General features: G+C 33.8%; 15 protein-coding genes and 5 long non-coding RNA genes across 26 annotated transcripts; 10 read left to right on the top strand and 10 right to left on the bottom strand.

Annotated features, from left to right (window-relative positions):
* The first annotated feature begins 3,441 nt into the window (after positions 1-3,441).
* On the top strand, positions 3,442-15,567 carry LOC130629593 (zinc transporter 7-like). The gene is made up of 12 exons (XM_057442850.1): positions 3,442-3,863; positions 7,322-7,423; positions 8,197-8,310; positions 8,921-9,008; positions 9,909-10,023; positions 10,162-10,443; positions 11,213-11,290; positions 11,915-11,972; positions 12,639-12,729; positions 14,311-14,369; positions 14,969-15,059; positions 15,429-15,567. Exons 1-12 carry the CDS (start codon positions 3,775-3,777, stop codon positions 15,471-15,473), a joined length of 1,212 nt encoding a protein of 403 aa, XP_057298833.1. The 5' UTR covers positions 3,442-3,774; the 3' UTR covers positions 15,474-15,567.
* Positions 15,568-18,131: 2,564 nt separating this feature from the next.
* LOC130629585 (caspase-3-like) lies at positions 18,132-30,303 on the bottom strand. Of its 4 annotated transcripts, none has more exons than XM_057442841.1 (3): positions 29,945-30,298; positions 23,305-23,355; positions 18,132-19,131 (listed from the first exon to the last, which is right to left on the bottom strand). In XM_057442841.1, exons 1-3 carry the CDS (start codon positions 30,147-30,149, stop codon positions 18,323-18,325), a joined length of 1,065 nt encoding a protein of 354 aa, XP_057298824.1. In that variant the 5' UTR covers positions 30,150-30,298; the 3' UTR covers positions 18,132-18,322. The 4 variants fall into 4 exon arrangements, with proteins under 4 accessions (XP_057298824.1, XP_057298826.1, XP_057298823.1 ...); XM_057442840.1 differs by lacking the exon at positions 18,132-19,131 and adding an exon at positions 20,674-22,058 and having other exon boundaries at positions 29,945-30,303; XM_057442842.1 differs by lacking the exons at positions 18,132-19,131; positions 23,305-23,355 and adding exons at positions 24,802-27,120; positions 27,602-27,646 and having other exon boundaries at positions 29,945-30,299.
* Positions 30,304-30,347: 44 nt separating this feature from the next.
* On the top strand, positions 30,348-45,684 carry LOC130629582 (cysteine protease atg4da-like). Its single transcript, XM_057442836.1, has 11 exons — positions 30,348-30,552; positions 38,155-38,238; positions 39,915-40,133; positions 40,542-40,591; positions 40,677-40,810; positions 41,370-41,440; positions 41,873-42,024; positions 43,089-43,167; positions 43,931-44,007; positions 44,144-44,263; positions 44,877-45,684. Exons 1-11 carry the CDS (start codon positions 30,390-30,392, stop codon positions 45,090-45,092), a joined length of 1,365 nt encoding a protein of 454 aa, XP_057298819.1. The 5' UTR covers positions 30,348-30,389; the 3' UTR covers positions 45,093-45,684.
* Positions 45,685-60,317: 14,633 nt separating this feature from the next.
* LOC130629591 (uncharacterized) lies at positions 60,318-61,792 on the top strand. The gene is made up of 2 exons (XR_008981988.1): positions 60,318-60,378; positions 60,940-61,792. It is a non-coding gene; the product is annotated as an uncharacterized LOC130629591 (long non-coding RNA).
* Positions 61,793-61,964: 172 nt separating this feature from the next.
* On the top strand, positions 61,965-62,704 carry LOC130629590 (uncharacterized). The gene is made up of 2 exons (XR_008981987.1): positions 61,965-62,184; positions 62,384-62,704. It is a non-coding gene; the product is annotated as an uncharacterized LOC130629590 (long non-coding RNA).
* A 6,913-nt stretch (positions 62,705-69,617) lies between these two features.
* LOC130629583 (alpha-1,3/1,6-mannosyltransferase ALG2-like) lies at positions 69,618-76,576 on the bottom strand. The gene is made up of 5 exons (XM_057442837.1): positions 76,032-76,576; positions 73,677-73,991; positions 73,056-73,321; positions 72,337-72,498; positions 69,618-70,168 (listed from the first exon to the last, which is right to left on the bottom strand). Exons 1-5 carry the CDS (start codon positions 76,489-76,491, stop codon positions 70,055-70,057), a joined length of 1,317 nt encoding a protein of 438 aa, XP_057298820.1. The 5' UTR covers positions 76,492-76,576; the 3' UTR covers positions 69,618-70,054.
* Positions 76,577-78,439: 1,863 nt separating this feature from the next.
* LOC130629584 (mesoderm induction early response protein 1-like) lies at positions 78,440-88,163 on the top strand. 2 transcript variants are annotated; one of them, XM_057442839.1, is made up of 11 exons: positions 78,440-78,581; positions 81,564-81,594; positions 82,493-82,623; positions 83,209-83,419; positions 84,013-84,092; positions 84,483-84,555; positions 84,630-84,686; positions 84,825-84,898; positions 85,593-85,716; positions 86,281-86,452; positions 86,974-88,163. In XM_057442839.1, the coding sequence occupies exons 1-11, from the start codon at positions 78,561-78,563 to the stop codon at positions 87,278-87,280; spliced, it is 1,281 nt and encodes a 426-aa protein (XP_057298822.1). In that variant the 5' UTR covers positions 78,440-78,560; the 3' UTR covers positions 87,281-88,163. The 2 variants fall into 2 exon arrangements, with proteins under 2 accessions (XP_057298822.1, XP_057298821.1); XM_057442838.1 differs by having other exon boundaries at positions 78,441-78,581; positions 84,010-84,092.
* A 702-nt stretch (positions 88,164-88,865) lies between these two features.
* On the bottom strand, positions 88,866-93,806 carry LOC130629586 (uncharacterized). The gene is made up of 5 exons (XM_057442844.1): positions 92,415-93,806; positions 91,428-91,604; positions 90,693-90,886; positions 89,939-90,124; positions 88,866-89,459 (listed from the first exon to the last, which is right to left on the bottom strand). Exons 1-5 carry the CDS (start codon positions 92,657-92,659, stop codon positions 89,212-89,214), a joined length of 1,050 nt encoding a protein of 349 aa, XP_057298827.1. The 5' UTR covers positions 92,660-93,806; the 3' UTR covers positions 88,866-89,211.
* A 139-nt stretch (positions 93,807-93,945) lies between these two features.
* Positions 93,946-104,342, bottom strand: LOC130629589 (signal recognition particle 19 kDa protein-like). The gene is made up of 5 exons (XM_057442847.1): positions 104,210-104,342; positions 97,241-97,316; positions 96,291-96,365; positions 95,557-95,665; positions 93,946-94,292 (listed from the first exon to the last, which is right to left on the bottom strand). Exons 1-5 carry the CDS (start codon positions 104,245-104,247, stop codon positions 94,165-94,167), a joined length of 426 nt encoding a protein of 141 aa, XP_057298830.1. The 5' UTR covers positions 104,248-104,342; the 3' UTR covers positions 93,946-94,164.
* A 174-nt stretch (positions 104,343-104,516) lies between these two features.
* On the top strand, positions 104,517-109,895 carry LOC130629588 (probable splicing factor, arginine/serine-rich 6). The gene is made up of 6 exons (XM_057442846.1): positions 104,517-104,591; positions 107,282-107,660; positions 108,359-108,439; positions 108,519-108,650; positions 109,254-109,325; positions 109,405-109,895. Exons 2-6 carry the CDS (start codon positions 107,305-107,307, stop codon positions 109,535-109,537), a joined length of 774 nt encoding a protein of 257 aa, XP_057298829.1. The 5' UTR covers positions 104,517-104,591; positions 107,282-107,304; the 3' UTR covers positions 109,538-109,895.
* A 371-nt stretch (positions 109,896-110,266) lies between these two features.
* LOC130629587 (probable splicing factor, arginine/serine-rich 6) lies at positions 110,267-112,930 on the top strand. The gene is made up of 5 exons (XM_057442845.1): positions 110,267-110,737; positions 111,544-111,624; positions 111,944-112,126; positions 112,303-112,386; positions 112,604-112,930. Exons 1-5 carry the CDS (start codon positions 110,382-110,384, stop codon positions 112,722-112,724), a joined length of 825 nt encoding a protein of 274 aa, XP_057298828.1. The 5' UTR covers positions 110,267-110,381; the 3' UTR covers positions 112,725-112,930.
* A 2,371-nt stretch (positions 112,931-115,301) lies between these two features.
* Positions 115,302-143,586, bottom strand: LOC130629579 (transportin-1-like). Its single transcript, XM_057442833.1, has 23 exons — positions 143,435-143,586; positions 134,366-134,447; positions 132,284-132,537; positions 129,622-129,755; positions 129,322-129,403; positions 129,079-129,201; positions 128,794-128,912; positions 128,463-128,523; positions 127,918-128,016; positions 127,630-127,687; positions 127,007-127,159; positions 124,484-124,557; positions 124,106-124,257; positions 122,464-122,560; positions 121,834-122,103; positions 121,060-121,218; positions 119,938-120,124; positions 119,272-119,367; positions 118,476-118,551; positions 118,293-118,392; positions 117,799-117,873; positions 117,243-117,357; positions 115,302-116,632 (listed from the first exon to the last, which is right to left on the bottom strand). Exons 1-22 carry the CDS (start codon positions 143,540-143,542, stop codon positions 117,250-117,252), a joined length of 2,667 nt encoding a protein of 888 aa, XP_057298816.1. The 5' UTR covers positions 143,543-143,586; the 3' UTR covers positions 115,302-116,632; positions 117,243-117,249.
* LOC130629581 (uncharacterized) lies at positions 142,053-143,428 on the bottom strand. The gene is made up of 2 exons (XR_008981986.1): positions 142,454-143,428; positions 142,053-142,228 (listed from the first exon to the last, which is right to left on the bottom strand). It is a non-coding gene; the product is annotated as an uncharacterized LOC130629581 (long non-coding RNA).
* A 4,192-nt stretch (positions 143,587-147,778) lies between the features above and the next one.
* LOC130629580 (uncharacterized) lies at positions 147,779-166,842 on the bottom strand. Of its 2 annotated transcripts, none has more exons than XM_057442834.1 (5): positions 166,651-166,831; positions 156,866-157,228; positions 156,201-156,392; positions 154,457-154,722; positions 147,779-149,324 (listed from the first exon to the last, which is right to left on the bottom strand). In XM_057442834.1, exons 1-5 carry the CDS (start codon positions 166,766-166,768, stop codon positions 148,560-148,562), a joined length of 1,704 nt encoding a protein of 567 aa, XP_057298817.1. In that variant the 5' UTR covers positions 166,769-166,831; the 3' UTR covers positions 147,779-148,559. The 2 variants fall into 2 exon arrangements, with proteins under 2 accessions (XP_057298817.1, XP_057298818.1); XM_057442835.1 differs by lacking the exon at positions 147,779-149,324 and adding an exon at positions 150,121-151,010 and having other exon boundaries at positions 166,651-166,842.
* Positions 166,843-188,640: 21,798 nt separating this feature from the next.
* Positions 188,641-190,964, bottom strand: LOC130629578 (uncharacterized). Its single transcript, XR_008981985.1, has 2 exons — positions 190,394-190,964; positions 188,641-189,508 (listed from the first exon to the last, which is right to left on the bottom strand). It is a non-coding gene; the product is annotated as an uncharacterized LOC130629578 (long non-coding RNA).
* Positions 190,965-191,233: 269 nt separating this feature from the next.
* On the top strand, positions 191,234-207,967 carry LOC130629576 (uncharacterized). 2 transcript variants are annotated; one of them, XM_057442831.1, is made up of 28 exons: positions 191,234-192,589; positions 195,186-195,294; positions 195,367-195,517; positions 195,789-195,987; positions 197,629-197,685; positions 197,763-197,792; positions 197,873-197,905; positions 198,443-198,505; positions 198,579-198,612; positions 199,452-200,476; positions 200,550-200,594; positions 200,665-200,723; positions 200,922-200,943; positions 201,382-201,402; positions 202,228-202,272; positions 202,342-202,398; positions 202,520-202,624; positions 202,784-203,231; positions 203,932-205,107; positions 205,533-205,595; positions 205,826-205,888; positions 205,975-206,061; positions 206,163-206,195; positions 206,562-206,600; positions 206,789-206,833; positions 207,183-207,215; positions 207,322-207,420; positions 207,571-207,967. In XM_057442831.1, exons 1-28 carry the CDS (start codon positions 192,581-192,583, stop codon positions 207,714-207,716), a joined length of 4,296 nt encoding a protein of 1,431 aa, XP_057298814.1. In that variant the 5' UTR covers positions 191,234-192,580; the 3' UTR covers positions 207,717-207,967. The 2 variants fall into 2 exon arrangements, with proteins under 2 accessions (XP_057298814.1, XP_057298815.1); XM_057442832.1 differs by lacking the exons at positions 191,234-192,589; positions 195,186-195,294; positions 195,367-195,517; positions 195,789-195,987; positions 198,579-198,612.
* Positions 207,968-213,473: 5,506 nt separating this feature from the next.
* LOC130629575 (uncharacterized) lies at positions 213,474-216,275 on the top strand. Its single transcript, XM_057442830.1, has 2 exons — positions 213,474-213,704; positions 215,991-216,275. Exons 1-2 carry the CDS (start codon positions 213,519-213,521, stop codon positions 216,171-216,173), a joined length of 369 nt encoding a protein of 122 aa, XP_057298813.1. The 5' UTR covers positions 213,474-213,518; the 3' UTR covers positions 216,174-216,275.
* Positions 216,276-221,712: 5,437 nt separating this feature from the next.
* Positions 221,713-224,611, top strand: LOC130629574 (uncharacterized). The gene is made up of 2 exons (XR_008981984.1): positions 221,713-221,975; positions 224,407-224,611. It is a non-coding gene; the product is annotated as an uncharacterized LOC130629574 (long non-coding RNA).
* Positions 224,612-246,059: 21,448 nt separating this feature from the next.
* On the bottom strand, positions 246,060-250,128 carry LOC130629826 (inhibin beta E chain-like). The gene is made up of 4 exons (XM_057443187.1): positions 248,508-250,128; positions 247,562-247,596; positions 247,206-247,308; positions 246,060-246,921 (listed from the first exon to the last, which is right to left on the bottom strand). Exons 1-4 carry the CDS (start codon positions 248,836-248,838, stop codon positions 246,206-246,208), a joined length of 1,185 nt encoding a protein of 394 aa, XP_057299170.1. The 5' UTR covers positions 248,839-250,128; the 3' UTR covers positions 246,060-246,205.
* Positions 250,129-268,693: 18,565 nt separating this feature from the next.
* Positions 268,694-271,528, bottom strand: LOC130629825 (biogenesis of lysosome-related organelles complex 1 subunit 2-like). The gene is made up of 5 exons (XM_057443186.1): positions 271,332-271,528; positions 270,458-270,518; positions 269,593-269,603; positions 268,813-268,867; positions 268,694-268,762 (listed from the first exon to the last, which is right to left on the bottom strand). Exons 1-5 carry the CDS (start codon positions 271,526-271,528, stop codon positions 268,694-268,696), a joined length of 393 nt encoding a protein of 130 aa, XP_057299169.1.
* Between the last annotated feature and the right edge of the window lie 6,095 nt (positions 271,529-277,623).

The raw sequence follows: 277,623 nt of genomic DNA, 5'->3' as shown, positions 1-277,623 counted from the left end.
GTCGAAAAATGGATGAATTTAAACAAATAAAAATACGTTCTGTTAACTTAAGGATACGTCAAACCCTTTTTGCCCATGTTGAGAATAATGCGTATACTTCCTTAACTATAAAATTTAACTTTATAAAAGTATATATATTCTGAGAGCCTATTAAATTTCCTATGTAGCCATGCTATTCTTATTATTCATCGAAAAATGGAAAAGTGTAAAAAATAATCGAACACGTTTTCAAAGTCTCTGATACTTGAGGGTAGAAGGTTCAAGCATTTTACTTTTATATTGTAGAAGTTATATCATTATACTCAGCTCCCCATAGGTATGGAAAGGATGCCTGCGTTTTTTTTCAAAAACATATTTTTAGTTTTATTGCGAAAAATTGATTTTGGTACTCCTTCGTTGATAATAAACTTTATCACATGGTAACCTCTGAATGGTACATTTTTTTTCAAAAAAACAAAATAAAAAAATACAAAATAAAAAAACAAAATAAAAAAAACAAAATGATAATAATTATGTGCTAATTTTGTCTTGATATATTGAAGTCCCCGTACCTTCTACCCAAAAATGTAGAACAACATCAAGAAAAATATGTTTACTAGATAAACAGCCTTGAACATCATCACGCTTCAGTAATTCAAAACAAAGAAAAGAATTTCTTCAGGTTTGCATGCTCTGTATGATACAGAATTGTGCTGATGCGTCATAATTCTACCGCATGTGGCTATTTTTTTAATAAATTATTTATATATTGAAGGAGAATTAACGTAAACTCACTTGCTAAGCATAACAAAAAATAGAGGACACAAGCAACCTCGTTCCTTGTGCCTTTTGTTTGGGAAAGGAATAAATTGATAGGAAAGACTGTATTCCAGGAAAATAAAGTATAAAATAACGTGGAAAAATACGTTTTCTTGCAGCAAATTATTTTAAAATTTTGCTGATCCATACTGCACTCCTTCTACGTGTCTAAAACTGTCAGCCAGTCTATTCTTTGCATTTCTGCGTTTTTTCCTTTTTTCTTTCAATGTTTGTAATGTTTTGTAGTCAGAACCTGCTTGCATCGTAATTTTTCGGAAATTATTTTTACAACTCTCGCTCAGATCTAACCCAACAACATGGAATATATGAGAAAAAGTCCAGTGAAAACCACAATTGTATAAGCAAGTGCTTATGTTCATCGCAAGTTTAATTTCTCTGAGGACGTAAACTGTTCTTGTTGTTGTTGTTTCTTCTTGCACGTAGGACATGATGCACTTTTGTGAACAATGTCAATGATCTTGCCAGTGTCTTGCGTAATTGCGGCAACAATACCATCTCGTGCTTGCCACCCTTTACTGTTCCATGAACAGTCAAAGCTTGTTCTACAACTGTGTAAATGTGGTGAAGAAATTACACTGTGTTTTGTTTTCAGCTTTTTTACCTCATTTGCTGCAGAGGACATGTTTCTTTCCGCCACAACAGACGTCGTGTCACTAATTTACTTGCATGATTCTTCCACAATGAATAACTGATAGGGCTACCAAGGTTTAAAATTGTGAACAGTTTGAGTGCTGGTTGACACCCACGACCATTGCTCTCATACCAAGTACAGAAGCTGTGTTAAATTGGTATTTTTTTGACCTTGAAAGCAATTGGTTGAGTAAAATCCCTTTTTTTTCATGCGTGGAACAATTTTGATTTTTGCAGACAAAAAATAATTTAGTGCCTTGACCATGATGGAATGTTTTTTTTCCATTACTATAATCTTTGAGTTACAAAAAGTACAACACATTTTGCTATCCATCTCTTCTTCAATATTTTTAATATCCATTATGATATTATCTATTTGGCTTGGAAAACTTTCATCGTACAATTCCTTGTCACTGATTTCGCTGCAACTATTAAATGATTTATTATCTATTGTTTCAAAATTTTTCTTGGGCAAGATAATTTTCTTCCTACTAGGACTTAGAGTATCAAATTGTTCTTCCTGCCATTGTTTTTCCTGGTTATAATACGAACTGAGGTCGCTGGCAGCAAGGATTCTTTTCCGTTGAATTGAAAAATGTTCTGCCTTTTTTGCAACCTTTTCAATTTTCTTTTTTTGAAGAAAGATCCACTCTCACTAGCACGTCCCATATTCGATAAGATTATGATAAATGTAAATTTAAATAAAGAAAATAATAACCAGAAAATATTTTTTAATTGTTTCAACTTGTGTTCTCAATGATATGTAGTTCGTAGGTTTTTATTCATATCTACCTCAATTAATCAGTATATAATCATTTTGAAAATGTTCAAATGATCAACTTCAAAAAATACCCTCATATCAGCATATTAGAAAAAAACATGCTCGAGTGTGCAAGATTTGAATTCTTTTCAATTTTTAAACAACGAAGGTTTGAAAAAAAATGTTTGTTAATTTATCCTTTCCTAATTTCCTCGTTTTTGTGTTATAAATTTATACATTTTTTTCAAATAAATATTCTATGAACCATTTGCTTCCCGAAGACATAAAAAAATATTTTTTTGAGAAAAAATCAAAAAAAGGGTTTGATGTATCCTTAAGCTCTAAACATCTATTCTTCAAAAAAAAGACTCCAAAGTGAATAAGAGGAACCTCTGATGAAATTCAGCATGTGAATTTACATTAAAAGAACTTTCTACTCTGTAGATTAACCCTTTAACAATGCTTAAGTAATAAAGAGAAAAATGGCAAGGGACAAAAAAAAAGAAGAAAAACCACACTGATGGAAAGCATTTCTTTTTTTGTTGTTATATTTTTAATTTCTTTTTTAAGCGTGCAATCACATCACACGTCTTACAGGACTTCTTGTGTTTGATTTTACCGTAAAAAATTGCTGATGCTAGCTAAACTAATTATAAAAAAATCCACAATTATCTCTGCAGGTGCTCAGTGCTGACGCAACTTAAAAATGCTGTCATTATTAGAAAGTTAGGTTAATCAAAATAAACAGCATGCTTTTAATTCAAACCCGCGTTGTTACAGTACTGTGTAAAGGTTTGTTAACATTGTGGTTCGTGTTTATTTCATGTTATGCATGAACCACGATAGCCCACAATGCGTATTTTTTTAACAATCGTGGACCTCATAATGATGTTTCGCGAAAATAATCGTGGGACAAACGATCCTTCGTGGATATAATAATATTAGCATGGTGGCCACAATAGAATATTTGAATGTTTGTTATACATAAAGACCACGCTTTTATCTTGGTTCGTGTGCACCACGCTCATTACACGAACACAATGTTAACAAACCTTTTCACAGTACTGTATGTTTATTTTAAGTAGTTAAAATGCTACAAAAGTGGAAAGAGAAAAAAGATCAGATAAATTGTGGAATTTTTTTAACTGCACACCTTCACATCTTGGGCAATCATCATGGCACGTCACTCTAATTTAATAGAGCAATGTGCCGCATGTGGTTGGTTTTAATCCTGACCAGGCCAGGGCCAGACCTGGCCTAGATAAAATTACATTTTCACAAACCTGGCAATTTTAGACTTTTGTCAGAATTACTAATTGGGTGACTTATAATGCAAATTACAGCTTATTTTATCTTAGAAACATAATTTGTTGGTATTTTGTTGTTTTGTTTATTCCTCCATTTTGTTTCTACCTTCTTTATTTTAGGCTGTTTTTATATTACCATAAATATGTGTTAAAATACACTTTTAAACAGAATTTTGTTTTCATATTAACTTGTTAATCAGAAAATTATGAAACTTCACTGTTAACAGTGTTTTTTAGATACTATATGAATAAGACAACATGCTCCCCCTCACACATCATGACCAGCTCAAAGGTGACGATTTCAAGCCTGGTATAAAAATTGCATCAAGGCTGGCGGGATGGTTAAAGTATGTATATTATATTTTTTGTTGGTTTTCTTCTGTTCAGGGGCAGATACAGGAATTTATACAAAATAGTCCAAATTTTTTAATAGTAGGTAGCTCCGCTGGGGCCCTCCCATGAAAATAAAAATATTTTGCAAAAAAATACGAAATTTTTACAAATAAAAATTAGGACAGTATATTGGACTCTTTCAAACAAACAAGCATAGAAGACAACTTTTTGCAACATTTATGACGGTATTGCACAGTCAGGTTAAATTAGTAACCATATCAGATAGTTAAGCCAAGTAATGTTTTTTCTGAATTTGTAGTTCTTATATCCACAAGTTCTTCTTTCTTTATATACCAAAAGTGGAACCAGCAGCCATGAACAAAAAAGGGAACCAAGTCATGAAGAAAATAACATCTTGCTATAGTAGTATAATCTAGTCAACAATGATGAAAGAATTGATAAAAACTTTTGTAAGAATGTATCACTTTTTATAAGCATGACAAAACTTTAAGCAAATTAACACGGCTGTAAGTTAGACACACTGAAAATAGGTGACAGGGGAAACAAAATATATAACAAGAGGAAGAAACAAGAAAGTATGAGGCAGAAAATACACAATATATAGCTAGGGGTGGAGGAAAATAAAAAATATGTAAATATATATATATATAAAAAACCTCAAAGATATAGAGGGGCAGTAACTGCGAGAAAAAATAGGGAGGAAAAACTGCTGATATTAAGAAGGAGGGTCACAGGAATTATTAATAATAGAATAAATTTTTAAACAAGTTACGAAATAGACAGCCTCCCATTGGAGAAGTAAAACGTTTTCTAACAGTAGCTATTTCTGGTATAATTTCTTTATGATTATGCATCAATGCAATTCCATTCAATCTGTCAGACACTATGGTAGACCTTGTGTAATCTTTCAACCTTTGCATAGCTGAAAAAGATCTCTCACACAGGCAAGTAGGGACAGGCAAAGTACCCAAAATTTTAATAATATTTTCAAAACCAGAAAAACATTATCTGGGTGAGATTCTTATATTCTATCCAATATCTTTCCCACAAATCAAGGTCATTATCAAGCGATAAGGGTGATAAGGATGATGGTCTTCCTTATAAAATTCAACACATGTTAAAAATCCTGTAAAGAGGACAATTTGGCAGGGATAATGACTAACCCATCATACGATATCATTGAATCATCAAGTCGGTGTAATTAAGTGATTAATTACTGGTATATTTCCACGTAAACAGAAAAGAAGAGGAGTATAGTGGTTGTGTTAGAATTGTGGAATGCTTACAACTCCTTCATAGCAAAAAAAAAAATGTCAAAACTTTCAGTGGAAGAAACTGGATTAAGGTTCTGCAGTAGGATAGTGACATATTATTTTTTTTTTCAGTTATTTCGCATAAAGCAAGAATACCTAAAAATCCAGACCAAGCATTGTTTGAACAAATATGAATTGCTTCCTGTTGGACTAATCTTGATCCTATACATAACCACTATCAAAAGTAAAATGGGAAACACATAAACATAAGTTAGCAATACATGAAAACATTTTAGGATGAGACTGGGTTAAAGAAGAGAAATAAGGGTGCTGGGAATAAAAAGAAGCATTGACATACAACTCTCTGGCCATGAGAGCTCGTAAATCATCAACCAGAGAATTGTCTCTGTTCATGTAGATGGAAAAAGAGCTAAACAAACAATTTCCAGTGGCTATTCATCTAAAAAAAATATAATAAAACCTTAGCTACCTATAATGAACACATTATAGAACAGAATTGCCAGCCATATAACCAAAACAAAGCTACCATTTTGACCTATTTTGATTGCTCAGAAAAAAAAATTAACAGTGTTCAGAATTATAATGAATTATAAAGAACTTTGCTATATACAAACATAACATGTCTCCCACTAAAAGTACATACCTTAAAGCTATACAAACATTTTCCTTATCTTCCTTTAGTTGGATGGGAAGGTATGTCTCTGCCAAAAAAAATTAGGTGCAACTGACTAGATGCTAATAGTCGATATAACCATAGTCATGACTATGATAAAACTTTGCTTGAGATGGATAATTTCCAACCTTATCCGAAATATTTTTCCTGCATTCTTTTAAGCTTTTGATATCGTCAAGCAAAACTTTCTAACACGTTCTAAAAGTTCCAAGGCTGTTAAACGAAAAGGCTGATTCAGCGTAGATTTTATCTCGTCCACAAACATTAGGGGGTAGTTGTAAACATTTTTGTTGTATTGATCTTTTCTCTCATATTATAGTTGTTTTAAAAAATCGTAAAATGTAAATACCGTATTCCTTCTTTTACATGTGTTGGGAAGAATCCCAGCACCAAATTGTTGCATCGAATAGAACATTAAATTATCCGTTGTTTTATAATCTTCTTTAGGGCAATACCCCCTAATTAAATTCCGACTTACTTGCGTTATTCAAAAATTAGGGGAAATCGTGTTTTGCTTTACCTGGTCATTTACTACTTTTATTCACATCTTTTACCCCCTTATGCAAGAGTGAAAGTACGTCCAAGTACGTCGAGAACGAATTAGGGGCCATATGCTACTTTTTCTACAGTAAATTAAATCATATAATTAAATTTTTCGCCCCCTTAGGAAACAACCTGCGAAGTACGTTGCAGAATAATAAGCCAGTTTCTTACGTATTATGTCATATAACGTCTATAAATATACGCTCCTATTACTAATATATGTATGTGTATGCCTTGTATCTATATGCCGAATAAAACAAGCACAAGGCGCCCTGGTAAAATTTTTATATTTTTTGGGATGCTATTTGACAAATTTTCGAATAATGGGATTTTGGCGATAAATTAAGTACATCCACCCTACTAGCTTGACATAACCTAAATCGCCAATCAATTCATAAGCCTATTACTCAAAATTTGAAGTAAATAAATGATTTGTGCAATAACAGAAATATATTGCACAGTGTTTAAAAATGCAATGCAATGTCATCACATGATCACAGTTTTTTTTTAATAATGCTATGTAGCACAATGTAATCATGGGAAAAATTGAATAAATCTATGTATAGTGCTGCTTAAATGTAAGTTTGAGTGTTCGATAAATAAAATATTATGTCAGTGATTTGTACAGTTTTTATATTATAATAAAGTGCCACAATTGAGATTTTACCAGTAACATTGTTGCAATTTGCTTAAATAAAATGCTCTTTTGATAAGAAACCTTGGTTCTCCTCACTGTGGTGCAAGTTTAACCATAAACAAAGATAAGGAGCAAAATCTTATGCCAGGCATTTAAGTTGACAGTCACTTATTAAGGCAAATTTACCACTCTCTGAATTTCTGTTTGAGATGACAGTAAACATACTTTAGTGGTCTCACAAAAATACCTAACTAGACAATATTTTACCTTAATTTCCTTTTATCTGCACCTTTTTTTCTAATTCCGATTTTGTTTTTTGTTTAGATCAATACTGCAGGATAAGACATCAAGAAACATATTTTGCTTCCTGTTACTGAATTTAGTTTTTGCCTTTTTGGAATTATTTTATGGAATTTGGACAAACAGGTATTATTGAACATAGTTTAATTGTTACTAGAAATTAGTAACTGAAACAGTTCTGAAGAGGATGCTGAGTGTAAATGTTATCAGTTCTAAAGTTTCCACGACATTGCTATTATTACCAATTGGTGCAATAGTGCATTGGCATGTTTTTATTTTCAAGGATGCTAATCCAATGTTTGTGTTTGAAGGCTGAAATTATAGTGCTTTTAAAAAAATAATCAGTATTTTTATGTCTTGAACAAATACGAAATAGAATTCTCCAATCTAAAACCCTTTCACTGAACGCACAATTTTTTTGCAATAAATTTTTCTAGAAAATATTCTTTTTTCACTTCACCTTATACCAGTTTTTAAAAATACAGACTGGTGATGTTGAAATTCACAGCTATAAGTGTTAGGTAGATCAGATAGAGAGAAAACCAAATTTCATGAAAATTCATTTTCGTAATTTTTGGGTATAGTGGATTTCCAAATAGTTATCACAGGAACTTATTTTTGCAAAATTGACATAATACCGACAAAAGTTTATTCCTTATAAAGTAATATATCTTTGAATAATGATGGATACTTAGAAACCTGTGTAGATTATAGATTGAATTTAATATGGCGTTTTGCAACTTTTGAGTTTCTTTTTGATGTAGCCCCTTATTAGAGTAGTTCCTTCATAAAAGGGGTAAGAATTTTCACATCTGCTTTGACCAAGTAATGTTAAAAACTTTATTTTTCGTTTTCTTAATATCCTGGTTATCAGTACTAACTTTTCTTCTTCTTTTTAGTTTGGGTTTGATTTCAGATTCTTTTCATATGTTCTTTGACTGCACTGCATTACTCACTGGTCTTATTGCTACTGTTATTTCTAAATGGGGTAGAAATGAAAGATATTCGTTTGGGTAAGTTTTTTGGTCATATTTGAAATATTGCCTTACTAGATTTTTTTTCACTTGTTTAGTCAGGATGAAATTTCTTTTGCCTAGCAGATTTGGGTATGTTCTCTGATTCATTTATTCACTTATATCATATATCAACTGTTTTCTTCAAAACATCTACAAAATCCCATCCAGCCTGCCTACAGGGGAACCGTATCAGGACAATACTAAATTTTTTACGCCATTCCAACAGAATAATGAAATATACCATGTGTGTGTGTGAGATTTGTATTGCAATTGCTAGAAAATATAGTTTTTAAATGAACTAGCAACTCTTTTCTCGTCCTCGATATTTACGTTACATTTAATAAAGAGAGTTTTTATATTAAAACGAATTTTCAAAATTTACATTAATTTTGTGCTTCCGTTAATTTCCTGGAATAAGGTAGTCCACCATATATTTTCTTTGATTTTTATGTCAAGATCTACCAACAGGTATAACAATGTGACCGCATACAAAATAAACAACTATATATTTATTAATGCCAGAATTATATAAAGAACTACTTAGTGCTGAATAAATTTTGAACCATGTACTTCTATCCTTTTTCTGAATATTTTGTTTTTGATTTAGATATGTTCGGGCAGAGATTATGGCTGGCTTCATGAATGCATTGTTTTTAATGTTTGTCGCCTTCTTTATATTCTCAGAAGCTGTTGAGGTAATCACGCAATACCTATGCATACCTACGAAACAAATGTTTTTATAAAAATTATTTGTATATGAGAAACACTAAAAGAAAAAAGAACATTTAAAAAGTACAATGTGGAATTAAGGACAAATAAACCTAAATTTACGTTCTTTGATTTAACAACTTTTAAAATATGTGTTACTGTGAAAGAAAAGTGCTATGTATGAAGTTAATTTTGTTGTTTTTCTCAGTGTAAACATATGACTGGCTCAATAATTCTAATTTTTTTAACGATTTTCAAATGATCATACTAATTCCACTTTTACAATTACATATTCATTAATTTCTTCTATTATTATTGTTTTCACCAGTCTAATTTTTTCATTCTGCATCAGAAATTCAATTTTTGAAACAACCCTTTTTCTCTGGTCAAACAATGACTTTTCGAAATCATCCTCTTTCTAAAACATAGGAAGAACTTTTTATGATAACCTTCTCCTCAGGAGTTATGACGGCTGTGACTCAGTTTGTACGCCGTTTTGATATATGACATTTCTGTGACACATCTTGGTTGTGATTGTACACATTTTTCAATTTATAAACCTCTTTCCTTGTTTACATCATCTTTTTTTTTCTTTAATATTTTATTAAAATTCCGCAGATGTCTTTTACTGTTCTAAAATCCAACTGTGCTTTTTATAAATTGAATTATAATTCAAAAAAACTAGGTCCTTGAAAAAAACCTACTCGTAGAATGGAGTTTTCCGTATAACTTTCAAATTGTAAATGTTACATGTATTTCCTGAATTATTAAGATTAGATATTTTAAAAATAAGATAAGACTAAATAAATAAATAAATTTAGACTCTACAAAATCTTCTAGTATTATACTTGGGAGTCGATTTATGTGAGCATCATTTTTTTTTCCAGCGTGCTTTTCATCCTCCACATGTTGAACATGAGAGATTATTTGTCATATCCGTACTGGGTTTCATAGTGAATTTAATTGGTATTTTTGTGTTTGGCCATGGACATGGTGATGGAGGTATATTGATTTTAAAAATATATTCCATATACTTTCATATACATTTCATAGTGTTGTATATATTCTGGAGTTGAGACACTCAAATTAATAGTTATTGTGGTTGTACTGCTTCCATGGAATAAAAACATGTTGATTTAGATCATGGACATTCCCATGCTGGCTTATCACATGGTCATTCCCATGGTGGAGGCAGCCATGGCCATTCCCACGCTAATCAGGTGAAAAGTCTGTTAAAAGATGAATTTCAAAACGACGATTTTCATAACGATTTTCACCACAAAAAAAAAATTGACCATGGTGGACATGGACATGACCATGGTGGACATGGTCACAGTCATGGTGGGTCTGGCCATGGACACTCCCATGGTATTCATGATTCATCTGGAAATATACAAGTATCTGACAAACAAATTATGCAAGGTATGATTTCTTGGTAGTGTAGTTTCTCAAGCAACAATCCCTGGATTCATAAGATACCAGATAGGATAAGATAAGATCAGGGATTTACTTTTTTGCAAGAATTAATTTTCCAGAATAAAAATTTGCGTATAAAGTCATTTTCGATAATTAAATTTTAGTTAATTTCGTGAAAAAAATTTAACATTTTCTTCCATAAATTATACTTATTAAATTTGCGCAGAAGAAATTCAATCAGAAGGAAAATATTATTAGAAATTATTTTTAAGTAAAGAAGAAATATCCCGATTTTAGAGATTTCAATAATTTTCCCTAAATTGACAAAAACTGCGCAAAACAAAATCAAAAAAAATAGGCGAAAATTAATTCCCTGAAGATTATTCATTTTTTAAAAAAAAGTATTTCTGCGGTAACAACATTTTCTCGCATATAACCTGCATTATTCCATTTAATAATACTTTATTTAAAATGGTTGCCGATAGTCACCTTGTGCTACGGATGCATGGATTAGCGATACGGAGAATACGTACGACAAGCGGAAATGTAAGGACCAGTGAACCTGAACCCGAGCTAACAACTAGTATTAGTTTATTAACGTGGAATGGGAAAAGAACCCATAATTATGTGTTGAAAGGGGCTGTCGAAGACAAAAAGAAGAGTTTTTAGGCAACCGTTTATGTTTTTTTTTTCAACGAGGCGTTTGACGTTTTTTTGGAGGGAGAAAAACAATATTTATGCAAGATGGTAGGTTAACCGTGTTTGTCTCGTTTAGGTGTATTCCTGCATATCTTAGCCGACACTCTTGGTAGTGTAGGCGTGATCATTTCGTCTCTGTTAATCAAATATTTCGGTATGTTTCTTTACATTCTAATTTCTACCACATCTAAAGGTTGGATTTTCTCATTTTTCAAGAAATATTTCCATTCAATATCGAGTAGGCCGTAGATTGTTTTGTTAAAAATAGTACATTGCTCTGTAACTTCCATAATTTTTCTTTTTTTATATATATTTTTATGTATAAAAGCCTAAAATTGCTAATATTATTTCGACAAATACTAGATAAAAAGAGCGATCAACAGGAATGTTTGAGATTATAAAAATCTGAAAATGGTTCGAAATACCTCGAAAAAATTGGACAATTCACCCTATTTCTAGTAATGCATTTTTTGAATTGTCCATCCCATCTAACTCGTAAACTTTCATAAAAAGGCAGTTTTGTTAGGCTTTTTTTAAAATTCGAATCCTAAATCAAACGTTTTTTCTTCCTTAAGCGTGTTACTTCGAGCAAAAAAATTTGACGTAAGAGCTTGCATGTAAGATGTAAAGTAACTTACCTTAGTGGTGTCACACGTTGTTATGTTTAATTTTTATGTAATAACATTGTACCTTACGTATGTTCTTACCTTAAAAATACGTGCATGTAGCTTTAAACAAACATCGAAAATCTTAAACTTATTTTAATTATTTCTTATAGGATTCATGATGGCGGATCCACTGTGTTCAATGTTGATATCCATCCTCATATCTTTAAGGTGAGTTTTTTTACGCTGCACTAGTGTTAATTGTGCAGTTTTAAAAAATATCTATTCAAGAAGAAAAAAAGTTTTTTTTAAAAGAATTCATTCTTCGAATAAACACTCCAAGCTTGAATTCTTTTTGTTGTTTCTTGAAGAAAACCCAGGGAGTGTAATTAGCATATCCGAGGCTTTTATTTTGAAGTTATGCAGCAGAGTTTATACTTTCAGCGATTCAACAAGTTTCAGTGTTTGTACGTAAGAACAAAGTTAAACGGACGTAGGACTTTGGACTTTGCTTTATTTTGGTTAAATCCTTACTCTTGAAACATGCTAATTGTTGCTGGTGACATCACCACCATTATTTTTGAATTTTATAACCTTCGCGGGCCACGACGTATATTTTTTCGTTGTGCACTAGATAATTTTAAACATTCTTAACCTGGCCTACATGCGCGCAAAAGTAGCGTATTTGCCTGACGGCTGCAGAGTTTTGACCATTGCCTCTCATGTTGTTTAATGAAAATTGATTTTTGACTAAACACAATCTCGCTGGAAAGTCTCAAGCAAATTTCACTGGAAATATCCGGTTCAGATCTTTAGACTGTTGATGAATTTGTTGTGTTTTTGGCGTTCGTGTATCACAAGCTCCTGTGTGTTCAAATGATGTTTTTTCTTCTTTAGTATCTGGCCATTATTACTTGACTCGATGTCTATTTTAATGCAAAGAACACCAAAAGAAATTGAATATGAACTTCCAATAACTTACCAAAGGGTAAGCAAGTTTAAATACTTATCATTTACTTTTGTAAACAAACTAGAAGTCATAGTTAGCGGATACGTAAGGCGTATTATTGTTATTAATAACCGGTTTGTAAAAAAAAATCTTGTTGAGATTCAATTAGTATCAATCTATCCTAGTTGTGAATTTATTAAAATGAGTTTCTCTTATACGAAAGCTTAGACGTAAACGAATTTCGGGGCAAATCCCTAAATTTTAAATCCAGCTCACAGCAAACCCTAAATTAAAATCAACCAGTGAGCAAAAATCCGGCTTGGTCACATTTTACCTTTCTAAATAATACGAGAATTAAATATATATTTGGTCGGGTAAGCGAGGCCATTCGTGCTCAAAACAAAGGATTTCCAAATATTGACCACTTATGCGAAGAACAATAGAATTAAATACCGAAAGAAATTCGTTTACGACCCAGTGTAGTTTTCCCCACCTTACTATTTCGGTTTTCCGGTGGTAAGAAAAATTACGCTGTGTCTCCAATCATCTTAAAATCGAAAATCAAGTTATTGGTGACTTTTCCAGGTTGCCTGGCACCCGAGTACACTTACCGAGTACTGAGAACCCTACAAAAACGACAAGACATGGCTGCTTTCTGTGTGTCCAGAGTTACAGCTTTATTTCGTGCATCGCTTTTCATTGCACCTATATCAAAATGTAGCGTTTCGGCAATCATTTTAAACAACGTGGTCGTTATTACGGAGACTAATTTTTAGTTCACAGAAAACCGTTGTACATATTCCGGTCATCTTTTTTTTTATTTCGCTATTTCGTGCATCCTTAGCACAAAGTAGCGATCGACTGCCATTTTAAACAAAAGACGGCTACTAATATAGAAGAATAATCAGTTGGCCCACGGGTTCGTTCGTCCTTGCGGACAGACAGACAAAATACAGCTATTACTTAAGAGACTAATCGATGACCCGTGGAAAAATCCACAGGTTCGCCCGTCCTTTTTATGCCACTTAAGCGCGTCTCGCGTTTGGCTTACCCCGGTGTCGAAACGCTGGGGTAAGCCAAGATCAAGGTGTGACCTGACGTTGAGCACTCTGTGGAGCGCTTAATAAGAGCCGTAAACTGTGCCACACGATCAGGTGGAGCGCTTTAGTACAGGTATACAGTATTTCGTAAATTAAGTGAAGCGCATACACCATTATAGTCTTGCCACTGTAACGTATTTTTCAAAAAAATATTCCCCAGTTTACAAACAACAGTAGGTACCTCATCATAGCAAAAACAATCAGTGAATATTTTTTTAATTTGCGGAATAAGTTTTAAAAAAATTAAAAAACTTATCCTGACACCGGGCTAACCGCTTAGTATAGTTAAACAGAGTTGAACAGGCGCATAGGCGTAATACCCCTTTCCAAAAATCTTCATTGCAACTTCGATTTTAATAAAAACACAGGGAACACCCTGTCATTACCGGTTCAAGACAGGTGTAATATGGCTATTATTATAGAGATTTATGTTATAAATACCTTAATTCGGCTATTTTGTTTATTTTTGTGTTTCTGTTATTTTATTTGTCGTTTTTATTTTTGATTTGTTTTCTCCTAGGTGAGTCAAATAGAAGGTGTGTACAGTGTACAAGATCCTCACTTTTGGACGCTATGCAGGTTACTTACTTGTAACAAATTTACTTAAATTTTTTGTTGAGGGGGTCTACTCACATCACAAGATGAAGCAAAGTAAAAGTCAAGCCTAAGATTTAACTTCCGTCTAAACCTTAGGCGTTGTAGATTGCGAACATAAAGTGACCCGTGCTTTAAGCACCTATCAAGAAGCATTCTAATGAGCGTCAATCAACGCCCAGGGCGCTAGATGGGCGCTCATTAGAAAAGGGCGTTGATATGTTACTTCGTATCAAATTTTAGTGTTTACAACATGGAATGTATGTCAAAATGTATTTAATTTATCTAAGGTAGTAATTCTATCCAAATTATCATTGTGCGGGAAAATTTTGCAAAAAAGGGGCCTAAGTTATAAATGGAGGGGGATATTTATTGCTGAATAAAACTCAACTTTGCAGACGCAACCTGTCAATATATTTCATGTTTCTTATTTTGAATAGCGTAAGACGGGGGATGGAAACTTTTTATGCATTATGAGGAGTAGGGAAATGGGTGGTATTGGGGGGGGAGGAGAGTCATTACGTAATATGAAAATATTACAACCTTCCAGGACGCATAACTGGATTGTTTTTCATACGTTTTAGTAAAAACTATGTTGGAAATATTCGTTTACTAATTGCACCGCAAGCTGATGCATCATCCATACTAAGTCAAACACATGGTATATTTAACCAGGTGCGGAATGTTGATCTTTTATTTATCAGCAGAGGTTGTCTTATGTGTGATAAAAACGTGAAAACACGAAGAGTTCTTATTTTTCTCTCTGTATATTAAATAGAAATACAATCACCTCTTTCGCAAAAAAATCCCTTTCTTAAATGAGGAGATGTACTCTTAGGCCTTAAAACTTATTGTAAGACAGTCTTTGTCTCTCATTCTGCAAGTCCTTTCTTACCGTCGTGAGACTCAACTTTCCAATCGAAAATATACTTTAAGTGGATTAATTAAACTGTGATGCACTGCTTTCAATCTAACCCATCATGCACCTCGTCAAAAACCATAAACTGATCACTCGTTTTTATTTTTATTTTTTTTTCTTCTTAGATTGGTGTCAAGCAACTTTATGTACAAATTGAAAGAACTTATTAAAATTCACCGTGGGATTAATTGTTAGGATTTTTGAACAGATTTACACAGCATTTTTTTTCGTATTAATTCTTTTCAGAATAACGCAACTACACTATTTTTTATTTTCTGTTTTCTGCTTAGGGATAACCCATCAATCAAAAGGTGTACGGTAAACGTCAACCCGACGTGACGCCAAACCGACGTGAGGCAGGGAAGAGGGGTTAAATCGTTTGACTTTTTAATATTTTATACCGTACAAAATCTATCTTTGGGGGGTAGAACTATATTTACCTGATTTGTCGTCTACATCCTTCAGAGGAGGTCATGTCTGAGTGCATGTGATTGTGGAGATTGACGATGCTGAAAGATGATATTCTTCATTTAATGTTTACGGTAGGACAGGGCTGACGTTTAGCACACACTTTCCATTTGATAATATCCCTTGCAGCTTTGTGTTCACGCATTTTGCTGATGCTATCTTCAAGTGAGCATAATACAAGAATATTAGAGGAAACAGGAGGTCGGGGAGGGAGTGGGGTGGTATTAATAAGATTAGGTCTTATTGGGATAAGTAACAAGCAGTCGAGAGTATTTTGTGTCATTCTGTCGTTATTTTCGTATGTTTTTTTGTTTTTCTCGCACGCAAGGCCGTTAATAATAGAAGAAACTTTTGCGAAAGGTAATACTTGCGGTTGAGAGGCCAAGAATGATTTTTTTTTTTTTTTTGCAAAATGCAGAATTTATGTTTGCGACTGGAACGTTTCTTGTAAAAGATATACAAAACCTTATTTAAAACTTATCAACCTCACTCATGGAGTATAAAGCTTAATAGCCTTTTCAAAAAATTGCGTAGTTGATTTTTGTAATTTATCAAATTCTGTATGATTTGGTAGAACTTTTTGCTCGCACGTTGCAAATAAACAGTTTCACAATTATTTATTTCTACAAAAATTTCTTTTCTCCCTTGAGATGGGCGGTATAGTTTTTGTGGCGCCATTGATATTGCATGTCAGGGCTCCCAAACTTATATAACTGTTTCTTGCGCCTATTGGTTTTCATTTATATCTAAATATTTTGTCTCCACTCTGGAGAACTGTAGTTTTTATATTTATTGTCGAAGATATCTATCAAGAACTTCGTATACGGGGTACAATTCTGTATATTTTCTTGTACGAAGAGAAAATGACTTATTTAAAAATCCTTATCTTGATTTATTTGTTGCAGAGCTGCTTGACAGTTACGTGTTTTTGTCAGTGTAACGCTTTAAACCTATCCAGGCGCAGCTAGGGGAGTTTTTTTGAGCGTATGCTTAGCACGTTCAGATTTTGTGAATCTCTTTCATGTGTGTTTTTATTGTGTTATAGGTGTTATGCTGCCTGCCCTTGGGCAATTAAATGACCTTTTTTGTTTGATAAGCATACTCCAATAGGTTGCTAATATGGGCGACAGGACGGATTAACTGCCGGAAGGGGACGGTTGCAGAGATCCTGCCCTTATCAATAATTGCACTAAAAATCACTTTATGTTTATATAGACAATTTTATCCCAGCTCAGACAGGACATTTTTGCCATAAAAACACACCGTCCCGAGATTCAATTTAAAGACCGGAACATTCCGGGACACTTTTTTCCAGTCAAACGTTTCCTAGCCTTTGAATTATACTTACTTGTAAATAAACAATTACACAAAGCAGCGAAATAGCCATGAATGGGTGACGTCATCTTTATATTTTTAAAGAGCTATAAATGTAACACCAATTCAACTCCTCCTCAGGTCTTCTATGCGTAAGATATGCGCTCTTGAGATGGAATATGCGCAGAATATATCTGGTACTCAGTTACACAAACCGACTGTCTGCTAATATATTTTTAAAGGCAGGCGAAAAAAAAAAACAAACAAGAACACAAACTGAACTTTTTACGAACGTTCTCTACTGTAAATAAAATTGTCGAAAAACATTTCGTGGTGCAATGCTACGGTTTTGTTATGAATATTAAAAATAAAACAAAAATGCATGCCAAAATTAAAGGTCGTATTTTGACGTCTAATACCAGTTTCTAATTCAAATTAATTTAAACTCCATACCTGGCTTCAATTTTTGTAAAAACAATAAACCATCTGTTCGATAGCACCACTATGTACCCACCAAAATTGTTATCCGCAAAATTAAATTCCGCCCAATCCTGTCAAACTTACTTTCTACCAACAGGCCGCGGAAGGAGGGGTTGGTAATTTTCATTCGACCTGCGAAGGTGATGCCTAAAATCCGGACCTAGCAGCAAGGATTATGATAGCGTTGCTTGATGATACTAGTAATATGTTACGAAGAAAATTCCATGTTGAAAATGAAATTCAACATACACGTGCTAGCATTTTGAATTTCTACTATAGCCTTCAAAATGGTAGATTTGTTATGCTGGTATCAAACAGAAGTCAACGTAAAAAGTGAGACAACATTTTGAATTTCTACTACAGCCTTCAAAATGGTAGATTTGTTATCCTGGGAACAAACAGAAGTCAATATAAAAAGTGGGACAACATTTTGAATATCTGCTATAAACGGTAGATTTGTTATTCTATGAACAAACAAAAGTCAACGTAAAAAGTAAGACAACATTGTGAACTTCTACTATACTCCCCTAACATGGTAGAATTCAACGTAAAGTGAGGCGACAAAATAGAGAAGAAATTTAATTTTATATTTCAGTACCAATTTCAAAAAGTATACAAAAGCATTTGCGAAATAAAACTTCGATGTTTTATAAATATAAAGACAAAAAAACAAACAATAACAAATAACGTGAAGTATAAATGTTGGTGATCCAAACAAGTCAAAAATAAAAACGAGAGTCACAGAGAGTAGAAATAATTAGCTATTGTCGGGAATGACATGTTTCTGCATCTCTCTCTGCATCTTAAGAATATACGCGTGAAAGTAACATTTTCTACGTAGTCTCATGTCGCTACATGGCATTGCTTTCTTTGTTGTATTCACATCCAGTGTACCAGAAACAACAAAGTTGACTCGCAACAGTAAGTCCACTATGTGTTCCTTATCATAATATCCGGAGAAGACAAGAGCGAGTGTTTGAATGAAATACGTTCCTTCTGTTCCATGGTTGAGCGCTGTATAGCCCGGTATACATGGATACGTAATAAGAAAATCACTCATCTCAGGAATATTTATCATTTTTGAACGCTCTTCACAAAAGGCATCAGTTTGAACAACTGAGATCCCTTCGTCATCTAAATCGCCTCGATGACCTTGAATGATAAATATTTTCGGTTTGTTTGCTAGCGTAGGGCAGAGGTTTGCGTTGAAATATTTCAGCATGCTTTCGATTGATACTGCTTCCTCGTCCACGCCAAGCACACCATCCTTCGTGCCATGGCTCAAAACAACAAGGAAAAACGCAGAATAGTTCGTGAAATCCATCAATGAAAATTCCTTGACTTCATTTCTAATCTGTTCTGCCGTCCGGTTTTTTACAACTTCGACGTCTTCCCAATGCAGGACACCGCTGAAGAAGTGTGTAAGGGCTTTCACGTCCACGCTTGAGCCATTGCGTGTTGGTAAACTGACAAAGTCTTCGTTGTTGATTATAAATACGTAACCCGTCTCCATGTCGTGTACAAAACCAGGAGGTTCCTTCATCCATGCTTCAAGAAGACGATGATCTAACAACAAAATACAGAACACGTATATAAAAAGCATCTGCGGGTGAGTTTAAGTTTGAAACACTTTGTCGCGTCGTCGGTCAACGTATTCATGTCATGTTGTCCAGCCTGTAACAATAAACAACAAGAATATATTACAATATAAAAACTGTTGGGGGAAATGCAAAAAACAAAAAATTTCAAGCACTTTTCCAAAACATATTGGCAAAGTTGCAAGTTATTATCCAAAAAACGAGGGAGATTCTTCTTTGCAAAGTCTAAATGCTCAGCGTTGAAACTACGGAAACCAAAAACCTTTCTTTTCTGGTGTATTTTTTATAACTGATTATTTCGACGAAACATGTTCCGTAAGAAAACGCTGTTACGGCTACACGATTGTAATATTGTAGACTGTATCTTACAAGATTACTGAATTAAAGCCTCTAATAATTCAAAGCTGTTATAAATGTGATCGTGGAGGTAAAAGAAGGTAAATAGCCTACCTTGTCCCCAAGGTCTTGTGGCCCCTGAGCCATTATTACGAAGTCAACTTTATTAACAAGTCAAAATGCCCTGGGAACGGGGTTGGTAAATTGCCTCTATCTCTATGATTCGATGAAACTTTTGATGATTAATTCTCGTGATTTTTTTTGGTAACTTTTTTTGCGAGAATTAAATTTCACGGATTTCGCGTTAAGAAAATTTAATGACTTTTTCGCTCAATTTATACTGTTATTTAAGTGCTTTTATATAGGAGATGTGATACAAAGTGTGCTAAAGTTGAAATTTACATATCTATTACTACAAGCTCTTTGTATATCCTACCCTCTTAGGTATATCCTACCCTTTTCGGTATATCCTACTCTCCTAGGTATATCAGAAGAGAATCAGTGCAAATCATTTCACACAAATTTCGCGAAAATTATTTTGACGAATTTCGAGTTTCCATATAATTTTCGTGAAATTGACCTTGGAGGAAGACACACAGAAATAACAAAAACTAACAACGTTCGCCAAATTTTCTTCCTGCGAATAATTGATATTTTTTTAAGTAATAATATTAATTTGTAATAGAGTCTTGTAAACCTTGTATTTCTAAAAACTAGAATAGCGGAGTAGAAAGACTAAGAATACTTTAACACAAATCGCAAACAACAAAAAAAGTTTTTATAGTTCGTCTTAGTGTCTTTTCAGGATAGTGACAAAACTTTAAAACTTTACGACAATTTAGGGACCACATTTGAAGAAACATTTAAAAAAGAATAAAAATCATCCCCTATTTTAGGAGGGAAAATTTGAAGCCTCAGTGGTAATTAAATATAAATACTTTCAAAGAATCGACATTTCTACATTGCATGAGATGTTTTGGAGATTTAAGAAGAAATCAATATTTTGGGTTTCAAATTTCTCCTTCTATTCTCCCAGCTTGTACCAAAACTACATTTAAATTACAAGGAAAAAATGGGTCTGGAAGTATTGAAAACACTAGAATATATATATATATATATATATATATATATATATATATATATATATATATATAACAAAAAAATACAAAAAATGTGTAGTAATTTAAAATCTAAAAACGAATTAAAAACAAAACGCACAAATAACACAACAGACAATAAAAAAACGTAATTTTTTCGGTGACGAAAAACTCAAATTTTTATAAAAAAAAACAAGCGCCTTTTTGTCTCTTTTCGCCTCACCATCCATTAAAAAAGATAGACATTCTCTTCCCCAGGGTGTCTTCTATCCCATTGACATCAGGACAAGGAAAGGTGGTCTGGAAAAGAGGTTGTCTTGTTTATGCGTTCGTTTTAAATTGCCTATTTACGAAGACGGTCGAAAACCACAGGGGTAGTAATAATCATTTTAAAAAATCGTACAGTATCTGTACCTATGTACTTAACTAAATTTCCGGACAAAGTGGTATTCAAACCAACGTACTTCAAGCTTCTCGATTTTAACTCGGCTATCCGTCCATGGGGCAAATCGTCACTCCGGTGCAGATTTAGTTAACCGATCAATCTTTGTTAAACATTTGAACAAATTTAAAGAAGTTATATCTCCTTTGTAGGGCTGACACAAACTGCAACAAAAACGGAACAAAAACGTGGAAGGGTTCACAAACTACTTGATTATGTTTCTTTCTTGCAATTTTCTTCGTAGTTTCAAAAAATAGGTGTGAAAATAACACTTTTTTCTCAACTGCATGTCTTGACATGGCATACTCTTCTGTTCTGGTGTACACTCAGTATTCGCTACAATATAATTCACCCTGAGGAGGAGATCAATCAAATGTTCTTTGTCATGGTACAAGGTAAACACATGTACCAATGCCTGAATAAAATATGTCCCGTATGTTTCATTGCGCAGCGCGGTGTATCCTGGGATACACGGATAAAGGATAAGGAAGTCGCTTAACGCTGGGATGTTGATCATCGGGGAACGCTCTTCACAAATGGCATCTGTTTGGATCAATGTGACCCCATCGTCGCTTAAATCGCCTCTGCAAGCCTGCATTATAAAAACTTTAGGTTTTCCAGCAAGCGATCGACACTTGTTTGCTGCGAAAAAGCGAACCATATCCTGCACGTCAACGGTTTCCTCATCCACACCTAATACGCCATGTTGGGAACCATGACTCAGCACAACGAAGAAAAACGCAGAATAACTCGAAAAATCTTTCCCAGATGCGCGTTTAGCAATATTTCTCATTTCGTTTGCTGTTTTATTCATCTCGATTTGAATGTCATCTTCGTTCCAGTGAACGACGTTGCGAAAAAAATGTCGTAGTTTTTCAACGTCTTGACAAGAACCATCTCGGCATCGTTCTGGTCGAGGGAATAATTCGTTGTTTATAATCAACACGTAACCTTTCACCATGTCGTGTAAAAACCCTGGAGGCTCGAGTTGTTGTAGCCATGTCTCGATTAAATGTTCCTCTAATACAAATAAACAACCAACCGCATAAACGAGACAAAAACAAAAACAGAAACAAAATTAAAATTATTTTAAAAAAAGAGGCAATGAATCTTGCGGGGCAATTCAATCATGAACAGCGTAAACTGCGGAACATTTAAAAGCAAAAGCGACATTTAAAAACATTGAACGTGAATTTACTTACAAACACTGTATTTGTTATTTTTGTTATCCGCAAAATTAAGTACCGCCAATTCCGTCAAACTCACTTTCTACCAAAAAGGGCTGCGGAAGATAGGGTTTGTAATCCGGTCCTGGCAGGAAGGGATGTAAAAACATTGAACGTGAATTTACTAACAAGCATTTTTTTGCTTCTCACAGTAACCTTTTTTTTAATTTTCGCGCGTTTTTTTTGTTGATATAGGTCAAGCTTTAAAAAGAGAAATATACCTCACATCTTAGTTCAAGAGGAGTCCCTTCTTGGTGGGCGGGGCTCATTGAATATATTGTAGTAACAAACATTTTTTTATCTGAAAGAAATAACAAACAAACAAAAATAGATATCGAGAACACTACTGTTTCGTTGTATGACAGAGAATGCTAAATTATAGATTTTTGTGCCAACGTCAGCAATTTTATAAATTTTACAAAAAACAAATGAAATTATTGGAAGGATGATAAGTGGTTTTGAGAAATGGTATGATTTGGTTAAGAGTTAATTCATACTGAAAAAAGAGGAAAAAAATATCAAAATTATGCTAAAGTCAGTATATTGTAGGAGCAAGTATCTGATCAGCAAGTTTTGATGGTACAAGAAGAAATGGTTTACAGAATTCACTTGTACTACATGGAGAGTAAAAGAAGTTGCTTTTCATCTATTCTGCTCCGTACCACAAGACAACCAAGTTAGTTCATGCATGAAGTCTGAGACTGCAAAGTGAGTTCTCTCTAATCAACGAGAGAAAAGCAGATAAAAAACATATCATTTAGGCTAAGTTGGTGGGTAAAACGAAATTCTACAACCTTGGACAAAGACATTGGGACGAATGGAGTTTTTTTCTCATTTTTCAAATATAGAAAAAGTGTGAAACAGTCAATGCTCTGCAGTGACCAGGCAGCCAGCGTTAAAAAGTTGCTAGCTAGTTACATTGTTAAGCACGCCAGCACACTAAAATAATTCACGCAGGTGGACGCAGGAAGGCCCACAAGTTCATGAAAAATGGTTATGCTAACGTCAGCAATACATTTTGTAGTTAGTTTAAAGTTTACCTCGGCTTGCATCCAGTCCCGCTCTCACTGCCTCCTCTGAAACATCGTGACCTAGAAAACAGTTTGATTGGAAGAACTTTACTTAAAAAATATCCAGTTGTTGAACTAAATTTCAAAAAACTGACTAGTAGCCTTATGATAGAGCGTTAGCTCCCAGTGCGGGAGGTCTTGAGTTCAAACCAAGGCTGAGTCAAACTATAAAAGTGTGCATCTATCCTTTTTGCTTAGCGTTCAGCATGAGAATAGGATTGATATCTTAGGCGGTTGTCTAGTTGAGCGGTTGCAGGACTTTTGTAAATAGAAGCTTTATATTCACCAGGACCCCCTTTGCAGGACCCTCGTTGATAGCAGTACCAATAGTAACTGAAAAGGCTTCCCTGAGTAAATAAATTTAACAATAGTAATAATAATAGTAATAATAAATTTATAACACATCCCAATTTATTCATACCTACCCTATATATTTAAAAAATTGTCCCCCGCGCCCCCTCAATTACCCGGTCAAATTAGAAGAATTTTCATTATAAAATGAGAAATGAAATAAAAGTCCATATTGAATAAAAGTTCCAAAAATAACATAAGGAATTGTAATTGTATCTATGTAATAAAAAATAATTTATATTTTGTAACAAAACAAGTCAAAACAAATCAAAGGTATTGTGTTCAAAGATGGTACAATTTCCCCCCCTCCCATCCTTTATTATTGACGTGTCCCCCCCTCCCATCCTTTATTATTGGCGTGTCCCCCCTCCTTCATCCCAGACCTAACACCTTCCTTAACTTACTAGCACCCATCCAAAATTCTAAAATTCACTTTCAATAGAATCACTCAACTCCTACAGTATCAAAAACCATTTGAATCGACATTGTGATAGCTTGAGATTTAAAAGTTTGCTTTGTTTTCTTTTAGCTTGGAATTTAGCTTGGAATATCGAGCAAAATAAACAATTACAATGCTCTGATTGGCTGAAAAATGTGTATGCGTAGTTTCTGTGCAGATCTGAAATTTCTTCATTCTGATTTTATTACAACTTATATTCTCACAAACCTAAGTATAGGGAGGTAACAAAATGGGGCAAATTTTTGTAACCCAAAATACAGGAAATCTAAGAACTGGCTTAGTATTTAATATTTTCAATTTTCAACAAATTTTGGAGTTTAATATTCGCAATAAATTTTTCTCATGCTTTAGTAAATCGTAGACAATAATGTTTAAAGGAAGAAAGTTTGATAAATAGCCGCGAAAATTAATTTTTGCGAAATTTCGATTTTTCTTTTTTTAAAAACGATTTAAACTATTTTCTCTCCGATTTACTTATTTTATCAGGAAAACCAGCTAATTCCCTAAGGTACAAGTGACTATGGAACTCATTATCTCAACTTCTCTATCTCGAATAACACTCTCAGTCCCTTGGCACTGTGCACGCTCTAAGCTATTTTTCTTTCTTTATCTCCAACTCCTTATCTCGCAGATTTCTTTATCTCGGACCCTTGCGACTTTTTCTAAGGGTTCAACTACACAGCAAATGGAACAAAAAAGTTCGAAAAATGAAAATTCAAATGCACCAAAAAACAAATTTTGAAATTTGGATAAAAACAAGGAAAACAGTAGACTTTATTTTGCTTATTTTATTATTATCTTTAGAGTTCTTTCTAATCTACAAATTCAGCTGTTGAAAGATAGTGCCACGTTTAGCGACGAAGGTGGGCAGATGAAAAATTATGTTTAGCACACGGAAGCATCAAGAACCTTACAAATAATGGAGATTTTGGATAATTTTTTTGGGAGATTTTGAATAATTTTTTTGGGGGATTTTTTTCCGCAAATGGTACTATATTTATTTTCGCGTAGACTTTAATTCGAAAAATCCGCAAAAAATCGCAAAATTCGCGAAAAATAATCTCGTTAATAATTAATCCCAGCAAAGTCTTTAAAAGATTAATTTTCGCGATTCTCAAAAAATGTTGCATTTTTGTGAGTATTGATTCTCGTGAATCGGTGGCTGTATGAAGTTGTCGCGCTCATTAATTTTTGCAGATGGCTGAAAATTTAACATCTGTTTTATTTCCTTGTCTTTTATCTTAAATTTAGGTCGGTACCTATCTTTTTTATAGTTAAAAACATTTCACGGGTACAAACTTCGAAATTTTATGTAAAATTCACAAAATTAACCCTCCTCCCATAAGATAGTTACGGAAGATAGCTGCGTGTACTGTCACCATTTTCGCTTTAGTAAACCTCATATAACCATACAAAAAATTTCAAGTCAACTAAATTTACACAGAGCATAATAAGTTTTAAGAAGGGTCGATTCAGAACATTTATCGAGCATCTTCAGACCACAACAGATGCTGTGACAAAGATCATGGAGAAAATTTATCAAATTTAATTTGTTATTTATTGCCTTAAACCCAAGAAATATTTGCTAATTAGCTATGAAAAGGCAAACCTATAAAGATGAGAGTTTTTTGTAAAATAATGTATTTTTCAGTAGAATAAAGTACAGATGAACAAGAATAATTTTTAAACATTTCGGGACATTTTAAAAAACTCCTAAAAAATAATACCCTTATAAACACACTGGCAGACCAGACGCTGAGTATACCTTATTCGTATTAATTTTCGCACAATGGCAATATAAACTTAAGTCGCGCGCAATTAATTTTCGCGCAATGGCAATGTGAACGTATTTCGCGCGCAATTAATTCTCGCGCCATGGCAATGTGAACGTATTTCGCGAGAAATAAATGGGAATATGAACGTATTTTGCGCGTATTAATTTTCGTGCAATGGGTATATGAACGTATTTTGCGCAATGGGAATATGAACGTATTTTGCGCGTATTAAATTTCGCGCAATAACGAAGGTTTTTGCGCGAATGCAGGAATAATGCGACTAACAGGCCACACATCAGGAACGAAATTGGCACATAACAAATTAAAATTTACAATAAAGTTCACGAAAAACACGTCAACCACAAATAATGTAGGGATCTAAAAGGCAGTTTTTTAAAAACGGCCCTTATGATTCTTCTTCGTGACCAAGTTCAAATTTCTTTATGACTTTATCGAAAAACGGATAAAAATAGCATTTCATACGTAATCTGATGTCCTCACACGGCATGCTTTTAATGGTTTGGAGATTATTTGTTCCAGCAACGATGTAGTTGACTCTAATTAACATATCTACAAGATGTTCTTTATCGCAAAAGTGTTTTAAAATATGAACCAATGTCTTGATAAAAACAGTCCCTTTCCTCGTGCGCAGAGCCGTGTAGCCAGGAACACACGGATATGCAATGAGAAAATCACTGAAATTAGGAATGTTAATCCTGTTTGTAAAATTATTTTCTATTTTATCCCTCTGTAGGCTGTACCCTTCGTCGTCCATATCTCCGCGGCAGGCCTGCATAAAAAAAATTTTCGGCTTGTTCAACAAGGATGGACATTTGTCACCAGAAAAATGTTTGATGATTTCATCAACTTTTATCACTCCTTGTTGTATCCCATAGATTCCTTCTTCACACCCATGGCTTAATATAAACATAAAAAATGCAGAAAATCTTTGAAAATCGGTTTGTGATGTTCTCTTTACAATCTTCCTCATTTCTTCCACAGTTTTATCCGTTTCTAAATGAAAATCTGGCCAACACAGTTTTTCTTGAAAAAACTCCCGCAACAACCTAACATCTTCAGAGGAGCCATGTCGAGGATTTTGAGTGAAATCTTCGTTGTTTATCACCAAAACATAGCCATCGCTCATATTGTGAAGAAAGTTTGCAGGCTCTTCCAGGAAGGCGGTGACAAGCTCTGTTCCTATGAAGAATAAAATAAAGTATGGCTTGGTTATTCGGGTTAGGAAGCAAATTAGATATCTAAATATGTACACTTCGTCAGTCATAGTTGGTACCGTGACCTTAAGACAGAGGTAACTTACGTTATACTAATTTATTACGCAGGATAGGCAAAATAAAATTCTGAAATGTCAATTTTGAAAAAATAAGTTCCCGATGAAATTATTAGGAAACTTACTGCGTAATTGGTGCGTAATTAATTAAAATATTATTTATTTTTTTTCTTAAAACATTTTTCGCTAGTATTAGTTCTCACCAAAATTGGCTCTTGCGAAAATTAATCCATTGAGGTATTTGTAAAATTATTCTTGTTGTTAATTATGGATTAGTTGTGGTTATATCTGCAAAAATTACTTTTTCTTAATAAGGTAAAACATTTATCATTTCACAATGCATACTGGTCACAAAAGCATACACTTATTTGAAAAGAGAAAGGTTCATACCTGTTGCTTCCTTTGGTCTTTTCTGTATAATTATTCCTTTTCCCGCTGTATAAAAAATAAAATTTCCAGCATTCATGGGCACACATGAAATTCACAATAACTCAAAGTCACTTGCTATAGACATAAAAAAGTTGCTGCACGCAGTGTAGTGGGTTCGCCGGCAGCTCCCAGTTCAGGGGACCGCTGATCAAATCCCGCTCACTGCCAGGCCGTATGTTAGTGATGAACAAAGTAGTTCTTCTTCAATATAAAATGGTTGTTTCTATGTGCCTGCGCTTTTCGCTAAAGCGCAAGAATCTCCCAAGCTTTTTTGTTACCGCATGTGCATTGAGAAAAAATTAAATATTTAAATCTAAACTAATGAAAACAAAATTTAATTTCAAGATCAAAAAAAATTCCTACATTTAACCAAAAACTTATAACTAGAAATTTAAAAAAAAAATTATTTTGGGTCCCATTATTGGGATTTTGTTGTTTGTAATCCCCTACCCAATCTCTTAACCGAACCCCTAAACTAGAACAGGTCATAAAAATCAACTTGCTGGCTCACAATTGTGTTCTTCATAGCAACTATGCTACCATTGTGAAGCTTTTAAAAAGTTTTAGAGGTTAATCCGACAATAGATAAATATTATATTATATTAGTGTCACACACACACACAAGTCGACACTATTGGTTAGGTTTAAACCGAAACAAACTAATGCCACAAACAATAGTTTTTAATCCATAAACGTAAACCACTTTCACTAAACCACCACCAAACAACATCACATGCAAGCTATACACACATACTAAGTAACAACACACACACATGAATCCACTATAAGCTAAAAATGTAAAACACAACAAAATAATAATACAAAAAACAAAAGAACTTTACAAGTATCACAATGGGCTGTTAACAGACATAAGAACAGAGGAACAAGAAAGCAATACCATACATTAAAATGCTAACATGTAACATAAAGTTAATGATGTGTAACATTTAACATAAAACTTGAAACTTGCAACACACAACAGAAATAAACTATACACACTACAAAATAAACACATTCCTTAGGGATGTCTAGACGCTGACATTGCTGTTCCTCAGAAGCAGCAACAGTTTTTATTTTATTTTTTTAATGGAGAAAATCAATCTAGCTTGAGAAAGATGGTGTGTAGGCTGTGGAGGGTCAAAATATCTTTTAATGATGAAACTTTGAAAGTCTGGCAGTTAGTTGTATAAGTTCATCTTGCAGGTAAGTTTTCCACTTACAAAATTAAGACTCCTGGCAACCATCACTAAGTACAAGGCCTTATTTTCATACATGACATTAACCACATTGCATATACTCCAATATAGCATGTAGTGAAGATTCGCAGATGGTTGTATAAGTTCTTCACATCAGATTTTTCGATCCTTAGGTGTCATAATTTAGTTGTTTAGTAGTATTGTTTTTTTAATTTTAAATAATTCTATTATCCATTATTACTAATTTCCATTAATATTAGTCCTACCAATATACAAGAAATTTTAACTTTGTTGACCGTTGTCTCTATTATTTAGGGCATGAAATGCTGATCAAGAAAATGTATAGAATCATGTACTTTTAAGGAACAATTACGAGATATTGGAGTTTAATGGTTCTTTGATGACGTCATCAACCAATCTGTTCCGAAATGAAAATGTTCACCCCAGCTTCGAGAAATTGGTCAAAGTTGGTGTCAGGTGGTCCTTAGTTACCCATATGGGACATGAAATCAATTATTCCTGCAAGTTTTTAAGATTTTTGGCCTTAAAGTTATAAGTGCTTTGTATATGCTTAATTAATTTAAATTAGGCGATTGATGTAAATTAACCTTAACCTTAACTTTAAGTAAAAGAATAGTGAATTTAAACACAATGACAGACATTCACAAACAATATGGCAAACTTTCACATAACCCGGCAAATTTACATGTCATCAGAGGGGTGGATAGCTTCTGCAATAAGCAGAGGTTGGATAACGTAGCGGAATTCAAGTAGCATCCTAGAATTGGCATAAAGCGATTTAGATAACTTTTACTGAAATGTGTGTGAACTTATACGACTTTCTAGACCCTCACTCTTATAAAACTTTCCAGACCCTTAACAGTTTTGTATGCTCTTGACCCTCTCCCCCTCTTGTGAACAATATACTGTTAACTGACAATATCCTGTTAATATGACCGAAAAAGGCTCCTATATACCAGATATAAATACATTGTTTTAATGTTGAGTATTAAAAATCTGAATTACCAAATATATCGCTATTAATATTCAAAAAGGTATTTAAAAAAAACAGTTACATAGCTATATATTGTTAAAAAACCTTAACTACCTTGATTTTGGGGTTCTGCAGTTTCATTTATAGTTCCTGGCCAATTTCTGGTTTGTAGTGGTGTGCCAGTGACTGAAGATGGTTGAGGCGAAGATGAAGACACAGCGTCTTGTGGTGTGCTGTCAATAAAATTTTGAGTTGTTGTTGTATTAATATTTGTAGCAACTTGTAAATTACCAACGTTTCCACCAATGTTTACACTCATGGTTTACTGATTCAAACAGAGCAATACGGAGTCAAGTATTAAACATCTAGCTAAACCAGCAAACAAAATACGTCCAGCTAGAACAAACTGAAATGAATCTTGGGAGACAGCGTTTCTAGGAAAAACGCCTTGCCTATATTCTTTATAACAATACAAGCAAGTTCGGATACAACTGGGATGACGAGCACGTATCTGAATGCATCGCAGCCCCGGGTTTCCAATATTTTGATGTAGAAGAACATGGCGGAGCAGTCGAAATCCTCAAAGCAATTTAGACGATCTCAGATTATAAAGTTAAGAACAAATTCAGAATCAGAGAGTGAAGAGGAGTCAGAAGATGACTTTTTCGACAAGGAGAAAATAAAAAAGAAATTTTTATCAGCTTGGAACAATGTAAAATATGGTGAGAATCTTTTTTAAACTATCAAATTTAGAAAACAGCAAGCTAGCTCTATAGCTATGTCAGTCTGACCTGTTAGCTCATCTTGATCAATGAGGTCAGCAATGATGGAAGGGTAGAATTCAGATTTATTTCCCCCCCCAGGGGCTCTAATTCATCAACTGTTGGCACACAACTTTCTTCTTCATAATCCTATTTACTTACCTATATCAAAGTCCTGCAAAACGTCATTATAGTACTCATTTTTGAGTCCATTTTTGAGACCTATTACCTGGTTCCTTTTTTGTTTGAAAGCTTCCCAGTCTATGATGGATTTTGTTTTTGATGCTTTCCGTTTCAAGAAGTCTCTTTCTTTGATGGCTATTATTAATTCATCAGTGACCCATGCCTCAACACGGCCAGAAAATCTATGTGTTTTGAAAGGGGCATGTTTGTCAGCCACTGTTTTAACATTTTTATTCAGTTTCTCACATGCTTTATCAAGGTCATCATAATTATTAAAATATGACCAGTCTAAATTCCTGAGGTCCTTCAGAAAAGCCTCTTCACTGAAGTTCTTGTAGCTACGAACCTTGCATGTTTTAGGTTCAAATTTTGGCCTTTTGAATTTTCTGATCACATAAACTAAATTGTGATCACTGATGCCTAAATCCATGACACCAGTTTTATAAATACAAGAACTGTTAGAAAGTATTAAGTCTATAAGAGTGCTACTATTTTCAGTAACACGAGGGTGCCGATAAGCCGCATACGCCGTAAAAAGTGTTGTCCCTTGTAACCCACACAGGAGATGGCGTCAGTTATTGCCACCCATTTCCAAGTTATTTAGCCTTTAATTTAAATTCCGAAACAAATTTTAAAACAAATTGTTTTCCTAAAGTAATAAAAAAAATGGAAAGTGATAAATTTATTATACATGAAATTATTTTTAGACATTCCTTTCTCGCTTAGACAAATGTCACAATAATTTGCACAAGGTTAATTTCTTTAAATGAACTAGTAGATTCTAAACCAACTGTTTGAGACTTTTTATAATTTCTGATGAAGATTTTTGCTTTGTAAACTAGGCATTGCTAAACACCGGACTCACCCAGAATCACCCAAAACCAGCCAGAATCATCCAGAACCAGCCAGAATCACCTATCTAGAACCAGCCAACTGCCAACTTACTACTAATCAAATCAACCAATTAGCACAAACCTAGCGCTGTATGTTTGTTTGGGTGAGTGAAACCATTCGCTCAAAAATCAAAGAGGAAAAGGTTTCCCCATAGAAGTAACCAATCAAAAAGTGCTGTAATTTTCCCCGCCTTACTCTTCCGATTTCCTAGTGGTAGGAAATATCATCAAGCTAGCCAGTAGGAGACCCACGTCTCCTACTGGCTAGCTTGTTCAGGAGGGCCATAGCTGGTTTATTATTCTCGAAGTTGAAAACGTCCCAGGCTTTTTTAGAAACTGCAGGTTTTCGTTAGATTACCCAGATTTAGGCCTGAATTGCTTAACTTTCCAAATTTTCAGCATGACCGGTTGCTTAGTGGTTGCTTAGTTTTTGAGCCAAATCTCAGCCTCAGCCCTTAGCAACTCAGTATACAAAAAACGTGTTTAGCGCAAAAAGCTTATGAAACAAAATCTCTAATTTTGCCTAAGTGCACACACGCTAAAAAAAAATTAGCTTTCGACGCTATAGCGGAAAATGCAGTCAAACGGGAACGACCCTTTAGACTATTTTTTTGACTACCCTAGGCAATTGTAGCTCGGGTCCCTGACTCTTTTCAGCTTTTCTCTGCTGTGTTTTTCCTGTGACTTTCATTATAGCCTTGAATTTCAGATGACAAAACCAGTTAAAATATTTTTATAGGAGATATTTTCAATATTATAATCTACAACTTTTTATATATCATATATATACTACTAATAATATAATATCAACAAAAAAGAAAATGGAAACTTCAATAGACACTTCCTGACTTATTTTCTTTGATGCTTTTAAAAAAACATTCGACAGAAAGTCGATAAAATATTTGAAATACTAACCAAATTTTCAAAAATATAAAAATAACCTGCTACAACGATTTATATTTGATCTTTGTTTGAATCGAGGCTCAAAGTGAAGTAAGAACAAAGCAAACTAGAAATTAAGGTCATTATATCACTACGCCAAGCAATTTCAAAAAACGTTTTTCGTCAGCTTCCAATAATTTGTTAGTGTCAACAGGAACCTCGATGTTTTAGTACTCAAATTCTGCAAAGTACTCTTTTAAACAATCTTCCAAAAAGTGAAGATAAACCAGCCCTTCACGCTTTTGAAGCCTTCCCTGCTTGTCTGTGTATGAGATTACACCATGTGATTTCACAATCACTCTTTCGTTTTTATCGATTGGTGTAACACAGTTGCAGACGCACACCTTAAATGAAGATAATAAAAAAATAATTAACCTAATTGCTGTGTTGTTCTTAGGTTCTTGCGCTTTTTTTCAAAATCATGCTTTTTAGCTTTTAGACTAACAAATGACATTAAGGCCTAATTCTGGAAATATTATGAAAAATAATTTATTTTTGATCAGATTCCCAAAAATATTTGTAAACATAAAAAATATTGTAATAATTTCCTCTCTCGAAAATTACTTTCTTTAAAGTAATATTTTAAAACTTACCTTGTTACCAGCTTGTGTTGCAATTTAAGGCGCAAGACCATTGGTTTTGACTTCTTATGCTTAGGATCAATTCTCCAAAGGTTGGTTTCCTTTTTCTGTTGGCAAGTGAATTCTTAACCTTTTCCCCGCCTGACAATTAGAGATGTTATCCCACTTCCGTTACTTTCTTCTTCTTCTACTCTTTGTTGAACAATAATCAGAGTGGTAGATAATCTTTTTCTTTGTGTAAAATTTGCTTTGCGACCAACATTGCCTGGTTTTCAAAACATATCTTCTATTACATTGAAGAAGAACTACTTTGTTCATGACTTACGTACTGCCAAGCAGTGAGTGGGATTTGATCCGCGGTCCCCAGAACTAGGAGCCGCAGACGAACCCACTACACTATGTGCGGCAATATGTTAGTGATGAACTCAGATAATTTATCCGGATGGTGTGTATACATATAGGTGAATATTTATCATAGCACATCCGTATTTCATTCTCAACAGATTTCATTCTCAACAGATAAATATTGTATTTTTACGAAATGTCATTTGTCTAGAAAAGTTGAATTTTTTTTCTGCGGTGATAGAAATGCTTTTTTAGATTGCATTTTAAAATTTTAAAAACGAAAAGCGGCGTTGGAAGTATTTTCTTAGATAGCATTTTAAAAGTTTAAAAACAAAAAGCGGCGATAGAAATGTTTTTTTAGATCGCATTTTAAAAGTTTAAAACGAATAGCGGCGATAGAAATGCTTTTACATCGCGTTTTAAAAGTTTAAGAAAGAAGAACGACAATAGAAATGTTTTTTAGAATGCATTTTAAAGTTTAAGAACGAGAAGCAGCAATAGAAATGTTTTTTAGATCGCATTATAAAAGTTTATAAACGAAAAGCGGTGATAGAAATGTTTTTTAATCGCGTTTTGATTCACGAATGATTAAAATCTATTATTTAGCTAGCTTATGAGAACAAATTAAGACAACAAGTGTTAATTTATTTTTTTGGCCGTTGGTTTTTGATTTAATTGATTTACTGTGTAATGTTTAATTTTTGTTTGTGTAGTCCACGAAACATGATCATGAGGTCCACGATTGTTAAAAAAATACGCATCATGGGCCATCGTGGTTTGTGGGTAACATAAAATAAACACAAACCACGATGTTAACAAGCCTTTTCATAATACTGTACATCTCTTGGTTTCTCACCAATTTTTACAAATTCTTTCATGGCATGCAGTACAAAACATTTAATGTTCTAGCGTTACCATGACAAGCTCTTTGGAAAGCAGTTCCATCTTTTTCACTCCATTCATTGATATACAAACAATATCTCAAAAACTCATTCGATTAAAAGGATTTCACACAACATATCACATTTGTATAATTGGTTTCAACTATGTGTTGACGATATGTTCGATATATTATAAAAACACACTGATCCCCAACTGACTCATCAATATATTTTTTGCCAACAGGTCTCTTAATGACCCATTTGTCACCAAGTCTGTGACATATGATACATTCTCCATTGTTGAAATAAAAAGCTGTTGTTGGTGACCCTTCATATTTATAGACACCTTTATCATCAGCCAAACATCACATATATGGGTTGGTGATAAATCTACCAAAAATACACAACTTTCTGTTAGACCTTTTGGAGCAGATGCATTTTCATCGTAAAATAACTCTGGATTAGGTTGTTTTGCTAATATCTTTGCAGAATGAAGCCAGCACTGTTTTTTGTTATCCTTTTGAATCTTCCAAAATTACAAGACAATTTCTATTATCCCACCATTTATTATATTTCTATAAACACTAAATTTTCTTAATTTTTTTAAAATTAAAAAAAATACACAAAGTATACCTTGCTATGTGGGGTTGATGTCTTTACATTATTATCTTGTCTCACAGACAGCTATCAAAATATAAAAGCAAATTGCATTGCCAACAACCAATTCACTAAATTAAATCCCTACGTAAAATTGACACATTGTCACATATTTTTTCTTTGTAGAACTTTACTCAATTTTGTGCTAGGTCTGAATAAATTTCTTTATGCTTTACTTATAAAAATGCTTACAGAAGCATCTTCTGTCTGGTTATTGATGAGAGGATTTGAAAAGATTTCAGGTGCTTCAGGAGTCTAAGAAAAAAGTAACAATTATAACAAAATTAATGTGAGGTGACTTACTAGAAGATATGATGTACATGGTTGTGCAATATTAATGAGTAGTTGCTAGTCCACTTTGCTTTAAAAAAACATAACTTACAGAGATATTTTGATCATAAATTGCGTCATTACCAAGATTTTGATCAAAACTTGTGACACTACCAGTATTCCCATATTTTGATTCCACCGAACCCTTAAAAAAATACAATTGCCTAATTACAAAAAAATTCTTATTGTTTTTCCTAATGTTTTTCTAAAAAAACTTTGTCATAAATTAGTTAAATGTATATACACAACTTTAAAATTGAATTAGAACTTGGTGTTTTAATAAAAATTGTATGGCAATTAGCTGATTAGTATGATCGAAAGACCTAGTTATATAGAAATTAAGCAAAAGAAATAATGCATTTGTATATACTAGGTAGTTGTTCCCATACTCCATCAAAATGTTTATCACAGGCACTGGCACTGCTTCAAATCCGGGGACCTGTCTTGCTTCCTCAATCAACGTTGTCCCAAACACAAAAATTATTGTCTGTGGTGGCTCCATTCCATATGATCGAGCAGTTTCCCATAACATTTTCCCGTCATCATCACAGCATACTAAAAAGCAGCAGCCGTCTAGTGACTGATCCACACCATCTGTAATGTACTTTTGAATAGGACCAAATGGGAGAGTTCTGAACTAAAAGAAAAACATTTGGTGCTACGGTACACCGGCCCAAACCAAGCTTGACTGTCATAAATGTGTTCTAGTTTTCGAATTTGGAATGCACAGCCAGTATTGGTTACAATTGATAAACCTAAAGTAACTGACAAAACAACATTTTCCGTGCCTTATAACGTTTGTTAAGCTTAATGCTTTGGTTGATTACTTCACAAGTAGCCTGGATGTCAACCAAAGTGAAGAACAGTTCCAGCCAATCTGACCGTAAAACATCTAATTTGGTATGGTTAAATCCACAAATATACTTTAGCTGATCCCAACTAAAGCTAAAAACTATCTCTGATTAGGAGACGCGCCAACCAAGAGCGAAAACCTCAAAAATCCCTAGTTCGGGTATTCGATTGATGCCTGGACGAATGACTGGATCTGATGCACTGGATCCCTGGTTTGTACATAGGTTCAGCCTAACTGATGCATTGTGATGAATCACAAAACACACAACACACCCACTAGGGATGAAAGACAGATAGGCTTTCCCATTGTACATGTTGTCTCCCTTATAATTTAAAAAATTCACAAATAACTCAAAAGTTAACAAAACAAGATAGTTGCATATAGCTAGCTTTGCAGTAATGCACCTACCAATAAGTTTCAAACAGAAAGACCTTTGATCTGCCTGTCCTCCTATCTACTCTTCTAGCTGCTGAGCCAAGTACTTCACTTTCAATCCTGGTTTGATAGTTTAACCAATCTACAGTAAGGTTATCACTTTCTGCAATCCCGTTTTAATGATTCCTAAAGGACATGGTTCCTAAAGCCCGAAATGTTTTTAACTGAGTTACTTCATTGTTATTGCCACCCATTTCCAAGTTATTTAGCCCTTAATTTAAATTCCGAAACAAATTTTAAAACAAATTGTTTTCCTAAAGTAATCAATCTGAAAATTGGGGGACGCATTTGTTTTAAAATTGTTGTCATGTATTTAGAATTTTGTTGGATATCAGATAATCGTTTTTTATTAACAATGCAGCTTAGTTAACTAGATGTCAAAAAAGCATCCAAACAGAATGTTGCTAACCCTGGTTATTTTACCAGTTAAACTTGACATTGTTGTTTCTATCCTATGAAAATGTTTTTATTGAAAATGCCTAGTTCCCACCAAGTTTTAAAGTTAAACTTATAGGTGGGAATACTAAAAATAAAGGCATGGATGGTTTTACCTGCAATAAACATATGTTTATGCATGTATTCATTATCAAAAAGCTTTGATATTAAAATCATGTGTTTAACAGGAATTTATTCAGCAACAAAGAAATCTTTGTTTTTATCGCAAATGCTTAAAGTGAGAGTGTCTTTCATGGGAGCATTGCACTAGTAAATGAACAACAACAGTGACGAAAAACGAAAATAATGATACGTGATGAAATCTAAAGTAGGAATAGTAGCAGAGAAAGCACTGTCTGAGCTGGTGAGACTCTGCCCCTAACTCTATGATAAAGCTGGCAATGGATATAAGGTAAAAATCACGAAAGAGAAAAGTAGGGGGTGTTTATTTTTTTAAAAAAATTAGCTTTTGGTAAAGTTCAAATTTTCTCGCTGTCCACATCCATACTTATAAGTCATAAATCTTAACTTTCATTCAAACATTAAGTTCAGAGTAAACACATAATCTCACTGCATTAAATGAAAATAAACTCATTTATGAGATTAGTAAAAAAATGTTTAGTAATAAATACGTTGGCTGGAACTAGGCTTTAATGCATTGCAGGAGTTAGATATATAATCATTTCTAATGCTTCTTGAAATTAGTTTTTTGTGCTTGTTTACATTTTAAGCTACCATTTTTCTTGATGACGGCAATAATGCTTCATATTGGTCCATTGTCAAGAGTAATAAGCCAATCAGAATGCCTAAAAACCCATTTGCCCACTTGCACAATTTCAGACAGGTAACAATCATCCATATCAACCTTTTTCTTGACATCTCATAGTTAGGTGATTACAAGTTATGGACACTAGTTGGCATGTCAGCATTTGTATACTTTACTATATACTTTATACTATATACTTCTTTTTTAATTTTGCAGGTTTATTGTTTTATCAAATTGTTGTTTGCACTTTTATTTTATTTAGGTTTCAATGTTCAGTACAAACCTACTTTCAAAGAAGAGTTGCCAATCTGGTTTTTGGGCCGTTGCTACCACATAAAAAATTTAGGTAAACAAACTTTAAGACAATATTTTGACATAAATTTACACTACACTCAAAATTTTTAAAATTCCAATCACATTAAAGGGATTATTTTTTTATTTCATTTCACATTGAAACCACATAAATAAAATCAAAATATCAAAAAGCATGGTTTAAAACCAATTAAATGTATGTCAGTCATTTCAGTAGAATGCCTGAGTTCTCTGGTGTACGCTAAAGTACATTATTTTTTTCTTAAAAATGCATCATATGACAACCTAATATCTTATTTATGTGAATTGTAAAGTAATACTGCACAGACTACATTTCGCATATTGTGTACTAGTCATTAAGCCAGAAGAACAATGGCAAATATATGAGTTTTCAGAAATGTTGATGCTGTTAGCACTGCATAAATAAGTTTTTTAACCTGTTGATTGTATTGCTAAGAGTTTAAAACTCTGTTAAAATTAATATATCGGATCATATTCCTTCAACGAACAGTTAGGGAGATATCTGTTCTGAAACGGATGGTTTAAACCCAGCTTAGGTCTTATTTTGATCTCAGCCAATCTCTAGTTACCCACACAGGAGATAAAATCAGGTATTTTCACCCAGCTATTTCTAAGATATTTGGCCTCAAACTTAAAAGTGCAATACAATGGCTTTACTAAACTTACTAGTCAATAAAGCCCATGGAAAAATCCACTTTTGCAGATTAAAAACGAAAAAGAACCGACATTTAAATTTTGTTGACGTTAACAACCCATCTATAAAAAAAATAATTTAGAACCTTGTTTTCACGTTGGCTCTATTGTGTAGAGCTTAAAATGCTGATCAGGAAAATGTATATGATCATGCGCTTTTGATGACCGGTTAATGAGATATAAGGGTATAAAAGTTTTGCTGACGTCAGCAATGGCCCGTCGAAACCTTAAATTTTTTTAAGAAGTTTGTATACCTGTTGCCTTTATCCTATAGATTTTAAAACGCTGATGAAGAAAATGTATAGGATCATGTACTTTTGATAAACGGTTGCAGAGATGTTATGGTTTGAATGTTTTTTGATGACGTCATTAACCCATCCATTCCAAAATGGAGTTGGGGACCCAGGTTTGGGAATATTACCCAAATTGGTCCTAGGTGGTCCCTAGTTACCCACGCGGTGAAAAGTCATTGACGTCAACACCTCGTTTCCAAGTTATTTTGCCTTAAAGTTTTAGGTGCACTGTAATGGCTTCATTAATTTAATAAAAGATATTGACGTTAAAGTAGTATTATTGACGTCGCACCATAACATCAGAAAATTTAACATTTTTCGGCGACATCAAAGAAAAATAAGCATATCAACTTTGCCTGTCACAGAGACACGGAACTGGCTTATTATTATATAAGATTTTATGAATTGACGTTAGTCTAAGTTTGTTGACGTTGTGTCATAACATCGAGGCAGTTAACAAATAAAACAATATTTTGTATTTTGACTGTATCAAAGGAAAATTAACACATCTTCTTATTAATATATTAGTATAGAAAACTAGCTGATACTCACAGTTTTCATAATATTATTATACATAAACGTACGAGGAATAAAAAAATATGTGTAGAGATACGTATTCAGAAGAAAAATGATTTTGCATTGTGGTAACTGCAGCCTGTTTTAAATTCTACTGTTTTCAACTACAGTTTTTTTGTATTTTCAGAACTGGCATCGGATGATAGAGAAATTCAAGACAGACATAAAATCTTAAGTTTAGATCAATTCTTTGAAGACTTTTCATCTTTAATATGGTTAACTTATCGTAAACATTTTTCTCAGTTAGCAAACTCAAATATTACTTCTGATGGAGGTTGGGGTTGTATGTTACGAACTGGACAAATGTTACTGGCGAATGCTATTTTAATACACATGCTTAAGGAAGGTATCCCAGTATTTCTATTTATGACAATACATTGTCTACAAGAGGTTGCATGTGCTAGGCAAAGTGAAACTTCACACCACCGTAAAAGTAGCAAAGGTTATGTGTAACTAAAGCTTTTTAGAATCCCTATAAGCACACACTTTTTGAAATGACCCAAAAATTGTGGAAAGGAATTTTTAAAAGCACAAACTTGTGAACAGATCGAAACTTCACGGAACTCTTGAAATATTTTGCGAAAGTAGAATCTTTAGAAAAAGAAAACAAAAGTACATTTCTGTTGTTTTTCGACCAATTGAAAGACTGATTTCTAATTGATTACTCAAAATTCCATTTGTTTTAAAAAGTGTGAATTTATTTCTTAGTAATTATAACTGGTTTTCAATATTTGATATCATATTTTTTTATTAGGATGGCGAACGTCACAAAGAGCTACTGAAAAAAATTTTATATACAGAATGGTACATAACTTCATTTTATTTTTATTGATTTTTTTTATTGATTTTTTTTTTATTTGAAAAATATTTAAAATTTTTAACTTCTTAGATTGTTCGATTCTTTAATGATGAAGATAGCGATTACAGTCCATTTTCACTGCATGAGTTAGTTCGTATTGCAGAAGCTTGCGGAAAAAAGGCAGGCGACTGGTATGGACCTAACTCTGTAGCATATGCATTGGGGTAAGTTTACTTATATTATCCAGGAAAAATGCCAATTTTTTTCCATTTTGTTCCAGTTTTTTAGGGGGAGAGGGGGAGGGGGAAAAATGAAATATTAATCTTCTAAAATCTCCTAAATAGCATAAAAATTTTCCTATATCCTATATTGGTTTCCTTCACACTATCCAAATTCTAATTCTGTATACCTATAATAACTGACATGTACTTCTTGCTACATGCATGCTAAGTTATTTTTCAAAAACTTTGTAAATACAATGATTTCTTAGTTATAATTACAACTGTCTCCTTCCTTTTAAAAACACCAAGTTTGTTGCTAGAAAAAAAGACAGTTCTAAATTGTTTCAGCTACAAGGGAAATAGCCATCGTATTAATAAGCCTCCACCTAACCAACAAGACAATTGACTTTATAGGGAATGGTTAAGCCTTTAACTTTTGAGACACAAAGACAGCGCTATGGCGTGTGTACTATGGATTTCCTCCATACACACATGTATGTTCCAATGTATGTTCCAATGTGCCTCAATAAACATAGAATTCATAACCTTTGTTATGATTTAGAGTTGCTGTAAATACTACACCACACCCTGGCTTGGAAACGTTATGTGTGTATGTTGCTCAAGACTGCACGAGTAAGTGTTTTCTAATTAAACCCACGGTTAGAAACAATATAAACATTAAGGTAGTGTTAGTAAAGGTTTAGGGGGAATTTAAAAACTAAGTTATTGGAAATTCGAGTTATCAGGGATTCGAGCTCTCAGGGATTTGACTTATCAGGATTTCAACTTATTGTGGCTTCACGTTATCGGAAATTAGAGTTATCGGGAATTCAACTTAGTAGGAATTCAACTTATCAGGAATTCGACTTTTCCGGAATTCGAGTTATCAGAAATTTAACTTATTGGGAATTCGAGTTATCAGGAATTCAACTTATCAGGAATTCAACTTATCAGGAATTCCAGTTATCGGGAATTCAACTTATAAGGGATTATACAGTATTTCTGTTTGGTTTGTTTATTTATTTCTTGTTTTCGTTTGTTTACATATCCATATTTTGTTTACAGTATACAAAGAAGACGTAGCAAGACTATGCAGAAATTTTAAAAACTGTTATGAACCAACATATCAGGATAAATCTTGGAGATCTGTTCTTATACTTGTACCTGTACGTCTGGGAAGCGAAGGTTTGAACCCGATATATATCCCGTGTTTACAGGTGAGGATGTTGTTTTTTTAATATTTTTTACATCCTTCTTGTTTAGTTTTTTTTAATGTTTCTAGTGTTTTTTATTCTGTCTTCACATTACTGCTGTTGAGTTTTAAGGTTATTTTTATTAAAGTGTTCATGGTGGTAGATTCCAGCATTTGAACGTCAACTCTCAATATGCTCAATTACCATTAAAATAAAGATGGTAGCGTTTTCGTAATTTTTACTGGTCGTTCAAAAAAAATTCCTTCTGCAAAAGCTTGGAAGTTAACTTGCCCTAACTTTCAATCTGATAAAAAAAGGTGTCGTGGCCAGAAAAATTTTAGTGCGTATGACCAGGTAGTACACACTGCAGCCAAGAAAGCTTTAATGGTGCACGGCCTTCGTTTCATTGTTCTTTACTTTGTTAATGGAATGGTTATTGCACCAGGCAGTGAACATTCTATTAACCTTGTAGCTCGAGAAACATAGATATGCGATCAAAAATCGGCCGAGAACAGTCCCCACAGATGGAGCGCCGTGACTCCTGAGAAGTAGGTTAACACGATACTGCCTTTCCATTGCCGAAGAAAGGGGATGAATTAGGCAACCCTTCAGCACCGAACAAAAATCATGTTAGGTCTTTTCCTGAGACAACTGTGACAGCTCAAATTTTAAAAATCGAATAAATTTTTACAGCACTATGAAGCAAGAAAGTGGAGAGCACATTTTTAATCCTATAAATTTTTGGAATGTTTCTTTGTCGTTAAATGTTTTTATCTAAGGCACTTGTTATTCATCTTGTTTTCAGTTATTTCAACATTATCGTAAGAACTTTTAAAGTTTGTAGAAAGTTTTTTGTTAATACTGCACTTGAAAAATGCAAAATTATTCAGGAACTTTTCAAAAATGTTGTCAAGGAATTCTAAAAATTGCTGGGTACGCCCACAGTACCAGCATTTCTAAGCTATAACTTGCAGAAACGATTTTTAACTGCAGCTGTTATTAACAAACACTGGCGCCTCATATGAGTTGATTTTTTGCGAGCATAACACCTGAGGTGGAGAGTAAATACGAAAGTTATTTTTTTTTAGACGTTATTAACATTAGACCATTGTGTTGGTATCATTGGTGGACGACCAAAACATTCATTATATTTTGTTGGTTTTCAAGGTGAGATTATTTTTCCCATCTGTTTTTAAGGTGACAACATTGTTTGAGAGTAAAACTGCAACAAGATTCCTAAAAACTGGTTATTTAACTGGATCAGAATTCTAGGAGGGGTGAAGGAAGGGGAGGTTTGTGGCGGAGGGGGGTGTAAACCGTACCGATTTTTCTAGCATATAATGCATTAAATGCTGAGAAACGGTTTACCGATATTAGCGATTCCAAAAAATGGAATAGTTTTCTATTTTACTATTCCTTATTATAAGATCTACCATGTTGACAGATAGCAAAAAGTTAAAATTATGCTGTGTTAGCACATTTCCTGGTCAAACGTCAATTTTCAGTGCTGTCTTTTGCCTGGGTTACAAGCCGATGCAGAAGTGAAAGCAGACGCAAGCATTTTGTAAACACTCATGAAGCAAGTAAAGTAGCTGTAAAGTATGAACGTTGAAGCAAATACATCAAATATAATATCATTTGTTGCTTTTTTTTTGCTCTTGCTGCATGCTTGCTTCATGATTTTTGTAGTGTGAACCTGAAACGCAGCGTACGTAAAAAATATTGTAGTTTTTTCTCTCCTAGGCTTGTTCATAGAAAGACAAACCCGCTCCCGATCAGTTAAGAAATAAATCTCTATCTCGTAAATTCCTGGTAGGCCTTAGGGTGTTCACTTAACTTTTGCCGCGACTCACAAGCCATGCCTCCCTACCCTCCCTTGTTCCTCTAACTGTAGGTATTATATTCAAAACATGGTGTTTGTTTGGTTTAGATCAAAAATTAATCAACCTCGATCCTCATTATTTGCAAGAAACTGTGGACATGAGTGTGGAAGATTTTCCTGTAGATGTAAGTAAACATCTGATCGTCCGTTTGTCCGTCTGTCTATCTAGGCTGATGCCAGTCTTATCCCCATGCTATGCAAAATGGTGTATTTAAGTTTCTGCACGTAGAAGCAATGCAATTTCTTGTCCGCTTTATTTAGAGTTTTCATTGTCAATATCCAAAGAAGATGGCTTTTAGCCAGATGGATCCGTCTTGTGCTATCGGTTTTTATTGTAGATATAAAGAAGATTTTGAAAGTTTCTGTAGACAAGCTGTAGATGTGAGTGTTGTTGTTTTTGTCTATAATAATAGCCATTGTCATATATATCGGCCAAAACAAACCACGCACGAGATCTTCAAGCTACAAATAACAAATGTGATATAGTTTATCGACTTTGCAGTAACGTGTTAATTACTGTGAGTTTTTCCCGGACTAACGACCACTTTTTTTTAAATATTGTCAAAGCGTAAGAAATTTTTTTTAAGCCACTGTTTGTTTGGCAATGTTTCCCCGACGCTTGTATTTTTTTGTTTATTCATTTATTTTTTTATTTTTGTGTGTTTTTGGTGTTAATCTCATTTGAAAATGTAATGCCTTTATGCAACATAATGTATTCCGTTTTTGCGATAAAATTAGCAAAGTGGACCATCCACAAGGTCAAAAAATACCCTTCCCTATGTGTTGCAGATAGTATCGGAGCAGTATAAACATACATCTGTTTCGCTATAAAAGTGTTACTGAGTGACACCACCACAAAATTGTAAGTCTGTGTCTGTGACACAAAATCGTAGCGACACACACGAAATGTTGTAAATAAAGGACCGGCGAACCCCTGGATTTATCCACGGGTTCGCTGACTAGTATAGCTGCAATTTCTCAACTTTATTTCCAGGTTTTAAATCCGCCGATGCAGAAAACGGAATACCCGATATTTGTTTTTGACGAAGGTTTTAATCCTAACCGTACTACTGACGACTTAATCGATGGAACGAGAGAACACCAAACTATACAAATTGAAACTCCGCGGAGGAGACACAAAAAACATAAAAAGAAGAAAAAACATCCGAAACCCGAATCTACAACGGAAGAATACGTACTAGTCGATTAAGTTTTAAATCACAATCTCCTCTGACTGCAAAATAATTTTCTTGCTTGGTTGATTTGGTTGAAAAAAACGAAGTTAACCGTTATTGTTAAATGAGGGATCTGGTACTGGATGTTTGGAATCGAAGAGAAGTCCGGTACTAGTAGAATGCTGTTTAAAGTTATTCGTACAATCCTTGTGTTCACATTTCTATTGAATGCCACTATATGCATGCCAAGTTGTTCATCATTCTCTAATTTAGAAAATTTCACAATCAGTAAGTTTTACTTTGCAGAATTCAGTTTTTCTGTTGTGGAAACCAACTGAAATTCACGAGAAAAATAAATAAAATAGGCCTTTTTTTAAATTATTTTTTCCTTGTGTAGATTAACGCTATATTTTCATATTGTTTTATTGTGTAAAATAAGACCTGGTATATACTTCCTAGAAAAAAGTAAGATTTTTTTATAAATATTTGTGTAAATCTAAGTTAAGGACATTTGTTTCATTAACCAGTGTAGGCCCAGTGAAGAATATTTTTTCAATATTTTGCTGCGCTGTTTTTTTGAAAATCCTTACAATTTTCAGTTTGTTCTAAAATGTTAATAATTTAATACGCTAAATTAAGCAATTAAACAATGTTGTTTAATTGCTTAATTGTTTAGTTGTTTACGCTGATACAATATGGTTCATACCGCAGCGCTATCCTCGCAGTTACTTGTCCTTCTAACACACCAACCTTGATCCCAGGCTTGTTGTCTCTTTACATATCGGACGGCGAGACGAACCTTTCGGTAAGTCGTCCACGTATTACTTCCTGAATATAAAGGAGATATAGTATTCAACATGTGTTAGACCTATGTACGTTCCCAAGCCTTGTGGAGATAATGATGTGCTATTCTCCATAAAGCACAAGTGTAGTAGCCTGTAGTCGAGCGTAGTAGAATGTATTTCTCTGTAGTAAAGCGTATTTCTCTGTAGTAGAGTGTAGTAGCCTGTAGTAGAGTGTAGTAGCGTGTAGTAGAGCGTAGTAGAATGTATTTCTCTTTAGTAAAGCGTATTTCTCTGTAGTAGAGTGTAGTAGCGTGTAGTAGAGCGTAGTAGCGTGTAGTAGAGCGTAGTAGAATGTATTTCTCTGTAGTAAAGCGTATTTCTCTGTAGTAGAGTGTAGTAGCGTGTAGTAGAGTGTAGTAGCGTGTAGTAGAGCGTAGTAGAGCGTAGTAGAATGTATTTCTCTATAGTAAAGCGTATTTCTCTGTAGTAGAGTGTAGTAGCGTGTAGTAGAGCGTAGTAGCGTGTAGTACAGCGTAGTAGAATGTATTTCTCTGTAGTAAAGCGTATTTCTCTGTAGTAGAGTGTAGTAGCCTGTAGTAGAGCGTAGTAGAATGTATTTCTCTGTAGTAGAGCGTATTTCTCTGTAGTAAAGCGAATTTCCCTGTAGTAGAGTGTAGTAGCGTGTAGTAGAGCGTATTTCTCTGTAGTAGAGTGTAGTAGCCTGTAGTAGAGCGTAGTAGAATGTATTTCTCTGTAGTAGAGCGTATTTCTCTGTAGTAAAGCGAATTTCCCTGTAGTAGAGTGTAGTAGCGTGTAGTAGAGCGTATTTCTCTGTAGTAGAGTGTAGTAGCCTGTAGTAGCTTGTAGTAGAGTGTAGTAGCGTGTAGTAGAGCGTAGTAGAATGTATTTCTCTGTAGTAAAGCGTATTTCTCTGTAGTAGAGTGTAGTAGCCTGTAGTAGCTTGTAGTAGAGTGTAGTAGCGTGTAGTAGAGCGTAGTAGAATGTATTTCTCTGTAGTAAAGCGTATTTCTCTGTAGTAGAGTGTAGTAGCCTGTAGTAGCTTGTAGTAGAGTGTAGTAGCGTGTAGTAGAGCGTAGTAGAATGTATTTCTCTGTAGTAAAGCGTATTTCTCTGTAGTAGAGTGTAGTAGCGTGTAGTAGAGCGTAGTAGCGTGTAGTAGAGCGTAGTAGCGTGTAGTAGAGCGTAGTAGAATGTATTTCTCTGTAATAAAGCGTATTTCTCTGTAGTAGAGTGTAGTAGCCTGTAGTAGCTTGTAGTAGAGTGTAGTAGCGTGTAGTAGAGCGTAGTAGAATGTATTTCTCTGTAATAAAGCGTATTTCTCTGTAGTAGAGTGTAGTAGCCTGTAGTAGCTTGTAGTAGAGTGTAGTAACGTGTAGTAGAGCGTAGTAGAATGTATTTCTCTGTAGTAAAGCGTATTTTTCTGTAGTAGAGTGTAGTAGCCTGTAGTAGAGCGTATTTCTTTGTAGTAAAGAGGCGTTCATAATGGTCTCGCACTATATACAAACAAAAAATTATCGTGACATCTTCGCACAAAGAGATTCTTATCAGTACATCACTTGTAGTTGGTAGATAAGCAAGGGATGATGGCCGATTCGCCTGTGGTCATCATAATATCAGAGACAAAGAAACAAATTTAGCAGACACGCCTAAATATTCATTTTCAATTTCACATCCTGTGTTTTACTGCGCTTACCCAACGAGACATGATCCGTTTGTTTGAGCCTTAGAGAATACACTACAAGCAATGTATGTCCTAAATAACATGAGTGTTCACTATTATGCTTTGTATTCATACATCAATCGTCAATTCCTCACAAGTTACTTTGGGGATATTAATTTTGCTCTTGATTGTTGAATGTCTAGTTGCGGTTTTATGAAAGAATAGTCGAAATTTCTATCTTTGAGCTGGAACGTGAACAACCAGTGTGTAATGTCATCCATACTTCATAATTTTCAAGTGCAGAAATTGTTACTTTAAAATTGCTCTACCGTGTTTAGTATTTGCGAAAACACTACAAAAGTCTTCATGGAAAAAATAAATGAAGCCTTTTCAATGTAGTTTATATGTTCAAACGCAATTCATGATAGCCGTTCACTGGGTGAAGCAAAACTAAATTTGGATATGTTTACATCCTACAAAGAGCTTTTTCTCAGTAAATCAAGTGTAGTTGGCAGATAAACAAGGCATAAACGTTGATTTGCCAGTGTTCATCATAATATCACATACAAAGAAGCAAATTTAGGAGACCCGCCTAAATATTCCTTTTCAATTTCACATCTTGTGTTCTTCTGCGCTCACCCAACGAGTTCGAAATACCCTCAATGCTCAATGAACAAATACAACTGGTAAACGAGACGAAAGACAACCCATTTATCCCAGATGCCGAGGAAATGATTGATGCGGCTCCCTTAGAGACGATCGTAGACGAGGACGAAGAAGGCAATAGTGATATTGAGATCGATTAGTGTTTGTTTTTATTATACTTTTAGAAATATATGTTGTGTTTATTAAAATTGTTGTTTTTATTTTTTAGCACACTAAGACTTTTGCATAATTTTATAAGTCCCCCCTCCCATTGAACCCCCCGCCACGCCCCTCCCGAATAAGCCCCGTCCCCCAAAACCCATTTTGACAAATAAGCCCGAAGGGGCCTAATCGATCATTAACGGTAGACGTAATAGATCTTTCACGGTTCCGCAAAACATTCTGGGTAATCACTATGACAAAATACAACACCGCTGCTAGCAGGGATGCGAAGTTTATGTGGTGGCGTGGTTTTTCTGTTTATACAAGTTAATTTTTAATCAATTCTTATATATTTTACACAAAAAAATTAATTAAAAAAGCTAAAAAGTTAAATCAAGTGAGCTTGATGGCTTCGGTTGAAGATATTAAATGTTTGCAGAATTTTTTAGAACTTTCTATGGCTGAACTTCAATTTTTCCTTTCCCAGCGTGGGCTTCCAACATCTGGATCACATGGAACGTTGGCTGTAAGAGCTCTGATTGCTCATGAGCAAAAAGTAGAAGTAAAAGCCACTGCTGAACATACAATTTGCTTCTGCGTAACATGCAAAAAGACATTTGATTCAGACGAATGTTGGAATGTTTGGAAGGGTAAGTCGGTTTAAAATAACTGAAACAAATACCCTTTTTGGTTGGTTCGCTTTTAACGTAATTTCGAACGTTTTCTTCTCCCTTTAAAATTTGAACTGTACATTCTAATTTAAGTAGTTGTGGATTAAAATTTGCCATACACTCAATTATAGTGCCGTATTTTTCCTGCGCGCGCAGAAATTGAGGTAACTTTTCTGATTAGTTTGTTTACATTTTTACCTCCATTTCTGCGTGCGCATCGGGCATTACATAATCACTTAGATGCGTGCGCAAGTAAATATCAGGACTGTGATTCCATGTATTGGTATTCCATCTAATCATGTGCAAAATTTGATTGTTGTTTTAAAGATGAGAATAGATTTCAGCTATAAAATGGCTACTGACCGGTTTTGATTCTGCCCTGTAAAATACAAAGCCATTTGTCAGGGGCACAGACCTCACAAGCTCGGTCTGTACTTTAGAGCCAGGCTTTGTATTTCACAGTACGTTATCAAAACCGGTCAGTATTTATTTATTAATGATTAGGCGGACGTCACAAATATTTGGTGTTAGAGTCACCCGACTGACCCTAATTTTTGATCGAAATTTTTGATATACTGAGTCGGAAAAACTAAAATGACAAAAAATATTATACGCTTGTTGTCTCTCCACAGCGATTGCAGCGATTGTTGTGCTTCGCTTTAAAATGTGAAAAGTGTTCACGCGGAAACTGCAGGAGGTGCCAAAGTTATCATTAAATATTGGCGATTTAATGGCGCGCGTTAATGGCTGGATGGTTGGATAAAATTTTTCGAAATTTTGAGTTATCATTCGCCGATCTACCGACCGACTCTATTTTTGGTGCTCAAATGACTCTAACACCAGATATTTGCGACGTCCGCTTTATGTAATTTGCCAGTTATCGTTCAAAGTGTTTCCACTCTTTGAAGGCTTGAAATGCATAAAGAACTGTCAATTCTGAATTCCAGCTTGTATTAAGGCTTTCGGTGGTAAAGTAGCTGTATATTTATTTTTACTATAAAGCCAATGTTTAGCTAGCTACTAATGAAAAGCCTGTAATTGGTAAGTCAAAAAGAACACCCACTGTGCTGAATGATAAAAGATAAATGGGCTGTGGTATTTCTTTTGAATAAACTTCACTTCTTTTATTCTGAACTTCTGGTAACCAATTAAACTGGGGCTATGGTAACATTCAGATTCACTCACCCATGTTGAATCTCCGTCAAGAGGAATCGAGCTCCGGTCAGAGTACGAGAGCTATAACCACTAATCTACGGCCCCACAAGTAACCTCGAGATTTCCTCCTTTACACAAACCAGTGTTTCAAATAACCTGGAAAATACTTAAACTTGAAGTATAGACCTATATTCTGAAATTTTAAAAGTAAATATTAATTATTACGATACACAACATTACTACAATATATCATTGGCTATCGGTTGTCTTTTCAGAAATGGAAAAGGATGCAGCCTGAAAGGAAAGCTGAAATATTGAGGTATCAGAAAATATCTATAAAAATAATTCGATTGCTCAAAAGGTTTGACTCACTGATGGTATGACAATACTGGGATCTATTTAAGATTAAAATTAAAGAGGCGTCCAGGGCCTCAATCTTGACAGTCCCACCAGTGAATCAGAACTAGAGATCAAGACTATCACTGTATAACATATGCACATTTTACCAGGAATTCCATGAAAAAAAAAACACGCATGAATCTATATTGGAGAATTTGCGCATGCAATTTTTTAATTTTAGTATTCACTTATTGAATGGTTTAAAAGTGTTAAATATATTAACACATTGTTTTGTCGGTAGAAGTAACCTATAGCAAATATATACTGCAGGAATACATGACAAAGGGAGGGCTATGTCGTACGATGTTGTATTCACTGCAATCATCTACTATTTCGTTTGCCGTGTCAATCCGCCCCTCAACATGGCCGCAGATTATCTTTTCACAGCAGGTTATATTTTCTCGTAACGATTGTGTTCCTTACTAAAAGACATTCTTTTTTAAACTCCAATTCCATTTCAATCTTTTGCTCCATACAATTCTTTTTTTCGTGGGCAAGATGCATGTGCATTGATGTTTTAAAACAGATGATCATTCCAATTTATTTTAAAAAAATTTATAATTTGTTAGGATTTGTGCATTTAATGTTTACAAAATCAAGATTTTTAATTTTAAAAATGTTACCACAAGATTTTTAGTTCCGTAAATTCTCAGTGATCTGCTGTTATAAGACCAAAAAATAACTTTTTGAGGAAAATGATGATAATAGGTATAATTTAAATATAAAAATTGATTCTTTCCAGTATACAATTTCTGGCAACAATAACTTACGCTGTTGATTGTCATAATACTTATTACAGCCATTCATTGGAAAGCCATGCTATTAATGGTACACATTAACTGTGGAAATTTCCTAATAAAAAGTTTAAATTGGGGTTGTTGTTTTTTCAATTATCTGCTGAATAATAATTTTATAAAAAGATTAAAAAATAATTTTTTGAGGAAAACGTTAGTTTTAAAAATCTGATGTGGTGGAAAAGTAGGCCAGGGTTGATTTTTTATATAAAGAGAATATTTTTTTAAATATAATTATCACCAACATGAAATGCAGCTAATTCCATACTGAATACATGTTCTGAAAGAGCTGGCACATTTATATTTATTTTTGAAAAAAAGAGACAGTGTACGTCATCTATTCAAAGATATCTGAGTTAAGCATATAATTATATTTCTGTAGCCTGACCTAGATTGAATTTTGTTAATTATTTTGAGTAAGCTTATTTTTTAAAGAAAGACAAATAGTGCTGTGTGTTCACTTTAGTAGTAGGAATACTTTTTGCCACTTGAAATACAATTGATCCGAAGATATTTTTTGTCTTGTATGAAAGAAATTTGGACAATACTTTAAGGCAAGAACTTCTATTGTTCTTTGCTCATGTGATCATTATTGGGAAATCTTTTCTTCTTTAATGTTAGATGTGGCCATGCTGGCTTTATGCATATTGGTTGATTTTAATTCGGGTTGCACTGAAAAATTATTATATAAAAAACTCAATTTTAATATCTCAAAGAAAACTTAGTTAAAGGAGCACTCCATTGAAAAAAAAATATTTTAAAAAAAAATGTTATATAAAACATAGAATCGGATAATTCTCTTCATGAGAAAGACTTTACAAAGCTACAGCCACACGACTTCGAACCTCTTCTGTCTCACAAGGGAGAAATTAATAATGATGCAAAGTGATGAGGTGTCTTTTACTGGCTCAAGCAACGTTCTTAGCAAAATATTTTATTTTATTTTTAAGAAATAAATATACTTAATCGCTTTTTTTAACGTTCTTTTTGTCAAAAAACTTTATCATTTGCTTCATTAAAAAACCTTTCATACTTTACAAGCCAATTTATTTTTTTTACAGTTCAGCAATATTTTTCCTCTGCACGCGCTTTTTTTGCGCACAAATGTAAACAAATTTTATGTAACGTTGAAATTTTCTCCGTGATGGAGGACCATTGAAATGCGTGATATAAAATCAAATAATGTTCGGGTCTAGATAAGTTGGTAAAACGGGGTATTATTATTGTATAAATAAAAATCAATCTTATGATTATGGTAGGTCATAAATGTGTTGCAGAAGCTACTGACTTACAAGTGGTTGTTTTGACAAAGCTGTTTTAGAAACTGCATTATCAGCATTACATGCAGCCGTTATAAAGTTACAAAGATTGAAGAAAATGGGTACATTTACCCCCTGAAAATACTTGGCATGTCCTTCCATCAACAAAGCTTCTTTTTTGAAAAACAAAGAATAGAAACTTGAGCGCTACAAAAGATACATGTGTAACTAGAAAGCTTTTTTGTCGGTTTTTGTATTGGAAATTCGTATAATGTTCTCTTATTTAATATAAAAATGTACAAAACGTTATTTGGTTGAGTTCTGTGGATATAGTACAAATATTGAGATGAGAAGAAATGAGAAACTTTAATCGCGTTCACTAGCTAAAATGGCATTTTTACAAAGTGGCAGAGTATCTTAATATGGAAGTTTATTTCCTGCAGATATCTTTTAAAAGAACTATCTGTGAAGTGCACCAACCAAATATAAAAACTTTGATCGCTTGGTAGATCACCTGCACGACGTATTTTGTTTAGCCGTTTTTGAGTTCTTTCTTTTTCACGGACGGGATTCTGTGAAAACTTACTTCTTTACACTTCTCTGATCGATCGGTACATAGAAACACAGAGCAACTAACCATTTTTTAAAGATTTAAACGTAAATTACATACAAAAAGCGATTTAATGTAAGCTGTATTTATAGGTCTTAACATGCGCTCGCTTAAACTTTCTGCACGATGTGATGTCATTATTTATAATCGGGTCCAGTCCGAAATGAAATCGCGCCTGTCTGTTTTTTATGAGAAAAAAATTGAATATGCGAAGGCTTGTACAACAATTTTAAATAAGAAAAACAAGTAAAGTAAGTTTTTTTTGATTTCTTATGCTTTTCTGAGTACGTATAAAACAAACAAAAAAAAGAAAAGTGATTTTTACTGGAGTTCCCTTTTAACTAGGCTAGACATGTCTGAAATCTGTACAATCCTTGTTAAACTGAGACAGTGTAGAGATACTGCTAACTTGGTACCATAATTATTCAAATAAGTAGTCAAATTTTTATTCAGTATATTGACTTTCAGGAGGGACATGTTATATGTACAGGTAATATTGCCAGTTGAAATACCCCTAAGTTGAAGTATATCCCTCTCTTCAGTCAGCTAATTTCCTACCTCAAGGCTTTATTGCGACTTATGCTGAAAAATTGAATAAGCAATTTCTGAAACTTTTACACCCTGTTTTAATTTAGAACAATCGTGGAGTGGTGGAATTAGTTTTACAGTGTAATGATTTTAAAAACTAGATAAATTTCTGTTGTTTTAATTTAATGATGATGTGCAATGTTTTTTGTTCACAACTCTTCTCGGGATTTTTCTGTTCTAATTTATACTTTGCTTTTTATGTTAATCAATTTGGTGGTAATTTTTGCTTCTTTACTGTTTTTTTTGTTTTGTTTTTGTATTTCTAATGCAGGTAAAACCAAAAAAAACTTTGATGAAAATGATTCTTGGAAGAGTGGGATAAGGAAGTTTTCTGGTAACAAAATTAGTTTTGTGTAAATACTGATACTATGTGTGACCTTTTGTATTTCTGTGTTATGTTATTTAAAAAATATTTCCATTGTTGTAAAACCATGAAAGTTATTGGTTCGAATCCAATCCATCTTTAAAAGGTGGTAGTTCAAATGGAAGAACAACATGGTGTGTAATTAGTTTCATACTGCAACAAACAATAATGCAAATCAATTCAAAAAATTTTACAAACAAATGTTTCAAAAAAGAGGTAACTATAAGAAAAGAAATGAAAGAAGGAAATTTTTTAATTTACTCGGGATATACGTTCAGTTATTCAGGTTTTGCTGAGCTATAACTACAATCATGTTTATAAATTATTGGAAAAACGGCTTTTGAGGCTTTTTTCAGAGTTTTCCCCCCTCTTCCTCTACAGTCAGTGTTGATTTTGTGTTGATTTGTGCCCCAAAATACTGCCGGCGACTCTGGAAAAGACCTCCAACCAACACTGAAGAGTGGGGGGAGGGGGAAAGTGGTTTTTCCAAAACTATTATGAACATGATTGTAGTTGCCATGTGAAAATCAAATCCAACAAGACGTATGATATACGCAAACAACCTCGCGAATAAAGTTTACAAAAAGCTGTCTATCAAATTGGGATTTTTGTTACGAAGTTAGACACGACATATTTTACTATTCAGATACGCAATAATATTTGTTACACACTTATTTTTCAAAATTGATTTGTGAGACCTTCCTGAACGGAAAATTCCTCGAACTTTTAATTTTCGATGGATCCGTCTTGGGTGAACCGACTGACAGGAAGAAGAAAGACCACAAACCCACAAACCCCAAAATTTGCGAAATTCATTAATTCAGTTAATTCTGCCTACATTCACTTTTAAAAAGTTTGGTGGAAACACCTTTATTTACTAGTTAGTTAAACAAGTGTTTTGAACACTTGTCTTATCTTTTTAAAAAAGAAAAAAGAAAAAAAAGTAAAAATAGTTACCAAGATGAGATTCGAACACACGACGACTCCCGTGTCGGTGCTCAGAGAGGCAAAAATTTCCATTCTTGTAGGACACATTTGCGTTTTAATACAAGCTCACGAGCTTGTAACAAGCTCACGAGCTTGTAATAAGTAAAATTTAGTTAAAAAAATAATTTTTTGAGGAAACTAATTTATCACACCGCAGTTTGTAACATGTAATTGGTAATAATGTAATAATGTAATTGGTTCAAGAAGCTTGAAAGGTGGATATATTTTGGATAAGGTAGAAGATTGGATTAATGAATTAAAGATGCTGAGTAAAATTGCTAAAACAGAGTCGCAAGGGACATAAAGTTGTTTTATCAGTGGCTGGCTACAAGCATAAATTAACATACTGTATGCGAACATACCACACATATATAATTATTGGAAGAAGTACTCGTAGTTATTAATTCGAATTAATACCAGCACTGACGGGAGGTATTAAAGTAAACAATAACGAGAGACAACTGCTGTCACTCCCGGTTAAACTTGGTAGTTTTACGAATATTCTAAAACTTATCACAAATAACTGAATATCTTGGTACACAAATAAAAAAACAGACTCGACAATATGAAGAAGATCCAGAACTGAAACAAAAGAAAAAACAATCAAACAAAATAAATTGCTAAGATTAGTGTCATTCTTGATCATGTCAGAAGTGAAATGTGTAAGCAGGAAATCAGACTGAACGATATCAACCAGGAAGCAGTGTATCTAGTTGACTGACTACCTTCAAGGAACGAGAGATACACAATTAACAAGCTATCCTTCTGGGCTCAGATTCGAATTTCAAGTTCACAATTTATCATGCTTTTTCATGCAAATAATGTGGCTTCCTTTCGCTTAGACAATGAAATCCGTAATGTCACGGGGATGTAACTAAAAGAGGTTTGTCATGATGTACGCATTGAACCGTGTCTACAACAGTTACCTGGTGAGCCATTGAGCCAGTGGACAGCGAATGTTTCTCAGGAATCGAGAGTTATGTATGCACAAGAGGCTTTTGGAACACTGGTCAAATGGCATTTTTAGATGCGAAGGTGTGCTACCAAAAGCATATGATGTAAATAAAAAGGAAAAAAAGAAAAATTACAATAAACTTATTTTGCAAGTAGAGCATGAAACTTTAACGCCACTAGCGATATCCGTGTGTGGCGGAATGGGTCGCGTGTGTCGAAAGTTCTATACTCGGCTTTCCGAAATGATTTCTGAAAAGCGTAAACAACATTTTTTAAAACTTTCAGCATGGATATGACGTAACATTTGTTTTGCGCTTATCAAGTCTATATGCATATGTGTTCGAGGAAGTCGATCAGTCTTTTCATCTAACCTTGTCGCATCTCTGTCAGTCGATCCTAAAGTAGTTCTGCTACCTTTATATATCATACTTATGTCGACACCAACTGAATAGCATTTTTCTTTTAATAAAGCGGCGATATTTCGGTATAGAAAAATTATAACAAATTATTTTATTGAAATGTATGTACAGTTGACTCTCTCTAATCCGAATCTCAAGGGGGATAATTCTCTTTCAGATTACAGGGAGTCGGATAGTAGAAAGTAGATTATGAGAGTTTCTTAAGGAAAATTGACGCTGATTTTTAATTTGTTCGGATTATAGTTAAAAATTCGGATAATAGAGATTCGGATCGGAGAGAGTCAACTGTATATACGTTTTAATTAAATATAATGTTCAAAAAAGGACCATAATTTTTTTGTACCATACTGTGTGCTTCTATGCTACCTTCGTGTAGTATGGATGGAGCATGATGACGGGTCTATTCAGAGCAATACGCTAACTATCTTGTGAACTGCCTTAGTCTATTAGAATTACTAAAACCTTTTAGAAATAACTCAACAAATTTTACTGTTTTGCAAAAAAAAAAAATGCTAGAGTACTATTTCTTTTTAGGAGTCAAAATATACCCAATATTAGCTAAATCAAATTCTATTCATACTATTATTACCTAATAGCTATTTTCAACCGGTTATTATGAGAAAGTCGTAGCGTTCAATGGCTAGAGAGCCTTAAGAACGGGCCTAGGACAGCACAATATAGCTTAACTTCGTAGCAACCATAACAGTCATAACTCAATTTTATTTAGCTAGTTAGACTATATTAATAACTATGTCCCTCCAATAGTTTTTCTAACAGCTACGAACAAAAAAAGTCCATATACATTTTTATCATTTTTGTCATAAGGTTTTAGTTTTAAAAATATTGAAAGTTCAAAATCACATTAAACTGCTTCCTATGAACAGCAAAAAAACATATGATACACATAAGTACTTTTCTGAAATATCGTTTTTTTTTTGTGTATGGATAGTTATTCAACTCTACTGCTTGTTTCAATATCTCTCTTTTGATAGATGTATGGATAGGTGTCCCACATTCCTTCATTTTTACTGCGTCGAATAAAGTATTCCGTGAATTGAGCTGTTAGAACATCTAAGGTTGGCGTGCTAAATATTTTAATTCGCGCGAAGGGTAAGATCAAAAAATGCGTTTTTCAAATGATGCATGTATATTGATAAAATCTCTATTTTTATAAGGTATGGATGGATCTCTCATTTGATTGGTTGTTTACTGAGTAGAACTAATTTTGTATACACAGGTCTGCTAGGACATGCTGTATGTTTTTCCGCCTGAAGGTATTTTGCAAAATATCCTTTTAATATTGTATGGTGGTATGGATCGGTCTCCCTTGTTCCTGCTTCTTACTGAGTGGAATAAAGTCTTCCCGTGAATTTACATGCTAGGACATCTGATATTATCGCGCGTGATTGTTATCGGAGTGGAATGAAGTGTTTTTAGACATATCTGGTAGGGTCTTCTTCTTGATTGCTTCTTTGTGGTGTAGAATAAAGTTTCGCTTTTGATTCGCTTACTAGCTAAATCTCCTTTTTAGTAGTGTATGGATGGATATCTAACATTATATTCAGCGTGAAAGGCAACTTCCAAAATTCTCATTTCAAATGATGTATGGATAGGTCTAACACTCTCGTGCCTGTTTTCTGAGTGGAATAAAGTCTTTTCTCGAATTGGCCGACCAAGAGATTGAATACTTCACCTTTCGCGATAGCGTTTTTATCAGATATCTTTTAGGTTGTATGTCAGGATCTTTTGCTCCCTTGCCTGTTTACAAAGTAGAAGAAAGGCTTTTTTATTCGCTTGCTAGAACATTGAACATTTCATTTGGTGCGAGCTTCTTCCTACAAGGTGCGAGAGAGCTTTAACAAAATCTTTGATGTATGCACATGCAATGATATACGCACGCGCGTGCTACTCGCCCTTTCGATTTTTGAGTAGAAAAAAGTGATCGTTGGACCGTTTTTTATTCTGTTCTTTTTTTTATATTGCGTAAGATTATTCCCCAAAATACTTTTTTAATGATGAATTGATAGGTTTCGCTACTTGTCTAATTGTTTTTAAATCAGAATAAGATTTGCCTTGTTTAGCTTCACAAAACATTCAATATCGTATATATTGCGGGAATGGTTTCCTAAATTTTGTTTTCAGTATTGTATGTGTAGGTGTGGATGTGCCAGGCTAATTGCCTAAATATTTACCCTAATAGGACATCTTTCCCAATTACTTAATTCAATTCGCTTGCTTGTGTACTGACTAGAATAAAGTTTCCCCTTGCTTTTTTGTTTCCGAACAAACTCGTTAAAATTTAGAACAGTTGTACACATTTCATGTGATAAAAAAAGACCTTAAATGTTAATCGAGATATTTAGTAGGCCTTTGCGTTTTAATTCTTAGTATTTAACCAGAATTTTAAAATTTGTTTAACGATGAATTTTACGTTGCAAAAATTAAATGCGTACGGTACGGTATGGATGGATGCGTTGTTTTATGAATGACGAGCATATGCCATAACCCATTGGGTAATTAATTACTCTGCAAGTAATAAAAGAGACACAGTTACATTAATACATGCAGCCATGCCGCCGAGCATGGTGATACATACTAACTTTCTGCAGCCCTTCCCTGGCCACTTCCCAGCTGAACTTGTGTTATGTTATATAAGTACAACGTCGTCCGTAGCGAGGTTATAATAATACAACCTCGTCCCTGGCTATAATCGCTGTTGCGATGTCAGAAAAATACAACTAGTAGCTTTTTAAACGTCCTGGATATTTACGTTACACTTTAATAAGGGACATTAAATTAACGTGAATTTTTAAAAAAATCTGGCTAAAAAGCGAAAATAGCCGAAAACCAGTTGGCTGCAACAAAGTTTTCAGATAGGTGGCTACACCCTTTACTTTGGAAAAAAAAATGGCGAAAGTCTAAAGTTTGTTAATTCAAGGAGACAACAGTTTCAACAAACCTGTAATACTTAGCTACGGTTTTTAACTCACAATTAATTTTGTAACAACAAGCTTTATGATGTGTTTTTATTTGAAGTGACATTGAATTTCGTGAATTCCAAGTAAATTAAGTCTATTGTTGCAAGACTATGAAAGTTATTGGTTCGAATCCAATCCATCTTTAAAAGGTGGTAGTTCAAATTAAAGAACAACATGGTGTGCAGTAATAATCCAAAACAATAATCCAAATCAATTCAAAATTTGTAATTCATTCAGTAATACACTTATTCTATCTTTTTGTGTGCAAAATTGCAGTGTAATAGAATAAGCTACATTAATCTCCGGTATTTTAATTATTTTTAATTGCCATTGATCATAAGAACCGCCGTACGCTTTGTTACCCAGTCTTTTGTAACCACATCATCAAGTTCTATCCAAGCCAGTACCGGTAAGTAACGATATGGAGGAGATTCTTATTTATCTTTTGCTGCTTTTTTAAAATGGAAACAAATCAGAAATTTAAGCTCTTCGAATTTTTCTACCGTGATTAATCAAAAGTTAAGGCTCTTTACATTGCTTTTTAATGGTTCGACAAGGAAGATTTGAACAGCCAGATTTGAATAGTAAAGTTGTTGGGTTTTGACAAGGTTTAAAATGTTCTCCTTATGACATTTTTGACTTCTAAGGGCTTTGTTTTTACAACATACTCACTATAAAAAACGGACAATATATCGATAATGTAGAATTGATATTATGTCCATATGCACTGCAATGAACGGGCTTCTAAATATTGACATATTGACCATATGTATGAAAAATGGATATATTGATGATTTTTTCAGGAGATCCGAGAATCCATATAATATAGAGACCTGGTGACTATGTCAGGACGGAGCGCATCGCTGCTGCGTCTATCCGCTGCACTGCAGGGCGCTCCGCGGTTTACGGACTACTGCATCCTTGTTCCCCATCCTCTTCCCTGTTTCAAACAAGGAAATATAACACTAAGATTTATTTATTAACGTCATCATCAGGTATCTACAAACTTGAGAAGCCGCCACTTACACTAAGCTGAGTCTGTAGCCAGGATACCCAGCTCAACCTTCCATAACATTTCATATCATACTTTATGACTAGCCTAGTTATTTAGGCTTTCTTTGATAGAGAAAGAAAAAATTGATCATAAAGGCGGTTTGAAGGGAAAACGCTGGGTCTCCTGGCTAAATTTGTGGCTAGACAGACTCGTTTTTTCACAGAACTGTGCGTTTCTCTGCACGATAGTCGTTTAGGGGACGTAGGTAATGTTTATTTACAGGTAATCAAGCTTCTAATATGATTCTAATAAGTGGAAAACAATAAACTGCCGTCATTAGCTAGGAGGGGGAGAGGTGGGGGTGGCTTTTGGAGATGTCCAGTCAGTTAGGCGCGTACAAGAGTTATCTTACCTTCTTTCTTGCCTCCAGCTGTGAGTTAGGGGGCCACCAATCCATACTGTGTATTTTACCGTGGTCACTCACAAACAGAGTTGTTTGCCATGGTATAGACAACCGCAAAAAACTAAATTGTTTAAAAAGGATAATTACCATAGCACAAGAACTCACAGTATAGTACTAAATTTGCACAAAGTAAAAGGCTAAGAGTATAAAATATCAATTGTTTAATAACATTCTATGAAGTATTCTATAATGGAAAATCATTTGAGACTTAAGTAATCAGCATGAGATAGTTTGTTGGGAAAGGTTGCTGAATATTGTTCCATTATTTAAAAAAATGACCGCTGAGCGAATGTAAATTGGAGGTGGTTGTTTATCTACACTAGGTACACTAGGTAACTTGTGAGTGAAGTGCAGAGCAAGTATATTTCGAGCTAAAAATGGTTCCTTCCTGATCAATATAGTAAATTTCAAAAGGAATAATTGAAACAAGAACGTATTGAAATTTCAATAAACACATTGAAAATGTGTATGTACTTTTCAAGAAACAATCACACAATGGTTCCATGGCGAAAATCTATTTCATGAAATTTAATTTCATTTTTTGAAAGTTTTCTTCAATTCAATTCAATCTTGCAAAGTTGCTATGATTACAGTAAGTAAGATATATTCTATCATCTGAATATATCTTCTTGTTTCATGCAAAAGATCTAGAGTGGATCTCAACAAAGAATTATCCTGCTAGCAAAATGGAAAATTTACTCCGTGAAAAACTTAAAAATAACAACAGCAAGCGAAAAGAAACGACACCTTATTTCATGGGCAGAAGCAACGCATATAAGGACAAACAAGAAACAAAGAAGGCAGATAATAAAAGGAGAATTGAATTACATAGTATGTAAATCTGTGGAGACGTTGATAAAGACTTCATGAAATGTTATAACACCATTGCGGGGGCATTGGTGTACCTCGTGTTGAGGAGAAGTCTGGCGAAGACAGTGATTTTGATTTCCCATCTATGGAAAATATAGAGATTGGTAAGTAGAATTGTTGTTACATTTCTTGACACTTCATATATCATGATTTTACACTCATTGTGAAAACATTCGGGTTGAGGTACTGTAGGGTTTAAAAAATAGTGGCGACAACGAAAATGAGTTGTTGAAAAGATGCGAAGAAGAAGTCGGCATACTCAAAAAAGAAATGTCTAGCTACTGGCTTTTTTACAGTATAATTGGAAAATGAGATAGATGTCAATAGCTTCAACTTTTATGCGAATGAGGTATGCTGAATGCTTCTTTTGCCTAATTGTGCTAGTTTATATCTATATTTATTTTTTTTTGGTTTTGTCAAATGTTCAGGATTCTTCTTTATTGTGTGCTTCTGATTGGGATATCTTAACAACAGCTCTTGCAGTTTTAAAACTTAGGATTAGATATGGTTTCTCAAATGCTTTTCTATGACATTTTTTTATATTTCAGTGCTTACCAATGGCGAAAAGGTTAATCCTGAAGAGAGGCATGTTTCCCTGTCCGGCTCAGACAGTGACCCGGAATAATGTAGCTGTTATCGTCTGTATTTATTATTTGAACTACCATAGCTCTTTTCCGGGATTACATATTTTTTTAAGATTTCGTATCGTATCCGAATTCTTGTTTAAACGGGCTTTTTCCTCCTTCGTTTTCCTTCTTATCCTTCTCACTCATTTCACACAGTATGTTCTATTGTTTGTAATCTCTTTAATAATAGCCGTCGTCTGTCTGTCTGTGTGTCCGCGAATACCGTGTCCCGTAACGGAAACACGAATTTTTAAAATGCGCATCAATACCAAATGCGATATATTTCTGTCCACTTTGTTGCAACGGGTTAATTTGAAGGACGGACGTTAGCCCGTGGATTTTTCCACGGGCTAACGACTAGTCTCTATAATAATAGCCGTCGTCTGTCTGTCTCTGCGCGGACCCCCCGCTGAGTTAGAAAATGATGTTGCGGAAACCTGAATATCAAATGCGATATATTTTTATCCACTTTGCTGCGACAGGTAAATATAAAGGACGGGCGACTAATCAACGACTAGTCAATTTATATTATCAACTTGTGTCAAGTCATTAAAGTATGTTTCTGAACTATAAAGGGAATGAAATAAATTGAATTTGTTCCGAAATCTTTTAGTCTGCAAGGACTTTTCATTCTACTTTAATCAAGAAGAGAAAAACTAATAGCTCTATACTATATTTCAACTATTTGTAGAATATATATTTTTCCCTTTTTAACAAGTAGTTAATTGCTTCTTAGAATAATACAAGACGTATAATATACGTAAAACTAGCACACCTCATACGTGACACTGTATTATACATATTCATTTGTGGAAATAAATTGAAATCAATCACAATGGGCTATCAAACGGAAAGTGAATGTCTCAAAATATCATTCCGGGCATGCTATGTAATATATTAAAAAGGATGACCACAAGCTTGATCATATTATTTTTGAAGTAATCATATAAAAAACTTCCTATATTAACAAAAAGCAATTCATAAAGAAGTAGCAATCTTTTTGTGAAACATTCTGTGATGCCACGGATGCTAATTGTTTTGACTTTCGTAGTGCATGAGCATATTTTTAGAAAGTAACTTTTATTCTGTGAAATACACAAACACCACTAGATTTCATCAAGACTCTACAACTATAAACTACAATCGCTCAATATATATTAACAATTGTTTCACAAAAAACGGGTTCTTCTATATTTGAAAGCATAACAGATTAATCCTTGGCGAAGACGGCGTGATACATATTTACCGAAAACTTTGTTCCGGTATACGTTAACAAGTTTTAATGTTGTGAAACAAAAAAAGGTTTCTTTCAACCAAGAGATAATCGGCATATACAAAAGTATTCAGGTCTTAATTCATTGAAACAAGACAAGTAGAGTTCGTATATGTGACAATACCTTAGACACATTTCATTTTCCGGCCAAAATTAAGCGAAACGAGAGAAACATAGAGCGCTTAATTGATAATGGCATAGACAAGTGCCGACTTCGGTGATTTTTGGTCTAAAATTTCGTTTTATATTGTCAAAATTGAACGAAACAAGAGAAACATGGAGCGTTTAACTGATATTATCATAGACAAGCGCCAAATTCGGTAACTTTTGTTCTGAAATTTTATATTCCGGCCAAAATTGAATGTTAAAAAGTATTATCTAAAAGGTTATGAAAGGACCAATTCACCAAAACAACTGAACCTGTTATGTATAGATTGCTTCTAGAAACATGACCATTTTCCTGAATTTTTATCAATGGCCTAGCTCACCGAAACAAGTAATTCTATTATGTACGGATTGCTTCTAAAACAGGATCTTTTTCCTGAATGTTTATCAATGGCTCAATTTACCAAAATAACCGCATCTGTGATATATGGATTGCTTCTAGAAATAGGAGCTTTTTCCTGAATGCTTAACAATGGCCCAATCCACCGAAACAACTGAATCTGAGATGTATGGATTACTTCTAGAAACAGGAGCTCTTTCCTGAAGGTTTATCAAAGGTCTAATTTACTGAAACAACCGAATCTGTGATGTATGGATTGCTTCTAAAACAGGAGCTTTTTTCTAAATTTTTATCAAGGGTCTAATTTACGGAAACAACCGTATCTCTTACGTAATACTGATCACTCGCCTTCACTAATGGTATTTGGAACATACATTGCTTGTGATGTATTCTGTTAGACTCAAACAAACTGATCATGTCTCGTTGGGTAAGCGCAGTAAAACACAAGATGTGAAATTGAAAATGAATATTTAGGCGTGTCTGCTAAATTTGTTTCTTTGTCTCTGATATTATAATGACCACTGGCGAATCGGCCATCATGGCTTGTTTATCTACTAACTACAATTGATGTACTGATGAGAATCTTTTTGTGGGAAGATGTCCAGATAATTTTTCGTTTGTATATAGTGCGAGACCATCATGGCGATGGTAGTCACTTGAACGCCGTTTTCCCCAGTTCAATTTAACTGAAAAGTTAGAATATTTTTTGAAACTATTTGTATGAAGCTTAACTGCTGTAAACCCCTGCGCTTCTTAACAGGCTACTACACTCTACTACAAGGTACTACAGGCTACTATACTCTGCTACAGAGAAATACGCTCTACTACGCTCTACTACCGGCTACTACACTCTACTACAGAGAAGTACGCTTTACTACAGAGAAATGCATTCTACTACGCTCTACTACAGGCTACTACACTCTACTACAAACTACTACAGGCTACTACACTCTGGTACAGAGAAATACGCTCTACTACGCTCTATTACACGCTACTACACTCTACTACAGAGAAATACGCATTACTACAGAGAAATACGCTCTACTACAGAGAAATACGCTCTGCTACACTCTACTACAAGCTACTACACTCTACTACAAGCTACTACAGGCTACTACACTCTACTACAGAGAAATACGCTTTACTACAGAGAAATACATTCTACTACGCTCTACTACACGCTACTACACTCTACTACAGTCTACTACAGGCTACTACACTCTACTACAGAGAAATACGCTTTACTACAGAGAAATACATTCTACTACGCTCTACTACGCTCTACTACACGCTACTACACTCTACTACACGCTACTACACTCTACTACAGAGAAATACGCATTACTACAGAGAAATACATTCTACTACGCTCTACTACACGCTACTACACTCTACCACAAGCTACCACAGGCTACTACACTCTACTACAGAGAAATACGCTTTACTACAGAGAAATACATTCTACTACGCTCTACTACACGCTACTACACTCTACTACAAGCTACTACAGGCTACTACACTCTACTACAGAGAAATACGCTTTACTACAGAGAAATACATTCTACTACGCTCTACTACACGCTACTACACTCTACTACAGTCTACTACAGGCTACTACACTCTACTACAGAGAAATACGCTTTACTACAGAGAAATACATTCTACTACGCTCTACTACGCTCTACCACACGCTACTACGCTCTACTACACGCTACTACACTCTACTACAGAGAAATACGCATTACTACAGAGAAATACATTCTACTACGCTCTACTACACGCTACTACACTCTACCACAAGCTACCACAGGCTACTACACTCTACTACAGAGAAATACGCTTTACTACAGAGAAATACATTCTACTACGCTCTACTACACGCTACTACACTCTACTACAAGCTACTACAGGCTACTACACTCTACTACAGAGAAATACGCTTTACTACAGAGAAATACATTCTACTACGCTCTACTACACGCTACTACACTCTACTACAGTCTACTACAGGCTACTACACTCTACTACAGAGAAATACGCTTTACTACAGAGAAATACATTCTACTACGCTCTACTACGCTCTACCACACGCTACTACGCTCTACTACACGCTACTACACTCTACTACAGAGAAATACGCATTACTACAGAGAAATACATTCTACTACGCTCTACTACACGCTACTACACTCTACCACAAGCTACTACAGGCTATTACACTCTACTACAGAGAAATACACTTTACTACAAAGAAATACATTCTACTACGCTCTACTACACGCTACTACACTCTACTACAAGCTACTACAGGCTACTACACTCTACTACAGAGAAATACGCTTTACTACAGAGAAATACATTCTACTACGCTCTACTACACGTTACTACACTCTACTACAAGCTACTACAGGCTACTACACTCTACTACAGAGAAATACGCTTTACTACAGAGAAATACATTCTACTAAGCTGTACTACACGCTACTACGCTCTACTACACGCTACTACACTCTGCTACAGAGAAATACGCATTACTACAGAGAAATACGCTCTACTACAGAGAAATACGCTCTGCTACACTCTACTACAAGCTACTACACTCTACTACAAGCTACTACAGGCTACTACACTCTACTACAGAGAAATACGCTTTACTACAGAGAAATACATTCTACTACGCTCTACTACACGCTACTACACTCTACTACAGTCTACTACGGGCTACTACACTCTACTACAGAGAAATACGCTTTACTACAGAGAAATACATTCTACTACGCTCTACTACACGTTACTACACTCTACTACAAGCTACTACAGGCTACTACACTCTACTACAGAGAAATACGCTTTACTACAGAGAAATACATTCTACTACGCTCTACTACACGCTACTACACTCTACTACAAGCTACTACAGGCTACTACACTCTACTACAGAGAAATACGCTTTACTACAGAGAAATACATTCTACTACGCTCTACTACACGTTACTACACTCTACTACAAGCTACTACAGGCTACTACACTCTACTGCAGAGAAATACGCTTTACTACAGAGAAATACATTCTACTACGCTGTACTACACGCTACTACGCTCTACTACACGCTACTACACTCTACTACAGAGAAATACGCTTTACTACAGAGAAATACATTCTACTACGCTCTACTACACGCTACTACACTCTACTACAAGCTACTACAGGCTACTACACTCTACTACAGAGAAATACGCTTTACTACAGAGAAATACATTCTACTACGCTCTACTACACGCTACTACACTCTACTACAAGCTACTACAGGCTACTACACTCTACTACAGAGAAATACGCTCTACTACGCTCTACTACACGCTACTACACTCTACTACAGAGAAATTCGCTTTACTACAGAGAAATACGCTCTACTACAGAGAAATACGCTCTACTACACTCTACTACAAGCTACTACACTCTACTACAAGCTACTACAGGCTACTACACTCTACTACAGAGAAATACGCTCTACTACGCTCTACTACACGCTACTACACTCTACTACAGAGAAATTCGCTTTACTACAGAGAAATACGCTCTACTACAGAGAAATACGCTCTACTACACTCTACTACAAGCTACTACACTCTACTACAAGCTACTACAGGCTACTACACTCTACTACAGAGAAATACGCTTTACTACAGAGAAATACATTCTACTACGCTCTACTACAGGCTACTACACTTGTGCTTTATGGAGAATAGCACATCATATCTCCACAAGGCTTGGGAACGTACATAGGTCTAACACATGTTGAATACTATATCTCCTTTATATTCAGGAAGTAATACGTGGACGACTTACCAACCTTTCTCGTCAGACCTATCAGTAAGCGCAGCGCCGATTAGAGACAAAAAGTCCTGGAAACGAGGTTGCTTACACATATCGAGTAAACAAAGCTTTTTGCGTGACTGATCAAGGAGATTGCGTTCTAGGTTTTACGTTTTATCCATACGTACTGATGTAAATTTTTAAACTTTAAATAAATAAACAGTATTTTCAATTTTATTGACATTTTCCTGAAAGTCATTCCCAGGGATTTTTGCGTTGTCTCTATGGGAGAAATATTTTCGCCGTTTTAAAAAACGAGGGTGTCCTAAAAAGTAACTTTTTCACTTCAGTAGAAAACGAACGAGAGAGATAAGTGATATTGTGTTCTAATATTCTACTTGGTTTAAAAATGTTTCTTTATAAAAGCAAAAGAGGTTATAAGACCTAAGTTTCGCCTAGGTGACTGTGGTCCTGAAATTATCGTGCTGGTTTTACATTTTGCAAATTGAGATATTCAAAACGACATGGAATGTATTTTCTGAAAAAACTTGTTGTTTTCCTAGTCCTAGATTTCTTGAAAACTAATATAGTTGCCCAATTTGCCCTGAAATCGTCTTGTCTCAAGAAATTAGCCTGGAAAAATAAGAATTTTTCGCGGGTCAGATAAACCATTTTTAGGGCATTAATTTTCGCGGATTGCGTAGCAACGCACGCACTGAGTTTATTATTGATTTTTTCCCCGAGCTATAAATTTTCCTAAATAATGCTTTCCTGAATAATATTTGCATAAATAAATTTTGCAAAATTTGACTGATTTCGTGAAAAACGCTACAATACCCGTGAAAGCTGTTAGTACTAATAAGCTATGGCACCCTTGTCCTTAGGTTGTTTTTTTGCCTTTTTGGTCTTCTCTCATTAAATGAAGGCAAAAAACCTGGGGACGAGGGTGACACTATGGTACCCCATAAGCTTGTGTTTGTTAAATTATTGCACCACGAGGCCATTTTTAACTGGATGTCTCGCGAATTAGTCATTTCTATGTATTCACGAAAGTTTTTTCATACGCGAAATATACAGTATGGAAAATATTGACCTTACGAAGGTTTAATTGAACTAAAGTTAGCTTTAATCAATTTCGAAATTAGGATATCTTGATTTTGTTTTAATCGCGGCGCGGTTCAAGTTGAACACAACGACATGATCAAGTTTTGTCAGAAAATGAAACAATTAATTCACAACGGATACAAAAATGAGTTATGTTAAAAAAGTCGACTCAGTCTGTGACCTCGAGTACAATTCTGAAAAATCTTCGTCTTTGGAAAACAACTATTGCAGAATAACGTGTTGCTGTTCTTTTCGAGTAGAGTTTGAGGAGATGAACTTTATTAAGATGGTATTTTCCACCCAAAAATATTGAAGTATCCTTGTCCCCAGGGATTTTTTATCTCTTGTATGGAAAAGGCAAAAATGAGGACTGAGGGTGGAAAGAACAATGCTGGATCTCCAGGTGAGGAAATTGAAAGTTAGATAAACGTTGACTTGCGACGGAAAGAATCAAAGATAATATCTAAAGTCTATTCTACAAAATAAATATAAATTGCGTACATAAGAAAACTGAATACCACGAATGAGAGATAAAGCATCCTGAGTTGATTCTATATTTTTCAAACGCTCATTTAGACGAAACGCTAACAGATTCCTAACAACTGAAAATAAGATTATGTTGTACTGTGTGTTTATAAGAAAAAATTATAAAATCAAAAAAATAACTAGAAATAATAAAGTTTAGTTCCAACTGGTACCCAGGGCTTCTTTTCGATTTCTTATATGTAGCTAGCAGAAAAGAAGTAGTACGACTCAGCGGAAAAAGAAGCACTGGGGACGAGATTGGTTAAGTTCGTCACCATCACTACCTATTTTGTATTCGAATTGTATAACGTCACGTGGTACGTAATCTTTTTATGTGCTGGAACGTTAAGTGAACACGTGGTAAAAGAATCAAAACCACACAACGCGTAGTAAAATCGTTAAAAATATAACCATGACAACAGCGACGATGATGATTCTCTCTCGCGTACGATCTATCGCATCATCTTCACAGAGCGCTCTCACCTGAAATAGACAATACAGATACACTCGGATTATTATATAACTCTTCACACGATATAAACTGGTATCAACTTTTTACTTTATTTGCAACCCGAACGACAAACTCCTGAGATTAGATTCCACATAAACAACATCTGAACAAAATTCAGGAGATAATATTTAAAAGAGAAAATTTACGGTTTTGTTGCGAAAAGCGGGAGACAATCCTAGGATTAAATAGGCCAATATTGCAAGGATGTCGTCCTTTGAGAATTACTGGTTGTCATTGATTTTAGGTAGCATAATTAACTTGCACAATCATCGTATATAGATCACATCGCTGCATTTAATCAATCATCTAAAGAATCTCGAATACACGATCCATCATGTGTGAAAATGAGTGCTAACCTACCGGTGACTTGTGCAGTTAAATATAATACAGGATAAACAACGCACTAACCGAATCAAAAAAACCTAATCAAAGGGCCTTGAATTCATATCTTTATACAACATTGAAATAGATCGTCGTCTTCAAGAAGTCTTTTTACAAGGATGATATTGACTCCGAATTTTCATGGCTACATCTAACACTGACGCGTTGTATATAGGCTACGTTCAGGTTACGCTTTTCACCTTAACATCAAAGAACCATTCTTGAAACCTTGGACACTCTTAGAAGACACTAAACTACAACTTTAATAATTTGGAAGATATTGGAATTCCATGGAATGAAAATAACACCATTTACTCTGGATACAAAGTAACAAAAGATAACGTCCCTAAATTGGTCAAAGTTGCTCAAAATAAAAAGCCGTATGATCACTGTATCACAAAGCAGATAGGTTAAAAAAATACTCATTCATAAAAATTTTGGAAAAAGGTTGCGTTTTCTCAAAGATTCAATTATTTACCATTAAGACACATGAAATAACAACTGAATTTGTGGATCACTTTAGAGGTAAAACTAAGAATAACCACTAATCATACAGAAAGTACTAATGAGACATGAAACAACACTAGCAACACTAACCATTTTTTGGTTGTTGCTTTACCTTCATTAAAGCCTGAACGCGTCGTTTTAATAAAGAATTAATCCTTTAATGGTTAACTGGCTTCTACAAAGCTATGTTTATTAATTTCACTCTACTAGCAGATTTTTTCAGTTTACTAAGTGCTGCACTGGGCATGTTGTATAAAAAATCTGTTGACTGTACACATACTTATCCTGGTAAAAGTCTTATTTCTACACAATCCTAACCAAAAAAACCAAGCAAATCAATTTGGTTTTAAGACAAACTCGTCGAAACTTCATGTCGACTTTTCCCTGTTTTTTTGTAGCGTAAATGCAAAAAAAGGCGTTTGAATCTTGTAACTGGGACACCTTATTTAAAAAAATTAGCTGATATCATTAATATATTTTTAATTTATCATTCTGTTACAGCCCTGTTTTTTATTCTGGTAGAAACTCATGACTTAACTAGATTCTTTTATGAAGAACAATGGCATTTGAGAAAGATTTTCTTACTAAAATCTTAAAAATGAAAAAAAAACTGTATGACCTTGTTTTTTTTTTATTTTTTAAGGAATGGTGGAGGACGTTCAACTCCTCTCTTGTCTCTTAAAGATACCCTTCACCGCATGTGAATGTGACAATGTTCTAAATTGGATTATTTTTTCATATTTAGGCTTTTATTTGTGTTCTTATAATATAAATCCTTGTGACAACAACTGCGTAGAAAAACTCCCGCAAAATTATAAATAACCGCACATTTTTCTCCTCTTAAAATACATAGTTTTTATAAGAAAAACTCAATTCCCAATTTTTAAAGCAAATCTATAGAACTTGAAACTGCGGCTTCCTCAGTAAATAAATTTACTCTTTTTTTTACTAAAATTGCTGATATGACATCATTTTTTCAGTTACAAACTACACAACAATTGGAAGCTTGGACTTTGTTAAAAAAAGTAAATTTGATAGAAACATAACAGCCTGTAAAAAGCTGATTCTTTCTTATATTTAAAAAAAATAAAAACAGCTCTAAATAGCAAATTTTAAATTCAAATTCCTTAATTTCCAAACAAATCAAACTGATCTTCCTTTTTTTTCCTGATATTTTGACAATGTTTCGAAAATTCTAATCTAATTCTGCGACGTTTCTGATGCAAAACAAAATTTTTTTACTAGTACTCACAGTTTTGTCCAGTTTTGTTGAGAAGGCATCAAAGGAGAACTTGTCCACAACCCTTTTGTGACCAGCTGCACCAAGAGTGGTAGTGAGTGAATCGTTCTCAATAAATTTCATCATTGCTTGAGAAAAATCATCAGATGTTGGATGGCAAAGAAATCCAGTCTCCTAAGAAATAAACACAGGAAAGTTAACCTTTATATTCAGGGTTACACAATTAACAGTGGGTTAACCAAAACCGAGAGTATAACTCTCACAATTCAGAACGAGAGCACTGAATAATCTTCCACATTAAGAAAATTATAAGCTGAAAGTTGATGTGATGCTCCCACTCAGCAAAGCCTAACTTGGCCTACCAAATTGAGAAGAGGTTGAACTGAAACATCTGTTAGAACAATTTTACAATATGCATAAGTGGAGACACGGTGTTATGACATGTCTTGTGAATGTATTGTTTGGGATGATTGAGAGGGGACAGGTGGAACTTGGTAGCCCCTTAGTTTTTTAGTATTGTTTGGATATTTTCTATCAATTGCGCAGGCCTCAGTAAAGGGCAAGCAATCGCCCTTGCACACGCAAAGGGGCACCTAATTCTGAGAAATAAGATAATACCCGAGCCATTTTTTATAAAAAATAAACTTTTGCATGCATGATATTGGTTTTATAAGTGCACTAAAGACCTCTTAAAGAAACCTTAAAAAAATACTTTTCTGAATACTACCTACCTCGTGCTTCACAGTCTCCAAAGGCCCCCCACTTTTGCATGCTATAACGGGACACTTCATAAACATTGCTTCAATTGGCACAATACCAAAATGTTCATTACTAGGTGTGTAGAGAAGACAGGTGGCTGTTTTCAATAAACTAACTTTTTCTTCGTCACTGAATGAACGTACAAATGTTATATGATTTTTTAAAGCCAGTTTTGATGCTAGACTTTCAAGTTCTATGTAATGCGTTTTGTTCTCTTCAACACGCTCGTCATAACCTCCTAAGCAAAATAAAAAAAATAAAAATATAATAAACAAAATGTAACATAATTATATCTAGAGAAACAATAATTTTAATGTTAAATGTTTTAGTTGTTTTAGTTAAAATTATCTGTTGCCAACCTCTACCATGGTCTATAGGGCTGTACTCTGCTAATGTTTTTCCAGACCACTATATACATCCTTTTTAAATTTTTAATTGGTGTAAGGTGCAAATTTTAAACTTATTTGTCTTCAGGTAAAACTTGAGATTAGATGAAGTATAAATGCAACAGATTGTAACAGATTTTTGTTGCATAAATTCACGAAATGCAACTTTCATCACACAATAAACTCTGATAAGTACATTATTCTCACCTGCCATAATTAAATAAACTTTTTTCCATACTTCTGAAGAACATTCATCTTTTACTTTTCTTAATGAGTTAATTGCTAAAGCAAGGTTTTTCTTTCTTTCATATCGATTGATTGATAAAAATATATATTCCGCTTGAGGTGGCACAATATCTGTTAATATTTTTTTCTGCTTGATCGATTCTTCTATTGTTGTGAATGTTTTGAAATTTAAACTTGGATATAAAACAACTGGCCTTAGGGTGAATAGAGATGTGAATGTGTCGTGAAATATTTGGGCAGTGAAATTGCTGTTTACTAGTACAATGTCAGCTAGACCTAAAAAACAATTCGCATCACAACATTAGCTTATGCTAAATGCTTTCAAGAAAAAATAATGCATCCAGTATAAAAAATTTTAAGGTGTGTCCACCTTGCAAACAATAGGTCGCAGACAAGTTCTGTCAAATATGTTCCCTAATACTTTTTAAAAAAATATAAAACATTTTCTCAATTGTTCATAACAGTGCTGATTAGGACAATAAAAGGATATTTAACTTTAGGTTGTTAAGATGTTTACAGTCCCGATCGCAAGTAACTATACACGAGTATACGAGTACGGGTACATTAAATGCCGAGTAAAGTGCAAGACGAGTACGAGTAATCGGCGAGTATACTACTCCATACCCTCGAGTATAGTTTCTTGCGCATGCAAGTACAGTAAGTGAATGATTTGTGAGTACGTGTGCGAGTATAAGATAAAAAACAGGAATTCGTCGTAGCGTAATTTTTATCGATAGCTCACATTTTTCTGCTACCTTACACATTGTGAAAACTTTTACTTCATATTCGCGTCGTAAGAAATAACATTTTATTTTTCATAATTTTTTTTTATGTTGCAACAAATTCTCTTTAGTTTACATAAAAATGTATACGTTGCTGTAATGGCTCTTTATAACTTTGAATTTATATAGTTAATTTCTCACCAACGAGGAAACCCTTTGCTATTTACATCTGCTATCTGAATGCTTTTTTCTCTTAGCTAAATGTTTTGTTGGTACATTCAAACATTATTCCTTTTTCTTCGCAAGCATGAATTAAACAATGAATTCTGGAGACCAAATTAGGCCAATCGCATTTAATTTTATTGGTTTGTAAGTAACCAAAAGTAAAAATGTGCCCGGCAGGGAAATCTTGGATCCAGTGAGAATGATGTGCACCGGAATTTTGAGTGAGTTCCCTAATTACTTCAAAATGGGTTGTCATAAACTATAAGTAGCTTTCAAGTCTATCATGTAGCTATCAGTATTTCGCCATTTCGAAATTTAAAGGAGCATTTCAGCACTAAATTTCAGAACTAAATTTTGTTTCTATGAAGCTTTATGTTCTTATGTGAAAAATATTATATTAAAAAATAATGTGTATCAAGGATCTGCGTCTTAGTTAAAATAAACAAAATAATGAATTATTACAGATAGTCTGTCTGTTTTGGAGAGAGTGAGGAGATCTTTATAACGGAGACGACTGAATTTCATTCGGTATTTTTAGACTTAAAAATCATTTTTCAGAAGTGACGTTGGTTTGTTTGTTTGTTCAGAAGCAAAAGAGTTCGCTTGAAAGTTACGACTCCGTCGTAAGGCAATTGAGGTTCTCCCTCGTTCTGGCTATCATATATAGCTTGCGTTGGTGCGCATTTTCCAGCAGTTGAGTTGAATATAACGCGAATCAGTTTAGACTCGTCTGGCTCTTCGGAGTGTCAGGTCCCTGTGGCATGGTTCCAAATGGGACTGCTGATTCGATTGTAAATCAACAATACGTCAGGGCTTAAAGTGTTAGCATGTAATCTCAATGCCAGCTTCAACTCACTATTGAACATAGAAAACTAACGAACGAAGAAAATAACACTATAAAAATAGTGTTTTTCAACAAATCCAACACCAACATAAAAGCATATTGGCCGCAAGTGCATTCTCCGCCAGTTTCTCGATTAATTATATCGTTTGTCTTTCGAGCACGCTAGCGAGTACTGTGTGAGTACAGTAGCAAAAATGTGCGAGTATTTTTGACGTACTCGTACGCGCATTATACTCGTCGCGTACTCGTGGAATACCCACGGAAGAAATTACTCGTACCTGCAGTTTAATACTCGTGAATAGTTACTCGCGATTGGTACTGTATATTCTAAAAATGTGTTAGTTTAAAGGAAAAAACACACACTATATCATGCATAATATATAATTTTTAAGTTAGCTATAATGTTAAATTCTTGACTATTTTTTCCTTTATTACTAGGGACGGTTTTGATTTGACTCTATTAGCACCCCACAAGAGTGCCCTTATTAACTTCAAGGAGGGAGCTAATTTGGTAAAAAAGCATACCTGTAGTAAATTCTTCTAGCCAGTCTAACGGCATACGATATATCTTCTTGAGAATAGATTTTCTATTTGTCAATAACATATCAGGGAAATGACAATAAAATATAGTCTTTGCCTTCTTGCTTAACTTCAAAATGGGCAGACAAGCTGATACTTGATCACAAATAATAACATCTGGTTCATATGATGAAATGAAAACTAAATAGAATGATACATAGATCATCCTGATATAAGCCCACAATGCATAACATTTCCAAAATATATGTCTTGGTAACCAATCGCCAGCCGCAATGATACTGAGAGTGCCATCTTTCGTTTCTTTAAAGCAATGGCTTTTATCATGGTGAGCTGTGAAAATCTTCACTTCATGTCCTTGCAGCTGAAGAGCTAACGCAGCATCAATTATCAGTCGTTCAGCACCACCAATTCCAAGATCTGGATGAATAACTGCAATTACTCCCATTCAAAAATAAAATTTTTGATTTTTCCTTTAAAATATTTTTTAAGATGGTCAAGTGTTAGGATTGATAGCTCAGTCAGTACAGATACAGATTATCTTTTCTGGGATTGAAAAAATTGAACTAAATAATTAAAAGGAAGTATTCACAAACTATCACAACCAGCAGGGGACCACTCAAAAACAGCCCGGAGGTCCATGTAAAATCTCTGAACTAGTTCTGGGTTGCATGCAAAAAGAAAAAAAAAATAGTACAAACTTCAATGCCGTCTTATTTTGTATTTTAGCACAAGAAGAAGAAGAAGAAGAAGAAGAAGAAGAAGAAGAAGAAGAAGAAGAAGAAGAAGAAGAAAATGGTTTTAGGCTCAAATCCCCACATAAAGCTTGTTTTCTAGTTGACCAGAAGTTTCAGAGAATTCTATAGCTCAAATGGGAGCTTTAAACACTCTAGAATTGCCTTTGTGGTCCCTCACAAAAAATAACAACAAAGTATGTCCATCACTACTAAACAAATTTTGTCATGTTTATTGTCACCACAAATGTAGAACCAGATCGAAGCATTAGAAAATATTAAAGCATGTCAATTATTTCACAGGTTTAGTGTTTCATTTTCTAAATTTAGAGAAGCAGAGAAGCAAAGTAAAAAGAGGTTTTATACAAGGACAACTCTGAAAGTTTTTTAACAAACATATGAGCAGAATTCTGGCCTACAACTAGTAAACAATTGCCATTTTTGCATACACAATTTTTTTATAAACAACTTAAAATTTTTGTTTTTCATTTTTCATTTTTTTCATTTCCAGTTGCTTGTTTTTTGCTAATATTTAGATCTAAAGTTGCTTCATGGGTGCACAATTTAATTTAATCAAATACTGAATATGCACGAAACATACTGAATGTTGTGTAATATTACAGGTAACAAGAACTGCAGATATTACATTTTAATTAAATCCTGTTATAACAATCATAATGGTATTCAAAATTTCTTATCTTATATATATATATATATATATATAACTTTTGCCTTAAATCTAAATATGCCACTTATTTTTCTAAAAGATTTTTGTCTCTTCTTTTAACATTTGATAATGTTAACCCGAATCCGCAAATTAATTTACTATTAACAGCGGATGTGTATATACTGTAGTATTTTTATAACGTCCAAAAATCCTCACACACAGGGGGTGGCGTTTATTAGAGAGGGGAGTTAGATAATATTTTTACTTTTAGAGGACGCATTTATTTGAGAGGGGCGTTTAAAAGAGGGCAGAGGTTTAATAAAGAAAATATGGTATGAAAAGAAAAAATACTTACCCAATTGGTCTAAAGTGCCGTACTGACTGATATTTGTAAAATAATAGGTTTTTGTACCTTTTTCAACAAGTTAGTTCTGCTATAAACACTCAAAAACTAATAATTTATGTACCACAACACAAGAATGGTGCCTTTTTTGTGCTTCACTAGTGTCGGTAGTAAAAACAGTGATAAAAAAGGAGCTCCCTTTAAAGTTCTAGTGGGTTAAAAGCTGTAGAACAAAAACATTTCTATCATTGCTAAATGATTGGGGTACAACAGAACTTTACTGACTTATTTGATAAACAACAGTTGGAAAATATTTTGAAAAACGAAAGCGAAACTGTCCTGCCTAGAATTGCTGTTTTAAAGTTGGAAGAAAGTGGTTAAAACAATTGAGAAAATCTGAATTCAACTTTAAAAAGATTTGTAGATTTAATCAGCAGCTAGCTACTGTATTTTGTAAAATACAAGGAAAGGAACGGATTTATCTAGCTATAGAAATATAGGGGACTTGTGGGCACGCACTGAAGAACAACAACGGGGTTTAACGTGTCAGTGTTTTTTATAGGTACAAGAAGGATTATAAATACTTTTCTATTCTATTATGTACGGACCGGTTCTCATGAACTCGGTACCTAGTGACTGCAAAAGGCTTTGTTGACATTTGTAAAGGCGCATGCGCCGGCTTTTCATTGTAAAATTATAGCCCCGATCGGTTGAAATCGCTAGCCGCTCTACAAGAAAAAAAATTTCGCTGTGTTTTTTATATTTGGTGCGTAATGTCGACTAACACAGAAAAGGTAAATGTTTTTTATTTAGATTTTATTAATTTTTTACTACTGTACAGGCGAAGATTGTTACTAAAATTTTTAATGCTCCTGATTTTTTTAAAAATGTTACAATTCCAGTAGGGCACGTACATCTTTGTATGATATCTGGTCACGTGTTTGGCCTGCATTTAATAATACTGGTATCACGTGATGTTACTGTTTAAAACATGTCATGCAGCACCTTGTGTGAAATTTAAAAAAACTTACCCGGTCATTTTTTTATCAAAAAAAAAAGTTTACCCCGGTAATTCCGAAGGAAAATTGAAACTAACGATTTGACCCTTAATGCAAAAATGTTTTGACCATTAAGCTATTAAAATAACCAAATTAATTGATTAATTCTAAACAATATATAATTTCAAATTTATACAAAATATGCATTTTCTGAGCGGTATATAGCTAGCTATATACCTCTCAGAAAATGGCTAGCTATATACTGTGTAAACTTTTACTGAAAGTTCTAAAAGGACTGTATAATCCTGGACATTACCACTTACCTGTTCAGTTGTTGTTGTCCAGTGTATTGAAAATTATGGGAGAATTTGGTTTTTTTATGAAATGTCAGAAAAATGTTAGATATTTTAAACTTTCCACTAATAGACAACAGGGAGCATATGACATGAATGATGTTGGACTAATATTAGCTATAGTGCTTAAAAAGTTGAAAAAGCTCTTTTCATTTTCAAGATATTCAGTTTTAAAGAATTTCAGATTTAATTATGCCGCATATATTATGATTTCATATTTAATTGATAGCAATTTGACATGTCAAAACGTCTTTACTGGTCTAAAATTAATGATGACAAAAGATGTATCTTCTGTCATCATTAATTTTGATGACAGAAGATGTATCTTCTGTCATCATTAATTTTAGACCTGTTAAGACATGTATTCAAACTTTATCAATGCATAGATACTATAAAGGTGCATTGATTAACTCGTTTTCTTTTTTCAGGCCTTTTTATTAGTAAATAGTTTGGTTGAATTAAAAATTGTTTCTTAATCGTTTCCAAATAGTTTCGCATTCGTTTCCAAATTGTTTTAAAAATATTAAAATTAATTTGTTTCAACACTTCGTTAGTTTCGTTTCAGTTCAAATCGTTTCAAAACCATTTCTAATATAGCACATGTTTATCAGACATCGCCGATTTCTAAAAAAATTTAATTAAATATCAGATTATGTAAATGTCTGCATTTTTTGTCAAAAAAATAACAAATCGAGATCGTAGAAAGTAAAAAGGTCACTGTCGATTGTTTATAAACAATCAAAACGGGATCGTAGAAAGCCAAAAAGATCGCTGTGAAACATTTAAAAATCATGAAAACGGGATAGTAGACAGCGAAAACAACGCTGTAGATCTTTTTAAAATCATAAAAACGGCATTGTAAAAAGCTATGAAATCGACGTAATTTGTGTAGATTGAAACTAATAATACGCAATTTTGTTATTACTTTCCAAGAAATTAACCCTGCATAAATTTTTGTGACATCTGTCGAAGTGAGAAATTTTTTTCATGTAATAAATTCATTACGTTTTTAATTGCTTTTTAATTGCTTTGGGGGAACAATTTGTTTCTGAATTTGTTTCAAATTCTGTTTCTAGATTTGTTTTAAAATAGTTTCGAAATCGTTTCCCATTCTCTTCTACTTCATATCATTTTTGAGCTCCTTAAACAAAATAAAATACAATCGTTTTCAAATCGCTTTTTGTTCGTTTTATAAAACAATCTGTGAACGATTTTAATAAATGTTAATAAGATCTTGAAACGATCATGATCGTTTCAATTCGTATAAAATGTGAAACAATGGCTGTAGAAATCGTAATCATGCAAATATGAAAGAAACGCAAGTCTATTTTTTTGTGTAATTTTTCATGTAATAAATTGTAATCAACATTTAAAAAAAAGCATAAGGAAGGAGGTTGTTACCACAAGCATCTTTTTATCATACATTTTCTTATCATACACCAGGCTTTTGCATAAAAAAATTACAAAATAGAATAACAGAGGATGTTGAAGCTGATTATAAAATGCTGTTACAAAAAATTTATTTTCTTATTTTGGTTATTTTGTTCTTGTAATCCATGAAGGAATACATGAAATCACAGTCTCTGTATTTATTTGTGTCACATCTAAGTGATTACATAATGCCAGATGCACGCATACATTTGAGGTAAAAATGTAAACAAAGTGAGTGGGCACCAAGGAAAACGTTCAAAACAAACAAAATTCACAAAAACTTGAGGGGAAATTTAGGTTTCGACATTTATTCACAATACGTTTTAACCATGCTGTACTGGCACAATTTTATTTTAACATTCACACAAGTGAAACATCCATTCAAAACTTAACTTTTTTGCGTACTGCTCTGAGCACAGCATCTATGTTGAATCTTTGTTGTCATTTTTGTGCTTGTTTGGCAAAGTAATTTTCAGAAACGGATTACGCAAAGTAGACATCTAATCTTTACCTTCTAACTACAATTTAAACCATGTAACAAGTGCCTTGGCGAACGGTGCTTTGCACGAGCACGAATGATGACATAAACCCACGTGAATTGAACATTCAGTCCATTTCTATTTTCCCAAGAAGTGTTGATTGAGCCATATGACAATTTAAACATAAAAAGTAAAAAAGAAAGCTTGAATTTTTTACTTTTTTTAAAGTATTGATTGTTTGTGGATCCTATAACACAGCAGTTAGTTAATCTCTCTTTTTTTTTTTGTGCTAGCCACATTTAACACTAATGTTTTCGTTACCTCCATTCTTGCGCATGCATCTTTTTGGAATTGAATTACGTAATGTTATATGATACTTGCACAGGAAAAATATGGCACTATGACTAGGTGTGTTCAGACTCAAATGTTCTTAGGTTTCTGGTAAAATCTCACCTCAATGCTTTTAAAAAAATAGGTTCTTATAAAACAATGTAATATTATTTTTGTTATTTTAGGCTAATACACCCAGTCCCTCTTATTCATCTGGTGAGTAAATTTTATCTGCAAATTTTTAATTTTGTGTAAAGTAAATTATGCATCAGGGTTCGAATTAAATATTAAAGCTGGTTTAAGAAAAAGTTTTGCTCATGAAGTTTACGTTAAGCAAAATGAGAAGTTTTCGGGCTTGTGTTAGTTCCGTACAATCGCATCTTAATGGTTTTGAGAGCAAAATACAATGTTGTTTAGGCTCCATACGATCACGTTTTAATGCAGAGAAATAAACTTTGTTGCTATTATTCTATGATGAAGATATGTGATAGGGTATATCTTTTAGATTTTAAGTTTCGATCTGTGAATTTCACGTTTAGTAGGTAAATTTGATATCCAAAAAAAAAACTGACTAACAAATCTTGTATCTCAATATTGTTAATTTGAGCGCTGTATATACGGTTTAATACAAATCATTTTAAAATCATCTTATATATAGTTTAAAAATTATTCGCAAATAAATAATGAACTATAGGATTTAAGTTTGCATCAAGTCGAAATATAATTTGTTCTTAAAAGTTGTTCATGCATTTTTTTAAATACATTTGTAAAATTTGGTTAAAGTAATCTGAGACCAGTTGTTCACATCTTTTGATTTTAAACAATTCAAATATGCCCCTTTTTGACGTAAAATGGAAATTTAGGTCCTGTAAATTGTATATTTTTTGTGCATCCTTGCCCGTCTGTTAGCATCAAGTAATGAAATTTACCAAGATAAGGGGTTATTACTATGATTTAAAGAGTAATTATAATGTATGTTGTTTTCAAATGTAAAATTCCTTGTTTTTAAATAGACTCACATACAGACAGCGAGTATTATAATTATTACATTTTAAAGATATGGTCTTCACTAATAGAAAGGCAAATTAAATTCTTATGTTTTTGTTTTGTGCAGATAGCAATGATCACGATTTTGCTGTCACTGCAGAAATGATGGTGGATGGAGAAGATTACGAAAACACTTTAGACGAGGAGGAAGAGATGGATGACGAAGATGGGGAGGATGAACTTGCTGACTTGCAAAAAGTATTATTTTCAAAATATTAAAAAAGTCAGATACAACTATGCCTGGGAGTTAGGGCGAAAATTTAAAATTTCAGGATTGATTTAAAGGTTCTGAATTGTTTTTTAAAAGATCTTTGCAAAAACCAGATTTTGGCGTTACTGTTTTTATGCAAAATATGATTTACTTGAAAATTGCTGTTAATCAGAGTATAGACATTAAAGCAGAATATTAAATCTGATTTTTTTAAAAAAACCTGGAAAAACACTTTCTTAGTTTGGAGAATTTTAAGATTCTGTACTCTAAAGAAAAACTGTGTGTACTTCCTACTCGATCACTGATTAAAAATAATATTTGGAAGAGTATTCAATGTAAAATATTGATCTACAGTGGTTGAAGACCTCGAAAATTGGGTTCAGCGAGACAATAAACACTGGTTTATTTTATCAATAAACACTAGTTAATTGATGAACACTAGCTTTGCATTGAAAGAAATGCAAATTGCAAGTAGATTATGTGTTTTTAGATCATCATCAGCCTAACATTTGTTTGTTTTCCATGCTATATATCGTCTAAAGCAATGTGCTTAACAACATTTTCTTATGTAGGAGGGAGAAATGCCAATAGAAGAACTTTTGGCAATGTATTATGGTAACTCAACAGAAGCGTCTGAAGTTGCACCTCAAGAGAACGTCACTGATAACTCACCTAAAAGTGAGGGAATAAATACAACAAGCAACCCGTTAAATAATGAGACACAAGATGAAAACAAAGATAATGAAATTGATCCATTTTTTAATCAACGAATCACACGTGGATGTAAGTTTGAAATGCTAATCTCAAGTTATCTTATGTGTGAAAGATGTAGTAAAAGGTTGCTTCCACTGTAGGCCCTGTGTGTCTCTTAAGTGATTTTTATGCCTGCTATAGTAGTGTTATATCTTTCTGAGAAAAATTTATGAAAAATCTAACGTAATTAGTTCGGCATGAATTAAATACCACCTTTTTAATAAAAACTATTTATTAGAGCCCATGGAAAATTCGAAGTCAAACATTTTTCCTGCTTTGCCATTTAGTGCTTTTTTGCCAGCATGATAGCATGAAGTAACTAAATTTTCTTGGACAGGTTTTAATTTGATTATAGCTGTGATTATAATGCAATTTTTGATTTAATAACCCTTGTTTTTTAAGTGTGGAAAGATCACAGAAATATAAGCTTCCATTTTAAATAGACAGACAAAGTATGAATAAAACAAGCCAAGCCTGTTTGCTTTTTCGTGTATTTAAAGCATGACTATAAAATCGCGCAGAGACAGAGTAGGGGTATAAAGACAAGATTAATTTTGTCAACCTCGTTACCCATCATCTATTTGTGATTTCCTGTAAAACTTGAGATCATCTTCTCTCAGTAGCTGCATTGAATTCACAATATTTTGAAGAGGACTTCTCATCTGATGAAGATTATCAACCAACCCCAGAAGACTGGAAAAAGGTAGCTTGCTGTTTTGTTTGTACACACTAATTACTGAGACCAAGCTAAAACTACAACTCAATCTACAATTTGCAGTTTTTCTTTACTATAGACTGATAAATAACTAAAAGTTCGAGTTAAATCCTTAATTCCCACAAAGCGTTTAACATGTGCTACTGGAGCTTCTTATGTTCACGCAAGACATTAAGGTGCTTATCAATAATACTCTGCAACATTAACGCTAGCTAGACTTCTAGTGAGAACCAACCCTTAAAAAGGTGCGGTACAAAAGCTAAGCAAGTTTTTGTCTACAAAAGTGGAAATTTTGCTGGCGATTTGGGTTATGGGTCCCATTTTTGCAGGTTGCATTTACACATTTGATTTGTGGTTTAAAGCATTTTGTTTGTTTAGGAAATACAACTAGGGAAGGAATATCAAGCTGTAGTTCAAGACACAACTGCTCCATATGAACCTAACGAAAAAAGTTTGTACCTTTCTAGCATGATTTTAATGTGAGATTTTGTTGTATTTGTCTTATGTTATTTTCTCACTTAATAGCATGTGATATGGATGATAAACTGTTATGGAGACCTGGTATAGTGAGTAAAAACCAATGTAAGTTTAAAATCTTGTTGGTTTTGTTTTATTTGTTTGTGTTGATCTAAAGAATGCAATTTCTTGCACTTGAGTTTTTTTATATTCCATGACCTTTTGGTGTTTTCATGTTTTCTATACCATTTACCTTCTTTTTAGTACAACAATATTTAAACATAGTATATAAACTAACTGATGCAAACACACAAACGGCTGATCATGATGATGAACAGGTATGCATATATTTCTTGTGACGTAATCGCTAACATGGATTGGTGTGGACATGTGGGTACAGTAGACCCATTCTAACTTTCTTAAAAATTTTCATACCAAAATTTTTCTCATTTAACTCTTTTGGAAATTTTGAAAATGACACTGTGTCTTTTTCGTTTTCATTTTTCCATGTTATGTTCTTAAGAAAACAAACAGAGATGATGTCACAAATTAATAGTGGTAATAATTTTATAGTGGTTAATGAAGGAAAACATTAGTTAGTGTTAGGATGTTCCTAGAGGTTACTCGTCACAAGAATTAACTTGTGCATGATGCAGAAACAATTTCCGGCTGACTGTCTTTAATTTGTTGAAAAACGTGTTATTTTCTGTTAAAAATATAATTTTTAGTCAAACGGTCAATCAATGACGTCATTTTTCTTACTTTTCTATAATGTATTCGTGTAAAAAGAAAGGACAGAGTAATGTCCGAGAGGGGTAACAAAAAATATAAAAATTAATAAGCACTGCACTGTGCACTGTGGAGTAAGAATTGACAAAGACTTTTGTCCTTCTTATTTCTGCAGTGGTTTAAAAAAATTATTTTTGTTAAGTCTTGTATTTTTGTGTTAAAAGAACTCCTTGAATCTTTCAAATTCATTTTAAAGCAACGAAGCTGTTTTTACCTCTAATTTCTTTATTTTTTTCTTAATAGGCGTTGTATACTTTACTGCAAATGAAAGATGTTGAAAAAGCATTGGGACGACGACAGGAACAGGAACGACAGCCTCCGGATGTTAGTCTGTGGTCTGAAGAAGAATGTCAAAATTTCGAGCAAGGTACGTGGAAGCAGTGCTAAGCTGTTGAAGAGTTGCTACAGAGTTCTAAAAATCTAGGGTCAAGTATAGTTGGTGAACATAACTTCTTCTGGAATATTCTTCTGCTTAAATTTTTTACCAGAGTGTTACTTGTAGTCATAATTATTAGACAGATGTCTTACACATTGATTTAATGTTTTTGGTTCCTTTGAAAGTGATAGGTATATTCTCTTGTTTGAGGAAGTTGACAACGTACTGTTGTTCCCCTATCTCCGTACTTCTGAATCCTGAATTAGGCCAAGAAATTGTTTTTGTATCGAATTTGTGTAAAATTTACCTTATATTTACGTGAGGAGCTTTGCAGTGGAAAGTGGATAGACAAAACAGCGGGCAGATGTACCTTTCTTTTGATGTCATGATTTTTCATAAGGGAACGAAGTTTATAAGTTTTCGGCCTAAAAAAGGTGGCTAATTTTTGTATATTTTAGATCCTGATATTTAGAAGAGTCTAAGGACCAAACTGTTTAAGGCTTAAATAGTGATAAAATTATGTCTCACCAAGTTTTTTATGTTGTAAAATTTTAGGATTGCGAGTGTTTGGTAAAGATTTCCGCCTCATCCAGAAAAATAAAGTTCAAACGCGCACCGTGGGTGAGATCGTACAATTTTACTATTTATGGAAGAAGACAGAGAGACACGATGCGTTTGTTACGCAGACAAAATTAGGACGGAAAAAATACACTCTACCTGGGATAGCGTAAGTGCTCTGTTTTGTCTTTTTACGTTAGTTACAATGCTTTTTTAAATGGACTAGGTGGGCTGTCAAAGAGTTTCTAGTTCGCACATTGGTTTTCACCTATCAGATCGACTACACCTCAAAAATTATACAATAGTGCAAGAAAAAGAGTCGTTTTTCCCTTGAGAGCCTGCAACTAGACTCACTGACTACGCTTAAAAATCATTCACTTCCGTACAATCGTAGTCGATTGAGAACAAGTAAATGTTGGAGTGCAGATCCCTCTCCCTCCCTGTTTCTCCTATTAATGCTAAGTGTGTTAGGGAATGAGATGTCAGGATGTACGCTACTGGGAACGCCTTGGATCTCCTGGAAATAAAATAAACTCTTGTTTTTAGGTAGTTTTAAGCAGAAAACTCTTGCAATTTGTTTCATTAGTGAATTTATTTAGTTTTTATTCTGATAATTTTATTTATTTTTATTGAGTTATAAATATAGTGTAAACAAATTTAGCTTATGGATGTCTTCTATTTACTTTCTAGTGATATGATGGGCCGATTCATGGAAGAGACTGAGGGAATGTTTTCCAGTCGTTCGGGAAGTCCAAACATTGAACAACAAACCACCGTTAATTATGCAAATATAAGTTTAAACCAATCAGAACCTGCAGTAACGTGTAACGGAATAAAAGAGGAAAATAACTTCGATAATTATGAAAACCATAATGGTACTTATTACGGTAATTATGCAAACGCTACTGCAAAGCCGGCACCGAACACAAATAACACATCGAACGCGGATTCATGGAGGACTTCCCCGAACCCTATATCCGTAGGTTCCGTCAACTAGTTCGTAAAATTAATGAATATCGAATTTTTTTTATAGTTTATCATGTTTTAAAGGTTATTTAAATAAAAACTATTAAAACAGAAAAAAATAATCAATAAAATTGCCGTTCCTGGTAATTATTAACACGGATTACCTGATTTCCTTATTCGAGCAAAAAATCACTTAAGATTTGCGTTCGCCACAAGCTGCTTTCGTGTAAGCCACTTTATTTTAAAACCAACAGCTCGTTTCGTATGCCCTTTAAGTAAAATGACGATTTTTTTTATATCTAATTTATGTAGATATATATCAGAATTCTATGTTCGTTCCCTGGAGTCACTGTGAGATTATAGAACACTGACAAGTTGTCTTTACATGTGTCAGGGAATGGTGAAAGCCATCTCGTTACCAAACTTTTGAACATACTCGTTGCTTTTCCAGTCATTTCAGATTTCTTAAGAGTAATTTTTTGTATATATTGTTTATATATTGTGTCCGTATTTTATGTACGTAAAAACTCTCCCCGAATGTTATTTAGTTCTTCCTATTTCAGCTTCGTATTTCATCTAGCTTAAATGGAAAAATACCAAAGCCTTTTTATTAGGTGTCTTTCGAGTTATAGATATGTTGGTCGTCTTAATTTTTTAGATCGACTGTTTGCTCTTCTTTTGCTAGAATAACGCCCTTCTGAAATTATTGAAAATTTGGAGTATTCCGCTCCCCCGTATATTTTTACATCTTCGATGTTTATTATATTAGCCTGGTGTGTCAAAATCTGTATTAAAATCCAGGCTGAATGTTTTTTAACGTAATTTATTTCTTTATTTTATACTGTTGTCACGTTGATATATATTTGTAGTGGTCATAAACTGTCGTGAAGAAAATAGATATTCACTCGATTTACTTTCTAGATTTAATTTACTGCGTCGACGTTCTTAAAACACCCAACCTCGTTCCCAGAGCATTTTGCCTTTTTGATGAAGCCACTCCGTAATAACTGCTCAGGGGCCACAAGACCCCAGAGACGAGATTGTAAAACACCCTTTTTTAAGTTTGTTGAAAAAAGTGACTTTTATATATTATTATAAGCTCCAGTTATAATGGACTTATTTACTGGCCAAATGACTACAGCTGTGCTTGATGCTTTCAAAGAAGCAGACATATCCACAGTCAATGTCCCTGCCAACATGACGAAGTATTACCAGCCTCTTGAACTGATAGACAACGGTTACGCTAAACGATTTGTCAAACGGAAATTTATCGGGTAGTATTCAGGACAACTTAAATCTCAACTTGACAAAAGTATTGAAGATATTCAAGTTGGGTTGCAGCTGATCAGACTCAAATTCATTCATGCTGGTTGGTTGGTCGAGTTTTACAATCACATGACTACTACGAAAGGAAAAGACATCGTTGATGGTTGGAAAGATTCAGATTCATTGATGATGTTAAGCTCGGCACAGAAGATGTCATCCATCGATCTTCTCCGTGACATCGACCCAATTCTAGTTGATGAATACAAGGGGATAATAATAGTCATCTATTAGCTGTTTGTGATGTCACGGTAGAAGGATTTGAATTGTTATGGGGTAGCAAAATTCAGCGGTACATTGTGATGGCGAAACTGATTCTGAGTGGAAAGTTAAAAAATCAGTTTTTTACGTTGAACAAATCAAGAAAAATTATAAAAAATTAAAAAAAAATCTTATTGTTTCCTTATTCGCAAAAGTTATTTTACGCAAAAATAACCTTTTTCCTCGATTCGCGAAAGTTTTTTGTCCAAACCCTTTTTTCGATCTGGTCTGGTGACGCAAAGTATATCATTTGTGTTTTCATTGGCTGGACACACGAACGAGTGGCGATTTCTGTCACCTTAGTTGGGCGCACGAAAGAGTTCGGCAATTTCTGTTGTCATTGTTTGGGCACACGAAGGAGGTCGGCGATTTCTGTTATCATTGGCTGGACGCGCGAAAGAGTTCATTCAATCGCTCCAAATTAGCAGCGCACATTTCATCATCTTCACAAATATCGATACTAATAACAGAACTCTGTCTTGCTGATGTTTTCAACAGATAAAACAATTTGTTTTTCTTGATAAAGTAAGCAATAACGGCCAGGATGGAAATAAAAACTACGCCCACCGCTGTGGCTATTAGCGCCACCACCACTTGCTCACGTGAATAACTTGTGCCCTCGTAATCTAAACAAGTTAAGCATATGTCAATAATATTCCCTGTTCATATCATGTCGTCAAAAAGATTAAGCAAAGCCTGGTGACGAAATGTATTGAGAGGCATGGATGTTTTTGTTAGCGTCATCCCCAGGATGTGTAGACCTATACTTGTCATTTATTTCGCAAAAGGATTTGTTGCCTCGATTAACCCTAATTAAGAGTTCAGTCGGTAACATTATTGATAACCTCGTAGACAGGGCTTTATGTCTCTCACTGATGCTGCACATATTGGCAGATCTAACATCTCGCCGTCAGATATACAAGAAGAGAGAACGGAATACTCGGTGATTTTTTATCGATTAAAGCCCCTCTTTTCCCAATCAGTAGCAGATGCAGTACCAAATTTCTCCTGGCATCTTCGAGTTGTTAACTTAAAAAGGTCTGGGGACGAGTATGCAGTAGTATTGATTTTACAACAGGATACAAAAGTATCTTCAACTTATTACCTTTAGTTTGAAAGCCAACCACAAAGCCTCTGTGAATAACTGTCGAGTAAGATGATTTAAACTGAATAAGAACAAACTCATAAGATGCCACTTCCAATGTGAACGGCGCATGCGTGCCACAGATGTATTTACGATTTGTGTCAACGTCTTGTGCGTATTCAAATCGCATGTCGTAGTTTGACGCCCCTAAAAAAACAGATGTTTTGTCCGTTTGATAAGTCACTTCACTGGGTGCCATCGCTTTTCCAGGCAAATCACAACAAAGTCGGCACCCCTCAACCTCGACCTCAGGGCCTATTGCCTACTTTTGATATATCAAACAATGAGACGAACCTTTTTCGTCAGACCTGTCAATGAGTTTAGCGCCAAGGAGAAACAAAAAGGCCTGGGGACTAGGTTGAACTCCCCTTTGATAATTGTACTTTTATTTTTAAAGCATATTAAGTCAACAAATCAATGAGTCTCAGCCCTATTTTTTAACCGCTACAATCTTTTCAGCTCCGTTTTTTTTACCTCATTATTAAGGTTTTCCCAGATTACAACCGTGTTCTCAGGACTTGATCTGACTTCGTAGTAAAAAAAAAAAAAAATAGTTAAAATAGTAAAAACTCAGATGCAATAAATTAGTAACCGCCCTGAGAAGGATAATTCAACCTCGTCCTCAGGGCTCTTTTTCACTTTTTGATATCGGTATGTAGTAAGAGCCCCGCGAACCAAGTTTTACGAGAATGATCTTTTCATGTTTTAGTCCTACCTTTTATTCGGATGTTATCATCTCTCTCATTGCAAACAAAACCATACGGACTTAACATCATATCCATAAAAGTCAACACAACTTTCTTTCTCTTCCCAACTTTTATTTTATACGTGCATTTCGTATCAGCTTTGTATCCGTACGGGTAACGTGGTGAGAAGAGTACTCCGTGTAAAGTCGAAGGATACGTGTTTCTAAATAATTTATTACGAATTAGTTTGTATCGCCATGATTTCAAAACCTTGTTTCCGCTCCGTAAGAACAGCTCGGGGGATAAGAAAGCCTGGGGACGAAGATGGCGATTCAAGTGACATTCAAAGTGCAGAAAATGTAACTTGACTTGTCGTTAGCCCGTGGAAAAATCCACGGATCGCCAGTCAGCAAATTATCTATTGTGTGAGGGACCCGAAATATAGCTTAGCGCAGCCATTTTGAACACACAAATTAGGGGTATATTAATACAAATACTTCACTTTTTATTTGTGCTGTGAATGATATCCAAATACAAGTAGACATTATAAACAAACGCTTCCGGAGGTGTGACTGTTCATAAGAAAGAAATGCTATGTGATTAAGTGAAAGAACGTTATATCTAGAAATATCCTTTATTTCCAAGATTAGTAGAATATTGTAATATGAATTTAGGTTGTGAAGCAAAGAATCTTAAGCAGTTTTGTACTGACAAAATAATCTTACACATCCTGGATATTATAAACTGAAATTACTTTACCAAACCTGCAAAAACTGTTTTTATATCCAATCGAACGATTCTGCGTGTATATTAACCTGGTTGTAATGGTAACGTTAATTTGCGTATCACGTGATCTGTAATGTGTAATGTTGATTGGTTGGTTGTGTGAATACAGTGGATAAGGTTGGTTGGGATAACAGAATCTTTGAAAAGACATGTCACTAAACAGTAAGCAAACCTTCTTGAGAGATATAGAAATATGGGAACGAGGTTGTTGATATTAGTAAATTTGAAAACCAGATCACAAATTAAAAACACTAACTCTAACGCTGTATTTTAAAATGAAACGAAAGCAACAGGAAGATGACATCAACCTCGTTTCCAGGGTATTTCCCAATAATGACAAACTTAAATAGTGATCGCCGGTAATGACGGTTTTAAAAAGCAAAAGATTTGATTGGTTCTTTATACGTTTTATCTTTCTTATCCAGACCTCTCAAAGTTAACTCCGGATTATTTTTCCCTTTTGTTATGTAGTGTAAGCTTAACTTGAGGCAACTTTTTTACCAGTATCTGTTGTCTCTTTTTTATATCAAAACGGTTTTGATATAGAAAGAGACAATAGGTACTGGAAACAAGGTTGAACTGAAACATTTTGTCAGTGTGAACTAATATGATTTATCAAATTCGTTTCCAGTAATTATGACTTTTCTTGGTAATTTCACGCAAAAATATTAGAAGATGCTCAATTTTGTCCAGAGGTTGTATCTTGTATCCACTCTCTACCCTGTATCCTGATGTCAAAAAGATAAAGATTCCCTGGTTAAAAGTTTAAGAAATTGCTAAGATACCCTCGTTCCAAAGTTGAACACCTTTTTGATATGACAGAATATTTTTCGCCATCATGTCTCATTTAAAAAAAGCTAAAAGCGCTGGGGATGAGGGTGGTGCTGAAAACTACTTAGGAAACGTATTCATGACAAAACCCGAACACGAAAGCCAGGCCACATAAATGCAACATTTATGCTTACCCTATTCTCACATCGATAAAATCTTTATCGCAATCAACAGTTGGCTTCTGACTGTTCGCTAAAATACTTGCTAACCATATGACTTCCAGAACATAATACTGCCTGTAGACGCTACTGCTATTTTTAGAAATGCGGTAAGTGTAATAATCACAAAGGGTGTAATTTGCAGAATGACTGAACTGTTGTGAAATCATGACAGAATTGACAGTTAAATAAAAATGGCAGACAGATAACGCAGCCGTCATTTTTGAAACGAATTCGCTATGTTTATCAATATGTACATTCGAGTTTTTACTCTATATCGATAATTTATTTCTTAACGAGCAGATGTTAACAAAACTTCAACTTTCACAACAGACATGCAACGTGAATACCTGGAGTTAAAAATAAACGAGTCGTATCCAACAACACAGCAACCATTCAATATCAATATTAACTTTTCTTGTTGACTCTATATTTTTAAACAAGTACAGAAGTTGAAAATTCCACCATTGATATTCGTTCAAGTAAATTGTGACAATACGGTGGAGGGAGTAAATTAGATGGTGGAGAGTGAATCGACATCTGTTGTGGGAAAAGGCAGAATGCAAATTTATTTTTAACAGGAGGTAAAATATTCTTTATTTTGTCTCCAGTTCTTTTTTGTTGTTGACCTCAGACTACAAGAAAAATCCACCTCGTTCCCAGGACATTTTTGAAGAATTTAACAACATAGTTATAACAGCACTTCTCATTCACAATAGCAAACACAGCAAGAAAAATGTAAACAAAATATAAGAATACAAAAGGGCTTGAGTCTGAACAACAAAGTTGGTTTCCATATTATAGAAAAGATATAAGCTCTCATCCATTTATGCGCGCTTAATCAACCTTGTCCCCAGGACCTGCAACCAAATCCAGCGTTTAAATACACATTGTGTTTATGGCACGTCTCATTCATAACGCAGCAAGAAAAATGAAAACAGATATATTGAAGAATATCAAAAAGGCTTTGGACAACCGATTGACTTCTAAACAACCATGTCGGTTTCATTTTATTGAAAAAATAATAGTTACTTTAATTTACACGCTTATACAGCCTTGTACCCGGGACCCGCAAACTAAATCCAGCGTTTTGTTCATTCAGATATTCATCTTGATATTTTCCCTATGTTGATATACTGTGTTCCGTCTAGTTGTTATTCGACATTACAAATTCTTTCAAACGTCGCCCCCTGAAAAATGTTGTTATTAACGTAAATTATTCAATAAAAAGTGATATTCCAAAATTTTTTTTTCCTTTTGCAATGATTCTTCTCCGTTATAAGCAAACGTGACAATATTTCGCAATAAACAACAAAGTGTTCCGCAGGGTTTACTCGAGCCTGTGACCTGATAATTAAAAGTCGAATGCTCAATATAGGGCCGATCTAATTTCATTCCCTGACTTGACTTTTCCCCGATTTGAATAAAATTGGTTAGATTTCTAAGTTTTTCAGGTTTTACGGACCTTACTTCACGATTATATGCGAACAATACAACAGGAGAGGAATTACAGGAATTAATTTATTAAACACAATAAATGTTCTTTTACAGTTCTCCGAATAATCCCGTTAAAATAATCCCGTGTTCACTAAAACCACGCGTAAGATTATGCCGATAACATTTCCAACTCAAGAAATCTGTAATATAATCGTCGGTTACCGTAACTTTATTCGCCACAACAAACTCACATTCTTTAAAAATATAAAAATATTGTATTTATAATGTACTATCTTTTCTTTTTATTTTTCTTACTACTGGGAACGGTATTACTGCTCGACTCTGCTGAACCTCCTTTCGTCTGTCGGCCTTTTAATTTCGGGATCATGTCTCCTAACAACAGCATGATAGCTTTTCCTAAAGAGAATAAGGCGATATGAATCGGCTTTTACGTAAAAACTATGAGATTTCGCCCGTCGTTCATATTTCCTGAATCCGTTTTTTGTGCATCCATGTTTGCCTGTTAGCATAGCAGTAAAGAAATTACTCTGTGCGGAAGTTCGAAATAAAGCTGCAGTGCAACCATTTTGTACAGATAAGAAATAAGGGCATTATTATAGACTAGTCGTTAGCCCGTGGAAAAATCCACGGGGACGCCCGTCCTTTAAATTAACCCGTTGCAACAAAGTGGACAGAAATATATCGCCTTTGGTATTGGTGCGCATTTAAAAAAAATTTTGTGTTTCCGTTACGGGACACGGCTTTCGCGGACACACAGACAGACAGACGGAATACGGCTATTATTAAAGAGACTTGTCGTTGCCCCTTGGAAAATTCACGTAGTCGTCCGTCTCTGTAATAATAGCCGTCGTCTGTCTGTCTCTGCGCAAAATGGTACCACAAGTAGAAAGATACACGAAATGCGGTATATAAAGGACGGGCAAACCTGTAGATTTATCCACAGGTCACCGACTAGTCCTTATATAACACGCTATTTCGTATGCCCGTTGCGGACAGAGTAACAAAATACGGCTATTATTATAGAGAGAAATACGACAACACACGATAACGCAATATAAAAGGCAGACATTGATAAAATCACGGCACTAGACGGTAGATAATGACATTTACACGGCTATTTTTTTAAGACTAGTCGTTAGCCGTGAAGAAATATACAGATCCGAGGGTCGCCAGATTTTTGACCGTGACAGGATCGCTATTTCGTTAGTTTTTAGCACGACATCGTTCGGTGTGAAGAACAACATACGGTTATTACTATAGAGAAACTTAGCGTAAAGGAGATTATCTGAACTTTTTCTGTTTTATACCTTCAAAACGCTTTTCAGCAGGAGACTTGTCACCTTTTCAAGTCTCTCACTATTTCGCAAGTTTACAGTCTCAATTTTAACTCTAAGAAACATCTCATATTAAAACAAACGAGGACTTTTGAAGAACTACTTTGCTCGTCACTAACATACTGCCTGGCAGCGAGCGGGATTCGGTCCGCGGTGCCCAGAACTGGGAGCCGCAGACGAACCCACTACACTAAGTGCGGCGATATGTTAGTGATGAACTCAGATAGTTTATGCGGATTATGTGTATACCTATGTAAACGAGGACTGCATACACACGATAATAAATGTTAATGATATATTTAATGAATACCAAATTGGAAACCTACTTGTTGCGTAATCGGCGTTGCATGGTACACCATCACTTGTTTTCAGTTGAACTCGTACGCGTCCTTTGCAGAAAGCATCTTTGAAGCTATCACGTGGGTATTGCTTATTCTAAACAGTGAGGAAAAGAAATTTGGATTATTTATACGTAAAAGACTATAAGAACAACATTTTATTTTATTTTAACCTTTTTATATTGAAATAGGATACTGACATCAAAGCGAGCTGCTTAGGAGAGAACTGGTAATAAGGAAAGCCTTTCCAATTGCATATTAATCTTTAATCTTTAAACCCTACACCACAGAACGCCGAAGTACACGTCTACACATACATACTTTTTAGGCAGCAGATTTTTGGTGCTTTTTATCGCATTTCCGAAATCTCCATTTAATAACAGGCGAAACCATGAAACATCGAAAACAGGCGAAACCAAGAAACTATCGAAAACGGTCGAAACCATGAAACTATCGAAAACAGGCGAAACCATAAAACTGTATCCAAAAAAAGGCGAAACCATGAAACTATCGAAAACAAGGCTGAACCAAGAAACTATCCAAAACAAGGCGAAACCATGTAACTGTATCGAAAAAAAGGCGAAACCATGAAACTATCGAAAATAAGGCGAAACTTTTGTGTTTTAAAAAAGCAAAACCATGAAATTTGGTGAATTTGTTAAGAAGTGTTCTTGCTATAGTAACAATAAATCCCTTAAAATATTGAAAAGAAAAAATAGTACCTCTTCTACAACACAATTTAAATTATGATACTGCAACACATCCCTCATCTCTGATACTTTAGGATTGTCCACAGCCTAAATTATGGAAGAGAGAAAGAAAGAAATAGATAACACAACTTCATAATACAATCTATCATAATACGAAAGAAAATTCGGAGCACTTCAATTCAAATCTGTGTTGTTTTTTCGGTCAGTGGATCACTGGGAGCAGTTGGTACATACGGATTTTAATCTCAGGTACGAAAGAAATAACACCTGAGTTTCCTAATATATTTTTTGAAATATATGCTGAAGTGTTGCCATGGCAACCAATATTTTATGTAGAGTTAATTTTTTTTTAAAGTTTTTAGAATTAAATTGTTTGATAATCTTTTGATGATTTTTAGTAGTGTGACTAAATACAAAGCAATTATACAAATATTTTACAAATCTTTAATGTAAGATAACTTTTAAACGCCATAAAATTGCTGACATGAGCAATTTTTTGACCAAGTTATTGCTTAAGGTCTGAGCAACATTTGTAGTTATTTCCATGTCTATTGAACAACAACTTTAGAAATTGTTAATCATTCAGTCATTGCGCTAACCTCGCAAAGTTGGCCAGCATGTAGACATTGGGCGATATTTTGTGGTACAGTCTGGGGTAATAGGTTATTATATTATTACAGAATCAGCACTGCAAGAATTAAGGAGTCCTAAAGAAGCCCAGCAAGAATAGGGTTAAAAATATGCAAACAGATCCAATGATAGTGAAATATTGTGCATTATGGCACTTATTATGGTTTACTTAATGTAGATAACGCTATGCAACAAAGTTGTGTTGCAAGTTTAAAGTTTTAAAGATAATCCTAACATGAGTTATTAAATTTTCCACATTATAAGGATTTCATAGAGATTTCTAGGGGTAGTTTCGAGGGACAAGAGGGCAGTAGAACAAGATTCTCACTGACCTTTGCTTTGGCTATCTTTCGTCCTTCTTCTTGTGTCTTTCTGTTATTTATATACGAAGGGTAAATCACAATCCATCTGAAACAACAATAATAATAACATAACAATGTAAAGTTAGCTTCAACTCAAGGTCAGTTTATGCTTGTATCAAATATTACATGGTATCTCTAACCAAGTTAACATAAATACACTTAGCATGGAAATAAAAATAGTTTTTTTTTCTCTTCTTTCTCTCAACCACACTCTGAATCTTTTTTTTTAAAAAACATGATCCGTCTCAAGAACCGATTTCAAATTTTCCTACAGTCCATATGTTCGACATCATACATTCATTTCACATGGCACCATACACCTACCTACATGATTTAATTTTGCTTAGCTTAAAATTGCTTTATATATATTATTTATTGCCTAGCAGTGCTTCTACTACAATTCACACCCTCTCTATAACCGCATTTTTTCTTTGTCTTATGCTATTCTAATCTATTTACATTTTTGCAATCACATTGAGTACATTGAAATGATTTGATTCACATTGAGCACATTGAAATGATTTGCTACTGGTAATAGAGGTGGTAATATGTGTTATTAACATGTATTTCACAACCTAGTTACCATGACTAAATTATTAATTCCTGCTGAAAATATTGAAGAACACTAAAATTAAATGTATAGATCAGGTCCGGTCAGGAGACGCGTGCGATCGCACGCGCACACGCCCACACACGCGCCAAAAAATTTACGCGTGCGATTTATCGCTCGCGTAAGACTACTTTATCAAAGATTTTTTAAAGACGTAATGCAACGTGTAGCGAGTACTTTTTGTTGATATCTTTGATCAGCGGTGGCTGGATTATTTTTAGTTTTATTTTACAGATCAAGCACGAACATGTGGGACATAAAACTTTCTTATTAGTTGTAAGAAACAGGTGCGTTGTTTGCTACAAATAAATTAACTTTTTCTTGTAATGACGTCAAAGTTTCATTCATATGATCGACGGTACCTGTGAATCGAAACTAAATATTTTGCTGAGCCAATTTCGTCCCCATACTCTTTTATCTTTCCGTTCTTTTTAATTTTTTTAGATTACTTATAATATATAAAAAGTTCGAAAAAGACGTTTTTAAGTAGAGAGGTTTGTATAATTTTTAAGTTGATATACCTTCACGTGATAAAATATTATTCATATTTTTTTTATCCATGCGATACTTCTTTTTTCTACTTTTGGTTTCGATCGTTAAAAATGTTTCGGCACAAATCAAAGATCAGATTTTTTTATGTTTTAAAAATGCAACACTTTTTTCAATTTGAAAGTGTTGAAGTTGTTTTAGCTGTCCCTTTCAAATTTTTTACTCCAGTGGGAACAGGTGAAACTGTTTAGGCCATGTGTTATACATTCACTTTTATAATATCCTATTTTATTGAATAGAAGGACACGTTTTTTTCGGCAAAAATGAGTTTAAAAAAAAAATGTCGGAAATATAGTTGAGATTTCTACATTTAAAAAATGGGGTAAAGAGGACATTATTGGTTATAAAACTACAGAGGCTGACGGCAAAACTATGGTGACATAAGAAGTCCTGCTCTAGCTCGTTTGACGTAACCACGATTGCGTCAGATAACGAAGACAGCAACAGTGACGATGATGACAGCAGCGTTGTTGTATTTTCTGATTCAGAGTAGACCTTGAACATAACAAAAATATTGTTTTAAATGACTCAAGTCTTGTTAACATTATCCCTCCTTTTAGTCTTCTGGAAATTCCCATTATTTTCCCATCTGCCTTGGTAATTATAGTTTGCTGTGCCAACTTTTATTACACTGAAATCATAAGTAAACATATTCAATATGGCGGTAAAAAGAACACACATTTTTCGTTATGCAACACAATAAAACAACGAGGAAAGGGACTAACACTAAAATAGGTATTTAAATAGGCATTTAAACAAGAAATAACATATTTTAAACTTTTCGACCACTCACGCAAATTAATTTGCACGAGCTTTTGTGATCGCACGTGGATCGCTCACTCAGACTGATTTACGTGAGCGATTTAGCGCTCGCGGGGTTAAATTTTTCCGACCGGGCCTGTAGATGATAATTCTCTTTTTTTACCTTACTACGTTCCAGCACTGAAAATAGTAAAAATAAATTGAAAATACAATTAATAACACATATGCACCTATCTCCTACCCACACCTGCAATTCATTTTAACATACACACTGTTATTGCTGAGATATAAATGGATTATAAAATTAAATAAATATTTACAAAGAATTTTCCGTACATCACTGTTACAGGTATTACACTGTTACTCAGTGATAATTTTTATGTTGTTTATATTATGCTGAAAACTTAAACATTAACAAAAACAAAGATTATATCTTAGGTTTAACCCTAAGGAAACCGAAGTGACAATAAAAAACTTTCCTAAAATGGTCACCATTTTCAAAAATTTGCGAGCTCAAAAACATTTCGTGCAGGTTTCACACGACACCAAAACAAAAATTCAAATTTTGGTGGCAAATTAGTATATATTAAAAGCAAAAGTGATTGCTGGCAGCTGTACAGGCTGTACCGACACGTTACAGTAATACTGCACGTTACCGCACATGTTACTGTTATTTTTACTAGAAACTTTGGTGAGACAAACACGTTACCCTCACATTTTTATAAGTTTCATATAACATTATTTATCACAAAGTTGACTGTAACGTCTTGGACATAGGCACTCCATGGGCTAAAAAGCAGGGTTACAAGTACGGTAATGTGTAGCATGACGGTAACGTGTGGAAAAAAATCTTCTGTTTTCCTTATGTGCAATGTCTTAGAGAGTTTTGTTGTCTTTATAAATTTTTTAAAAGACAAATGCAACCTTTACCAACACAAAATAGACCTGAACATAAATTAGATGTCGTAAATACCTCAACATAAATTAGATGTCGTAATATATATAAACGCAAGAATCTCGTGCACCTTACTATGCAAATTTTATTACACCCAAGTTGCTACTGGTGGATCATACTGTGCCAGACACCAACCCAGTATTTTGAGAGCCACACGGTAAATAGCTGTGAACGGATTCATGCACATAAGACGTTACTCAAATTAACACTTTATTCTCTGGCCCTTAGCCTTCACCACTATGTCTATTAGTGTTGACATACTTCTAATTAAATTATCAATTACCTCAATAGGAAAACTTAATATGCAACCCCCATTCAGACAAAGAACTTGTATAAGAACACGAAACACATTATTCTGTTTGTTCGTCTGTTATACAAAACAACACAACTATGGCCTATGTCCAAATAAATAACCATTCATATAAGAACAGGAAGTTTGTTTCGTTTGTTTGTTTGTTTGTTTGTTTACATAAGAAACACAAGGAAATTATCGAAACTTTTTGGCATTTATGGAATATGAAGACCAAGGCATGAAGCCGAAGTGGCCTAAATTAGAGACAATCTTGGACAAAATATGCATAGACATTTTAATTTCCCCCTTCCCCTCAACTTCAAGGTTGAATTTTGAAGGTCAATCACTGTTTTGGCTCCAACACTGAGCTTGGGGAAAGGGGGAGTTAAAATTTAATACTTGTCCACTAATTTATGTCCAAGATTGTAGGAATAGTAGTAATAGGAATTTTAGTTTCTAAAATGGATGCATGCTTTTTTGATCTCCTTTTTGATCTCCAGAAGGCCTTTGACACCGTTGATCACGAAATTCTCCTGAAAAAACTTTTTCATTATGGTATCAGGGGAGTTCCTCTTAATCTGTTTCGTTTTTATTTATCTGGCAGACAACAATTTGTATCAATTAATGGCACTGAATCTGAGTAAAAACTTCTTAGACATGGTGTACCACAAGGATCTGTTTTAGGCCCTCTTCTGTTTTTTATTTATATAATGATTTAAATTGTGCCATTAAATTTTCCATGGTTCATCACTTTGCTTATGATACCAACCTATGTGTTTTGATAAGTTTTTAAAATCTCTTTCTAAAAGAATCAACATGGATCTGAAATTTATTTTCCAATGGCTCAACTGAATATATCCTGTTTAAGCAGAAGCTTAAACCAGCAAACTATAACTTCAAATTATTCATCAACGGCAAGAAACTCTTCCCCAGTAACTGCATTAAGTACCTTGGTATTCTCTTAGATTCTGATCTTAACTGGAAATCTCAGATCAATGCGATTGCGGTTAAACTCAAGAGGGCTAATGGAGCTATAGCTCAAAACTCCAACACCTTGTTCCACAAAGTGTTCTGAAAACTGTGTACCATGCATTCTTTGGTAGCCATCTTCGTTATTGCAATGAAATTTGGGGCCAACCTGGTCATCACTTTATTGATTGTATTTACTGTTTACAACATTGGGCAGTTAGACTTGCACAATGCAAAATGACTTCTACCTCTCTTTTCTCTAATCTTTAAAACTTGCTGATTTATATTAATATCATGAATTTAAATTTATTAAATTTATATCATGGAGAACTCCCAGACGCACTTCTTAATACTTACAAAGTTGACTTTTCCCACTCTTACTGAACTCGTGGATCTAATTCTTGGTTTGATAAATCCCCCACTGTGTCAACTAAATCCTTAGGCTCGAACTCTATTCGATGTCAGTCCATTTATTCATGGAATTTTGTACAAAACTCCTTTCCTTCAACTCAATTAGTCTCTCTCACCTCTCATACACTAACTTCTTCTCTGATCCAGTTCTTTTTCTCATTGTACAGCTGAGTTTGTCATCATTTGTTTTTCTTTTAATATGTTATTGCGTTTTGCATATGTTTTTGTTTGTTTGTTGTTTTATTGTTTTGTTTTTGCATATTAAGGGTGGCCAGCATCTTGTCATAGCCGTTGGCTAATAATGCTGGTCTCCTTACAGTGATAGCCTAATTTTTTTGTAAATTGATATTTATTCGACCTCTACCTTATGTATGCTATTACTGTAGAATAAAAACTTCTTCTTCTAAGCGCGTAGTAACTCTAATTATTTTAAATTTCTTTGTTTACATTTTTAGCAGAAAGCTCTTCTGGCTCTCATAACTGTGTTGTATGAAAAACGGGGGTGCTAGATAAAACAAAATTATTTCTAGTCCATTTTATTACACAGAGCTTTGTTTTGGGCTTTAAATGGCATCAATCTACACTCAACAATAGTTAAAAACCTCAAAAGATATTTCCAAGAGAAGAAATCCTGGCATCTTTTTTCTTGCCACGTAAATGCCAGAGTTGAAGCTTACCGCTACAAAAGTAAACAAATGTCACGCTAATTATACAAAATTATGTCATGATTACATAATTTTTCTAAGATCTTATGACGTCATGGGTAAGTTTTCAAAAATGCTGACATTACATTTCTAATTGTAGCTAATTAAAGATACACTCAATCATTGTGTTTTCTCTCCTGTGAGCGCATCATTACGTAAAAGATTCATGCGCAGAAATGGAGGTAACGAAAACATTAGTGCAGAAAAAATATGGCTAGCGAAGCAAAAGAAAAGAAAAACATTGACTCATTTCCTTCAAATTTTTATTGTGGATTTTGTTTGTTTTCAATGTTTCCCTCTGTGTCCGCTTGGTTTGTTTACATTTTTACCTCCAAATGTGCGTGAACATCAGGCATTACTTAATCACTTCCGCTGCCATCAAAAATTTGTTATGTTCGCGTCCTCAGACCGACTCACTTTTGGCAAGAAAAACCCGAGTTAGTAAGTCAGAAAAAACCCGGAAAAACTGTTTGATCCAAACGAGATATATTTGAAAAAAAAATTTGTGAGAACTAATTTTCCCAAAATCGACAAAAACTCGCGAAAATTAATTTCCGTAAAAATTAATTAATGAAAAATTCGTTCCCAGGGCCAAACCCTGGGAACGAGTTTTTGCCCCATATAAAAATCCCGGGGAAAAATATGCCCGACCGACAGACCGACTTATTTTTGCGGGGTCTTCAGGACACGAACATAACATATTCATATGGTGGCCTTAGCTAGATGCGCGCACATGTAAATATCCGGATTGTGATTCCATGTATTAGGTCATTCTGAAACTACAATACTGTACAATGTTAAGACATCATCAAGAGCATATGTCCACACTGTTTAAAAGTTATAATATTGTACTAATTTATGCTTACTACCTTATTACATCACCAATGATGATTTCATAAGATCAGCTGAAAGTCTGGAAGCTAATATCTTAAGAATAAACACGAGGGGGCCTGTTGTGTTTCGTGAGTATCGACTGTCCCGGTAGCTGATCTACCATTTAAGTGTGTGTTGTCTGCCGTAACATCACGGTTATATACATCATGGAGATATATAAAATGACGAAATAGTGTAATATGTGTCTCGTTCAGATTCAACAGTGTCGACTCGCCGATTATGTGAGGACATGCGCAGGCATTCTCTCAGGGTTTTCGTCTGTAACCACCTGGAAAAGCCTGGACCCGCCCAATTGCACTGGCGAGCTCATTGTTCTCATTCAAATTTTGTCGAGAAGGAAGGTGCTATTTTGTCATCATACTTACTTACTTGTGGGATTTTATTACAGCTATTTATCGAATAAATGATATAAAAAACAGTCTTCCACTACCACACTGATTAAAAGAATAAGTTATGCATGGAAATAGCTAGCTATATGTTTAAAAAATGTTGTTTTGGGTTGATTCGGATTTCTTTGGGCGAAATTTTAAGGGTTTTTTTAAACGCCAAAAGTCGTCCGACAGCCCCGTGGTTTTTGCGGCGTTTTCGGCGAGTCGGCACCCAGGTAAATAAGATTTTTAAAAAATAAAATGATTCACAGACAACTTTTTAAGTTCTTTCATAGGAACTCAACTAATTTTTTTCCCAGAAGGTAAGCTTTAAAGACCCCACAGACGTAAGAAACACAAAGTAGCCGAATACAAAAACATACTTACTTACTTACTTACTTATAGCTAGCTATCTAGCTACCTACCTTTGTTGGGAACTTGGATCCGTAGTAAGATGCGCCATTTTAAATATTTTGAGAATCTTATGTGTTCTTTTCGTTTTTAAATCTTACGGTAGCAAAATACACGAAGCAAATTCGATATTCTGATTTTATTACTTCACATATTGAACTAGAACTTATTAGAAAATTAACTTTTTTTGAACATGTACCACCTTTTATTGACTAAATTATAATTCTTAACAAATTAAATATAAATATTATATAAAAATAATCAGAAATCATTATCATGTCAGTGACAGGAGACAACAATGAATTTATGGTAGTTACCAGGCCTTTAAACATCAATGCATTTCTTTTTTCGCTCCAAACCTTGGATGGCGGTTCTCGGCAGTAGAAGAAAGACGTGGTTTGTTGCTATTTAACTTTTATAACCTTCATCATAGAGAAAACTCTTTAATATGTATAAATAAATATAGTTAGAGCTTTTATATTTAAACTTAATATGTGTCATCTATGAGATGGGTACAGCGTTATATTCTACAACACAAATATTCTTAAAAATTAAACAAAGCTAAATTTTAAAAAACAAAAAGAATCAGTGAAGTGGGTAAAGTAGATCAGCGTCCTTACAACTCCTAGCTGTAAATTAGCTGCAAAATGTTTTGTGGACATAAACTTTTATGAATGGAATTTTTTTTAAAAAATAACTTCAGCTAAGGACAACATGAACCCAATCAGGTAAATATTAGCATATTCTTGCAGTCGGATTTGCGTCATAACACTGGTTGAACCAATCACGGGCCAGTATTCAGGTTAAGCAGTCATTATGAAATAGTGTACAAATGCCGTAATCATAACGTTTTTGTGGTGAAACCTTCATAACCACAATACTGGATTCTTCAAGGAATTCTTTTCAAACCTTTAATATGTTTTAGACACTGCTTAATTTTTGCCATTTTGCGACATGCCTTTAATATGTTTTAGACAATGCTTAATTTTTGCCATTTTGCGACATTTTAACGCTGTTTTGCTTGTAAATTCTGTTTAATTAAGGTTGCTACTGTGAAGGTTTAACCGGGAAAAGTCCACTTTGTACCCCATCGGAGAGCAACGAAGGAGAACATTCATCGCAAGAATACTGCCCTAATTAGGTGATTATCTAAACAAACAGCTCCAGTGACGATCTGGCAACTCCACTTGCCACATAACTTCATGGTTTTGACTATAAGCCATCCCTAAAAACAAAGCAGGCGTTTGCGCAGGGCTCAGCGAAAAAGATACCATTAAAAACGTCCTATTTCCATGAATGCCTCTTTAAGCTCTGGTCAAATTAAATCAAAATGTAAACTCTTCTTTCTAGAAAGCTACAAGAATGGTCCTTTTTAGTCACTTTTATATAAATAATCTTCTTAAACTGAGCTCAATCTGAGTTAAAATCTACTATTTGTCATCATATATATTTATGTCAGTTTTTATATGTAGGTTTTTTCTCACTGGTGGCCTCACCCGTTTAGCTAATACAGCTATTTGACGGTCTCCATATTTAAAAACTGTAACTATGTTATCTGTATCTATATCACTGAATTCAAATTCAAATGACGTCTTAATTCTGTGATTTGTTTTTTCACATTTTCTCATGTGTGATCTACCCTAACGATGTTTAGGCTGTCTGTTTCGTAAAGTGCACAAGTTTTGGTGCTTGTGAAAATGGTAATATGGTACCTAACGTAAGGCCCAGGTTAAATCAGGGAATTACGACCTTCACGGAATTTGGATGGTATACGCTACCCTTATCAGGTTGAATTACTTATAAAATTGGTCAGCAACTTCCCAATCAAGTAACATTTCCCAATCAGGTGAGTACTTTTTCTGCTTCAACCGTGGCAAGCACAAGGGGCGTGCCATTTCACCAAAAACGCTTGCAGCCTATATAGGTTATTACATGATTATATATCTAAAAACACAGTTTTAGCACCTCTGCTCACCACACACAACTTCATGGTTTAGATTATAAGCCATTTCTTAAAACAAATTGCAAAAATGCAGGTGTCGAGACAAGTGTTTGTGCATGGTCAAGCAAAAAAGGAATGAGCTGAAATATCCTAGTTTATTGATGCTTTACATCTCAATTCCGTGATGTGTTTTAACAATGTAAATTCCACTAGAATTATTTCTAAAACCTATTTTATGATTGAAATGCATGCAATACTCGGCGAGTTGTCTCAGATGTATATAGCTAGTGGCTGCTTCAAACATTGTCATATACCTCTTTCTATTGTGAAGACAAACACATTAGGAAAACTTGGTGAAGCAAATTAACATAGGATCTGTGGAGGAGAGCAATTATTGCAATTATATTGTTGCAGCCTAGTTTCATAGAAATTAGGTTTGTTTGGGGTCTAACGAATGGTTCTAAAGATAACAATGAATTAAAATACCCTCTGCGCAAAACATTTTAAGCTACCCCAGCAAAGATAAGGCTGTCTTTTTTGTAAAGTACACATATTTCAGTACTGGTAAAATTGATAATACGGTAGACCCTAGACATGTGTCTCAGGATATCATCATGCCAATGAACAGAGAAAGTTAGTGAGTGGAATTACAGTTACATAATACAGACGATATAGAGGACGAGCTTGTGCAACTTTTTTAATAAAATTGCGCTTTTTAGTTGTTAACTCAAACTTTAATTCTGTTGCAAAAAGATTTTTTTGTGCTGTTTGGAAAGTTATACAGAATATATATATATATATATATATTTGTGTTGTTTTAAAAGTTTTACAGCCACGGTGCAATCCAGCATTCATATAGAGCCATTAAACTGCTATTTCCAAGCAGGCTTACAGGATAGTAATCTGTCTTGTCACTTGTTTTTTTATTTTTGTTATAAATTACATAAAAAAATAAATTTTGCACACACATTGGGTTTTGCACATGCTGTTAAAACCTGAAAACCTAATTCAGTTTTAGACGTGTGTGATTGTACACAATAGAATGACAAGACTAATGTTAAAAAATGTTGATCAATTTCATAGCTAATTTCACAGCTAATAATTATGAGCTGTTATTGAAAAAATTTCTCTTTGACATGTCTAGATACTATAGATATAAATCTAATCATGTCAAGAATATTCATTGGAGGTCTTACAGAGGATGCTTCAAGGACAGAGTTAGAACGTGAATTTGAATACTTTGGACGTTTACGAGATGTATGGGTTGCAAGGAATCCACCTGGTTTTGGTTTCATTGTATTTGAGGATCCTCGGGATGCAGAAGATGCTGTAAAAGATATGGATGGTAAACGTGTATGTGGAACAAGAATCCGTGTGGAGTTCGCTCGTGGACCTGTAAGAGGTGGTCGTGGAGGTGGTCCTAGAGGACGAAGTGAAAAATGTTACACTTGTGGTAAATTTGGACACTCTACTCGAGAATGTAGAAGTGGTGGAAGATATGGTAGTGGACGAAGACGATCAAGGTATATCTAACAACTGCTTTCTTTTTCTAGTATGTGTAAAGGCTTGTTAAATGTTAGTCTTTTTTGCAAGTTTGCAAGGTGTTAAGTCTAAAAATATTGTGACTTCTATAAAGAACAATTTTTCTAAAATATATTTTTGTCTCTTTTATAATGTGCAGCTACAGTGCTCCACACCTCCAATTCAATGCGTCACTGATTCAACACTCAACCAACTCAAAATGCTTCCTAAAAATTTGTGCATCCTCCATACAGATGTGATTTGCTTCAAAAATTAACAAAAATTCTATCTGCACTACCTACAATATCATCCATCTGCTTCATTATTTGTGTTGTGTAAGGTTCACACAATGTCATTATTGTTTTGATCTTACTCAGTTACATTTGTAAAATATTGTTACTCTTAGAGAGGTTTGTATTGACAGTTGTCCATCTTAATTATTTAATTGGCAGGTTTGTGAAAATGTTTAAAAATATATTTTAAGCTCTCAATTTTCAAAAAATCTTGCATACGTTTTTAATGCATAAATATTTTTTAAAATAGTGATTTGCTGCAAATAGTTGGGTATCATATCTTCTTCACATTTAAAAATAATTTGAAACTTAGATTTCAAAATTACTCACACAATTTTGCTAATGCTGAATAGCCATTATCATTTTAAGACGTTTTGTTAGTTTTTCTCGTCACAACATAATTTTAGATCCCGGTCAAGATCACGAGACAGAAGACGTTCCAGAAGGTCGAATTCACGATCACGATCTAAAAGTCGTTCACGGGAAAGGTTAGGCGGTGTGCTTAACTTCTGTATCTTAGTACAGTTCTGTTTCTGCTACTATTATATTTTAAACTTATTTCTACAGGTCATCAAAAAGAAGAGACAGATCAAGATCAAAAGAAAGACGTTCAAACTCCAACGATAAACGGTCACGTTCAAGAGAAAAACGTACAACTTCAAGAGATAAAAGATCTCGTTCGCATTCTAAGGAACAAAGGTAACTTATAATGTATACAAATAAATGATGTTATGGCTAGTTCCATAAATTTTTCATGAAACAGTTTAAGTTACTTTCACATAAACCTGTAAAAGTTGTTTTTCTTCATAAAACTGAAAGAAAGTTGGTAAAATTTCCTGTTAGCCAAAACTCAATTCCAGAAGGCAGGCCTATCAATAAGAAAATAACACCAGAGCTATAAATCGCTCCCCCAAGGGTACAATTATTTAAACTGGGCGAGCAATTAGAATAAATAAAATAAGATTATAAACACATATTTTATCACAAAGTCTGTTTTCTTTATGTTGTGTTATCTTTTTTATGTATTTTAGTTCTTTTTTACTGTAAATAATAAGAAAGATAACATTGATTTCTATGTGAGATGAATTAATGTTGCTCAGCAGGAAAACTTTTTTTAGAATTGGGGGAGCAATTAATGGCTCAGCTAGTTTCTCATTTCTCAGAATTGGGCGAGCCTTTGCGTGAGCTAGAGCAATTGCTCTCCCCTTATTGATAGGCCTGAGAAGGTAGCCTTGTGATAAAGCGTTTGCTTGAAGTGCGAAACTGTGCAATGGTTAATAAGTTTGTGTTGTAATTTTTTAGGTCTGCTTCAAGGTCTCGATCTCGTTCACCTTCTAACAGTCGAAAATCAAAAGAACGTAAAGACTCAACAAGGTTACAATATTTTGCATATGCATTTCATTTTTCAACGAGGTGTTTCTTGTTTATCTAACATAATGTTTTCTTGCTACAGGTCTGGTAGTCGATCAAGATCCCGCTCACCTGAACAAACGAATGATGACCAAGCAGAAAATAATGAAAACCAAAACGATCAACATGATAGTGGCAACGATGAAAAACGAGACAGTGCAGATGAAAACAACTAAGAGTTGTGCTCACCACAAATTAAGGACTTCAAGCTCTTTACATTGTTTTGTTAGCTGACAATGATATGTTATTCTAACATAGTTTTTTTGAAAACTATGATTGGATATTAGTTTGGGCTTATATCAACATATAGTGGCTATTGTATTACATGCATGTGTTTCTTTAAATGACATCTTAGAGTCCAGACTGAAAGTTACATTTGCGCAAATTGAGCATGCACAATTGGAACCTTTTTATCTTTCATATGTGTTAAACCTTATGTTTAAAAGAAAGCTCGTTTTTTAGTCAACATTGTAAATAGATTTATTGGTTTGACTACCTAACATATTTAGACGTTTTTATTTAAGCTCTGTTTTAACCTTCAAAACTGTCTTCAGATTGTTTCCTTCTTTGGTTAAAGCGATTATTAACTGCTTTCATCTATTGATATATTTTTAGCTAATAAAAATTTCTAATCAGTTCAGCTGAGCTTTATTACCTGAGAAATGCAAAATTGTTTTTGCATTATTATTATCTGAATTGTTAAATGTTTTTCTCACTAAAAAGCCATTTTGAAAGTGGTGTAAATACAACTTCTTTGTAGTACAAAAATATAAATACTGCTTGTCTGAAGCCATTCTTTTATTTTAATTTTTAAGTTTCAAAGATTTGAAATTGAGTAATGTTTTGGGTAAATAAGCAAATTGCTCAGCAACCATGTAAAAATACTTTCTATTGCTTTTTTGCCTATACTTTCTATATCTACAATAGATTCAAGGCAATAGAAGTATTCTATAAATTGGGAAGAATTGCTGATTCTCAAGTGTATAACTACCTGCTTCTAAATTTTTATAGAAGATAAAAATGTCAAGAATTTTTATCGGAGGTCTCACAGAGGATGCTTCTAGGACTGAGTTGGAACGTGAATTTGAATACTTTGGTCGTTTACGAGATGTATGGGTTGCAAGGAACCCACCTGGTTTTGGTTTCATTGTTTTTGAGGATCCTCGGGATGCAGAAGATGCTGTAAAAGATATGGATGGTAAACGTATATGTGGAACAAGAATCCGTGTGGAGTTTGCTCGTGGACCAGTTAGGGGGGGTCGTGGTGGTGGTCCAAGAGGACGAAGTGATAAATGTTATACTTGTGGTAAATTTGGACACTCCACCCGAGAATGTAGAAGTGGTGGAAGATTTGGTGGATCACGTAGACGTTCTAGGTATAATACGTTATTTATTCCATTGCAATATAAATACAATTTTTTTGTTCTTTCATCTGTTAAGACAAGGTTGTGTGATAAGGGTATCTTTTAAAGCCAGTATGTAGATCTTATCTTTTATTTTTTATTTGTCTCTTAAAGTGATACAACAATGAGAAACTGAATTGCTCCACACATCAGCAATACCAACAACACCTTCAGTTCTTCAAAATGCTTCACATAAAATAGTTGCATCTTCATTACATGATTCGTCGCAACCCTTCTATGTGTAAAAAAATACCAGCTGATTGCTGCAACGTCAACTTCTCTATGTGCATACATGCCTTAAGTTGGCCGTGTTGAAACATCGTCTACTTTCGCCTCCACCTTTAATCGCCATGATGCAAATACCGCAAAAATAATTGACACTGCATTAATTTGTAAATTGCAGGTTTGTAAATGTGTGGACAGATGATGCAATCCATTTTGAATCGTGAAATTTTTTGATGCCAGGGTGTTCATTCATCCTGTAAAATTTCGGAAACCTTTCAAAATTACAAAAAATTACATAATTTGCTATTTCTTACAATTAAACAACAACTTTGTAATTCAGGTGTTGCTGTTGTAATACCCAAGAAGAAGGTTAAATTGCTCAAAACTTCGAATTTTGGATATGGAGACCGGGTGAACACCCTGGTTGGGTCGACTGCTAAACTAAAACGCCAATCATGATTTTCTTCTTTCCCTTTATAATTTTAAAATATTGTTGTCTAAGACCAAATTGTTTCTAAAAGTATTTTAATATTGCGTAACTTGTAAAATCTTAGATCTCGATCCAAATCAAGAGATAGAAAAAAACCAAGACGATCACGCTCCAGATCACGATCACGGAGTAGATCTAGAGACAGGTTAGTTTGTTGACGAGAGGTACAGTATTGCTTTGCCATTTGTTGCTTTACTTATGTTGATTTTTATCCAGTATCATTTACTTTATATCCTTATTCTTTGCCATTACATCATTTAATTAATTACAACGTTTAATTCCGAGATTATGCTTAAAAGGTTCCCAAGCTATTCAAAATTATTGTTCTGCTAAAAGAGGCAGTTATAAGGCCTCACTTCGTCTAACCTTGCTAGGTACAATAAACCTGTGACTCTGATTTTTATATTTTGGTAATACCTTAAAGTTTGTTCATCAACAGGTTGCTAATTAAGCTACATTTTTAGACCATCAAGGAGAGACAAGGATCGATCTAGGTCCAGATCTGGGGAAAGACGCTCACAATCCAAAGAAAAGCGGTCACCTTCCAAAGAAAGACGCTCAACATCGAGAAATAAACGATCTACTTCCGGAGATAAGCGTTCTACATCAAGAGATAAGAAATCGCGTTCACGTTCAAAAGAGCAAAAGTAAGGTTACCTTTGTATTTACTTGAATTGTAAAATTTGTTAATTCCTGTCCGCATGTAGGAAGAAAATACGCTACAAGGATGTCATTGTGTTAATATGTTCTTTGTATAGATGTAGTTGATTCAGTCAGTTCGTGCATCCACATAAAGTATTTTAATTACTTTTCATAACTTAAGGTCTGCATCTCGCTCTCGTTCTCGCTCTCGATCACGTTCAGAGTCCAAGAGTCGAAAATCACGTGAAAGAAAAGCGTCATCGAGGTAATGATACTTTTCAAATGTTGATCATTTTATACAGTTTCTCATACCGAAGAGATTTGTCGAATTATAAAAGGATTCGCAATACAAACTCCCTAAAAATAGGATCAGAGTTGTGTAGTAGAATCTCTCATATGCAGTAACCTGTATAGAAAGAGACTATTAGAATAGAAAACGTTATTTTGAAACGACTGTTCTTATTAACGGTGTTATTTTTTAGATCTCGCAGCAGATCGAAATCGCCTACCCCAAGACATGACGAAAAAAGTGATCGCGACGACGGGGACGGTGTTTGCGAACGACGCGACAGTGACGATGACGGGAGAGATAGTGACAACTAACACAACAGAGTCAGGCAACTCGTTCACCAATTGTTAAGAATGAAACACTGATTGTTTTATTCTGATTCGCATGGTTTGCACCGATAGACTTTAGCAATGTCATACATTTCAATCTTCCATGGCACGGTTGTAAATATTGTTTTTAGCGGATTTACTTTTAAATTTGCTGTATTTTTTTTCTCTGATTATGTCGTTTTATACCTTTACTTTTTTTACTTACTCGAATTTATTCACATATCAGTGGATCAATGATCCAAACGATGATCCAAACGGTAACATTATTTTAAATATTGGCTTAGATTTACAGCTACCTTAAACCATCTCAACATTCCGTTATAGTTCTATGTACTTCCACTTTGGACCATAAAATGACAGTAGCTAGATATCACTAAGTATAAAGCTAGTCAGCCATAACTTAATTGTGCTTATGAAACTATATATTCAGTAATCTTAGCTTGCAAAATATGACTTTCGCGTATGCCGCCGATTAGGCAAAACCTGTATTTTGCGTAACGTGTGTTTTTAGAAATCGAGGTATTTTTTAATAGGTGAAATTTGCAGTGGCGATTGTTGCGGATAGTATCCTCACAAAAATATTGAGACAATGGCATTATTTATGAAGTTTAGCAAACAGCTCAAATTCTTTTTTAGGGCTGGGTGACGTTTAAAGGGGCTACGGAAAGGCTGTTGGTTTTTGACTTCAGTGACTTACACGAAAGTCCAGCTGATGGCGGCGAAAACAAAAATGGCTATTTTTCCGGCATGTATGTAATTTACAGATTATAGATACAGATTATCTAGAATTTTTATCTTCTTCAGCCTTGTTCATGTTTTCATCCAGATGAGTCCTACTGAAATATTTCTTTGTAATATATTTCGAAAAAAAATATTGAACCAGCGAGCGCTGGTCTGATCGTTGTGCAAAAACGCGTTTGCCGGATTTTGAATATGTGCGCGGGATATACGGAATATGAGCATTTTTACCGGATCGTAGCCTCTTTAAAATGAGGTGGTCGCATTTAAGGGATAATCCAACCTCGTTCATAGGATATTTTGCCTATGAAGTTGATAGCGGTGATTTGTTGGCCACTCCGTAATAACGGCTCAGGGGCCACAAAAACCTGGGGACGATGTTGGTTATAATCGATACGTCGGGCCTTAGTTGAAATCTAATCAAATATCGCCCAGATTTCGAACACGGTCTGTTTATAAACAGGATGGTCGGATTATGTACGCGTGACCCAATTATGTTATTTTGCCCTGATTATGTGGTGACCGAATTACTACTAGGCATGGCGAAAAAAAGTCTCGACGTAACCCTTAGTGTAAACTCCTCTTGTGAGTACAGTTTAACATAATATACTTTGAAGTAACTAAATATCACGGAACTAGATTTTGCGAATGGGTGAGCTCATTTTTATTTTTTGCGGCAATTGAATTACAGGGATGACCCAAATTATTCGTTTTGCGGGAATTAAGTTGGCTGAAAAGGTACTAAACTAGCAAATCCCCAAATTTAGAGTCCACGAAATTTCGTTTCATTTGAAAACAACAACTTTGCTACCCAGGGCTATTTGAAATTTATCAACTTGCAGTGATATTTTTTGTGAGCGATTGTAGAAAGGGAGAATATTGCGAATACTCTGCCTGCAAAGTTTACATTCGCTAATCAAGCTTAATGTGGTCATACTTTATAATGGATGGTTAAAGCGCGTCGCCACAGTTTTTCAGCGCTAAATCAGCTTTAGGCTGAATTACCATTATACAGATGGAAACCGTAGCGGGCATTGTTAATTTAATGACATAAAGGCCTGGTTTCCAATTCGCAAGTGCCTTTTCTTTATTAATAGAAACTTTTAAAAATGTAAGACTTTTGTTACGAACGCTGTTCCAAGAACGAACGCCAGAATATAGCGACTGCACATGCTTATTGATATAAGCATCATGATGCTAACCTTTAAATAACAACGACAAATTCCATAGATCTTTACATGAAGATTCCATAGAGAAAGTTCAAACTTTTTTACACTTATACCGGACTCTTAACAGGAGAGAAAAAACGATAAAACCATGATGGGAAAAGTCCTGGGAACGAGGTTGGGAATAACCGCTTATATGTCACTTTGGATATTTAAGCAAAAGCTAAGCACCATATGAGATTGAAAGAGCCTTAAAAAATTAATCAGTGATGCTCGACCGAAAATAAGCATTGCTTATAAAAAGAGTGTATTGCTACCATTCCTGAATGTCGCGTTATAAAAGCAAAAAATGTTCTTTCTTTCTGGTGAGTACTTCTTAATATGCACGGTTTGCACGCCATCTTGAACCAGAAAAAAGTTCAACATTTTCTAGCCTCGTGAACATCACCTGGGCTATTTTGCAAATTTTTAATGGTGAGCGGATTTGCGTGTGGCCATAAGTTAAAGTGAGTTTAGTGAACAAATTGCTGGATTTTGATAAGAGCAATACCCGCTTCGAACGGAAAACCCTCCTAGTGGTGCAGCGGCTACAAAAAAAAAAAAAAGAAAAAAAAAAAGAAAGTGATTTAACAGGACAATGTGGCAAAAAGACACCCAGTTACGGACTTTTTACAAGATGTTTATATTGGCGTTCAAATATATTCGTTTTAAAAAGTACTATTCTAACAGACATATTTATATATATTTAACAAACCTAAACGTAAATTAAAAAATTAAACAACTGAAAAAATTTGGAACACGATAACATAAAACAAAAAACGGTTTATAACCTAACTGTCTGGATATCAATACAAGCGTCCTAACCTTTTGCGTCCAGGTGCTAGGCAAACGCGTATGGAGTTACGGTAGCCGAAAAAAATTACGATTAGTGTTGTTTTGCTTACAAAGCAAAAAAAACACATGGGTAACCAGGCTAGAAATACTAAGAAAAAATAAATAAAATATTTAAAAAATGAATATACTAAAAATGATTAATTTCATTTGATAATAATAATAATAATAAATACACATCAACAACTTCGTTTCCAACCTCCTCATAATACTATCGAGAAGGTGGATAAATTTTTTCAGCAATTTATAAATTGAAAAGCGCCTAAAACATTCGGACAATTTACGTTAAAAAAAACAACTCTGGAACGCGAACATAACATACAAAAATCATAAAGAAGTGATTTTTTGGGTCTTTGCTTTCGCAACAATACGAGAAGAAACGGGCGCTTGTGTCATCCTACAAAATACGTTTTTCTTTTACAAAAGATAACAATAAAAAAGCCAATACATAAAAAAATACGACAAAAAAAACTACACAAAAAATTATTCGTTGCGAATATAAATACAAATATTAAGATGAATTTTCACTAGCAAATTCAGCCTCGTTATGACGAGACTAGAGAAATGATGGCGATGGCGAGCCATTATGAAGATTATCACATCGGACATACGAATGTGTCCAATATAATGCTATAGCGTTCATTCAAATTATAAAAATTAAACTCTAACCAAACACATTAAATAATAATCCTAAATATGAGGTACAGTCCAACAACAGGCGATGGAACATGCCTGTATCGCTTCTAAACAAGAAGTCGCATCTCTGGCAACCATTTTACACCTAGTCACACCATTCAATGGCTAACTTTAGGTGGGCAGGCACCGGATGCTTTGTATGGAGAGCGGTTCAACCAATCAAATGTTACTTATATAGCTCCTAAAAATATAGCTTAGTCATAAACTACCATAATATATAAACACGGAACCCGAGAACCCAGTCCCCCAACCGTCCCTCCCGCTTGATCACATTCCCGTAGTGATCGATCTAAGAGTTGAAGCCCTCCCTCCCTCTCCCTCCCCCCTCCCTAGGCCACCTTAAGGGTAGCACCCCTGGTATCTGTATGGCCCTAAATAATCGAAACATCTAACAGCAGCAACCTAAAAAGAGAAAAGTATATAAATAAAATGTAAATCGCAAATAAAACACAGGTCTATCTAACTTAAACAAATCAAAACGAAAACATAAAGTTTATGAAACATACGAGAGCTGAAAGTTTAAACAGAATGTTTATGTATCGAAAGTTTATACTTCAAATGTTTATGTATCGAATGTTTACATATCGAATGTTTTGCTTCGAATGCTTATGTATCGAATGTTTATGCTTCGAACGCATATAAATCGAATGTTCATCGTTTGAAGTTTATGTATCGAACGTTTATGCTTGGAATGTTTACGTATCGAATGTTCATGCTTCGAATGTTTATACTTCAAATGTTTATGTACCGAATGTTCACATATCGAATGCTTATGTATCGAATGTTTAGGCTTCGAACGCTTATAAATCGAATGTTCATGCTTTGAATGTTTATGTATCGAACGTTTATGCTTGGAATGTTTAAGTATCGAATGTTCATGCTTCGAATGTTTATGTATCGAATGATTTTACTTCGAATGCTTATATATCGAATGTTTATGCATCGAATGTTTCTGTTTTAAATGTTAATGCATCCAGTTCATGTGCGCTACGTTTCGAAAGTACTCACTCACCTACGCTTTAGATTCTATACTGCTGAGCCAACCTCTCCTTCAATGGAGCTGGAAACTGGTCTGAAAACCGATTCCAGTTTTCTTCACCAACTTGGTTTTTAAAACCCAATAATATCTAAAAATAAACAAGGAAAAAATTGATTTGCTGTTTAAAGTTATTTCTTGTGCTGCAAAAGACAACCAGTGTCCATTGTCTCAACTTTGTCATGACGTTCTTGACTAAAATTCCTGACATTTCCCTAATTTTCCCCGTTATTTTAAAGAGAAATTCCATACATACTAGAACCTTGATTTACCCATAAATTATAAATTTGATGCAAAAAGCAATGCTAATTCTATAACCACAGATTTTAAAATCAATCCTTTGCAATGGTTTGAAAGATAAAAACAACTCTGAAGACTTGTTTAAACGTGAAGTTTTTGACATTATTTGGCACATCAAAGAAAAATGCTGATAACCCTGACTTCTTTCTGACAGATGGACAATATTTTGAACATTCCCAGCAATTCTTGACAGGGTGATTTAGACAATCTGACCAACGAAAAGTACACATACATTGCTAAACATTTCTTTCAGGTCTGGTGCAGGGTTGGTCCACGAAGCAACAGCATCGCAAAAGAAAATGAAGTCCTGAAAGAAAAGAAAATTCTACAAGGAAGGCAAAACATAAAGCAATTCTGACAAAAGCTACACGTTGTTTTTACGTTTTTTTAGCCTAAATTTCATTTTACCCTTTACTTTATTTTGATTTCAGCCTCAAAGTATTTAAGTTGCTATGCGTTATCAGAGTGTCTACTCAAAAGTTGAGCCCGATTTCTTGATTGACCCTAGATGTTTTCTAACCTGAAAGGAGTCTTTTAAATTTTTTAGAGTCTCATCGCCACTCTGTGCCTAGCAGTTAAAAGTGACTATAATCTTATCTGCTGTTCCTTGAAATCCTGATTTACATAAAGTAAAAACGTACAGTGAATCACCAGGACACGCTAAAATAACAGCAAAAAAAAAAATTTCTTTCAAAGTTGAAGTTAATTTTTGACACGATAACTTACTTGGACGACACCACCCGGGTTACAACTTATCAACGCGCATATCCCACGAAATGCGGAATCTTTCTCGTCGTTATCACGAATGTTTCTTAAAGAAGTACACCTGAAAAAAGTTCATTAAAAATAATGTGGTCACACGCATTAGCTTAAAAGACTATAGTACTAAAGGGAAATGTTTAGACTAACCATGGACGTATGAATTGTGATAACTGTGGCGCTACATCTGACGAGCAAACTAAACCAATTCTTCCAATCGTGATAGCTACAAGAAAACATTCCTCTTTTTTAAAACAAAAACAAAAAACAACAACAAAGTCTCACTTCTTGCAACAACCAAATCACAGGATTATAATGGATACCATACAAGAGTCATAGGTTGCACTAATATCCGCTATCACTTAAACGATGGTTTCAGGACCCAGTACTCAAATGACCCTCCTTCCAACTAAGCGCACATTCTTTTAAGAAGAATTGCATCCAGTGCTCAAAGCACTTTACTCGAAAACTAATAACAGTGACAAAAGATACTGTTATTGCGTTCAGATCTCAAAGTTAAGTGAATATGGTTGTCATGTCAACATATTAAGCTTTCGCAACTGGTGCAAAACATCTACGCCGAAAAATCCGGGGCCCATAATCGCACAAATAAGAGGAACTACAGCTTATGCTAATGCTAGAGTGCAAGGATAGAGAAAATTTATTTTTAACTGTTCTTTTTTCCCCATAAATCTCAGGACTTAAATTAGCACAAACACGAGTAACGGAGTCTAAATTTAGAAGAAATAAATGAAAATTAAAGCTTTATTTAGATAGGGAATGTGCTAATACATAGAGCATTACAATAACACTGATATATATATCAAATGCATGGGGAAACAAGGACTTGAGAAATGCAGTATTAATACTGATCACCCTGTACGTCACTCTTACGATCGCTGAAAGAAAAAACACTGTTGAAAGCATACACGCGACTCGTTCTCACCTGTGTTTTCCAGTAGCGTTTTTGGAGTTTTGGGTCGGTTTATTATTCCAATTAGTTGAGATAATACAACTGGAATGAATTCCTTCATGTCTGCTCCTAGAATATTCAAACAGCACATTCAGACTCTTTGAAAACACTATCCTTGACTGACTATGTACTAGGCTAAACTACCAAAAAGAGACAGCTTATTTTCGGCTTAGGCAGGGCATACACGCAAAAACTAGCCTTCGGGTTGCTTTAAAGGTCATATTGAAAGAAGCCACGCATGCTCGTTTTTTTTTTCACAACACACTTCTTAAAATTTCCTTTTGTAGGTATGTACAATATTTGATTTATTGTTTCTTAAAATAGTTTCTTTTTTCTGAATACTTTTCTTATCTTTTCTATGACAACAAACAATTAGAAAGATAATCATTAAACCGCTGGATTATTATTCCTTTAAAGAAAAGTGATTACAGAAAACTTTGCACAGGAAACTTTTCTGTCTAGATTCTTTTCGTGGAGTATATATATATATTAATTTCACCTAGAATATTATTTCCTTTTCAACCTGGTATAAACAATGTTGTCTATGACGTTTTCATTACTAACATTTGGAAATAACAGTAAAGATAACATGAACAGAGAATTAACATTTTCTTAGAACTTTAACAACAGATAGCGTACCCAGCATGACAGAGATTTCTCCGATAGCCCACGTTGCGTTGTTGCACACAGATATGAATTCCGGATTCAAGTTCTGACCGAGTATAGGAATGATTTCTCTAATGGCAGGTTTGACATGTTGGAAGCAAGCTTTTGTAAGATCTCCCAGCAAAGCAAACGAACTTTGACGGACTTCTAAGCCAGGATCCTGCAACAGAAAAAAACAACAAAATTACGCAAATGTATTTCTATAAAAAATAAGGCATTAAAATTACCATGTTTTTTTTTTGAAAATATTATTTCGTAAATAAGATGTAGCTGCATGAAAACACTTAAGATACAACATGCAGACGACAGATTTGCCATGGAAATTTAACACAGAAAAAAGTATTTTACACTAAAAAAAAAGAAAAGAAGTCTTGCCATTGCAATGGTATAAGTCCAGGGAATGGTATTGGTCCAGGGAATGGTATAAGTCCAGGGAATGGTATAAGTCCAATGAATAGTATAAGTCCAGGGAATGGTATAAGTCCAGGGAATGGTATAAGTCCAGGGAATGGTATAAGTCCAGGGAATGGTATAAGTCCAATGAATAGTATAAGTCCAGGGAATGGTATAAGTTCAGGGAATGGTATAAGTCCAGGGAATGGTATAAGTCCAATGAATAGTATAAGTCCAGGGAATGGTATAAGTCCAGGGAATGGTATAAGTCCAGGGAATGGTATAAGTATAGGGAATGGTATAAGTCCAGGGAATGGTATAAGTCCAGGAAATGGTATAAGTCCAGGGAATGGTATAAGTCCAGGGAATGGTATAAGTCCAGGGAATGATATAAGTCAAGGAAAAAGATGATAAAAACAACAGAAACAGCTCATCACATCAACACGAGTGCATACTGCAAAACATATGCCAATTAGGTAAAGAGACAGTCGCCAAAACTAAGTAAGAACTTTACAAAACTCATGATTTTTCCATGACATTATTACAAAAAGGTGCATTCCACGACTTTTGACTGACTTTTTGAATTTTTTGACTTGTGACCACCCTGGATAATTTTAAAATATTTTCACTGTTCCAAATTCCTAAGACGATCTAAGTGTTTTAAAAAAGTGTTGACGTGTTTTCTTTAATTAACACACTAACCTGCATGCATTGGAAAAGAAGCGCCATGATGTTACTTCGCGCTACAAAATGTTCAATCTGTTCTTCTAAACCCTCTGCCAGACCGCTTAACAAATCCAATGCTACAACCATAAAGTCTTTATCGGGGATTTCGAATTGACCAGGATTCATCTGAGCAGCCTGTTGGAAAACAGTAAAACGTTAAACCTACTAAATCATGACAAAATATATCTCATCAATATTTTAATCAAAAATATCCAATAGCTACAACCCTCCACATAATTAGTGAGACAAACCTCCCTCTCCACTGTTTTTAGTGGTGTTGCTGTTAATTTTTGGCTAGCTAGGCTCATGGCATGACTGTTACAAGTTCTTATGCATCACAATATTGACTGAAGGGGGGAGGGGGGGACTGTTTATAATTTAATTCAATTTTGTAGAGAAAACCTAGTTGTCTCACTTAGTTTTGTGGAGGGTTGTAGATTCGTTAATAAAATTATTTTATTTCGTCAAGCGAGCCCTTTCCTTTAATCTTAGAGCAATGACACTTCATCAAATAAATTGTATAGAATAACAGTATACGACAATTCAAAGAGAACAAAAACAAACTCCATAACATTATTTTATTTGTTTAAGATCAAAGTGTCAGTTACATTCTAGCAAGCAGTGCTTGTTTTTGCACCTACAGCTGTAACATAAAATACAGTATTGCAGCTGAACACATTTAGAAGATTTTACACTCGGGTATGGAGACTTTTATAAAATAAAATAAAATTTATCAGGTCCACAACTTACATAGCACTGAGCCAGCGTCTGTTCAACCAACGACACGCAGCGGTTATATACAGGTTCAGCATAAGGTAAAAACCCTGACTGCAGGGCAGTTGCTACAGAGGAAAGACATTCTAGTAGAGGAAACAAATCTTTATCTTCATCTTTTAGTTGGTTCCACTTTGCGATTAATGGCGGCATTAGCATGTTGATGTACTCCGGCTTGTTCAAATGCGGTCCAACTGAATCTGCTAGTGTTCCAATCGCATCGTAAAGGATGAGCAGGTTTTTGTGCTAAACAAAAGAACATGCATCAAATTTGACTTTAAGGAATAATTAAAAAAAAAATTTACATTATGGAAAACAATTTTTTGAAAAATTTACACTATATTGGGAGAGCTATTTTGTTTGTACTTGCTTTTGACAAAATTTTAAGTTTCAACTTTGTCAGATCCGATCAATGTTTAAACCCCTTTTAAATGGATAACTAAAATAAAATGTTATTGGGTAAAAATAAAACTTAAAATATTTAAATTACTTGATACAACTTAATATAAATGCACAAAGTTTAATTTAATAATATACAAGCCAATTCGTACACCAAGTTTGCTAGGAAATACTGACAAACTAAAAAAAATAAAATATTTTGCCAACCTGGTATTTACCAAAGGCAAATACTAGTGTTTCGAGAATGAAGCCAAGATATGGAACAAGCTCTGTGCAAGCTTCCTCTTCCAATGTGGCAAATGCACTAAAATCATATATAAAAAATTGCGTGTGATTTACATAATAAAATACCCTGATTTCTCCCTAAATTGTCCGGAACACTCGCCTGAAAATTGTCACATATATAATACATTTCTTTGAATCAGTTATTTTTTTTATAAAACATCCTGGACATTTTGAATACCTACCCCTTTCCACCTTTTTCAACACTCTTTACAAAATTTTTGATGTTTACGAAATCTAACTTGGAGATAATTTGAATAATTGCAGGGAAGTTTAAAAAAGTAACTATATAACGCTGCAAAGATTGTAGCGTTATGAACTACCTTGTGGGCAAAAATTAACATTTTAAAAAGTATTTTGAATTTACTGTGTAAATTAATATGTTAATTGTTTACTAGTGTTAATTTTAACAGCAGTAATTGTAACTTCTACAGATCACAAAATTTGTTAAAGCAGACATGCTAGGGTAATACCAACCTTTAATGAGTATGTTTAATGCTTGTTGTATAAGACTGTGCTGGATGACAAGGAACATAAATAAAGTTTACTGTTTTTCCTTACATTTTAATTTTTTACATGGTTAAAAAGAGTTTTGTTTTATTGTCGTCTCTTGTCAGATCACCACACTTCCTCCTTACATTACTAGACGCCAGCCGCATTAATTTAAGCCACATTAATTCAAACATCATTAATTTAACAAGTGTTAATTTAACTGGTGTTAATTCTTGAAATAGATAAACTATTAATTTCATTAAGTGCTTTTTTAAAAACGTTGATTTCGTAAAGATGGAATGGAAACTTGGGCTAAGAAAATTGAAGTTGTATTATAAATCACTAGTTGATAAGGCCCGTGGAAAAATCCACTTAGGCAGAATAATAAAAAAATAGGTAGCAGTGTAGGAACAAAAAAAAGTTGGTGAAATTTGTTTATTCGTTTCCTGTAATGTGCAGAGCTTGAAACGCTAATGAGAAAAATGTATAGGATAATGTGCTATTTACCAACGGTTAAGGAGATATAAAGGTTTAAAAATTTTGCTGACGTCAGCAAAGCCCCTCCCAAAAGTACAAAAATATTTTTTTTTAGAAATTTGTATACCCATTGCCTTCATCATATAGATCTTGAAACGCTGATCAAGAAAATGTATAGCATCATGTACTTTTGACAAACAGTTGCAGAGATATTAGGGTTTAAAGGTTTTTGATGACGTCATCAACCCGTCTATTCCAAAACGGATTTGGGGAACCAGGAATGGGAAAATTACCCAAATTGGTCCTAGGTGGTCCTAGTTACCAACGAGGTGAAAAATCATTGACATCACCACCTGGTTTCCAAGTTATTTGACCTCAAAGTTTTAAGTGCACTGTAATGGTTTTATTAACTTAATATAAGATATGGATGGTAAAATAGTGTTATTGACGTCGAGCCGTAACGTCATAAAATTTAACATTTGAGACATCAGTTTTTCGGCTACATCAAAGGAAAATGAACACATCCACTTTGCCTGTTACAGACACACACACAGTCTCCGTAATATTATAGAGATTTTAAAACTTTTACATTGCATACCTACAAGCAGCTTCTTGGACTCTTTTATTTTTATCCAGAATTCTTTTTAATAACTCTGTCATCAGTTTTTGTAAATATAACTCATGAGGTTGATTGACAATCCAATGTGAATACCGACTCAATGTCCAACAGGTTATAGACCGAACAAGTGCCTAAAAAAACATTTTCTGCAAATTAATAAATACCTTTGGAGGAACTCATTATTGTATTATTATTTTAATTAATACTACAAGAATGGTTTAAAAAAAAATGTAAAAAAATCAGATTGACACTATTCAACATAGTGCATGTTGAACTAATCCAAAGAAATGAAATGTTTTAGTCATTTCAACGAAATAGCATTATGAATGTATTTGTGGTTAACAGAAAACAAAGTACCTTTTTATCTCCCAATGATGTGATCAGAAATGGAACTAATTCTGGAAGGTGAGGGTTAATACCACCTACGCAGCCTGGAAGTAACATTTATATTGATTAGTCAATCTAGCCTTCCAGTATATGAATCATTGAGCTATTCTCAGTCTCAAATGAATACAGTACACTCCCGATAACTCAAACCTCCAAGGGACCAAAAATATAGTTCAAGTTATCAAATGTTCGACCTACCAGGGCATTCAATAACTCGAGCTTTGGCCGATAAGTGAAAATAGTTCGAGTTATTAAAAGTTTTTTTCTTTTCTATTCTATCAAGGAAGTTTTTGTCAACTTTGGAAGAACAATTTATATTATTGAAAGAAAAGTAGTCACTTTTTACTGAGATTGTTTTCATTTTTCCTCTGAAGTTCGAGTTATAGGAAGTTATCAGGGGAATTTCTGTCCAGGGGACAGGAAAAATGGGTCGACTTAACGAATGTTCGAGTTATCAGGGGGTTCGAGTTATCAAGTGATTTTTGTGAGAAAGTATTAGTGAAGGTTCAATGGGAATTCCAAAACAGTTCGAGTTGCTGCAAGTTCGAGTTATTGGGGGTTCGAGTTATCGGGAGTATACTGTGCTTATATTTATATGGATTGTTCACTTTATTTTTTAAAGAGGCATGTCTTTACAATGGCCGAGTAGCAATATATATTGTCTTATGGCCATTTTTCTCAAAAAATAGAGCTTGGTGTCACAACATTCAATTTGTGCTGTCCACCTTCCAACAAGAACGTTAAAAACATACATATAAAAGCTGCACTGTAAAGTAGGTATTCAGACAATTTTTTACATGATTACCACGAAATGCAGGTTCTTTTAAAACTGTCTCAGACGTCAGATAGTATCACGTTTACCATCTAGTAAAATTTTTGTAAAAATAATGAAAAATTAATAGCATAAACACAGGATTCACATATGCTTTTACAGTTACAATCTAAATTTTAGGACTCTGCAGGACACTTTTCTTAACTTTCCGGGACAAAATTCTGAGATTCCAGTATAATCACAGGATAAAATGGCGCACTATGCGAAATTTGTAGAAATAGGAAGACTTAATCTTAAAAATAAATCTTTTGTTTATTCAAGCGCTATTGAAAAAATTTCTTCTGTAAACTGCGCATACTCAGATACAATTCGCCGTCGAGTTTGCCGTTCAATTCGCTTCGTGAAAATCCCCCAAAGCATGGATTCAATGCAGGAGTCTTCAGTAATTCCTACTATATTGTACACTTTCTATATATATATCAGGCCATTCCTTGAGACGAGTGCGATCGCACGCGCAGTTGCCCGCACACTGGTAAAAAAATTTACGAGTGCTTTTTATCGCACTCGTAATTTTTTTCTTTTTCTAAAATATTATAGAATGATGAAAAGGGCTATTAAACCTAAAGTAAAAATTCGCTTTTTTTATGTATATTTAAGTTTTTTGGCATAAAAATAAACAACATAATATTTATCACGGGTTGTCTGTAACAGCGATGTACGGAACAATCTTTTCTAATGTTTATAGAATTTTGTTATCCATTTATATCTCAGCAATCACAGTGTGCATGATAAAATGAATGGCGGCAATAAAAAGGAGATAGTTGCGTGTGTCTAATTAATTGTATTTTATATTTATTTTTGATATTCTCTGTGACAACCTGTTGCTTGAAGGTAGCGAACATAAGAAAAGAAAATTATCATCTATACTATTTATCTATTTATTTTAACATCAATATTTTCAACAGGAATTAATAATTAAGTCCTAGGCACTAGGTTGTGAAATACATGTCAATTAAACCTAAAAATGATACTTGCTATATTGCTCTATTACCAGAAGCAAATCATTTCAATGTGCTCAATGTGATTGCAAAGATATAAATAGATTAGAATTACATTCAACACAAAAGAAAAATGATCTCCAGCATTGTGTTTCAGAGAGAGAGCTCATAACATTAGCAAGCAAAAGAAAGTAAAAGCAATTTCACAACATTTTTTTGAATAGCAGAAAAAAAGATGTTGTGCAATAATTAAAATGTATTTTTATATTTTCACTACCAGGTGGCTGAAGAAAACACCTTCTTGTGGCCCACAAATATAATTGTTCGTACACAAGAAGAGTATGACGTGAAAATTCATCTTTATGCCCTTCAAAAATAAATATTAAAAAAAAAAATTGTTTTATTCATACCCAATGAGAGTGCACAACTCAAAATTTTCCTTTTATATTTCTTTTATTCATATATTTCTTGCAAGACTTAAACCTCATTTCTATACAGCTTAAATAACATATAAGGTTGTGGTAAACAAAAAAAAGTTAAGTGTGAATCACACTTGCAGATATTCACATCGCACTTGTAAATTTTTTCACACACCATAGCACTCGTAATTCTTTTAACGGGTGCTTTTTGTAGCTCTGGCATAGTTTTATTCAAGAAATGGCCTGATATATATATATGCTTTGACCTAACACACTACAAGAATATTACGAGACATTTTGCTACCTTCAGCGATTGCTCCGAGTACAAGTATACCAGATTCTTTTGTTACCCAGTCAGGATGGAACAGAATTTCTTTCAAAATAGGTAGAAGAATCGGAAGCAGTTCATCTTTAAAGACAGTAGCAAGAACATCAAGGGCAGCAGCAGAACACTTTCCTAAAGTTTTTTGTAATAAAAATTAAAATGACTGGCATAGACATTAAGTATATTTTTAAGCACTTTACACTTGGCAGCCTCTTTTAATTCTTTTTTTATCAAAAAATTTTTTTTATAAAATGTGTTATATTTATTTATTATATTATATTTATTTTTATTTTTATTTTGAAATAAAAATTAAAAAATAAATAAAGTTGGATAAAAACAAGGAAAACATTTTTTTCTCTAAAATATTATTTTGGTGTTCTCACGTTTCTTATTCCAAAGTTAAGGAGAAACAAACTTTTGAAATTCATTTATTTTTTAGAACACATCATTTTTAAAAACTAGTTTTTCATGATTTGAAGATATTTTAGAAATACTGAGTGTGTGTCAAAAGAGGGGTATCAGTATCCATAATCCAATAAATAAATAAAAAACAAAATTTGCCAGCATAAGCAAATCATTATCACAAGTTATGATAAACATACGTAAATTCCAGTCAGACAGTGAATCATCATCGCCATCATCTTCATCATCACTATCATCCTAAAATTATTTAATGGAAAAGAAAAAAGTAAACATGAGAAATTATTGTGTCGGGGAAGACATATGTGAGCAACAAGCCTTTAGTTGTTACAAGGGTGGCTGTAAGGTAAGTGCAACCCTAAATACCATGACAACAGAGTTGAAAACTACATCGTCAAAAACACTACTACAAGCACCTTGTTATTTCAATATTTTTGGCAAGGTAACCTATTACAAAATTAGACACTTACTCCTGGATTTGCATCTGGGTTATGACTTTTAGCCTTATGAAACCTAGGCCTGATGTCTTGTTCATTGTCTGGAATTGTTTCATCTTCCTCAACATCACCCTTAAAATTTTATATGATTTACACGTAACAAAATTTAATAATCAAAAGCCATAGTTGAGTAATAAAGTTCATGGGTTAAATAAACAACGTTAGTCACTATTATATTAGCTTTTTCTTTATTTGCTAGATAAACAAAAACAAAACGGTCCTATTTAGGTAATCTTCACCGTTGTTATAGACCACCTCATATTGGTTTTATGTACTGTTAACTAACAAAGTTACAACTTTAGTATAAGAATGAAAGCCAATGTAGTGACTAATTTGGGGTTTTGCAATTAGGAAACTAATTTAAGTAATCTTTTGAACTGAGAACATGCTTCACATCCTTAATTAATACGTCTGTCATGCAAAATGGTACTGAAAGTAGCTAGACACACGCAATGCGGTATAAAAATGACGGTCGCACTTATGTATTTTTTCACAGGCTACAGACTAGTTAGTTTTACCTTTAGTAACATGATATCCATGTTTGAGTACTTCATTCCATTCACCAGGATTGGCACAAGCCTAAATCGGAAAAGTTGATATATATAAAAAAACAAACTATTTTCTTTATTTACTAAAATTAAATTAAGTAAAATTATTAGAAGTAGTATATTAAACCCATTTGTTGCACATGTCTATCCACACAATAACAATAAATACACGTGACTGAAACTGGGCTTCTTGTTCAATTATAATACACAACATTTAATTTCTGAAATTAATATAACAAAATTAGTTGTAGAACTTTTGTTTAAAACTTTTTGAAAATGGCTTAAGACAAAAAAAAATAACCTTGGTAGAAATTGCTGCAAAACTTGTTTGCATATAGGTTGTTCTGCAAGCGCTAACCAAAACTCACACGCCTCCAAAGCAACAGAATCTTCGTTGTCCTGAGTTCTAACCAACATATACTAGAACAATGGTAACATTTAAATAAATATGAGGAATTTACAGCAAAAACAAGAAGGCTTCTTATGTCTGGTGAAGCCATAAAACATCCTTACAGTCAGAAAAGAGCCAATAATTTTTAAAAAAATCGTGATTGTTTAAGATATGTTCATTTAAAAAATGCCATACTTCTACTAAGTTGTTTATATTTGGTATCAGCTGCTCCACTCTCACTTCCAACAACATTACAATAGCTCGGCAAACATTTTTACGAACTTCTGCGTCGTCATCATTTGACAGAGCAAATAAGCCCTAAAAAGAGGTTAATTACACATTATACTGTTAAAAAGGCATTGATTCGATGATGAAACAAGTAAAGGATTTAAACAATAAAAAACTTTTTATTACAAGTTTGCAACAGATGCAACTTACTTCCATGAATTGGTCAATGTTATTCATGAGAACATGACTTCTACAGATTATAAATTGGTTGACGCAAGCCAGAGCATGTGAACTAAAAAAAAGCAAGATTTGAACAATACAAATTCTTATTGAAAAGAAAACAATAAGCATTATCCTGAAAAATATCAATCCCATGCAAGCATATTGATAGAACAGATTTACAATTTCTCAACATAATCAAGAAATGTCTTCCATTCCCGACTTTTTTCAAATAATTTGACAATATATAAAAAATTCCTGGCTTTAAACAGAGTGACACCAAAAACCTACCGTAGTTTTGGACTACTGTGCTTGAAGAAATGGAGAAATTTTGGTATCATAACATTGAGAATTTGATTATTCCCTTCACCATCAAGCTGTCGGGACAAATCTTCGCATATTTTTTGTAATGCTCCAAATGCACCCTAAAAAAAGAGCGATTATATGTAGCAATTATGAATTATTGTTGGTACAATACAGTTAAAAATAATAAAGAAAAACCACTTTCAAGTTGAAAGCTATTTTTTTCTTTTTTTGAGGGCCTTAATTGCCTTGCTTTTTATACAACTTGAAGCTTGGCTTGTCTAAAGGCGATAAGTTGAATCAAACACGTTCTTTGCACAACTAACGTGTGAGTAGACACTTAATCGCCTTAATTTTGTGAAAATGATGTTTAATGGTGAGTGAGGTGATTTAGAAAATATATATTAATATATTTTCTAAATCCTTAATTTTTTTAATTTTTTCATGACCTGGTATTTCAAGATAAAGAACAAAAGAGAATGATAGATAGTCTGGTAAAGCCCCTTTAGCATGCTATAAATATTACATTAGGTTTGCCTTTTCCATTAATTATACATCTTGTAGAGATGTAGCCAGTTAAGGTAGTTTCCAGCCATAAAGCTAACCTAGGCTATGAAGAAAATTAGTCTCACTGGCCTTAATATGACCTTGTCTACTAATGTTTTGATTATTAAGGGCTGCCCATAAAAGAGCAGTAACTTATATTGTACCAGTTCTTCGAATGCACCTTCAGTTTACCATTTACCTGACATTTGCATAACATGAGCCTATTAGCTCGTTACAATTATACATTATTGCTTTATCTATAATATCTAGATCTGACTAAATGCTTAGGCCAAGTTTTGTTGTGAAAATTTCTCACCTTTAATGTTATTGCAATGGGTCTGCTCGTATTTCTTGTATAAGTTAAAAACATTAAGGTCAGGGGAAACCTGGGAGCATGAATATCAAGCGTCTGATGTCTTATCAAACTTAAAAAAATGAGTTGAGACTGTTTTACATTAATAAATAAAAATATGAAAATGGCACTTATGCATTTATTTATTTTTAGATATTAAATAAAATAACACAATCAGAACATTTTTAGGCTGGTATCTCTGTTAGAATTTAACGTACTAAAATTTTGAATATAATAGGCATGTGTCTGAGTATATATTAAATTTGCATCTACAAGGACAAGGCTTAGAGGTCATAATTGATTGATTGATTAACTATTATTTTTACAGGATAGAGCCACTTCAATTTGAAACACTGTTATCAATGTGGGTCCTGTGTTCTGAATGTATACACTAGGTACACAACAGCATTGCCTGCCCAGCCTACCCACAGCTGTTGATACACATGCCCACACTATGAACCAAACCACAGACCTTGTGATTGCGAAGCAAAATCCATAACCACAAGGCCAGACACCATATTATGATGGATTTTGGTTTAACTAAAAATGTTGTGTGTAAGGCCTTTTCCTTTAGGTGCTTGCTCTTCTCACTATGCATGCTTTGGTCAGCGCATTCTTGAACTTTTAAGCATTAGGGGCTCATGGATTATGTGAGAATCTACTCCAATTATGAGGCATTGTTATATCTCTATTATTACTAAGAAGTTGTACAAGGCAATAGTATACAGATCGATGTTTTCACAAAAAATTTTCGTTTTAATTTTGGTTACCATAAACCAACTTCACAGCAACATGCAATATTTACATCTGCATTATGCAAGTTTGAATGTGTCTGGTGTCTCTATTGCTTGTGCTGTAATTTCATGTTTAATATATCATTACTACTGCTGCAAATAAATCTACTGAACTGCATGTGATATAGTTTCATTGTCAGTTGTGTGTAATCCATGCATTTGGTTGCATGTAACATAGCATCAAGTTTTAAAGTGTTGGTCCATTCAGCTTCTGACAAGGTGAACAAAATGTTTTTCTTTTCTGGTATCATTATTTGGCTCTAAGTGATAAAGCATTGTTGCCATGGATTTGGCTGTACATGATAATCCCTTGGGCTTGCAATGGGTGAACGTTCTTAGGCAACATTATCGTCAAATTTTTTCCTTTCAGAAATTTTCATGCACTCATGGCATGATGACTGCTACCAATTAACATGTATGCCCAACGTTAATGGCATGAGTAATACTTGTTTGCATGTGTAAAGAAACATTTGAAGGAGGCACCTACATTTCAACCCTTCCAATATTTTCGTTAAATGGTAAAGTACATACAGAAAGTGTTGTGTCTATTCATACCACTGGAAAAACCTTGTGCTCCCTTAATTTCATATTATTCAGGTACCCAAAGAAATTAAAAGAAAGGGTTATGATACTTTTTTAGTCAAATAGCAGTAATTTACATACTTTGTGCCCACAGTTAATCTAGGGTGTTAGACAAGAAACTTTTTTTGTTAATATTAATGATGCTAGGTTAGTATTAAGGATCCTTAAAGTGGAACATTTTTCTTTGTTCACAATGTGCTTTTATTGTTAGACTTGTGAAGCAGGATTTTTTGTTTTATGTGTCTAGCAAAAACAACACAAGTAAGAGGTTTCAGTCAATTCAATTTTTTCACAGACATGGAGATGTAAATCAGCATTACCTGACGAAAACAAAAAAAGAAAACATAAATAAACTATTTTACTAACAGAACATTACCTCGCAAACATTGTAGTCTTCACTATCTAGCAACTGGAGCAAGGTTGGTAACAATTCTGGCCAAGTTCCAAACTCTTTCTGTGCTATTGTTGTTATCAAAATACCAATCGTTGCTCGAATTAAAGCTGATGGATCGCCAATTGCTGAAAGACACTCTGCTTTTACAAACTGACGACAATCTTGTGGAAATTTTTGGTAATTGCTCTTAACATTGTTCTTCAAGATGAGGCCAGCTAGGGATCGTGTCGGTTCGTCTAAATTGTAACATTTATCAAAAATTATCTTTCGGTAAAAGGAGAAATTTCATTCCAGGCCATGACAATGTTACAATGTTACAATCATTAAATTATTTGTTGATCTTATGCTTGAATAGTTTGTATTTTAATGAACCACCAAATCTAAAAATAGATTTAAACTGCAACTTTTGCTCATCTTGATACATTAACTTGTGGTTAGTATACATTAAGCTTACTTTGGCTATTGACTTATCTCGGCTATTATTATTTTGACTATGTCCTGTCCAGTAGGTCATAAAGTTGCAAGGGAGATTAGTCTCCCTTGCCTGCACCTTTTCTCATGTACTGCATTTACCCCCCCCCCCCCCCCCCACTAATTAATGTTACAAGTGAATGGATGAGTGGATATGACATACTAATTCGATTTATCATTGTGGTCCAATAGGATGCGGACATCAGGAACTGATTGATAAATGTCTTCAATTGCAACAAAAGACAACTGGATCAAAGCCGCTGTGAAAGGGTGCAACACACTGCAAGACACTCAGAAAAGTTTCTACTAAATTGAGGATTCCCTGGAAATTTGTTTGGCTCATGTCTAGTCAGAGTCTCAACCTAGAGTACAAACAACTAGTTTTAAGGTAGCCTGGAATTTATGTTTATGAGGACACTGCACCACCTTAGTCATTCATTCAGGCAAGTAATGTGTCAATACAAGTTATTGCAATCTTGGAAACAGGTACCAGATGCTCAGGGAATGTGTATGCACAAGTCTATGAATGAGAAAAAAGCCTTTTTTACCTTTAACTTATATTATTTTTCTCCAAAAGACGCTAGTATGAACTAGCCCTTCACATAATGTTTTCAAATCTGACGATTGTAGGATTGTTACCAATGACAGCCATTTAAAGCCAACCTGTACATCCTAATAAATCCACAAACATCAGAGCCGGATAAAGAATTAGGTAAACTAATACATCATTAACTTGGTCACTTTGTAGTTTGCCATGGAATCCTTTACTGATGCCAATGAGAAAGAGATGAAACAAGCCTGCATAATTGCACTTACAAGTGAAACAGGCAATATATCATTGGCATTATTTCATTTAAAATCATTTTTCATTTTGAAACTAAAAATATGTTCCAAGTTAGTTGATGTAAATAAAAACGAAAAATTCGGAAATCAAAATTGCTCGGCTAGCCAAACTTTGGTGGAACTGGGGGAGCAGCATGATAGTTCACCTATTATCCCATTTCTCAGAATTAGGCACATGTTTGCGTGTGCAAGAAGTAACTGCTTGCCCCTGTATGACAATACTTGCTGTTCTGAGTTATCAGAAACAAACTTGATGTTTATAACATGTCTATTGCACCTGATGTTTAAGACATCTTAACCAGCAGCACTTAAGAAGAAAAAAATGTACCTTAACTGTAATGATTACTTGAATAGGAAACACGACTAACAATCTGGGTATCTCTTAAACGCCTGACACTCTGGATATTAAAGAAGACCGCTACTAATTAGCGTTTTCCTGATGCCCAGGAATATGTTGATGTACCTGACACTCACTTGCAATCAGCACATAGCCGATTCTATTATCGTATCATATAATTTTGTTTCTCATGATGGAACATAAAAGATGATGCATTAATACTCAATCCCAAATTATAAACAGTCCAATGCATGCAGAACATGTTGTACTTGCTCATTCCAATTGAAGTACATTGTTTTTGATCAACTACTACTAAGAAACTTATAGGAGTTAAATTAATTTTGTCTACCTATCACGATCAATTACAAACCGAGTTTTCTTACAGATAGTTGAATAACAACAAAATTACTCACCGATCCCCTCTGCTTTCAATTTGGTCAGAACAAATATTAAATAGTTGTTGAAGTCTGGAAATTGATTTAATGATTCCAATTTCTTTGTAAATCATAGTCAAAGAAAAAGAAAGATTATAAAAACAATTGCTTTACTCAGTCCTGGCATAATTGGTGATTATTAAATTTTTGAACATTGACATTCTGGAACTGCTCATTTATTATTTCCACAACAAACAATTTATAATTTGTAAAATTTGTTTTACTAAAAGACGATTTAAAATTTGCAAAATTGATTTTATTAAGTTCATTAATAATAATTTTAAAAACTACTTTCGAAAACCCTGAATGCTTTATTAGATTTTAAATCTCTACTTTGTACATATGTGTCAATATGTGTCAATGTGAGCCTAAGTAAGAAATAATAACGATTAAAGTCTTTCCCCATTTTGTTTTGGAACATTAACAAAATAATCTATTTTAGGGTTATTTTTTTGGTTAGGTCCTTATTAACTTGATAGGAGTTGTATATTGTGAATCTACTGAGATGAGAACCTCAAAACTATTTTCTATTGTGAATATTGTTTATGTAACTATGAGTTATGTAAATAATAATTTTCCGGAATAAAAAAGATCATTTCACATAATAATGACTCCACATGACGAAAGAAAATTTGTTATATATCATCCAAAGGGATGCTAGATGGGAAAACAAAGCTACCTAATTTGAAAAACATTAATTAAATGAGGAGCACAAGTGGACATTAAATATCGGAGTTTTAATGACTCTGTTCTGCCCAGATAATAAACGCTGTCCTGATTATGTACGGCTGCTTGCCCCGAAAATACATAAAATACATAATCAGGGCAACATAATCAGGACATACGACAGTTAAAAAATTTTATTTGGCACTTATAAAAGAAACATAATGCAGGCCAGTACAGTACCGATCGCAAGTAACTATACACAAGTATTAAACTACGGGTACAAGTAATTTCTTCCATGGGTATTCCACTAGTATGCGCTGAGTATAATGCGCGTACGAATACGTCAAAAATACTCGCACATTTTTGCTACTGTACTCACACAGTACTTGCTAGCGTGCTCGAAAGGCAAACGATATAATTAATCGAGAAACTGGTTGAGAATGCACTTGCGCCCAATATGCTTTTATGTTGGCGTTGGATTTATTGAAAAACACTATTTTTACAGTGTTATTTTCTTCGTTCATTAGTCTTCTATGTTCAATAGTGAGTTGAAGCTGGCATTGAGATTACATGCTAACACTTTAAGCCCTGCCGTTTTGTTGATATACGATGGGATCAGCAGTCCCATTTGGAACCATGCCATAGGGACCTGACACTCCAAAGACCCAGACGAGTCTAAACTGATTCGCGTTATATTCAGCTCAACTGCGGGAAAGTGCGCACCAACGCAAGCTATATTTGATAGCCAGAACGAGGGAGAACCTCAATTGCCTTACGACGGAGTCGTAACTTTCAAGCAAACGCTTTTGCTTCTGAATAAACAAACAAACCAAGGTCACTTCTGAAAAATGATTTTTAAGTCTAAAAATACCGAATGAAATTCAGTTGTCTGTGTTATAAAGATCTCCTCACTCTCTCTAAAACACGATTCTGGAGATAAATTTTTCTTTTGTGTTGAATGTTATTCTAATCTATTTATATTTTTGCAATCACATTGAGAATATTGAAATGGTTTGCTTCTGGTAATAGAACAATATAGCAGGTATCATGTTTACCAGTTATTGACATGTATTTCACAAGCTAGTGCCCAGTACAAAATTGATAAATGCTGTTAAAAAACAGTAAAAAATGTAACAATTTAGTTGAATGATATTCATTCATTCTTTTCTTTTTTATATTCGCTACTTTCAAACAACAGGTGCCCACAAAATATGTGAAAAAAATTAAAAATACAATTAAGACACATGAAACTTTGTCCTCCCCATTACTGCCGCTTATTTTATTATGCACACTATGATTGGTAAGATGAGAATGGATAATAAAATTATAAAAACATGAGAAAGAATCTTCCGTACATCGTTGTTACAGACGATCTGTAATAATTCATTATTTTGTTTACTTTTATGCATTTTTAACTAAGACGCATATCCTTGATACACGGTATTTTTTAATATAATATTTTTCATATAAGAACATAAAGCTTCATAGAATTTGGGTGCACATCATTCTCACTGGATCCAAGATTCCCTGCTGGGCACGTTTATACTTTTGGTAACTTACAAAACAATAAAATTAAATGCGATTGGCTTAATTTAGTCTCCAGAGTTCATTGTTTAATTCATGCTTGCAAAGAAAAAGGAATAATGTTTGAATTGGGTGAAGGGTCTCCTTAAGAGACAAGAGAGGAGTTGAACGTCCTCCACCATACCTTAGTTTAAAGGGGCGATTGTGGAAGTCCCATGAAATGCCACATAGTGATGGTGTCACTTTAAAAAACACCCAGTCCGGTCTGTAAACGGTTGGCGCTAGGAAGGGCATCCAGCTGTAAAACAATGCCAAAACTCTTTATTAATGGCCGTAAGAATAGTTAATCAGACAAACTGCGTAAACGGGGCTGGAACTCTAAGGAGTGAAGGTGTCGCGCACGGTAGGACAGATGTCAGATGTGAGCATCGTCAGACCGTTACCCAGCTATCACATCACAAGGTAGATAACACTAGGTTGAGGATGGCTAGTGTAAATGTTGGTACTCTGAGAGGTAGAGCAGGTGAAGTAGTTGAAATGTTAGAACGTAGATCTGTTGATATGTGTTGTGTTCAGGAAGTTAGGTGGAGAGGAGCTTCAGTGAGATTTGTGGAAGGTAGGAGGGCAAGGTATAAGCTTTTTTGGATTGGTAATAGTGATGGATATGGAGGAGTTGGCATATTCGTTGCAGAGAAGTGGGTAGAAAAAGTAATAGATGTTATGCGTGTTAATAGTCGTATTATAGTGATAAAGTTTTTGATAGGTAATAGGATTGTCACTTTTCTGTCAGTTTATGCTCCACAGTGTGGACTCAGTGAGGAAGATAAAGATAAGTTTTATGATGAGTTAATAGCAGTCACATCAAAGTTTGGAGACACTGAACTTGTCATGGTGGGCGGCGACTTTAATGGTCATGTTGGGAAGTCATCTGAAGGTTATAGAGGTGTGCATGGAGGCTATGGATTTGGAAGCAGAAATAAGGAAGGGGAGAGATTGCTTGAGTTTGGAATGGCAACGGACATGGTGGTTTGCAACACATCATTCAGTAAGAGACAGAGTAGGCTGATAACATATGAGTCAGGTGGTTGTAAGACACAGATAGATTACTTTTTGGTTAGAAAGTCAGACAAGAAAGTGGTGAAGGACGTGAAAGTTATATCGGGGGAAGAGTGTGTTTCCCAGCATAGGTTGCTGGTTTGTGATATTATCTTGAAGAGTGTCAGAGAAGCCAAGGGAAAGTACAGGCCCCGTCGAAAAGTCTGGAAGCTGAAGGAAGAGATTGTAGCAAGACAATTTAGTGCAAAAGTTCAGCAGTTAGCCTACAATAGTCAATGTGATAGTGACAATGTTGAAAGTACTTGGACTACTTTGAAGAATTGTCTTCTAGAAGCTTCTGATGATACCTGTGGGTGGACGAAAGGACCAGCTAGACATAGACAGACCTGGTGGTGGAATAATGAGGTTGACCAGTGTATAAAGGAAAAGAGGAAACTTTGGAAAGAGTGGAAGTCAGGTGGTAGTAAAAATATTTACTTAGAAGCTAAGCGTCGGGCTCGTACAGCAGTGTATAAGGCAAAATCAGAAGCAGAGAGAAACAGATTTGCAGATGTGTTAAGAAGGGAAGACCAGCGCAATGAGGTATTCAAGATAGCAAAGCAAATGAAGAAGACTAATCAAGATATTGTAGGTGAGAAGTGTATACGTAATGATGAAGGTGTTTTGGCTAGCACAGAGGAGGAGAAAAGAGTAGCTTGGAAGAATCATTATCAGAGGTTGCTTAACACTGAGTTTGATTGGGACGAGGATAATTTGTCTGATGATGATGTCGTAGAAGGGCCAGCCATGCAGATCAAGACAGAATGGGTAGTGGAGGCTATTAGGAAAATGAAGATTGGCAAGGCTGCAGGAGTATCAGGTATTGTAGCAGAGATGGTAAAAGCATCTGGATATATTGGAGTTGAGCTTATTACAAGTCTTGCTAACCAGATTATAAAGGATGGTGCTATTCCGAGTGAGTGGCAGTCGAGTGTAATAGTGAATTGTTTCAAGGGCAAGGGTGATGCATTAGAAAGGGGTAACTATAGAGGTTTGAAGTTGGTTGATCAAGTAATGAAAGTTATTGAAAGAGTGATTGATAAGTTACTTAGAGAAAGAATTGATATAGATAAGATGCAATTTGGTTTTGTTCCAGGGCGTGGCACTACAGATGCAATATTTTTACTCAGACAGCTTTAGGAAAAGTATTTAGGAAAGAGAAAGAATCTCTATTTTGCCTTTGTAGATTTAGAGAAAGCTTTTGATAGAGTGCCACGTAAAGTTATTTGGTGGGCTATGAGAAAATTAGGTGTGGATGAGTGGCTAGTTACGATGGTTCAGTCTATGTACAGCAATGCTAGAAGTCGTGTCAGGATTAACGATTCACTTAGTGATGAATTTAGTGTAAATGTTGGTGTACATCAGGGTTCTGTACTTAGTCCTTTGTTGTTTATTCTAGTCTTAGAAGCGCTGTCGATGGAGTTCAGAACAGGTTGCCCATGGGAGTTATTGTATGCAGATGATTTGGTTCTCATAGCAGAGTCGATGGAAGAATTAGTTGAAAAGTTTGAGAAGTGGAAGAAAGGACTAGAAGAGAAAGGGCTGAAGGTAAACACAGCAAAGTCTAAAGTCATGATAAGTAGCATTGCAGCCAAGTGTGACCTTGTAGTTGGAAAGTGGCCTTGTGGAGTTTGCAGGAAAGGGGTTGGTAGTAACTCAATTTTTTGTCAGACTTGCAAGCATTGGGTACATAAGAAGTGCAGTAGTATTAGTGGAAGGTTAAGAGCTGGCATACAGTTTGTATGCAAGCGTTGCAAAGGTGAGTTTATAGAGAATGAAGTATTTCCAGCTTTAATGATGTACAACAGTGGCTCGTTAGAGATAGTTAAGAACTTCTGTTACTTAGGTGATATGTTGGGCAGTGAAGGGGGTGTTGGAAGAAGTGTTACTTGCAGGATAGGTTCTGCTTGGAAAAAGTTTAGAGAGTTACTTCCTTTATTGACTAGCAGAGTCCTGTCAATTGAGGTAAAAGGTAGGTTGTATGAGGCCTGTGTAAGAAGTGTTATGTTGTACGGTAGTGAGACATGGGCAGTGAAGCAGGAAGATCTTGACCGTTTAGAAAGGAATGATATGAGAATGGTTAGGTGGATGTGTAATGCCAGTCTGAGAGACAGAAAGAGTTCAGATGAGCTAAGAAGCAGGCTAAGTCTCTGTAGAATTAAAGATGTTATCCAGATAAGAAGATTGAATTGGCTGGGGCACTTGGAAAGAATGGAGGAGGATAATTGGGTAAGAAAGTGTAGAGACTTGATAGTTCCTGGGGCAAAGCCCAGAGGCAGACCGAGAAAGACTTGGCAGGAGGTTATAAGGACAGACTTGATAGAGAGGAAGTTGAGTTTAGATCTAACACAGTCTAGATCAGATTGGAAGAGGGTCATTAATATACCCCGTCCAACCCATGCTAGCATGGAAAACGGACGTTAAGCCGAGAATGATGATGATGATGATGATGTAGCAACAAAACATTTAGCTAGGAGAAAAAAGGATTTAGATAACAGATGTAAATAGCAAAGGGTTTCCTCGTCGGTGAGAAATTAACTATATAAATTCAAAGTTATAAAGAGCCATTACAGCAACGTATGTAAACTAAAAAAAAATTTTTGCAACATAAAAAAAAAATTATGTAAAATTATGTAAAATAAAATGTTATTCCTTACGACGCGAATACGAAGTAAAAGTTTTCACAATGGGAAGGTAGAAGACAAATGTGAGCTATCGATAAAAATTACGCTATGACGAATTCCCGTTTTTTATCTTATACTCGCACACGTACTCACAAATCATTCACTTACTGTACTCGCATGCGCAAGAGGCTATACTCGAGGTTATGAAGTAGTATACTAGCCGATTACTCGTACTCGTCTTGCACTTTACTCGGCATTTAATGTACCCGTACTCGTATACTTATGAATAGTTACTCGCGATCGGGACTGTATATGTACAACAGTCTAATATCCTTTGTTACTTAAAAAAACATAATTAGAGCAGGCCAACTTAAGTACGACATAATTGGGTCGACCGGCTTTTATATTATTTGTCATCACTTCTGACAAGCAAATAGCCTTGGTGACACAGTTATTGTTGTTCTCAAATGAAACTAAATTTTTGGAAACTAAATTTTAAGATTCGCAAGTTTAATAACTTTTCCCCAAACCTTATTCCCGCAAAACGAATAATTTAATTCAATTTCTGCAAAAAATAAAAATAAACCCACCCATCCACAAAATCTAGTTACTTCAAAGTATATTATGTTGAAATGTACTCACAAGAGGAGTTTATACTAAGAATTATGTCGATAATTTTTTTATTTCGCTATGCCTGGTTTTCAATGGTGTTCTATCTTGGAGAGAAAAAAGGCATGTGACAATAATTCGTCAATGGTTCATTCACAAAAGTTCACAGAAAATGCCAATCACAACCTGTCTAAGTCAGCCATTATATCCAGGGTACATAATCCGGCAACCACGACATAATCAGGGCAAAAAAAACATAATCAGATCATGCATACATAATCCGGCCGACCTGTTTATAAAAGGGCTGTTTTTGCAATCTGGGCAGAACACTCTAGCTCTTCTACACAGCTGTTTCGAAGCGGACAAAAATGTTACGAAAAAATAATTCGAATTACCCTCTCAGTTAAAACAGGATATCTCAAGAACGAAATAAAATTTTTATATTCTGTAAAAAGAATAATAATCTTGGATAAATTGTCCATATTATTAAAAGAAAAAAATTTTTGGACACCTGTCCGAAATTGGTATATTTAGGCCAAAATGTCTAAAAATGACTTAAAAATTATCATTTAGATCAATGTCTTCCACAATATCTCTAGAATAAAGTTAAGGAAACATGTTTTTTATGGTCCAAAGGTTAGGTTAAATATCTGGAATAAAAATTAATTTATTTTATTACTGTCCGAAATTGTCCAAAGGGTTATTTTTGGGCCAAATGTGAGACCTATGTGAAAAACGGCCTTTAGAGCCTCAATGTATGCTTAAAGTTTGTTTATTAACTGAACAAAAAACATTACTTTGGATTCTAAGGCCATTAAAGATGTTGTAGATGACAGATTAGTCTGTCCGAAATTGTCCAAAGGGTTATTTTTGGGCCAAATGGGAAAAATTATTTGAAAAACGACCTTTAGAGCCTGAATGTATGCTTAAAATTCGTTTATTAACTGAATAAAAAACATTACTTTGGATTCTGAGGCCATTAAAGATGATGTAGATGTAATATTTATCTGTCCAAAATTGTTCAAAGGGTCACTTTTGGTCCTAAGGGTTTTCAGGCCAAATATGTGACATCATACATTAAATAAAACGTCATTCAGAGTCGACAGTTCAACATTCTAGTTTATCATGCTAGTAGAAAATAACTCAAGTTGTGCATAAATAGTTTATTATATACATTAAATATATACAAAGCAATCATGTTGTGTTTCTTTATAAATTGTATAAAATAGCACCCAATCTTGTGATAAAGCCAAGATTAGCTAGCTAGCCATAAACATCTTTGATTTCAACAATTTTATCTTGAAAAAGCCCACCAAAGTCTTAACTAAATATAAAAAAGAAGTATTAAGTGACTTAGCTACAAAACACGATGCAAAATGCAAAACTGTAGGACCAAAAAATAGCTACTCTTTACAGAAAAATACAAAACAGAAGAAAAAAGAAGTTTTACAAGCTATAAAACAATTTCTTAAAACCAAGGGTGATCTTATAGCAAAAAAATAATATTAAAATCCCTGCAAAATAAATTAGTTTACTGTTTTTCCCTTACCTCGTGCTCTGCCAAACTTTAGCTAGCTTCAAAATTGCTAAGACACCGTTGTCTCGCTTATTCCAACATTTTCAAAAAATCCCGGTTTCGGATTAGGATGCCCGGGTCGAGCAATCAAGTCAAAAGTAAACACCGGGTTGCCGTAATTTTGCTGGGAAAAACCATACCTACCAAAACATTAAACGCCATCACTGTGACTTGCTTAGAAGTTTAGATAATTATTTAATTAGACAGAAAAGGGATCACACTACATCAAATCGCCGTGCACCACTTTGGCAACTTTTTCTCCTCTTTTTTAGTGCCTAAAGAAGACTTTAACTTAAAATTTAAGTAGGTTATAGTTTGCGAGACGAACGGTGCACGGTACCGGCCAATAGAACCATGTTTCCAGGCCCCCCATACCAATTTTCAAGTCCATAGCTAGTAGCGCGACGTTGGCACAAGGTTGGAAAGATGGTATACTTTCGCCAAAAATAATGTTTTTTTTTAGTTTTGTGTGTTTTGTTTGACGAAATAACTCGAAATTTATAAAACACATGTATAACATATTTATATATTTAAAAAGGGGAAAAGTAGATCGTTTTAATACTTTTTAATGCAGTAAAATTAAAACAACACAAAAAAAGTTTCAATAATTTAAAAAATGATAAAAATACAAAATTTCCAAAAAAATTGTGGAAGCCATCTTAATTTTGTCCGCGGTTTGACCGTAGCGAAACAGCCGTGTCTATCTAATTAACAACATGATGCACACCTTTATCATTCAACCATCAGACAAAACGAATTAGTAAAAATTTATGGGCTTCAAAATTCCCTAGCTTTATTTGAATTGTACATAAAAAAATTCATACTGAGAGATACTCACTATTAAGATAGCTAGCTAGATAGCTAGCTGTGACCGTAAATGTTAAAACCAACACACAGTAGTTCCCCTGTTAGAGAAACGTTTTAGAGATGAAATTATCAAGATTGAAAAGATACTTGTTGTACTGCCCGTTGAGTCTCAGTGTTTGGACTCTGGCTTTCTTTAAGCAGTTGTAAAATTTGTTCCAAGCCTTGCTGGTCAGGCTGCCAATTTAGCGCCTCCATCTTGTTTCGCTCTTTCGAAAGACTGAAGGAGGTTTGGATAAACAAGTCAAAGCATGGTTTTTAGGAAGCAAAAATATGCTGGAGTCGCGCGCTTTTTGTGACCCGGAAGCATTCCTGAGCCCCTGTGGCTAACATATCCAGTGTGAACCTCATCAGAACGAATATCCTTTATAGCGGATATCTTTACAAAGAACATTTTCTTTGGACCGGATGAACTGACGGCCAAACTCTCATAATAAGACTTCTAGTTAGCAAACACTTTATAGGAGTCGCCTTGTTGTGGATGTCGTTTTAAGGTTGAATTTGCAACAGCCCATAGAAGTGAACCCTTCATAGCGGAAACAACCAACAATGTGTTTATAAAACAATTCTTGTCTTGTTTTGAGGTTTATTTATATTTTACTTAAATAATGTTTTACTTTGTGGGTTTTTAAATTAAATATAGCGAATTTAATACAAACAATATATTGTCTTTAGGCTCGTTTTTTCCCCAAAGCCTCTTAAACACAGTTGTCAATTTACATGAACACCCAAGAGCAACTTTTTATAGCAATATGAACCATTTTGGGAAGAACCTCTGTGAAGCGCATACAAGTGAAAGAGAGGTTTCCCTGTACTCCTAGTACGTCATTCTTGTCCCCAGGGTTTTTGCCTCAAGTCGAAGCTTACTTGACGGCATCGGCGAATAGGCTCTGCGTGAAGGCTTCACTTCATTGATCCGTTGCAAAAACTGTTGTTCGCTTGTCGTTTGTATTATGAACGTTTTCCGCAAAATCTCCACAAAACAAGCTAGAAAAACGATTCATCCCTTTTGTGTTTTCCACTAAATGTACAAAAAACCGAGAAGTCGAAACATTTATAAAAGATAGCGAAACTAAATATAGGGGTTAAATAGCAAATCTGCTATAATCAGTGACTTATCGAGAACCTTTATTGTCTCTTTTTTATATCTGGATGACGGAAAGAGACATCAGAAGCTGGGAACGAGGTTTTTGACTTATTCACAGTGATGCTGCGACTCACGATTCAACACACAGGGGTAGGTTAAACAGCAACCATGTCGCCAGGGCTTTTTGTCTCCTATGAGCTCGGCGCTTATTGATAGGTCTGACAAAGAAATTGTCTGGCAGTCTGTTATGCAAAAAGGGACCACGTCCTGGAATTGAGTCCATAAACTCGCGAAATTTTTTGTATAAATTTTCGCAAATCTACAAATTGAAAAATTTTCGCGAGATAAATTTTCGCGAAATCTGATATTGGAAAGTTTTGGCGAGATAAACTTTCGCGATTCGTGATTTTGAACTTATTTGTTATGTCCTTTTATAAAAAAGTGGCCTATATTCCTTATGATAGAAAAAGGAAGATATGTTTTTTAACGATGTAATTTTATTTCTTATGGTATGTAAAAACTTCTATTTACAAATTGGGTTTATCGTCAAAATCACAAAAAAGATCAACACATTTCTAAGCTCGTCTTCTTTCGGCTACCATGCATCGTTGTATCGTCATCTTCGCCAGTAACTCGGCTATAAGCATTCCGCTCCTCTTAATCAAATCTGCAAGCGACGTCCAGATTCAAAGCCACTAAGGTAGGGTCTTGTTCGATCAAGGAATCAATATCATGGAAAGGAACTATCATCGGTAGCTAACTTAATCCAAGTACAATGGCGTCGCATATTCTAGCAGCTTTCCATCCATTAATAATGTCTTTACAATCGGCTGATGTTATGTAGTTGTAAAACGCAATCACCCAACCATGCAAAGGCTTCAATGTTGAAAGGTGCACTAACGACTTGCCTGACTCCAACTCGGTAGCAATTTGGTCGGCATACCAATTATTATACCAATTATTATTTGCGATAAACCGTTTGGCACTTCCATTTACAGTTAAATCCAGGTTTTGGTAAAATCGTGTACATTGGTAACCAAAACCTTGTTTTCTCAAAGAACCTCCTTAACTTCAGTCATCTGCCCTGTGAAGACATACATTATGACCAGAGCCATCTGGTCACCGCCGACGTTTTGCGATTCGTGTACGTTTTCGACATATGGTACAATGATTTCTTTTAAGAATTTTACGGATTCCTTCCTGTTGGAAAGGTGTTTCTCATTTACACTCAGTGAGAAATCAACTGGAAATTTATAACGAGGCAAACTTTGTGTTGTCTCACCTCCATAAATCAGTTGAATTGGTAGAAATTCTCCCAATAGAGTGTATTGCTTCCACACTGGACAAGCTTTAGGGGAGTCTGATCGAAGTTTATTATCAAGGAATCAGGAATCGCATACTTCTCTACCTTCGAAACAATTTCATACAGAAAAATGTATTCGATCTTTTTTCGTACTGCTGTTGGAATACTTTGGCTGATGTCTTTCGGCGTCGGGAAAATCCCATTCGACGAAATAAACTTTATGCCCAGGAGGAAGAGTCGACATCTATATCACCGATAACGCCTGGGTATTTTCTTAACAATTCTTTGGCGGCAGCATTAGCAACAGACCAGGTGATGACAGCACCGCGGTTACTCATGCCTTGAATGCAGCTTTGCACCATTAAATCGAATTTCCCCAATATTAAAGTTCTCCCAGGTTTCGATTCGTATTTTGAGATGGATTTCTTTGGTTCGACGTGTTTCTTTTTTGTTCCTGGAGTTGTTCTCATATGTTTTCTTAAATTCTCCCACTGTACTCTCTTTAAGCTTAGGAAATTCCATAATAAATTGTCGTACCGTGGCTGCATTTCCATTCTCAGAGGCATATTTTTATATGGAATATCGTTTTTTATCGGTCCATTTAATGTAGGTAGAAGACGAAGACTGAAGTTTTACAGTTTCTTCTTTCACTAACGAAAAATCGACTGCACCAAGGACGGTATTATTTTCGTTACACATTCTGGCTCTTTGCAGATCTTTTTGTCTCCATTAGCGTTCGAATTGTAGAGACTCTACTGTATTTGGAAAAACCGTAAGAATTCCATTTAGCTGATAACTCGTGCGCTTGTTTCAAAGTCAATATGATGATCAAAGAATTTGACGCCGCTGTACTTGGATTTCATTACTACAAAAATATTGGTCTCTAAAGCGAGGGGGAATTGCTTTTGACATTTTTGCGATTAAGACTTGTAAGGAAGATGACAAGCATTAGCCGCGTGAGCTCTCCAGAGTGCTTAAAATTTATACTGGATAGGGGAAATAGAATATCAGCAGTATGAGCATCTATTCACGAAAGAAGATTGGTTCAAAGTGGCTTGTAAATTCCATACAGTATAGTAGTTCAAATGTGTCCCACCTTAAAAAACAAACAATGGCTCGTTTAATGGAAATTGTAGAGACTGTTTACAGTGAACCAAACCCACCAACCATCTTAGGCTCGATTTTGTTTGGTGACGTCGAGGTATCATTAACATTAAATGAGACTGCTGATTCAATGGAAACTGTAATTGAAAAAAAGAAACCAAGAAAGGCAAAACAGCCGAAGTCATTATATTCGAGACATGTTTCGTCGTGAAGATACAATAAGGTAAACAATAAAAGAAAAAGATTGTTGTCCTTAATTAATTTTTTTTAAATACATACGTTTGAAACATCATTGCTTTTGTTTACTTCTAAGTTCCTGCAAGTTCCTTGGTTCTTGGCGCCAGTTGTCTCTTTTTTATATCGGGAGGGCAAGCTAAGTGAGGGTGAGTCAAGAAATAACCTTTAAAACCAGAATTTTCTTTAAAAAATTTTAGTGGATAAACTTTCGCAATCGACAATTTAGAAAGTTTGTACTGAATAAACTTTCGCGATTGGCTTTTTTTAAAGTTTCGCAAGACAAATTTTAGCAAAAAAGTCCAAAAAACGGGGTAGTAGGGTAATTATAATTTTGGGCATTTTTAAAACGAGGGCGAACATATTTATTTTATATTTATTCTTGTTTACAATCTTTCTGTGATTTCAGCATAAAACCCACTTTGTTTAGAAACTGTCAGTATACAATAATGCTATTTAAGAATACTCCATTACTTGTTAACAAGTCCTGGAAACGAGGTTGATTACTTCGCACTTTTTATCAGAAATGTTTGCAATTCCGTTCTTTTATCCCGCAAACGATTTCTTTTATAAAGCATTCTTAGAACATTTGCGACAGATTGCAGACGATAGTTTTTAAGATATGAGATGAAAAAACATCAGCTTATGATCTAAACTTTGTCCCCAGGGTTCGTAGTAATATCATAGGCGAAGAAGAATCCTAAGGAAGAAGTTGGTAGCGATATATTATTGAATGCACTGCACATAAAAATACTTATGATTTGTTTCTTTCTAATATTAAAATATGTACAGCCAAAATGACATTTAAATACGTGAATTATAAAAATAAGAACAAATAGAAAAAATTTACCAAAAAAAAAAATTACAAAATACAATCACGTTACTTCTAAGAACTTTTAAAGGGAAATATAATGAGATTGAAAACGTTTCAAAAACGTAAAATAATACTCATTCGTGACGAAAATTATTTTCAACCTCGTTCGTAGGACAATTTTTCGTTTTTTTATTAACACGATTGCTTAATTAGTGAAATACAATCTCATTTATGTACCCCAAATGCGCCCAATCTCAAAAAACGCCCGCCCTGTTTTGTAATTTTTTTATAAGCGCCCTAAATAAAGGCGTAGGATCGGTCAATTGAGCATATTGCTAAGAAAAAGTAGGCGCTTATTTATTGTTTTGGAAATTAAAAAAAAAACTCCTGTTTTTATATTTCACGACCATTACAATTTCCTAAAATGAAAGACTTAACATAACACAAAAATTAATTTTATTTAAAAAAGCGCTTCTCTCGATTTACCGCCCCTCTCGAATTAGCGCCCACCCTAAAGTTAAAATTTTAAGAGCATTTATGATAAACTATTTTGCGGAATGTTGTGAAAAGATGAAGGCAATACCTATTGTTAATTCTGAGTTAATAATCGTCTAAGATCCAAACCAACCACAACTTTAAACAAACCGCAAAACGCATGCAAGTGCCACGTTACTTAAAGCTCTTCTTTCGGCTGCTCTTGTTTCTTTTCCGACGTCGGTGTTTCTTTTCCCGTCGACGTTTTATCAGTCGCCGATTCGTCATCTTTGAAGTCCGGCTTCATTCTTCTTTCCTCCGACTTAAACCCGCCAATGATATCGTTTCTATCCGACAGCTTTTCTTCGTCTTCTTCCCCATCTTCTTCAGATTTAAAAAATTCGAATTTCTCCAGAGCTTTTTCCAAATTTTCCTCCGAACCTTCTAGTTGAACACTTTCTTTATCTCCACCATATTTACTCCACATTTCTTCCGCTATCTTGATATGTCCGCCACTCTGGAGATAACTCTCAATAAAATCTTTTTTAAAGACAACACCGTTATTAGATTTCGCCAACCGCTCAACTATCTCTGTAATTAAATCCGAAGAAAAATGAAAATACTCGTGGTCACATGAATTCGATGCTACGGGTGGTTCCATGTACTCGTTTATCATCTCTCGTATTTCATCCTTTGGTAGGTTTTTAACCATTTCAAATGTGACCGCGCCACCGGGGTTTAACTTACTAAGCTTCTCAAATATCGCATTTGTACGTAATTTAGCAATCTTTTTTGCGTTCTGGAAACCAATAAGTACACTCAATGATACCTTATAAATCGCCTTCTTAGAAAGCGTGTTCGTTTTTTTGTTAAAGAATCCCTCTATTTGCTCCCAATACATGGGCAACTCAGCATTACCCATCGACATACGACCAAAGCCGGCATACTTCCAATCTGGGTCCACCTAAAAATGAAAATAAAAAAATAATAAGTAAAAAAGTGGCCTTATGGTAGAGAGTTCGCCTCTAGTGCGGAAGGTCTTGGGTTTAAACCCCGGCCAAGCAATGCCAGAGACTATAAAGTTTTAACCTATACATTCTGCTTAGCGTTCAGCCTGTAACAGGATTGATATCTTAGGCGGTTGTCTAGATAACGTGATGTTAATTTTCTTTGATTGTTGCTACGAAATTTCTTACCGGTTATGTCAGCCTGATATCCAGAACAAAGAAGTCCTGAAAAATTATTACTGTTTTTAAAAACAGCTCTGTCTATTCTTTTAGGCTCACTGTTGCATGTTCCCAATTCCAGAAATTCCCAATACCTTTAGAGGAGAAACTTTGACACAGAATTTTGTATGCGATTGACTGAAGTGGGATTTTTGACGATTTTCGAAATCAGCAAACCAAAATCAAAAACGTAATTTTTTTCAATGAAAACTAAATTTTAGTATATAGTTAAGAAATAAAAGTGCATAATTATTTTTGGCAAAACGTTGAACTCAAAAACCAGGTGATCAAAGATGTTTCTGATATTTAAAGAAATTTTGTTTTAAATTTTGTATGAACATCAGACGAATGATTGTTACGGTAAATTTAGCGTGGATCAATCAATCAATCAATCAATCAATAATAAAAAGGCACACAGTCACATATGCCACTATTTCTGCATTACATACAATTTTCAAAACTCTAAAATTCAAATTCTTCGACACCTTTTTTGCTTTAGGATTGCTGAGGGAAATTTAAAATCTCGACTAAATCTCAAGTTTTTAAAACTTTCAGTATTTCGAACAAATATATCCAGTGGGATGTTAACAATCTACAAACATACATTTAAATAAGCAAAAACGAATGCTTACAGAACTATAGTCCGATCTAACTTTTTTAAGAAATAATTTAAGAGAGAAAAACCTATTGTTAAGGATTCAAAGTTCATTCTTGTTTTTTCTATACAATTCATCTTCTTCAACGGCATTTTGAAAGTCCGCCTTCATATTTCTTGGCGAAGATACGAATTCACTTTTTGGAATGCGATTCGTTTCTTCATAATCAATCTCTTCCTCATTCTCAACTTCGTGTTGTCTGTAATACTCGTAAAACTTCACCGCATCTTCAAACCTTTTCGCGTAGTCTGAAAATCGCACCTGCAATTCCAAACCTGCGAATCGCTCCCAAAATCTTTCAGCAAATTTTATACTACCACCACTCTGTAAATAATGAGCAACGAATTTACCCTTAACTACTACGCCACCATCTTGCTGGGCTGTTATTTCCAGGATTCGGTGAATATCTTCAGGTGTAAAATAAGAGTACTCGAACTCGTATGAAGAATGAGGTTCGCGGCGTTCCATGAGTGGGACGATAGTTCGTAATTGATCGCGTGTCATGCTAGCCAGCATATCTAGTGTGTATGTACCAGTAGAAGACATGTTGTTTAGAAGATTATACAATTCCAGCGTCTTTGATTTAGTGAATCTGCGCGCATGGGGATTACCATAAAAATTATCTTTCAAAACTAAATATATTCTTTTCTTAGACAGCTTTTTTGTTTTTTTGTTGAAACACAACTCCAGATTTTCTTTGTAGGCAACTAACATTGAATAACCCATGGTTATCAGTCCATGTCCTGGGTATATCCAATCCACGTCAATCTGTTTAATAAAAAACAGATGATAACCATGAAGGAGTGTTAATGGGTGTATTGCGTTATATGAATACAATGTACTGTACCCTCCACCACGGTTGTTGGTAGTTTTTCTTTATGTTATGTATGCATGCGTAGTGAAAGATAAAGGTGGGTGTCCATGTTTCATTAAAATTCTCAACTTTGCTGCCCTTCTGATCACCATACAGCGTTTTCGATACAATGAGGACAAACTGCAACAAAGACTTCAAACCAAAAACACTGTTATACTATCTGCTTACCATGAACTAACTTATTCTGCACTATTTTCACTGTTGTGTTTTCATGTTCCCCTTGTGAAGAGCCTAGTTATCCAACAACACCCACTCATTTCAAGACAATCTTTTTTCAATGCTCGTCCCTTTCTCATACCTTTCTAACTTCGTCAGCACATTTAAAGGATCATGGAATATGGAATTGCTAAAAATTAATCCTCAAAATTCGAGCAGATTTGAAGCGACTTTAAAAGGATCCAAATTTTTTCAAAAAATTCAAAAAAATCAACCTGTTTATCTGATCAGATGAATCAAAAATGCAATTCATAAATCTGAGCTTACACCAAAAAACATTATTACCCTACAAAAAATATGCTTGAAGTTCCGGTTGCCTAAACAATACAACACTTTTCTTAAAAATAAGTAGAAAGAAGACAGGGTTCTCTTCAAAATTTTTACGATCTGGAATCCATTTTTAAATTATCCATGTGCAAAGCTAAATAAAGTGTTTTCATTGGTGAGTGCGCAATTCAACTGACGAACTAAAAAGGGCTACCGGCTAATTTTATGGATGGTAAACAACACGAGGCTAATTAACTGTCACTTTTTGATGTTGTTTTATGATATACAAATAGCGGGGTTACAAAGTACAGGCCATGCTGGAAAGGTTACCCTTGCCTAGGGGGCTTGTTTCTTACAGCGTAACATCAAAGTGCATACCTGGTTGCACCTCATCTGAAAAATAAACTTTCTCACCTAAACTATTTTTAGTCTCAAAAATGTTAGTGGTATTCAATTCTGATTCCTTTGAAACTTAAAATTGTGTTAAGTTCATGTGCTAAGGACTTAGCTCCTGGAGTACCACTTGGAGTAACACTTTTAGTTCTTTTAAATTCAAGCATGCCGAAAGTCCGTCCGTCCGTCCGTTCGTCTGTCACGCAAAATGGTAGCTTAGCTGGGACGGGCTAACCCGTGGATTTTTCCACGGGCTAACGACTAGTTCCACTTAAATCTTGAGTTGTTTACCAAATCCTTTTTCGTCTTTTAAAAATATATTCTTACAAAACAACATAACTTGAGGGTAAAAATAAAAATAAAATAAAAGTGAGGAACTAATTAGCACGTTTCCTCACCATTGCGGAATTAATTAGTGCCAATTTACTATGTTTTGAGAAAAATGGGTTTTATTCATGCTCTTTTGGGGGGGGGGGGGGGGGGGGGGTTTCATGGGATAATCCAATTTAGGTTATTTTTACGAATCAAATAATGTGAAATCTACCATCATAAAAAAAAACACGAGGCTAAGATAAGAATACTTCACGCACAAGAATCATGACGCATCCTTATCTTATTTGAAAATTTCATATGTGCATGACTTATGCGATGGCAAATTTTTTGTGCGTGTAGTGCGAATTAATTAATTTAAAGTAATTTTTGCCTAAATTTGAAGTAAAAAGTCCCATACTTTTTTATTTCAAAATTTTTGATATTTCTCAGTTAAACAAATGTGAATGATGTTAAAGAATGTAGTTTAGAAACCATATTGCACATGCGAAGCAAGAAATATAATGAATGGTGAAAGGTAATAGATGAAGTTGCAATATATAAACAACTGATAGGTAAAAATGTCAACAACCTTAATTGTCAAAGAAGGTAATCATAAACCTAACGACAAAGAGTTTCAAATAAGGGATCATCAATCATATATTATGTCATCAAGGAGGAGAAGTCGGGCTTTTAAGAATGCTTATACTTGATTATGGGGAATTGGAGGAGAGGTTCCTGGGTTTGTTGACGTAAGGCAATTAAAAAATATTTCCTGGCATATTTGTATTTTTAGAAGAGGTTACACAAAAGTTTGGTTCTACATATTTTTATGCCATTCAATGTGTAAAAACACAGTTTCATTAAGAAATAGTTCCAAGACGTTTAAAATTTTCATAAAAAAAAGAAAGTAATTGTCTTTACGTCGTAACTTCTTTATCATCATCATCATTCTCGGCTTAACGTTCGTTTTCCATGCTAGCATGGGTTGGACGGGGTATATTAATGACCCTCTTCCAATCTGATCTAGACTGTGTTGGATCTAAACTCAACTTCCTCTGTATCAAGTCTGTCCTTATAACCTCCTGTTAAGTCTTTCTCAGTCTGCCTTCAGGCTTTGCCCCAGCAACTATCAAGTCTCTACACTTTCTTACCCAATTATCCTCCCCCATTCTTTCCAAGTGCCCCACCCAATTCAATCTTCTTATCTGGATAACATCTTTAATTCTACGGAGACTTAGCCTGCTTCTTAGCTCATTTGTACTCTTTCTGTCTCTCAGACTGGCGTTACACATCCACCTAACCATTCTCATATCATTCCTTTCTAAACGGTCAAGATCTTCCTGCTTCACTGCCCATGTCTCACTACCGTACAACCTAACAATTCTTACACAGGCCTCATACAACCTACCTTTTACGTCAATTGACAGGACTCTGCTAGTCAACAAAGGAAGTAACTCTCTGAACTTTTTCCAAGCAGAACCTATCCTGCAAGTAACACATCCAACACCCCCTTCACTGCCCAACATATCACCTAAGTAACAGAAGTTCTCAACTATCTCTAACGAGCCACTGTTGTACATCATTAAAGCTGGAAATACCTTTGCAACGCTTGCATACAAACTGAATGTCAGCTCTTAACCTTCCACTAATACTACTGCACTTCTTATGTACCCAATGCTTGCAAGTCTGACAAAAAATTGAGTTACTACCAACCCCTTTTCTGCAAACTCCACAAGGCCACTTTCCAACTACAAGGTCACACTTAGCTGCAATGCTACTAATCATGACTTTAGACTTTGCTGTGTTTACCTTTAGCCCTTTCTCTTCTAGTCCTTTCTTCCACTTCTCAAACCTTTCAACTAATTCTTCCATCGACTCTGCTATGAGAACCAAATCATCTGCAAACAATAACTCCCATGGACAACCTGTTCCGAACTCCATCGACAGCGCTTCTAAGACTAGACTTCTAAGACTTTTTACATATAAATATTTATTAAGAGAGGGTGTTGTGCTGGGGGGGGAGAATATGGGAGTGTTAAGATGATCGTATCCGTTTTTAAAGAAGGGTGAACCAAATGATAATGCTTGCTAACAGGGGTAAGGGAGAAAAGTGCTAACAAATTGATGACATGCGAAAGGACAATAAACCAACCTGATCCAAAGGTATCGCATTCGGTTTATCTGCACAGTCAGCATAATTCACATCCTCTGGTTTTGTTTCATGAAACTGATTAAACAGCAGTGCTACAGCAATGTTTTGATCACCATGCGAATGAACAACATGCCACATTTGTGAGGGGAGGTACAAGCAATCTCCTGCTTTCACGTGAGTATACAGCCATTTCGGTATCTCAGCAATTTTAGGAAACTTTTCAAAGTCGACTTTTTCTGGATTTATCAACGAGTATCCACCATAACCTATGCAGTAAATTGAATTGAGGAAAGTTAACTTTTTTTCCTAAGGGAAGTCAGAATTTAAGCAAAAACATAACGGACAAACTAGAACAACCTCCACTTTACCTATCTACCTACCCATTGATCGCAATGTTAAAACCCCAGCAGGGAATGTCTTGTGTTTGCGCCATAGTGAAAAAACAAAATAAATTACTTCACAAAAATACTTAGTTTTGGCTCTAATTTTAAATCGGTAAATTGTTCTAATCTGTCAAAATAAATTCTCTCGCATTTTCAGTTGTTCAATTTTTAAGAAGAAAATTTGAGTGTGTATAACATTTCAAAAGATATATCACAATAACAACAGACTAGTCAGTGGCCCGTGGAAAAATTATTGAGTACACCCATCCTTTTTATACCACATTGCATGCGTTTTGCTACTTGCGGTACCATTTTGCTGGACAGACATATACGGGGATTATAAAATGGATACTCCAAAAAATGAAACTGTTCCGAAATGTTGTGAGGCATCGCAACTGTGCTTAATTCCAGTTTATTATTGTTAATTACATGTTCATATATTTTTAGAAAATGAATTTTTTTTTGCTATTGTTCAAAATCGCACAACAGTAGGGCAGGTGAAAAGTATCGAAAGTGCGCTAGTCGCAGTTTCTATGATGTCTGCATTGAGAAACAAATAATGCAACAGCCTGCAAACCACCAAGAAATTGAAAGAATAGGCCTAACGTTCTTAGGAATTATCACTGTCTAGTCTAGCCTAAAAACTTAAATCTGAAATCCTAAACTCTGTTGCGAACATTGACAAGTTAATATTTACAAGTTCAAAGTTTTGAAGTATTATAGGCCAACGCCATAATTTATTAGTTGTGGGTATCTTTGAAATTAAGAATTATTCCAATAATTTCTTACACATGGTTGTAGTTGCAAAGGGAGCACAGAGGAAAAAATCCAAATTTTTTTAGTTATTGCTTCTTTTGCGTAAAGGTAGAAGTGCTGAACAAGAAAATATATAGAATTAGTGTTTTGGAGTTAAGGGTACATAGATGTCCCAATTGAGCGCCCACTCTTGAATAAGAATCACTCTCAAATAAGTTCCCAACCTTTTTTGTAATTATTACTAGAGTCAAAGGGGGTGCTTATTTAGACCTTCACTGAAAAACAGCATGAAATTTCATTTTAGAATGTTTACCTATCTTTTCGTTTAAGGAGTTCACTATTCTTTTATTGACGTAGAGAAGATTGAAGCAACGGCTCAAGGACATGTTATTTATACCTGTTACATAAATTATTTGTTTCTATATTTAACAACCATCATAGGTTTCTAAAAGAAAAGCTTTTACAAAACTGAAAAATGAGATAAGTGATCTTGATTTACTGCCCATCTTTTGTTTATTACATCTTGGAAATAAGACTGTAGGAATCTTAAATAAACAAGCTGCTCCTTTACAGAAACTTTTATGGTACAAGACATAGAGTCTTACCAGCTTCTTGAGGTCCTTCCCAAGCTTGATAAATCAAATCATTATATTTGAATTCAACTAATTTCCATTCTTTGGAACCATTCACAACACAGTTGATTGTGTTAAAAGCATCCTTGTGCAAAATACTACGTGCACCACCTGAATTTATCCACATATCAACCTCAACAAAATTTGTGGACAAATCCCCACAGCCTGTAAAGGAAATGTACAATATGTATTAGGTATGTCAAATATGTCAAATTTCTAAAATAAATAGAATTTATAATTAATAGAAGCATATTTTTTTCAACATTATTTCATCCTACAATCTTCTAGGGTACAAGAGGTTGCAGCCACTTTGAAGTCACACTACAGTGGCCAAGCCACAACAAAGAATTTGTGGTGGCTTGGCCACAGTTGGTTTTCTTCATATTTTAATCATAGTAAAATCCTTCTAACAAGCCATCATTTCTGCCTTAAACATAGCCAGCAACAGTTACCAAAAGAATCAAGCTGTCTGCCTGTATCTTTGGGATGTTTGAGTTTTATAACTGCCCTAAGTGTGGTATAAACCAGGAAGTCCTGCTTCCTAAACACAATGCTCTATCACTGGTCCACTACTTTATAAATCAAGCTGTTTAAAACATTGACTACTAAACAAATTATTAAATAGTTTAAATACTCACCCATAGGGGGAGGAATCTTCACATATTTGTAGAGAGGTGCAGGAAGTTCGCTCACCACATATTTATTTACATCAGAATTGTGGTATGTATTGATAAAATTCTTCATGGAATCTCTACCAAGACAAATATCACCTTGTGGGATTGAAGATTGTTTTTCTTTTCTTCCTTCCATGCGTAGCTCTAGTTTACCATAGTTTTCTTTTAGATAATCATCAGTCCACTTGTAGAATGCTGGCCATTCCTTGACGTTACCTCGAAAGACAAGAGGTTTGCGTGGAAGTACGTATTTTTCCATGAAGTCTCTAGGGTTCACCATATTGTCCATCATTACTTCATCCACTTGATCAGGTGGAATGTGTGACCCTGAAGTACAAAACAATGACATATTTAAAGAACATTGTGCAAAACAATATTAGAAATTAAACCTTTATAATTCTGCTTTGGAAGTTTAATAGCAAAAATTATGTAAATGGTCTTGCACATTCCCATTGTGATAAATCTATATAATAAACTCAGTCTGTGTGTGACTGTGCAGAAATGCGATATTGATTCTGGAACTTTTAACTCAAGATAACATCATTGATATTGAAATTAGGAAGTCATTGTATTGCACATATAAAATTAAGGCAAAATAACTTGAGAACAGATGGAAATAACTGATGTCTGTTAACAAGTGGGTAACTGGGAGCCACAGGAGACGAAAATTGGTTAAAGTCTGCAAAATGGGTCCAACCCACACATTGTAGAATGGACATATTAATTGTAATTAAAAAACCTTTACAGTAAATTGGTGCTATTTGTGCTAACAGCATGAAACTTCACACATTTATTAATAATACTAAAGTAAATATTTTAAGCCTCAGATCCGCTTCAAATCTACCCCAGGAGTAAATTTTTTTTTCATAAAAATCAAAAAATAATTATATCATTCAAAAGAGATACAATACTGAAAAATTTAGCAACCCAAGGAGTAAAATGTATACTTAATTTAAAAACCTTCAGCAAATAAATATAAGAAAATAAAACTACACATTAAATAATAAACACTTGTAATCACAAGGTTGATGGCTCTGTCCACAGCAAAGAAGTGTTTGCCAAGTTTTTTTTTTACCGCTATCGTTCCGACCATGTCATGTCAAGGAAATTAGGCAGGTAATGTTGATGTAATGTGACGTACGGAGTGTGGGTTCTATACGGAGTAATACTCCGTATAGTTGCTACGGAGTTTGGTTTAGCTATACGGAGTCTGCCAACGAATGTTATTGAAGTGAAATATTGAAAATATATTTTTAAAACTATTTCCAAAAAAAAAGTTGAAAACTGGCAGTTCTACTAATACTAATTGGTACACTCTACATAATGTTTGTCTAAAATTTAAGGCTCTTTTCTTCTTACACAAATTATTTGCCTGTTTTAGGCACGATTTTTTAAACTGAAATAGCCAAGAGTAAATTTTTAATAAAAATACTTCGTTTAGACTTCGACGCTTATGCTGCATTCGCTAATGTCTAGCCAAACCTGTGTTGGAATTATACTCTTAAAGCTGTCTGCGCCGCTCACAGCTTTTGTACTAAATATTTTTTCGTCTATACGGAGCTATACGAAGTTATACTCCGTATACCCATGCCTATATGAAGCCGTACTCTTTATAGCTGAACACTCCGAATAGAACAGTAACACCTAAGTTATATTTCAGAACACAGGGCCCACATTGATGTCAGTGTTCCCAATACTTTAGTGGCTATGCTGATTGGTTATTGTAAATTCGATCTGGTTATTTATTTTTTTTATCATAAACACATTGGATCTATTATTATATATGCCTAGAAAAATTATGAATTCTTGTTATATAATGCATCTTCGTCAATTTGCAATTCATGTCAAACAAGCAGTATGAAAGTGTAACGAAAGTAAAATTAACTTTATAAATATTGTTAACCCCTGTGCGGTGTAAAGCAATTTTTTTCTTAGTTTTCCTTTTTTAAAATTACTTTTCGCACCACAAGGCATGAGTCAGGATAATGTTTCTGTCAGTCAGGATAATGTTTCTGAAAACTGTTCCAATGGATTATGAATTGATATAGATACAGTAGAATTTGTATAATCTTAAGTTTGACATAGAGGTTTCGTTTAGTAGCCAGTTGCCCTTCCTCTCATTATGTGGCCTTCCTCTCATTATGTGGCCCATAGGATAATAATAAAGAGCAAAAGTGTTGATTATCCTTAAGGGAGAGATTTAAAAAATCAAAAAAGCATGGTGAAATTTTAAAAGGTAAAATTTTTAAGAATATCAAGTTCGAAGAGTAAAGGAGTTGAGTGATCAGTAAATTGGAAGAAGTGATAAGTCCGATACAGTGCTTTTGAAAAAAAAATTCTCTTAGTTGACCACAAACTTGACAAGCATAGTTCAAATGTGGGACAAACAGTGCATGGAAAACAGATAATAAGGCTTTACAATGCCATAGTTAGCAATAATACCAATTGCACTACTAAGCGTCAGACAAATTCTATCAATATGTTTGTTCCATAGCAAAATAGGCTTCATATAACTCCAAGATATTTAACTGAGTCACTATAATAAGACAATTACCAATCAGTTTTAGTTCGGAAAAGAATTCAGGTAATGTCTTTCAGTTTCTGAACAAAAGAACTTTTTTGCAAAATAGAAGTAAGTACACAACCCCTTAAAAAAGTTTTATTTAGGTATTTACACATTTTTGGATTCTTTTAACCAGATGAGTCCGAATATACCGTATTTTTTGGTATATAACCCGCACATTGTATAACCCACAGTTCAGGTTTTTTAGGGAGTTATAAACTAGATGCTATCAGATAGCCTGACCTTCTGATAACCCGCATAAAATTTCAATCAATATGTTTTACTTACCAGCACCTTTGCATAACCCTCATCTTGTTAAGAAAAAATTTCAGCGTATTTTTACTTACCCTAATCATTTTATAAACATGTGCGTGCATTATGTGTCATTTTATTTTTCTGCTGGAAACAAGTGGGGGACGTTTAAACTTGTGAACCCCAAACACGAGGAGAACGGAGTGTCTGAACTAGCGACTCTCTCAGTCTTAACTTCCTTGTCTTTGATTGCCGAAATAATTATGAATTTAAAATTAATTTGAACAAGTCGATCTTCTTTTATTTGTAGACATTAGTTTCAGCCTATCATAACTCTTGCTTCCTGTGATTAAACAAACAAAAAAAATAAAAAAAAACGCTATCAGGTTATAAACCTAAAGTAAAATCTCTGTTTTTTATGTATATTTAAGTTTTTTTGGCATAAAAATAAACAACATAATAATTATCACGGATTGTCTGTAACAGCGATGTACGGAACGTTCTTTTCTAATGTTTGTATATTTATGTTATCCATTTATATCTCAGCAATCACAGTGTGGATGATAAAATGAATGGCAGCAATTATATTTATTTTTCATATTTTCAGTGGCCACCTGTTGCTTGAAGGTAGCGAAGATAAAAAAAAGAAAATTATCATCTATACTTTAATTTTAACATTTTTCAATATTTTTAACAGGAATTAATAATTAAGTCCTGGGCACTAGGTTGTGAAACACATGTCAATTAAACCTAAAAATGATACCTGCTATATTGCTCTATTACCAGAAGCAAATCATTTCAACGTGCTCAATGTGATTGCAAAGATATAAATAGATTGGAATTACATTCAATACAAAAGAAAAATGATCTCCAGAATTGTGTTTCAGAGAGGGCTCGTAATATTAGCATTGGCAAGCAATAGAAAGTTGAAGCAATTTCATTATGTAAAAAAAATTAAATCACGTAGTTGAAGTAAGATTACGTAGATATAGGATCGCGCATGCAGTTATAATAATGTACGCATTTCATCCTGTTGGTATATACTATTTTTTTCGTTAAATGTATAAACTATAAATTTCACAACAAATGACAGAAAATATAAAACTTATCACATAACCCGCACCACATTATAACCCGCACCAACGGTGGAAGTCATAAAAATCAACTTATAACCCGCGGTTATATACAGGAAAATTCGGTAAGACGTTAGTTAGGTCCAAATACAGAGCCTTTAGGTACACTGATGTTAATAGCTTTAAGAAAAGTCCTTGAGTCTCTATATCTTACATATATCTGTATTGCGACAGAACTGTATACTTTTAAAAGTTGTGTTGTGTTGTTGTTTGTTATGGAAAACTGTGTACTTTTACTAGCTTTGCAAACTTTGTCCAACAATATATAGTTGTTTATGCTGTCCTAAAGTTTTCTATTGACTCATATCAAAATCATAAGATTGATTTCTTATAATTATAATAAAATATTTATTATCAGTATTTTACCAAATAATCTATGGGTAAGAAACGCATATTTTATTACAAAATCGTTTTTATCTATTTTATTATCTTTTTTTATATATTTCGGTTAATTTTTACTGCAAAGTAAAAAAGATAACATTGATTTCCATGTGAGAGTTTTTGTGGATTTGGGGAGCAATTAATGGCTCAGCTAGTTTCTTATTTCTCAGAATTAGGTTTTTATATATATTTTTAAATTTTTAAAAAGCGATCTAAAAAAGTATTTCTATCGCTGCTTTTTTTCGCTCTTAAACTTTAAAAACGCGATCTAAAAAAGCATTTCTATCAACGCTTTTCATTCTTAAATAAATCAAGAATCTTTTGTTTATTATGCACAAGTTAACGGCTTAAGAATCAAAAGATAATGAATAAGAAAAAAATAAACAACTACCGCCTCCGAGAAAACCCATTTTATTATAAAAAGTCAAACAATTTTTTTTAAAAAAATCACATACGAATTTAATAAAATCTTGAACGAATTTTTTTTAAAAAAAACAAAAATACACATCTAAATAAAAACTCAAGAATATTTGTTTTAATTTAAAACTCATACGAATTTAACTCATACAAATTTAACTCATACGAATTTAACTCATAAGAGTTTAATTTAAAACTTATACGAATTTAACTCATACAAATTTTTTTAAACTCATACGAATTTAATTTAAAACTCATACAAATTTTTTTAAAAACTCATACGAATTTAAAACTCATACGAATTTCTTACGATTTTAGAAAACTTTCATACGAATTTAATTACTGTATGGCAAAAGAAAATTTGTATAGCATATACAATTTTTTTTAATACGAAGTGCTACGAATTTTGTAGATGACCCCTTACCAGAAGTTTATTTATTTGTTTGTATTAAGTTATTTGCTTGGTCTATTTTTGTGTGGTTTAATTGTTTTTCTAAATTCATAAAACAATAATGTAAAATCTTGTAAACAGTGGTGTGTAGAGTGTTCAGAGTGCTCAACAAAAACAGGAGCTTTTATAAACTACTCTACTACTCAGAGAAACAGGCCTACATTACAATCAAAGACCACAAACCAAACTTCCCCCAAAATGTCAAGTGCAGATTAATTAATCCAGCCAAAACAGACATGGGAATCGTCAGTAAAAAGTACTTGGAGACCATCATAGAAAAAGTTCAGAAAGCAACGCAGGTCAACCAATGGCGAAATACATCTACTGTAATTGAATGGTTCAAAAAAACACCAACTGATGCAAAGTCAAAATTCATCAAATTCGACATTGTCGAGTTTTACCCTTCTATCTCTGAAGAACTACTCGACAAAGCAATTAATTTCGCAAGATCTGCTGTACCAATCGACAACAAAGTCCTCGATATAATAAGGCACAGTCGGAAGTCCTTGTTATTTGATAAATCATCGACTTGGGTTAAAAAAGGAAACGTTCTTTTCGATGTAACAATGGGTTCATTCGATGGAGCGGAGATCTGTGAGTTAGTTGGACTATATATATTAAAAAAAATCAGCAATATTATCGATATCAAACATGTTGGTCTATACAGAGACGATGGACTTGCAATTATCCAAAATGCCAATAGACCACGAATGAACAAAATTCGAAAGGACATCATAACCTTGTTTAAGGAAGACAAATTGTCAGTAACTATCGAAACGAACCTGATTGAAACAGACTTTTTGGATGTATTATTTAACGTGAATAGTAAAACCTACAAACCCTACAGGAAACCCAACAACGATGCGCTATACATTAACATTAATTCAAACCACCCGAATAATGTATTGAAAGTCATTCCGAAGATGGTCAATGAAAGAATAATTGAGACATCATGTAACAGAAAAGCATTTGATGACGCAAAGCCTTTATACGAAGCTTCACTCTCCGCCAGCGGATTTAAAAGCACAATGACATACGCGAGTAAACCCAAACAACGCCCTAATCGCCAAAGGAAGATAATTTGGTTCAACCCGTTGTTCAGTAAAAACGTTAAAACAGACATTGGACGATCATTTCTCAAGATTGTTAGAAAAAACTTCAGTAAAGATCACAAATATTATAAAATCTTCAACAAAAACACCCTCAAGTTGAGCTATTCATGTAGCACAAACATCCGAAACATCATAAAGGGACATAATAAAAAAGTTCTCACTTCTGAAGAAAGGCAAAAACAACGACCTTGCAATTGCCGGGATAAGTCCCAGTGTCCACCGAATGGTGACTGTTTAGCTGCATGCATCATCTACAAAGTGGAAGTCAAATACGTAGACAAAAAGGAATTTTACTACGGATTATGCGAAGGCGAATTTAAAGAAAGGTTTAACAACCACAAAAAGTCCTTTCGACTCGAGAAATACAGAAACGAAACCGAATTGTCGAAATTAAACAAAGAAACAGACTTTGAAATCTCATGCAGTATTGAAAAACGTGCAATGCCGTATAAGACAGGAGCGCGCACGTGTGACTTGTGCCTAACAGAAAAAATAGCAATTGTACGAGCTGAACCGAAGGGACTGTTAAATAAAAGAACAGAACTTATCAACAAATGTCGCCATTGCAACAAATTTACTTTGAAATGGTTGAAATGAACTGTAACGAACTATGTATTTATTTGTATTTATTTGATTTATTACGTTTTATCACGTAATTACAAGGTTTATACTTTAGTTAGTACCAACTTGTATAATTTGTATCATTTTCCTGAAGATTGCTAAGAAGCATGAAACTTTAAGTAGCAAAATTAATGTAGTTTTTTCTTGAAAACAAAACAGTCTAATACTGCAAGACTTTTAGTCAATACCATTTAGGATAAATAATTAAAACAACGTAAAATACGCTTGTCGTAACACCACTCTCCTCCAATATAAATTTAATTAAATAATTTTAATGCCACAAAAGACTTTAAATATTGTCAACTAAACTATAGTCCGTAAAAAATTTTTGCACTTAAATCTAGATTTTCTTATGACTGTGCAAAAAATATTAAAACACTGAACTTTTTTTTAAAATAAGCAATGTTTCCTAATTTCGAAGATTTCGGGACTGCAATTAGTGCGTAAATTATGCGCATGCGCTGTTTAAAGTGGTCTAATATATATTCAACAGTTTGTTCTTTCTCTCTCCCAACAAGCAGTTATTGTTAAATTTAGTACTTAACAATTGTTCGAAAAAGAAATGTTGCATCAATTCTTCCACGAAACAAATATCCGATCTAATTACACATCTCCAACTTGCAGAAAATGAGGAACTTGTGAGTTTTGACGTCACATCCCTATATACAAATGTACCACTGAACGAAGCAATTGATGATTGTACCAGTCTTTTATATTCTGGAAAATACGAAAAAACCTCCAGTAGATTGAGAAACTTTTCATAAATTAACCTTACTATGTAGTAGCAATGTAGTTATGTCGACTCATGATGGATATTACCAACAAGTCGATGGATTGGCAATGGGGAGCCCACCAGCTCCAATGCTTGCTAATGGTTGGCTCAGTAAATTTGACGATATTATCAAGGGAGATGCAGATTTATTCGCGAGATATATGGACGATATTATCAGAAATATCAACAAAGATAAGATCCAGGAAAAGTTGAATGAGATTAATAATATTCACCCATCACTAAAGTTTACTATCGAGCGTGAAAACAATGGAGAAATTGCATTTCTAGACATGTCTATAAAAAGAACACACAGAAACCTTGTCTCAAAGTGGTATACAAAACCAACTGACACTGGTTTAACACTAAATTTCCACGCCCTTGCACCAAAACAATACAAGAGATCGGTTGTGTCTGGACTTGTACATAGAGTCTATAGAGCTTGTAGCAGTTGGGAAACATTTCATGAAAGTCTGAAAAAGGCTAAAGGAATTCTAGATAACAACCAATATCCCGCTGAATTCTACGACCCATTATTTCAGACACATTGAGAAAAATCATTGAAAAGCCGATTCCACAAACTGATCAGGACGAAAAAGAAAAAGAAAAAGAAGAAGAGGAAACAGAAGAAAAATTGTTATTTATTCAGTATCGTGGTAAAGTTTCGGATAATTTCAAACGAACGCTTAACAACATCAAAGCTCCGTGCAGAATTATATTCACGCTGAATAAACTGAAAAGCTGTCTACCATCACTAAAGCCAACAGTCGAAAAATCTTTGAAAAGTGGCGTAGTATATAAATTTTCATGTCCAAGATGTTCGTCTTGCTATGTCGGTCAAACAAGCCGTCATTTGATATGTTGTTTCAAAGAACATCGACGAAATGGCCCGGTTGCGGATCATTGGAAAGAATGCGAACGTGAATTGTCGATTGATGACGTAACGATCTTGTGCTCAAACTCAAAATCAACATATCATTTAATGACTTTAGAGGCTCTTTTCATCAATCAATTGAAACCATCTTTGAATACAAAGGATGAATATAGATTCAGGCCGCTGGTGATTAAATTTTAATTATGACGTGGGTAATTACGATTTAATTACCATCAGCTTTTTTCTGATTTGTGTACAGTGTATGATGCTATGTATGATATGTATGATAAAAAAAAAAAAACTTTATTATTTTAATGTTTTTAACAGTTTTTACTGAATATGTTTTTTATATTTTAGACCTGAAGATGGAATAAATTTCCGAAATATATTGTTTAATAAATATAATCATTGTTGGTCATTTTGATTGCAACAATTGTTTTCTTTCTTTTATATAGTACATTTGAACTTGGCGAAACAAGACCCACCTAATTAACTCAAAAGCAAGAGACATCTCCCAAAAACAAATTTGGAGATAAAGGATGATGCAACAAACAACGATAGTTCAATATTCATTATTCTGTCTAAACATTGTTTAATTCGCACTTCACAACTAGTAATATATCTATTGTTTCTTCACCTGTATTATAAAAATATTGGTGAAACTTCTATTCCAATGAAAAGGTTAGCCTAAAAACATATCTTAGTTTAACAAAAGCTAGAACAAAGAGCTATTCTGCTTAAATGTACAAAATCATACATTATTTGAAGGTATTTATACATCTTAGGATATTCAATATTTGTAGACAGCAAAATAAAAACAAAAATCATCCAATATTTTGAGTAAAAGTGACTATTTAAAAGAAAAAGCATGAAAAGATCCCTCAGGTTAAGATGGTTCAAGATGGGTATTGGTAGCTGCAGAGCGTTTAACTTAATCTCTCATAAGGTTGTTGCCAAGTTAGGAAAAGATTTTAAAACATGTTTCGTAGTTTAAATGAGAGCTTTCAACACTTTTTCCCTCAAAACTAAAGTGAGGCTAACCACATAAAAGATAAATCACTTGTCTACCCGGAGCTACTGATATTTGTTTAAACGGTATCAAATAGTTTGCAGCTGGCTAACTACTAGCTAGAAGGCTGCTGGTTCTACTATATCAAACAATGATGCTGTACTTACCAAGAGGCTTTAGATGTCCTTCTGGGAATTGACATATAAATTCGTTTATGAGAGCAAATACAATGAGAATAGAATGCAAAAATCCCCTTGCCGCCATTGTGGAGGAAGTGTGTTGCATTGCCAGACAGTTAAAGAGGAAGACTCTGACAGCAATAATTGAATTAATCGCTAAGAACGCCCCATTATACTTGGACTTGGTCAGTGGGAAAGCAATATTAACATTAACCGTTTTAGGTATGGATTATCGAGATGAATCTAAACAGTGTGCGCATTCTACGCTCACACCCGCTAATTCGAATGCCGTTAATTCGAACATCAGCTAGGAATTTCTCAGTGCATTAAAGAACTCATCGTCTACTATGTTACTGTTAACTATGGTTACTGCTGTATTCGAACATTCGCTAAATTGAACACATTTCTTTAATTCCTTGCGTGTTCAAATGAGCGGCTGTGTTAGGAATTTGCTAACATGATTCATACCGCTTGATATGTGGAACTCCAGATAATTGGAACTTTAACTAAGTGGAATCAAACTCTCCCAATTTCTTCGGAAAAGTTAGAAATGTGCATTTTTTTTAATATTTTATTATAAATGGAACAAAATGTTAGAATATAATTATTTAAAGAAAATACTAAGTCTTATAAACACCTATTACCACCCCAAGTTCCTAAGAACTATGTTTATGTCACCATGAGTTTAAATCTTTTATGGCAACTGTTATATAGTCCTTATGGCACAGTAGAGGTTTTGTAATTCGACTTAGACGGCAGGTTCGACAGTAGGTAGTGACTTGTTCTGTTCGCCAAAGTCTGATCAGGCAATGGCTGACTGTGGAGCGGTTTTATCTGGTAGACCAGGCTGTGTGGACGTTGGTATATCCGCTGTGATCGATTCGACAGTTAACTTAATTTAAAGTTTATCTACTTGTTGAAAATATCGCCTTTTAAGGGTTTCTTTCTAATGTCTCTCCAAATAGGTCAGATGTTAGGATTGTCGAAAACTTTCCAAATAGCGTCTTCCTAAGTATGATCTCTGCCGGGAATATTAATTGGCAGGATCAGGTGTGTTTCTGAACTGCTCAAGATTACTTGAGTAAACAATTTCGAATCAATTTTATCTGAGTCTGAGTGGTTATCTGCAAGAAGTGTCTTCATGGATTTTACACCAATTTCAGCACCACTATTAGAACGGGAATTGTATGCTGAGGACTGTCGGTGTTTGATTCTCCATCGCGGCAAGAAACCTTTTTGCTCTATTGGCGATGAACTCTGGACCACCATCACTGAGCGCTACCGGAACTTTAATTTTGCAAAGTAATTTTTAAGAACCGCAAAAAGTCCCGATGTCCCGACGTGTTTGCACCTGGTTTGATATTTATCACATCTGGCCAGTTACTGAATCGATCAACTTTGATTAAATATTAATGACCAGAAGAGTCAAAATAATCAGAAGCAACTGCTTTGAAAGGGTACGAAGATGTGGCTGGCTCGGCAGGAGAAACATTAGATTGCAGACTTCTAATCAAAGATTTGATGGTATTATGATGCGGTCACCCAATAAGATTATATCGTCAGTGATGGTAGCTCGTTTTGATATCGCCAATATGGTTGTAATTAGGCTGGCAAATTGTGGTTTCGAGACGTTGCATCATAGGCTGGAATGCTCTTTCTTGGTACATGAACAAGTGTAAAAGTCCATGCTCAAGTGCGCTGCTTCTGGCGAAAGATCCTTGTGTTGGATATCCAACGCGTGGTCACCAAATTTTTTTAAGTAAGTGGCGGTGGTCTGTTGTAATGAGTAGGTAATCAAAATTTGGTATCCTCAAAGACCCATGCAATGGCAAGTGTTTCATCTTCGATGGATGCGTATCTTTGCTTAGCTGATCTAAGAATCAGGATCTAGCTAATGTGATATGCCAGCCAAATGTAGCCAGTAGTAGCCAATACTCTTTTTCGACCAGTCTGCGCATAGAGAGATTTTTGCTTTGGATCAAAGATTCTGGCACCATACTTGATAGCTATAATCAATTCAATTTTAGATTGTTGAAATGCACTCTTAAGTTCATCGGTCCAACGGGATGCAGTTTTTGACTCAATAATTTTTTTGAATGGTTTCATAATGCTATTTAGTTTGTTGTAATGAGATACTCCGTTGACCAGGCCGAACCAAGCTGTAACATCTAATATACGCTTCAGTATTGGAATTGTTTTGATGGAATCAAGATATTTTTTCCAAGTCAATTTGTTTTTGGGTGAATTGAAATTTTAGAGGGTTGAGCATTATTTCCTCGTTCCCCATCAACTCAAGGTAATTAATCATTTTCCACGAGTGGTTTTCTAGAAAGTTTTTCCACAATGATGTATCATCAACAAAATTTTTGGAAAGGCGTTGTAATTATACATCATTTGTAGAACAAGTAAATGCAGGACTTTTACAACATCCTTGTGCTTTGCTCTACCGTACGATGAAACTCAACACAACTTCAAAGGTCTTTGCCTTAGAAGGACGATTAAGAGCTTTTTGAATGGATTGATAAACACTTTCACTCCTAGTACGAGAGAAGACACTTTTTATTGTTGGTGATATGATAGCTGACGATAATGTAGACAAATTCATTTTGGTTATTTTTGAAGCATTACTGGAAGACTTCACAAGTATAGTTTATACCTGGTAACAACCCAAGTCTTCTAAAGCTATGTTCAAGAACCTTTAAAAACAGGATGTCTTTGTATGTTACCCACAAGATTGCCTGTACATGACGATTTAGACGAGATTTAGACGAAATTATCATCGATTGAGTGATTAAAAGCAAGCTAAAACAGTCTAAACACTGCTGCCTGTATGTATGGCTAGAATGTAGTTGTCAAACAAGATTGTGCCTGTCAATTAGCCAGCCATAATCAGACAATCTTCAAGGTCCATTTGTGCGTCTGGTCTGCTCACGCCTAGTACTTTTTGACCCCCGTAATGGGTGAAGTATAGTTTAAGTTCGCAATCCTGCTGTTTTCCACAGACTGACAATAGCTCTCTCCTTATATCCATGTGAGTTCGTTTATTAAACAGTTCAAACCCTCATTAAAAAAATCCAAATTTGTATGTTTGTGCGTTGTGCTGCTGGAACGTAAGCTTGTATTCTTTTGCAAGCTTATCAACCATTTCACGATATCCGAAGTCATTTTTGACAAACAATTCTCCTTGTTCTTTATCTCCTCTCTCAGGATACATTGTCTTCTTGTTTTTTTTTAATTATTATTATTGAAATTATTTACCCAGGATAGCCGCTTCAGTTCCTATTGGCACTGCTATCAACGAGGGTTCTGCGAAGGGGATCCTAGTGCATTTAAAGCTCCCATTTGAGCTACCAAAGTCGTGCAAGCACAGAAATCGCTCAACTAGACAACCGCACAAGATTTCAATCCTATTCTCAACGTGAAGCAGAAAGCAGAAAGGATTGATTCACACTTTTATAGTCTGGCATGACTCTACCAGGGGTTTGAATACAAGACACTTGATGTGAACGCGCTACCATAAAGCTACCAGTCGGTTGTACGATAAGCAGTTTGACAAGTTGTCTGCAGGAAATAATGAAATCGTTTTTCCAGCCTTAGATTTTTACGTGTTTGGATTTACATTACGATACATAGTTGTTAGACGCACAAAAATTTCTGTTATAGATAGATAGTGGAAATTAATTGACCTAATATTATAACAAAAAACATCTATTCCAATTGTTAAAACCACAAAGCTAAAACAAAATCCACTACAAGTATCTCACGTTCTCACTAGAGGCACTATTATTTCAGCGGTTGTAAAAGCGCATCTTGAGTCTCACATCATAAAATGTTTGTGCGCGTGACGAGAATAGCTCAATTTTTAAAATCGAGGAAAAAGTGCGTTTTGGCTATTTTTTAGTACATAAAACGCGGTAGACAATACTTTTTTGCGTTTTGCGACTTTGTTAACATAATAAGCCTGGAGGTGTTTGCCAAATACACGAGAGTACAAAGATCTGCCATGGACAAGTATTTTCCTTAATATCTTTCGAAAGGGGTTCCCTAATATCAATTTTCACAAGCTGTCGTATGCCTTTAGTATATAGATCGACTGTCTGTGTTGGTAGTACTTTAGCTACTCTTTCTTCTTTTACATGAATTTCGTTTTCGTACATAGTTGTGATAAGCTTTCCCATTCGCTTTGACTGACGCATTGTCAACAAAGCTTTTTGTACATTTCGTAGGCAAGAGATACTCCTTTCTCTTACATATAGCCTAGCGTTTAACTGCAGCATCTTCGCGCTTTTTAGAGGCCTCTGTGGGTATATTTATTTCCTCAATAGCTTTGGTACCATTCAACACTTCATACCACAGCACACAGCGTTTTCGTTTGAGGGATTTAAAATTTGTAAAATTACCATAAACTGTCTTTGTCTACAAATTCCACCCTCTTTGACTCTTTGTTCGACTTGCATTTTGACTTCCAAATCGTACGATCTGTTTATCAATCAAACTTTCATTGGACGCTCACATTTCAAACACTTAATGCTTGTACCTCTCAGATTTAAGAATAGTTTGCCTACGGGTGATTGCATAAAACTAATGCCGTTGATGAACCTTTATTTTTGAAGATTTATTTTGTTGTAGACTTGGCTTCCATCCGAGTTAATTACACCTGCTAGTGGCTGGAAATTGATGTATTTCTTGTGTGTTTTGTGTCGCTTTGGTAAAGAGAATCGCGTCATATCTGTTCAAGTTGTGGATGCTGTTGAAGCAAGTTGTAAACGCAATATTCTTTGGAATCATGTATTTCAGGTTGCAATTGTTATGCGACTTTACAATTGCTCGAAGGATCGCCAAAGAGCTTCGATGTGGCATGCTACATTATGTCTCACTATACATCAATCACCATCCACTTTTAATATCCTAAAAATTCTGTATGTCTTGTGTAGTGCATGCTCTCAAGGTGTAAAGTCAACGTCTTCTTGAGGTTCTTCATATAGATGCCAAATGGCCTGGTTGTAGTCATTCTCCTCCTCCTCTTCAACTTCATTGTGTATTGTAGTCATTGTAGAAAGATGCTTGCTACATTGTACAAGACCAATTATATTTTAAGCCTTGGTAGATCCCTTTTTATGCGCTAATTTATGGATTTCCGAACAGTTTTGATTAGCCAGCAACTATTCACGCATTTTGCTTTTCACCACCGGTCGACTTTTGAAATACACCCAATGGTTATGAAGTAGGTAGTTTTGTCATAGGTTTTAATGATCTGGGCGGTCTCTATGATACTTCTAATAAAGAGATGAGTGTGTCCTTATGAGACGTAGTATTATTACTGCATCATTTTGTTTCATTTTAGTGTAAACATTTATGACATTTGACAAAACAAAAAAATTGATAAATAAATAATTGCTAATTATTAATTAAATAAAAATGTTTGATTTATATCAGAAGATCTATAGAACTGCCAGAAATAAACTGTTCATTGTGTACTTGTAAATACACTATATTTAGTGTATAACTTGGATGCAATATTAGCAGCTGTACAATGTATATTCATAGCTTGTCTCATCAACCGGGTGCTCATGCAGCTACATCAACAAAACAGAAACCGCCTAGAATAGGTCTTCCTACTGTTTTTCGAGGTTCAACCGAAGGAGAATGACATATTTTTGGAGAGGTGGGATTTACTTAAACAGGTTGATCTTTTTAAGGATTACGAAAGTGTCGCTGTTATTGATGAAGTCACCCTCTTGGGCCTGATTAAAAATTGGCTGCTATTTCTATGGCTACAAGTGAACGTTGAGCAAACAACCTATCAATACGCTAAGATCACAGTCAGTATAAGTTGAAGGCAAGGCTTAAGTTTGCGCTTTTGCTAAACAAAGTGCAAGACTTAGATGTGCGCAAGTTGTAAATAAGACCGACGACATTGTGAGATATGTATTGATATCTGGTATTTTTGTTGAGAAAATTAGAAAGGACGTTCTTGGTCATATTGACCTTGACGCCAAATCATTGAACGATACTTTATTACTTAATAAAAACAAGGAGATGGCCGCCTGGGCTATGTTGTCTGGTCTGCTTTCGGCATCAACTTCACAGCAAACCACACTTCGAAATAAAAAATGCCTCAGCATGTGCAATCCAAATTGGTCATCGAAACCAAATGCAAAGGTTGCATCAAACAGATTAAAAAGTATAAGCTTCGCAAAGGAAACTCCAAGGAATTTACTCAATGTTGGAAAGCAGAACATAGTAGGAATATTGGCTCCCATGCGGCACTCTTCGATGCGATCACTTGTATTTCATCAACTCATACAAAGAAACTATCACAAGCATCAGTTTCGCTTGATCATCAAGATTTAGATAGAATATATGGGTGGATGATCAGAGAATCTCGAAAGCAACCATCTATACAGCTGTAACTGTCTACTAACCAACTAGACTACAATTACTTCAACCTACCGTACCCTAAAATTAAATCATTGAAAGTGACCGTAATTGCTAATACAGGAGCACAAAAGGATTCCATTCATTTCATCCATCTCTCCTACTACCAGTCAAAGAATGTATGCTGTAAACAATGAAGGTATAAACAACCTTGGTGCTGTTTTATCAAATTGATTGGAACAACTTGAATCTAAAACCATGTGCAGCAGCTGCGAAGCCAGATTATTTTGGAGCATTAAATAATAACGCTGCAGGCTTATTGCATTTTTATAGCCTTTTTTTCTACCCCATCACACCTGAATAGTACTTTTTGTAAAGCGCGCGAATATAAACCATCGTGAGGCTGGTTTGATCATAATTAAATGATGTTTTAAGATTTGATAAACCTATAAAGTTGGAGGAGTTTTTTCTGCAATTTTAACTCTGTTACTATCCGGTGATATTGAAACAAATCCTGGCGCGTAAAATACTTTATAGCCAGTCCAAGGATCATTTCATCAAGGGGATTCAAGGTTAGAAACTTTTATTGGTACATAATGCACGTGAAATTCTCTCTTTGCAATAGTTTGTTTACTCGTTTAAAAGGTCTCGATCTGGAACATCGGCGATCTTGTGTTCTTCGCGATGAAACAAAATAGTATACAGGCCTAGGTTAAACTAACCAATTAACTCTTCAAAATGAAGTTGTGCCGATACAAGATTTAGGAAATAACTCTTATGTTAACAGACGTAAACCTGATAGCTTTAACTTGCATGCGTATTGTTCGTCAAGTTCCGATAAATCTATTGCTTTCATCTGGGTCCGTGAAAAAGTTAATTACTGTAATTGCTGTGATCTGATTGGTTAATTTCGATCCTCTAATTTTCTCTTTTAAAAAAAAAATAGCCAAAGGTGATTACAATCATTACCCGTCAATGACAGCTGTAGCTGTTGAAACGTAGCCTAGAATAAACTTCCTTGTTTACGACATGATAATATCTATATTATTTAATTACATGGAATGTGGTGCAGGAGGAATTCGCAAATTTATTTGTTACATCAACATAGTCATGGGGAAATAACCGAATGCAGTAAGTCGGTCCTTTTGAAATTTGATTTGCTGCGACAGATTCAAAACTACATATGTGAAATATATGGATCCCCTCGGCATAGGATAGTAGCAAGTGATGAGACAACGGGTAACATTATGTTACCGTTACGTCGAGAGCGGAAACTGGATCAAAACAGAAACTACCGTGAATCGGAAGGTGGTCGAGCGAAACACTGCCAATATAAAAAAACAGAGCAGGGACAAACATTTCAAAAACGTCAACAACAAGGTATAAGAAACAGAGCGCAGTCAAAAAAGTCAGAAAGAGTCAACGACCAAATACAAGAAAACAGAGCGGGGCCAAACAAAAAAAAACAAGAGTCTAGAACCAAACACAACAAAATTGAATAAGGTCAAGTGAGGCAAAAAGGACTTAATAGGCTAATATAGCGGAAAAGTGTCAAGAAAAACAAAAGACCACAGCAAGAAAATGATACACATCTGTGCGCTAATTTAAAACGAGGATAGGCGGGAGTCTCACAAGAACATTTCCTATATGGAGTACAAAGTTTTGATGGTAAATAATACGCATCGTAATAAAACGCATCGTAATAAAGCCACAGAACCAGTGCCCCAAAATAACAGGGTCAATCAGTTACGTTCCAATAAAAGCCGACGAGATTAGTAATATCTTGGTATGAGGAATGGGGAATAATGGCGTAGCGCAAGTTTCTCTAAAGAAAAAATTGAATTTCAAATCTAACGTTTACCTGCAATCAGAAAGGCCAGTTGTTATTTGGGATGTCCTTTACTATTTACAACTGGTGAATCATTTTTATGCATATATTGAAATTAATCTTGCAAACATACCACCTTCCTTAGTTCGCGTTAACACTTACGACATAACAGAAAGCAATTAAAAAGCTTTCGGAAACGACATAAAACATAAAAAACTACCTTCACATCATTATCGGGAATTTAGGATGTTTGTTTTCTGCGCCAGAGCTGTTGTAACAAAAGGTGGATGACTTCTCGCGGCGGACTCTCTCTTCTCACGCGTCCATCCATCACAAGGGTTTAAAGATTTTTTAGATGACTTCATCAACCCGCCCATTCTAAAACGGATTTGGGGACCGATGCTTGGAGAATTATCCAAATTGGTCCTAGGTAGTCCCTAGTTACCCACGCGGTAAAAAATCATTGACGTCACTACCATGTTTCCAAGTTATTTGGCCTTAATGTTTTAAGTGCACTCTAATGGCTTCAATAATTTAAATTAAGATATTGACGTTAAAGTATTGTTATTGACGTCGCGCCGTAACGTAAAAAAAATTAACATTTCAGACACACCCTTTTTTGGCAACATCAAAGAAAAATGAATACATCCACTTTGCTTGTTACAGACACACGCAGTCTCTGTATTATTATCTGACAGTGTTGTCACTATCTCACCGCCATTCGACTTTTTCACGTCATAATGGCATTTACACGGCACGTTGACAGAAAGATAATAGTATAGTTATGGTTATTTTATAAATATTTTTTTGACGTAGTTGTTATGGGAATGGATTAAAAGTTTAAACATTTTTTATATAATTCATTACACCTTTCGGTGTTGGTTTACTTAGGAATGTTTTGTTTTTCATTTTCTGTGTTACTCTTCGTTCAATTTTTCTACCGTTTTAGTGAAAACTAGTCTATAAATCCATGGGAAATTCCACTTAGGTAACACAATAGATCATTCTTTAAATTTTGATTACATTAGTAATAACGTGTCAATAAAGAATGTTTTTGTCAGAATTTTTTTTCAAAATTGGTTTATTGTTTAAAGCTTGAAATACAGACCAAAAATATCATTCTATGTGCTCTCGAACGGTTACAAAAATATTGGCGTTTGTTAATGACATCATCAACCTTTCTGGTTCAAAGAGGTTGGGTGGAACAATCTTCCGGGGATTGTTCCAAGGTGGTTTCTAGTAACTTACGCAAGATAACGTCAATTATTTTCACTAGTTCCAAGTTATTTATTTTAAATGTTATTCCAGTATACTTCTTTATTATGTCATACAAAAAATAATTTATCATAACACTTCTAAAATCTATAATTTTAAACACATCACTTAAACGTCTTAACGACACGGGAAAAAGATTTTTTACAGATAGTTTGAACTTGAAACTTACAAAAAATATATGTTTCATTAAGTGGAATCCTTCTTTATTTTCTTGACACGTTATCAATCCGATTTCCCGATTTTTTCAATATTTACCTAAAAACCGCATTGTCGGGCAATTTTTTTGCAACTTTTCATGCGAACTATGTAAAAACGGGTAAATATATTTCATAACTTTTACTTGGCTTTTACTTGGCTTTTACATTCCTTATTATTTAAGTATAAATTTTCAACTACAGTTATAACTAATCAAATGTAGAATATGGAGTTAGATGCACAATGTTTTAATTGTAAAAAACCTTTCCAAACGATCTTTGTTTCTTTATTTCTGCAAAGGAATGTGTTCGCTCTATGTTTTCGAAACAAAGTGGAACTTAATTAGTAAAGGTGAGTCTAATTTAATAAAAACACAATAGATATAAAGAAGCTAGCTTCAATGTAGTTGAATGTGTCAATTCATTGTGAAGTTCTGAAAAAATGAACAAAGAAAATTCGTTACCCTACCGGAGGGGTGACATAAGCAAGTTAGAGAAATGCTATACTTATATCTGGCGGTAATGTAACACAGTTCCCAGGATGTTTTGCATTTCATCATTGCTGCGCTTCTTACCGTCCAATTAGCAAAAAGAGACAACAGGGCCTGGGATGGAAGTTAAACCAAAACAACAACGAGTGAAAAGGAAAAACAAACAATATATATATATATATATAACAACAATATATATATATATATATAACAACAATATATATATATATATATATATTGTTAACTAAAGGAAGTTGACTTCTTGGACGTTACACTCAACCTCACCGAGAAAGTGTTTCGGCCATACAAGAAGCCCAACGACAAAATCCTTTACGTGCACACGTCGTCGAACCACCCACCCAACATCCTAAAGCAACTGCCACAATCGATAGCCGAGCGTCTTGCGCAGAACTCCTCCAACGAAACCGTGTTCAACGAAACCAAACCTGAATACGAAGATGCGCTAAAGCAAAGCGGGTACACCGACAAACTAGCGTACAAGAAGAACGTGCCAAAAGCTAGCCGAAACCGTTCGAGAAACATCATATGGTTCAACCCACCATATAACAAGAACGTTGAAACGAAAGTCGCCCAAGTGTTCCTGAAGCTCATCGACAAACACTTCGGAAAAAACAGCGCTCTGCACAAGATCCTGAACAGGAACAATGTGAAAGTGAGCTATTCCTGCACGCGAAACTTCGAGCGAATCGTCAAAAGCCACAATGCAAACGTCGGCAAAACAAAACCTAAGGAGGCAGGCTGCAACTGCCAGAGGAGCAACAAACCAAACTGTCCTTTGCCAGGAAACTGCAAAGTCGAAGACGTGGTTTATAATTGCGAAGTAGCGAGCCCAGAAAAACCAACCAAACTGTACATTGGCCTAGCCAGTGGAAAGTTTAAGTTGCGTTATGGCGTCCACAAATCATCCTTTCAGCACAGACACCTTGCGAAAACGACACTTGCCAAGTACATTTGGGAGCTCAAGGACGAAAAAGCACCATACACCCTGAAGTGGTCTGTAAAAAAAAGGGTGGCCCCCTACACCAACATCACAAAGCGGTGCGCCCTATGCTTGGTCGAAAAGTTTGAAATATTGACGTCAAAGCACCCACACCTTTTAAATAAAAGATCTGAATTGCTGTCTAAGTGTTTGCACGAAAGAAAGTTTTTATTGAATTACAATGGTTAAGATAATTATCTTGATATGGTATATTTAAAGTGATTACTAGCAGTTTATATAAAACGTTTGTAAAAGTTTTTTATACTTTATATGTATACCTGATGATCGCATGATGCGTGAAACTTTAAGTTGTATACAAGTCGTATTTACTTTTTAACCTTACCAATATTATATATATATATATATATATATATATATATATATATATATATATATATATATATATATATATATATATATATATATATATATATATATATATATATATATATATATATATATATATATATATATATATATATATATGTCTATAAGTAGGTTAGGGTGACATGCTTTACCTTAAACACGCACATTTGGGGGACGTGAAATTAAAGGGGACATATTCGTGTCCCCTTTGATTTTCGGGCATATTTTGAACAAAGTAAGGACTATTTTCAACTGTTTATATATGACTAAAATATTCTCCATCTAGCATGCTTTAGAGTCCTGCAGTTAGTTTATTGATATATTTTTTTCTAACGGAATCATTGACCTTCAAAAATTTGGAGTATATATTTGTTGAGCGTGGTAAATGAAGTTTAAGGTGACATTTGATTTTTTTAAATAAATAGAAAATTTCAATGAATTTTGAAAATGTCTTATATATTCTATGAAGCCCTCATGTAAGTTCAGTGTTTGATGTGACATCGATATACCTGCTTTAACTTGGTATTCATTTAAATCAATTTACATTTTATATATTAATTTTCAAGGTGATAAAGCTAGAATTCCTTCATTATTTGACTTGGACTATGTCATTTACCGATATATCGTTATAATATATCGTTATAAATAATAAAAACAGGATCTGACATTGAGATCATTTTTTAAAATTTTTGTCCCCTTTTTATGCATATCTTACATATAAATCGTGTCCCTTAATTGTGAAAAGCATTCATAAAACGCAAATATATCCATAAATTGAAATGCCAGAAAATTGATTATTTATAGTGCCATTAAGGTAAAAAATAACTTCACACATACAAAAGAGCCCTACAGAAGTGTTATAAACGCAGCTACACATGGTAAACATCAAATCAAATGTGCTAATTAAGCCAGTCAACGGACCAAGAATTGCGCCATATATGAATCAGTGAACAACAACTGGATGTATGGTCATAATGTAGGTGTTTTAAAAACTTTAGACGAAGATTGCAGGTAGTTAACTAGTTACGTGAAATTCTCCTATTCATAGATTTCAAATACTGGTAAAAGATGTTGGTAACGACTTAGCGTAAATTTCTCATATTCATAGATTTCAAATACTGGAAAAAGATGTTGGTAAGGACTTAGCGTCAAATCCTGACGTTAAAAACACATTCGTGAAGCCATAAAGGACACAGGTCGCAAAGAGAAAAATGCGTCGTGACTATGTGCAGTCACATTCGAGGTTGGGATTTCTGGTAAATGTCGGCGCATGTGAAACAAAATTTAAATAGTTTTCTTTACACTAGCCGCATATAATTTTTTTTAAATAGATGTTTTAGCAACTCTAAACATAAAGAATATGCAGATTATTGCACGGGATTGCGCATGGTGTTTGTAGCTAGCGATGTTGATTTCAAAGTGCGAACAAAAATGACTGTTTTTACTGAAACCACCTGTCATTTGTCAACGTTGTTATGGGTCGCTCACTATTTACACAATAGTATATAGTCAGCTACTAACATAACCACGGACCTTAGTGTACATAAACACCCCAGTATATAGAGAGACTTCGTCTTATGAAGAGGCACATTTAGCTAGTTGATACTTGTTGTTATCTGTGTCTTTTAATTCTTTAAATATCTAGCAACATATAGCCGCTCGACCATAACTGGATATAACAAACTTCAGATACTCATATTGATATAAAAAACATTAGAAAAGGTTTTTTCACCTGTACAAGCGATAACAGAAATTCTATGTTCAGCAGGGTCGTCGTAAACTCTGTAAAACGTCCTGCTGGATCGCGATCCCCCTTAAATGCTCAAAACAGCTTAAAATTAAGTCATATCTAATCTGCTAAGTTGGTACATGGAAGCACAACCAAGAATTAGCAATAAAATTTGTTTTTTCTCAACATTTAGTATTTATTTTTTCACAGACAGTACACATTTCCATTTTATAATTGTTCTTGACCTGAGTCTCAATTTTCTTAACAAAATGCCTGAATATAGGCTGAATTTTTCTTAATCATTTCTTAAATTTTATCACTCTATTTACTTTTTGTTGAGATTTTCATTATTAACAGAAGAAAAAAGACTTATTTTGTTATTTTTAAGATAAAACTTTGTTTAGTATATGTGTATTTAATTACTGATAAAAAGAAACTTGATTCTGTTTTGTTTTTTACAATTATGATGACTGTAAATTGCAGTTTAAAACGCTGAGGCTGGCGGTTTTCTCAAAATTTTATAAAGATTTTGAGGTTTTTGGGGATAGTTTCTTAAAAAAACACGTGAATATAACTAGTGACAGGAAATATATCACATCATAATTCAATTTACGTTTTATTTTAGTTCTTATAATATATACATCTTCATCGTAAAAAAATCTTTCTCCAGTACTTTGATCGGCGGAGTTTCTTCAGTGTAGTCTTTAGAAGATAATAAAATCCAAATTTTTTTCGTTGTAATGGAGCTAAAAAGTATAAAAATCCTTCTTGAATATATACGGCAAATGTTGCAGAATTTTGTTAATAGAGGTGTAAAATCAGAGATCAAAACAAGCACAGTTGTTTGTTAATTTAGTCACGGTTGATTCCTATGGTATTGGTTTTAAACCCACAAGCTTCATTTTTATAAAACTTAAACCAGTAAGGATAGCTTAAAGCAAAATTATTTTTAATAGGCATGGGATAGAAAAATAAAAAAACCCGAGCTTTGTGCTTATTTAAAATGGTAACATCCTTTATTGCTAAACAAATGTAAAAGATTTTGCATAAATGATATAGCGCAAGCTTTATCATTTATATCATATACTTATAACAGAATTTTATAATGAAAATAACTAGTAACGTTGAAAATAAAATGTGTGCACTAATTCTGCAAAATAGAAATAAGTCAAAAAATAAATTGTGTGCCCCATTTCTGTTAAATAGGAAAAAAAGATGCAGCCCTATTCATAACAGAGTTGCACAGAGATAATAACCAGCAACGTTTGATAAGTCAAAAAATAAATTGTGTGCCCCATTTCTATTAAATAGAAAAAAAAAGTGCAGCCCTATTCATAACAGAGTTGCACAGAAATAATAACCAGCAACGTTTTATAAGTCAAAGAATAAATTGTGTGCCCCATTTCTGTTAAATAGGAAAAAAAGATGCAGCCCTATTCACAAACAGAGTTGCACAGAGATAATAACCAGCAACGTTTTATAAGTCAAAAAATAAATTGTGTGCCCCATTTCTGTTAAATAGAAAAAAAAAGGTCAGCCCTATTCATAACAGATAGATAGATAGATAGATAGATGTGCATATTTTACATGGCTAGCCTCACAAATATCGAGGGATATACCCTGTCTATTATTTCCAGGAGGGGCCATGGCGTAGATGGAGAGTCCTAGAGTATTTAATGCTCATTTTGAGCTAAGCAGACCAATTAGAGCCCGCGCTCTGATAGACAATCCCAGCAACATCCAACGGCCCACACAGTGTGCCATCTTCCCAATTTCCCTCACATGGCTTGGGTTAACCCGGGGCTATGGTAACATTCACTCGCCCATGTTGAATCGCTGTCAAGAGGAATCGAACCCCGGTCTCCCGCACAGAGTACGAGAGCTGAAACCACTAATCTACGGCGCCACAAAGAGTTGCACAGTGATAATAACCGGCAACGTTTTATGAGTGAAAAAATAAATTGTGTGCCCCATTTCTGTTAAATAGGAAAAAAAGATGCAGCCCTATTCATAACAGAGTTGCACAGAAATAATAACCAGTAACGTTTTATAAGTCAAAAAATAAATTGTGTGCCCCATTTCTGTTAAATAGAAAAAAAAGATGCAGCCCTATTCATAACAACAGAGTTGCACAGAGATATTAACCAGCAACGTTATATAAGTCAAAAAATAAATTGTGTGCCCCATTTCTGTTAAATAAGAAAAAAAGATGCAGCCCTATTCATAACAGAGTTGCACAGAGATATTAACCAGCAACGTTTTATAAGTCAAAAAATAAATTGTGTGCCCCATTTCTGTTATATAGAAAAAAAAAGGTGCAGCCCTATTCATAACAGAGTTGCACAGAAATAATAACCAGCAACGTTTTATAAGTCAAAGAATAAATTGTGTGCCCCATTTCTGTTAAATAGGAAAAAAAGATGCAGCCCTATTCACAAACAGAGTTGCACAGAGATAATAACCAGCAACGTTTTATAAGTCAAAGAATAAATTGTGTGCCCCATTTCTGTTAAATAGGAAAAAAAGATGCAGCCCTATTCACAAACAGAGTTGCACAGAGATAATAACCAGCAACGTTTTATAAGTCAAAAAATCAATTGTGTGCCCCATTTCTGTTAAATAGGAAAAAAAGATGCAGCCCTATTCAAAACAGAGCTGCGCAGAGATAACAACCAGCAAGGTTTTATAAGTCAAAAAATCAATTGTGTGCCCCATTTCTGTTAAATAGGAAAAAAAGATGCAGCCCTATTCACAAACACAGTTGCACAGAGATAAGAACCAGCAACGTTTTATAAGTCAAAAAATAAATTGTGTGCCCCATTTCTGTTAAATACAAAAGAAAGATGCAGCCCTATTCATAACAGAGTTGCACAGAGATATTAACCAGCAACGTTTTATAATTCAAAAAATCAATTGTGTGCCCCATTTCTGTTAAATAGGAAAAAAAGATGCAGCCCTATTCATAACAGAGTTGCGCAGAGATAATAACCAGCAACGTTTTATAAGTCAAAAAATAAATTATGTGCCCCATTTCTGTTAAATAGGAAAAAAAGATGCAGCCCTATTCATAACAGAGTTGCGCAGAGATAATAACCAGCAACGTTTTATAAGTCAAAAAATAAATTGTGTGCCCCATTTCTGTTAAATAGGAAAAAAAGATGCAGCCCTATTCACAAACAGAGTTGCACAGAGATAATAACCAGCAACGTTTTATAAGTCAAAAAATCAATTGTGTGCCCCATTTCTGTTAAATAGGAAAAAAAGATGCAGCCCTATTCAAAACAGAGCTGCGCAGAGATAACAACCAGCAAGGTTTTATAAGTCAAAAAATCAATTGTGTGCCCCATTTCTGTTAAATAGGAAAAAAAGATGCAGCCCTATTCACAAACACAGTTGCACAGAGATAAGAACCAGCAACGTTTTATAAGTCAAAAAATCAATTGTGTGCCCCATTTCTGTTAAATACAAAAGAAAGATGCAGCCCTATTCATAACAGAGTTGCACAGAGATATTAACCAGCAACGTTTTATAATTCAAAAAATCAATTGTGTGCCCCATTTCTGTTAAATAGGAAAAAAAGATGCAGCCCTATTCATAACAGAGTTGCGTAGAGATAATAACCAGCAACGTTTTATAAGTCAAAAAATAAATTATGTGCCCCATTTCTGTTAAATAGAAAAAAAAGATGCAGCCCTATTCATAACAGAGTTGCACAGAGATAATAACCAGCAACGTTTTATAAGTCAAAAAATAAATTGTGTGCCCCATTTCTGTTAAATAGAAAAAAAAGATGCAGCCCTATTCATAACAGAGTTGCACAGAGATAATAACCAGCAACGTTTTATAAGTCAAAGAATAAATTGTGTGCCCCATTTCTGTTAAATAGGAAAAAAAGATGCAGCCCTATTCACAAACAGAGTTGCACAGAGATAATAACCAGCAACGTTTTATAAGTCAAAGAATAAATTGTGTGCCCCATTTCTGTTAAATAGGAAAAAAAGATGCAGCCCTATTCACAAACAGAGTTGCACAGAGATAATAACCAGCAACGTTTTATAAGTCAAAAAATCAATTGTGTGCCCCATTTCTGTTAAGTAGGAAAAAAAGATGCAGCCCTATTCAAAACAGAGCTGCGCAGAGATAACAACCAGCAAGGTTTTATAAGTCAAAAAATCAATTGTGTGCCCCATTTCTGTTAAATAGGAAAAAAAGATGCAGCCCTATTCACAAACACAGTTGCACAGAGATAATAACCAGCAACGTTTTATAAGTCAAAAAATCAATTGTGTGCCCCATTTCTGTTAAATAAAAAAGAAAGATGCAGCCCTATTCATAACAGAGTTGCACAGAGATATTAACCAGCAACGTTTTATAATTCAAAAAATAAATTGTGTGCCCCATTTCTGTTAAATAGGAAAAAAAGATGCAGCCCTATTCATAACAGAGTTGCGTAGAGATAATAACCAGCAACGTTTTATAAGTCAAAAAATAAATTGTGTGCCCCATTTCTGTTAAATAGGAAAAAAAGATGCAGCCCTATTCATAACAGAGTTGCGCAGAGATAATAACCAGCAACGTTTTATAAGTCAAAAAATAAATTGTGTGCCCCATTTCTGTTAAATAGAAAAGAAAGATGCAGCCCTATTCATAACAGAGTTGCGCAGAGATAATAACCAGCAACGTTTTATAAGTCAAAAAATAAATTATGTGCCCCATTTCTGTTAAATAGAAAAGAAAGATGCAGCCCTATTCATAACAGAGTTGCACAGAGATAATAACCAGCAACGTTTTATAAGTCAAAAAATAAATTGTGTGCCCCATTTCTGTTAAATAGAAAAAAAAGATGCAGCCCTATTCATAACAGAGTTGCACAGAAATAATAACCAGTAACGTTTTATAAGTCAAAAAATAAATTGTGTGCCCCATTTCTGTTAAATAGAAAAAAAAAAGGTGCAGCCCTATTCATAACAGAGTTGCACAGAAATAATAACCAGCAACGTTTTATAAGTCAAAGAATAAATTGTGTGCCCCATTTCTGTTAAATAGGAAAAAAAGATGCAGCCCTATTCACAAACAGAGTTGCACAGAAATAATAACCAGCAATGTTTTATAAGTCAAAAAATCAATTGTGTGCCCCATTTCTGTTAAATAAAAAAGAAAGATGCAGCCCTATTCATAACAGAGTTGCACAGAGATATTAACCAGCAACGTTTTATAATTCAAAAAATAAATTGTGTGCCCCATTTCTGTTAAATAGGAAAAAAAGATGCAGCCCTATTCATAACAGAGTTGCGTAGAGATAATAACCAGCAACGTTTTATAAGTCAAAAAATAAATTGTGTGCCCCATTTCTGTTAAATAGGAAAAAAAGATGCAGCCCTATTCATAACAGAGTTGCGCAGAGATAATAACCAGCAACGTTTTATAAGTCAAAAAATCAATTGTGTGCCCCATTTCTGTTAAATAAAAAAGAAAGATGCAGCCCTATTCATAACAGAGTTGCACAGAGATATTAACCAGCAACGTTTTATAATTCAAAAAATAAATTGTGTGCCCCATTTCTGTTAAATAGGAAAAAAAGATGCAGCCCTATTCATAACAGAGTTGCGTAGAGATAATAACCAGCAACGTTTTATAAGTCAAAAAATAAATTGTGTGCCCCATTTCTGTTAAATAGGAAAAAAAATGCAGCCCTATTCATAACAACAGAGTTGCACAGAGATATTAACCAGCAACGTTATAAAGGTCAAAAAAGAAATTGTGTGCCCCATTTCTGTTAAATAAAAAAAAAAAAGGTGCAGCACTATTCATAACAGAGTTGCACAGAAATAATAACCAGCAACGTTTTTATAAGTCAAAAAATAAATTGTGTGCACCATTTGTGCAAAATATAAAAATAGATGCAGGCTTATTCACAACAGGGTTGCACAAATCAAAATACCCTGTAACGTTTCAAGTCAAAAAATAAGTTGTGTGCCCTATTTCTGCAAAATAGAAAAATTGAATCAACCTTATTTATAGCGCAGTTGCACAAATCAAAATAGCCTGCAATGTTTTAGGTCAAAATATAAACTGTGTGACACATTTCTGTAAAAATAGAAAAATCAATGCAGTCTTATTTAACGCAGTGGAACAAATCAAGATAACCTGATGTTTCAAGTCAAAAAATAGAATGTATGCTCCATTTATGCAAAATAGAAAAATGGTGCATTTTTATCCTATTTATATAATATTTACTTATCTTACTTACTTAGTTATTACTTATTCTATTTTTATACTTTTATTTTTATATTTTTTATTTCATTCTATTTATATAATTTTAGATATTTTAGCATCATCAACGAAGTCAATGCATCATCTAGAGACTCTTGAAGCTTTGATTATTAACGATATACGTCCTAAGTTAAACACTAAGAATGAATACAAAAGCCATACTTTAGTAATAAAATTTTAATTATTTTGATTTATACGGATAGTGTCTCATGGGAGACTTGTCAATTGTTTAATTTTCTTTTCTCTTGTACATTTGAATTTTTACTCGGTTGTTGATAAATTTTTTTTACTGTAGAAAGGAGTGATACGCAATTTACATTTTTTTATATAACGGATTTTAATCTTGTTTTTATATATTTTAAACCTGAAGATGATTTTAGAAGATCGAAATATATTGTCAATACAAAATTAAATTGGTCAATGTTGGTTCTATACTCGTATAATTCTTATTGTAAACCCAGGTGCGCATTGAAATTAAGATGTATGTTTTAACACAAAAAAGAATGTGTGCCCAATTTCTGAAAAAATAGAAATATTGATACAGCCTTTATTCATAACGCAGCTACACAAGTCAAAATAATCTGCAACGTTTAAGTAAAAAAAAAATATAATGTGTGCCCCATTTCTGTAAAAACAGAAAAATTGATACTGCCTTTTATAACGCAGTTGAACAACTCAAAATAACCTGTAACGTTTAAGTCAAAAAATATGTTGTGTGCCCCATTTCTACAAAATAGAAAAATGTTGTATTCTTATTCTTCATCCAGTTGCACATTGAAATTAATCTATAACGATTCAACACAAAAAATAGAATGTGTGCCCCATTTCTGTAAAAACAGAAAAATTGATACTGCCTATTTATAACACATTTGCACAAATCAAAATAACCTGTAATGTTACAAGTCAAAAAATATGTTGTGTGCCCCGTTTCTACAAAAATAGAAAAAAAACAATATATTCTTATTTATGCTGCAGTTGCACAAATCAAAACAAGCTGTAATGTTTTAAGTCAAAAAATAAATTGTGTGGCCCATTTCTACAAAATAGGAAAATCGATACAGCCTTATTTATAACACCGTTGTTCAAATAAAAATAACCTGTAACGTTTAAGTTAAAAAATACAATGTGTGCTCCATTTCTGCAAAATAGAAACATCGATGCAATATGATTTGTAACACAGTTGATCAAATCAAAACAACCTCTAGCATTTTAAGTCAAAAAATAGAATACGTATGCTTCAGTAATGCAAAATAAAAAAATTGATACGGCCTTATTTATAATGCATCTGCAAAAGTCAAAATAACCAGTAACGTTTAAAGTCCAGTATCCACACACGCAAAACGTTCCACGGACCGAACCGGATAACGATAAAAATCTGTTCTGTTTCGTTCCGTTCTGTTCCAGTACGTTAAAGACCGAATATTAATTTCTACGTTGCTACGACAATAATAACAACATAATATGGATAAAAAACATGTGCTTGCTTCTGCCGGTCGTTTCTTGATGTCACTTGGCTATATTTTGTAGCTTGGTATTGGTCAAAAATGCTAGTCGCTTCGCGGACCAGAAAAAAAGTTAAAAACATTTCAACTGTCTTCTAGCTTCTCGGACTGCACAATTTTCCGTTTCGATTGCGTAATGAGCTAACAATGTGCATGGGCAAAGCTTTGTTTTTGTTTGATCCGGTCCGGTCCGCGGAACGTTTTCCGTGTGTGAATCTTGGCCTTAAGTCAAAAAATATATGTGCCCCATTTCTGCAAAAATAGAAAAATCAATATAACAGCCCACAGTTGCACAAATCAAAATAACCTGTAATGTTTCAAGTCAAAAAATAAATTGTGTGCCCTGTTTCTACAAAGTAGAAAAATGGTGTATATATACTTATTCTAAATCCAATTGCACATTGAAATTAATCTGGAACGTTTCAACACTACAAATAAATTGTGTGCCCTATTTCTGCAAAATAGAAATTTGATGCAGTCCATTTATAATTATACAACCTACATTTTTAAAGGTCGTACTACCTCGCCAGGCACGGATGTAGGCAATTTTTTTACTATGTCAAAGCGTAAAAAAAAAACAAAAAAAACACTGCTTCGGGTCTTTGCGTGTTTTACGCAACCAATGCGTATATAAGTGTTTTAATTTGTAAGGCCTCAGGTATGACAGAATAGGAATATTTTCGCAATCGCTTCTGCACCGCAATAAATAAGACTGTTTCCCCCAATGTCAGGGCTCGTCAGCATGCCTGTAGGACAAACGAAAAACATATTGAAAATATAGCTTGTTAAGTCCAACATGGACAGTCATACTGCCGCTCCAGAAACCAGGTACTGTCGGCCGGAGTCATACCGAGCCCGGTAGGCAAGAAAAGAAACATAGAGAAGCAAAGAGAGGGGCTCTGTCATCTGCACGCACAGGAATTCAATGATAAGACTTAAACGCTAAGAATAAGTGTATTTATCCTTAAAAAATATTATTATCATTACAGCTACCTGTTTTGTTACTACCATACAACAGTGTATGGTCAGTGTTTTACAAAAAATCCTTGCAAAAATATTATCATTACAGCTACCCTGTTTTGTTACAATTTGTATATAACTTATGTGTGAAAAATTTAACAAAAGGAAGGTATGGATTAATCATGTCATTATAGCAATCACAATCGCAATCATCAATGGAGAAAAGAAAAAAACTTAGTTGCTCCTTGACCCAGGTACTGTCAGCGAAGTTACTGAGCCCGGGGAACATTTTGAAATCAAGCAGGTTTGTCATCACCAAAAAAAAGGGGAGAGTATTTCTTATTATATAATTATTTACGACACTACTACTATTACTTTTTACTATTTATTACCAATATTTTATTATAACCTTACTATTGAATTAATTCACTTAAATTTTGATGAGAGAGCGCATCTTACTTAAAAATAAACTCCAGCACCAACATTGGAATAGTTGTTGTCCGTTTGAAATATTCTGAAATGTTATCAGCAGGAATGTTGGACCTCTTTCTTTGACGGCCACAAGTCCCAGATTTTGCAGGAGTAACACACTTTTTGAGCTAAAAATATAGCTTTCTAACACCAAATGTCATGGTAAGCATCAACCGATTTCGGGTAGCTATGGCAGCACTTTTTAAGGCATCAATCATATGAATTCCTTCAAAGACGTCAATGGACTTGTTCTGAAGCATAATACAAGAAGCCCTGGGGGCTCTAAGAATTTCCGCTCGCTACCAAAATATTTGATGACAACCTGCTAATTCGTTGTGTTATCGTGCCAGACATTCGAAGAGGTTTGGTGCATTAAGCTCTGAAGATAAAGCACACATGTGACATTATATCTTAAACAAACGCAAACAAAACGAAACGTGTCATAATAAACTCACATTTTAAAAGAAATTGCTAACAAAATTACAGCCTATCATTCATAGTTAAAAGTCTTGCGCTTGAAACGTTTATGGTCTTAAACAGCATTTAGTTGACAAAAAATCAAAATTTTGATGTGACCATCATTTTCAGCATACTTTTTTTCTGTGCCAAATTTTGTTTATAATAAAGTAGTTATAATTTTTGGACCAATTTTGGCCTAAAATGACATTTAGGTGACAAAAATCAAAATTATTATGTCACCATTATGTTTAGCACACTTTTTTGTTAACTGTGCCAAATTTTGTCGAAAACAAATACCGATTTTGGCCTGAAACGTCATTTAGATGACTTCCAAGTAGTTAGGGAGCTTGGGTAAGAAGTTTGAATCTGTGACGGAGGAACGTGAAATTCCAGGGTCGATTTTTTCTTAAAAAATGCTCCGAAAGAAAAAAACGACGGTTTTAAAGAATTTCCTACGCCTGCGGGCACGGAAATTCAATAAAGAATAATATTTGCCTGTCATACATAAGTGGGCCTGCCCACGAGGGTGCCGATAAGCCGCATACGCCGTAAAAAGTGCGGGCGTTTTCGGGCGAGTTCGGCGTTTTAAAAAAAATTCAGGTCTTTGCCCGAAAAAACCCGCATAGTCCCGAACAATGCCCGAGAAAAAAAAAAGATTCACCATAAATGACTCTCGAAGAATTATTTAAAAAGTATAAAAATTAAAATGAACTAACTATATGGAAGCTAAGTTCTTAAAAGAAATGTTTTTTATGGTTTTTGATAAGATTTACTTGATAAATAACTTATATATAAACTTTATTACCTCCTTTCTCTTCAAGCGTGTTCTTTCAATTGTCGTCCGCCATGTTTATGTTACAAGGTGTTGCATTTCGGGAATGTTTCGAGCGAGTTCAGGAAAGTGCAGGCGGTTTCGGCGGACAACCGTCAATTTAATTCGAAAAGTCGCCCGAACTCGCCCTTATATATGCGGGCGTTTGCGGCTTATCGGCACCTTTGCCCCGATTATGTTCATTCTATAATAAGTGAGAAATAATATTAGACTGTCGTACACAATCTGGCCTGACCTGATTATGTTCCTTTTATAAGTGCCAAATAATATTTTTTGAGTAATAAGCCGGCCTGTCCTGATTATGTTGCCCTGATTATGTATTTCCTGCCCTGTTTTTAACCAGGGCAAGCTACTTAATCAGGCTGGATATGTTCTGCCTGGATAATGTTCATTATCCAGGCAGAACAGCTATATGGCTAAAACCTTTACACTCCATTTTTATGAAACAACTGTCTACATAAAGTTTGTTTACAAAATTCAACTTGCTCAGTCTATAAAAAATTTAAAAAACATTAACAAAAATAACTGAACAAGTAAGACAACAAATTAAAATGATCTAATTACCCAAGATTATAAACCCCTTAACATACACAGGCGTAACTAGGAACTAAAAACTTAAAAATTTAAAGTATATAGATTCTCTGACCATGTCCTTTCGAGGGCAAAACAAAGTGTAATCTATTGTAACCATATACCTTTTCATAATTTCTCCAGGCACCGCTGAATTTAGCGTAACTATGTTCGCCATTTATATATAAAGGCAACCAAAAACTGTTGACCAATAGCGTAGCAGTATTGACCAACATTACGTCATATATTGGATGCGGGAAAGTTCTTCGCGCTTTGAGCCGCCAAAGTTTCTTGTGTTTTTATTTTCTGTTTCTTACTTTCTTTGTTTTCTTTTATTTTCTTGTGAATTTGACTAAAACTAACTTCACTGTGATAGCTAGCTAGCATAGCTGAGTGTAAAAACAGTTTTTCTTATTTGACGCCTTATTATTCTTTTGGTCAAGGTCATAGCTTTCAATTTCAGTTTGCACACATCAACAGCTTTTACTACTGTATATTGTCATGGTTGAAATATGGTTGTTTGAATTGCACAAAATACTGGAACCTTAATGTGTGTGTGTTTTCTGGTCCAAATTTGCATTTTTGCACAGAATCATGCACATATTCTTGTGCACTTAATGCTCATCTGTCATTGCTTGATGTCAGACATTAGAAACCAGCTTGATACAGCAAGCTTACATTTATTGACTCACCACAAAAAATATAACCTTCCCTTGAAGTGAGAATAGTATTACAATTTTAACTATATGTCTATTGATCAAATTGGATCAAATACAGCGTTTTCGAAAACAATATCATCAAACTATCTTGCTAATTTCCCAATGATACTGTTCTGCCCAATCTTGAAACGGCCCCCGTCTTAGCCAAATCTGGCCTGGTCAATTCAACAGTACTGGCAAATTCGTTTTTGATGTACATACCCCAAATATATTTTTATGTGCCTGAGAATGTTTGTAGGGTCTTGCAAACAACAGAGCTTGTGTGTCACATCCATGGTCTCCTGCCTAATCTTTTGACGAACTGGGCATTTTTATGTCCAAATATTGGGCAGTCTCCTAAGATTGGGCAGAACAATACTATCACAGTATATCTGAATTATGTTTTCCGTCAAATTTAAGCAAATCTTGTTTTGATTGATAAATTAATGTTGTCATAAATTATTTGATTTTCTGAATTGGTAGTTTGTGGGATGCTCAGATATAGTAACGATGTTTTACTACAATAAAAAAGTATATGTTTTGCTTAATTTTTTAAACAAATGTATAGTCTTTTCCTTGCAAAATTAGGAGTTTCTTTAAATACAGTAAACTCTCCTGAATCTCTTTCGGTAAGTTGCACCCCGCTGTGTATTCCTGACCCACTCACACATTTAATTAATCATTTTGTAAATTATTGTGGTTGGTTCTATTCAGCTGAGACATGATTGCCGCAACTACAAACACCCTGAAATATCTATGTATATATATGTTAAAAAAAGTTGATTATGGTAATAGGTTTTCATGTGAAACAGAACAATATATTATGGTCTATGTTTAGCATATTTAAATCTTTGTTACTAGGTAAATTGACAATAAATAAAAGTTTGCATCAATGTCAAAAGTAAGTTTTTTTTCTTGTAGAAAAAAGTACTTAATCCTACTATGGGCTAAATTTCACCATGCAAATGATGGTGGTGAAGAATTCAATAGAATAATTATTCGATTATAATTAATAAATTATAAGTAATACTTAACAGGCTTAATATAAACGTACTATATTTTGACTTGTATTTGGCATAAAATCACTTTGTCTTTATACTACCATATATTTACATATATATTATATATTTAACGTGGCCATATTTCTTTTTAAAGTGATGAGAAAACGTCTCTATGAAGCTTGAAAGTTGTATTTATTTTTAAAATGATGAGAAAATGTCTCTACAAAGCTTTAACGTGGCCATATTCCTTTTTTAAGTTACAAGAAAACATTTTGTATCATGTTATAAAAAAGTTTGTATGGACTTCGTTTGTACTTTTTACTTTAAACAAAGCACTTAATATTGTTTTCGTTTAGCATAACGAAGTATATAATGTACTTTGTATCGTTTGTTTTATGACACAAAAAAACATACAAACATTTTAAGACAAAACAAAACAGGTAGCAATGATTTTTGTGTGAAGTTTATTTTACAAAAACACACATTTAATACCCACAATGAGTTAACTTTTCTAATATGTCAGGCCAGAGCCAGAAAAAGCACCCGCTAAAAAATTACCAGTGCTATATGGAGTGCAAAAAATCGCACTTGTAAGCAAAATTTACAAGTGCAATGTGAATATTAGCCAGTGTGAATCACACCTAACTATTTTTTTTTACCACAACGTTTCGTTATTTAAGATGTATAAAAATGATTTTGCAGACTGCCTCATATTAGGTGCGCGATCGCGCGCATGCACCTTGGCACGGTCCTAAAATGTGTTAGACAAGTGAATAATAACTCGCATAAAATACGAACTTATTCCTTATGTGCGTGAACAATCGAGCTCCTAAATAAAACTGTAGCGAGTAATATTATTCAAAGAAATCACATGGAAATAAAAACGCAAAAAATGGAGCGCTGTTTTTAATTCTTCAATTACGCAGTCTACAAAAGAGGTAATGAATAAAAGATATTTATGTAGAAATGAGACATGAGATCCTAAAACTTGTGTACATTTAAGCGGTACTGTATATGTTATTACAATAATAAAACATTATTTTAAGGTGGCAGTAATCCTTTTAAAAATCGGATTTTTTTTACATAATTGGTTACGTAAGGTTATTTTCAGACTTTATATATCCAATTTTTTCTGTTATAACACACTTGTCACGATTTTATGGCTATAATACTATTATCTTTCAACAAAAATATTTAGCCTTAAAAATTCCTCTTTAAAATAAAATTCATGAATAATTAATTAGTTTTGCCGAGTATAGTTTAAGTCTACGTGGTTGTGAAATTGTACAGAAAGAAATGATGTAATTATTAAAGAGAAACGTTAATAACAACAAAGATGGCGCATTATGAAGAAATTTAAGACGATCTTCATTATGCTACATTGCACAAGCTGTAACTTTCAATAGCATGTTCGTTTTACTTTAAAATTTTCAGACATGCTTGGTGAATCATGCAGCCATGATACGGTGTGCGGAAATCTTTTTATTCGCGATATTTTTCTTTTAACAGCGTTTGATGCAGCAGGGGATGCTAACAAAAAATCTTTTGAAAAAAGATTAAAGGCTATTGTTAAAAAAATAAGAATGAACAAAAAAAATCCGCACACCGTTTTAACAGGGTTAACCCAAGGTTCATTTAAAAACAGAAGTTGATGAAAAATAACGAGATTGTAAAAAGTTTTTCTTGTTTTTGATACATTTTTAAAAAGAAATTTCTGCTGACTCAGCAATTTTAGTGTTAAGTTAAAATCATTTTCTTATGTATTAAGGCCTATATTTCTAGAAAATAGTAAAATAAAATGGTATAAATAAAACACTGAGTAAATAATTCAGCTATTTGGACAGCTAAAAAAGGGTTACTGCCACCTCAAAGGTTACCTCCCGCAAAAAATTAAGTTAAGCTCATATGAAAGATCTTTGAAAGTTCTCTAGAAATCCTTTTATTTTTTTGAAAAATCTTTATCCGTTTCTGAGATATTTGTCTTAAAAGTTGTGCTAATTATGCAAAATTATGATGCCATGAGTATGAATTGAGCATAATTATGATAACTAAATGTTAAAATTTATGTAAAAATGTTCAAAACGCGTCAAAGTGAATGGCTAGGAAACATTTTTAACTCTCTATGGCTTGTCATCATGCATAATTAGTAAATCTTCTTAGTCCAAATTCTAAAGAACCAATCAAGAATTTTTAAAAAAATATTCAAATTCCTAGACAGCCTTTCAAGTACTTGTATATGCCGTTACCTTTATTTTTCGCGGGAGGTAACCTTTAAATAATTTTAGGTAACATAAAATTTATTCAAATTTTTGTAAAATTTAAATTTAATTTAGTAAAATTATTTTTTTACTATATGAAAGGAATTTTATTTGTGATTCTTTAGAGTACATCTACGTTTCTTGAAAAAAATAAAAAAGTGACCTGGCTGCCAAAGGGTGAAATTCTACTTTTCATTTACTTCAATTTTTATTTGTTCATTTTTGTATTTATTTTTAGAGACGACAGAATAAGCGTGAGACAGACCCACGTTCTATTGCAAAGTATTATTGCAAACAAAAAGCAGATCAAAGTGGTTTCCAGAAATTATTCATCAATGACAACATAGGTATACGTCTATTATGCTTCCAAATAGGGTGTGAACTGTTTTACATTATTATGATACAACTTTTTTTATAAGGTTTTGGAGTGTTTGCTACAAAAACATTTCAACATGGTGAATTTCTTCTTGAGTATGCTGGAAATTGTATTAGTAAAGTTGAGGGTGAAAAATTGCAATCTACATATCCTGATGAAGCTGGTTCCTTTTTATTTTTTTATAATAACAGTTGGTAAGCAAATTGTACATATATGTTGTGATTATTTTAATATCCACAGCAGTTACTTGCGTAAAGATTGTTGGAAAGAAACTTTATTTACGAATTTTGTAAAGAGCACAGGATAATTTTTTGCAAATAAATGCCGGCAAAAAATATTTTCTTTTGAGAAAAATGGAAAATTTGATTTTCATAAAATATTCAGGAAAATTGTCACAAAAGTCAGTTGTGAAATTTGAAAAGTACTCTAGGTAATATACTGCAATTTTAAGATTATTTATAATAGCATCGATGCAACTGAGAACACACAGTTTGGGAAATACGTTAATGACAGCAAAAATGCCAAAAACTGTTGCATGAAACCGATATATGATGATAATGGGCATTTGCATCTTTGCCTGTTTGTTTTGTGTGACAAAGTCATATCTATTGGAGAAGAGTTGAGATATTCGTATGGAGATATGAAAGAACTTTTTTGGAGAAAAGTGAGTATCTTTGTCACTTTTTTGTTATTTCTTTTTAGTTAGATTTTATAGTTGTGATGAATCAGGCTTCTCATTTTAAAAATAGGTGCTTATGTGATCAATCACATACGCCAGTTCACCAAGTTACGCGATGCAATTGTCCTCTAAAAAGGCATTCCTGGAATGCCTTTTAAAGGACATCAACTTCCATTAAGGATACGGTAACCCCCTTAGACACATTCTCAGTATATTTAAAATATCTTCTCTGCTTGCTTTATTAACTGTAACAAATATATATATATATATATATTCTGAAAGCCAAATAAATTATCTCTAGAATGATGATAAAATATTTCCATAAAAAAATCCAAGAAGGAAAAATTATTTACAAAAATTCACCTTTCTAGTATATTTTACCAAACACTCCCTTCAGTAAAATTTTTGTTTCTTGAAAAACATATGGTTGCAAAGATCTTATTCAGCTCTAAATAACTTTGCTTTTTTTACTCAAAACAAAACGTGGTTCAAAAAATATAGCATATTTTGTTTTACAACAGCTGTTTTATGACTGATCAATTTTTAAGTATATGATGGATCAATAGCTCGATATTTTCTCACTTTTGCGCTAAAAAAAGCAAAGTTTTGTAGCCAAATAAATTGTCGCAACAAACTTATTTTCGTAGAATTTCGACAAAATGGAGGGGAGTGTTCAACAAAACTATGTACTGTTATGTTGGAAAATTTTATTTCGAGAAAATGCAATTCAAAAATTTTGCACTGCAAAAATCATGCTAAAGGAATGTTATGTTTGTGAATAATTAATAAGTCATGAATATTTTATTAAACATAGAGGTAAAGTGTTTTTGCAGAACCTAGTTATTACCCTAGTTACCCCTTACTTATCATACAGGTTAAATATATTAGAGGAATTTTAAAACTCCTTAATTATCATACAGATTAAATATATTTGAGGAATTTTAACTTTGAGCACACACAGATTTTTTCTCATTTTGTAACTTTTAGGCGACTTCAACTTCATTAGTTGTTCTACAGGCTCGACAGACTCTAATTTTCACGAAAACAAAAAAATAATATCGGCTAAAACTTTTTTTAACAGAAAATCTGTTACATATTCGTTTTTAGCGAAGAATTTTATTATTTCTGCAAGAAGAATGCAGTTATTTACGTAATTTGATAGTTAAATTTCTTTAGAAATTGACAATGTCTTATAAACATGTGTGACAATTTAAGCGATTTTAAAACAATTTGAACCGAAACGAATTTAACGTAGATGAAACGAATTAATTCTTATTTTTGTGAAAAACTAATGGGAAATGAATACAAAATGATTTGGAAATGATTACGAAATGAATTTCAAATCAACCAAGCGAGTTAAAACGGTTACAAACGATTTTTTTGAATTTTTTTATTTTTTAACCGCTGTTGTTAGTGTGTATTTCTTTATTTTTGTTGTTGTTCCAACCATACATTCTCAATAAAATTATTTTTATTTTGCCAACCGACTGTAAGTTACTATCGATTTCTCCCGTAGAACATTGGAGTCGCCTTAACAATAATTATTTTTGATTCTTTTTTGAAAAATACAAAAAAATATTCTAAATTTTTTTTGAGAACTTCAACTGTTACTTCTATTATGTTTAGAACAAGGAGACTGCTTCACCATATTTTGCAAATATTGATGTTGTTACCAAGCAGGGAGTAAGTTTTTTTGTAATATATACATTTTTCTTTTTCTTCACTAGAGTAACTGCTATTTTTCTTTTCTTTCTTTTCAGTTTGTTTTATGCAATCCTGGGAATGTAATTGTGAGTATCCAATCATAGATTTTGAACTTTTTGTTCAAAAAATTCTTGTGTTTATAATAAAACCTTTTTTGTGATTTTAGAATAACCAAAAAAAGCAGATTTATTCTGAACATGTAAGCCATCTACATTTTTAAGGCAAAATGTTTTTGTATCAATATTGTAATCTTTCATGATGTCCACGTTTTGGTTCCTGTTATTAGCCATACTAAAAAGTTAATTTTGAAGAAAAGCTTTCACGATATTAGCTCTAATTACTGTACAAGTCATTTTGAAATAATTTTAAGTTATAATCAGTTATATATCCACAATTTTCATTTTCTCTTTTTCATTTAAATATTTTATGTTGTGTAGTTTTTAAGATTGGAATTCTGATATGTGTCAAAATGACTTAATTTTATCCAATTTTTGAAAATGATTTGTTTAACCAATATGTTATCGATTTCAATTTTTTTGTATTTAATAACAAGAGTTAAACTGTAGCACAATATTTATGTTTTTACCATACAACAAAAAATATGTTGCTTATAAAGCAATCTTTTGCTCCTCCATATAGACGAAACATGCACAAAGATAATTTTTGAGAATCACTCCCATAAATAAAACAAAATTATTTCTACTGTACAGTAATTTTTTGCTAATATTGCACTTAGGATGATGAATTCATTTCTGGTAGTGCAACAACAGAGGAAGATGTCAAGGAATGTCTGGACAAGGTAAGATATATACTTTAATTATGTTGTTTTTAACGTTACATGTATCTTAAAAATATTGAATTATTTTTATTAGATTCATGATTGCATTCTTCAAACAGAAGTGATAGGTTTGTAATGTGTGAAAATTTCTCAATTACGTAACACCCTTTCCCATGCTATCTCTAAAAATGTGTTTGTTTCGGGTAAAATGGCTGGGTGAAGTGTTATAAGTACAAAAAGTTTATGAATTATAAATACACATTGTATGCCAAATCCATATAATTTGAAATAATCAGTGTAAATATTTTAATTCACACTCTTTATCTAATTAAATTCTGATTTGGTTTGTTTGTTATGTTATTAGGTTTATAGGTTGATTTATTAGGTTTGTTATTTTCACGTGTCATGCAGATTTTCACATGCTTTACGCAGAATGTCAAAAATATGACAATATGATACTGATTTTTTTTATGTAAAAAATATTATCGCCTACCTAGCTGTTAAGATATTTTAATGTGTCGGTTACAGAAAACAGACATATTTTTATGGATGGTCTCACTTTAAGTGCCTAATTCCAGTAATTATAACATTATTTTCCTAATTTGCTTACACTTATCTATTTTATGCTGTACTATAGGTTCTGGGTTCTGTAGATACTGTTTTGACTGATTTAATTCAAATAGAACTTATGCAGGATAAATTTATTTAGGAGGGTCCATCTGGAAAATTAATCTCATTCTTCTTTGGGATGTTATGAAAAAGGTTAAACAAAGATATTACAACTTGGTTAAGAAAGGAAAATCCAGAAGCAATATTAAATTTGTAACTAAATAGTTTAGAAACATGAACTGAACAAAATATAAGTTTCTGAATAATTTGAGTAGCATACACCCTGAACTGCAATATATATGTATTATACACATGTTATTTACTTTTGAATACTCCTTACCTGATCTATTTGTTTTAGATAATGGGGAAAATGACGAAGAAAAATGTGATCAAGTAGTTGTTTGGAAAAAAGACGGAAGTATTGAACTAAAATCTGACACCTGTGTAAAAGATAAAGATGATGTGAATGCAAAGTTTATTGATGTTGTTGATGTATATGAACCCAAGAATAACGATCCTGTTCGTTTATATAGTAAAAACGTAGGCAATGGAAAAGATTCAGTTGCTATCAATGGTCAGAATGTTGATTTGTGTGAAAAATTAGAGGAGGAAGTAGAGGAAAATATTAAATGCAAAGGTTTTAATGGTGGTTATCAGACAAATGGTGCTACTGTTTACATGCAATTAGAAAATATGGGAGGGGAGAAATATTGTGTTCATAAACTCCAACTTAAAGAAAATGTTGAAAACACATCTATCATACAGGATATGGAAATAGTTGGTGAAAATAAAGAACAAGTTGCTGCTGAAATCATTACAGATATTGTCAGTGTTATAGATAGAAGTGTCACTAATGACAAGGTTCTTGATTTTGTTGATGTATGTGAACCCAAGGGCAATAATTCTGATAGTTTACACAATCAAAGTGTAGGTGAAGGCAAAGATGCAGTTTTGGTCAATCGTGTTGCTGGTAGTGTGAGTTATAAGGTGGATAATCCTACTGTTTATACACAAGTAGAATCAAACGAAGGGGACAGATATTGTGGTGATGAACCTCTACATGGACAGAATGTTGAGGAAACGAATATTGCTGGTATACAGGATATGAAAATAGGTTGTGAAAATAAAGAACAAGTTGCTGAGATCATTGCAGATGTTGTCAGTGTCCAAGGTCGAAATTACAAGAGTGCAGATGTGGTTGCATCAGGTGTAAATACGTACAAGAACAGTACTTACCAATCAAAAAAAAAGATTCAGGAAAATATTGGCAGTGGTGTAAATAAAAAGAATGTCATTGGTGGAGATAAATTTGCAGACTACTACAAGGACATAGATTTTGCCAAGCTGGATTGTAGTGACGATGATGTAAAAATTACTTATCCGGTATGTATGCAATTCATGATTCCGTTTAAAGTATAATTTTTAATTGTATTGATGATAAATATTTATGTTTCAGGAAATTGAAATTGTCCCTGATTTCAGCAGTTCTGACAGCGAAACAGTAAGTATTGAAGGTCCAGTAATTCCACTAATAATACTTAAAAATTTTAAACTTTCTATTCATTTTTTAGTGTTCCATTTTGAATGGTAGTAATGAAGAAACAACTTTTCCATTAAAAATTAATTTTAGGTAATTATTGTTTTCAAATATTACAAAAAGTGATAAAATATTACAAACGAAACTATGAAAAATTGGTGTTTTTATGGTGTCATTCACATGAGATTTGCTGTAAACGACGTAAACAATGCTTTTTTAGTCGAAATTAAAGTAACTTATTTAGTTCTTTAAAGATAATTTTGTTGTAATATTTCTATGTTTATTTTTTAGAAATGACAAAACTGAAACACTGGTATGTTAGAATTCTCCCATATACATTTTTGTTATAATGAAGAAGAACTATTTTGTTCATCACTAACATACTGCTAGGCAGCGAGTGGGATTCGAACTCCGGACCCTAGAGTTGGGAGCCAAAGACAAAACCACTACACCACACTACGGCAATATGTTAGATAGTTTATCGGGATGGTGCATATACATAGGTGAATCTTTATTGCGATATAATAAAGATTTACCTATGTACATTTTTATTTTTGAAGATTTTGAATTGTGAGGAGGAGATATAGATAGCACCTGATTTAATATAAGAAATGCTTAGACTATTACCGTTATAATTATGCTATAAAGACATTGCACAATTTTTTTATTGGAATACAGTGTAGTTGGAGTCCACTAGAAAGTTGTACGGTATGATAATTATAGTAATAAATTGATGCTATTTTATTTTTAGACAAAAGTATTGGAGAAGTTCGTATGTATTCCATCATTACTCATATATTTTTTACATTGCAGCATTTCTAATTTAAATTTAATACAAATGCCGGTATATTTTCAGCAAATGTTAGTTCAGGTTAATAAAATTTTCATGTTTTTTTTTGCTGCTAAAATATACTGTCATCGATTTACCTAAATGTTGAAAATTATGAATTGTTGAAGTGAAAAAATGAAAAATTAACTTCATGGTAAAATTACCTGACAGTTAATTTTGGTTTACAAAGGTTACATTGTGATGCACTGGTTATAATTAGAGAAAATTATAGGAAATTCTTCATTTATTCAGAAAATCATTAAATTTAAAAGATTAGATTTTATAAAACCAAATCTTTTTTTGTGCTCAGTAACTTTTCCATTTAACGCCAATTGAATGGTTTATTGGTTGAAAACTTATTTTTGTAGAACTTTTGTTGAAAATCATGAAATATTGACATTTTGTTAGAATTTAATTTCTCGGATTTGACCCAAACTTGCTTAATTTGCCTTGTGCATTGAAGGCATGTAATTTCAATTTTTTTGTTTTTATTTTTTTTAAAAATTTATTTTAAAAGTACTTGTTTTGTCAGTTGTCTGATGTTTATGACTTGGTAATAAAGCATGCACCACCAAATGATTACTTAATTTAAGCAATATGTAGTGTAGTTCCAGCATTCATGCCAAAGTAAGAAGAATGTTAATTCTGGGAGTCCAATTTTCTCATCTCCTGCATTTATAAGGTCAAAGTCCAAAATCAATTCCATTAGGTCCTACGGTCAATAGTAATAATTAAATACACCTAATAGTTACTCTTTATTAATGTTAGATGAAAGTTGATCTTGAAGAAATAGAAACTCTAGCATCGACAAAGGTATTGTATGTTTGTAATAACTTTTCATACATCCTTGCATAGCTTTTTTTATATCTGGAAATTTTGCAGGTGTGTCAAGTTGCTGAACATACGCAGACCATTAGGGAAGTCAGCTGTTGTGAACAAGTGAGTTTTGTGATGATGCTTATTTAATTTACAATGATTTGTTCAGCCCTTTTGAACTACCAACAAGTTGCTTCCTAATTTATTATTTTTAATTATCAATAGTATTATTTAACACAAACAGGTTTCAGTGAAAAATGATTCTGGTTTGGAGATTGATGAGGATTTAGACATTGTGAATACTGATAGTGAACAGGAAACAATTGAAGCCGAGTCTAAAAAACTGCAGGTACTATTATCGATGCATTTTAAGATTGTGTAAACTTATATACTACTGACTGATTAATACTTTCCAATGCTATTTTATTTAAATTTAGGATTATTGATGCAAGGCTTTATGTTTTGTGTTATGTAGCAATTCTAGAATCATCTTATCTTTTTATTTCAGAAAAAAAGTCCTTACAAAAAACCGTATAGAATGTGCATTTATTGTTCTATAATGTCTTCAAAATTGAGCAGACACATTAAAAAATGTCATAAGGAAAATGAAAGAGTGAAAAATGCACTAAAGATGACTAAGGTGAAGCAAATTGAGGAATGGAAAAAAATTAAAAGGGAAGGAATTTTAATGTACAACAAGTTGCAAGCTACCACAGAAAATCCTATTTTCCAAGGAGAACGTCAAAGAAAGAAATACTTGGAATTGCAACGTTGTAATTTATGCTCTGCTTTTATCTCTAAGCGTTTCTTTGCCAGCCACAAAAGAACGTGCATGAGAAGACAAGATGCTGTCCCAACAGGCTTGCCATTGTCACTGGACTTCCTTCCAATGTCACTCCAAATGTCGGATCAATTCAAGGAAGTCATTTTGGCCAAGCTTAGAGATGATCCCGTAGGTAAGTTATCATTTTTATATTTACGTTACGAGCTTTTTTCCATACTTGTTCATAGTTTAGCAATTGATTTGTAGGACAGCTTTATGGTGATAACATCCCTGTTCTTCACATTTGTTACCAATTCATGAAATTTTCATTGTTCTTTATTAAATTATTACGAATAACTACAGTAATCAAAAATAATAAAAAATTGCAAAGGAAACTTCTGGGATTTAAGGAGTTAAAAAATACTTGTACTATTCATTAAAAGTCCTTATGTATTTCATAGAAATCCTTAATTCATTCAAATAATTATTTAATAAACATAATCATGTTACATCCTGGATATGATCAAGTGTAACATTTTTTTGTTGTTTTTTATGAGCGAAATAGTAAAAAAAGTGTTCAATTAAAGTTGTAGTTTAATTTAAAAAAAATATATGAATTGATCTTTTAGATTATTGACCTAATTCATAAAATTATGTTTTCAAAAGGTTTTAAGTTTATTTCGTTAAAATAAATACTCACAAATGTTTGACAGAAAAAAAATGTAGGTTTATTTAATTTGTATTCACGCCCCCAAAGGTTTAAGAACATCTATTTCAATGTACAACCTTCCACTGTACATTAAAATTGATGCAAATAATGTTTTTTTTAATTTTCTAAACCTTTAAACACAAAATAAATATTTGAAAATTTAATTTGCCTTGTTTAATAATAGGAAATATATGTCGCAAAGATGAAATGATATTACGAATTGGAATGAAGTTGTTTGCAAAGCTTGTAGTCAAAAAAGAAAAAGCAGCCACCGTGAATAAATCTGTTAGGGGTCATATGCGAGTGTTAGGTAGCCTGTACCAATCTTTTAAGAGGATGAATGGCGTTTGTCATGATCATGGTAATTTGTTAGATATGTTTGTGCGAAAGAATTTTACGTGTTTTACTGATGCCATTGACGCTGTTACTTTGAATGTTGATCGTAGTCTTAAGCCAGGACTACGCCAGAATGTTTTTTACATCATCAACAAAAGTGTAAAAATATTGTATGCTCATCAATATATGTTAGCTAACGAAGAGGAGGCCAGTGAAATCGAAAAATTTATGGTATGCTATAAAGCCAACGAGGATTGCATGGTTTCCTCTGCACGATACGAGCTTGAAAAAAAAAGGCTAGTTAAAATAAGAAAACCATGTCAGTTGCCTTTGGAAAGCGACATTGAGAAAATACATCAACATATTCTCAAGAGAATGGGTGAACTACTGTGTGTTTTTGAGTTATGGACTGCTCACTCTTTTGTTGAACTGAGGAACTTAGTACTCACACGACTAACATTATTGAATGGGCGCCGTGGTGGGGAAACAAGTCGCCTCCTAGTAAAAGATTGGTTAGAAGCAGAAAGCGATAATTGGATTGATCAACAACGTCTTCAGAGTTTGAATGAAGCTGACAAACTATTAGTGAGTTCACTAAAAATAACCTACATGACGGGTAAAGGAAATCATCATTTGGTGTCTGTTTTATTTCCAAACGACACTACTTCTGCTATGAAAAGGTTAGTTGATCCAAAATTTAGAATCAAGGCTGGTATCGATAAAAATAATGATTTTGTGTTTGCCAGCACACAGCTGTCATCTTTAAATGTGTCTGGCTGGCATGCATTGAAAGAAGTCTGTAAGAAACTAGAACTTACCAATGTGGAAATTATAAATGCAACCACTAATAGACACCGCGTCAGCACTTTATATGCTGCGTTGGACCTGCCACAACAGGAAAGACAACTGTTCTACGCCCATATGGGTCATTCTGAAAGCATGAATAAAGATATTTATCAAGCCCCATTAGCTTTAATGGGAGTCACAAAGATTGGAAAACAATTAATAAATCTCCATGCAAGCGGTATGTATTTATTTGTTAGGGAGGAGCCTTTCTGTATGGAATAAAATTGTGGAAGTGGCACGCATTCTAGGTAACAACTTTATCATAGATCATGAGTGGTAAATTTAATTTTTTTCTTGTTTATTGAGATTTAGGAAACCAGGATATAATGGAAGACTTGCCGGGTTATGTTTTATTAAACCTTTTTTTATAAATTTTTGTCGTTTTAACCACTGTATTTCATTTATTTGTTTAATTTTTTCTTATAATGTATTAACAAATGTTCAAATCAGCTAATATTATTTCACGATTATTATGATCGAAATAATACGTGTTCCAAATTTGATTTCATTAAAAAATTATTAAAAGATTGCAGATGAGCAAAATGTAGAATGACTTTTCATGATTAGCAAGTCTTTCAGTGTTTATAACTTGATTGTTTATAGATAACGGTCATATTGAAGAAACTGATAAAAGTTTAAAAACATTTAAAGACAAAACTCATACAGGTATGTTTGCTTTTTCTAATGTTGTCTGGTGCAAATAGAGAAAATTTCTGTTAGTTACAAAACTCGTTATTTTGTTCTTTTTATTAGTCATTGTTTTTGATGAAATTTTTTCAAAGCAATGTGTGATCCAAAACCTAAAGATCTTCCCCATCATTGTTTTATATTGTTTGGAAAATTACCTTAAAGCTGCTCAATGGACTACATAGCAGACTAATACTTTCTTTCTTTAGAAGACAAGAAATTGGCAACTAACTATGCAGTGACAAGTACTCCCGTAAGAACATCAGCTGAAGGTTAATACTTCACTGTAGTTTATTGATTCAATCCTTTGGGCCTCAGTGACTTGCAAAGTGTTTGTTTTTTTTGGTTTTTTATTCAGCGACAAAGACAAAAAGATCAGTGGGGAAAAGAGTGATGATGCTGTCGAGCAGTTCATCGGATGAAGAAGCTATTGAATCAAAAAATGGTTAGTTTTAAATTTAATTTAAAACAACGTCTGATTTATAATACCAACCATGACCTTGTTTTAGATATACGATGGTTTTTTTGTTTTGTTTTTGTTTTTAGTACCAGTTGAAGCTAGGAAGTATCCTTTGCGTGGTGAGTGGTTTGAGTTTTGATTTTTTTGTCAAACAATATTTATTCAACCTGTCCTACTCTGCGTTGTGGGAAATGTTTATTTATAGAACATTGAATTTGAAAACCAGACCTTATTTGTTTTAAATCTCACATAGGTCAATTAAAAATCATATGAAATATAAGTTGTTTTTATAGTCCTCTATGCAAAATATATTACTTAACGTTTTTGCGGAAAATTGTCTAGTATCACTAATATTAAACGTAATATTTTTACAAATTACATGTACTTAACTTTTTTTCACTTACTTAAAAGTAATTGCGAGTTCACCGAAATAAAAATGTATTTTTTGTTGACCATTTGATTGTACATTTGACTTTGAATTATAGGCAGATCAAAAAAAAGAAAAAAGTACGTTAAAATTACTGGTGAGTATCCTTTCAAGAGTCTTTCTGTTTTAATTATTTATTTTAGTTTTCTCAATAACACTTAGACAGTTATGAAAATTATTTATATACCGAGAAATATCAACCTGGATTGTTTAAAATTTATGGGATGTACAAGTATCTTTTGCAAAAGATGTATTTCATGTTTATGAATATCCATTTCTATCTAGATGCCCAAATTAGAGATGATTCATGTGATCCTACTTCCTATGAAGGTAAGTGATGTAAAAAATTAAGTTTAAAGAAACCTTTGTAGGTTGCTTCGTGTGCAAATTAGATTTTAAAGAATTTGGCGTCTTCCCCAATCTTAAATTCTCTCAGAAATTCAACTTTCCAATGATCCTGGAGATTAAATATGTTGAAAAATGCTTAGATCTTTCAAGTGTCATTAACTTTACTGATTTTTGAGTTGCCATAGTATAAAAACGCTGCTATATATAAGTTATAAAGGACAATATTTTTTCTGTTAAAGCAATAATAGTTTGAATGGTCGTCTTGCTAACCAAGAGTTATAATTTCCAGGAATTTTCTAGTTTAAAAAACAACCAGATTTTATTCCAATAGATAAAGAAGAGAATGAGAGATTGAAATGCAAACGTAAGTTGAACACTTTTATCGCTTCTTCATATATATAGGTTTAGTTAAACCACTTTTTTAGGTTTGATATTAACAAAACTTATCTTATTGTTGCTTTTATACTTAGCTGTCAAATCCAGTGTCAAGTGGACTCCGGAATTAAATAAAGTGTTCTTCGAAAAATTTGGTTGTTACGTGCGTCGCACCAATGATCGACCATTTCCAGGTATCAAATAATTTAGCTTTTGTTCGATGGTTTTTAAGTATAGGTAAATAGATTGTTTGAACAATCACTTGCAAATGAGGCATAGTTGCTTAAAGCAACTATTTTGTGTCTTTTGTGCGAGTATACTCAATCATTCTTGCATTATTTTAGGTCGACTGGAAATGGAAAATTTTGCAAAAAGTTACTTTGGATCAGCCAATTTTGCCTTCGCTGTGCGAACAAAAATAAACAACGAGCGGAAAAAGTTCGATGACATAAAGAATAAAAGGTTGAAAGAAATTGGACTAACTAGTTAATCATGCAGTTATTTTTGCTTTACTAATTTTTTGTTTGGATATACTGACTTTAGCTAACTTGTGAAGTTGTCGCTTTGAATTACCTAATTTCTAGTCATTTTGGTGTCTATTTACATTCCTGCGTTCTGTACATGTATTACGCACAAATGAGTTAGTGTGGATTTTTTTCCTTTTTTTTAAAGGTATGAATCGATCCATTTATTCTTTGCAATTTATTTGTAATTTTATGTTCAGAAAGAAAAATTAGTCCACATTTTGCTTTTTTTATTTCTCCTTGGTTCAAACCTGTGAAATGACTATGTGTCATCCTATAGGAAATGTTTTGCGCCAATACACTAATAATTACCGTCGGGTAGACCTTTTATACCTTCTCACGGTCACGTTATACGCAAGTGATTTTGCTGTTTCACCAATCTTCGGAGTAACAGGTGTCTCAAGTGTAAATCCACTTCCGAACAAACTGGACAGAAATTAATAAATTGATTAAACGTAGATTGGTCAACTTTTACATTATTTGCTCAAAAATATGAAGTGAAAATACATAATAGTTTTAGAAACAGCGAAAAGCTCACATTTTAAACGACTGCTTCAAGAATATTTTTTCCGACATGAACGGAACAGGTAATTAAGGCATGATTGGGTATAAATCATAAGCCATTCTTTTCGTTTACCGAAATTTTATGATCCTGCAAGTGGAAAATTGTCTTAGAGTAAAGAGTTGTTTTAATGTCTTTTCCGTTTCTTGAGATCGATCAAAGAAGGGTAAACTTCGTTAGTTCGCACAAATATTGACATCTGGTTAGAGTAAAACAAAAAACCTTATTTATTTCCATCATTTGATTAGAGAAGTACTATTTCAGAATTTTTTCTTAACATCTTCTAAAATGACCTAGTTAGCATTTCTAATCAGTTTATTTTCAGTTCTTCTCAGTTATAAGAAGATAAAATATAATTTGTATTTTAGCTGTATTGTAGAAAAATAATTTACCAAAGTCAAGGTGAAAACCCTGCATTTTCCTTATCTTAATCAGAAATTTTATGATTTCATTCTTTTAATTTCTTCAGATTCTAAGATTACGGAGTTTAATACCGCGCAGGTCTGCCCACTAGAAAAGCGCTTGTAGGAAAAAAAATTTAAAACGCCGGCAGAGCGTAAGGCATAAGGAAAACATGAATTAGTGACCTTTTGCTTTGTATTTTTACTCTATAAATACTGCGATAAATTGATTTATTAATTATTTAAAATACTCAGTACTCACATAAGAGCTTGTCCAGAAGAAACAAGGTTCAAGATCGAAACATGCTAAAATTGCTTTAAGCTGTAGCTGCACCAATGTTACAAATGAAAAAACTTTATTTATGGCAGCTAGTTACATCACAAGTTTTCATTATTGTCTTAAAAATACCGCAATGCGTAAAAAGGGAAAGTAACAACAATTGTCAAGTCTTACCTAGCTATCTTGCTATAATGGGTTAGGAGATGAAACGCAATAATAAGAAACAAGTTGGAATGATTTTTTATTGTTATAGCATAGCTAGCACGAGAGATTTATTTAGCACTTTGCATTTCAAAAGTAATGTACACATAATTGTGCAATAAGGATTTATTATATATTCAATGCTGAAGCTTAAAAAATATATATATATATTTGTAAATCATGTCCGTAACGGAGAATAAAGGTACGTAAAACATGTTATAGTGTTCCCTAATTCCCGAATGTGTATAAATAACTTTTTAATTATTTGTGCACTCAAAAAAAAAATTTATATTTTTTTGTCCTAAAGGAAGATTGGGGAGACACGTCCCCCGAATCTCACTATTGTACTTTGAAAAATTAAAGGGGACACAAAAAATGTGGCTATCGCCGAAACCCCATAAAACATACCATAGCTGTGTCAGCATCCCAAATAGGTCTCGAATATTAAAATTGTTTTGAGCAAAAAAGCTTTGTTCATGAAATATGAGGTGTCACCTTATTATACATTTCGAGCGGGGTCCCCCTAACGTGGAATAAAGAAGTATATATATATATATATATATATATATATATATATATATATATATATATATATATATATATATATATATATATATATATATATATATATATATATATATATATATATATATATATATATATATATATATATATATATATATATATATATATATATATATATATATGCCAACTGGGCTATCGGTCCGATAGTGAGACGAGTTTGCAATTGCCTTTTCTCTCACTGCAGGATCGAGCTCAGTTGGTGGTTCAAGCCCACCAGCACAAGCCTTCACTTCCGTCAATCACGGCCACCTACCAAGCCGCGTGTTTCGGTAACAATACCTTCATCAGCCCATATATACTTATTCTTTGATGGGTACAGTATACATATTTTAGAACAGTAGTAGAACAACAGTAGTAGCATACAGTACAAGGCATATATACATTATACACTTTTTAGAAGTGGAGGTGATCTCTATCGGCAAAAGTGAAAACTTGGACCGAGCGGGATTTGAACCAGCAACCATTCGGTTAGCGCCCCACTGTTTCCAAAAGAAGTAAAATTAAACATAGCGAGCTAATTTATGAGTTACTTTTATATAGTCACTTAGAATGAAAAATTTACAATTTGTATAAATTCTCTGTATAAAAAATCGTGAATTGACGCTTGTTTTAAGGGACTTGTCCGTTCTTTTTTGAGCAGCCTGGACATTGATGAACGCATTCCATCTTTTTCTACAAATAGCTTAGTTCTAAAAGTGTTTTCATTGCGTTTCTTTCTTCATTACAGCTAAACTTTTGCAAGCATCCATCATCCTGTCTTTTGTCTTTCAACACATCGTAACCAACTACCAATGCTAGCTTGTAGACTATTGATTGTTTCATCAGCATATAGCACAAAGTCAGAGGCAGCTAAAGGATTATCTAAACATACAAAATCTTTAAGAGTAAAGTTGCTATGCGCTACATTATATTTGACAAAATTTACTGCTGGGAACATCCGAACCTAAGTTACAGAGCCAAAGAAACTGCAGTAAAGCTGAGACTATTTTAAATGACTGATCTTGCGCGTCATATGTATAATAAATTATCACTATTTTGATTCCAGAAAAGCCGCTGACCTCGCGCTTTCGCATGCGCTGGGGCGATTTAAAAAAAGTTGAACAGGCTCTACTTTTTGCGAGCTACATTTTGCGCTTCAGCTTAATAGCCAATCAAAAGGTAGCAATCTACATGAATTACGAAAGAATTTTTAATTAGATCATTTCAATATGGCTAGCAAAATCTCGTTTCTGTGTTAAATTTTTGTAAAAGCCAAATGAATGTAGAGAAACAGAATATATATCAATCAAGTGAAGTAGATGAAAAACAAAATAACATTAATGAGTCTGTGGAGGCACAAAGAAACAACATTGTAAACAAACTTAAAAAGACTACTCGTGATCTGACGATATTAAATCCTCAAGCAAAACGTTGTATAGTCCTTTGATTCTTCTTTCTATGGAAAGTCGTCTCATCCACATGTTTTTCTTACGTATTATACAACGTTGTTTATTTCTACGCCATAAAAATTTGCTAGGACTACTCTCAAATTTTGCAGCAACAAATATCGTCAGTTTACATCAGCCATGTTTTGCAAAAAACACGTGAGCAAAAATCGCTAAATGGAAATGGTTCGGTATATGTGATAAAAGTCGCGGCGCATTTTACGACTGGGCGCAAAATGTAGCTGTATGGAGACCGGTCTTTAAGAGGACAATTATCTGCAGAGCACATAAATTCAAGCATATTATCGTCAGTAAGTTACCGGCATGAAGTGGCTATAATTAATTCTTAGTGATTCCTACTGGTCCTTTTTACAATCGGTTTTGATGTCTTAATGTTTTGTAACATAAGGGTGCGACTTCGTGGAAAATTTTTATTTAGGTTTTCAAACTGCCAGGGTTTTCAGGGAGCCGTACTTCAAAATTAGATAAAAATTAGATCAAGCTTTTGGTTTGTATAAAAGTATTTTTACAAGGAGAAAAATTTGTTTGTTAATATTTGATAAATCCATCCAACAAGAATCTAAATAACTCAGGGACGTCCGAAATATATAAAATCTTATCGGTAAAAAAATCGTCGGTAAAAATACTCTTCACTTGCTAAATAATTCGTTACTTTTTACTGACAAGTTTTTGCCAGGATATCTACAATTCCTGACATTATAGTGAGGGCTGCTGTGTCCTTCGTGTGCACATGCGTGTTAAAAGTGGCTTTTTGATCTGAAGTTGTTCAAAACATTTTTTGCCGACCGTAAAAGTGTTGACGTCACCTTATTTGGTCCTGCGTGGCCAAAAGTTTTGGCACTCGTTTTTTTTTGCTTATTTGTGACCTGAACAACTACATCGAATCAAAAAACACGCGTGTGCACACGAAGCTTTTTATTACAACATAGCAGTCCTTCTATTATATAGTAAGGCCTTATTTTGGGATATTTCTTAAAATAGCCAAAAGGACAATTTGGCAAATATTTTACTTTGACAGGCGTATAGCCGGGTAACTGACATCGAAAATGCCTTAGGAGCACTTTCCACATGTCCAAATTATAGAGCAATCCGTTCCACTACCCAGAAAGGTCGCGCTGACAACAGCACAAAAATAGCACACATTGAGATTTTGGATCTAAACAAACAACCTAAGATCCAATGACCTGAGTCTGCTGTGCGTATCGACAAGTGAACCTTTGCAAGCTCAGAGTGCGTGTTACCTACATAGAAACTGCTTTCGCGATTGCTTGTGGTCATGAGATATAAATATTCGACCTCCTTTGCAATAATTAACGTCCTGGATTGTAGAAAACATAAATAATTTTTTCTTCCGTTGAATTAAACTTAAAAACTCTTTAACTTACGCTTTTCTATTTTTCTTAATTGTTTAACCTCGATTTAGTCAAATCTATGGTCGAATAGATAAAAAGGGTATTTTTTGTTGCAAAATATTACTCTATAGAAAAAAATATCAATAAGTCGGTAATAATTAACCGTCAGTAAGGCTTAATCGTCGATAAAAACGTTTGTCGGCAAAAAATATAGCCAGTGAAAAAGCTTCGTTGTTACGATATTTTCAGAAATAAGCGTCCTTAGCACTTTGTTTTAAACTTGTTTTTGCTGGGTTTTTTTATTTGTTCCATTTTTTCCGTTGTAATTATTTTTATGTTTAATTACAATATTCATTAAGTTGTCTATTTAACAGAGACAAAGTTAATGTTTGTTATTTCTTTTTTTCCTCTTTTATTAAATTTATATTTCGAATAATTCTATTTTTTATTAGTGTTTGTATGCACAAGTAGATATGGTGAAGTGTGAACGATGGAGTAGAAAGCAGATGTTTTCTGTGCGGACTTTATAATCAAAACATCGAATTTTCCTTTCCTTTAATATTGAATCAGGAAATATATTTAAAATGAAGCAACAATATTTTGCAATTATGAATTAGTTAATTTCTTTATTATGTTTATCCCCCCCTGGGTAATATTTCCCTTATTCCCAACAGAAGAATTTACCTAAGAGTTTAAAAGAACAACCAAGTATCTAATAACAAAAATAGGAATATTTTCGTTTTTCGCCATATATTTAGATTGCTAATCAGGGAGTAATTATTAACTTCCTCGCAGGTAAATCAATCAATTAACTAAGCTAACCAATTAATTTATTTTAAGCTTTCTAAAAATAACAAATTGCAACTTCAGGAAGCAAACACAGATAGATCAGTATTATAAGCTTCGTGGAGAAAACTCGACTTTACATAACTCTTAAAGTTGATGAGTAGAACGACTTCGTCAATATCGCATAAATCGGATTTGTTTTGCTCTCTAAAAGTTATACTTACAACCAACATGAAACTTCTACTAAGTGTTTTACTGGTAGTATATTTGTCCAGTTTTTACGAAGGAGTGCAAGCGAAGCCACAAGGTTGTGCTGGCATCAGATGGAGACCGTGCGCTAATGTAAGTGAACTTTATTTTTTTTAGAAGAAAAATAGTCAGACTTGTGAAAAGTTTAAAATTTAAGCTCCAGAAGCTGACAGGAAACTCTCGAGTTTGACGTTCTACCCTAATGTTTGAACCTGTTTGGGGAGTAAAAGGGGAAGGGTGGTGTTGACTCTATTCCCCACCCTCTAAGTTGTTTCAAGTAATATTTAAACTAGCAGGGGTTAATGAAATATATGACTCGTGGAGAAAATAGACGTATAAAAAAGACATAAGCAAGTCGACAAATCCAATTTTTTTAACGAAAGCTTTCGGCTGTAACTTTAGCCATCTTCAGTCATAATACAAAATTCTTAACATATAACACGTAATTTGTAGAAAATGTAACGTAAAATGACTTCCTAATATGGAACCAGTAAGTACCAGTAAGAGTTAAGTATTGAAATTCAGTGACCTGTCGTATATACATTGAACGAATATTTTGGTATAAACCTTTTTTTAAAAAATATTTTACATAATTTTCAATGCAAAAGGAAATATAAGCGTGATATTGGACCAACTAATTAAAAATTTTAATTTCGTTTTTTTGTTTGATTTTAATGTAACTATTACTTTTTTAATATTATTTGTGTTACTTTTCATAAATTTTATTTATATTTCTGTCCTCAAACGACCTGCAGAAAAATATTAGACAATAGATCAAGATTATTGACAAATGATGACATCATGGCTGCATTAATGACATCAAAAAATGTTTTGTCAAATTTTATTATCTTGTGAAGAGCTAAGTGTATTCAGAACTTCGTATCAACAGCTTTTCCTGATATATGCAGGGGGTGTCCCCGGGACTTAACTCTTATGAAGCAGTATACTTCTTTTAACTTAAACCTTTGTAGGACGAAGGAAAGTTATCGGAACATTTAATAAGTATAATTTTAAAAACAGTTGAAAATAGTTCGACTTAGGTAAAGATTTTAACTTTAACTCAAAATATATATGTAGCTAATTCTGCAATAGCGTGGGTTTGCAGGTATCTTTCACTTTAGTTAGTTCATAGACATCTGTATCCTATTAAAGTAAGAAGTAACCTCCACAGATTTGTGTCCACTTTGTTTTGTTTAGCTAAAGTTATCGGAGATATATTGGTCCAGATGACTAATAAAATGATCTAACTAAGCGAATGTGCAAGTTATCGAGTTATTTTTTTAAAAAGTATTAACGAAGGTTCAAAGGGAATTTAAAAACAGCTCGGATTATTGAAAGCGGAAGTTGTGGGCAATTCAAAAAATATTGGCTAATATAAGAAAAAAAGCTTTGAAAGGTTCTAGTTTCAAAACCACAATCCCGGAATTAATTTATGGGAAAAAAGGGCCGAATTTCATAGTTCGTCCCACAAGCAGTTATAAACATTGTTTCTACAAAAGACAAAGGCATTACAAACTTGTCAAAGTTCACTTATTCATCGGATCTTAGGTTACTTGGTTAGTTTCAAATTCTTACCCCATGCTAATTTTGCTGACGTCAGCACGCCCCCTTTTCCCGAATTTTAGCACCTTAGCGGGCCATCGTGTGGATTGATCTGAAATGCGGACATGGCAGAAACTTTCGACGCTATTTACCTGACCTACACATCTCCCAAAGCGAAGCTTTTGCAGCCTGCCGTCTGCAGAACTTTGACAAGGCGATTCCATTTGGCCAGTTCGAGAAATAGCCAAAAATCGGCCTTTTCCAATGATATTATGTCCAGGATTGCAGTTTTCAAATTGCAAATAAAGAAAATGGGCTAACTTTAAGCAAAAAGGTTTTGAAAACAGCTAATTTTCATTAAATCATGATCAATCTTTGCTTCAAAAAAAATCTTTTATCAATCTTTAATATTTATATACTAAATAAAAGCAATTATCTTGCATAAGGTAAATTTTACACAGTGCCAAAACTTCCATATAAGGACCGTGCAACTACAAAAAATTTTTGTTGTTTTTTTGTTTAGGCTTACTTACCGCATTAGTATCTTAAGCAAACTTTTTCATTCAATGATCTATTCCAATTGAAATAGTAATTAACGCTCGCTGTTCGTCTGGCTGTGAAGCAAATACAGTGATTTCCGTGGATTTTCCAAATGCTTATTATTATTATTTTTTTCATTTTTTTATATTTGGATTTTGTCGATATATTTTGTCGATATAAGCCACTTTACACTAAAAACCAAATGAAGCTCGCGGGTAAAGGCCTTTATATATCAGGTGTAAGGGGCGTGAATAATAAAAAATAATAAAATTGTCCTTTTTCTTAATAATCTTTTAGAACTTGATTGAAAAACTGAATCAAAAAAGAAACATGATGAAATATGATAAGATTTCCGACGAGGTACCACATGACTTTCTTGAAGAAGAGTTAACTGAACACGAAGATGAAGAAGAAGAAGATGAAAGAAGTATATTCGAAAATTTAATTGCTGGTATAATTAACAGATTATCTCGGAAATAAATTCTAATTGTTGTATTTTAATTTTGGTATATTTTTAAAGTAGTTATGGAATAAAATAAGTTTTGAATAAGATAATGCAATATAAATGAATTTTTAAACATATTTCAAATAGACTTTTGTTTGTTTGTTTGTTTAATATTTTAAGTACTTAATTGGTACAATAAGATTGTTTGAATGTGTTTTTCCCATGGATTTTTTCCTAGTTTAATTTGCGAACCATAGCATTCAAAGCTGTGTTCGCACAACAACATCTTCTAAGCAACACAAGACTGAAATCTTTCAAAAAACAAAGCAACTTGTAACTAAGGACAGACAAAATGGATGAATGCAGCAATAGTCACCGAGGATTTCCTTCTTCAAAAAGTCAACTGAATCGAATGACGTGGCAGCCTTACGGAGCAAGCAGAAACGTGAATTGATTCTTCCAAATGGATAACAACAAACAATAACTAAGAAATAGTTGAGCCTGTCATTAACAAGGAAACATAAGGGACATTTCTGCTAAAACTTTTCGTGTTGTTTATGTTGAATAGTTGACGAAAGAGAGTGTGACCCTGCCCCACTCCGTACTTAAAGTCACAAAAACACGCCAACAACATAAAAATATATTAGAGTTTAGAATATTGGAAACTTTAGGTGTCAAACTAAAATGCATCTTTTCTGCATGTAAGCAGATGTTTTTTTCTCCATATCGAAAGAATATTCTTCGACCCTTAATTAGTGCATATGATACTTGGAACCAATATATTTTTATAATATTGATATCAGTAGCACTTGTTATAGGAGACACTTTGCGCTGTCGCAACAGTATTTGAAAGTTTGCATTTAGCAAATTTAGTACAAGGATGAGGGCTCTTGTACCCTTCTTATTGGTATCATTACTGGTTGTAAGGGAATCACAAGTCTTTGCAAGACCTAATTTATGCGCAGGTTTCAAATGGAGACTCTGTTATAAGGTAAGAAGTGTTATGAGCGGAACAATTATCAGATAATTCACAATAACGAAAAATGAAATGTTAATGCAATCTAAAATACGATGTTTTTGATTTTCAATGAAGTCTGAAAGTTGTTCAATGAGGATACATCGCTGGTTTACTTTACTGCTCGATCTACTTGTCATGTTCAGCCCCTTCATTTTTTTTCCAACATGTATCTGAAAAACATCCATTATTTTTTTCAGCTTTCTGCACGTGAATCGTACAACACATTTTCTAATTTTTTCTGTCGTGAAGCTTGAGCATGTGTGCAAATGTAAACAGGAAAATAGAGAATGCAGTTTTTCTGCAATGGGTTTAAAGCAGCAAATAGAAAAGTTATCATATCAGGGGGAGGGGATAATGAATGGTAAAATCACATAAGGAAAAGAGGAAGAGTTACTCTTAAACTATGCACTTGCAAAGCATCAGACAATAGGTAATAGGTAATTAAATATAAAATGAACACCAACAAGGCATTCTAAATTAACATTGAAAAACTAGTATTAAAAAATCTCACAGAGCCCGATAAAGGTATTTCCTGATATTTTGTTAGCTCGCTTACTCACAACCATTCCATAAAAAATATCACCACCTACCTTATAGCTAGTATTTAGCGAGTATTAATTTTTTTAGATAACTTGATATTTTCCACCGATCTTCATTAGCATTGTTGCTTGTATTTTCAGCAATCTCAGTCTTTTATACATATATAAACTTATATATTTGATTTTTTAATGTTTGTTTGTCTGGGCATACATGAATTTGGTCGGAATGCAATAACTTTTACCTTTGCTGGCGAAGAAATTCTTCCATTTTGATATGTTTTTTATTCTTTAGTATTTTCAGACAAGACATTTTTTTGGACGTTTTCCAACCTAATTTTTGGACGAATTTTGGCCTTTTTCTCAAAATCATAAATTTATCAAACAGTTAGGATAAAAAGTTTCGGAGTTTACAATATCGATATTTTTCTTTTTTTATTCTATTAAACACATTAAAAAAACAGACCTCCTTTTGAAGATACAATACATGACGTATGATATACGCAAACAACCTCGCGAATAAAGTTTACAAAAAGCTGTCTATCAAATTGGGATTTTTGTTACGAAGTTAGACACGACATATTTTACTATTCAGATACGCAATAATATTTGTTACACTCTTATTTTTCAAAATTGATTTGTGAGACCTTCCTGAACGGAAAATTCCTCGAACTTTTAATTTTCGATAGGTCCGTCTTGGGTGAACCAACTGACAGGAAGAAGAAAGACCACAAACCCACAAACCCCAAAATTTGCGAAATTCATTAATTCAGTTAATTCTGCCTACATTCACTTTTAAAAAGTTTGGTGGAAACATCTTTATTTACTAGTTAGTTAAACAAGTGTTTTGAACACTTGTCTTATCTTTTTAAGAAAGAAAAAAGAAAAAAAAAGTAAAAATAGTTACCAAGATGAGATTCGAACACACGACGACTCCCGTGTCGGTGCTCAGAGAGGCAAAAATTTCCATTCTTGTAGGACACATTTGCGTTTTAATACAAGCTCACGAGCTTGTAATTAGTGAAAATTATAGAAATTAGGAAAAGAAGAAAAATAAACACGGCGATCCCAACGACTGGAACATTATAATGACGATAGTGAGTTATGTTTTAAAAGTAATGTTTTTTTAAGATTCATTACTTGTTTCAAATTTCGGATTAAAAAAATTCACACGTTAATATTTTCAGGTTTTTCATTTGTACTAACTCATTTGCATTTAATGCACTCGTTTTGTGAAGATGACGTTATTGCTTAACGGCTGGTATAAAAACGAAACCAGAAATCTGGTCACGTAGAAAGAGACTCACTTGATCGGTATCCCAGCTTGATGGGATAACGTACACAACAGGTTAATTTGTGCAAGATGTAAATGCCAGAAATACTAAATTAGGTAAAAGACGACAGCAAACATAATTCTAGGAGAGTTTTGAGAAAATACATATAAATATGCAATATGTTTTATCTTGCTTAGTACCCTTGCAACTTTAAAACTAGTCCAGTCGATTTTTACATTAAAGGCTTCGAAGCAACCATTACTATAATTATTTGAAATTATTTACCCAGGATAACCTTTTCATTTCCTACCAATACTGCCAAAGCTTCCATTCGACCTAAAAAGCCGTACAAACACAGCTATTGTTCAAACAGACAACCGCCTTAAGATATCAATCCTATTCCCGTGCTGAACACTAAGTAGAAAGAATAAACTCACGCTTTTATAGTCTCTGCCACGACTCGGCCAGAGTTGGAAGCAAACAATATACTTCTATAGGTGGCTGTACACTAATACTAATTGTATAGCATCACTTTCTTTTAGATCTTAAAAGAAAGGTTTGATTTCAGAAGAAATTTCCTGGAACGTATTAGCAAACGCGAAGAAGGCAGCCAAGACGTTTTTGATGAAAAAGTTAATAAAGAGAACGAAGGAAAGCTGATTGAAACATCTCTACTTGAAAAAATACTAGTTGAACTTCTTGAAAAAATACTGCCATTATACAACTGATTCTTTATAAACATTTATAAAAGTAGATGTTGATATGAAATATGACTTATAATTGTATTGTGCAGTGCGCTGATGAAATAAACAAAATAAAAATACGAATTTCTTGTTTTTCCTATACTTACCTCTTTATTACAAACAAAAGCACTCGACTAGAATGATATTATTCAGGCCCTAAGCCTGATCAACAACCCATTTGTTAATTTTATATAGCAATATTCTTTGCTTTGTAGATTGAGCGTATTTCAAAAAATCTTTTGATAGTTTTAAATAGATGTCGCAAAATATTGAGCGATAAACATCCAAAGGTTTTGTTTGTTTATTGATGTTGTCGTTACTTCTAAAATAAAGCCATGGGAGTAGTACGTGAGCAACAAGCCGTTAGCCGTTATCAGAATTTGCTATGTTTACAGGATGAGAGGCAACTGTGAATATAAGTAGCAGAACACTGCAATCTTTCCAACATATGCCGTATATAGAGATCTCCCTTCCCCAATTACCTATTCACAGATAAACTTTTACCTTTTTTATGCTGATGCTGCATATCCTCCCCCAAAACATCCAGTTCAGGATGTCGTACTATTGACAAAGATAAATATCAGATGGACAGCCGAATAGTGACACTGATCGCTACAATGTTGTTGAAGATGAATTTATTATTGATAATTTGAAAGACTTCTCTGTTGAAAGTCAGCAACACCTACAAATTCCAAGAACAGGATGCAACAGTACGTCAGCAAAATTCCTTTAAAAATTCGAAAGATTTGAAGCTGCGATTGGAATAGAATACCAAAAGTAAGGCTTTTACAGAAACTCCTAAGGCTAAAGCTTTTAGCGGCAAAAATCCTGCCATATTTGTTTTTGTTTTGAAGTGTTGTTAATTCGTACTTCCCCGCGCTCCCGTTTCAAGTATTTTCTTCCTTGCCTGTTCCATTCCTTTTCCCCTGCCGACTTCCATCTTTTAATAATTTTTTTTTTCGTCTGTCCCATTCCTATTTCTGTTTTCTTCAGCGTGAAAAAGACAGCAAGTATGAATTCACCTTTGCAAAAAAACCAAAAAAAACCTCCAGAAAGGACTTTTTAATTTATCTTGCAAAAATTTGTAAAACAAACATTCAGATGTTTTGTTATTAATTAGGTCGCACTACAAACCTGTCAATGTTGACTTGTCACTGTTCATGTAGATTTAGTTAGGACTCAGGTTAGTCTCAAAACCTTTAACTATAGTAAATTTTGCTGACATTCAAAGTAAGAAAGCCGTTTCTATCTAAATAATACGCACTTCGAACTTGTCAATGTTAAAACTATCTACAGTGGAATTTCAACTTAGGACCTTGGCTTACTTGGTTAGATCTAAAATCTTAAACCTTAAATCTTAATGCCATAAATACTTTCCATTTTCCTGATTTTTGTTGTTCATGTACCGTTACTCAGATTGTTCCATAATGCGGGTACAGCGAAAAATGCAACTAGCGTACGTTTGATTTTGTTTATTTGGACGTACACTTGATAACTAGAGTTTATCGCAGCAGAACCTTTGCATGCAGATTAATAGGCAAGTGATGCTGTGATTCAGACTTGAATTTTACAAAAATTTAATTTTTTTTCATTAAACAGAGTTAAAAATTGTGATTTCTTAATACTGATTGCTTCAACACTTTTGTTTACAATGTTGACCCAATCAAATTGCGAGATTTAACGGGCGGAACCAATCAGATCCTGGGGAAGTTTTAGTAGCAAGTCGACATGTTTAAAGTATGTGTGTATTGAGCAGCTACGACTTCCAATCCATAAGTGAAAAACAAAGAAAAGAGAATTTTCACTTTAATATTACCATGAGAAAATCTAAATTGAAATAGAATTACTCTTTAAATATTAGACAAAAAGCTAACAAAATCAATAATTTTGTTTTCATTTTTGTTAGCTTCACTTAACAAGCAAATACATATAGAAATATATGTTTTATATAAAAAATTATACAGCGACTCTTTTTTAGCCATGTTTGTGATACTTCTCTTTTAATATTTTTATAAGGATATAACACTTCGATTTTTGATAGCAGAAGTAATTGATTTATTTGCTCACCTGTTCTTTTGATATTTTCTTTAACAAAATTAGCCGAAGTTTATATACCTTTCCTTGACTTTTAGTATATTAATTATTCGTAGAGAGGAATCGAAGCAGCGATTCTAAAATCTTATTCAAAATGAGAGTTCTAATTTTTGCTTTGGTGGCATTTTTTGCAGTTTTGTTTGTAGTGAACGCAAATGATACAGCCACAGCGGTAAGATGAGTTTTTATGTTATGAAGCGTTTAAATGTTTACAGAATATTTCTCTGGTAATAATAGCTGTATTTTATGTGTCTGTCTGCGAGAAAAAACGTCGTGTTATGGAAACATGACGTTTGCGATATATGAAGGACGGGCGACCCTGTGGATTTTCTTTTTTTGTGAAATTTCAATGCCTTTAGAAACATGTATTTCTGAAAAATCTGGATGCATTTCTTTATTCATATTAGCCATTTTACTCAACACGATGCTGGTGTATTATCTACCATAATGCGCGCGCACATACAAAAATCCGCAGATTTGTTTAAACTTGGCAAGTGACCTGTACAGCAAACAATTTCTTTCTTCTCCTTTGAATAACTTCTGTTTTTTAATTTTTTTTTTTTCGTTTTATCCACGATTTGACAATGCGCAAAACATCAATCTTTGCGCATAATAGCGTTGTGAAAATAAATATTGCATAAAATTCGTTCATTTTTGCGCGAAAATCAAAAATCAAAAATTCAAAAACGGATTTCAAACAACACCTGAATACTGATAAATTCAAAAGGGGCTGTACGACTTTCACGATTTTATTTTTTGACTTTTTAATCACCGGAAACTGACATAATGCACATGCCAAAACTAATCCTGAGAGAAATATTTAAAGCGTGCAAGATATAAAGGTGCTAGAATAGATTGCGCGAAAATAGTTGGGCGATACGTGAAAACTGGTATCAACATGGTCGTGCATCAAAAATTTACAAGACCATGTTGATACCAGTTTTCACGTATTGTTCATTCATTACATGTTGTTCTACCAAGACGTATCAACTAAAGTTGGAAATTTAGAAAAGCAAGCAAATCGTATTATATTCAAGAAGAACGTGCCAAGAAAATTTAAACCAGCATCAATTAAAGATCTGTTAAGGAAACGTCTTTGCCTTCAAGTTTTCAACTGTGTTCATGGAGACGTGTGTGAAAACTTTGTAAATTATTTCAAAAAAATGACAAACAACACAAGAAATAAAAATCATTTACTACGACTTCCTAAGACTAAGCTGCAATCAAGTAGAAAAAGTTTCTTTTTTAATGGTGCAAAAACTTTCAACGAGCTTCCTCTGAAAATACGTGCTTCGACATCAATAGAAGATTTTGTAAAAATTATATGAAGAGTTTTTTTAATTTGTAAATATTAATTTTTACTAACACATTTTTAGTTATTATTTTAAATTTTATTACTATTTTTGGAGGGCTGGGAGACAGGACCCATGGAAGAACAGAGATTTTGTAATTATATATATTTTGTATATTTTACTAATTTTTGAATGGAAAAATCCTGTATAAATATTCGTTACAAATAAATAAATAAATAAGGCGCAAAATTAGTATAATTCATAAAGGTTTTGTGTGATTGGCCTTTCCATGTATAGTTTCTTGACCTTTGGGTTCGAAATTTCAGGCGAAAGCAAAACATTTTGTTGTTGATTTTCTTTCTCATGTGAGATCTGATGAGATCTGATAAAATTTACTAACAAAATATTGTTTGTCTTTGCCTGAAATTCCGAAGTAAAGGCCAAGTTATAAATAATGGAAGGGAAATCCCTTGGCACGCAAACCGTCCCTATCTCCATTGACCAGTTTGGAAACTTTGGCTCTAAAATGCTGACTTTCCAGGACTTTTTTGCCTTTATAGGGATTTGAAAAATCGGAATGATATTAATATAAAATATGTAAGGCAAAACATAATTCTACATCTGATGCAAATTTAACTAGACTAATGAGTTAATAGAAAAACACACAGAAACCGTTCCTAGTATATATTTCCCATTTCATTATTTCGTGCATCTGTGATTGCATGTTAACATAAAGTGATGAATTGCTCTCCAAGGGATTCAAAAAACGAACAAAAAACTGCGGCGCAACAATTTTGTACATACAAAATACGGTTTATTATTAAAAGGAGTAAACACGCAAATAGATGCGACTGGCAGAATAACAATGATGTTTACCTAACTTAACGTATGAACAAAAGAAGCGGTTTTACAGCGTGTCAACTGCGAAGTATCAACAATTTCACATTTTCAGCCATGAAAACTGCGGTAGTGTCAACAATTTTGTTAAAAACTTTATTTCCAGCAATTTCTTTAATGTGAAAATGTTTTCACTTTGCACGGAATAGATCAATGTCTGAAAATGCGGAAAGACTATTAGTTTTTCTAGCTGTCTTAACTGAAAAGAGACTAAAAAACAAGGGATATGAAAAGCGGCAAAAAAAGTCCAATGTCTCCCTTGTTTTTGCTGAGGCTGGAGTTTTGTTGACAACGTTTTTGCGTGTTATCCTTCCCTTATTTTTATTGAAGCATCTTTCAAACGTATATCAAAAATTCTTTCCGTTCACAATTATTTAACTTACATACTATTTTTTCACTTGCATTTTAATTCAGGAATGCTCCAACGAAGAGGAGGAGTGCCGTATAAAAGGAGGTTCTGTGGCGGAGTGCAAGATTGGATTTGATATCTGCAAAGAAGGTGCCAATGAGGAAGAGGTTGGAGACAGAAGACGCCGATAAATTTATTTTTTGTTGGTTTCTTACAATTTAATTATGTATATATTTAGTTTTTAAAACAAGTACAATTTTGGAGTAGCAATTGTTGACTTTTTTTTTAACTTTTTGTATTTTCAGACTCGCTTTTTATAAAATCCGATATTCTTAAAGCAGACTACAAAAATTATGTTCGTGCCCCTCGTTTTTTTATAAAAGTGTTCAAAGTAGTAATGCCGAGCAACGATTTATTTTTACAATTTCTATCTAACGGTTGAATATATGCGTAGATGTCTGTGGTAACATGGCTCTCAAAGCGAAATCTAGCCATGTTGTGAATCATCGCTCGTTGCCTCGTATCAGTCTTTGTTTTGTTGTTTACGTGTCCTTGTTCTTAAGCTAGGCGTGGCATTGCAAAAATCACAACTGGTGGGGTCTGTTATGCAGAGTGGGCTAGTTTGAACTTTCTTATAAAAAGAATAATGAAGGGAAAGGTAGCTAGTGAAATACCTTATGACGATTACGAAAATTAATCTCCCGCGAAAATTTGCGACAATTAAAATACTTTCCTACTATATATTGGGTTACCGAGCGTTGAACGCTAGATTGACGGCGTAAATACATGTAAACCCTGCGTCATACAGTGTGTCAAATTTCTGTCTTTTTTAAAATAAAAATTTTCCCGCAAATTTAACTGAAATTAATACACAAGATATAAACAACCTATTGTTACCCCCGTCATAGCAAAAGCTGTCGCCCACCCTTTTTTAGGTTTCTGAATAATTCCCTGTAAAGGTTTCCAAAAAGAAAACCTGTTGGATAGAACACACAGTCCAATCTTATCAATCAAGCATGGTCACAAAAATCTGCAACAAAAAGAACATAAAATAAATACAGTGAAACCTCTCTATAGCGGAAACCATCAGGAACTCAAAAATGTGTCCGCTATAGAGAGGTATCCGTTACATAGAGGTTCTTCCCAAAAGTTGCTCAAATTTCTTCAAAAACCATCTCTAACGATCAGGAAAGACAGTTTAAAGTTCGAGTGTGACAGTTTTTGTCACAGGATACCATGCTCACATGGTTATTTGGAAACCGCTGATTGGTGAGTGTTTGAAATGCGTGAAAGAAGTGAACACAAATGCAGTTGCTGTGGTTCGTACAAATTCTCTTATTAGAAGTGGTGGTTGGTCGTGTGCCTAAAAATATATCTAAAGTCGTGTTATGTTTCTATTCCTTCCTTATTGCTCTATGGAAATTATAGTGATTGGGAAACGCGTTAACTGCAGAAATGGATACGGCAGGGAAATCCCTGCAAATTTTCGTTTTTATGGCTCTGAAAAAGCCGTAATCTGGCTGAAATATAACATACAAAAGATTGAAGAATTATTAAATAAAAATGTAAAACATTGTGAAATAGTTATTATTGTGAAGGGGATGCCATTTTAACATTTATAACAACTACTCATGCAGGATTAGTTTTGTACTCTATTTTTAATAGCTACCTTTTCCATTTTCGAATTTTCGTGAATGTTTTAATCACCTTGTCAAGCAAATTAAAACCAGCTATCTGAAATTTACTCCTGGTGCAACCTTATTTTTTATAAATTTATCAAAATATATTATCTCCTTGTATACTACTTTGGCAAAAAAGCCAGCTCGGTCAGCTGAAAAACCTCGGCAATATTATGCGATATAAGTTGAGGTACTTTGTTATTTCTAGCCAATATTGTTGACTTTAATCTCAACTTGTCAAAGAAAATAAAACCCTGCTATCTGGAATTTACTGCTTGTGTAACAGTTATATCCTAATTCAGCAAAGATATGGCCCTGGATCCTAATGTAATAAAAACATCGCCCCGGCAATTGCACCAAATTCGCAAGCTCGGTCGGCCCAGTCGATATTTTACGTTGAACTTTTAATGGAAATACATGCCAGACATGTATTACACGCGGAACACTTTAATGTTGTGTGTGGTTCGCTCGATACACGACATACTACATACCTGCACTAAAGCGATACACCTATGTGTGTGAAACAGTTTACGACTCCTATTAAGCCCTTTACAAAGCGCTCAACAGAAAGTCGCACAGGTACTGGTGTCTTAACCTCGAGTGGTCTATTTAATAATGATAGTTTGTTGTCTGTGGGTTGAAATGGATTGCGCCAGAGCTTAAACTCTTTAAAGTTTCCGTTGCGCTTTAAATGTTCATTTTATTTTATTTTTCGAGTGGTTTTTTTATACAGATTACGTAGGGCACGGGTAATTAACTTTTATTGCTCCCTAGATTCATTTTTCCTGGTAAAATTAAGCACACGAAAAGAGTTACGGACAATAAACAATGCGTTGTCTATTTCATTAAAAAAATGTTTTATTATTCCCGCCTTTTTTAAAGAAATTAACAAGAACAAATTTAATGATAAAAAGAGCAATAAATTCTAAGAAGTTTCTGTAAGTAATCTAACTTGTTGTTTGTTGACTAATTTTCCCCGGCTTTCCATTAAAATTAACAAATCTAATTATGAAAAAGAAGTTTGTTTTACTAAGTATATATATATATTTTTTGCGACTTTTGTTTGATCTGTACATATTTGCAAGAACGTCGAAGTTTTAGCCGAAGCTGGATGTGTTTATTTTTTGGCTAAATTGTTCTTATTATATAATTATGTTCAATTTTAGAAGGCTATTTACAAGAGGACTCTGTTTCTTATGCGTTAATTATTGTTACATTTACATATGTATTTTACGAAAAAGGGCATGACACTCTCTTGATTTTTTTTCATAAGTTGTTTTAAGCTTAAAAATTGATCAGTCTTAATGTGTTCCTAAATTTTGGCTATATGTTAGCCTACATGTTTTATGTTTTATTTAATGTTTTATCTAATTAAAAGAAAAAATTGAACTAATACCGATGTGGAAAATATGTACGACCGGTAAATGCACCAGATTTTTTTCAAGCGTTAATGACTACTCTCTTAAATAACAGCCGTATTTTCTACCTCGTTCCCAGGGCAGTTTGCCTAGTTGATGAAGTTGATAGCGGTGAAAAGGCGCTTGAACTAGCTTGTCACATTATTGCTTATAATCTATTATAATTATAACCGAAAATTAATTTATGAACAACTTTGCCCTGCAAAAAATTATTTCTGCCCCGCGCAGGAGGTCAATGTAAACAGGAGTTACTCTGTGGAGGTGATAAAAATACAGCTAAAGTTGTGTATCAACTTTAGGAAGTCTCGTTTGAGAAATATGTTGGAAAAAAGTTCCCATTTTTAGTTCTACATGATATAAAGCAAACCTATCGCGATAATTCAATTGGTATATGTGAGGTGCTAGTCTTTCCCTGCAGAACTACTAGTTAGCTAGCTACAGCATATACCGTCCAAAATTACGTGAACATCCTAATTAATAGGTGGTAGCCATATGTATCAATGTTGTTAAATTCATTACCCTACTTGGGTACAAAATTCAATGTTATTATTCAATACTTCGGTAACAAACTAACTGTGTTATTTTCAAATCCTATGTAGCCAAATTATCTGTCACATTTCTAGGAAACATTTGTTAGCTAAAAACCATGCAACTGACCGTCATCATGACATGTGTTGGTTATAAGCAAAATAATGCAGGTGTTAAGCCGTGCACCAGTTCATTCTAAACTTTATGGCAGAGGCATCTTTTTAACTTGAAATTAGAAATTGTTAAAATTTGCATGCGCAAGAATCTCGTAAAAACGCAAACATTGGAACTTGTATATAGGTAGGTATATGTAATGAGCTTATTTGATATACTAACCAGGCCCATGAAATGTACATTATGTAAGGCACCAAAATGTAAACTTTATTGTGCTTTTTGACATTGCCTTATAAAAAGAAATTTTCTCAAATTTGTCATATCACAAATTTATTCCTATTTATCTATATACTAGAGGATAGAGACAAAAAGAATGATTTTGCATTAACTAACCTTTCTAGGTTTTATAATTTGAGCAATTTAAAAAAGCTGATGAAGGTTTTGTAACAAAATTTCCAAATCTGGACCAAATAAGAACAAACAATTATGGATTTTTTAACAAATTATATCTTCTAAAGCTAATGTACCATAGTGAGAAAATTTAACATCAAAACGTTCTATTATTTATGATCTTTAGGCCGGCAAATGATTATGCTTCATCGACATATTTTCACATCTTGGTCAAGTATAAATAGCATTTTTGGAATTAATACCCCGCACTTATATAATAAACCAACTTTAAATTTAACCATTATTTTTGTCTTTAAATATCAAATGTTGACCCTTTAACGAAATAAGATTGGTGGCAGTTTGTATGTAATTAAGAACAACATGGCAAAGGTTTACATTTTAGAATTTGTAGGAATAGGGTTTTAATTCTCAGGTCATTTCAAAACAGAAAAAAACGTTTGCAGAAAATGAGTGGCACATTTGGATTTGTCTGCATAAATTACATCTGATAGGAAATTTTGAATAACATATGATTATTAAAACAGGCTTTATTATATTTTTAATTTTATAAGAGTTTGACTATAATATTCAACTGTAGCAAACCATATTCACTGCAGTTGATTTGTGTAGTCATTTAATCATAAAACATTGAAGGTTTTGCTACTAATAGAGACTTTGCGCTATATAAACTTGGCATGATTCCATAAATTATTCCACCTGAAAACTAATATCCATTGAATATGTTGTTTATAAATATGTGGAAAGTTAAGCTGTCTCAGTATGTTACGTTAGCTAGTTACCTAGCTACACTGCAGCTAGCTATCTAACAGCTCATAAATTTTAACTGCAACAAACTTTCAAAACATTTCCTAAATCAAAGGCATTTTGCCAGTATTAAAGAATCAAGTTAGGCCAGATCCATAGAGTAAAGTCAGTAACATTCTGACAATTTTGCTTTCATCGACAAAAATGTTTCTTTGATGTTGTGTTTTTTTTTCGCCCGCCATCTCTAAACTTTCATCTCATTATCTTTGGAATTTCAAAAATGCCCAGTATATCTGCCATTTTTGTATCACGTGACAAACCTGTTCCAGGGTCATGGTTTGTGCGCAAGAATTAAGCCGTGATGTGGACACACAAAAATACAGACTATTTTTATACCAAACGGAAGAGATTTAATTTTATCTTCCTGCTTTCGGCACATTTGGGCAGCTGCGAATATATAAATAAAACAACCAATCAGAAAGCCTTAAATTCTTCTTGCCGGCATTTTTCTACTGTTAAATTTTTTTTGCCCGCATTTATTACCTTTAACTTTTTCTACGCTCCGGCAATTGAAAAAAAGGTGGTCTGAAATTTAGCAAGACTATTGAAACAACCAAATCTTGGTCGTGGTCAGTGGTACGTTTTTTTTCTTTTAACGTCTTTTTATTTTTGTAATGTTTGCTTTCTGCATACGTTTTTACATGTCAAGATAATATATATTGTTACGTATTCTAGCCATATATAAATCTTGAAACAATTTTAAGATTTTGACTGTGAACAAAGACTTTGAGATTGCATTATAAATTGGGTGACGGGGTAACGGGGTAACAACATTTAGTTTTCTGTATGGCAATAATGTTTGTTACAAAAGGGTATTACGCCTATACGAATGAGCGACACGGTTTGCCTGTACTAAGCACTGTTAACGCACGTTAACGACGGACTGTTCGTTAATGTCGCAATATGTGTGTGACTAATCTGTAGGTTAACGCAATACGGAATAAATCCAATTGATTAATACACAACACATTAGAACACCACTAGAATGCACACAACGATGTCACTAGCAAGGTTGGTTCAACACAATAAGACCTCACCACCAATTGATTCTTATTGATAATTGGCTAGAATGGAAGATTAACACTGTTCCCTGTGTTTTTATTTAAACCGAAGTTGTAATAAACCTTTTTTGAAAAGAGTATTACACCCACACGGGTGAGCAACATGGTTTACCTGTGCCGGTGGTACGAATGTTTTTTTTTTTAATTTTCACGGGAACTTATTCCGCAAAATAAAAAAATGTTGGTTGACTCTTTCTGCTATAATGAGGTAATAAGAGGTTGTAACCTGTGTTTGATTTCAACTAAAAATGCGAGTAAAAAAAAACTATTAGACCTGAAACACTATGAAGTAAATACGCTCCACCCAAATATAGACGGCAGCTTACAGCCTCTATGTACGGTCAAACTGTCTTTCAACACAGGGTCACAGCGGCAATATTGTAATATTAATTCTTGTTAAGCAATATGTGTATCTTTATCTAAGTTTATATTTATTCAACAAGCAATTATTGTTGACTATGGCGAATGGTGATCAGCAACTGTGTGAGAATACAGCAGGTGCTGTTGATAAATCGTTGAGAGTTCCAGTTAAACCTATGTTATTTATCAGCACGTGTCGATTGATCATACAAGTACAAGATAATTGTAATTGTGCTTAGTGACAAGAGACATGTCAAAAAAACTCACGAGGATCAATCAAAAGTGCTTTATCTTTAGCTGTAACATTCCATGCCTCATTTTTAATATGTGGTGTAGATACTAAAAAAAAACAAAATACGCTTAAGCAGACATTGGGAATTTTTAATTAAATGTTTTGGAAAACATTTCAGGCAACTTGTTTTAGTTCCATTACTTTGCTTAGTGCTTTCGGGTTTAGCAACTGGGAAAAATATAACACAACATTTTTAATAATACACTGCTTGTTATTGAATAACATGATTAGCTTCAACACATCATATAAATGTGGATATCCACAGATACAAGAAACTATTCGAAGTCTCAGGTAGGTACGTTTGTTGGTGAAAAGAATTACAGTGCGCGGATATTCTTCTTTGGCGAATGACGTAAAAATGTTGTTAAGTATTACAGTAGAGTTTCCATAACTCGAACGGCCAGAGGGAAAACGAAATCGTTCGAGTTAAGGAGACGTTCGAGTAGTAGAGGTTTTCAAAGTTTTTAATTTTTTTTCTTTATTTGCCTACCAGATGAATAAAAACAGTATATTAAGTACGTAGTCTTACTTATTGGGAGTTCTGGGTTGATGAAATAAAAAGACAGAGCGTTTTAGTCGCTTTTTGCTCAAATTTTTTGAAAAAAAAATCAGTTATAATTGATTGTTTATAAGTATCATCATAATTTCGTTTGATGTTTTTATTCAAGTCCTTTATGGAAGCTAACATTCCTTCCCCAAATTTCGAGAAAACGCTTAGGTCCTCAAGGACGGTGATTGCTGAACGCACTTGTTCGGCCGTCGGTCTTGAAAGATTATCTTCATCCTTGTCATCGTCATCTTCCTCATCCTCTTCATCTTCCTCATCTTGAGTTCCAGTGATATCAGCAATGATGTCAGCAGTTTTTAGACTTGTATTGGATGTGCTCACTTCGATATCGAAATCAATGAAATCCTCAACTGATATGGTAGAATCGATATCTACGAGAGATCAGCATCGAGGGTCGGGATTGGGTCCTCTTCTGCTACTGGCAAGGTCTTTGAATGGATCGTCATCTTCGTTGATGGCATTTTCAGCATCCTTCTGGGAAATTCCTGATTTCCGAAAACAGTTGGTATAGGTTTGGTTGTCAATATCGTCCCACGCTTTTCTAAGCATGAACATAGCAGCAAGAATCGAGAACTTTTTCATCCAATGCTTTTATCAACTTGCGGACTGCTAACGATCGATACTTCGCTTTCAGTGCACGAATGATTCTTGGTCCATAGGTTGAGTATGCAACGTTGTACTCAGAGAAAGAAAGAATAATTCTACCCATTCCAGCTTTTCGACATGAGGATAAGGGGTGCAATTGTCAACAAGCAGAAAAAAAAAGTCTATTGATATTTTGCAAAGACAAAGCTATTGTAATATTCATAAGATTTATATGAATTTAAATATAAAAGTATGTTTAACCAACCTGGTTTTCCATTTAGCTAGCCACTCTTGTGAAGCTTGAAACGACTCAACACCCAGTTCTTCTGCGAACACAAGAGCTTTCTCCTTCAGAATCACTCCACATATCGGAATATTTTCGCTTCTCATCACAAGTAGCCACTTATGAACAGTCTTGTTCACATCTTTAAATTTTTCAGGTTTTGATCTCTTAGAGATTAACCCTTTTTTAAACTGTTTAAAGATTTTTTCCTTATTTTTTTTCCACGTCGACAATGTGCTTGGAGGAATATTGAAAGCTTTTGCAACATCCTTTGGAGCAGTTCCTTTTTCAAGCTCTTTGACGGCACTGTATTTTATTTTGCAGGGCTTGTCATCGGCTCTACTTCTTTTTGACCCTGCCACGCAGACGCCATTGTCAGATTGCTATGAAATTCTGTTTTTGAAAATTGGTTGAGAAAGCGTTGTCGTTCGAAACACAAACAAAACATTCGAATTATGCATTCGAAAATTATAAGGCCCACAACACACGTAAACATTAAAATATGAAAATGATAAAGAGTTTAATGATCAGCAAAACTTATCAATTTTTTTAAAAATGCCACAAAATTCGAGTTATGGAGTCAAAAACCTTCAAGGGATAAAATAATCTATTCAACCTAAGGGAACATTCGAGTTATGGAGGTTCGAGTAGTAGAGGTTTTTTTTATAAGAGTTTATTAGGAAATTTTCACGGTGCCAACGAATTCGTTTGAGTTAAGGAGACGTTCGAGTTATGGAGACTCTACTGTATTAAAAAACAAAAGCATTCACAGAATTAAACTTTTAATAATTCTTTGTTAGGATTCTTTCCTTTTTTTCTCAGTGTGACATTCTTTCTCCTTGTGAATAAAGTTTTCCTGTCCAAAGAATAAAATTTGAACAATTATTTACATTCCTTGAATTTTTTGGCTGTATTAATTTCAGGAATTCAGTAAAAATCTGCGAAAATTAATTAATTCTTTTGAAACCAGGAGCACCTAAATTAAGGAATTTTCAACAAGTGTCCTTATGTCTAATTGCCACCGCGTGCAAATCGAATTAATACGGAGAAAGCTAAGGGGCCGTTATCTTAAGTTAAAAATCATTCTTGTGTCATTTTGAAGCTTATATTTGTTTCCCAGATCTATTTATTTATGATTTTATTGATTTATCTTCCAGTGGAGCATTTTCGACTGTCTGATTCTTTGCAACCGCTAATGCCAAATACATAAGTGCTTGTGGTGGATATAAATCTTGTGATTTTTCTTGGATAAGAAGTGTTGGTTTCTGCATTCCTGAGAGTATCTCACGGTTTATGAATCCACCAGATATTTAAAACTGAAGCACTCCAAATACGTAAACATGCGCCACTTATAGACTCAATAAGTGTGTCACATTTTTAAAGTTCATGCTGTTAATTAGTATCTGGTTACATAAAATAGAGAGAGTTTATCGAGCTAAAATATCTTTTAAGATTGAGTTCTATTTATTTCTAATCATAATATTATTTTCTGTCAAAAAGTTAAAATTTTGTTGACACAATTTAATTCTGACATTGTTCAAACTTATAACAACTAAAGTAAATAAAGAACGATTGATTAAAGATTAATTTTTATGTGTTATTTCTCCCGCAGGACCAATCATACTGCTTGAACATCCGTATTATGTATATGCTTGTCGTTAACCCGTGGAAAAATCAACGGGAATTCGTTGCAGCACCTACTAGCCATCTTTCAAACCTTTTGCGCCGGGCCTCATTTTCAACAACCAATCAGAATTGAAGAAAAGCTGTAATGTTTGGTATGAGCGAGATTGAGAATATTAAAACTAAATACTCAAACGTAGTAAATCAGTTGCGGATCAGCGCAATAATCAGTCGATGCTGGTTATAACTTATTTGAAAAAAGTGTCCAAGAACCTGCCCTTTAATAAACCATGATTTCAAATGTTTTATGGATGTTTCGATGATGAATTTTTGTCTAGCCGAAACGAAAACAAACGACTGTTGATCTTTGGATCACTTTGCAGGACTTTGAAGTGTCCTTGAAGTACTTTTTCTGGATTTATGCTGTTTATATCTTAAAGTAGTTTGTGTTATGTTACGAGAACTAAGTACAGGAGCTGATCAAACAATAATTCAAGATAAAATGGGAAATCTCCCCAGACAAAAAAATAAATCGACAAACAAAAAGGGAAAATACAAATAAAATAGGACATATAAGCGATAAAAACAACAAAAAATCCTCTTTGCTAGTCAGAGAAACAAACCCATAGTGAGGTGTTAGTATATCAGACTAGCTTATGGGTCAATGAAAAATACATGCTTTATAGCCGGTAAAAATCGTAAGCAAAATCGCCTTTGTTTGTTCGAGACATACATTGTTAGAGCATTAGTATTGTGCGGTCACTTTCACAGTGATTAAAGTCGTAGTTAACATTCAATTTGTCAAAAAGCGTTCCAGAATTTAGGTTAAATTTCACCGTTTCATTTATATTACAGTACCAGTAGTATACCTTTGTCTGACTGTAGGCCAAAATTCTTTTGATTATACCGAAAATATTTAAAAACCAAGTGGTTTATTAGATATGGAACTGAATTTTTTCTTACATTATTTATCAACTAGTCGATAAAGACCTGTGGAAAAATCCACGTAGGCAATAAGACATTGAAAAGGTTGGTTGTTTAAGACGTTTTGCTGACGTCAGCATTGCAAATCTAAAAATAAATTGTGGAAATTTAGTTTATTCGTTGCCTGTAACGTGTAGAGGTTGAAACGCCGAGCAAAATAATGTATAGGATCATATCTTTTCTACTAACGACTAAGGACATATAAGGGTTTAAAAATTTTGCTGACGTCAGCAATGGCCCGTTAAAACGTAAAAAAGTTTTTTAAAAAATTTAAATCCCTGTTGCCTTCACCGTATAGACCTTGAAACGATGATCAAGAAAATGTATAGGATCATGTAGTTTTGACAAACGGTTGCAGAGATACTGGGTTTTAAAGGCTTTTTGCTGACGTCATCCACCCGTCCATTCCGAAACAAATTGGGGAACCAGGTTTTGGAAAGTTATCCAAATTGGTTCTAGGTGCTCTCTAGTTACCTACGCAGTGAAAAATCATTGACGTCACCACCTTGTTTCCAAGTTATAAGGCCTCAAAGTTTTAGGTGCACCGTAATGGTTTCATTAATTTAATATAGGATATTGACGTTAAAGTAGTGTTATTGACGTCGCGCCGTAACGTCAGAAGTTTTAACATTTGAGGCATAATTTTTTCGGTGGTATCAAAGTAAAATGAACTCATCTACAGCTTGCAAATTGAAAAATCCAGTTGATAAAAAGTTACAACAACGACACTCACAACATCGACATTCGCAACACCAAAATTCACAAAACCGACAGTAAGAACACCAACAGTCACAACACGGATAATAACAATGTCAGAAATAACGCATCTCGAATATGTACATCTTATAAGTGATTATGTTGAAAACCCTCGGTATTTTATTCTGAAATGTCAAAAAGTTGGCCTGCAAGAGTTAGCACAAATCAATAAAAATAAGTTCTTTACGGATTTTAAATATTGCCTTTTCCTTAAAAGCTTATACAAAAATATGAAAAAACCATACAACATTGAATGTATACAAATCTACAAAATCAGTCATTTCAGTTGCATACCACTCTCTCCCACAAAAATTTACACAAAATGTATTAGTCAACCAGTTAAGAACACAAAAATTTTTCTTTCTTAGCATGATGTTCCGTACTGCCCTTTATCAACAATTCTGAACCTAAATGTCAAAAAATCAATAAGCAAATAATAAACTTGAATTAAAAAAGATCATTATTTAGGACACATTGTATACAGTTTGTAAATAAAAGTTTACACAAAATTTAAAACAAATTGGTTTTTGAGACACACATCTAAATCAACAAAAATAATTTCATTCAGCATGTCGTATATTATCATTACCCATCAATCTTCCACAAAAAGGCTGTGAAACGCATCAAAATTTAGAAAAATCCTGGTTTGAAGAAATGTAGTGATAATTATTTTGCTTCACCTGGCACCCCAATCTTTTTCGCTGCCACGCAAATGCGAAAGCCGAAAGAGCTTACCACTGAAAATTTAAACAGCAGAATTCATCTATACTCTATGGGCATAAAAATACATCCTACTATCATGTAGCCAGGAGACCCAGCGTAATTTTTCTTACCGCCGGGAAATCAAAGTAGTTAAGGTGAGAAAAATTACGCTGGGTCTCAAACGATTTTTCTGCGGCCAAAATCTGTCCGCGCTTTTTGATTGGCTAATTCTATTGCTCTTTGCTCACGTGGTCCATGTCGGGGAAAGCCCTTTCCATCCGAGTATTCCAGCGAGTGGTTTCACTTACCCTAACAAACATTAGTAAACTATAAAGTTTTTACCAGAGTAAGATGTGACCTAGCTTGGTAAAAAACTCACAGATAAATTAGTATGGCCTCCGAAGCGATTAGTCACATTGTCCAATTTAAACTCGGGGTTTCCGCCGAGTCATTCGTTTGCGTCTACGCTTTAATTTGAGAGAAACTCATTTTATCAACTTGAAGAAGAAAGCTTAGTTAACTAGGCTAACTATCCTGCAAAAGTTCAAGTCTTTGAAAGATTTTGTAGGTAACTAGCTAGCCTGTTACATCATAATTCGTGCTCATAAAAGAACAGAAATTTGGAAACTATTGTAGTAAGCTATAGATAATAAAAAAGAGGAATAACAACAGAAGTCATTGTTAGACCTAGCCATTGGAGGGGAGCTGGACTTGGAGGCTAACATTAGGTAGCTAACATTAGCTAAGACACCCAGTTAAATATACTTAAACTGGGAACACTTAGCTAAAACTAAAGCTAGCTATTTATGCTTAGTAAAACACATATAAAGAAAATTAGTAACATTACAGTTCAACAAACCAAAGTTTCTCGTTTTTTAGTCAGCCAACAGCTTTATGTAGCATTTTGAATTTTAGGACAATACATTAGTTCCGCACCAGGGCACATGAATTATGCAACAAAACGTAAATAAATATGGCTACATACGCGGTAAAATATAAAAAATGTGGCTTTTCCTAAGAAATGCGAGTCTGCTTGATCCACTGACATAAAAACCAAACGTCTAAAAATGTCAAAGTTCTTGCTATTTGTGATTTCAAAACTTTAAACTCTAGCCTTTGTTTTCTACTTCAAACTTTACTTTACCTCTAGCTCCACTTCTCACTTTACTTTTCTACTTCTTTACTTGGTCTCTTTTCTTTTTAAATGTATAGCTATGCTTTTTTAAACCACTTTTTTTTCCTTTTTTCAAGGTAAAGGGATCGTCCGGCAAAATTCTGATAAAGCAGGAGCTGCCCTAAGTTAAACAAACATGATATCAGGCAACAATCTGTTACTAATGAAACTTTTAATTCTTTTTTTTTCGTTATTTTAAATAGTAAAACTCATTTTTTTATTTTATTAACACTAAATTTTATTTTTATTTTTAAATGTTTCTATTTGTTTTTGTTTTGTTTTAAAAGCCCGTTGGTCGTTATAGATAGAATAATTTAATTTTACCCCCGGATTAATGTGCACGCCGTATCTAACGGAAACAAGTTGTTTATCAACTGAAAAAAGAAAAGCGCGGCGAAGAAGGTTGTCTGTTTTTCAAAGTAATCCCGGAAAAAGTTATTTCAAACATGTAAAAAAAGTTTATGTTGTTGTCAGAAATATTTGTTATAAAGAAGAAAAACGTACGATGATATAACGTCAAAAAAAAAACCTGTTTGGAAATGTATCAGACAATTGTAGCTAGCTATACTTTTTCAATTTGTTCTTTTTTGGTATGAAGCGAAGTTTAGTAATCGAAGTAAAAAACGGATTGGACTTTTATCCAGAGAACATTAGCTACTACTAAGAAAGCGAAAGAAAACCAGGTGTGTTGTTTAGATTATCTGATAGGGAAAAAAATTTAGGTGAATAACGTTTTTAAGTTGTATACCCGCTTCCAGCTAAACTTTCCCTTAAATATGAAGTTAAATATGTTTTGTCTTCAGCCTGAACATATTTTTTTTGTAAGAATATACTCAGAGTCAGTTAAAGATATCTTAAAATATGTCTAACCTCGATTGTTTTAAATAAATATAAAAGAATTTGCCAATAGCTATAGCAACTTATAGCAAGCTTTATTTTATTTTAAATCAATGTTTCCCTCTGTTACGTTACCGTTTGAAATATACTCGATTCTTAAATTCGAAAACACTGCATTGTTATCATGCACGGCACGTTTGCGCAATGGGAGGGTTGCTGTATGTAATAGACTAAATAGCTAATTTGGTATGATGCATTAGAAACTGTACGTTGCGAAAATTTTCCAATAACCTTTTTTGTGTGAGTTAAAGATTTTTTCCTAATGTCTGGTATACTATTTTTCCTGGTGTACTTCTAGCATGGTAGAGCAAGTATATAGTTTTAGCAGATTTAGCTTTCTACATAACCGTTGTCAGACACCTTCGATTTTGTTAGACCTTCTGCATTTTTATTTTAATTTATTTTTATTTTATTGTTGAACCTGCTAATATTTTTACACGTTTTGTTTCAGCAGGTATAAAAAAAATGATGGAGATTGTAAGCAACCTCAACGCTTGGGCTTTTTTTCTCTTTTATTTTAACTTTTTTTATTGCCGCACATGCTCATTTTTTAAAGGTTTTGTTTCAGCGGTTATAGATATAGAATAATGCAAATTGTGACTTTCAAAAATTCAAATTACTGTGTTCTATGTTTTTATTTTGCACCTATCATATGGACTCGATGAGATATTTAGTGGATTTTTCCACGGGAATTCGGGTAGTCTATATAATAATACGCCAGTTCTGTGTCTCTGTAACAGGCAAAGTGGATGTGTTCATTTTTCTTTGATGTTGCCGAAAAATGCATGTCTCAAATGTTAAACTTTTTGACGTTACGGCGCGACGTCAATAACACTACTTTAACGTCAATACCCTATACTAAATTAATGAAGCCATTACAGTGCACCTAAAACTTTGAGGCCAAATAACTTGGTAACGAGGTGGTGACGTCGATGATTTTTCACCGCGTGGGTAACTAGGGACCACCTGGGACCAAAACGGGTAAGTGTCCCAAACCTAGTTCCCCGAATCCGTTTCGAAATGGACGGGTTGATGCATGTAACACGCCGTAACGTCAGAAAGTTTAGCATATTAGACATGCCATTTTCGGCACCATCAAAGAAAAATGAACACATCCACTTTGCCTGTTAGAGACACGCAGACACATTCTCCGTATTATTATATAAAACTAGTCGATAATGCCCGTGGAGAAATCCTTATAAACATAAAGGCAATGGAAAAATAGGTTGCTTTAAATGTTTAGCTAACGTCACCAGTTCAGATAAAAAAAATTTGCGAAATTTAGTTTATTCTTTGCCTGTAATGTGTAGAATTTGAAACGCTGATGAGAAAGAATGTATATTATCATGTGCTTTTGATGAGCGGTTAAAGAGATATAAGGGTATAAAGATTTTGCTGACGTCAGCAAAGACCCGTCAAATAGAAATTTGTTTACACTTTGCCTTCATCGTATAGATCTTAAAACGCTGTTCTAGAAAATGTATAGCATCATGTAATTTTGACAAACGGTTGCAGAGATATTAAGGTTTTTTGATGACGTCAGAAACCCATCCATAAAAAAAATAATTTAGAACCTTGCTTTCACGTTCCCTCTATTGTGTAGAGCTTAAAATGTTGATCAAGAAAATGTATATGGTAATGCGCTGCGCAAAAACACAAAATTTTATTTCAAAATTTTATATATCTAATGCCTTTAAATCCCAATATCTCTGCAACTGTTTGTCAAAGGTACATAATCCTTTGCAATTTCTTGATCAGCGTTTCAAAATCATTACGATAAAGGCAACAAGTGTAAACATTTCTGAAAAAAATTTCTTCGGTTTTGACAAGGCAATTCCTGACGTCAGCGAAATTTTAAATCCTTATGTCTCTTTTGGCGTTTGTTAAAGACTTATAATCCTATACCTTATTTTGATCAGCGTTTAAACCTCTACACATTACAGGCAACAAATATACTAAATTTTGCCAATTTTCTTTTGTATCTGCACTGCTGACGTCAGCAAAAAATCTAAAACAAGCTATTTTCCAGTGTCCTTTTGCCTAAGTGGATTTTTTCATGGGCCTTATCGACTATAGTTTATATATAAAACTAACAGTGCCAATGAAAAAAGTCTGTGTCGAGTTCTTCTTTTTGAAGATTAATTGAACCTTCAAACGCGAACCTTAACATGTGAATTTTAACACGTGAACTTTGACACGTGAGGCATGACCCTTAGACAACATTTTTAAAATACTCTTTCTCACGTTTTGATAAATGCGAGTCGAAAGTACTTGTTTATATTATAAATACATATAAATAACAAATAAATAAGAATTTGAGGAAGGTCTTAATGGCAAACTTTTTTTTTCAAAACCAAATTTATGTGGTTTTGGTGCGCTAATCGGAATCTTTAGCTTAAGCTTTAATCACTGGTACCTTTGTTTCCCTTTATCTGTATAATAATTATTAGCCCTTATCTGTCTGTCAGTCAAAACAGGGTCATGTGAAATCATACACGAAATTTTAAAGCTAAAATTATCAAATGTGATATATTTTTATCGACTTTGTTAGACGTGTGAATTTTCGTGGATATTCCCGGGTTAACGACAAGTCAATATCATAATACTTGTTGTCTGTGAGCCAATTTAAAATTCCGATGGTTTGTAATAACGCAATTATATTTGTACCTATAATCATAGTAATAACCTTTGTCCTGTTCAAGTAAATTTCATGTAAACAGGCAGCAATGATGCACGAAATAATGGGCGATCCCTCGTGGAATTTTCCACGGGTTAACTGGGATATGTATATGCACTTCATTTTGAGCGGTTGTTTACTATTTACTTTCATTTGGACACGATTTGAGTCTTCCCTTGCTTATACAATCTAGCTCTAAAAAGCTTATATTATGTAATCTATTTAACCTCCAGACTTTATAATGGTATTATGACAATATCAAATCACCTTTTTAACCAATGATGGAAATTGCGGCGTAGAGAAAATCAATGATTACACAAAACCCCTGAAAGTGTTGAATCTGGCGTCGGTTTAATTAAACTCTGCCTATCAACGATCGTGAATCTCTTTTAATATTCGCACAACCCAGGTTTTGTTGTTTTAAATTACGCTTGGTCATTTAAGTGGGAAATTTTCCTCTGGAAAAAATTATATATATTTTTTGCGCCAAAGACGTAACGTTAATATTTTTAGAACTGAGATCGGAGTATTTGAAGTCTGATAACGAATTAAGTGTCTCTCAGCACACAGACAAATGTAAACAATCAAGTTAATGAGTAAGCAAAAATGAACGAAATAACTTCAAATAAGCAATCCAGTCCCATCTTATCGTATTATAAGACTTGTTGTCACAACAGAAAAGAAGTAATCATTCTCTATGTCTGCGCACAAAAATAAAATTATGCTGAACACACGAAATATTTATGCAAAATTTAGCAGGAGAAACATATATACGACGAGTTAGTTTCCCTGGGTTTCCAGGGATTACTGACGTGTTTAAAATGGTCGCGCTCACATTTATTTGAGACCTCTCATGGAGTAATTTATTACATTATATTTAAGGACCAAAGCTTGGATTTTTCCATGGGCTAACGCCTTAACCTTGTAATAATACTCGCATCTTGTCTTCGTTGCGTTGCAGCTTTATTTTGGCCCAAGGAAAGTAATTTTATTATTTTTGCCAACTGGTGAACAAAGCAATACAAAATACGGATACAGAAAATATGTACGACGGATGAATTTCCGTGAAGTTTTTTACGAAACTAATGGCTAGGCTATTAATTATTTCTGTGATGGGTGCGTTTATCTTAGCAAACATTCTGGCTAGCATTAGATTTAGCGCCCATAAAAAAAGTTCTCTTATCTTTTACGCTAGCGTAATTTGTACTTAAAAAGTATCGAAGACAAGCCGACAGCTTTAGTTTAATTGCACGTACGCATTGGTTTTTCGTTGTAACAGATGTTTGGATGCTATTGAAAATACATTCTATAATGATATGTCACACACTGTATTATCTAAAATGCATATTGCTTCAGTTATCTCACAGACAACACAACTAAGTATAGTTGAGTATTCATAAAAAATCAATGGGGAATGTTATTTCCGCTTCAATTAGAAGTAGCTATAATTTTTTTCTGCGGCATAAATATGTGTTATGATTTTGTAAGCGTGTTACAGTCATACTTCAGAGTGATTTATTTTTAAAGAAATCCCAGACTAGTGGTTTTGAGGTTAGACTCACCACGGGTGATAAGAAGGTTGAGCCAAAATATACATCATATCCGGAGACCACACAATTTTGTAGTTTCCTGAGTTTATATCTTGTCCATCTGTCGAGAACGAAATTAACCTCCTTGCTATTACTTATATTTGGTTAATCTAGACAACGCATGTAAGCCGATCACATTGGCCTGTGTAAAACCCCGAAAAGAGACTAATAAATGCTTAGATACGTATTATTTTAAACAGTTTTGCTAAAGACATAAAAATAAGACAATTTTAAGGTTGAGTTGATTCACTCCTCTACCTTCTGGCATTTTTAATCCGCCCATTCAGGCTACAGCATGCGTTCAAGAACGTTAAATTTGAGAGCTAATCTAAAACTTTTTATTTATATTGATCATGCTTGCATTTAAACCCACCCGCATAAAAACGCAGCACTGTACCACTACCTCAACCCAATCCAATCACACTCTTCACGTCACAGATTGGACGTTTTTCCTTCGTTCAATTCCTTTTCTGTATTCAATTTGACTTTAATTTGTATTCCTTATGCTCAAAGCAAGCTTGATTGTATTCAAGTTAGTGTTGTCTTTTTTCAATAGAATCTTTTTGTGGCAACTTTCATCAGCTATGGAGCACAAAACAAGCATAAGTGTCAATTGATTATAAAATCACGCGATAACCTATTTTTAAAAAGGTGCCCCTTTTCGCAGAGACACTTTCTTTGCGGTGAAGAGGTCTAGAAATCCATGCATGCGATCATAAGGTGTGCATTAGGATGTCATAATATTTGTGGCAATGACTGTTCCGTTTCGATAAGAGGGAAAATCTCGAATTTAAAAGGTAAATACAGACACCAAACAATGAACATACAGAGTGTAGCGGGGATGGTACGACTCCACTCACTTTTTCAAAAAGAAAAGTCATTATTGTTTTGTTTACGTTGCGCGGGAGATTTAAACAAAGCGTCCATTCTCAGACTTCGTATTGTCTATTTTGCTGTTTTCACTGCAAAGAGGTATTAAGGAGCCTCTTGTATAGAAACTTTATTTTGTAAACTTATATGTAACTTTTCCATTCTGTATTCTTTGTCATAGCAAGCGCTTTATGATAGGATTATCTTTAGGATTTATTTGTAGGATCAAAAAATTATTTAAAATAACTAATGCTAAAAGATAATGGATATTTTAAGCACTACTTTAATACACCTACCGTATAACGGGAGAAATGTGTCACTTTTAAAGTAATACATTTTTGGAGGGAACTAAAATATAAAAATACATTTTCTAGATCTAACGGATGTTTTAAAATTATTTTAAACACGAAACATTAAGACAAAGGCTTAAGACAAAGTGCTTCTTTAAGTAAAGAACTTAATAAATGCGGTGTGTAGTAATTTTTTTTTTTTTTTTTTTTTTTTTTTTTTTTTTTTTTTTTTTTTTCACATTCAATATTTTACTACTTTATTAACCTTATCGATATCTCTTTAATAATAGCCGTCGTCTGTCCACGAAAGCTGCGTCCTGTTACGGAAACAAGAAATGCGATATATAAAGGACGAGTGAATCAGTGGATTTTTCTACGGGTAACGACTATAATTGATATTATCGACGTTACCAATATTATCGATGGAGTAAAATATTGAAGGTAAAAAAATACATTATGCATCATTGTGGCGGATTAAAAAAGATCAATAGGAAGAATGATTCAATAGCAAGATATTGCAACGAAAATAAACATGATCTAACCGTCTGAATGGTCTATTTACAACCACAAAGAATAACAACAAGAGGACAAAAAGTAATGAGAGTGCAAAAGTTTAAACAGAATCAAATAAATAAATAAATATAAATATTTGATTTTAGTCAAAATTTAAAAGTTTTGGCCAAAAAATGATGTGATCTTGAGAATTCAAGAATTTGTTAATGTCATACAAAATGTCATACATGAGGAACAGTTTTTCAACGACTAAAGATAAACAACTTTTGCAGGCGTGAAAAACAATACCGGTTCAGATCATTTAACAATGCAATTCAACTGATATTTTTAGTTAGCAAAAAGACTAAGTGTGGGCTAATAAGAAAAATCCACGGGAATTCGCCTTTAACTACTTGCAGCTATCTTTGGCTCACAGACGGACATGGAGAAAATATATTATAGATAGGGGACAAACTAAAATAAATAAGAAAAAGTAAAATAAAAAATAAGATAAAAGAAAAGAAAAGAAAAGAAAAGAAAAAAGTGAAAAATAGTATCGAATAAAGGAAAGAAAAATTTATAAAATAGGGCACCATATACAAAAATGTAAAAATTTTAGGCTGGTTGCTTTTAAAAAAGGCACCAAAAACCGAACTCAGTGTGTAATTTGTTGACTATCTATTATAAAGATACGACAACTGTGCCTGTCTTTCTGTAACAAACAAGGCGATTTTGTTGTTTATTATTTTCTACAAAGACGGCTTTAAAAAATTGCTGTTAAAAATATTTTGTACTTTATAAATGTTTTGTTTACATTTCTAATTGGTTAGAACAAATCATGTGATAACATAAAGTGATTTAATTAGCTTGGAACTTTATTACATGTTAATTTACCACGACGGATTCTACGTATATGCTTTGTTTTAAAGAATTAATGTAACGGACAATTAACTTTGTTATAATTGATTTCTATTTCATTCAAAAGTTTTAATTGGCTGTTTTTTAATGGAATTGACAAGTGGGTTTAAAAAACAAGTCCTACATAATAATACGAAAACTGTGCCTGTCTGTGACATCTTTCTTTGACAGCGCTCATAAAACAGGAACTTTTTTCCGCAGGTTTAAATAACTAGTAGTTAATGGAATAATAAAAACATCCGATTATAAGCTTCTTCCTTATATTTTTTTACAGTAGTGTTCAAAGCAGTCTTTGTCATTGTGTTGTTTTAGTTAGCTCTTTTGATATTGAAGCACATATCCAATTCGATGAAATCAGATATTTATACGTGCAGAGTCGCTTGGTAACAAATGAATAAAATCGCGGGATAAACCAAATTAAACTTTTATCGAATGACTGTTAATATAAAATAACGTGTTAATATAGCTAGCACTATCCACTGTTCATTCATTTTTCCTTATTTAGTCACGGTGTTTTTTAAATTTCAAACATAAGGCAAGCTAACAGATTCTTTGAGTGTCTTTTTTTTACGTTTAAACTAATAATTTACAAATATTCTTCAAATACTAAATAACACAAGGTAAGTAAACTTGTGTCCGCCAGAGAAGCTGGATACATTATATCGTACAAATTCAGTTTTTTAATCTTCTTTCTTTCGTTCCGTAGCAAGCAGTCGATCACATTCGTTCAACTGAAGTTTTCCTTTCATTTTTGTATGTCACCAATTTTAGTGTGTATGATCTGTAACTTCACCCACATCCACAATGGGTGGCAATCATATCCTTGATGCCTTGTTTGACAAGGTTGCCTTCAGAATCTTTGTATAAAATAGACAATGAGTCGTATTGTTGAGCTGTACAGCAAAGTTTTGCATCGATTTTTCGTTTATCTGCAACAGCCTTTATAATGCTGGCATGATCTGTTGATCCAACTCCAAGTGAATCACACGAACCTCGACACTGCTGGGCGTTATACCCAGGTGGACTTATTATCCAGTCATCCCATCCGATGTCTTTAAAACTTACGTAAAATCTTTGCAGACAGCATACTTTAGAGTCTTTTCTGCACATGATGTTTCGTCTGTTTCTTCGAAGTACTCTGCTTTTTTCTGTCAGTTCTAAAAATGGTTGGTTTTCTCCGCTCATTTCGAGTTTGCAATTTTTACAATGAATGCGCAGTTTTAAATCAACTAGTAAATGTCCACTATACGTCTTTCGAGTCCACGTTTTAATATCATTTATTTTTATTTCAAACCACCCAGTTTTGAAATAATTTAATTTCTTTCTCAACATTATCCTCTGTATTTGTTCTTTTTCCTTACTAGACTGGACTACACTGATGACAGATATCCGGCTAGTGTTGATAGGTTTTATGTACAGCCAAAGACGCATATTTTCCACAACACTGAAGTGAGACTGGCTGGCATACTTCAACTTAATAACTTGTCGCTTTTCACCGCTGGAAACTAAAATAATAAACATTATATTAAACTCTTCCACTATTCTGTGGGAGAAATACATTTCTGAAATCTAATGTGTGTATCAATTTTTTTACTGAAATGTGAAATAATTTATCTCAACTAAAGATACTTTTACAAATTTGATAATAAACTTTTTTGATAATAAATTTTTTCTTATCCAAAATGTTTTTGTGAGTATCGAGAATATCCACTTTGTTCATAAATTCAGCTATTTTCATATCAACCAAAAAACGAGCAACCGAAATTTTGATATAATAAAACTTAGAGACCCTGGGGGAACAGTTTGTCCAATTCAGTTATGCAATCATAAAGTTTCTTTAAGCTTAAGACGTATAAGATTTCAACCACGTTTATGTCGTGCAGATGTATTATCTGCAGAAAAAGGTTTTCTTTAAAGAGATTACTTCAAACCTCGTGACGTCAATAAACTCGACCTTTTAACTATTCGGGCATTGCTTTCGGATATCCCCTCAGAAAATGAAAGTGGTTCTATAATTAATACTGTAAGAACTACAGTTCAGCGTTGTGTTAAATCTTTGGAAGGGTAAAGATGAAGTAAAAAAGATAAGAAAGAAATAAAAAGCCTAAAATACAATATACAATATGTCATTTTCTGATTTAATACCTTTTCATGTGCTGTAGAAATTTCACTAACATTAACTAACATTCACTAACATTAACATTAACACTAACATTGATAGGCCAATTAATTTATTTTGTGAGAATGAGGTTAGTATTTCCAGATCAAAACTATTAAAGCATTTTCTCGTAGTTGTAACATCGTGAGACTAACGGAAGTATTCTAAATACAACAATTTTAAGGTAAAGGTTTTCTTTTTATAAAATATAGCTTTTGGAAAAGGGTATATTGTCAAATTAACAAGATTCATAACAAATACTGTGTTTTCTACTTCGCATGTCCACCATCTTTACCAAATCGCGTTGAGACATAAGTCGTTAGCTATTTTTATAGACTAGTCGTTTGCCCGTCTAGAGAGACAGACAACTGGTATTATTGCATAGGTAAACAACCTTTAATAACAGAAAGGAAGTTTGATTTAGTTAGGAAGAAAATTTGTTTTGAGAGCCTCACGTATGTTTAAAAAAGCCAACTATTTCTCCTTTTCCGTGTCATGAAAAAATGTTTTCCCTGAATGACGATTTACGCAATCGGTTGAAATGTTAATAAGTTCAACTTTTGATGTTTATGTTTTAAAGTGGTCTTGAAATAAGCTAGAGAAGTTTCTATTATCATAAACTTTAAAGCCTTATCGACCGTTTTAAATAGATTTACTGACACGTTACCGAAGGAAATTTTGAAGTAGAATTGAATTAAGTATGGTAGTTGGAGTCACGTAGTCTTAATTTCATTATGTGTGTGAAAATAATTTTAATGTTAATCTCTTTACAATCTTTAATAGCAGAGGTAAGATTACACCCCATATAAATATCATTCACATATCTACATATTTCCGCAATCTGTCATTGTTTTTTAACAGCAAAGCATTGTTTAACAGATTAAAGAAGAATTACGTAAGCATGGTGTGGGCAAAAAAAGACCTTTTACTTACCATTTTCTGCGAGTATGATCATCTTTTTTACATTTTCCCTCTCCTTCATTATTTTCAAACGTCTACTCTTTTCGACACTTCTCCGAAATCCATCTAATAACGCTTTTGGTATATCATTTAAACTGCCCCTTTTTTCTGGTGGGGCTTGCAGCCCTAGTTTGTCTAGAATCTCTTGTTTTATCATTTCAATTCTTTGTTGGTGAATTAAAGTGTCGTTTATAAATTTCTGTCCGCATTTCCCATCACAGGTTGTTGGTAAACTCTCACCAAAATATCTCATGCAAACTTTTTGAAAAATCAAAAAAAGTAAAGCTCTGCTTTTCAATGACATGTCGGCTTTGTTTCAATATGAAGTCAAATACAAAAGAAATAATTAGTCACAAGATCGTGCAGTTCTTAGGCACCACTTTCTTCTTCTCAAATATTTTTTTTATCTCCACACAATGTCTGTCGCCGCATTTATACCTTCCTGGTTAATTGTTAACCACAAAGACACCTTTCTATAAATGATATCGCCTTGTTAAGGCTTACAGGCTAACTTAGTGTAATTTTTAAAAATAAAACAGAACAATACGATTAAGAGCATATACAATAATGATTGACAGGCACTAAAGCAAAGTAAACATTTTACTTTAACCAGTTAAGTTTGAATAGAATGTTTCAAATAGCTAGTATGTGTCGGGTTACAAAACAATGACCGGAAAGGAACTTCACATCTAACATAGACGATGAAAAAAAGTCTCTCGTGAAATTTAATCTTGAGAATATTTAATTTTATCCTGCGTGGTAAAATTCGAGAAATCAAGGAACACTGTTAATTATTCGGTCAATATTGCCTTTGAAAAGGGATTTTCTCGGGAATAAGTTAAATTCCTTTGTAATGACATCATTTTCTTTGTTTCTGCAATTTTCGCGTCGAATTAAAAAAAAAAAATCGATGGAAAAAAAAAAGAAAAATAGCTCAAAAATTATGATGTTAATTAAAGGAAACAAAACAAAAGAAAAACTACAACAATAACAACAACAACAAACAAAGAGTAGCAGCAACAATAAAAACAAACAAAACAGTAAAAAAGGTGCATCAATGATTCCCTAATTAAAAAGCATTACGTTAACTTATTTTCATATTTGCATTTTGATGTACGTGTATGTTTTTTTGGTTTGTTTTTGCGTGGAAGTATCATCAAAAATATTTATACCATGCTTTAAGTTTTCTTTCATTATTTGTAAGTGCATTTGAAATGAAAAATTAAGTATTGTTGTTTTCCAGTGTTAGATTACACATAAAGGAGCGCTTGGGTCATGCAAGTAAGCAACAATCCGCAACAACAATTATGAGACAAACTGATTTTTTTTGCAAATTTTTGTCTCCCCTCCCCCAATCCAAGGTTGAGGGTAGTAGATGCCAGTAAGGCAACATTGATACAGGGGGAGGGGATGGAGAACCCTTATTTTGACTTATTTTTGGAGTTGTCTCAACATATTTTGTGGAGTGTTGTAGAAATGTTTTTTGGGCTTGTTGATTGAGTTAGCCCTTCTGATCGCAGCTACGATAAAATAGGGCATGATTTGTCATCAAGAAGCATAGTGATATGGTAACTAAAGATGTTAGCAGGCACAAAGAAAGAATTTCAAAAATAATAATTTTCTTGCTAGTTTCAGCAAAACGTAAATTAATGGAACTAAGCAATAGCTCTATTTATTCTTCTATCTAACTTGTTACAAAGTACAAGTGAAATAAATGTGTGACGCAATAAAGTAGAATATATCTAACTTGCTGCCAAGTACAGGTGGAATAAATTTCACGCAATAAAATCGTATGTTGTAACAGCTTATTAATATTCAGCATGATTACAGTTTCACGGAATATATTTATTGATAAAATTGCGTATAGAACTACTCGTTTTGGTCATACGTTGTTGCAGAATAAATAACCAAAAGAGGTCTGTTTTTCTATAAGGCGTGATTCATATGACGTATGCAGCCTTCTTTACTGTGCGCAATAGTTTTTTAGTGTAAAAACTGTTAAACCACGGGATTCACATATAGAAGTATAAACCAAACTTTAAAGACTTGATACAATTAATTATTCAGCAAGATAGCTGACATAGTGTAAGTTTTAAATAGAATTACTGCACAAAAGTCCATGCAGCAAATTGGTACAATATAATTATTGACAGTACACTCTGACGTCAGTCTACCATCATGAAAGTATGTCTATACTAGTCACCCGTCACAACAAATTGATAAAAATGTATCGCACTTGTTTTTTTTACCTTAAAACGACCCAGTTTATGTGCACGTATTATTACAGAGCTTTTATTACCTGACTTATACAAAAAACCGGTTAGTAATAAAAAATCCGATGTTTTAATTGATTTACGGCTTATTTTAAGAGGTCTTTGTATATAGCCAAACTAACCGGTTTTGGAAGCCATTATTAAAATGGTAACACAAAAACGTAAACAAATAAAAATCATTTTCATAGCACACAAAAAATGTAAAAGTGGGTCACTTAAAACCACCTTTTTCGTTTCAATTCACATAAACAATGATTCGAATTTGTTTTGTGCATTTACAAATTTTTAAAATCGAACGATCTTGAATTCGAAAAGTATCAAAATCGAACATGCATTTTTTCTTGCTTGGTGTCTTGGGATTAGCAACTTGAATATAGCTTTGGTTGTTATGCTCACAAAGGAATATTTATTTGCAGACCAGATGCAGTCACGTAATAAATCGGATCCTGACCGGTTTTGAAGTGGTACTGTAAAATGCAATGCCCTCGTTCAAGGGCACAGGACTTTGGGTCTTGTATTTTACAGTACAACATCAAAACCGGTCAGTATCCGTTAAATAATACTCACGATCAGTCTGTGAGACAATTTCAAAATTACGGCTTTGTAATCAAAAGCGCAATTATATTTTCACCTGCAATGATAATAATCCTTTCCCTAAGTAAATTTCATTAGTTCATGCTAATGCTTGAAATAGCGATGCAGAAAATATGCACGACGAGTAATAAACCTCTCGCAGAATTTTGTACGGGCTACCACCTAATTTAATCACAATGCACTTTATCAGGTAAAGTACGAGAATTAATGAACACAATTTTCTCCCCGATTGCAACGGGGCCTGGTCTGAAATAAGTTCTGCAAACTTTGATCAGCTTATCGTTAAAGGTGGTTTTGCCTTTAGCTCTTGATGTGTTTGATATGTACATTTTCGTTTGCACACAGAGTTGGTTTTCTTATTGTCACAATGTTTTTACTTGAAGGTAGAAAATAGGAAAAAACAAACTTGTTTTGGGGCCTTTTGATCCAATAGGCATATGCTGATATATGTGCTTTATCAGCTGATATATGAGTCAATCTATGTGTGTATCAGCTATTATAACTTTGTGTCCCGTTAGAACTCTCGAACATAAAGGTAGTACGATAGTTTATAGTTAATGGTTGCCGTTGTTCTCCTTCATCTTCTTGAATCTTGGATAATTAAATATTCGATGAATGCATAATTGTCAAAATTAAATACGCCGTTCTATCAAAACCTTCAGCTCTACTACCGATTACAGTCAGACATTACGTAAGGGCGTGCTATATACTTGAAATTATTTTTTATTATTTTTATACTTTGAATGACATTTTAACTATTTACACATGAACTGTTAATTTGTGCAGGTTCCAATTTCGATAAAAGTTGATACGTCTTTTTTATAAGTTTGACAGGCAAAAACTTTGGGCTGAATAGAAAAGTCTCTATCCCTGAATTGTTTGACAGGCTTGCGACTTTTTTAATAGTTGTATTAACACACCTTTATAATTAAAAGAAGTTCTTTCAGGATTTTACTTATTAATAAATTCAAATAAATTCAAGAGCAATAAACAGGATAAGAAATACTATTAAAGGGAATTGAAAATTATACCTCAAAATGGTCAATAATGAGTCTCACATGTGATCATATTGTGTTACAACAGAATATGATACCAGCTACTAATTGAATTTCCACGCCCGAAGGCGTAGGAAATTCTTTAAAACCGTCGTTTTTTGAGAAAATATCGACCTTGGGATTTCACGTTCCTCTGAGAGGAGGATAGTATTAGTATGACTGACTAACCAACCCTTTCCCAAATGGTCAATTGCAACGTTAGATTTAAACTTCGTACCCAAACTCCCTAAGTACTGGGAAGTCATCCAAATGACGTTTTAGGCCAAAATTGGTCCAAAAATTAAAACTACTTCCTTTTCACAAAAATTGGCAAAGTTAACAAAAAAAGTATGCTGAACATAATGGTGACATCAAAAGTTTGATTTTTTGTCACCTAAATGTCATTTCAGGCCAAAATTTGTCGAAAAATTAAAACTACTTTATTTTCGGTCAAGTTTGGCACAGTTAACAAATAAAGTATGCTGAAAATGATGGTAATACAAAAGTTTGATTTTTTGTCACCTAAATGTCATTTTAGGCCAAAATTTGTCCAAAAATTAAAACTCCTTTATTTTCGACAAAATTTTGCACAGTTAACAAATAAGGTATGCTGAACATGATGGTGATATCAAAATTTTGATTTGTGTCACCTAAATGTCACTTCAGGCCAAAATTAGTCCAAAAATTAAAACTCCTTTATTTTTGACAAAATTTGGCACAGTTAACAAATAAAGTATGCTGAAAATGATGGTGATACAAAAGTTTGATTTTTTGTCACCTAAATGTCATTTTAGGCCAAAATTTGTCCAAAAATTAAAACTACTTTGTTTTCAACAAAGATTGGCACAGTTACTAAAAAAAGTATGCTGAACATGATGGTCACATCAAAATTTTTTTTTTTTTTCAAATAAATGCCGTTTAAGACCATAAACGTTTCAATCGCAAGACTTTCAACCATGATGAATAGGCTGTATTTTTTGCTAGCAATTTCTTTCATAATGTGAGTTTATTATGACACGTTTCGTTTTGTTTGCGTTTGTTGTAAGATTTAATGTCACTTGTGTGGTTTATCTTCAGAGCTTCATGCACCAAAACTCTTCGAATGTTTGACACGATAACACAACGAAATAGCAGGTTGTCATCAAATGCTTTGGTAGCGAGCGGAAATTCTTAGAGCCCCCAGGGCTTCTTGTTTATTTTGGAATCAACTATGTTTTTTTCTGAAAGTCACAATCAATATTCTTTCTTTTCATTTACTTTTTATGTTAAAAGCATTCGCGTGACCAATTTATTGCAATCGCTAGATTGCAACATCCTCCATGAATAGTGTCAGCAATGCTATATATCTTCATGTGATTACTTTCAAAACAAGACGCTGTTTTACCGTTAAATATTTGAGTTTCTTGGATTATATGGATGTATTAAACAGTTATTGTTTGTTATCTATGATGTTATATGTGGTGCTGTCTGTGCTAATTTAGTATAACAGGACTATTTTTATAACATGTCTGCTTGTTAATTATTGCAGTGGTTAGTTTTTTCTTGCACGTATTTCGTGGGCGAGGAAGAAGGTGTGAAGGCACTTTTATACAACCACTCACACATGCACGTATTTTAGTAGCAGTTCTATTGTAATTCAAAACAAAGTCTACATCAGGTTATGATAATTTATGCAAAGAAATTTAACCCTATTATTATGGGGGGAAAGCCATTATACCCCCCACCCCTTCTCTTACCCTCATGTTTTTGAGAAACTTTCTTATCTTATTGAATCGTTCTGAATTTTTGTGACTTTTCCCCCATTGCTATATGACTTATCGTGGTAAAAAAAAATTCTTATAAAACATGTCATACATTTCCGGGGGGTAGCTATTTCGTTGACAGATATTTCTTCTTACCATTAACTTTCAAAAACCATGTGCTGCTATTGGCTCTCCTGATTAATTATGCCATTTTAAAAATATTTACAACTTTAAGCAAATACCTCTGACGAAAGCAATGTTTATTTGAATGCCGATAAGAAATACGCTAAATTTCGAGAAGAACGAAGATTTTAGAAAACAAAAAATGACATGCCAACCTTTTTCAAAATGGGCACAGCTATGTTACTTCGACCACCAGGTATGCTGTCATCGCTAAAAAAGGTTGTGGTAATCAAATAACAAATCATAAGGCGTAAGGCGTAAGGCGATTCATTTTTAAAATGGCGTAGTCAAATTTAAGCTTTTTAATTCTTGTTTTCATTTTTTAATAGGTATTAATTTTTTATTTAAAATTTTGAAAAGATAAAAAACAAGCTCGTACTGCTGTGGTACCATATTGCATACAAACAGACAGAATAAGACTATAAGCATATCGAAACTCCCAGTTAAGACACCAGCAATTAAGAATTGGACACCAGCGTTAAGTGCTTAACAGGAGCTAAACCGTGTTACACATACAGATGCGGCTTTTATGGTTCCCGCAGGGGTCACATTTTTGCCAAGAGGGTATCACAGGGCCAAAAGTATTGGATAATTTTTAACTTCATTGTAGCCAGCTTTGAACCAAAGCATTAATTTAATAGTTATTGATGTACAAAGATCTGCAAATTTAGGCATGGCATAGAATAATATTGCACGATAAACGTTATGCATTATATAATGAATTTTACCTTCTACAATTATCACCCTTAAGCATTACCATAATTACAACAGAAATTTGCCTGGTTTCTGATACTGCTCTGGCTGTTTCTTCACGTTCTTAGCCATATTTTATCCATATTTAACCATATTTTCTATAACCACATATAAGCTTCAGTATATGGAGAATCCATGTAAAAAACATCTTAAATTATCTGCATTTTTTCACAATGACAATCACCATATGTCTGACTACCAATACGCATGTTTAATGCATTCGCAGCCTTAACAATGTATAATCGACTGAAACGAGGTAATTCATTAAGAAAGGTAATAATAAACGGATATCGACCGGTTTTGATGTTGTACTGTAAAATACAAAGCCCAAGTTAAAAAGTACGGACCGAGCTTGCGAGGTCTGTGCCCTGACCGAGTCCTGACTGCATCTTATTTGAAAAAAAGCATTCCTATTTTTTTAAGTTTCTATTCCCAAGCCACTAAGGAAGAATAAAAACGCATGTTTGGAATTTAAGATCGTTCGATTTTAAACTTTTATACGTTCACAAAACAAATTCGAATCATTGTTTATATGAATTGTAACGAAGAAATGGTTTTAAGTGAGCTACTTTTACATTTTTTGTGTGCTATGGAAATGTTTTTATTTGTTTACATTTTTATGTTACCACTTTAATTATGGCTTCCCAAACCGGTTAGTACTGCTCCATACATAGCCCTGTTTCAATAAGCCGTAAACCAATCAAACCATCGGATTTTTTCATACTAACTTGTTTTTTGTATCAATCAAGCAATAACGCACTATACCTGAGGACTAACTATTGATCAGATATTATAAAACAAGAAGGCCTATTACCTGGCGCTGGTCTAATGTTAACTCACAAAGAAGCAAAATTAGACGCATCATTGTACACTCTCATCTACTTACGCAACTGTTAACCTTGGGTAGAACTGCTGCTTAACAATTCACATATATGAGAAGGAAATTGTGATAAGGAAGCCAAGGCCACTTTGTCATTCTGGCACTTAAAATGATTTTTATTCATAAATTTAACAGCTTCACAATGCTCACACACAATATTGAACTCACCAGGAGGAAGTAGGAGGTAAGACATTGTAAACTGCAGCTAAATTCGGTAAATGTGGAGGCCTAGCTTGTTCTATGTTCAGCTTCTTATTAGCACGTCTTAAATTTTGATGCACACCTTTCTCTTCCCTTTGATGCCAGGCTTGCTCTACAGTTTAATGTCTCCTTCACATTGAGCATGTTCGTCCCTTCTTCTGGCACCGATAATATCCAAATCATTTTGGAATCGAGAAAAAGGATTTTCAATTACATCAACGTTTTGAGGAGAGATATTAGCGCAGTTTTGCTCCAAAAATAATTGACTTATTGGAGGAAGATCTATAGTAACTTAGGTAACTTACAATTTTAAACAAAAATACAATAAGACCACAGAGCTGGCTATATGGCTACCTCCGTATAGTAAAAATAGACCGTATTTTTGTGAGGCCGCAACACGACATTTTTCCCGTGAATAAACAGACATGTGGAATACGGCATAATGTAACGTTTTCTGTCTGTGACGCAGAGCCAATTGAAGGCATTATCCAAGGCAACTTTAAATGTCAAAATTGATCTCAGATCATGGCGCCAGTCTCAAAATGATAAAAAGCAGCTAACCATAAATTTTGGTCGTCTTATTCTTTGAATGTCTAAAAGGGATTGACTGTGGTTTACACAACCATTTTATTGCTTTCGGATGTTCATTGCGGTTATATTTGCCATTTTGAGGTAACCTGTTCATTACCACTTTTATATCTTACACTTGTCGGTGTCGGGTCCTGTCAGCATACGGAAGCTTGGTGTTTGATGAATTGGCCATCAAAGACGTTCTATTGTATTCTCAATACGCTCAGCTTCTTGATGGTGTTTAGTTTTCATCTTTTCTCGACACCCTTTATATTATTGTCAGTCTTGCAATTCCACTTTTTCATGGCAGTATTAAATGTCTACATGAAAAGAGAAAGCTAAGGTGTGTTCTTAAAAACGCTTTGTTCGCTATTAGTTTAGTTTAGTCATTAGTTTAAGTTCATTCAACATCTCAAAAATAGCATGATGTGGAATTTACAATTTAAATGTGTTCCAACATTAAGATATAACCAACAGTTTGTTTCTTGAAGAGTCTTTCTACTTGCTTGTTACAAACTTTTTTTAAAAAAAGATAGACAAAGTAGACAAAGTAATCAAATCATAGACAAAGTATAGTACCCTGTGATGATTAGAATTTCTTTTATGCTAAAGCAGTACTTTTAGTAAGAGGTTTAAGTTATAGCTGACAAACTGATTTAATGGTTTGCCACCTAAGCCGTTTCTATATTAGAGTCGTAGAAGAATAGAAATGAAGAAGGAGAACAAGGTGAAGTTTAAAGAGCCACGATTCTATTCTTTTCTCCAAGGTCTATCTAAGTGTCTATTGGTTTTAAATTTAATAATACGCGAGCTGCTTGACCATGGTTTCTTTGCGTAAAATTTGATGTAATGTAGTTTTCTCCCAACCAAGAACAATAAGCAAGTTAAAGCATTTTTTTTTAGCCATTGAAATAAATGGTGATAAATTAAGAAGGTCCTAAAAGCTTGAGATGAAATACTTAAAGTCGTAATAGACTGGAGAATTGAGGTCAAATTAAATTATTTTCAGTTAATTTAGGGCCACTTAACGACATGAAAAGTGTCTGGACAAGGAAAAAATGTGATAAACCCTGTGATTTTTAGAATTTTTTCAATTTAAGGCAATACTTAAGTTTTACCTTGTATATTTATATTAATGCTTATTATATAAGATAGCTATGCATAAATAGTAGAGCTGTCAAGTGTCATGCAATTTGTAGAAGTCACGCGCATTCAATCTCAAAAATCAATTTCACATATTAACATTAAAATTTTTGTGCTTTGCTCCAAACACTGTTTAGCTACTTAGATTTATTTCAAAGCAACAGTTTTAGGAATTTCTAATCATGTAATTTCACCCTTAACATTATCAAAAACAAGACAGCTCTAAAAAAGGTCAGGATGTCAAGCTAGCATTTTGCATGCCCTTTTCAATTAAAAAATGCCTCTAGAGGCATAGCTACTTGTTTCAACATAGTTATACATGCGTTTTTCTGAGAACCAATAAAACCTGACGTGAAGCTGAATGTTCTTACATTTAAAGCTTTTTTAGCCTTTTATGTTCTTATCCTGTTCTTAATAATAGAAAAAACAACATCAAAATTCAGTCTAAATTTTTTTCTATTTTATGATTATTGTGCCCAAATTTTTCTGAGATTGAACCTTTGGGTTTCGAGTATTGAACCGGTTGCTATTGTTGCATTCAATTAGTTACAGAGTATATCATGGTGCTCCGATGGATGAAACAATTTGTGAGGGAATAATTTTATTTGATACAAGCATCCTGATTACTATATATAAAAATTGCATTTCTTTTATCTTACAACTTTCCCCCTGTGTACACGTGTTGCGTTTTATAAAACCAGTTCTTTTTTCAGTTCATGCTTACAAGAATGGTGGACAAGAATGTGAGATTAACAGGTTCTTTTGATGTCTTGCAGACAAATGAAATTTTTTTTCACTTTTCTAAAAACTTATATTGTCTTCTCTACATACTTGCTTGAGTAGCAAGCTGGTCTATTTAGTATTTTTAATAGAGACGGGGGTTTTCTTTAAACATATTCAGCCGAAGTTTATGAATGTATTCTACAAGATAATTGTCTGAATTTGTAATCTAGAAAAGAAAAGAAAAATTAAACACGGTGTTCACATGTTGAATCATGTTCGAATGTTTAAAGTTTTTTTGCATATTTTTTGAGCGACGAATTTAACCTTTAACTAATTAGAATATCCGATTCTTCGCAAATCAGATTCTAAAAATAAAAAGTTTCTGATTTTTATTTCATTTAAAATTTACCATCACTTCTGTTTTATTCCATTCCACGCATGCATATGCGGTTAGTAATAACACTGTTACATTATTCTAAGGTTAAGAAGTCTAACAAGCGAGAATGTAGTAAAATAAAGTTAATGACGTCTCATCATCCTGTGGACTTTAAATTTGTAACGCACTGTTTGTCACTTTTATATCTATTTGTTTTTTTTTGTTTTTTTTTTTTGGTAAAAAAAAAAATTTAGCCGGCCTTATCGTAACGGGGTAAGAACAATAAAACGGCAAATGATTTCTGAAGACGCATGGGGAGTACAATTTGTTAACAATTTTAATCAGGTGTGGTCAAACTCCATGTTTTTAAGAAAGAAGGCAGTTTTTGAGACAAAAAGGGTCAAATTATTACTGTAACATCATTCAAGTTTAATACAGTTAGCAGAATATCTTTCACAACATGTTACAAAATTTTCTTACAGTTTTGAACATTGACATCAGAACATTTTTGGCAAGGGAAGTAATAATTTTACCTGTTTTTTTATATAACTTTCGCCAACTTAAAGTCTATCAAACAGCCTACTGATATATCAAGCTTTTTCAATTCTGTGCCAAGATAAATGAATATTTGAAACGATTGTTCGTGTAAAAGGAATTATAGTAATTTGAGCAACTTAACTAAGAAATTGCTCTCATAGTAGAAGAGGATTTATGTTTAAAAGTATATTTTTAATCACACTTTTTGTTTATGTATATTTACCATATATTCTTTCCCAAGCTTTTCTCCTTTTCTTTACTTAAAATCTTCTATAGCTTTTCATATTTTAAATTATATTCATGAAATGGAAGTTTTGGATATAAACATTATCTGTAAGTATACATTATATGTTAATCAAACTTTTTACCTAAGGATTTATTAAAAAAATGTAAACTAAAAGAGAGATATATAGTATATATAGGACATATATATATATATAGTATTATAGTTGCCATACTTGACCCAGGTGATGTACTTTATGCTTGCACGCGTTGTTGTACATCCACTCTTTCAGATGCTTGTAGATGTTATAAGTGTTTGCATACTTTGTTTTCGTGTCCATTAATAACAGCTAGGTACATTTCGCTTTAATGTTTATCTGTCCATTTGACTTATACGTAACAGCTTTTTAGGGGAGTTTACAGCACATAAATTTTTTATAGAGGTGTTTTGTTTTAAGACATAATTCCATTGGAACTGTAGTTAGCAGGATAAGTGATTCGTCAAAGTTATAGTAGGTAAATATATAGAAAACATGAAGTTTACCGTCCTTGAGGATTCATTTCTAGCATTGCTCTAGCTTGCTCGCCTGACGCACAAACCGGTTCGCGCTTTAAATGGACAACCAAAAATTTTGTTGCCAATGGAAAATCTTTTTTTTTTTCATTGCCTATTTTGAAGGAGATCTTTATTTCTGAATTTCGGGCGTTGCTGACATGGTAGCAGATTCTTGAAAATACCTTAGTTTTAAATATTGCTTTTGTTTTGAACTGGGGCACAACAAGTGAAAATAAAAATAAAAATATTTCGATATGATAATAACCGTTGTTTTAACGTAAGAAAACAAAAAAGTTCGAATAAATCCAAAATAGAACTGACTGATATAAACGATTCCAGAAGCAGTGTCCGTTTGACATTGCAGTCTATGCTTTAGGTTCTATTCATGTAGAAACTAGTAACCTTATCAATAATACAGAAACGCTTGTCATGTGACCTAAATCATCTTATGGATGAAGCTTTTTTAGCTTTCATATTTGGGAAATACTAGTAGCCCCGGTTTTCCCGTCCCTTTTATACAACATTGTGTGCGTCTCGTTACTTGCGGTACCGTTTTGTGTGACAGACAGACGTATGCGGGTATTATAATATAGACTAGTCGTCAACCCGTGGAAAAATCCATGGGTTCGTTCGTCCTTTATATCGCACTTCGTGCTTCAGTAACAAAGAGACAAATAGACCTCCGAATACACAGACGGAATACAGCTATTATTAAAGAGACTAGTTGTTAACCCACAGGATCTCCCGTCCTTCATATACCGCATTTTGTGCTTCCGTAACAAAAAGATAAAAAAACGCACGGACATACAGACGGAATACGGCTATTATTAAACACATGGTAACTTAAATACTAAAATCTATTCAGTGCCTGATTAGGGCCGGTTATATAGCATGATATAAAGTATTAAAAGCACGCTTTGAAGTTTTAGATGTTATACAATAACACATAATCGTTTTTGGGCTCAAAAAGGTATTATGAAATGTCAATAGTCCCAGCAAAAGAATTGCAATAAAAATCTCAAATTAACTTAGACGCCAGGAAACTATTTAAATTTTTTCCAAATGATCAACTTGTTTCTAAAAATAAAGATTTGCAAATCACTTGCTTGCGATTAGAGTATTTAGGATTAAGCGTTTTTACCCTGTTAAAAATTCCTAAAAATATCATCCATCGTGTACATATTTCCCGCATTGCTACTTCCTGCATTTTTTTTTCATTTGTTGTATAGAGTAACGAAGTTACTTGGACGGAGGTGCAGTTGCAATGCTGTCTTTGATTTTAAGGAAAAGGAACTTTAATTTGTACACAGGGAAGAGTGTTATAATGTAATATAGATAAAAAACATTATATTTTTTTTTCGATAGTACGAACATTTTTGGGCGTAACTTAGGTTTTCAGGTATTCCTTTATTCTTCAAGATTTTCTAAAAGGATGTAAACTTTCACGCAAACAGTTTGCAAAACTATTTTGCCCAATTGTAACAATTACATTAACAAAACCACAAGCAAAACCTTAACGGAATATTTCTTTATCATCCTGCCTTTTTTTTCTGCCAAATTAGCAATCATACTAAAAAAATTGTGCTACTACTTATAATTCTCCTCCTATCTCTAAGCCTCTGTCACACCTCTTTTCTGGACAGTGGATGGCTGGTTATAGAACGAACTCTTTTGATGGCATACCGCATTTTTAATTTGCGTTAATGACGTCATTGTGTCTAATAAACTTTTGTTGTTACCCGCATGTGAGAAACGTTATGTTATTGTTTGGATAAAAATTTTGTTTACTTTAATTTGCACAAAATTAAAGTTAATTGTAATCTTTAAAAAATATTTTTTTTAAAAGGAGGGTAAAGGTATCTGAGAATTCGCTTAACCAAGACAACTAAGCTTATGTTCCAACTTATCGCTTTATGTGGTTATCCGTTTCTTTCAATAAGCAACGTCCTTAATCTTCTTTCTCCCAAGCTACACACCCCTATGATGCCATGGATGCATGTGACCTGGTGGCTTCCCAGCGATAAAGAATTAATTACCCAGCTTGCCTTTTTACTGCGTAACATTACCTGATACTGATGCTAAAGAGGACTGTGTTTTTGGAGTGGCGGTTAAATAAATCCTTTTGTGCAAATTGATGCAATCTTATTGTGTTTTGTTCATTCTTTAGTTATTCCGGTCTAAAAATTTTTTTTTTGTTGCATATACCAGCGTTATGCTAATTTGCTACTAAAATAAAGCCTACACATGCTTCTTTTGTTAACATCAAATATTGGAATAAAAATAAAATATTTTGATTAAAACCACGTTGGGTAGGTACAGTCTCATGATAAATGTTTTTTTTTTAAAAACAAAAATCAAAGAAGCCATCCAATTAAAGCTAGATCGCTCTAATTGGATGGCTGTCATAGAGCTAGATAACATGTAACAACTCGTTTCTAAGCATGATAACGAAGTAAGCATATAACATGTCCTATTTTTTAGGTTTTAAACTTGTTATGTACATGCTTCAAAATTTTCCTGACGAAATTTAAATGTAAAGTACTTTTGCATAAGCCGACGAAATTACAGGAGAATAATAGACATGGAAAGGCTTAAGAAAGAACTATGTTCTTGTTTTTGTAAAATAAAATAGTTAGGCTTGTGGAAAATCCGCAGTAACCATTTGTCACAAGCCTCACAGCGAGCATTACAGCATCGACTAGTCGTTAGCCTGTGGAAAATTCCACAAAAATTTGCCCGTCGCAACAAAGTGGATAAAATATATATCGCATTTGCTATTTTGTGTTCCCGTAGAATGACCTTTTTCTCGACACAAACAGAAGGATTACATGCATTATAAGATGGATTGCAACAATGTTCTTGAAACATAAACATGTGAAGAAGTAATATCATGATATAGGTTTCAATCAAGCTGATAAGACTTCATTTTAGGCGTTCGTTCCTCACCTTGGGTATAATGCGCATTGCAGCAGCAGATCAAGTATTAGAAAAACAATGGAAAAGCTCATTAGGAAGCAAATTTGTTCAATTTGCTTCAAAAATACCGCAGAAATAATAAATTTTAAGACAGGTTAATTTGTGTTTCTGAAAACACTACTAAACACAGGTCCTATTTTTAATTTTGTGAAGGTTTCAGATTACAGCATTTCACCCATACAAGGTAATTCCTTAATATCGAGAAAGTACACAACTTTTAGTTAAAAAAAGCGAGCAACTGAAAAAAGTTTTGAAAAGAGAGAAAACATTAATGAGTAACTTGATAATTCACTTCCAAGAGTGCCTTATTGTTACGCAAGAAGGGGATGTTATGTTCACGAGCACTTTGATTCTCGACCACCTCCTCTTCAACTAACAAACACAATTATAGCTAACCAAACGTACAAGTAGCTCGTACGATATGAAACAAACAAAAACCACATTCTATCCAGTTACGAGAGCAAGAAAATTTTAAAATTTTCTTCGTCGGGCTGCCACTTGTTAAAAAGTATACCGCCTTTTTACACATTGCACTGCCTTCTTTTGTTCAATTTCTTTCCGGTTAGGAATACCAACGGACATTATTCGCGCCCTTTATTTTCTCTCAACATGACGTTTTGACCTCTTTGTTTTTATGCGTAAACTTGATAATAATTCAGCCTTCAATTAAAATTTATAATGGCCTATTTCATCTTCAATCCTAGTCAAAATATTTGAAGACAATAATGCAAATTGCAGAGCTTATCTAAAAAGAAATTATATAGGCTAATTTTATGTTAGATTTACACATAGTGAAGTTATCATATCGCGAAAATAAAAACCTCAGTAGGTGTTAATTCTTGCTGACTTTAGGTCTTCCCACAACTTTCCATGATTTTTCCATAAATGAAAGAGGCTTACAACTAGTAGATTTTTACCTGTCTATCTGTCTTTACAACCGTGGTAAATTCGTCCGAGGTCTAAGTGCTGACTGAGCTTGGGAGGTCGGTGCAATGGCTAAGGGCGATATTTTCGGTACAGCACGGGGTAATCGGTTATTAATTTATTTGTTAACCGTCTAAGTTAGATAAAAATAAAAAATAAGAATTTTGGTTTAGCGTTCTTATAATCTATTTAATAATACGCCAGTTCCGTGTCTCTTTGACAGGCAAAGTTGATATCGTCATTTTCCTTTGATGTTGCCGAAATTCTCTTTAAAGTCGCCGAAAAAATTATGTCCATTTTGTAGCGGGTTTACTTTGGTTACATCACGAGATGAAAACGACTCAATTTGATTTGCTGAAATAAATTTAACGGCTAACTTTCGAATAATGGCGTCCTCTCGCTACCAAAAAAACCCACAAAAGAAAAATCTCGAAAAAATAAAACTGGTTCAAAAAAGCATATTTAAAAAGGAAAAAGTCCAAGTGAAGAAGTAGAAAAGTGAAGTTGGAAGTGAAAGTGGAACTACGTGGAGCTAGAAGTAAAGTAAATTTAGAAGTAGAAAACAAAGGCCAACAAAAAAGCACAGAAGAACGATCCCTTTGCCTTGAAAAAATGGAAATAAGTAGTTTAAAAAAGCATAGCTATGTATTTAAAAAGAAAACAGACCAAGTGAAGAAGTAAAAAAGTGAAGTGAGAAGTGGAGCTAGATGTAAAGTAAAGTTAGAAGTAGAAAACAAAGGCTAGAGTTTAAAGTTGATTTGAAATCACAAATAGTAAGAAGTTTGATATTTTTAGACGTTTGCTTTTTATGTCAGTGGATCAAGCAGACTCGCATTTCCCAGGAATAGCCACATTTTTTTATATTTTGCCGCGCATGTAGCCATATTTATTTACGTTTTGTTGCATAATTCATGTGCCCTGGCGCGTAACTAATGAATTGTCCTAAAATTCAAAATGCTAAATAAAGCTTTTGGCTGACTAAAAAACGGAAAACTTTGGTTTGTTGCACTGTAATGTTACTAATTTTACATTACTATTGCTTCTCTTTATATGTGTTTTACTAAGCATAAATAGCTAGCTATACATTATCAACTTGTTTTCTTTGTGATGAAGCGAAGTTTAGTAATCGAAGTAAAAAACTAACTGGACTTTCATCTAGGAGGACTCTAGCTAGCAGCCTACTGAGAAAGCGAGAGGAAAGCAGGTGTGTTGTTTAGATTATCTGGTAGAGAAATGAATTTAGGTGAATAACGATATTTAAGCCGTTTACTCTTTCAAAGCTAAACTTTTCCTTAAAATTGAAGTGAAAGATGTTTTGTCTTGCCTAAACGTATTCTTTTTTAGCAATATACTCAAAGTCAGTTAAGAATGTCTTAAGAATATGCTTGTTTGTTCTAAATATGAAAACTATTTAAAATAGCCATAGCAACATATAGCAAGCTTTATTTTAATAAGGCATTATATTTTCTTAGTCCACGAGGATAGTATTTGTCAAGAAAGTTAAGAATTTTTTTTGTAAGGATATACTCTAAACAATATGTCAGAATATCCTAAGAATATGTCAAAATTTAATTAGAAATTTAACTTTTTATTGTGTATACTAGTCGATAAAGCCCGTGGAAAAATCCACTGAGGCAGGATAAAATTGAAAAATAAGCGTCATATGAATTTTGATGACGTCAGCAACCCATCTGCAAAAAACCTTGTTTTTACGTTGCCTCTATTGTGCGGAGTTTAAAACGCTGATCAAGAAAATGTATGTAATCACGTGCTTTTGATAAATGATTAATAAGATATAAAGGTTTAAAAAATTTGCTGACGTCAGCACTGACCCGTCTAGACCCCTCAAATTTTTCTTTTTAGAAATTAGTATACCTGTTGCCTTTATCGTATAGATCTTGAAACGCTGATCAAGAAAATGTATAGGATCGTGTACTTTTGACAAATGGTTGCAGAGATATTAGGGTTTAAAGGTTTTTTAATGACGTCATCAACCCGTCCATTCCGAAACGGATTCGGGGACCCAGGTTTGGGAAAATTACCCAAATTAGTCCTAGGTGGTCCCTAGTTACCCACGCGGTGAAAAATCATTGACGTCACCACCTCGTTTCCAAGAAGTTATTTAGCCTCAAAGTTTTAGGTGCACTGTAATGGCTTCATTAATTTAATTGATATTGACGTTAAAGTAGTGTTATTTTCGTCGCGTCGTAACGTCAGAAAATTTAACATATTAGACATGCGTTTTTCGGCAACATCAAAGGAAAATGGAGACATCCACTTTGCCTGTTACAGACACACAAACAGACACACTCTCCGTATTATTATAAGAGATATCTCACAAACTGAACCTTTTTCTGTCCAAAGCAATGGGCCGTTATACATGTAGCAGAATTTGCCGTTAGATATAACAACTTATAGCAAGCTTTATTTTATTAATATAGCCCTGCTAAAAATATATTAGGAACAATAAGAATAGTATTTGTCAAGAAAGTTAAGAACATTAAGGCTGAAACGGAATAACACAATTCTCATAAAATACACGGTGTGTATCCCAGATAATAAAGATAATTGACGTGGGTTATGTCGTTATGATAAACCTTGATGTAAACACAATTAAATCAATGTTTACATCTGTTGCGTTACCGTTTAAAATATTATTCGATTCTTAAATTCGAAAACACTGCATTGTTATCATGCACGTCACGTTTGCGCATTGGGAGGGTTGCTGTATGCAATAGACTAAATAGTTAATTTGGTATGATGCATTAGAAACTGTATGTTGTGAAAATTTTGCAATAACCTTTTTTGTGTGACTTAACGATTTTTTCTTATGTCTGGTATACTATTTTCCCTGGTGTACTTCTGGCATGGTAGAGCGAGTATATAGTTTTAGCAGATTTAGCTTTTTACATAACCGTTGTCAGACACCTTCGATTGTGTTAGACCTTCTGCATTTTTATTTTAATTTATTTTTATTTTGTTGTTGAACCTGCTTATATTTTAACACGTTTTCTTTCAGCAGGTATAAATATAATAATGAAGATTGTAAGCAATCTCAATTCCAGGGCTTATTTAATATTTTTTTATTGCTGCAAATGCTTATTTTTTTGGACGTTTTGTTTCAGCGGTTATAGTTATAGAATAACGCAAATTGTAACTTTTAAATTTTTAAATTACTGTGTTCAATTTTTTTTACTCAATGGGAGTTTCAGTGGATTCTTCCACGGGAATTCAGATAACTGTTAATTTCTTATATTTTGAAACTTTGAAAAGGTTGCTGTATGCAATAGACTGATTATCTGATTTTGGTATGACGTGTTACAAACTGCACAGTGTTGAAATTTTGTAATAACTTTTTTTGTATAACTTGGTAAACTATGTTGAATTTTTTAAATGTCTGATATACTTTTTTCCCTGGTGTACTTGGCATGGCAAAAAGCAAGTATAAATTTTAGCAGATTTCGTTAGACGCCTTTGATTTTGTTCGACATTTTGCATTTTAATTTAATTTTATTTTTTGTTGCAACTGCTTATATTTTCAATGTTTTGGTTTCAACGGGTATAGATATAAATTAATACAGACTGTGAGCAATCTCGATCCCAGGACTTTTTCTCTCTTTTTTCTGTCCCGTTATAAAAAAGAGACAAAGGGTTGAGGTTGGATTGTAAGTTTTAAAAATTCACATTACCATGCTGTATGTTTTTGTTTGGTATCCCTTAGATGCATTTCATGGAGACACTCAGTGGATTCTTCCACGGGACTTCGGCTAGTATATAATAATACAGAGACTGTGTCTGTCCGTAACAGGCAAAGTAGATATCGTCATTTTCCTTTGATGTCGCCGAAAATCTTATGTCTAATATGTTAACTTTTCTGACGGTACGGCGCGACGTCAGTAACACTACTTTAACGTCAATATCCTATATTAAATTAATGAAGCCATTACAGTGCACCTAAAACTTTGAGGCCAAATAACTTGGAAACGAGGTGGTGGCGTCAATGAGTTTTCACCGCGTAGGTAACTAGGGAGCACCTGGGACCAATTTGGGTAATTTTTTAAAACCTAACTCCCCAATCCGTTTTGGAATGGATGGGTTGATGACGTCATCAAAAAACCTTTAAACCTTGATATCTCTGCAACCGTTTGTCAAAAGTACATGATCTTATACATTTTCTTGATCAGCGTTTCAAGATCTATGCGATAAAAGGCAACAGGTATACAAATTTCTAAAAAACAAATTTCGGTCTTGGGGCCATTGCCGACGTCAGCAAAATTTTTAAACCCTTCCTTATATCTCATTAACCGCTCATATCGAAAGCACATAATCATATATATTTTCTTGATCAGCGCTTTAAGGTCTACACAATAAAGGCAACGTGAAAACAAAATTCTAAATTTTTAATGGATAGGTTGCTGACGTCATCAAAGTTTTTATCTTGCCTCAGTGGATTTTTCCACGGGGCTTATCGACTAGTAATAATATAATTCACTAGCACTACTTTTTTTAACACTCGAAGTCAAAATTCGAAACAGTCCTGTCTAAAAACAAACATTCTATTTAGAATAAAACTTTGTAAACAAAACATTACGATGTTCGCCAGGTACAGAATAATGTGTGCAGTTGAATGCATTGTTGTTTCTATCCTATGAAAATGTTTTTATCGATAAATGTATTGGAGTTAGATATATAATCATATCCAATGCTTCTTGTAACTTGTTTTTCGTGCTTGTTTACATTTTAAGCTACTATTTTTCTTGACTGCTAATATTGACCTGTCGTCAAGAGCGCTACGCCAATCAGAATGCCTAAAAACTCGTATTGCCAGCTTGAAAATCCAGACGGTTAACAGAGTCAAATGTTAACTATTTGACAATGGCCAATGTTTGGAAATTGACAAAAAACTGCCGTCGCCCTTTTTACCTGACTCTCAAACCAAAAACTTTCTAGAGAGCTTACATCTACTTAAATGCCGCTCTTTTTTATTGCATTTTTTAATCCCGAAACGTTTTATTGCAAAATGTTTTCTTTCTGGACATTCGCAAGAAATGATGTGAAGTAGTGGATCTGACCTTAGCAAATTTATATAATCACTACACGATAGCTAAAAATTGAACGAACGCAGTTTTTAATTTGATGCAGCTAGAAATAATTTATATATATTATTTTACCTTTATGGATACTGTTAGCATTTTGTTTACCTTAGTATGCGTTTGACATCGCTATTTCCTTCCCAAATATAGTACCAGTCCAATTACTGTAATGATCCGCTTAAGCGTCCAGCATTGAGCGCCCCGTCGAATAAGCGCCCATAAACAAAATCCTAAAATTTAAGATGCGCCCAGGGCGCTTGTTCGGATGATTACGGTACCTTGAATACCCCTAAAAGTATAATAATTAAAAAAAAAGAAAGAAGGTATTATGTAAAAAACCTTAACAAAATATCATAAATAAATTAAACTTAAGGATACGGCTTCAAAAGGTTTTAATTTATGTGCTACGAAATGGTTTTCATGTAAAGTCGTCTCCTAAATAATGCAGCCTGGAAAAGTCCAGTTATAATAATAACAGCTGCGCAAGTAGAAATTGTAACATAACTATTCATAAGAAGCGAATTTCCAAAACGTTTGTGGGCATAACATACAGAAACCAGAAGAATTGGATAAATTAAACGAATAGATGAATTTCGTTGTTTACATTTTCAGCAGTAAGCTTTTTGGCATTTTCGTGGCAGGAAAAAACATGGGCGCGCTAGGTAAAGCAAAGTAATTATCAGTCTATTTCTTCACACAAAGGGATTCTTAGGACTTCAAATAAATGAGAACGCATCAACTCGATAATACTTTATAACTTTAACGACGTTTCCACAGAAAAGTCTCTTCACCATCCCCTGGAATCTTTTTTTCTGCCACGGAAATGCCAGAGTTAAAGAGCTTACCGCTGAAAGTAAACAAATAACGTCCGCTTAAATCTAGATCCAGGGAGATATTGGATCTCTAACAATACACTGCTGATGACTGCGCCATTTAAATGATTGTTTAAAATGGCTTTCGGTTGTCATAGCAACATCAAAATAACGAGGTAATCACTTTTATTACTGTGGAAAGTTTATCATTTTTTGAACATGATAGTTTAGTAGGCGACGTTTCGGGAGATCCTTCTCCCATCATCGGGCAAAGTAAAATGATGTTGAGCATTTATTAAATACATGCTCAACATCATTTGAACAGACATACCGAAATAATATCTTTAATAATCACTTTTAATTGATTAAAAAATGGATTCCCTGTTGTCTTTCTAATTAAATCTATACCGTTTTTATGTCATGACATGATGCGAAATATTACATGACCTGGGAATTTTATATTCCCTTAGAATTAACTAACTTGATTTCTAGACCTTCGTTGCAGAAAAAGTAAAAAGTGTGAAAAAGAAGTTTATAAAATATCCGCACGCATTCAGAATATCTTTATTTCGTGTGGCAGTAGTTGAGAGTTTTATTAGTAGTAGGTAAGTAAAAAGTTCTTTAAACCCTTAGAGTCTCATTAAAAGGGTTACATTGTCGTATCAGTGCAGTTTAATCTTGTTAAGCGTTTCTCTTGCTGCCTTCATTATGAGAGCGCTTTGTAAACGTAAGGGAAACCATTCCTACGGGTAATCTAACTTGCTGTTTTTATATATATCTTACACTTAAATGTTTATTACTGAACAAACTTGATCAAAAGAAATCATTTAGCAATGAAGCACAACTTTTATCAATATAATGAATATAATAGCAGGGATATTGTGCATGTATGCAAAAAAGTAAAATAATTGGTCAGTGAAACTTTATTAATAATCTTTGATAAGTATCGCGAAGTGATTGTTAATGCTGTTATCTTGCTTTGTTTTTACAACGTACAAGTTAACTTTAGTTAATAATTATTCTAATCAAATCTAAGGAGTAATGTTAAGCAATGTTCCGATTTTTAAAAACAGTGGTAGCGTTTTGTAGTAAAATATCACACTCGTATCATGTTCAAGTTAGTATGTGTAATCTGGATGGGCGTGTGGTACGTGTACAGGCGTGCGTGGGTGGGTATGCGTGCGTGTGTCTTATGTATGTTTTACGTAGAAAAGACTTTAATTTTTTTATGAGTATCGTTGTAATCGTCGTTGTTGTCGCCGTCGTTGTTGTTGTTGTTTTCATAATTTTCATTGTTGTTGCCTCTGTTAGCGTCATCGTCGTCGTTGTTGTAGTGGTTTGTAATGTTGCCGTTGTTGTTTATGTCATTCGTCGCAGTTGCAAGAACATTTATTGTCGTCATTTTTAACGTCGTTGTCGTCGTTGTTACTGCTGTTGCTGTTGCATTCCGTCAACGCATATATAGTGTCGAAAATAAGAAAATGTTTGATAGAATTTCTTAGATATATTCCACCACACTTTAGATATACCTTCATCATTTTCCTCTATTTCTGTTGCACTTGTTAAAACCCATTCTGAATTCTAAAAAATGACTTACTCCGGCTTACTCTGAGTTACTCCAGATTCTGCTATGGAATCTATTTTAAAAAAAAGAAGGCACGTGCTTGCCATTGCAGAGATTAATTTACTGAGCTAAAGACAATCCCAACTTAATGCCCCCTTTCCATGCCGCGTATTATAATAAATGCCCAAATTTTAAGAATCGCCAAAACTCTAGCTTGTAACTTCCACGTGTGTTTTTATTTGTGTTTCCAGTTAAGTAACAATTAAGAAAAAAGCAAAATGCAACGAGCACGCTTCGTGTTGGTCGTAATACTCAACATAACAATGCTCATTTGCCTATTCGAACTTCTTATTTTCCATGAATATATATCTAAAAGAGCTCAAGAGTTATCACAAGTGTATAACATCACAGGGGAGAAAAATCAAGTAATTCGTATTTCGAAGCTGATACAGAAAGAAGTAAAAGTGGAGAGCCAGCAAGATTTGATGGATGAAGTGATAGATGAATTAAACGATGTTGTTTTCAGTGAAGGTAGCAAAGAACGTAACCAATTTCGGTATGATATGATGGAAAAAATTGACCAACGTATACAGTCGATTATAAAAAATACTTTAATTTCTCAACTAAAAGCAAGTAAGACAAAAATTTTAAAAACAGCAATGCAAGACAATGTGTTTATGGAGCCACCATTTTATCGGTCCAATTTATGCCGCTCAACATACAAGATCTTACCAAACGAGAAAGTCTTATCATACTCTATAGATAAAAGATACGATCACATTGCGCAAATAATTGCTGAATTGGCATACACGAAGGAAGCTAGTATGTTTTACAATGATTGGTCAATCAGAATATATTTTGACCAATCAGCATCATTACTTGATGAGAGCGTAATAAAAGCGTTAAGAAATCATCAAAAATTATATTTTTGTGATGTTTCAAATTTATCTGGTTACAAGACTATAGCCATTAATGTTAAAAGTTCAATTTGGAAAAATATCGCTCTTGCTGATACGACGGTAGATGTATTTTGCTCACGTGATATAAACGCACCAATAACGACACGAGAAGAATATGCTGTGGCATCATGGATGAATTCATCAAGAGTTCTACACGTCATGCGAGATCATTCATCCCATAATGCAGGTATCAACCCTGGGCTATGGTGTTACAAATCCAAGTTAAATCGCGATACTGCCTTCAATCATCTAAACAATATCTTGGAATCTGCGAAAATATTACCTAAAATGACAGAAGGTGAAATTTTAAATAAAGTTATCTGGGAGAAAGTGCTGGATAAAAAGCATTTTGTGATGCAGCATGACTCATTTCACTGTATGACATTTAGGTATTCTGTACCGTTCCCAACGCAACGGCAGGAAAACACAGAATATGTAGGCTCTTCCTCTGCAGAACGCATGTTGAAAAATATGGAAAAATGTCCGATTGCGTGTAGACCAAAAATGCATCAAGATTGGGAATATTGTTAAAAAAATTACTTATTTGCTAATTTATATTTTATTTATTTATGATTTTTTTTTCCGTTAGTGTACCTGTTCATCTTTGTTCTGTTAAACACATTTTTTTTATTCAAGCAACAAAAACTTTTAAATCAAGTCTCAACGTTGCTTAACTTTTTGTATTTTACAGGAGCAACTCTGTTGCGTACTTGTTGCTTGTTTACTATGTACACAAGAAGACAAAATTTACGTGCCTGCTTCTATCTGCTGAGTTAGCCTGGTGCAAAAATCCAAGATCTTGCTAGCTTATCACATGACAATTTACAACCAGGGATTGAATGATGACATTTAGCTATAACCTTTGGTGAATGTCACCAGCACTTTTGTTGTTAAAATTTTAGTTAGCAAAGATCTTTTATTTGGTAAACGTTTTTAGCGATATTTGCCTAAACATATCTAAATTGTGTATTATTATGATAGAAGTTTGAAGAGCCGCCGCTTAGCAAATCAGCGCAGGTTAACTATACCGCAATTTTAGGTTGAGTACTACGTAAAATCACCCCCAAAACACAAAAACTGTTTTTAGGGAGTTTGTTCATAAACTACAGCTACAAACAGAAAAAACAATGTTGACTTGGAGTAAAGCATGTTGAACAGGCTAGCTTTTCATCACATCATCCATGTTTGTATCTAAAATATAACTAAAACATGGCATGACTAAAACACGTGATAAAAAAATTATATTTAAAGTATAGAATATGTAAATTATTCCTTAAGGAGAGTAAATAGTGTAATAACTCTAATAACCAACAACGCCTTTAAATAATAGGCTCGCCTGTATTATCGTTTAAGATATATCTGCCACCGTGCCCCTCCGGCAAAAAACAACAAATAGTTAACTGACCGAAATAGACATTGTAGTGCACTGATTTTCTATTTCGTACAAAGGATTTTTACTCCTATCTGTCGGCAAGAGACGTGTCCTGTAACAAAAAAAAAAAAAAACACGATATATGATATTTAAAGGCCGGCGAACCTGTGGATTTAAAATCCCTGCAGGACCCAATTTTTACCGGCTCTGTTTTTATAACGCTAGCGCGTCGTTGACCAACCAAAAGGCCCTATTTCAGAAAATAGCCAATCAGCAAGTTCTTGACGGCTCCGACATGTTGACTGACTTTGTTTACTTCTTTGTCTTCTAAAGGCAATCCTTTTGTTGTATTTTTTACATTTTAAGATCAATATATTGTCAGGATTTTTAGCCACGTATAAATCTTGAACTAACAAATTTTAAGATCTTGTCTGCGAATGTATACATTTTGAGGGAGCATTAAAATCCACCTAGCTAGCTAATATTATTATTTTTTACATTGGCACGACAGCTTTTTATCTTAGCCATTATTTCTATTTGTGTTATTTTTATCAATCTGATTTTTACCAAGCTGCAACTGGCGGCTATTTAGCTAGCTGTTAGCTACCTCTTGGTTGAAGGTGAAAGTAATACAGTTAGCTACAACAAAATTTATTATGTTAAAATGCAGTTTGGTAACTACACCTTTCATTACTGTCAATAATAATAATAATAATAATAATAATAATAATAATAATAATAATAATAATAATAATAATAATAATAATAATAATAATAATAATAATAATAATAATAATAATAATAATAATAATAATAATAATAATAATAAATATTTAAAGTGGCTAGCCCAGAAAATCACAAAAACCTATAGTTAGTGGATTGTTTCCACTGGGGGCCACTAGAACAAAAAAGAAACAAAAAATGATAAACCTTAGACTGCCTCAGCTCAATCAAACATAGTAACATTTATAATCTGTGAAAATTGAAAAGAAAAAGAATAAAAAACAAAAATTAAAAAGTTAAAAAGTGATCTCCATTAGAATTTGCCAAATACATTCGAGATGGAAGTCTTAAACGAAAGCAGACTTCCATCACAGGTCACTTGGTCTGGAAGATTATTCCACACTTTTGCAGCTCTAAATGGGAAGGCTTTTTTGCCAAATTCCGTGTTGACCAAGGGAAGTGTGAACCTGTTTTTTGAAGCTCCTCTTGTTTGATGATTATGACAGTTTTTTGTCAAAAGGAATTTTGAGCGCATGTAATCAGGAGCAATGTGATTCATGGCTTTGAAAACTAATATGGCATCGTTTTTGATGAGTAAATTATTCATTGAATATTCCCTCTCTTTCCCAAGAAAGGTACGGACACATTTTAATCGTTTTTCTAGTTTTCCCAATCTACCTTGGGTGGCACAAGCCCATGCCGAGGAGCAGTAGTGGAAATATGGCATGACAAGTGCATTAATTAAAAGGTTTTTTGTGTGAGGTGTTAAACAGGATGCAATGGTTCTAATTTTAGAATATTTAATTAGTATTTTTCTATTTATGTCATTAATGTGCTTTTCCCATTGCATTTTTTGATCAAATGTTACCCCAAGATATTTAACTTTTTCGCTCCTCTTCAAAGGAATACCCATATAGTTGATAGTTTTGTTCTCAACTTTTTTTAACTGGCTGTGGTTGCCGAAAAAGATTGTTTCAGTTTTGTCCGTATTAATAGTCATTTTGTTATTATTCAGCCAGAGGTCGACTTGCGAAAGTTCTAACTCGACCTGGGAGACAAGGGTATCCAAGTTTTTATGAGACGAAATAATTATTGTATCATCTGCATATAGATGGTGGTAGTTTGAATTGATGACAGATTTTAAGTCATCAATATACAAAAGAAAGAGCAGGGGCCCCAACACAGATCCCTGCGGCACCCCAAAAGCGTCTTCATGAAGCAGATCTGATCCTGTGTCGTTTACAAGAGTCAGCTGCATTCGGCCCGTTAAGTAGGACTCGAACCAGTCAAAGGCAGCATCTCTGATGCCAAAACACCATAGTTTTTTTAACAAAATTTTATGATCAACAGTGTCAAAAGCTTTTTTAAGGTCAATGAGCACAGCAGAAACAAAGTTATGTTGGTCGAGCTCAGTAAGAATAAAATCAGAGACATCGACTACTGCAGTTTCTGTGGAAAAGAGTTTTCGAAATCCGGACTGTCTGTCATTCAGGAAGTTGTGCTCAGAAATAAAATGAGACATTTGCTCATGCACTAACTTTTCAAAAATTTTCATAGGAATTGGCAAAATGGAGATAGGCCGATAATTAGTAGGATCTGTTTTATTGCCACTTTTAAAAATAGGCGAGACCCTTTTAGTCTTCCAACATTTAGGTACATAACCAGTAAATAAAGATTTGTTGAAAAGACTTGATAAATAAATACTTAAAACTGACGAACCTGCTTTTAGCAGTCGTGAACCAATTCCGTCCAAGCCTGTAGCTTTATTAAGTTTTAGTGAACTAATTATTTTTTCGACACTTTTGGTCTCAATACGAGCCCACCGAAAATCGTGTCCGCTAACAGGTGGATTAACATTAGTAGTGTCAGAAGAAAATTTAGAGGCTAGTTTGGCACCAACACTGACAAAAAATGAATTGAATGTGTTGGAAATTTCTTTTGGGTGAGAAGTTTCTGTACCATCGTTTTGGACTACTCGTTTTATCGAGGTAGTATTGCCTGACTTATCAGGAACCAGTTTTTATAGGGTTTTCCAAAGTTGTTTTGGCCGTTTTTGAAAGTCCTGCAAAACGTCATTATAGTACTCGTTTTTGAGTCGATTTTTGAGACCTATTACCTGGTTCCTTTTTTGTTTGAAAGCTTCCCAGTCTATGATGGATTTTGTTTTTGATGCTTTCCGTTTCAAGAAGTCTCTTTCTTTGATGGCTATTATTAATTCATCAGTGACCCATGCCTCAACACGGCCAGAAAATCTATGTGTTTTGAAAGGGGCATGTTTGTCAGCCACTGTTTTAACATTTTTATTCAGTTTCTCACATGCTTCATCAAGGTCATCATAATTATTAAAATATGACCAGTCTAAATTCCTGAGGTCCTTCAGAAAAGCCTCTTTACTGAAGTTCTTGTAGCTACGAACCTTGCATGTTTTAGGTTCAAATTTTGGCCTTTTGAATTTTCTGATCACATAAACTAAATTGTGATCACTGATGCCTAAATCCATGACACCAGTTTTAGAAATACAAGAACTGTTAGAAAGTATTAAGTCTATAAGAGTGCTACTATTTTCAGTAACACGAGTTGGCTCCGTAATATGTTGTTTTAGGAAAAGAGTGGAGCATAATTCCTTTATTTTGGAGGAAAGAGCATATTTTGAAAGCATGTTACAGTTAAAATCTCCCAAGATAAAAACTTCTTTTTCTTTTGGGAGCTTGTTAAAACACTGTTTAAAATGAGTACACAGGTTTTCGGTACTCTGCAAATCACTACCTCCAGGTGGCCTGTAAACCCCACACACGTAAATAGGTTTAGTTTTTTTCAGGCACACTTTCACCCATAGTGATTCAACATTTTCGAAGTAAAGGTGTTTCAAAAGGTGGCTA

This window comes from Hydractinia symbiolongicarpus, chromosome 2 (assembly GCF_029227915.1).
Source record: "Hydractinia symbiolongicarpus strain clone_291-10 chromosome 2, HSymV2.1, whole genome shotgun sequence".
NCBI classification, from domain to species: Eukaryota; Metazoa; Cnidaria; class Hydrozoa; order Anthoathecata; family Hydractiniidae; genus Hydractinia; species Hydractinia symbiolongicarpus.
Note: the sequence above shows the minus strand (reverse complement) of the source record. Positions and strands in the feature narration are given on the sequence as shown.

Excerpts from the sequence above, each read along its gene's own strand:
- LOC130629593 (XM_057442850.1), top strand. The coding sequence starts at position 3,775 with ATGCTCCCCCTCACACATCATGACCAGCTCAAAGGTGACGATTTCAAG. Across the intron at positions 7,424-8,196 it reads TATGGAATTTGGACAAACAG|TTTGGGTTTGATTTCAGATT; the intron begins GTATTATTGAAC and ends TCTTCTTTTTAG. Across the intron at positions 11,973-12,638 it reads TCCATCCTCATATCTTTAAG|TATCTGGCCATTATTACTTG; the intron begins GTGAGTTTTTTT and ends TTTCTTCTTTAG.
- LOC130629585 (XM_057442840.1), bottom strand. The coding sequence starts at position 30,149 with ATGAGTGTAAACATTGGTGGAAACGTTGGTAATTTACAAGTTGCTACA. Across the intron at positions 23,356-29,944 it reads TGCAGAACCCCAAAATCAAG|GTCACGATGTTTCAGAGGAG; the intron begins GTAGTTAAGGTT and ends ACTGTTTTCTAG. Across the intron at positions 22,059-23,304 it reads GGGACTGGATGCAAGCCGAG|AGGAACATTTAATCGAGACA; the intron begins GTAAACTTTAAA and ends TATTTGTATTAG.
- LOC130629582 (XM_057442836.1), top strand. The coding sequence starts at position 30,390 with ATGGCGGAGCAGTCGAAATCCTCAAAGCAATTTAGACGATCTCAGATT. Across the intron at positions 40,134-40,541 it reads AATACACATGCTTAAGGAAG|GATGGCGAACGTCACAAAGA; the intron begins GTATCCCAGTAT and ends TTTTTTTATTAG. Across the intron at positions 44,008-44,143 it reads TGGAAGATTTTCCTGTAGAT|AGTTTTCATTGTCAATATCC; the intron begins GTAAGTAAACAT and ends CGCTTTATTTAG.
- LOC130629583 (XM_057442837.1), bottom strand. The coding sequence starts at position 76,491 with ATGGGAGTAATTGCAGTTATTCATCCAGATCTTGGAATTGGTGGTGCT. Across the intron at positions 73,992-76,031 it reads GCTAGAAGAATTTACTACAG|GTCTAGCTGACATTGTACTA; the intron begins GTATGCTTTTTT and ends ATTGTTTTTTAG. Across the intron at positions 73,322-73,676 it reads AGTTTATTTAATTATGGCAG|GAGGTTATGACGAGCGTGTT; the intron begins GTGAGAATAATG and ends TATTTTGCTTAG.
- LOC130629584 (XM_057442838.1), top strand. The coding sequence starts at position 78,561 with ATGTCGACTAACACAGAAAAG. Across the intron at positions 83,420-84,009 it reads TCAACGAATCACACGTGGAT|TAGCTGCATTGAATTCACAA; the intron begins GTAAGTTTGAAA and ends ATCTTCTCTCAG. Across the intron at positions 84,899-85,592 it reads CTGATCATGATGATGAACAG|GCGTTGTATACTTTACTGCA; the intron begins GTATGCATATAT and ends TTTTCTTAATAG.
- LOC130629586 (XM_057442844.1), bottom strand. The coding sequence starts at position 92,659 with ATGACGGCTGCGTTATCTGTCTGCCATTTTTATTTAACTGTCAATTCT. Across the intron at positions 91,605-92,414 it reads TTTATCGATGTGAGAATAGG|TGACATGTCTTTTCAAAGAT; the intron begins GTAAGCATAAAT and ends CTTACTGTTTAG. Across the intron at positions 90,125-90,692 it reads TGATAACATCCGAATAAAAG|GGGCGTCAAACTACGACATG; the intron begins GTAGGACTAAAA and ends CTGTTTTTTTAG.
- LOC130629589 (XM_057442847.1), bottom strand. The coding sequence starts at position 104,247 with ATGGCGCATCTTACTACGGATCCAAGTTCCCAACAAAG. Across the intron at positions 97,317-104,209 it reads GATCCAAGTTCCCAACAAAG|ATGGATTGTGATTTACCCTT; the intron begins GTAGGTAGCTAG and ends TTGTTGTTTCAG. Across the intron at positions 94,293-95,556 it reads CAACGCCGATTACGCAACAA|GAAAAGCTATCATGCTGTTG; the intron begins GTAGGTTTCCAA and ends TATTCTCTTTAG.
- LOC130629588 (XM_057442846.1), top strand. The coding sequence starts at position 107,305 with ATGTCAAGAATATTCATTGGAGGTCTTACAGAGGATGCTTCAAGGACA. Across the intron at positions 107,661-108,358 it reads AGTGGACGAAGACGATCAAG|ATCCCGGTCAAGATCACGAG; the intron begins GTATATCTAACA and ends ACATAATTTTAG. Across the intron at positions 108,440-108,518 it reads AAAAGTCGTTCACGGGAAAG|GTCATCAAAAAGAAGAGACA; the intron begins GTTAGGCGGTGT and ends TTATTTCTACAG.
- LOC130629587 (XM_057442845.1), top strand. The coding sequence starts at position 110,382 with ATGTCAAGAATTTTTATCGGAGGTCTCACAGAGGATGCTTCTAGGACT. Across the intron at positions 110,738-111,543 it reads GGATCACGTAGACGTTCTAG|ATCTCGATCCAAATCAAGAG; the intron begins GTATAATACGTT and ends GTAAAATCTTAG. Across the intron at positions 111,625-111,943 it reads CGGAGTAGATCTAGAGACAG|ACCATCAAGGAGAGACAAGG; the intron begins GTTAGTTTGTTG and ends CTACATTTTTAG.
- LOC130629579 (XM_057442833.1), bottom strand. The coding sequence starts at position 143,542 with ATGGAGGCGCTAAATTGGCAGCCTGACCAGCAAGGCTTGGAACAAATT. Across the intron at positions 134,448-143,434 it reads CTCAACGGGCAGTACAACAA|AAATTGGAATCATTAAATCA; the intron begins GTATCTTTTCAA and ends TGATTTACAAAG. Across the intron at positions 122,104-122,463 it reads TTGCCTTTGGTAAATACCAG|CACAAAAACCTGCTCATCCT; the intron begins GTTGGCAAAATA and ends TCTTTTGTTTAG.
- LOC130629580 (XM_057442834.1), bottom strand. The coding sequence starts at position 166,768 with ATGCAACACACTTCCTCCACAATGGCGGCAAGGGGATTTTTGCATTCT. Across the intron at positions 157,229-166,650 it reads AGGACATCTAAAGCCTCTTG|GGTCACACATTCCACCTGAT; the intron begins GTAAGTACAGCA and ends TTTGTACTTCAG. Across the intron at positions 149,325-154,456 it reads ATGCGATACCTTTGGATCAG|GTGGACCCAGATTGGAAGTA; the intron begins GTTGGTTTATTG and ends TTTCATTTTTAG.
- LOC130629576 (XM_057442831.1), top strand. Across the intron at positions 195,988-197,628 it reads AAGAACTTTTTTGGAGAAAA|AACAAGGAGACTGCTTCACC; the intron begins GTGAGTATCTTT and ends TATTATGTTTAG. Across the intron at positions 200,724-200,921 it reads CCATTAAAAATTAATTTTAG|AAATGACAAAACTGAAACAC; the intron begins GTAATTATTGTT and ends TTTATTTTTTAG.
- LOC130629575 (XM_057442830.1), top strand. The coding sequence starts at position 213,519 with ATGAGTAGAACGACTTCGTCAATATCGCATAAATCGGATTTGTTTTGC. Across the intron at positions 213,705-215,990 it reads GATGGAGACCGTGCGCTAAT|AACTTGATTGAAAAACTGAA; the intron begins GTAAGTGAACTT and ends ATAATCTTTTAG.
- LOC130629826 (XM_057443187.1), bottom strand. The coding sequence starts at position 248,838 with ATGTCATTGAAAAGCAGAGCTTTACTTTTTTTGATTTTTCAAAAAGTT. Across the intron at positions 247,309-247,561 it reads TTTCTACAGCACATGAAAAG|ATAATACATCTGCACGACAT; the intron begins GTATTAAATCAG and ends CTTTTTCTGCAG. Across the intron at positions 246,922-247,205 it reads GGACAAACTGTTCCCCCAGG|TTTCCAGCGGTGAAAAGCGA; the intron begins GTCTCTAAGTTT and ends TTATTATTTTAG.
- LOC130629825 (XM_057443186.1), bottom strand. The coding sequence starts at position 271,528 with ATGACGACAATAAATGTTCTTGCAACTGCGACGAATGACATAAACAAC. Across the intron at positions 270,519-271,331 it reads AAAATTAAAGTCTTTTCTAC|AAAGACAACAGGGAATCCAT; the intron begins GTAAAACATACA and ends AGATTTAATTAG. Across the intron at positions 268,763-268,812 it reads TTCTGTACCTGGCGAACATC|ACAGGACTGTTTCGAATTTT; the intron begins GTAATGTTTTGT and ends GTTTGTTTTTAG.